This window comes from Micropterus salmoides, unplaced genomic scaffold (genome assembly GCF_014851395.1).
Source record: "Micropterus salmoides isolate LMB-PRFRI ecotype aquatic unplaced genomic scaffold, ASM1485139v1 Ms_hic_scaffold_20, whole genome shotgun sequence".
Taxonomy (NCBI): domain Eukaryota; kingdom Metazoa; phylum Chordata; class Actinopteri; order Centrarchiformes; family Centrarchidae; genus Micropterus; species Micropterus salmoides.
This window is the reverse complement of record NW_024041151.1, coordinates 19,040,112-19,258,875: the sequence shown is the minus strand read 5'-3', so window position 1 is coordinate 19,258,875 and position 218,764 is coordinate 19,040,112. Positions and strand designations below refer to the sequence as shown.

Below are 218,764 nucleotides of genomic sequence, written 5' to 3'. Positions count from 1 at the left end.
GCCATGTGTTCCCCAGGTAAGCAATGCACACGCACCCAGCCATCCACTTGATGTAAAAGAAAACATGATCCACCAGACCACGCCACATCTTCCATTGCTCCGTGGTCTAGTTCTGATGCTTAGCCTACATGCCCATTCTAGGTGCTTTCGGCAGTGGACGGGTCATCATTGGCACCCTGAATTTGACCTACAGTAACTGGATCAGACCACACAGAATTCCCAATCAGGATGAATTGTGATAACTTTGATGATGATCTTAACTTCATCTAGCATATCAGGTTGTCAAAATTACATTCACATTAGTCTTTTGTGTTTTTTGCCAATCAACAAATGTTAGCATGCTAACACGCTAAATTAAGATGGTAAACATAAACATTACACCAGGGCTTTCAAGTCTCATGCATTCACTGTGAGACACATGCATTTCAGGCAGTTCACACGCTCACACGCCACACCTTGTATTTCTCACGCATAGAAGTAAGTTATGAGATAACGCCCACAAAGTTGTCCCGCTACATTCAATTAATGGATCATTTTTGCGCCGAGTTCATAGCTTTCTCTGTAGCCTACTAAAGGCCAGAGCTGTTAAGCCGATCAGAAATTAAAATGTGTTGTTTCTGGTTAAATTCCATGATCCCATTGCAAGCACGTTCTTTACCAGGCAACATGGATGCTCGTGCACACACGGAGTGGAAGTTGGAAGCGCAAGACCCGATGGATGCAGTAACTGTAGGTTTGTTTGTTTTTTTAGCATTTAGATTTTACGATAGTGAGAGCAGCTGATGTTGGGGAGTGCAGCCAAATTCATACTAAATTATTATTGAAAAACTCTCCAACCTCTTTGCAACCTGCAGCTTTGTCTTTTTTAGCCAGTGGTGAGCAGAGTAATTTAGGCCCATTGAGAAAGCCATCATCCATCATGATGGTGAAAATGGGCTTCAAGTGGGAGCCCCCTACCCCTGTCATCAAGGCATTAAAATGTGCAACAAACACAACACAAAACCCCATTTATAAGCTGTAGCCTACTGACACACAGCTTGGCATACATGTGTAGGGCAAGTTCTGCCATCCTACTGTAGGCCTATGTGTACAGCACTGCTACACACATAGCTAAATTTATTTTTAGTTTTGATACATTTGTATTTTTTAAATACAAGATTATAAATAGATAGTCTTCATTTTTACCTATTGTTATAATTTCTATTTGTTAGGGTCAATAATGAACTATATGTAAAATTTAACTGCTATTAAAAACTTTGTCTGGGGCTGAGGGGCCACTGCTGCAAATATTTGAGTGGCTCCCCCTCTAAAACGCGTTATTTCACTCCAAACCTTTGATAAAACTTGAGAGCCCTGATTACACATACTGAACATCAGCATGTTACCATTGTCATCGTGAGCATGTCAGCATGCTAACATTAGCATTAAGCTCGAAACATCACTCTGCCAAAGTACAGTGTCACAGAGCCGCTAGCATGGCTGTAGACTCTTAGTCATGTTTTATTTTTACTTTTTTGGTGGATTAAACTTTCCCAAGATAAAATGATAAAACCCAGCTTTGCTTTATTTCAGCAGTCCCAACACATTTAGCCGTTACACACTATCAGGCCTTTTATCTGAGACCTAATCAGTCCATCTGACAGTGAGAAAATGTCTGCAAACCAGCAGATGATAAAAAATACCATCAAAGCAAGAAGTTGCATGACAGGGCCAAAGAAGAAGTGAGATATTATGATTATGAATTGTGACTACACCTCTCGGGCAGTCCAGATATTTAATCTGTACACGAAATGGCAAACGTAAAATGAAACCATGAAGCTTGCCCTATTTTTGGAGACTGTGAGGACATTTTAGGATAAAAATGGGGGGTGGGGATTTTGAATGTGTGTGTAGATGGTATAGTAGGGGGTAGTGAATCTTAAAAGTGGCTTAAGACTCTCAAAGCTTGGAAAGTGAAACAATATTTAACTTTGATACCTGCCCAAGGGAATGGTAATAATAACACTGAACTTTCAAAATCCTTGTTTCTTTAAATAAACTGTTTTATTTAAGGAGGATGATTTCGAGGGTCTAACCCGCATTAAAGAATGATACTTCCCAATGGTAATGAACTTTGGTGCATTATAATCTCATTTGCTATATTCGACTGCTTAATTAAGTCTCATGGCCATTAGAGAGGACACTTGCACAATGCTTCATAGTCAAGCAGACTAGTTCACAACCTTTGTATTAAGATTGTCTGTTTCAAGACACAATATGAAGAGAAGACATTTCACAATTGTTTGGAAATGTCACCATTGGTGCCATTTACACTGGGGACACTGGGGACATGTCCCCATCACATTTTGAAAGCATTTGTCAAAAATTTTCGGAAAAATAGCTTGCACCAAGAAATGTTTACTAACAAATTCTTATTTGCACAATAAGAAAACCATCCATCCATCCATCCATCGTCAACCGCTTATCCTGCGTACAGGGTCGCAGGGGGCTGAAGCCAATCCCAGCTGACATCAGGCAAAAGGCAGGGTACACCCTGGACAGGTTGCCAGTCCATCGCAGGGCCACACAACCACTCACTCCTAGAGACAATTTTAGAGACACCAATTAACCTAGCCTGCATGTCTTTGGATGGAGAGAACCCACGCAGACACGGGGAGAACACGCAAACTCCACACAGAAAGCTTGGAGCTAAAAATATTTCCAGAATGCAGGAAATTAAGAGTTTAATGCTCAAAATCTTGTTATAAAAATATAAATGCTTATATTATGACTTTTATATTGTCAGATATTCCCAATATCAAATTAATCATGTTTAAATCTTGAAAATGGCTTGTGCTTGTGACTTTGAATGTGATATAGTACATTTGTTCAGGATTGTTTTCTGGCTTTAGTTGCCCAGTGACACTGAGCCTTACTTTGAAGTTTATGATGCCAGTTATGTAGCCTATCAGTGCTTTCTTGAAATTCAACTAACAACAAATGCTTTAAATTTAAATAGGCCTACTGCTCGTTATTAAAATTATTCCAATTTCTAATTTCAATACATTCTATGGCACAGTTTCTTAATTAACAGCAATGGATGGTTTACAGCATTTGTTTTCCTATCCGACAATGATTGGAGGTGAGCCTATCTGTTGAAATAAGTGGGGGGTTCACTTCTATCATTAGTGTGCAGAATGGTGATGTAGGTCCACCTAGGTCTAGACTGAAGTATGCAGACATTTGTGGTCTTCAGAAAATGACTTTGGTGATTTTCTGACTTTTTTGACCTCCCATCAGCCTCAGCTGTACTTTGTGTTTAATGCTAATTGGCAAATGTTAGCATGCTGACATGCTAATCTAAAATGGTAAACATCATGAATCTAACACCTGCTGAACATCAGCAGTCTAGTATTGTCATTGTTACATCAGCATGTATCTCGCCGCACCACTGTGCCTCAAGACAGCCTCCCAGAGCTGATAGCATGTCTGTAGATGAAATGGACATGCATGTGAATGATGGCTCTGCTAGTGCCTCCATTACCAATGCCACCATTCAGTTTACTGTTGTTTGAGCTACTGACTCTTTCATATATCAAGCGAAGCTTCACTAACACTTTAAGCAAAACGCCACTAATTTGTGCGTCAGTTTGTGTACCACCTTTGTTACACAAACCATATTAACCCCATAATAACATCAAGGACTTTTGTAGTAAACCATAGTTTCTTGAGGCAGACAGACTGTCTGAAGATAAGGGAGAAGAGAGGCAGTGATGGTAAGAAAGTAGAGGAATACAGCTTGGAGGGCAATTGAGGGTTAAAAAGATGGAAAAAAGACAGAAAATAATGTTTCACTGCCAGCATTACTTTGTGGGAACGAAAAATTAAAATCGACAGCCAAAAAGGTTGACGTTCACATCAGTCTATTGGTTAATTTGCCAAGAATCACTGTCTATTCAAAGAGGGAGAATGAAAAAGCTACTGCATATCTCTGTGTAAGTGAGGACCCTGCTCACCTGACACAGCAGGGAGAGGTGAGAGGAGATGGATGGCAGCAGTAAAGTGACAGCAAGTGAGGCACAGAAATGAAGTGTGCTGGTGGAGGAGAAGAGATTCTTGAGAAGATGATGGATAGTGCAATCTGTGGGCAGGGAGAGGAAAGTGGGTTGAGTGTGTGTGTTTGTGTGTGTGTGTGTGTGTGTGTGTCTGTGTGTGTGTGTCAAGTTAACTGGGGTTAACCAGGGAGGCTACAAAGTCTCAAGTCTCTCTTTAGATTTACTAGAAGAATCTATCACAGTATTACACACCTCATTACTCCAATTTTATAAACGTGTAGATCTTCCCTACAAAGTCAAGATAATTATTACTTGAAATAGTTGTATTTTCATGCTGCAACTTGACAAAGCCAAACAGTGTTCTTTCCAGGACTTATCCTTGTAAAGACCTAGAATACTAAAATGCAGTGATGGCTATTCCTGACCTAACTCTGATATATTGCTCCTTCACACAACAAGCTTCCCCACATTTCTAGAAACACACAAACCACATATTTTTTCAGGTACAGTGATTCTGTTTTCAGCCTAAAACTAAATAGTTTTCTCTCTGGTGTTTATGTTTACTTAAGTACAGGTGGGGGAAAAAAGATTTTGCCAAGATAAGCTTTCTAAGGTCCTTAAAAAAAAATTCATCTGCAGAAAGAAGTGAAAAAGTTTTGGCAGGTGAACCTTTTTTGTCAAGATCAGTGTTTGTTGTTGTAATACCCATTTTTGGTTTCACATGGGTCACACGTTCTATGTCTGATTGAGCCAACAAAGCAGCCCCAACCTCCTCCCTATGTAGACTTTCTCGCCCTTTATACTACATCACCAGATTTCCTAAAGGCTTTCTGGGAACCTCATCTGCATCTCATACTGACACTAACGGGTACCTTGTGCGTCTGTTTGAGACACCAAGGGCGTGACTAAATGTTCATATTTGAGGACCTGGGAATGAGAACAGGCTGATATTGTGTGTTAGCAAGTTATGTAACAAAACTCTCATGTCTTTCTTTCGGCTAGGAATGTATTTTATTTTGCGCTAATGTTGCACTTCAGCCTCTTCTGGCTGAAATGAGTATTACAACAGCAAACACAGCAAATTAGCAAATTTTCACCTGCCAAAGCGTTTTTTTCTCCACCTCTTTCACAGATGAAAAAAAACATTAAGGACCGTAGAAAGATTAGCTCTTAAGTCATAAACACAGGGAATAAAACAATTTAGATCAGACTTAAAGGAGACCTATTATAGTGCTTTTCCAGTCCTATATTGTAGTTCTGTCTATCAGAATGTGATCCATTGGGTCAATAACATTTGAAAAGTCTATAACAGCCGCCAAATATAATTTTACAACCATTCAAGTTAGGGGAGGGCCAAACCGGAAGTTAGCCTGCTCGGCCAGCAAAAGTCAACACAGTGGACGCTGTAGGGGTACCGCCAACTAGCGTTAGGCGGTGTAATTGCAGAACGACGCAGGCACCGATGCACAAGTATAAATGAATGACTATGTGCGTAGCTGGCGCCATAGGTTACAGCATAGACCCAACGCAGAAGTATGAATCACATTTAGAAAATGGATCACCATTTTTCTCACTCCTCTCAGGGCTTCCTTACTCCAGAGTCAACAGAGCTAGTGTAAATTACACTAACAAACAAGGTCAGCCAAGAGACATTTATTCCTGTTTGCATACTTGGACTAGTCACCACATCAATCTCACCTTAAGAAGACAATGTGAACACAATTGCAATGGCAAACACTCTTACTGTAGCTGATAAATGAACCATGAGCACTTCCACAGGCAGGCAGGCTGTGCATGCAATAAGCTGCCATACAAGCAGATTCCTATCAAGGTCTGTGGGTGCAGCGTGCAGCCGAATTTGTTCTTGATGTCAGGGCCTTGTACTTGTTTGCTAAACAGAGCTGACAAGCTGCCAGCAGCCGCTTAAATGAACTGTTTGGTCTGTCTAAATAACTAATTGGGAATTATGTTTATGCGGCTTTTGACAAATTGTTCAATTTAAAATGACAGTCATTTTAACATTATTTCGTATTCATCATCAGGCAGAGAAGGTTCATTTGGATTGGAATTGTCTCTCATATCGCAGTTTGTTAGTTTTAAAGATGAAGTTGGCAATAATACAGTATATATTTTTCTTATTTTCTAAAAATCCCATGAACAGACCAAAACCAAAACGTTAGGCCATCTCTTAATACTTGTGGCTTCCTACCTGTGGCACTCAGTTCCAAGACAACCAAAACTGTAAATCTTTAAAAATGAGTCACAAATATATTTTTCTAAATTACATATCTTTTTAAAAAAACAAAAGGCTTACAATAATAAAAACATTTACTTACACATTAACTTTTAGCAAATTTTTTGGATTGATGCAGCAGCAGTTGGGGGCACGAATCATTTTGGCCTCTTCGGAGCTCCATTCACTGTCGTTGTTTGTTGTTTCTTTGAAAACTACACGTGAAAGCTATGATTGCCAGACCTCTTTCAGAGCTGACAAAATCTGCTTTCTCTTCTCTTCAGTTTTTACATAATTTTCTACATAATTTTTTTCATCCCTTGTAAAAATCCCCACCTTACATGCACAACACTATGCCACACATAATTTATTCCTCTAAATAGGAAAAACTAAGGAAAGCCACAAAAAAGCTATCCTTAGAATTAGTGTTCAAGGATTGCATTTAATCGCCAAATGGAGGGCAGGTGTGATGCTGGTATGCCCACGTGATAATACCAGAATTGCTACAATCAATTTTTGCAATGCTGCTAACCCTAACCTTGATTTTATCAATTAAGTCAGTGACTGAAATGTTCTCCGAACTCATAGGAATGATTACCAAAACTGCAAAAATAAGGTTGGAAAGATCATGGCTCCCTGATCTAGAAGTCTGCTGAGCTCTCCATGGGGCTGAAACTCGACACTTTCCAGGACTGGAAGTTGGACAAATGACTGCTATGAATACTAATGCTGAGGATGACCTAGACAGAGCAGCATTTGGCAGAGTCTTGGAAAAAGAAGAGTGACCCCTAAATGAGCCCAAGGAGAAATACAGAAAAGAGACAGAGAGACTCCAAAACAGTAAGTGGGCAGATGGGAAGCACAAATTTAATAGACAGAGTTAGAGAGGGCCAGGGGGAAATGAAACAGACAAATAAAATGATATGTTAGACAAGGAGAGTATAACTGTCCTCGACCATGGGGATGTCTATGTCAACGTGTGCACACCGTGTCTAAAAAGTGAACCTGCGTCACACGCCATGCCCTCCTCCACTTCCTCCCTACCTCCCAGGAGACTAGGACAGCCCTCGTTATTTATCACCAGTGGACATGAGCTTCATTAGAGGGCTAAACTGTGCTCCCCCTCCTGGTGACTCATCCGTCATGGCCGGATGGTAATTGTCATTCTCCCCGGTTAACGGGAATCCCCTGCCGTCACGTCGTCCACCCACACCCCTGTGACATTAAGGCAGCAGCGATAAATGAGCGCTGGAATCCCGTAGATTATGTGGAGGAATAAAGGTCTTAATTCACTCGTGTGATGAGGGAATGAGGGAATGTCAAAGCTCAGATATCACCCTGCACGCTCGCTCATTCTATCTATCAATATGTCTTTCCCTATTTCTTTTGAGCATTTTTTTCAGTCTTCATCTTATTTTCCTCTTCGCTCCTCATCAGACACTTCACAATCACTATCCAATAAATGTTTTCACTCATCATGTTCACCTTAAAACAGTAGGATTAAGCATTTTGTCTTCAGTAGCAGCTCTCTTGAGGATTTGTGTACCAACAGTAAACTCATGATTATAATTTTTCATTAGTTTTTGGGGAGACTTCTAGATGACACTGACTCAACAAAGAAATTTCCTCCCCAGTATGTACAGTGAATTGCTTCAGCGGACCCACAAGTACCTCATACTGCAGCTCTGCTTGGTGGTGACAGTGATGATATGGACCTTTGCTCTACAAAGGCAGCTATCATTTTCAGCTCTGTCAGCTGTACACTCCTGAACAAAAGCAGGCTCTCTTTTTAACAGAGAAGCAGAGAAGAGCCGGGGCAACGCTCTCTCAGCTGAAAGGTCAAACACTCACATCTTTCTCTGCAGTGCTCTCTGCCTCTGACCGTATAGGCTGTTAATTCACATATACAGCAAAATGTATGTGTAAATATATGCCATAGTGATTTAGACCAACACAAATAACATGCATGGCTTTAAGACAAAATTATGTATTTCTTAGTGGCTAAATGGAAAGAAATCATAAATATAAAATTGCATATTTTATCTATGAGGCTCATACTTCACTGTAAATGGTACATCTAACTTTGCTTTCAGTCTTAATTTGGAAACGCTAAAGCTCTGGAGTAAAAATGTCTCACTACACATTTTAAACAGAGCATCTCACATCAGAGGATATAAAATATTTTATTACATAAATGTTTAAGAACTGTTTAAGTTGTCAGAATAATCTCTGCTCTTATTGGTCCCTCCTTGCTTTAGCTGCAGTGCAATACATCCTTAAAGCACTCTATCTCTATCTCTTTATAGGCTGCCTACGTGTCTTTATTGAACTTTATTGGTGAGTTGTTTGATTGTTATTGATTATAGGTGAAATAGATCAGATTATTCAGATTAGTTACTTAATATTTAGAAAATGCAGTTGTGGAAAAAAGTACTCAACTTTGTATAATACTCAGTTAATTATAATACTCCCCGATTACTCTGTAACATTAAATAAAAAATAATGACTATCAATCAAAATAAAAATAAAAAACATCCCTAGTTATTTTTTGGTAGAGATCAAAAACTTTAATATGCATCATCAAGACTGTGTGGGTGTAGTTTGATCAGATTTGTTTTAAATGTCTATAAATCCATTACAGATCAAAACTAAATGAACAAACTAATTTCATAATAACTAATATATATATATATACACTGTTTAATTATATATATATATATAATTAAACAGTGTGGAATCTTTGGGTGTCAGGGAGTTTCACCTTCATTTGAAGAGCACTCGGGAGATGTTTGTGTTGGTAATTGTCTGATGTTTGCTGTATGACATACTATGAATTTCTGAAAGGACTAACATATATATATCTATATAATTTGTTTTGGCTCTATATGAAATGAACCAGCACAAAACAGAAACAACAGAGTGTAAGAAAATTGAAAAAAAATTTGAGTTGCTGTTATTCACTGCAGTGGGAGAGCCTGCCCACTGCAGTGTAAGCAGGTGAATTTACGATGTTGTTAAGGGTGATATAACTCTAACAGGGCAGTCCTCCATTCTCATTACAGGTCTAGAATCACCTTTGAGACTAATGACATTTGTGCCGGCTCTTAAGGTCCAACCACAGTGTGTGCGTTTGTGTGTGTGTGTGTGTGTGTGTGTGTGTGTGAGAGAGAGAGAGTTAAAGAGAGAGAACAGGGAAGGCCTTCTCAGTACGTGACACCCATACCTATCCCCACCTTGTCTCACCTTGGTACTGCAGCACACCTCTCCTCTTCCGATGGTCCTCTTCTCCACCCTTCCCTCCCTACTAAATCGCTTGAAACATCGTCTCCCAGGTGACATATTTCCACTATGGTGCTTAATAGATTCCCGCGCTCTGGTTGGCTGAGGAGCAATGGTTTGATTCTCTGAGTGGGGAAGAGGGGAGAGGCTGGATAGAGAGCGGAAGAAAGCTGATGGGGGATGGGGGGTGTAAAATAAGGGGGGATAGAGAGAGGATAGTGAAAGAGATTGGAAGAAATTGGAATACAAGTGGAGAAACAGAAATAGGTAATGTGTAAGGGAAAAACGGGGCATCTGCAGGAGCAGCTGATTCGTGGTCAAGGTAGTATGTGAAAGGGGGACTAAATTGTTTCATTTTGCAGCTTGATTCTGTCTGGTTTAGTTTACTGTCCAATGTAGATTTTGCCTGCACAGTCAAAATAAATGGGTAGTCTACAGATTAAAGATACCCCTTTTTTATACTATTTATTCAGTTTACAGTGATATAAAAGAGAAGAAATCCGCAAATCCTCACAATTACAAGGACCAGTATGTACGATTTAGGGGGATCTATTGGCAGGATAGCATAAATGGAATATATTATTCAAGTATGTTTTTGCTAGTGGACGATCACCTGAAAATAAGAATTGTTGTGTTTTTGTTACCTTAGAAGGAGCCCTATATATCAACAGAGGGAGTGGGCTCTTCCACAGAGTTCACCATGTTGCGTTAGCAATGTTTCTACAGTGGCTCAGAACAGACAAAACAAACACTGGCTCTACAAAGTTTGTAGACAGCTAATCGTTGTAGTTTCACTTTACAGAGGTTTGAGACTTGCTCAAGTTATATAATCCAGCCCATTTGAGTTTTTTTTAAAGTAAGCTTTAAGTTTTGTAAATCAAGCAGGAAAACATGACAGCTGACATGGTGGGGTGGTGATGGCGCAATGGATAAGACTATGCCTTTTGTGTGAGCGACCCGGGTTCAATCCCTGACTGTAACCCATCCACCAATGTGTCCCTGAGCAAGACATTTAAGTCCTAGTTGCTCCAAAGGCGTGTGACCTCTGACATTTATAGTAATTGTAAGTCGCTTTTGGATAAAAGCGTCAGCCACATAATAAATGTAAATCTTTGAGAGTGAGCTGCCAAAACGCACTGCCTTAATGAGCTGAAATGTTTTTGTAAAATCAAACAAAAAATATGAACAAACATGGAGGCTGTGAAAAGTATAATGCAACCGGCAAATTCTTTCACTAAAAAGGTTACTTTTTGGCAGCCAAATGTAAAATCGTTGATGTCGTCCTTGAGTGCAATGGCAGGAACATTTTACAAAATGGTCTCCACTTAGTGCCATTACCTCAAGACAAAAACAGAGCACTTGAAGTTGACGTAGCAAGCCACATGCCTCATGCCTCATGCCTTATGAGGGTACTTATAAATTCACTAAGCTGTAAAAGAAGGAATAGGTACTCCTCTGCCAAGCTGTGAATAAGATGTTCTAGGTGTGTGTCTGCATCATATAAAACTGTAAAAGCAATAACTATAAAAAGGCTTATTATTTTGTCAATATTTATGACTAGCATCACTGTGTCAGATCCAGTGTTTGGCCCCAGTGGGCTCCTGCAGAGTTAGCAGGTAGTAGAATGTAAACAAATTTGAGTGGTTCTTTGGGAAGTGTCCTCTGGGTATTTTTAAGCTTTGCCCAGAGTGAATGGGGCTCCTCCCCATCGGTATTACACTGCAGATGAATGAGAGACTGAAGCAAGCTCTGGCTGTCCTCCCAGAGGCTGAATGATGAATTATAGAGGCCTGTTTGTCTCTTGTTACCCAGACGAACGTGTCCTTGCTTGATTCATTCACTTCTGGCGTGTATGTGAAAGAGAGAGTGAGAGAGAAATGCTAAGGTTATAAAAAGTGAAGCTCAATGACATCAACTAACAATAGATTTCATTCTCACACTCACAAACACACTGCCACTTATCCTGAGAGCTCTGTTGGTGCATACCAAAAACCACCAGAAAGAAAGTCTTTTGCAGCTTCAGGGTCATGATGTAGCTGAATGTGAAGCCCAAGTGCCAGAAAGCGTCAGTCTGTCCTGTGCTGCAGCTTTTCTCCCTGCACAACAGTCTTTCCAGCTGTCTCTGTGTCCTGACACATAAAGAAAACCAGAAGTAGAGAGGTGAATGGATAGAAAACACAAAACACACAAAAAAGGCGTGTAACCTGCAATGTATACTACATGACAGCCCCTTGTGTATAAAGTCACTTCTTGCATAACTAGATACATAATTGATAAAACATAAAGTCAGCTTCCATGGTCAATTGTGAGAAGAGCATTTACACTAAACCAAGACTGAAACCAAGTGTTTATCACAGAAAACCACCAAAATGCATAATCATTAATGAAATAATCAAGCTGATGTTCAAGGCAATGAACTATGTTCCACTGTTATGAATCAGAACCAACTATTCATGTGCGTAAAAGAAAACCTGCATGATGCTTAGAGAAGGTGCCTGTCCAACAGCTTGTCTCAATCATTAAATGGATATTTGACAGACAGTGTGTTTCATATAACTTAAAATAAAAAGTTAAGAGACACAGAGTTACAGAGTTAGCTGGTTACAGCTACTGTACTGAACTCAAGTGCACATATGTGAGAGTTTGCAAATCTAGGGTTACCATCCAGGGCCCGCGAGCAAGTCCCATAGGCTGTATAAAATATATCTTTAATATAATATAAACGTGTGAGTTCACACACACACATTTCTCATGAAGGGGGAAATTAGCTATAGTGACCAAACCCGTATTTTTGTACCAGGCTGTAAATACGTTTATTTCGTCTGGAAAGTTGAGCATTTTAACATTGGGGGTCTATTCAGATTGACTCACTTTTTGAGCCAGCCTCAAGTGACCAGCTTCAGAACTTTTAGGAACACATGTCTTAGAAACAACTACCAGCAATGAAAAAACTGCCCACCCCTCCTTAGTTCAAAACATGTGTGTGATCATGTCCACATCGAGCTTTGGGTTTTTTATGTTTGATGCAATGGTGCTTGTATCAACAAATGGCAAAGAGGCATGATGACAAACAGTGGGGAATGAGTTTTGAGGGGGGCAGTGGTGTGTTAGCATCTCATCCCACTGTTAGACATTGCTCTGCCCTGGGCACAACTGTGTACCTAATTCCAGCCTCACAGAGCTGCTGGTGTGGCTGTAGACTCTTGTCTTTGTCTTGTTAATTACGGCTTGCCCAAAAGCCTTAAATTTGGGCATTAGAAAGTTGTAGAGTAAAGACATTAAATGTTCATTTTATCATGACGTGATTCTAGTAAAATTAATAAATACTACTATGCAAGTATTGCCCAAACTGTGTACAGTAAAGCCTGACTAAAAATTAGTCTGGGCTGATATCAAACACATCACTGTCAGTACATACAGTATGTTGGCTTGTAAGTAACCAGAAATATCAGCATGAGTGAAACAAAAGATATTTTATTGGTACTATAGAAAAGGTGCTGCCATGACATAGTTTGTCCACAAGAGATCCTTCATATGTACAAAGAAAATTTAATTAACACCTTTGGTTTATCAGGCAAAACAGGTTGAGCAGATTGAAAGACAAGCAGATAGATAGTTGGACAGAGAGACGGATGACACGCAGAAAATAGATACTGAGGAACAAACAGACAACAAATGGGCAGACAGATACACAGACTGACAGGGCAGACAGCGAGATGACAAAGGGCACATTGATCTGATTAAACCCCTTTGCTTCCGCAAGTCTCTGCTCTGTCTCTCTGCTCTGCTGGGAAAAGGTCATTTCCTTCTGACTTGGTTTCTCACTCACTGTGGCGTAATGCCTCTGAGGGCAGCCCTGCCAAAACGCCTCACATCTCTGCGGGTTAGCAAACAGTGAGAGAGAGACCGTTTACTGTAGAAAGAGGGGTTTTCCTATGACCAAAACAAAAATCAGAGGCAGTGAGAGAAATGGAAAAGTGGAGGAGGTGGCAAAAAGGAGCTGACAAAATGTCAAAGCCTGGATAAGTAAGATATGAGTGAACCTATGAATGAGGTCAAAAGGTGGCTGAGTGGGGGAGATGTTTTTACTGATGGACAGCAGAGAGGGGACAAAAATAGGGGAGTGAAATCCAGTGAGGACTGAGCCATGTACAAACAGAAATGAAACATGGAGGGAAGGGGGCTAGAGGTGATGGCCCATCCAGCAACAGAATGGACAGGCAAGAGAGAGAAAATTGATAAACGAGTGGTCATCGGAAAGCTTGGGGGGTTGAGCTACGGGAAACCCTGGTGCTGACAGGCTTGGCGCTTCTTTTGTCCCTCACACTGATGAACATACTTACACACACACACACACCAGTTTCAAGGGGAAGGACAATGCTACAGTACATGTTGATGACAGCACAAGAATTGAACAGTGTTTACAGTATTGCTCTGGTTAACAGAGGGAAATACACAGACTGTATGTGAACATTTATTCATTCATAAACACTTGAGTTGCTATATCAGCCTATATATCTTCATAATAGAACAGTTACTTTTCAAATTCCCACCAAAATAAATATTAGGACACATAAAAACTAAGCCTCTAATGTTGTGCCAGAATCAATTGTCCTTTTTTCAATTCGGTTCCTCTTCCCTTCTAACATCTTTCTATCGCGAGTGACGATTTTCTTGCTTTTCACAGATCTCATCTAGTTTCACACGGTCTGGTTGCAGGAACGGCAGATGGGATTCTGATGTTTCATTTAATGATTTTCATATACAGGTGGCATGTTACCATGTTTCTGAGGGTTTCCTCTCAAAAAGTAGCACATCAGGTGTATTAGAGACTCCAAATCAATCTAAATAGGAGACTTTAAGTGTTTGTTTGTCATGTGATGGCCTGGAAATCTTTTGAAGAGACTAACTGTAATAAAACAAACAGTGGTATTTGAAAAATACAAAAACGCCACTTTCAGGCCTTTAGCCTAAATTCAATAGATTGGCAATAAAGTTTGTTCTGAAAAGCATTTTCACCCCCACAGCCAGGGGGCGGAGTGGCCATCGGGAATTTTTGTGAACAATCCTGAACCGGTGGTGTTCGAGACTTTTTCTTTTCCAGTTTCTCATGTTCAACATTAAATGACTGGCCAGACAGTCAGCTGCAGTGAACGCTGTCTGTGTATCAGACTGTGCCAAAACAATACCTTAAATATTGAGGGGAGATACGAGCTGCCCCTCCCAACGCTCAACGGCGCCAGCTGGGAGTTGAATCCCAATAAGTTTTTCGGGGCTGAACTCAGTCCAGAATTGTGCAACAAGCACAACAGAGATGGTAAATGTAGAGAGAAAGAGGGAAAAGAAATGAATGTGTGGTGCTGAAAAAATAAGCATTTTTATTCAAATTAACCGACCTCTTCCTTGGTGCAAAGGTGCTGTGGCAGGCACAGATGAGGCAGGACCCAGCACAGGAACTGATAAGTAATGCATTTATTATAACCTGAAATTATTTATATATGCATTTATGTATAGGCATATAGGCTATATTATATATTTATATATTATTAACAGTTATTATTTTATAAATTAACAGTTGAAGGAAGAAGGAAGAGGAGGAGGAACAGGAGGAGCTGCAGAAGAAGTGATGAGTAAGAGAAGCAGCAGCAGGAGAAGGACAATGGAACCAGAAACATATGTAGCTGCACAATTAGTACAAGCAGAGTCAGGGTCCAACTCAGAGCTGAAGCTGATTTGACTTTTATAAACACACATACACACTGCTCTATTTTATGGGACTGCATTGTAGTTTTTGATTATTTGTAACTATTAAAGCATTTTGACTGACTCAGGCTTGCCTGACCTGGTCTTGTTCAGTGCAGCAATATAAAATACAAACTTAAGAGGCGGGTGTCATAAAAAGTTTCCTGAAGGCCTTCATCATGATGAAATTGACTGTATACGAGTACAACACAATATATTAAAATAACTGCAAAAATATTTCTCCGCGTCCCCACACGGCGCTCACATAAAAGGCCTCTCCATCTCAAAGTCCCAGAATGAATTTCAGTCCAGTACATCCCTGCCCACAACTGTGAGTTAATACACTAAAAGTCATCAGATCGGCTTTAAATATATCTGTCATTTATGTAAGACCATCCCCAAAATACTTGTTTCTGACCAAACCTGGTGTAAAAATACATTATTCACGTCACTGCATCCTGTATTTGCTCTTTGTAGACACTAGTAAGTATGTGGGAGTCTTTCTGTTGTGCATATTCAGAACCCAGGACCCTGTTTCTATCTGGGGAAACGTTATTCTTCTTTTAGCAGCTGCGAACACCGGTGACGTACTTGGACAGCCAGGTGCTCTCACCTCATGTTCCCAGTCAGCAGGGTATTTTTAGCCTGGGAGAGAGCTGAAAGAAGCAGCAGCTCTGCCCAAACCTGGATCAACCGGCAGCTGTGACTCCATCTTTGTTTTCATCCTGACCTCCGACGCTGTGTTGTCTGTAAACATATTACACAGTACACAGCACACAGGACCTGCACTCCCACACACAAATCTGTAGCCATATTCTCAGTCTTACTGGATTTCTGCAGACTCAGATCCAGACCAACATTAGCCACCAGTTGAGGATATGACTTTATTTTCAGCTGGCGGCATTAGTGTCTCATATGTTTTCTTATCTACTGTACATTGGAAGTTGATTCATTGTCTCAAATGTGTGTCAATGAGGCTTGAAAGATGTGCTGAAGGGGTACTTTGAGATGTGATGTAGGTACTGATTAGAGATTTTGGATCAAATTGAATTGAATTCTACCGAAATAATTTTCAATGAATAGTGGCTTCCTTTCTTGTGTGGACAATAGCTGACCTTCATTGCCTAACAGCAGAGGTGCTAGTATTCCAGTCTTGGTGTAGCCAGAGAACTGTATGAACTGGCCTGTTTGTGTCTAATTGTTCTTGGATGCTGGAAGCACAAGTTGTTGCGAACATTAGCTACGCACAAGTAGTAAGAGAAATTTAGAGCGTGAAAATGTGGGCTGCATATTGTTTACATAGGGCACAGGCATATTGATGCATTAAGGAAAAGATAAAACCTGACATCCTAGATAGTACTAACTTACATAGATGCACAATTGCAATGGAATTCATTTCTCTTTTTGACAGTAAGAGGAGACTTCTGTGTGTTTGTTTGCAATTCTAAGTTGAAGCTCTAGTAGTAGACTAGTAGGGTTGTGCACCTCAGCTAGAGATTTTGGAGTTTGTGTTGTTTAGTGTGTGTAACCAATGCAAATTTAGATGAACAGTCTAATGAAACCCACTCGAATTTGATTTCAAACCTGATATTTGAACGGTAAGAGGAGAAAAGACAGATTTCTAAAACACAGCTAAGATTTTCCATTACATAATATAAACTATTAAAATATTACTTAAGATGTATGGGTGAGTTTTCTTTTATTTCAGCTGGGAATGTAGGAGACCCAGAAAAGCCTGGGGGCCCATAGAATATATCAGACAGAAGAGAATTCACCTGAACAAAATAAAACGTGTCGTGAGAAATCAGGTAATCAGTGATAGTTGACTATATGAGTGTTTTTAGTGGTGCATTTAAGAGCATTCTGACTGCATTTTTTCAGTAATGTGAAGGTGTTGAAGTGAGTGTACTGTATATGAGAGCAGTTCAGGCATGCAGAGATTGAATACTGTTTTGTATCTGAGTGCTTCAGTAGTGTATGCAGAGGGGTGTTCACACTTAAGTGTTCCAACATTTACTGTAAATGTTTAACCATCTCGTCTATATGCGAGAGGTAAAATGTGTGTTACGTAAAGTAAAATATAAATATTCACCTCGGTGGCACCAAATACTCGAATGCTAAAGAAATGCAATAGCCTCACACTGATAGTGTCTGTCCAGCTACAACAGACAATCTCATTTTCTTCTTATCATCATGTACAGGAAGTGATCAAGTGATTCACTCTTATTGAAACCTAGCCAAAAATGGAACAATCTAGAGATAATGGACAACCTTAAATTTCTGGACGCTATTGAGCCCAGAGCTGACAAAGCGAGCTGTTTGATACGAGGTTTTGTGAAAAATGATTTTGCCCTCTATTGGAGCTTGCATCTCTGACACAAAGTAAGTCTACTTGGCATTTATTTTCTCTTCATTTTATGACACAACTAAACCTGAAGTTAACAATGTGTGATTATTTGTTCGCTTACAGTAAGATTCAGGTGTCTTTCTACTTTTGCACTCTGTTATTCTTTCAGGAAGAGCTTCTGCTTAACGCCTAAAATGTAGTTTGAGTTTTGGCTTTATTTAAACGTTTGTGTTGAAGAAAGATGGGAGAGAGAAATTATCGTGATTTTAAAGGGTTCCTGCACCAAATTCCAACTGCAGCTGATGGCTATTTCCATTATTTATTAATCATTTAGTCTGTAAAATATGAAGGGCAAATTGTTTATCGATTTTGATTGATAAATCAAGATAAATTCTCTGTTTATTGACCAATCAATTAATAATTTCAGTTGAAATCATAGTAACTCATTACGCTGAGACATAGTTTAAAAGCACCCGAATGAGCCTCTATAACAGCTACTTCATGTGTCTGTGTTATTATAAATCTGGATTTGTCTCCTTTGGCCTGTTCTCCTTGCACTTTTACTTGCAGTGTTTTGACAGGGAGGTAAGAAAAACAGGGTAAAGATAAATAAAAGCAATTATAGAGCCCACATGAAAATACTTTATACAAGGCTTGCAGTGCCTTTTGATGCATCTCCAGCAGGAATTATTTCAAAATAGTTTTTAACATTCAGGAGAAAATCTAGTTCAGTGTCTCTTTTAATACTTTCATTTCATTTGTAATTGAAGGAGTTTTATTCGAGTGAATAGATATACTTTATTTATTAAATGCAAAATTCCTAACGGCACATGAGGGAAAAAAAAAAAAGTCATGTTTACTATCTTGTGTTTTGTGTGCACAAGATACTATCTGGTACCCATGCAAAAGTATCTGGTGCGCACAAGAAAGTATCCCACGGGATCCTGTGGGGAAAAAAATGTTACACTCATTTGTTTTGCCCACGTCACCTTAGTGGCTCTGTAAATAAAACTTATATAAAATTAACTGTTAATATATATATTATATTAAATATAATTTAAAAAATAAAAAATTTATTTAATATATATTTATAAAAAACTAATATGTGTAGCTGCTGACAAATTTGTTTCTGCCTGAGCTCAATGTCATTGTATCACAACTGTGTCAAAAGCCATGTAAATCAAAATATTCAGGCAAAAACAGGTTGCAAGCCCAGAAGCAGACATTAACTGAGCAGGTCCCGTCTTTTATGAATTATTTGAGATGCAAACATAAAGCGCACAGCTTACTGTGGAAATGCAGATCCAAGAAATCTAAACTAACAGTCCAACAAACAGAAATCAAAAATCAAATGGAAAGTCATAGTCCAAAAGGTGAGCGAACAATAATCCAGGCGGGGATGGCTCTAAATCTACAAAAACCCTGACGAGCCACAAACTTGCAGCAGTGCAGGCAGAGATCAGGCAGACGCTCGGAATAGGTAACACACAATAAGGTCAACAGGGCATGACACCATAATGATCCAGCACAGACTGAATAGAACACAGGCATTAAATACTAAGATTAACGAATGGGGCGGGGACATAAAACAGGCGGATCACATCAAGGATGAAACAGACTAGGAACAGCCCTAGAAACGACTCTGCAGCCATGGACAGAATTTTACCTCACATGAGATTCAGTGCTGCAGTGAAAAGCTCTTGATAGATGTGGTTCTCCTAAGATGGCACATGACTCATGTTTTGGATGGCATACACATGCTTTACACAAGTGGTAGTTAAAATTCGACCAGAAATTGTCTTCCTCAGTAAATTCCATTTTCTGTTAAAATGTTGGCATATTCATGCAGTATAAAAGAAGAATTGTGAACAACACAGCAGTGTGCAGGTATTATTTTTGTCTTATGCGTTTATACAGTTGTTACCCAGCAGCTGCAAATAATTCATGGATGTATATGTGCCTCCTGATAATTCCCTGCATCTGTCTCACCATGGTAATAACTGACTAGCTGCAGCTGGACACAGAAAATCTAATTAATTGCAATTAGTTGATTGAGATCAATAATGAATATATCACTAGGCTAATGGATCAATAATATATGTCTTTGTGTGTAAAGAGTATGCCTTGGTGGATGACTGCATGTAATTTTCATTTGTATTATTGATTAATCTATTGATTTTTTGTAGTACAAAGTCTATAAAATGTGACTGAGGCAACAACCATGCTAGCATCTCTGTAAGGCTGCAGCACTCACATCGACCGCTAAAGTCAGCTTGCTAACATACTGATGTTAAGCAGGTATAATATTTATCATGATCACCATGCTAACATTTGCTAATTGGAGCAGAGCAAAGGGTAGACTTGAGGCTGATGGTGATTTCATTAGCTTTGCAGGTATTTGGTTGTAAACCAAAAGTAAATAAGACAAATTTTGACCTTAGGATGCCGCTAGATGTCAGTTCATTACGATTGTACTTCATCCTCAAGGGACATCTAAATCAAATTACATGGCAAAAGTCAGCAGGATCCATCTACTATATGTTGATACGTAGAGCCACTGGTGGTTCTCTATCAAAATGTTTTGGCAATCCGTCAGTAAAAGTTGAGATATTTCCCTGTATAAGCAAAACTTTGACCTGCTGGTTAAAATGCCCTAAAAAATGTAAACCTTGTGATGGTGCTAGAGGTAATGTGGGGGGATCACCAAAGTCAGTTGGACTGATCCTCTAGGGACCATGAACATCTGTACAAAATGTTATAGAAATCCATAAAAGTCTGGACCAAAGTGATGGACCCAGATTATGATCCCTAGAGCCATGCCACTAGTATGGCTAAAAACAATTAAACTATTTTGTTAAACTATCATTTTACAATTTGCAAACTTACAGAAAATTAACAATCAATTCTAGTTTTAATATATTTGACTACTATGCAACATTTTCTACTATCACCTTTATGTTTGACTTTGACTTTGAAGTAAACAGTATTTGTGAAATTTACATTTCAGGTTCAGTAAGTAATACACTTTTTATATGGGGACCTTTCTGTGTGTTGACACTCTATTTTTGTATTCACACGTCACAGAGGTGCTTTCACTACAGCAACAAAACAGTGTGACCCACTTACCTGTTTAAGTCCTTTTTGCCCCAATTTTTCAAAAGCCTGCAGGCAGGAGAAGAATGAGAGGCAATGAAATGAGAGGGAGGAAGGGGAAAAGAGCAGTGCTGTATGGATGGAAAGAAGAAAAGAGAGAGAGATCCAGTAAGTAGCTCTGGACTCTTACATTTGACCTTCTATAAATCAAACTGTCTGTCTGTTTAAGGACAGAAATGTCCCCTTGTCTCCCTGTTCACCTGCCTCAATTTTCCATAAATGGCTCTGCAAATCTCTTGCTGCTTGTCACAGTAATTCAGTCTAGAGTGGGGTCATTGTCTGCCAACACACCAGCACTACCGCACCTCTTAACCGTGTCTTTCTGTCAAAAGACTCCTATCCTGTAAGCCCGCGTACTCATTCACCCATTTCTGTGGCCCTCTTTTATCCCTGTGATGCATCGATTGAGGCGAGTGCCCCTTATTCCCCTCTTGTTCTCTCCTCCCGGCCCTTCTTGTGACCTAAATTCCCCCCGTGTGCTCATGAATTAGCTGATGCAAGTCTGCGTACCCCAGGGAGGATGGGAGAGTGAAAAAAAAAGCTCATTATTGTACTCATCAATAAGGTGGGATTAATCACCCATTGGTATGTGTGATCCATTGCTCCGTGTGTGCAGTAAACAGGCCCACAGGTCTTCATTTAAAATAATCTGTTTTCTTTACCACACTCCCTTAAGCTCCATACAACACAAATATGGTGTCATAGTGTTTTTTCTTTTATACTTATTCTCATTTATGGTCTCTGGGGTTTGGAGGGAGTTGAGCGTATCCCAACATGCAGTTGGTCAAAAGCAGGAACACATCCTGGACAGATTGTCAGTCCACTGCTGTTCTTGACACACATACAGAGTTGCAAAACATAAAGTTTCAAATGTGTTCACATCAAAGGGCAGTGTTATTTGACTATGGGAGGAATCATGCCTTCACTTGTTGATGTTGATTAAACTTTATGGTAATTTTGGAGGCTTTAGTTTGTGGTGCGTTTTATAATGTTTTCTACCCTCTAGGGTGCTATGTGTGATCCACTGGGCATTTAACTAACAAGCTACCCAGCTGAACCACATGCTGTTCATTTGTTGGTATTTTATTTATTTTCTTATTTATGTCACAACACCCCAAGGGGATCCCAAAATAAATAAGAGGGGTCACAGGATGATTAATAGGATTTTTTTTAAAAGAGAAAAAACTCTGCTCTACAATATTTTTTCTTGTGAAATATTACATATGTTCATCTCTTCAGGCTTCCAAAATCTTCCGAATTAAACAATTTCAGAAGAAAAATCACATTCATGTATATATTAAGAACAGTAGACACATTCTCATTTTAAGGTGTAATAAGCCAAAAAGGTTGGGAACCACTGCTCTGGAATAGACAGAATATCAGTCTATTTAAAACCCCTCAGTATCATTCAATACAACTTAACAGCACCTCAAAATGGGCCATGCGGTTGAATCAACACCTCTACAAAACAGGTTTAACAAATGCTGATATATCTTATATATTTACATATACAAGATTTGACTTATTACATTTTTTTTACTATGAGATAGTGCAAAGCACTGGTCTTCCAAAGGGAAATGCTATTTGCTTGCTCATTAGTGCAGGAAGAAGTGCTTTATAAACCTTTGAAGCTGGTAAGGATTCAGGGCACAAGGAAACTTAAGCAGGGCAAATACTCCCTCCACTGTGGGGCATTTAACAATCAAGCCACCCAGCAGAAGCATTTCTTTGTATTTCATTTATTTTTATTTCTCCAGATGAGTCATTAACATATGATCTTATTTGGAGACACCCACAGGCAATGGCACTAAGCAGATTTGTTAACTAAAGTAAAAAATCCCTCTGAATTTGTCTCTCCCCACGGTCAGGGCTCCTTCCAGTAAACTACAAACGGTCATATTGCAGAAATGATATCATTACTTAATTAACAACAGAAAATGAATCAGTGGCAATGCTTGACACATTACATATCTGTCAAGTCATTTGAGCAAAGGTTTCAGCTTCTCACATGTTAAAATGTGCAGTTTTAGACAGTTGGTCTGCCAAAACAAGTAATGTGAAGCCTCTAAGCTCTGCACTCTGATTTTCACCATTTATCTTACAGACCAAACAATTCATAGAATATAAAAAAAAGAATCAGCATATTAATCTAATATGAAAATAATTGTCAGTTGCAGCCCTGAACAGTTACATTTCCTATATCCAGCAAACTACAAAGCCAGATGGCAAATTGAATAATGAAAGACACACAGAATACACAACAAACACTGGTTTATTAGTAACAATATATTATCAAATACAATATTTGTCAAACAACATACATATAGACATGTAACTGATGTCGTACGGTACAGGCTTATTGGCAAACATCAGTCATTATTCTACTCTAATCATCAAAAGGCATGCCAAAAGAGGGCACAAGTGGTTGTTGTTCCGTATGGGTTACCTAAGGCTTCGTTACATTATCTTCATGGCAAAGTTCCACACATTACATAAGCACTTCATCCATCACCATGTCCCATTTAATAAAGTAGTGAAACATTCATTCTGCCAGACACCAATATATTGTGCTCAGTTTTTGGAAACCACCCAAAAGTACAAAAAAAACCAGTGCAAACACCATTACCTCATTGGTAAACAGCAAACGTTTTCCTATCACCGCCTTGCTCGCACATTCTGTGTCCAGGCTCCATTTACCCAACAACATATGGGACCTCCGTAGTGTTAATCACACTGATTCTCCTACCATCTACATGTGTAAGGCTGCGGGCACTGTAGCACCAGTATTAGCTACAGAACAGAAGGTCGATATAGGGAGGCACACAGGGTGCTATACCAAGTGGGAAGATAATAAAATCAGAAAATTTTAACTCATATTCTACTGATTAGAGCCATCGGCCAGCTGATTAGTTTATCGCAGGTATATTGGTATTTCAATGTATGAGTCGGCAGATAAGTAATAAAAAAAATTGTAGTGCAGTGTCAACCATGAGATTGTTAGTCGGAGGACAGTGACAAGAAAATGTGCCACTAAGTATATTGGTCACAATTCTAAAGCTAATTTAAAGCTGGGGTAGGCAACTTTGGAGAAACTAGCAAGAGATATAATCCCAGGCAGGGAGGTAGACAGACATCTTTGTGTCAGAGCATTTCATTTATTGATTGCTGTCGGGACGTAAAGAGAATGTCAACAAATATAACATAAAATGCTTCTGAAATAAATTTCCTACCCCAGCTTTAAGGGATCCTCATCAAAATGTTTGTTATGCAGTATTGTCACCAACTACTTTGATAATCAATTAATTGCTTAAGCCATTCCTCAAACAAAAATGCCAAAACATTTGATGGTTCCAGCTTCTCAAATGTGGGGATTTCTTGCTTTGCCTGGAATTACTTTGTAGTAAATTGATTATCTTTGGGCTTTGGACTGTTGGAAAAATGTACCTTGGGCTCTGACGAAATTATTTTCTGACATAGAGCAAAAGATTAATCTATTTTGGGAAAATTGGGAGAAAAAAAAAATAGTCATCACATTAATGATAATGATGATAATTGTTATTTGCAGCCCTAGTTGTGATTGAGATTGAGTTAATTCTATAATAATGGTATAGTGTCATACAGAGAGGCGTGTTAAACAAAGCTCTATAACGATTTGTTAGTTTAATTGTGCATTGCATTTCAGGAATGATTGTCCAGCGGTTTTAAATTCATCCAGGGCTTAGGTTGTATATATTCTTGGCTTGAATATGAAAATATATAATGAATCACTTTTTTCACAATTACATTTGACTATTCTATTGACTACTGTTTTGTTTGCAGTTTCTACAGAAACATTTGATCAAAACACTGAAAAAAAAAAAGGACCTAAACACATCTTGACAGGCCACTTGTGTACAACATGTTTCTGCTGCAGATAGCCCATGTGCATGAATTGTGCGGAGACGAGTTCACCCAGCAGATCCACACTATCTGCTGCTCAGTCTGTGTCTGACAAATTCAAGTCAGAAAACAGATGGGGGAGAGGCTGTCTTGCCAGCTGAGAGGGAAACTGGTACTTTCAAGTGGATTGCAATCATTAACTTCCCTCCATGACTCTGGCACACTGGGTACAACAAAACAGAGCTGACAGCCATGACCACGCAGTGGGCTGCTTGTTGCGCTCTCTTTGTGGTTTTAAATTAGTCATGTTTGGTGGGCAAGTACAAGATTCACGTTTTCCCAAATTAATCTTAGTACAACAATTCAACACCTGCATGCCCATACTTTCTGTAGATTGAAAGAATAATTGATCACTGTAATTAGCTCTGCTCAAAAACAACCAGTGTCCACTTTATTAGGTACACCTATACAGTCCAATTCCCTACAGCTGTTCTGCCATGATTCCTATAACCAGGCACCGTCAGAGGTGTTAACTACCTCTGACGGTCATAGTTATGACCTCAATGCTAATGGCAGAGCTGTTGTATTGGACAGGTGTACCTGACAAAGTGGCCGCTGAGTGTCTTACTTGCCTCTTGTGTTATCTAGCCATGTAGTTTTGGTTTCATTTGCCCAAGTTTAAAAAATTAGTCTCTGAGGTTTTCTTTTTCATTCGTCATGCCCACCATTGAACATATCTCTCATCAGAAACAGTGTCGCACATACTCAGGACAATCCACAGACCACACTGTCAACAGTTTGCTCTGGATACACTATCTACTGAGGAATCAGTACCATTGAAAGCTGTTGACAGTATGTTATGTTGTTATTCAGAGAAGTAACTCCCAACATTTTTGGCTTAGAATTCTTTAAAATTTGATCCCTCATTACAGATTATAGCATTACAGTCATTTATCTTCTTGGACTAATTCACTTGACTGGTTGTCGGTGGTCTAAAGAGGTGTAAATAGTCAAATTTAAAACACATTATTTTGTGTAAAAACATGTTGTTCTTAGTTATCCCTTTAATAATTTTTTGACATGGTGAATTTTGTTGACATGGTAATTTTCTACTGCTGTGCTTGGCACAAATCTCAGAGACAGATGTGTCAAAACCTGGGGAAATCATATCAAAAATGTCTAGATAACATAGAATTTGGGTAATGACTATCAAATCTAGTCAAAACTAATTTTCATCTGGGTTCATATAAAAAAATATATATATTTCATGGAAATCCTCACTTCTCCTTCCTTCTGTCTTCCACTGGACAGGTGTGATTCATGTAAAGCTACAGAAAGTAATCTTGACTATCTCAATATGAGAAAATATTAGACTTGCAGCTGCTCTTGTGTGATAGGAATGCATATGACTTGCAGCTGAGTAAATGTGAAACTGGCTGTCTGTATTTGGTCCATTTGTTATGTCAACCCCACAGCTAACGAGGTCAGATTACAGAGGGTAAAATGGTCTTCACAGTCAGGCTGACAGTGAGTCACGTGGGACAGACTGGAAGGTAAAATGTGGCAAAGACAGGCAGGTTAAACTGTGATGACCTGTTCGGGCAGAGTTCATTTCACTTCAGTTAATGGACTGTTTGGAAAGGACGTCCTGGCTTGACAGCATGTCCAGTGAACTGTCCGAGACGGTGGGAGACAGAGGGTGGCTGCTGCTGCGTGAGGTAATGTGCCGTGCATGTCTCCCTTCCAGCTCTTCATCCTGGCAATCACAAGTAAGGTTATGATATCATTGAAGGGACGAGGAGTTCAATCGGAACGGTATTTTACACATCTAATCTCAAATTCAATTTTATTTGAACAGCTCATCTTGTTCTTTAGATGTCTGGCTATCCTGATCATAGAAGTGAAAAAAAAGGCATTTCTCTTTAATGGCCTGGGCTGTACACCTCCAATCCATTCTCACTAATTATCTCTTTACTCTCTGAAGTACTACTAAAAGATGTGTATAATCAGCTGATCGATTTAGTAGGATCACTGTAATTTGTTTTGTATTTGATGAATCAGGCTGAGAGATGGTCTAGTGTCACTTGACCTTTGTTCCTCTGACTACTATATCTTAATTGACAGACCAAGAGACTTTGTAGGAACCACAGACATTTTTCACTGTTTTGTTTTTAGTTCTTCTTCTCTTTGGTACGGTTTAGTTTTTAAAATTGTATCCTCTTTTAAATCTTAGCTGCAACACTTCTAACTTTGTTAGACAATACAGCCATTTAACTTGCCAGGAAGACCTAGTGACTGCAGGAGACCCAAGTCTTTTATGAACTGGGTTATGCAATGTTTGTTTCTTTTTTCTCTTTTTTTTGTCTGTCTTGAAAAACATTCAAGGCTTAAATCGAGTCTTGGCCTTACTACAGAAAATCCCCTTATTTTAAAATGTTCTTCCCTGCCTCTTAACAAGAACTAAAACATATCATTTTAGTTTAATTAGGTGACCCTGAGGTGTCTTCCAATTTCAGGATATATCTTATGGTATTATAGATCACTTTTGAAGCATGCATTGGCCAAGCTCCAGGATGGATGGCCTTGTACAATGGCCAACAAGGATCTTTTGACTTTCCCAAACTCTAGATTTAAGAAAAAGTGATTGTGCCCAATGTGGAAGTACACTGTAGAGGTGAATATTTACAGTGTGAGATGCTCATTTTAGACATGACTAAAGCCCAATGTTATAACCAGTGGTTCCCACCGTGTCAGCAGTCTCCTCCCCTTCAGTGTGCTCTCCGTAGCGATTGTATAGCTCCATGTCAGACAGAGCGCTCTCTAATGCCTCCTCTTCATAGTCAGTGTGGTAGTCTGACTCCTCTGAGGGAGGGAAGGAGCAGATGAATTGAAGAAAAGAAGCACATTACGGGTGAATATGTGGTGTTTAAAAGAGGTGACAAATAAATGTGGGTGTGCAGGTGAATGAGTCAGAAAAGCAAAATTGTGCAACAATGTGAGGAACCAAACAGGGCAGTTTGATGAGTGATGGGCAACAAATAGATTTTAAATAGAAAGAAGAGGAAGAATGAGAAGAATGAAGATATCGGTGAAAAACATCATTGGTTGCTGTATTAGGTTGCACTCAAAACATAAAACAACAAATTTAAATATGTAATTTGTTTCTATTTGATTGCAAATATTACATTTGGACAGGTCGTTCAGTATGTTAAAACCTGTGTGTGCAGTGTAACACATAATTGCTAAAAATGTATTCTGCAGTGGAGATTCAGCAGTCCATTTCTTTTCCTATCTGAAACAGATTGATTTGCTAATAGAGTATGACAGGAAAAAGAAAACCCGCCCAAAAACAAATAAAAACGAGCACCGGCAAAGACAAACATGGGGGAGAAACATTAATAGCATACCTTCCCCCAGAAATTGTGTGCGCACAATAAAAAAAAAAAAGCCCTAATTTGCAATAGCTGGGATCAAGTAGACTTATGCATCTACGCGCACGTAGGAAGGAAGAAAGGAAGGAAAAACTGCTCTCGGCTGAGTGCAATGATGCCACAAGAGTCTATGACATATAGTTCACAAGGGAGCGTGGGTAAAGTGTAGGGGAAGGGCCAACTGTCACCAATGAAAGTGTCTGTCGTTCTGTGTCTTTATACAAAGTTTGGCCATGTTATGTGAATCTGTTTAGAATATATGTGCCTTTTTGCAATAGGCCACACCCACTGCCACACCCTTCGCACTTCAACACACACCTACACACACACACACACACACACACACTTAACCTTCATGCCAAATTTCAACCTCCTAGGGAGAAACCTCTACGGCAAAGGGTGGGGACATTTTTGTGGACTGACCAACCAACTGAACGACCAGGCGACCTACAGAGTTGCTGGCCACAGCTTAAATGTATCATCACGGGTGTTTCTGACTATGAGCGTATCTGTAATTTTACCGTCCACCAGTGCAGGTTTGACGGGCTCGATGCGGGACACAATTTCTGCCAGGTCAGTAAAGGAAGCATTGGGACAAGTCACCACCTGGAAGACACACACAAACATGTATACACATTAATGAAATGCTCAAAAGACTGAACCAAAAGGGACTAACTAACCAGTTGTGTTCTAACTACACCAGGTGTCAACACCTTGTCTGTTAGAACCACGGGCGTCTCTTTGTGTTGAAAGGTGGTGGGGACATAAAGGCTGAGATTAGGGGTGTGATGATAAAAGTGTGCCACAAGACTTGACGATGGGCAAAAACAAGATGAGAAGATTTTGAAAGTTGTGTTCACACTGAAAGCGAATCCGGCATTTTGGGCGGCTTGATTACATACAAAGTCAATGCAAAGATGCGATTTCCTGCGAATTCGCTCCGGGCGTTGCAGAAGAGGCGTTTTGTCACGAGATTCGCAGATTGGCTAATACAAAATTTGCAACTCTGTATTTACATGTTTTTAAATAACTTTTATTAAACCACGACTGTGTGATATTTTGAATTATAAATGTGTGATGTCAGCTTCTTCACTGTAGACCAATGTTTTACCAAGGAGGTTTGAAACATGTCAGAGTAGTGATGAGAATTTATTGTTATATTTCAAACCACAAGGAACACTGCTCTGCATTGAACTCGGCTTAATGGCATATATTCTACAGCATTCCCGTATGTGTTTCCCTCCACCATTCTCCTTACATTGTTCTTGCTTTGAGTGTTGTAGAACTCCTCCTGGTGTCTGTCTTTCATCATTTTGTCCACCACTCCACTGCGGCCCCAAACATCGAACACAGTCTTTCCGTGCTGGTATCCAACCTCCTGCATTTCACAAACACAAACCATCACACATTAATATAATGTTATCTACTGATGGGCAAAATCATTAAGAGATACACCAGAAAATGTAAAACATTCATTCAGAATGCCTTGTGGGAATTTGTCTGACGTTTATTACTGAAAATGTAATAAAAATAATGAACAGGGAAAAAACAAAGAGTTTAGAAACAGCTCAGAATCACAGGACAACAACACTTCAAACTTACAGCAATCTCATCAAACTTGCCAAACTCCAGGGTACGGTATCTGTCGATTGGAGGTCTGATGTACTCGCAATAGTCACTGTTCTTCACAGACTCCAGCTGCCTGACACAGCACACATAGGCCAACCGAGTCTGAATCTCCGCCATGTTCAACACCTGAGACCGCAAGTTTAGAAATTAACATATGGGTCACTGAAAAACACCTACAAAAATATCCTTGTTGTTATTCATAGGACTCATTAAATTTTACACATCCTCGCAGAGTCTGTTGTGTCTTTATTTTTAATCAATCCATTACCTTTACTTTCTCAGCAAGGGGGTTGAGGCGTTTCCATAGCAGCCACCAGCCTGAGAGCGAGTCGCCATAATTAGTGAGGTTGGTTTCATCCCGGCTGCCCACGTCAATAGCTATCACCACTTTGGCCCCCATGGAGCGCGCCACATCAGCTAGGAGGAGGAAACGGAAACAAAAGGTGGGACAGCAGGAGTCTCTCTCTCTCTCTCTCTCATATTAAATAGTAGGAGGTGTGAAGTTTTAAAACTGAAAAGAGTGCAACAAACCTGGCAGGTTGTTGATGTAGCCTCCATCCATCAGCAGGTGTCCATCTTTGGGGTCACAGAGAGGAGGCAGATAACCAGACAGAGACATGCTGGCACGAATATACCGCCACAGAGAACCTTAAACAGCAAACAGGCAACTCTTTTTAGTTTTATGCCTATATGCACTACGTATTTAATTGAAGGCAACCACTCTGGAAAATTACACTCGTGAGTGAGACAAATTAAAAGGGTCATGTCGCCAATGTGGACAGTGGTGGCAGAAATCTCAGAGGGACATACACTCTTGAACAAAATCTTAAGACCGGGGGAAACATTGCAAGTACTCGCATTTCGCATTTCGCGCTGGTGGATCATAACCGGGTTGTAAAGTACTGCTTCAAAATGCCAAAAGAAGAAACAGGAGCAAGAGACAAAAAATAGAGAGTAAGCAATTTATTGAAAACTGCATTTAACCTCAAATAGGCTGTTCATCAGCTGATCAAAAGTTTAAGATTTTGTTCAAGAGTGTATAACAGAAACTTTTTTGTCATTTGGGAAACACTTTTACCAAACAAGAACAAAGGATTCTTTAAAGTGTACCTACCATCAGTGTGTACTCTCATAGCCGAGGCAGTGATGTCAGTTGTGATATTGAAATACGGGATCCAAAGGTCCTGCATACACAAAAGGTTCCATCGACACAGATAAACATAATAGGCTCACATGATACACTTACTTATGTCACTTATATGTCTGGATGTTTATCTGCTCAAACGTATTGACTGCCATTAGGGTTGGGCGATGTCTACAAAATTGGCATCGGACCGTGTCATTGGGTGCGTGGGCATGCGCACGCATGGGGGGGGCAGCAGTCATCTTATGTGCACGTGTTCTCGCACAGACTTCACGCCGTAAAAAAAAAAATGGTACACTATTAACTTACATTACAAGTCACGGTGGATATTTTACGCACATACCAGGTAAAACAACAGTGAACACAGAGTGCAGATGTTGGTTTCAGTTGTTTGATAGGCTGCGTCATTAATAAGCTGACGTGCAGTTCACCTGCTGCCGTGATAACGGATCACGGGTAGAAATATATAGAAGAAGACGAGTTCTCAGTTTTTAGGCGACTTTATAAAACGTACTGCTGATGGAGAAAATGGAGCAGACGGAGGGAGAGAGACAGAGAGAGGCGGGGCAAGCCGTGGTGTTTACCTGAGTTGTAGGTGTGTGTGAGTCAGAGTGGGAAGAAGAGAATTCCGAGGCAGGTGCAAAGCATACTTAAAAACAATAATAAGAATGTTCGAGGTCATTAAAATTGTCATGTATGTGCTTTTTTCTTTAGTCCCCATTTCAGTTCTGATTCTACTTAGGAGTAGAGCTACAAAAATTAATAGTCTACTTGCCAACAATTAAATTACTTGCCAACTATTTTGATAATCAATTAATCGGTTTCATTTTTAAAGAAAATTATCTGATTTCGGCTTCTTAAATGCAAATAATTTTCTGGTTTTCCATGACAGTAAACTGAAGATATTTGAGGATGTCATCCTTTGGCTTTGGGAAACATTAGTGTCTGACATCCTATAGGCCCAACAACTAATCGAGAAAACAATCAACGTTAGGCAGGAGTTAGGTAACCTCATCTCACTCACCTCAAATCTGTTTGCTCTTGAAAACACTGCTGATGCTGGAGTTGAAGGCAGCGCCGGAGAACATGGAGGTGACTGGGTACGTCAAATCCAGAATCTTCTTAAACACTGAAGTCATTTCCTACAGGGAAAGCCGGAAAAAAAGAAAAGCCAAAAGGTTTGTTTCCTCGACAAAATTCCAAGGTCTATTTCATAAAGTACAAAGCAGAATTAACGCCTCGAAATTAAAGTTTAATTTGATGTAAAAGTAAATTGTCTGGATTTTGATTCATTGTTTGTCTATGCTGAACATGATGGTTCATTTATCTTGTTTTCTTTCCACCTGGTGTGTACACATGCGTTTCTTTGTAATTTGAGAAATCTTGAACAGATAAATTCACTCCACATTAAAAAGTATCAACATGTTAACAGCGCAATCTGTCCTGTTCTGACCTTCTTTGCCTGACTTTGTGAAGGACAACATTTTTATTACAACAGTGGTTATTTTAATTCGATACGAAGGAGCAGCAACCCAGCCAGCTGCTTCTAGATGGAAGGTTCAGAAGCAAGGACAGAGCCAAGGGAGGACGAGGGGAGACGAGTAATAGCACATGCTCAGACTGCAGACCTGGACATTGAGCAGGTGTCTCTAATTAGCTGTCATGGATGGTCATAGAATTAAAGACATAAGGATAAATTTCATACAACTAAAAAGGGTCTGTTCATGAGATTAATGTACAAACCATCCAGGCCTGTATGTGCAACACAAACCAAACCAATATAATTATATCAAATGTCTAAACTGCATTAAAATAAAAAGCTGTTAGGGGTCACTCAAGGTCAGACTCAAGCAGAAAATTGAGACAGCTTGGAAATATTCCTCTCACCAAGATAAACCAAACCAAGTGGACGAGGAGCTGATGAACTATGGCACTGTACCTGCGCCTGGAGGGCAGAATGGTAAAATGGTGATTCAGTGAGTTGATATCTTGTGCTACTGGGGTTGCAACGCGTGCAATGGCCTTACTGTTTAGTTCTGCTAGGTTGTGTGTGGGGAGACCAATTATCCTGGTGGCAGTGTTGGTTATGCATGTAAGTTTGGACCGATACGTAACAGATAACATGTTAAAGAAGCAGGTGGAACAGTACAATAGGATGGGCTGAACTATGCTCTGGTACAACAAGAAGATGAAATGTGTCACCTATTCAGTGTCTGACCAACTGTGAACTGTGTATGCTCACAACGATCTCCACTTCTGTTCCTGAGATATGGTGTTGAATAATAATTTTCCAGGACATTATGATGCGACAGTGAAGTTGAACTTTGACCTTTTAGGTGAAAAAAACCCGTCTCTTCGTTATTTTCCACTAATCATCTATGTGAAATTTTGTCGGAATTGCCACTTCAATCATTGAGTTATGAGGTGTTTGTCATGGTCATTTTGAGGTCACAGCAAAGAACCAGTTCATCTTTGTGTCCAAAAGAACTTTTTGAATAAATTCCTTCCCCTCCAACAACTTGAAAACATAATGTCTCCTGCCACGACTGTTGCTTTACTGAGAATGGAAAAGGGGACTTGAAACGGTCTTATGATGATAGGTGGGATAAAATTTGAAACACCTAACTTGATATAAAGCAGATATAAAAAGGATGATATAAAGCAGATCAAAATATCATTGCCTTTTATATTTGGCTTTTAATTTTCGGGTTTATTACAAGACTTGTGTTATTCTTTCTTTGACTCTCACCATTGCCCATTCTTTGGCCCTCATCCTCATGCGACTGTGGCTACGGTCCTCAGCATATAGCGCCCCCATCAGGGAACCGATAGAGGTGCCACCAATGAGGTCCACTGGGATGCCGGCCTCGCAGACAGCTCGCATTACCCCCACCTGGGAACAGCCCCTGAACAGGAGGGTGGAGAAATAAACATAGAAAAAAACACAGATGTTCCCTGCCAGTAGAAAGATTAAACCAAAAATCTTTGTAATTATGGTAATTATAAAATCCATTGAGCCCAGAAGAGGCATCATATTTTAAATTTTATACATAATAGTTCAGCTCCTAGATAACAGTCCATGAACTTGAATAACTGGTTGGAAAGACAGACAGTGGGGTGGCTTTACCTGGCCCCTCCACCTCCCAGGATAATAGCAATAGCATTGCCAGTAAGGACTCGAGCCAGGCGGGAAAAGTCTGAGTGGCGGTCTGCTGGCTTCTCAAACACACGTTGATACAGCTCCAACTGAAAGAGAAAAAAAAGCATTAATAATGAAGAGTACAAAGGAAAGTGCTTTGATCTGCAGATGAGAAACGAGAGCAGAAAAAAACAACAACCGTTTCCATTCCTACCAGTTTGGGCAGGCTCCTCTTAGAGAAGACCCTTCGGGGACAAGACAGGTGGAGATGTCTGGAGATCCAGCTTCGCATGTTGAGCCAGTCCGCAGTTCCTTTGGGTGGGGGGCCATCTTCTCTGTGCAACAGCACCAGCTGCTTCTGGGCGCGCACTGCACTTCCTTCCAACATACGCTCCAGCTAGAGGGGAGGCATCGAGCACAGACGTCTTAGAATATTTTATACTCCTCACTTTCTTCAGAGTGGCCGCAAACTCATGACAACCTGAGACTGCACTAGGTTTAAGGAAAACAACATCAGCATTTGGTATGTGATTGCAGTTTTAATGTTTGTGTTTGATTCCAGGTGTGATTTCAGAAGAACTCTTATTTTGAGATATACCATTATATATAAAGAGCTACACTATAATTATTTGTTATATTTGGGAATTTTGGGTAGCAGAAGGAGCAATAAGAGCATAAATTAATTTAATTTATTTCCGTGTGTAATTTCCCAGCTGAGGCAGTTTCATTATGTGATGCTCCTGAATTAGCAGGCTTTAAAAAATTTTTTTTTTAAAGTCTGAAGGGAAGGTCAGACCTGCCACCTAGCCAACAGGCCCTCTGTTAAAAGTTTATTGTATGCACAAGGTGAGAGGATGTCTGTGTGTGCCCTGAAAGATAAAAATCAACCCAGAGCTATGACTCATTCTCAGCCTGAGCAAATATTGATCCATTTCTCCCACTGTCTCCGGTTAAATGGGGATTCATTCCTTACTTTTCTCTGTGACTGTTTTTCCCACTGAAGGCAATTACCTTTCCTTCATCATACGGACATGAACTTCCTTTCTCTCCCACCCCGCCTCTCTTTCATGACATCCATCTACCCTTTGCTCATTTCTCCTGTATGCCCAAGGGTCAAATACAAACCTTTCGCAGCCTGTGTGACCATTCAGTCGGATAAACCACTGGGTTTGAACATGATTAAAGAGTGCAATGATGAGCATGGCCCTTATTATCAAATCAGACTCTACCAAGATCTTTGTCTGATAACACGCTTACAAGGGCTAAGTGAATAATAATAATAATAATTGGTGTGATGATTTCTCTGAAGAACAATCCTAATAGCTCAATCCTAACTGATCAGCAACTAACTGCCGCTTTACAAGATATTCAGCTTTTCAGTCCAAGACAGAAAAAAATATCAACACTGTTTAAGAGTAGTTAAAGGACATGTCTTGTGTGGCTCAGGATGTAGAGCAGGTTGCCCGTTAATCGGAAACTCGGTGGTTCAATCCCCGGCTGCACAACAAATTGCCTCTGGTTCCGCCAGTGAATGAATGTTTGAGAATGTTGAATACAGATGTAGTGTAAAAGAGGTCGAAAAGACTAGAAAGGCACTATACAAAAACGGAGCATTTATAGTCAACAAGTCCCATGAAAAGACCAAAACCAACAATGAATTGATCCCACTGACAATTATTGCAAAACCCATGTGTCATAGACTGCCACTGTGGTACTAAAATGATCTTAAATGGTAGCCCACAAGCTCACAAAATCCACCACTGAAAATAGTCCGAAACAACTGCAATAACTACTTCTGTTTGAGAAACACTGGCTAAAAACTACAGTGCCCAACTAACAGGAAATTCAATTAAAAGACTGCACACCCACAAGATGCTCTGCTTTGACGTCTTCAGATCGCTTCTGATGAGATCCTTGTCATTTTTCACTAAGATTCCTAACCCATCGCTACCTTTGCCACTGATTCTCCTCTCACTTTCATCCAGCTGTAACCCACGCCTAACACCTCACCTCTCCAACAACAGGTTCCTGCTCTCCTAGTCCCACAATAATGATGCAGTCGGCCTGACGGATGCACCGCTGAGTCCATGGGGTCAGCGTGTTGTCCGTCTGGTAAAGAACTATGCGATGGATGTCTTCCTGTTGGCCCAGCCAGCTGGACAGACGGTACTCATGGACACTAAAGAGGAAAGGAGTCCATTAAAGACAGGCAGCATTGCCCAGCTGGCAGCACACATGAGATCCATTTTTCTGTTGTGCCAAGAAAGCATGCTTAAACTGAATTTAATAACTGAGTCAGAAAGACAGAAAGCCCAAATAAAAAATCTAATAGACCAATAAGCTGTTTGACAGGGGAAAAGATTAGGTGTTGAGATGTCTATTAAAGACTATCGTTTCCATCAACTTTCAGTCTGCCACAAAAGATACCTGTCTAGTGCTGCAGCTCCAAGTCGCTGTTTAATAATATCACTGGTCAGCAGAAGAGTGGGACCTGTATGTGAAAGAAGTTACAGTCAATATGTCCAGTCTAAATACATGACCGAACAAGATAGTTGACATGTCTCAAGATAGTTTTATCTGCAGTTTCACAGTCATGGCCAAAAGTGTTGGCACAGAAATGGATGGCAACAAAGTGCTGGAGAGTTCTGAAGTGGCCAGCAATGAGTCCAGATCTAAATCCCATTGAACACCTGTGGAGAGATCTTAAAATTGCTGTTGGGAAAAGGCGCCCTTCCAATATGAGAGACCTGGAGCAGTTTGCAAAGGAAGAGTGGTCCAAAATTCCGGGTGAGAGGTGTAAGAAGCTTACTGATGGTTATAGGAAGCGATTGATTTCAGTTATTTTTTCCAAAGGGTGTGCAACCAAATATTAAGTTAAGGGTGCCAATAATTTTGTCCAGCCCATTTTTGGAGTTTTGTGTGCAATTATATCCAATTTGCTTTTTTTCCTTCTTTTTTGTTTTGTTCCAATACACACAAGGGGAATAAACTTGTGTATAGCAAAACATGTGTTAATGCAATACTTTTCTGTGAGAAATACTTGATTTTCTGGAAAAATTTCAGGGGTGCCAAGACCTTTGGCCATGACTGTACAAGCTTCATATATAACTTAAAAAAGGGAGTTCCTTTTCACAAATATTTCTGATTGCACTTATATTTTAATGTTTTGTGAAAAAACTAAACTGGACTGTACTAAACTGAACTAAAACTCAACTAAAACGAAGCATTTTCCAAAAATAAAAACTACACTATATTAGCAAACCCACGTTATAAACGAATTAAAACTAAACTGAAATTGAAAACAAAAAGTCAAAACGAAACAAAAATAAAAACTAATGAAATCTCCAAAACTATATTAACCTTGGTAAAGACGAGGTGGAAGCACACGGTTTTTAATTACTACGTGAGAGATATGCTTGTCTTTTCATTTTATTATTATAGTATTTTGTTAGAGATATTTCTTAGGGGTATTTATTGAAGTAACAGGGAAAGGTCTAGCTTGGTTGTTTACGGACCTTTCAGCTCTAGTTATTTCTCTCATGTTACTGTCCTTTTAGGGAGACAACAGTTGGACTGATAAGGTAGGAAGTGTCAGGCTAGCAAATATTAGTGTTCTCTGGGAATCTTACAAGGTTGAGTCTTACAAGAATTTACTGGCTCCACAGATTAGAGATCAACTCATGAATAGTAATAGATTCCAATATGACGTAGCATTGCAGTCTAAACATCAGATAGATTTGTTGTTCTAGGTTAAGACCAGCTAAAGATGACCTGATACAGGAACAAGAGGGAAGACAGAAACATAAAAAGGACCAAAAGATGTCATGCTTCAGATTTGATTCTCCTCGGCCGGGCTCAAACCATGCCACGTTAAGTCTTCATCAGTCTCCAAAACTTCATCATCACACCTGAACCTGGCTCACAATATTTCTTCAACAAATTTTATTTAATTCATTTATTTAACTTTTTATGTATCGTCTCCTTGGCAATAGCTTTGTACGCAAGCCACCATATATGCACACCATCTTGTTTGGGTAAGGGGGTGATGTTGGTGGTGAGTTTTGTCCATTTGAAATAGAATGTATCATATGTCATTTCTATTGTATGAATTGGTGATGAGCTTTTAATCAAAATATTACAATAAAACAAACCTAAAAAAACACACACACACACACACACACACGGCAGGTCTTTCACCCCTCTTACTGTCCCTCCCCGATGCCTTAAATGGTTTTGTTGTAATGAAAACCAAATTCCTTAATTCAACGTGAATTTACCCTTTTAATCTCACTTGACCCAAAGCAAACACTGAACAGAGAAAATGAGCTTCCCAGTTCAGATTACGCACTTCAATAAACAATTCATCAACTGGGGAAGAGGCAGAGCTATTAGGTTGTAGCAGGGAACACCTATAATACAAGATGACCACACACATCATGCCTGTGCTATGAAGTCTGCAGACAGCTAGACCAGACTGTGTCTAAGGGCGGTCCAGATGTTTACTATCAAGGACCTGATGCGTCCTCTACCCTGAGCACAGTTGGTTAAATTTGAGCTCTTTTTTTTGTTCCTTACCTATTGCAATGAGTGCATGCTGCAGCTCCAGAGTGAAGGCAGTGAGAGGTACTTCTTCTGATACGGGCAGGACTGTCACAGTGGAGAGGTTGGAGGCCTGGTTCCCTGCATCCCACTTACTGCCGGGGGTTTGGAGGGCCAAACTGCGAGCTGGGGACATGCATACATATTAGTAAGCTTTAACAGTAAGTTAAGATAAACGCCAACACCGGTGGGACAACCCTAAGCGCCAGGGAGATGCACATACCTGTCAGAGGACCATTGACCTGCTGAAGGATCTTCTGTCCTAGTAAGTGGATCAACCTGGTGACAACCTGAGAGGCATTTTAGAAGCGACTCTGTGTTACTCATCAAACAGACGCCATGTACAAAGCAATGCTTTTCTTTTAAATGTGATTTATACGCAGTAAAGTAATCTTGAGTTTATATTCAAAGAAAAGTAAAGTAAAAATGGAAATTATTTTGGGAACCCGTTACCCACATCACTGTCCAATTGATGGCCCTGTTCAATCAACTCCATTCATTTTAAAGCAAATCAACATTTTCAAAGCTGACCTTTTCAAAAAAACACTACACAAATATGCTCTTTTCACAAAAAATAACTGGGTTTTCACATCAGATGAAATTGAATTTAACAATTAAGGCGCATGCTACCTGAGGGAACTTCCTCTTGATGGAGCTGAGTGCTCCTTCTGGTAACTTGGCGAGCTCAGAGTCTCGTACAGCATGCACTGTTGTTGCTCTGTTCTGACGTGTCAGTGTCTCCACCTGCAGGGAACCAAAGAAAACTGAAAGGTTCATAAGTAACTAGAATTACCACCCTGCGGTTGTTTGCCTCTGCCAATCAGTCAAGATGCAGGTTTTATCCAGGTCTGTCAAGACTCATATGTTTATATCTGGAAGGAATTCAAGAAAAAACGGTATAAAGTGGTTTTTTTTGGATAAATGGAAGTTATCACCATCTAAATGATACATATAAATCCAGTAAATATACATTGTTGAACTCATTAATGAAGGTCTAAAAGTCTAAAAGTATTTGGAGTTGTCCCAAAAAGAGTCTCAGACAAAGTGTTTTTGATTATTCTGAATGAATAAACAGAAGTTTATCTAAACTGTAACATTTAAGGTTACATTTATGGATTTAATTTTCTGAGCTTGTTGTTTGCTGTATTTATTTGATGATACTAAAGATTAAGTGTTATCTTGATAAATTTTTATTTAAATTCAATTTCAGCTGGCTTACAGCTAGTGTTTAGTTACTAGTTACTTTCCCCTAATATTCATAAGATGTACTTGATTTTTTATTTACTGACAGCAATACTAGTCTTATGCCTCATGCTTGTAAAGAGCATACTGGTAGCTCCGCCGTACATACTGCCAGTGAACAGGCTATGAATTTGAAGATAAACTACTGTTACTGAGGAACCTTTTTCCCCTCATGCATGTTTAAATCTGCAAGTTTTTGATGGACTTTGAATAAAAACTCAGAACTGTGTCGCCTGATATATCCTCTTAATATTTATCAGCGTAATAGAAGTGAAAAAACAACTTAACATAATGCACACAAAGCAAATATTGAAAATTACTACTATCCACCATCTGTTCCCCCTCACCATTGCGGTCCTTACCACTCCAATCAGGTCGCCGCGTCCATACTCTCCTATCAGCTCCTTCTTGCCATCCTCTTTCATGATTACAGAACGAAGTCGACCACTCAGCACTATTAAAGTACTGTCTGATTTGTCTCCCTGCCTGAAAAATATGAAGATAACTCACTGAAAATATGCAAACAAGCTTGTGAACCAAAACCTACATTTAATAATTTAGTTGCCTCCACTGATCACTTGTTGACATGAATCAATCAAGACCATTTTTCCAAGGTATACAAGGTTATCAGTAGAATACCTGTAGACCGCCCTGCCGGCTTCCACAGCCATCCAGTCAAGAGCAAAGTCTATCTGTCTGACAAAAGATGACATCCTCCTCACCACTGTGTGAGCAACATTCAGCACCACCTTCGGCTCCACACGCATTATCCTGCGGAATAGACAAAAATCAACAGAAAAGGGAGATAAAAGAATATTACCAGACCATTCACATCGCATTTTGTTGAGTCAACTATGTTTCTTAGGTCTACAGTCAACACTGTCCTACAAAGCCAAAATGCAGTAACTGGAAAAAAACAGCATTACAAATTCAACCAACTATAAAACAGAGGTAAAAATCAAACAGCAGTGACTGCAGTCCAGCTAGTTAAGACTGGCTGGTGAGATAGACATGGCTAAACCCAATTTACCCTGTTTATTTTTGTTTCACTGAATTAAAAAAAAAAAAACTAAAAATCACTTGAGTACATCTTACTTAGAGTTTTTTTGTCACACATAAATAGTACCGTAGCTAAATACAAAATAATGAAGGGAAAAAGGTAACTAGTTCTGCTAAAAGCTAACTTGCTTAGCACTATAGCCTCTGACTCTAGTGGAATTCACTGGTTGAACTACCTTTAAATCACATATTTTCATGTATTTAATTCATGATTCATTTATTGAACTAGCTCCTTATTACAACGGACAATTTTGTTTGTTTTCCCTGAGCGCCCTTACATTGTCCAAACAGAGCAATTATCCCAGCAATTTTCTAATTATGTTTTATGATTGTATGTACAATTAGGAATCAGCATAACGAGATCTAATTAAGCTTTTATTACTTTTATATCTGCCATACAGTTTGGCTAAGAGCCTTCAAACTTCACTGTATCTTTAGTAACTGCTCTCTGCCTTTGTAAGGCAGTACATAAGACTACATATCTTGAGAACACCTTTCTGCATGGATAGGTGTGTGTGCAGGTGTGTCCATGGCACTGACTCATAGAAGTGTGTTTTGGAAATGGAGAGGAAGCTGCAGTCTCGCTGGGCTCGAACAGTGAACAGGAGGGGCTCTCCGGTCAGGACAGCTAGTTGACCGACAAGCTCTCCGGGGTGCGTCACAAAAAGACGCGTCTCTTCTTCGCGGTCAATCATCCGCTGGTAAACATGGAGGAGGCCAGAAATCACAAACTGCATGCTCACCTCCTGAAGCACCAAGAGGAGAGAGAGAGGAGAGAAATCTGAAGATGAAGGCCTAGACTCAGGTGAAATCTTATTTCATTTCTTTGTGTGGCTCCATTGACTGAGTAGCTGAGGGTTCAACCTGGGTTCAAAGTTAAGCATATTTTTAAATACTGTGCTGAAAAATGACAAATAGATGCAACTAAAGAGCAAGTTTAACACATAAAAGACACATGGCTCTACCAGTGAACCTGGTCATGTATACCCGTCCCTGCAATGTCTCTACACTGACTGAAGAGGGGAAAACGATTAAAAATGTCAAAAAAATGTCAAAAACCTTACATGAAACATAAAACAGAAAGGAAGTAGTTGTTGTTCTAACCTGGTCTCCCTGACGAGCCACCACAGAACCAGCTTTGACATGATGGAGGGTAACTCTGCCTTCAAGCAGAGTGGGGTCCTGCCATAGAAAAAAACAAAAAACAATGTTTGACAAAAACATATTTAGAACAACTGCTACACAACCTGCCTCTCTCATCTATCCATAAACAGCGATCAGAAGTTTCCCATAAAACATGGTAAACAACATACATTCAAAATTAATGTTACCTTTGTTTTGAAAATAAGTAACACCTAAAATAATGTTCACTATCTGATCAACCTCTCACCTGCAGCTGGATAATTCCCATCAGGTCCTTCTTAGCAGCCTGGAGGATTGTGCTGCTCTTACTGAGGTGGATGGCATCGGACTGCCCCCCGCTGTCAGTGTAGTGAAACACTTCAGAGGGTGTGTGCTGCATTGTCACACACTTCTTCAGGCTGGACTACATGAGACAGACATACAAGAGTGCCATATGTCAGAAGCAAGATGCAGTGGGTACTGGGACTGTAAAGAAAGACGTGGCACGGCAGGCAAGTCTTACTTTTTGAGTAACCGGACTGGAGGGACCCTCATCTATATTGACTCGAGCTCGTTCACAAGCCATGTTCAGGTCAATACCTGCAGGAAAAAGGAGGTGGATTATGAGTTTAGGAGAGTCTGTGCGTGTCATTTCTTTCAGATCAGCAACTGTGACAAATGACAAATTAATACAGACATATGCCACTTGGTGATTGTTGATGTCCAAGACAGTGACCCACCTGTGCAGTCGGTGGGCATGGAGATGGATCGCGGTTTCCTGCAGCTGTTTGAAGGGCTGTCCTTCACACCATCTGTGTATTTTAAAGTGCCAGCATTGGATCAGTCTGGAAAAATATTCAATGTGTGTGTGGTGTATATTTGGAATTATGTATGTGTGAGTGTGTGACCTGTCTCTGTGGGGCTCTCCGTGGTCCCAGCAGGTAACTCGTCCTGGAAGTGCAAACGACGAGTTGTCTTCCCGGTAGTCACCTCTCCCATCACACTGTTTATATTGGACAAAGGCACCGCTTGACAGTCCTGTCAATTCAGCAGCAAAATGAATCAGTTAACAGTCCATAATTCAGTTAGCGGGGACTACAGTAGCATTTTGAGTAACACTGAAATATCATATTTATAATAGATTAGAAGGATAGGAAATTTAACACATTAGGAAAATAAAAAAACTGTAAAATATCCAGTGTGGGTCAGTGGGTAAAGCACTGCAGAAATATAGAGTATAGACATTTCATTTGGTGATCATTTTTTTATTGATATTAAATAGAATTATTTTTATTAGTAATTTGAGGTGTTTGGAGACTTCTGACTACAATTATCAATAAAAAGATATTTTTTAAAGGCTTCAGGAATTGGCAAAGTCAACGCCCTTCCACATATTTCCTCCCAAAAGGACAAAATAAAGGAGTATTTTTGGTTATAATAAAGTTGGAGGCAGGCCAGGGTTAGAGGTTACTGACGTCCCTGTTTTCTGTGGAGGGGCTGTAGTCATTTTTATTCATTTTTACTGAGCTGTATGAAGGAGTGAGTTATGATACTGCGCTTAATGTTGCATGAAATTAGCTTGCATGTGTGTGTGTGACCGAGGGATCATGTGCCTTTCTGTGCTTGTTCATAACCAGTGGCGCTTAAGTATTCAATGAGGGCCTCTCTGCATGACTGTGTGTGTATACACACACAAATAAGTGTGCACTAATTTATTTTCCTCCTACCGGATTGAAGAGCTCAGTGGTTAGGCCCAGATAGTTATGTAACGCCAAGAAGGTGACTCTTTGGAGGCGCACCATGATTATCTACAAACACACACAAAATGAAACACCGAGGTAAACAGAGCAGAACATATCCCACACATTAGATAAAAATGATTATGTTTTATTTTAAAATAATGTGTTCTACAGGGAGGAAAATTTGTCTCAAGGCAAAACAGACACAACATACTGTATATTTACTGTTAGACAATCTGGTACCTGAATGACGCGAACAAGTGTCTCTGGGTATTTCTTAAACACAGACTCAAAGGCTGATGCAGGTAAACGTAAGATGGTGGAGCGAGTTGCAGCCCGTGTCAATACAGTCTTATATGGAGCAGGATAACCCTGGAAGAAGCAGGAAAAAAACGATTAGAAAGGCATAGAATTAAGACAGAGGAGCCATTCACTAAAACCTCATATAAATCTTTGACTTCTAAATTGATAGCCACCTAATTAGAGCTGTCCACAGAGTAACTGATTGGACTAACAGCATTTAACCTTAATTCATTCATACATACGTACCCGCACCATACCATCCATCTATCAATCCATCAATACATACTAGGACTTAACGATTTTGAAAAACTATCTAATTGCGATTATTTTGACCAATATGGCATGTTATGATATGCAGTACCAGGGGGAATGATCATTTTAAAATTATAACTCTTATTTTGATTGAAAACCATATTAAAATGAATTATGGCGTACATTTATGCGGGGACCCATACCAAAGAAAGATGTTTTCTCTAGAATATGATGTGTGGGCCAGGACAGCTCTGCAGCACTACAATATTTCATTTAAAATGGTATTTTGGCACGTATCACCTTTAACAAATATTGCAATTTCGATAAAATTTCAATTATTTGTTCGGCCCTAATGTACATGCATACCATTACATACAAGGTATTTAGACTGCTTGCAGCATTTCAAATATGTAGTATGATTAAAAGTAAACAGAAACTTACAAGTGAGTATGATCCAGTGTATTTGTTTTTTCAAGCTTTGATTTCTTAATTTTTAAGATAAAAACATAATTTGTAACTTTTATAACAACAACAACATAGGAAATGGAAACAAAAACAGAGCATGCCACTGGACCAACTTGACACACAGGGATATGGGGGTAAAGGATGAACAAATTGAGCGGAACAAGAAGTACACAAAGGTTTGCTTCTAAACAAGAGAACCATAAGTGAATGTATGAACTGTGTAGAGGAGATGGAGGACTGAGACACCAACAGAGGACAAGAGAAGTCAGAAGCAGAGAAGAGAAATAAAGAGCTCACAGTGATGATGTCCAGAATACTGAGCAGACTGTGGACGCTATCTCCTGGGTGCACGTCCTTTACTACTGGTTCTGTACCGTCCTATAAAACAGGAAAACACAAATAACATCTAAATATAGATAAAGGTAGGGAGAGCCATTATTTTTCTTCTACTTCTTGGTTTCTGAAACAGCAGACTGCATCTAGATGAATGTTACATTACTGCCCTCTCAAAAGGTAGAGGAGGACATGTAAACATTCGACAGAGTAAAGTCTGCTTATGCCCTTGCTTCAGACTTCATTAACTGTTAATAATTAGAGACCCCATCACTGGAGACCTATCAAAATAAAACAGTACAGGATTCATGTTTGTTACAGTTATATCTTGATTTTAAACACATTTCAGTCAGTTTATCACTCTGCCAGACAAGAGTCTTCTAGATTTCAAATTTTAAAGCTTCTCTTTTTGATACTTTTGTATTTTAACAATGGTATAAATGGTTGCGCGTAATATGATCGTGAAGACAGCAATTAAAAATGTAGGTTAATTATACAGCGCATCTGAGCCGTTTTAAACAGTCAGGCAGTTACAAATTGATTCCATTGTCATCCTTGTGTGACAGATCTGCTCGTCAGTCACAAGCTCTATGCGCCTCCTGTTACGGTCCAAATCACCAATCAGAGCAGGCACAGGGTGTGTACATTTTACAATGACAAACAAAAATAGAGGAAAACGTCGTGGCGTCGGCCGAACAGACATAGGCGGCAGCTGTGCCGCGATTTTGTCCAGTGTCAACTCACACTGGAATTGTTTCAGCAGTGGAGCGTTAGCCTGCCCTACGTTGTTGACGTGTTGTTAATTTGTAATTTTGTGTGCTTCTACTACTGATAACAGCTCTCTGTGAACTGGTTCTGTTCCACTCTCGGCACGGCTACAAATCCCATATGGAGCATTTCAGAATAAGCGATTTGCCTGCCCGACTTTGCGGACATGTACAGATTTTGTTGATTTGTTCAGTTTTCCTTGATTTTTGTGCTTCTACCATGGTTACGTAGATTACGTAGTTCAATTGTTTCTTTATTTTGTCTGTTTTTACTGTGTTTATTGTTGATATACGATCAGGAGTCTGCAAAGGGTGTTTTATTTTTTAAATTGACCAGATTCTCTCTGCCATTCTGTGTCTGACTTCCTGCCTGGTTCATCTGCTCTGTGCTGCTTGAAGCAGCTTCCGTCAAAAATAGACTAGCATTGAATATTGAACTTTTTTTTGAAATCGCGAATCGAATCGTAATCACAATATCTGGCAGAAAAATGGTATTAGATTAATAAATCGTTCAGCCCTACCAACAACTATTATATAACAAAACCAAATTATGTTTGTTTTCTGAAAAGAAGAACTGAAAATCAACATGCTATCCACGTACGTTCTCCTGGATGCAAAGCTCGAGTCGTCCATCCTGTACCACATAGATGCTATCGTCATCATCTCCTGGCCTGAACAGACCTTCACCCTCTTGCAGCTCGATAAACACCATGTGCCGACATAGCTCTAGGAACAAAGGCTTCTCAAAATGACCCAAGACCCTACAACAAGTTGCAGAATACACACATTATCAAGACAGGAGAAACAATGGGAGAAGCTAAATCTGCAGGAACCATTAAATATTTGTCTACCTGACATTCTTCAGCATGTAGAGGACCTCAGAGGGTAGGTTTGAGCTCTGCACATCAAACTCTGTTAGGTCAGCTTCCAGCAGGGAGGGAGGAGGTTCCTTGGGCTGCAGGGTGGGAGGATCTTTACGGATCCTCAGGATTCTGTTGACAAGCACAGAATATTTAACAAATTCCTTCAATCAATCCACAAAGCAAATCTCAAAACAAATCAGAAGAAGCATTTCAAGGCTTCACTTGCACACACGTAATAATAATTTGGAGCGTACTTGCGAGCTATGCTCAGAACTTTGGTTCTTTTGCGTATGCGTTGCGGTGGCTTTGATACTGAGGTAGAGGTGGGAGGAGGAATCGAGGACAGCGTCTGGACCTTAAAAATCAAACACATTCAATATTTAAAGGTTTGCTGCTGTTTATTGGAGGCAGAGAAGGAGTTAATATTACCATGAGGACCTGCATTCATTACTAAGCTTTATGGATTATATTGCCAGTGGAACACGTTTCATGCAGCAGTGCAACAAGATACAAACACTTGATGAATGTAGAAATTAGATTTTTACACAGCATAATCGCTACCCTAAATATTTATGAATGCCTGTTTACCTCATTTATAGTACTGAGATGAATCTACCCTACTGTAAATGTTTGCATAAGTGTAAACTAGAAATGGAAATAGAGAAAACCTTTCGCATTATCTTCCTTCCATAGAAGAGCACTTTATCTCGTTTTCTGAAGCGATACTGGGGTACGCCGGGCTGTTTTTCACCTTGTCAGAGAATCCAAAAACAAAATGAAAATGAAGCCATGTTAAGACCACATTCTTGAGAAAATTTAAAAGAAAATATAGAATTCCCTGAAGAGGCGTATTTTTAGAGTCAAATAGTATGTAAAATATGTATTATCGCATTAGAACAAGTATTAAGTTCAGGAAGAAGTTGGATGACTCACAAGCGAGCTTGAATCTCCTGTATAGGAAGAGCACCACAATCCCAATCAGTGAGACTGCAACTGCAGCTCCAATCAGTACACCTGTGACCTGAAGACAGACAAGAGGGTTGCAATGATGGTATGGTCACATGAGAAGGTATTGCAGCGTAGTTGCCCACAGAATAGGACAATAGGCTGCTGGTTTGGTACCATTATCCTTCAAAGTCCACAGCTGGGTGCCAGTTAAATACATACATGCTAATTCTAAGCAGGTTTTGAGTCTGTAGGAAAGGAAATAAATAAATAAAATCACAGTATGAAACTAGATTCAAACTAGATTTGAGTGCACAATTGTCCCACAATGAAATGCTATAAATTGTGGCAAGTGGTGAAACAACTCTAGGAACAAATATTCTTAAGTATTAAATCATGTAGTCTGTTCGTTAAGTTTAACTGGCAGTGACATTCAAAAGTCACAGTTTGTTAGTACAAAATAGTATAGTATTGATGTCTCTAATTATCATAGTATACTGTTAGTATACTATGATAATTAGTTTATACACACACACAAACAGTATGTTGTATGGCCTCAGGACATGCTTTATGCAGACAGTGTTGCCAGAAACTTAACACCACAGTTAAAAGTCTTGAATTATATTAACAGATGTAAGGTTTCACAAGGTTTCTCTATGCTATGACAGAATGATTATGTGAACAGAAAAAAAATTCCCGACCAATTAAAAAGGAAAACAGCCTAACTGCGCTGAAAACTGCCCAATCTGGAAAAACGGCATCTAGGGCAGTGCTCTCCATGCAGTTTGAAAGCATAGGCTGTCAATGAATTGTTATTTCATACCATGGTGGTGTGCATCCTCTCCTCCACAAACTGTTGCACTCGTGCTCTGATGTGACTTTGTTGCACCTAAAAACAGAAGTTAGGTTAGAACAGTTTCTTTAATCCAGTCCATTTCAAAGCTTGTCACTCTGGACAAAGACAAAGTCTGCAGAGTGCATTACAATAAGTTAATGAAGCCTTAGTGATTTTATTGCCAGTGGAGTATGTTTCAAGGATCACACTAAGTGTGGTGCAGGGAAAATGTAGAAATTAGATTTTTTCACAGCATAATCATTTCCCTAAATATTTACAAATGCCTACCTAATTTATAGAACTGAGATGAAGCTACCCGACTGTAAATGTTTGCATGAATGTGAAACAGAAATGGAAATAGAGAAAACCTGCGTTCCTTTCGCAGGCACACTGCTCAATTGTTGAGCATTTATATGATCATATAAGATAATCATAACATAATTATGATTCCCATAGGCATTCAGGAATTGAGCAAAATTAAGCAAGTACACTTTTGCTGTTTGTCATAACTTCGGACCACACCAAGAACATTGAAAGTCTTGTTAGTTTTTGCATATTTAGGCTACTCTATGTGATCTTGTTTTGATAACTAATGCAACAAATGTGTTTTTTTGTCACTTCCTTTCACTGAGCCTCCTCTGAAACGGTTTGGACCCCCTCTCTGTGAAGGACCACCTCCCACTCTGAAAACCTTTGCTTTAATCCAACAGTAAGTACAATATCAACAGCTAATGACTGCCTATGAAATTGTCACTGTTCATATAAAGTCACCACTGCTGTACAAGCTGTTTAACGTGTTTTGAAAGAAATGTTCATGCTTACTAAAGTGGCCAATCTGCACAACTCTCCATCTTCCTCCCCATGGCAATCCATCCTGTAAGACAAGAACGCTTAAAAAAACGCCAGCAAACCATCAAATGTGGGTAGAATCGCAGTATCATCGCAGAGACAGAGGAAAATTACATGTGAGGAGGTTAAACTGAAGTTGTTGGTGGGAAAAGGGAAACTATGAAAACAGGAACATGGATGTGGATTAGCAGGATGTTCTGCGCCAGCTCATCCTGTTGCTTCGTAGTGTTAACAAGTAAACGACAAGCTAGCATAATGTTAATTATGCCTGCAACAAAGTAACTGGACGCTGATGTTTATTTCAAGGGGTTGATTTAATAGTCTCAATGTTAGCTACAGCTTGACGTTAGCTACAGTAACACTAGCTAGCAGCTGACTAAGGTTGCACCCGTCTTGTCAGTAATTATAAATAGTGCTTATTTATAAGTCAACTTCTTATCTAAGCAATATCAAACTCTCAGTGGACAGACACTATACTTACTTTTCGATGATATCCGGCGTGATGCTTCAAGCTTGTAACATTGCCAAACATACGATGGAGCAAAGTTAGCATGCAGCTAACAAAGTTTTCTGTGTGCTGTGACTTGCTTAGCTCCGCCCATGTTTCTCCGTCCACCAATAGCGTGTTTGATGTTTGCTGTTGCCTCGGTACCGCTCAAAGCCTTTGTCCAATCAGGAAAGGACCAGGTACATCCTAGTCTTCCTGTTTACAGCACTGAAGGTCCTCTGTGTGTTTACCCAACACAACATCTTAACAAAAGGGGTTTTTACCGGCGTTAGTTCATTAGCTCAAACACACGTCTTTGACTATGATACTGCTATTATCCAATTTTATAAGAAAGCTGTAGTGGTGGAGCAGTACGATTACTGTAGGTACTTGTACTTTACTTTACAAATATTGTAAATTTTACTCCACTACAATGTCATCTGGTTACTTTGTAGATTAAGATTTTAACACCTATGAGCATATGAAATATGTTGCATTGTTATACAGTAAAGAGTACATTAAGTTGTTCAAATTAACACCACCTTGACCAGTTACAACACTGAATTCTGCTTATATTTAATGTCTAATAATCCAATGAACATACAGGCTAATAATAAAAGTACTAACAGAGGTTATTTTGCACATGTAATGGGTATCTTTATTACTATTACATACTTAGGCTATAATTTAATTTGTTATTCTATTTGAATCTGTTAAATCTGATCTGAGATGTTGGCAAAACCAAAATGCCTCTGTTATGATGAAGAATCCGTTATCGTCATAAGAAAGAAATGATTTTCAGTGATGGCAACGTTTTCAAAAGTGTGAACTGAATGGTTAGACATAATATAGTTCTAAAATTAACTTCCAAACCACATAACTGTAACTAAATATCTACTGCCATTGTTTTCATTCAAATGATGCAATGGCAAGATCACACAAAATATCCTTTAATATGTATCAGAACATTTTTATTTTTCTTCACCCTGTCTCCATTCAGTTAAATTACATATATGTCAAAATTGAACATCACTGAGTCACTACTGAGAAACATGCAGTAACTTACACAAACAAAATCATAAAGAGGACAAAAAATTACATAAAGGGTTGTTAGTAATTTCCATTGAGATAAACAGTTTTCCTTGTTAGTTTGAAAGAATAGCTTTACAGTCTGCTTTATCTACAGTCAGGGCCATTTGTTTTTTATGTTTATACCAGTAATGTTCTAGACATATTTCATGTCAAATTTTAATCAATAAATTGCAATCAACAAAATGCAAATGCTTAGACAAAATACATGCACGAGCAATGAGACATAACATAAATATTCTCTGGGATTTACAGTGCTTTCTCGGTCTCGGTTTCTCGGGGCTGAATAAGAAATCCACATCAGTACAACCAAATCATATACAGTATGTACAAAAACCTTTGAAGTAGCAGTTTTCACTTTAAAAAATATATGAGCCCAATTCATGAAAACAACAGTACTTTTTAGAGAAAACGAATTACCAAACATGCCACTACAAACAAATTTCATTTTCCACACTCAAGCAGACTAAAACACAAATCATGTACGGTTTTCAGGCATTTAGTCACCTTTTCTCTCCATTTCTCATTCTATTCTTCTTTTTTCTCACTTCTACTGCTCCCTCTTGATCTATTTATTCAGGTACTTTGCCACAGAGCGGTAGGCAAGGAGGATCTCTGAGTCATTTGGGCAGGTAAAACGAAACTCATCTTTTTTGTAGGCATTATTCAGGTAACGTGTCAGACCTTTCAGCTCTGTGGGGATGGCAAAGTCACGGTACTCCTTGCACACCACCTGGAGGAAGAGGAGTTTTAAGATTGTATTATTTGCGAAAAGACATCAGTCAAATTTATAGACCAGGAATGATTCATCACTCATCTGCTTTTACATCTCTTTACATCTGAACTAAAAAATGAATAGACCTCTTTCCAAATGATGGAAAGAAAGTTTTTATACACTAAGTACTGCTGTACTCTGCTCACCTTTACAATGTTGAGTTTGGGAAGCAAGTTACAGTCAGCCAAGGTGAGGGTGTCACCGTCCAGGTAGAGGCGTGAGGACTCAGTGGCATTCGGGTTCTTGTCAAGCTCATGAGGCAGAGGCGTCTCCAGGTACAAGTTCAGCTTCACCAAAGTTAACAGAAATTTCTTTTCTAGCACTGAAAGACAGAAAGGGTGTAACAGGCTCCATCATGTGGCTATTTGTAAAACAGACATGACTGTTAATTCATTTTGAAATATCCAGCTACTCCCCTTACTGTCATTGGATGCAGGATTGGGGTTCTTTATATATCCTGAGAATGTTCGGAAGATGTCTTCTCCAGCACCGTTGGACTCTTTGTATTTACAGCATAATTTTGGATACCTGCCATTGGTAGAATAATGTGAGTGTGTGTCGGAGCAATAACGAATGAGATATATGTTTCAAGAGAACAAGAAGTATCCGCTGTTGTACTTCAGATTTCAGAAGAGCTTCTTTCCCCAGGCTGCGAGACTAAATTCATCCTCAGCACTCCACCACGTATGACTTGTTATTTATCCACCCATCTAGTGTATATAAGTTTTGTATAATGTTCTGTATATCCTGTTACACACCCCTGTGTTGTATAAGTATCTTGAAATGAAAATACTTGACGGAAAATGTATTTAACAATCATCCTGTGTCTTTAAATATCTCTATGTTTGCAGTCTACTCACTGCGGTGGGGCCAAGGTCTCCTCCAGGAACTCCTCAATCTTGTTAGTGTCCGTTTTGACCTCTTCGTTGTAGAGGAGGAAGGGAGGCTGAGAACCTGGAGCCAAAGCCTTCAGCACATCAGGTGCCCTGCAACAGAGCAGCAAACAACAAGCAAGGTCTAGCTTAAATTATGAGAACAAATTTCAACCAAACAATAACAAATGAGTAAGAAGGGGTCAATTAGATTAGAATTATTAGAAAAAATTGCTTTGATAATATTTGAAGTCATTGTTTCATGGAGTTCCTCCTAAACTCAGCAAAGAAATTAATACTGTGTAAATGTGAATATGTTTGTCACTATGTGTTATTATTGTTCCCTTGTTGTACCTATTGTAGCCTTTTCACCCAGTATTTGCTGGCATAGGCTGCAGCCCCTCTGCAACCCTTTCTGTATTTCATTACATTACACTGAAAGTATGTGTTAATGCGACGGTCTCAAAGACAAGACCGAAATAAAATGTGCTCTCACCTCTTCATGTCCACAGTAGTGAGGGTAAAGTTGGCCCCTTTTAACCAAAGAATCATGAAGAGTCTCTGACAGAAGGGGCAGTTCCCCACACTCTCAGCATCAACACTGGCCTGTCAGACAAACACACATTCATTACACACACATACACATCAGTGCTTACAAATGGTGACGTTAATCAACAATGTAAGAAAACATGTTTTTGAAATGGAATTCTGGTAAGTTATCTGGCATCAGTGCTTCAGTGTATCAGACCAAACCACGAATACCTGCACAGGTATTCTTGTCAAGCCTGCTCTGCTCTGCTAGTTTAAACCAACCTCAGAGGAATTTCAAAGGCAGGGTTGAGGCTACTTTCCAATCAGATCAAACAGCCCAGTACTTAAACAGTATATTGCTTTTTACAGCAGCCATGATATCGAGTCACAGGCATGTGTGGGAGCAAAGAAATATTTGAAAGGGCGGACACAGGTTTCCAAACTGGACAGGCCTCTTTTCAGTCTCTACTGTTCTCACTGGTTTTACACGGATACTGTGACTAAATACTAAAAAAGTATATAGAGATAGATATAGTGAGAGTAATCATTCTCCATAAGTTACAGCAATGCAGCACAAAACAGACTCTGCATCATTTTGTATAATAGAATTACAATGAAATGCTTAGTCTTACAAGGGTTTGGGTACTGACACATTTTGACAAGCTGAAACAGCTTGTTTGAGTCCCAGACAACATCAGCTAATGAAAGAAAGAGAATCAATTGGTAAAAGAGCTAAAATATACTAAAGGAGACACTTTGACACCTGGAAATTGTCTTTTTTCATCCATTTTTGTCAGCTTTTCTTTGATTTAGGGCTACTAGAGAAGAAGCCTGTTAAGATTAAAATAGGAAACTACGGACTTAGATATATATTAGTTAAAATAACTGAAAGCTGACTGAATGTTAGGTAAGTTTGCTGTTACTTTAACAAAATATAATGAACAATGAGATTGGTTGAGAATGATTTCACATTGTAGGTGTTACCTTAACGAAGAGCTCAATCTTCGGGGCCTCTGCCATCTTTGTTTCTGCCTCTCTGTCGTTTCTCTCTTTTCTGGTAATGTCCACCTATCTTTATTGGGTCCACAGAAAGGTCCGTTTCTGTCACTGTTAATGCAATCACAAGTCAGATAATTAAAAAGAAAAAGTTATTGTGCAGTTTATATTCCTGTGTAATTATGACTAATCTGCAATGTCATTCTTTCACACACACACACACACACACACACACACACACACACACACACATACACACACACAATCACACTCACACACTTACACACACATCGTAGTAAGATGTATTACTGAAGCCTGTACTCACACTGGTGGTCACAGTCAGCACTGGATGCAAGAAGAGCACTGCTTTATTTTCACTCCACCTGTTTTACAGTGCTTCACGTCTCCTCCCTAGCTTCTCTTCTCTGGGTCTGTTTCTGTTTCTTGTTCGTCTCTCACCACACCTGTCAAGTGAGGCAGCCTACACCCCCTCCCGCCTTACCAGTCAGACCAGCAAATCTGGATCTGTCTCCGTCTGCCCCCGTTTACTCTCTGTCTCTTTCTGTCAACCAAAATATGTCAGTTCAGTAGGCCTATACTGTATGGGTGCATGTCACACAGGCTGCCACATTACAAGACTAATGTAATGTAATCTGCGGATTCAAGTTTATCTATGACGTGAAGTGCAGATATTGGATTATTAAAAAAATAATTTGCAATGATGATACGACACAGCTGTGTTTATTTCCATCAAGTGCTTAATTTAGATACTTTGTACACTATATGACCAAAAGTATGTGTATGACACCAGAACATTAAAAATGCAAGTGATTCAGGTGATGCAAGTGAATATCTCATTTTAAAACTATGGGTATTAAGAAGCTGCCATAAAGCCTCCACTCTTGTTGATTCCAGGCTTTCCACAACATGTGTTGGAACATGGCTGCAGAGAATCGCTCACTTTAAGCCTCAAAAGTATTCTTAAGTTCTGGCCCTGATGTTGGCAATAAGGCCTGATTCGCAGTCGGGACTCCAGCTCATCCCTGAGGTTTTGGATGGGATTGATGATGGGGCTCCATGCAGACCAGGCAGTTCCTTCCACATCAAACTCTGAAAACAATTTCTTTATGGACCTGGCTCCATGTGTCATGTTATAATATGAATGGGCCTTTCCCAAATTGCTGACACAGAGTTGGAATAACACTCATCTAATTCTCAGATGCTGAGAATTGGGGAGTTGGTCACTCTGAGGACACATTTTAAGGTTTGTGGATGTATCTCTACAGTTTATCAAGAAGAGGGATTCACATTTGTCTCACCTAAAATAAAATACCTCCCTTCATCTCTCTCTCTCTCTCTCTCTCTCCCTCTCCCTCCCTCTCGTTCTCTCTGTCTGTATTTTGGTGTCTTCTTCTTGGTTTGATGTGTTTGTTTTGTGTTCATCCTGCAGCCTACTTTGAGTTGTTGATCAGCATTCATGACTGGCATAAAATGCTCTCATGTAGCAGGTATTTACTGAGGTTTCTATGATTGGAGAGAGAAAGGAGAAACATCCCCCAAGCAAGTGACATAAAGAGAAAAACAAGGTTGAGAGGAGTGAGATAAAGATCCAAAAAACAGAAAAAAACAGCTGGGTGGGGACATGGCAGAAGTCACACAGGACAATGTATATTCATAGGTGAGGATGCATGAGAGAGGAAATAGTGAGGGTGTGATTTTCATCTATGACTCTGTGCAGTGGAATCCACAAGTTAGTACAAGGTTAATTAAAGTAATTTAATATTATTGTTTTGTTCTGGACCTCACTGAAAGCTATTCTCCCTTCTAACAGCTCAAACATCCCTGGTAACACGGAAATAATCAAAACAAAGTGTCCTAGTTGTTTGTTGTTGGTTTTGTTGGTGAATAAAGCAGACAGATAATCAAACGTGAAAATCTCACACTCACACCCCTCCTGTCACTTTCTTTGCGAATGTGATGAAGTGAAAGGTAAAATGTTGTTAACTCCATCTCACTATACTATTGTTTGAGGCAGCTGCTCAAAAATCCAGAGAAAAAATAATGAGTGCATGGTAAAATGACAAAAAGGTGTTTTGTTGAACTGTATATTAAAGAAAAATGTCACTTCACTTTTGTTAGAGCAACTTTGAACAGCATGTTTTTTTATTCATGCACACTGTATGATATACAATGAAATTAAAAGCAACAAGCATAGGAAGACAACAAAACTGAATATGAGATATAAAGGCAAAAATACATCACCCCAAAGAGAAGGCATAAAAATGATTTAGACAATGTGCCAAAGAGGTTGCCAGCCTTGTTGACTTATGAATCTTTAAATGTGTACTTGTGATCCTTTTGCCTTGTCACAAGTTGAATATGTGATGTTCCCTCAGATTGTTTGAATGAATGGCAGAAAATGGCAGAAAACATTAATTATTTTATTATATGTTAATAAATTCAACCCTCACATTAGTAACCACAAGGCTAAATTACATCCTTTCTAAAACAAAAACTATGTTGACAAGTCATCCTAAACAGTGTGTAAAAGGACAGTACACTCAGATAATATGTCCGTTGAGAAGGCGGAGTTAGGGTAGTGTGTGGGTCGTCCTACAGTTGTGCCTGCAGGGGGTCCTGCAGAATCAGAGCATTCATAAAGTTGTGTTGCATTCAGAAAGAAGACAATAACATATGACTGAAATTTATTCATCACATAGGAAATTCTAACTTGCTCAGTATACATTAGGGGTGTGGCGATGTACCAGTATTACGATAACTGTGGTATTTAAAAACTAAGTATTGACATCATGTTAATAATACACATGTGATAATATGTATAAATAATCCAGCGTCTCTTAAATCATTTCTACTATTTTCCATTCTCGCTTTGTCATAGTAAGTGGCGGTAATGAAACACAATAAACAAAGTTAAAGATGAAATAGAATCAAATTTTCTTTAGATTAGATTACATTATCGTAAATTCTTTTGATCACATTAAGTGTAGTGAAAATTGTATAAAGAGGTAAAACAGAATAATATAAAAGTAAGTACAAATTATGGTGCAATGCATTAATCAAAGTGCAGGGCACCGTTGTTACAAAATACAAGCAATAACTTAATGTACTATATTACTGTAAAAAAAATAAATGATAATAACAAAATGAACTATTTTATGATATTGTACTTTTTTCTTTTTCTATTATTTCTATTCTACTTATAATGGTGCAGATTCCTAAAAAAAATGCACTTAGCCAAATTACATACAACGAATGTACAAACCAGGCACCTGAATGAACCTGGGGCTTTGAGGGTTGCCAGAGCCTTTGCTGGGTTTGTAATCCAGCCTTGCCACCAACAAATTACAAACACAAGCATCTTTCTTTTTCTGTAGCACACTACCCTCTTGTGGTCTTTTAGTATATTGACACAAATATAAGATGAAGATTTTGTTGTGTTGTCTGCTTTTTTCCCCCTCTGCACATAGCATAACAGAGCTTTCTGCTGTATGAAAGATTTTAGATGTGTGATTTGAGATCATTTTTTATTTCAGTGCCTTTGCCACAATTGAATTATTACTCTGCACATATGCACTATTTCTGGTAAACTCTTTGTATCAAGGGCAAATATCAACTCCTACCTCCTCCCAAACTTTTTTGTACAAACCACCATACAAATTTGAACCACATCCAGATGTGTGTGGTCAATAAATACAACATTACAGTTTAGTATTGTCGTTTTCTTTTTACTGTCCACAACATAGCAACACTGAGGACTCACTGGTGTGCGGTTACTCATGTGCACCCCCGATCCTAATTATAGACCATGTTCAACACTTCCCCTTTTTCCCCTCAATGCACACAAGCAGCAAACACATTGTGATCACGCTCAGTTGTTCTTGTAGAGGGTTGCCAACGAGATGAAGAAGCAGAGTAGCATCCTATTTACTAGAAAGCAAGAACTGAAGAGGATATGGAACATCAGAGAGGGTGGGTGCATGTACTGTGATGCTGAGCTCAAATTATTTTACACTATCTTTCAGAGAACCACACCTCAGCTTCCTTAAAAGGGACTGTGGTTTTTTAAAACTTCAAGCTCATCATCACGTCCCCACCAGCAGCAACCAAAAATAGTATTGGTGGTGACTCAGAACGGAGAACAAAGCACTCATCTTTTGATCAAGTAAGTGGAGAAAGCTTAGGGATTTTGTTTCATGTGTCTCTCTGGTCAGTGTTGTCTGACTTATGAAATGGTTCACGTATTCTTTAATATTTTCTCCAGTAAAACATCAGCTGTGTGTGCTGTGTGAAAAAATACATTTAGGTTTGAAAGTAAGTTGGTATGATCTTTTTACTTTCTGATGCTCTACAGCAGTTAGTGCTGCTCACTGCAGAACCACTGCCAACATTCAGTAAATCTTTCACCACATCCTGTTTGTCTTGAGTCTCAACTATAGAGGCTCACTTAAATATGAATAATTTCAATCATATCTCACACCTCTGCTGGCAACTATTCTTGTTATGATATTCTACAAAGACTGTCTCTGTACATCAGTGTCTTCCAGAGAAACTCCTTTCTCGTTATATAATAAATGAGCAAACGATGTTCTTTTAAGTTTCAAAAGAAATGGAATGAAATCAACTATAATCGAGCAGTTTTTTTTTTATATTATGAGAGGAGAAGTTACTGATGTGGTTTGAGGTATGTTGCTACTGGTTTGCCCAGTGTGGTTTTGTGTATTTTAGAAATCAGGTTGTGCTTATTTTATGCTGTAGACCAGTATTTACAGTATGTAAATCGTATATTGATAAATATGGTGTGGCTTGACAGAGGCAATTTGTATTAAGAGTACCCAAACGACTTACTGATCAATCCCATGGAAGATTTGTTTAGCTTTTTTGCTTGTGGTTTAAAGCAATGTTAGTCTAAGCCTGCAGTATGCAACAACAGCAGCAACATCATTTCTAAGGTCTCATTTAAAGGAAAAAGACAGCAACTGGAACAGAATTGACATCTTGCTAGTTTCATGATTTTAGACTGAAAGGTTTATATCTGCAGACAACACAGTGGATCCCCTGTGGTTTTGGAACCTACAGAATGGTCTCAATTTGAAGTCCCACCCAAAGTTTATAAATTCCACAGCTGTGAAACTAGAAACACAGAGAGTTTATTTTAGCACATGACATTTCTATTGTTATTTGCACCAAAGTTGAAATAATGTATACATATGTATCTGTGTTTTGTTGTTTTTTCATTTTCTCTTACATGCAAACGTGCAAAATAAAGTTTTAAAGTATTCTCAACAGCTCCACATACTTTGTGTTCCTCACATCCTCTGTGAATCTTTATTAGTTCCTTATTTGTGCAATTTTCGGTTATGGGTCTTTTCCTTTGTCTTGCGCAAAGTGAAACCCTGAACTTTCAAGACTGCTGTTTCAAAACCCTGTTTTCTGTTCTTATTTTCATGATTTTAAATGTCATAATATTCTCTTTCACATACTGAGTAGCAATATGTGAGAAACTTCTAAAAAAGAGAGAAAATGATCACAACCACAAAGGAATTTTTTGTGTGACTGAATTTTATTTAAATAAATGCAAATTCATCATATTAATGATCAACTGAAATGTTTTTGCATTTCATTTTGTCTGCTTTTGTCCTCAGTCAAGTAACAGCATGAAATCTGATTATCTAATTGGTGAATAGATGACATTTAATGAACGAGGCTAATTGTGAAGCAATGTCAACAGATGGATCTTGATGTATGTTTTATGGCTACTGCTACAGCACTTCTGACTTTCTCCAAATGCTTTTCTTTCTTTTTTTACCATATAGAAAAAAGACTCTTCCACAAGTTTCTCTTGAGTTGTGGTTGAGCAGAAACATGTCCTGGCCTTTGATTTGAGTGATTGGTGGTGAGTCCTCTTCATACTGGGTGTCTGAGTTGGAGTACCCGATAGTGAGTCCTCATTACAATCATCTCTGTCCCTATTCAGAAATTTAGGATGATGACTGACACAACATTTATTTTAAGAAAGTTCTTGAGTAACACCAGGGGAAAGAGTGTCTTTTGGTTTTCTATAAGAAAATATACATCATCATTTGGTGTCTATAAACTGCATCTAAATATAAAGTACAGTAGCTCTAGTTTTAGCCATTGTCTTCCAAGTGTTTCTTTCTGCAGTTACTCTGTTAGTCAATTGCGAAAGACGGGTCTGATCTCTACACAGATACAGCAAAGGCTGTATGGCATGTACTTTCGTACAAAATAGTTAATCTTTCAGTAACTGGGGGAATTATTTGTTTTCATACCACACCTCAAAACAACAAATCACTACTGTCATATTGTTATGACTACCACACTTTCCTTCTTACACACTACATTCATACAAAAGTCATGCTCAGCAGCTGTTTGTTTCTGCCTGTAAAGATAAAAAGAATGTAGTGAACAAAATGTGTTTTAGACTGACAGGACAGCGGATTCGGTGGTTGCCTAGCAATATAAAAAAACGCAGCCACTGTTCTTCAAATTCAACCAAAAAAGTTTTCGAGCCTGGAAAACGCTTTCTGTCTGATCAGGGCCTAACAGTAGTACATCCACATTTCTAAAACAGACTAGCTTAATTTGCAATGTAGTTATTTGTGGTGTAGATGTGATTTGTCATTTAACATCTGCTTAAGACAAAAGGTAAAGTCCCAAAAACCTCATTGCTCCTTCATAACCCTTCTTCTTCATTCCATTTTGTGACAGGTTTGCCACAACGCTAAAATGTCTGTACTCAGCTCAATGAAGAAGGGCCTCCTCCTCTGCCTTTTTTTTGTTTTTTCGCTGTGTCTTCTCAGTGCATGGCCAAGAGGATTCCAGGCCCTGACAGCCATAAATCCCTCCACCGTCTATAACTGGAGGAGCAGTAGAAATGTGACCATCCTGCTGTGGTACTGGCCCTTTGGCAGGTCATTCAGCCTGAAGGGTGACGTGTGCTGGGACCTCTACCGCATCCCTCGCTGTAGACTGGTGGACCAGCGCTCCTTGTTCCCCTCAGCTGATGTGGTGGTCTTCCACAGCAGAGAGCTGGTGCAGGGCCAACAAAAGCTGCCCTTTGACCTTCCACGGCCGCAAGGCCAGAGGTGGGCCTGGATGTCCCTGGAGGCCCCTGTTTACAATGGAAACTTGGAGCAATATGCAAATATATTCAACATGACCATAACTTACAGGAGGGATGCTGATGTCACTGTACCATACGGTGAACTGCTACCAAAGGAGGCTGAAGGACATTTGGTCGAAAACACCCCTCTGAATAAGAGCTCTCTGGTCTGTTGGGTGGTCAGCAACTACAGGAGCCACCACAAGAGAAGCCAAGTGTACCATGAGCTCATTGCCACAGTTCCTGTGAGGGTTTATGGTCACTGGACAAGGACACCCCTCTCCTCTAGAGCCCTCTTGCCAACAATCTCTCACTGCTACTTCTATTTGGCTTTTGAAAACTCAATCAGCAAAGATTACATCACAGAGAAGCTGTGGAGGAATGCTTACCAAGGTGGGGCAGTGCCTGTTGTCTTGGGAGCGCCATTACCTGATTACAAAGCTGTGGCTCCACCAAATTCTTTCATCCATGTTGATGAGTTTGCATCAATAAAAGACTTAGGAAAGTTTCTACAACAGCTTGCAGAGGATGAAAAACGCTACCGGGAATATTTTACCTGGAAACATCAGTGGAAGGTAAAGCTGTACACAGACTGGAGGGAGAGACTGTGTAAGATCTGCTCACAGTACAACAGTTTACCTCAGCAAAAAGTTTACACAGACCTAAAGGCCTGGGTCAAGGTTAATAATACTTGAGCTTGCACATTTGAATAATTCATTAATTTCTCTGAACTTGCAAATATTGACACATTTCTGACAAATTAGCAGACAACATGACCTACTGTTTTGCATCAGTATATATTTACTTTTTTTTGTCTTATGTTATTTGTAATACATTCTTTCAGAGTGTGTTCTCTTTTTATGTTAGGGCTGTGAAAAATCTGAAGTTTAATTTATTCATTGAGGAAAACGGTCCAACATTGCATATCTGTGAGTGGCAAAAGTATGTGAACTTCTAGGATAAGCAGTTAGTTGTGATTAGAGTCAAGTGTTTTCAATCAATGGGATGACAATCAGATGTGAGGAGACACTCTGTTTTACTTAAAGAACAGGGAACAGAATTTCAGAAAACGAGTTGTTGGTGCTGTGGAGGAGGTTACAAAAACATCTCCAAAGAGTTTGGACTGCACCAATCCACAGTCAGACAGACTGTATACAAATAAAGGAAATTGAAGACCATTGCTAACTTCCCTAGGAGTGGTCGACCAACAATTATCATTTCAAGAACAAGACGTGTAATAGTCCACAAGGTCACAAAGGAACCCATGGTTACTTCTAAGCAACTAAAGGCCTCTCTCACGTTAATGTCAATGTTCAAGAGTCAGAAGAATACTAAATGACAATAGCATGCATGGCAGGGTTGCAAGGAGAAAGCCATACCTCTCCCAAAGGAACATTGCTAGAAGTCTGATCAAGATCACATGGACAAGCCAGAAGACCATTAGAAAAATGTTTTGTGGACAAGACCAAAAGTAGAACTTTGTGGTTTAAATGAAAGGCGTTATGTTTGGTGAAATCAACATTAATAGAACAATGAATTCTGAATTTTTACCAGTGATTTTTAAAAGGTAAATATCAGTCGTTCCATAGAATTGTTAAAGAATAAAGTGAATGTTTTGGAATAGCTAATTCAAAGACTTCCAAGTCAGTTACTGGAAATGTTTAGTTTTAGTTATACCTCCACAGGGGTGTCACATCCTGAAAGCAAAAGTTCACAGATGCAATATTGGATCATTTTTCTTAATGAATAAATGACCAAGTATGACATTTTTGCCTTTTTTGTTAAATCTCTTGATCTAGTTTTTAAACTTGTGTGAATTGCATGATGGTGTTTTAGGTAATTTATGCAGAAATATAGAAAAAATTCTAAAGGGTTCACAAACTTCCAGCCCCTACAGTAAATGCTCACAAATAAGATGCTTTAACTAATAACTACATTAAAAACAATGACCAAGTGAGTTAAATTCCTAGCACTTTATAGCAAACACCTGACTTCTCTAGGGTTAAAAGAATAATGAGGCATTTAGGAAATATATTGTTTTGTTGCCTAGAGTTAGATGAGAAGATTGACACCACCGCACTATAAATTAAAAAAACTGCAGCTGGCTGCACACACACTGACAGGAAACTCTCTGTAAGAAAGCAAATAAGTGCATTGCCCAAAATGTTGAACAATTCTTTTAAATTTAACTCACCACAGCATATAACACTGTGTACTTTGAGGGCACCAAGGCCCATACTGTGCAATAACTTCTAGGCTTAAACGCATGTACTGTAACAGCACCTGACAACATACAATGTCGCAAAGGTTACTGTAAATAGTGACAGTCCCTGGTGTAATTTTTATTAATTACTGCACAATCATTAATATTTAATGTAAACACTGTGGTGGGGGCCTTTACATCACAGAAAACTTTAAAAAGTAGTTTGAACTGAACACAAATGCTGCAATTGGTTCCATGTCCAATGCTTTAAGAAGTTTATCCTCCGTAAAATGTAAAAACATAAAAAATATTTGACCAATAAAAGTAAAATAGTAGTTTAAAGGTCTTCTCTTCTACCAAAGGGAGAATGCCTCAAGCTTGAAACGTGACTACTCAAAATTCTCAACCTGTCTTTCTCCATCTGGCCATCTAATCATCCCTCGTAGTAAATGGCTCAATGTTTCCCTCCCTCTCGCTGATGTGTGGTGAGCGTTCTGGCGCTAAATGGCTGCCGTGCATCACCCAGGTGGGTGCTACACATTGGTGGTGGTTGAGGTGAGCCCCCCCCCCCAACTTCACTGCAAAGCGCTTTGAGTTTCAATGATCAAGCGCTATATAAATGTAATGCATTATTACTCCAACTCTGGACTGTTGCAATTGTAGTGTCAATGCTGATTGAAATGAAACTCATTGGAAAAAAGTCATATCCTCAAAGTAAGCATTTTTATATTTTCATAATGTTCAAATGGTAGGCAGGGTGATGTGATGCCATTTTAAAAAGCACTAGTCTTTTTGGAGTGTGGTTTGTTCCTTGACTTCTGGTGATTTCATGTCCTTATTGTCAAAAACCATGGTTTATTTGAGAGAAGTCAATGCTTAAGTTCCTAAAACCTGTGTTAAACATTTCCATTTACAGTAAGCAATGCAGATTGGTGATGTGACTTAATCATTTCAGTTCTTCTGTCAATGTATAATCAAAGGAATATTTGGTTGTAATTCAAGATGTGGGACTAGTAGCAGGGTGGTTATTAAATTGCACAACAAGAGCATTTGTTTTTTCCCCCCCAGACTGTTCAGCATTGTCACTTTTACTTAATTACTAGATTGCAGAGAAATTGAAGGTTTAGGGCAACTTGACTGAACACATTTTAGTGTAGCTAACATGTCAATAAATTAGAATTTAACAGCATTTAAAAATCTACTGGTTACAGTCCAAGTTATGATTGTATTCTCACGTTGGTAAATATTTAGGGTAGTCAAGCTATTCATGTATCAAGATATTTTTACCATTAACACTGGGTTACTCGATTGTTTTAATGTTTTCCTGACAGCTTATCAAGTGTAGTCTTAAATCATGGTCACCTATGAGGGATTTCCAAGTCATGAGGAGTGACTAAATTACATTTAATGGCTTCATTTCTTAAACTTAAATCATTGAGTAAAAATAAAAACTTAAAGACCAAAACGAGAAATACTCCATGAGCACCGACACTTAGTATCAAGTGTTATTTCATAAACTTTATAATAATAAAAAAAATTACAATGAAAACAGAGGTATTGAAATACAATATGGCTGGTGTGGCTTCAACATTGACAGCATAATTGAGTCAAGTTGGACTTAATTCTCACTACCATTCACCTGAGACATTGAGAATATATTGACATTGTGCAAGTAGCAGAATTAACAGCTAAGAAACCTGTGAGTAACAAATCAATCTTCACATTCTCTCAAAATATTGCTAAAGATGTCAATGACAACCACCATAGGGCAAAAGTCTGGGCTTGGTATACAAACTGACATATTTGTATAAAAAAAATTAAACATTACAAAACAACTTTGTGCAAAATCAATAGGGGGGGGGATGCCTCTGAACGAGAATGCTTTTCACTTCAAATGAAATCCTTTAGTTGCTCTGTTCAGATGGGACAGAAGTATTGCACAAACACTGACCAAACTGTCAAAGATGAATTTTGTTTAAGAAGCAACCCATACACTGCAATTAATTTGATAACCCAGATCCGTCCTCATCTGTTCCACAGAAAACCTACCCACGATTTAGCACTCTACAAAAGAACCATATACTGTAGCATCACATCTCACTGAAATAACTTACTATGCATTATCCAAGAAAGGGAAGGGGGTGGGGGGCACATTCAGCAACATTTAGTTAAAAGTTTTCTTGAAGTCAAAGCAGTTGCTGGTGTTGAGTTGCAGGGTCATGTAAGAGGATGTGGCATGTGGCAGTTCATGAAGTTTCACCACTTCCATCTCACTGCTGCAGTCAGCAGAAGAGCCTCCACACTTTGAGTGTTTTTAAATCACATGATCCACCAATATGATTGGTCGATCTGGTCACTGGGTGTAGAGGCTCCTCTTCAGCATGATTTGGGGTTGGACAGAGAGGGCTTTGGGAAGGCAGTCTGTGGTTCTGGGAAGGACTACCTGAGCTTGTTTATCCAGTCAGGTGACTAACCAGTCCGTGGTGCAGGGCTTGTTTCAGGACGTCGGGTCGATGAAGTGGGGGCATGTAGAGTGTGGGAGGAGGGGCACCAGGGTAGCTGGAGGCAGGGTAGCATTGACTGGGATTGGGGGAGGGCGCCATGTTCAATGGGGAAGGACTGTGCTCGTAATACTGGCCGTCGCAATCCTCATCCAGTGGCATGGCAAGGCGCTTTCCTTTCTGTCTCCGGTTGCAGAACCAAACGCGTACCACCTGCCAAGAACAGCATTAGTCTTTTGAAAATGTAACCAACTAAAAACAGTCTTTAAAAAGGGCAAAATGGCACCACTTTTAGATTTCATACTTACATCCCTCTCCAGACCCAGGTCATCAGAGATGTGTGTGATCTCCTGAGTGTTGGGCTTGGGACATTTAACAAAGTAAGACTCCAGAGCAGAGCGCACAGCTCCCTCCAGACTGGTCCTCCTCTTCCTCTTTCTTGTGTCAACAAATACTCGCTCAATCTTGTACATCTGGGGAATCAAATGTGGTAGTAAGAGTTCATGCAGTGTTGAATAGCATTATTTATGGATTATGTATTCTATATTAATTTTGTGTGAGCCATGTGTGGAATACAAGGTTCAAACAACGTTTCTTCTGATCAACAAACAGCTTAATTTTGGCCACTAGATGGCATATTACACTGAACATGGGTGGAGGGTCTTGATTCAGTTTGCTCAGCAGGAAGTTAGCTAGGCCTGAAAAGACCAAGGGATCCCATGAATCTCAGTAATCATCTGTTGTCTTGTAAACTAGTTGGCAGATGTCAGAGTAGCAGACTTACATCCTGGGGGTTTTCCGAAGTCTCTGCCTCATTCAGCCATCTCTGAAGAAGGGGCTTCAGCTTGCACATGTTCTTGAAGCTCAGCTGCAGAGCCTCAAAGCGGCAAATAGTCGTCTGGCTGAACATCTTACCTATGTACACACAAAATATCATATAGCAGGATTGATTGAAAGCCAAAATTATGGCGAGACAATTCATCCAAGTACAGATCCGTTCGATAACTGCAAATATAACCACCATTTCAGGAGTTTGTCGTGTTCTATGCCTTCTGGCAGTTTAGGTGCCAAGCACGGATCAGATCAGTTGCTACTTTTATTCAGGTAACTTCTTAAGCACGGATCTTCACACCAAACTACAAATCCAGAAACTATGTCTGGTGTGGATGACTAGTGTTCATAGTCTATTGTCCACATATCATGAATCATCACAGATGGACTCTAGGCTTTTCTTGGATTTACTTGTGGTATCATGGATCACACAAGAGCACTGAGCAACTGTTTTTAAATGCTGTCAGATCATAGCTATTTAATTTACTAAACTTAAAAACATAGTACAAACAAGTGGGAAATTAACTTACCATAGAGGTTACCCAGGGCAAGGCCAACATCAGCTTGGGTGAAACCCAAGGTAATTCGTTTGTGTTTCAGCTCCTTCGCGAATTGCTCCAGCTCTTCGGTGGAGAGAGTCTCCTGTGGAACCAGACATTTTTAAATAAACACTAGGCTATATAAAGGCCAACAGGTTAAGAATGTGGGCATTTTTCGAGGTGGCATTTAATTCCTTGGACAGGTTCCCTACAAGTTGCATTGGTTTGCACAAACTGAAAATTTGGTTTCGAGACTTTATTCAATGGCTTTTCTTACCTCCTCGGAGTCGCTGCACCCGCCGCTTGACGACCCGCTGCTCCGCGTGGAGGGGACCGGGTTCTGCGTCTGGGGCCCGGTGGCAGCCTGGGGTGCATTCACGCCGAAAAACGCATTCCCTGGAAGGCCGTTGCTTGGTGGTGAAGGGGACATAGATGGCGAAGATGCAGAGGATGCTGAGGGATTTTGATTGTTGATGCCGGGAGGTGTGATATGAGTGATCCCGGGCCAGAAGGACGGGTTCCAGGCAGGAGAGTAGAAGACTCCATGGGGCATGGCGGTGGAGGCTGGCGGTGCTGGGTACTGCTGAACCTTTATCTCAGTTGAGTAGTCATCATCGGTGTCCTTCTCGGCCTTTATTTCAGGTAGTTTGATTTGCTCCCGGGTCTCGGCTATGGGGGGACTCAGGTTCAACGGCTGTGTAGCTGCTGCTACGCCGGGTACCTGGCCGGTGTACTCGGGAGCAGCGAAGGGATACCAGTGCTTGGGTTGGCCAAATTCTCCAGCCTGTTGGTCGGATCCCCTGTAGTCACTGGCGACGGATGGGAACGGGAAAAAGCTCTGCGCTGATGCCGGTGTGATGCCGTTGTACGCGGTTTTGTTGTAGAAGAGGCTCGGGTCTGGCAGGACGCCGTGAGGAAGCTGGAATGACGCAGCGCTGCCCAAACTCTCCTGACCCAAAATTTGTGTGCAAGGGTTTGCCCGGCTGAAGTCATACGGTCGGCTTTGGCACTCCGGGGTCTGCGATCTTTCAGACATCTCCCCGACTGCGTGAGAGTTTATTAACAAGCGCTGGTCCAAAGTTGAAAGTCTTTCCACAAAAAAATCAGCGGTGACTGCTCAATGTCCTCATCCGTTTCAAGTTTAAGAACAAACCGAAGAGTGATGAGAGGGGAAGAAGATCTACAGAAATAACCCAGCACCTGTCCGAGAAGAGTCCTTTAGGGGGGGGAAACTGTGTAAAAACGTAGGCCTATTCCTGAGCAACTGCCGTTTTGGTGTAACATAACCACCAATACGCCTACTCCATGAAACACTGTCTTTAACACCACCGCAGCTCAGCTCACCTTCAAGCTCAAATGCTCACCTCCTGCCCCGCTCTACAGGTTTTCCTAATCACAGCTGCGGGTGTTGGGGGTCGCCCTATCTCTTCGGCCATTGGCTGGCGCAGACAATTGCGCACAGCTGATGTGAATTTGTAAATGACCTTGATTCTTCCTAAAGTAGTGGGCGTGTTTTCACATAAATTTTGAGCCTTTTGTGCTTCAAACCAACCGTGTTTTAAGCTTTTTAAGTGAATTTAAAGTCATTAGGCCTACGCTAAAGCAAAATCATTACTCAGGTAAATCTTCTGCTGACTGCAGCATAATTCAACAGTTTTAAATCACCTTAAAAAAGCATATTTACATTGCTAAATAGGCACGGGTCACTGCTCCTGTAAATACATATTGTAACACTATAACTTGCTTACCTCATACATGAATTATAATGCTCGGTTTGTTTAAATTATTCCCCTTCAAGGACATGGCTTTGATATTAAAAGCCATGTCACTGAGGCTTCAATCAGACCTGAATCCATTTTAATCACTAACATTTAGGCTAAATTAAATTAAACAAACTGACAGTGTAGTCCTGAATACCTGATAAAACAAATTAACTTAATTAATCGGGCCATATTTAATTTGAAACAAACAGATAAGGGCCATGTTAATATATCCTATGCTTTTAGGATTGTTTTGACAGCCCATGAGCAACACATACATAGCAGAGAGAAAAATAAGTTATTATGGCTACTTGAAATACCCTTTATGTGGCACTCGGATAGACGTAGCCTACACCCAAGATGGTGGCAGATAAACTTGTTGCGGTTGTAATTGACGCTTGTTTGTGCTGAAGTGGGGAGAGCTGATCCATGCATGAACACACATCATTTTGAATGTGTAGCTATGTTTTAGGCTACCAGCTGAATGTTTGAGTGCTATGTTTGTCTCGGGTCTTTTAAATCGTCATAATTGTACTGGAAACAGGGGTCATGCTACATCAGACAAAGCAGACTTCTGCAGATGATTAAAAGTAAAACAAAACCAAGCTAGAATAGAACTAGGAGAAATCTGAGTCTGAATCTAAATTATAAAAATGAGCAACAGCATTCAGGTGAACTGTCCCATTCACCCTTGATTGGTGGCCATACAAAAGACTGGATTGCCGGAGCACTGGTACAGATGCGCTCCCCCAGCGCGAGTCATTGGCCGCAGATTGCGGCAGGAAGACACACTGCGGGAAGGGAGAGGGGGTGCCATTGTACGACCTGTCCCCGGGGCACCCCGTGGATTTCAGATCCCGAGTTGCGATGGTCGACCATTAGCTCCCTTTCAGATTGAAACAATAAGTCTCAACCCTTTGATTCCGCCCCACACCCTCCCCCTCCAGTCCTCTGAAACGAACACCAGGCTGAAGTTTCACTCTTGTCTGCAATACCTTGGCATCTTGTTTAATCGCCTATAGCCTTAAGGTCCAAAACAGGTCTGAGGACCAATGACTTGTCTGCAGTCTCAAGTAATGTTGGAAAATATCTTGTATATTTGGTATCCCAGCTTGAAATCAATGAGCACCAGAGTCATCCTTTTTGGTGGCATGTATCACCTCAAAATAAAGTTGTACATGACTGGTGAACAATTTGATTAAATAATGATGTTGCTTTTGTAGATTGTGCTTTTGTAGATTGTGCTATTTAATTATTAATCAGATGAGGCTAAACATTTTATTTCAAAAGACAACACTGAATGGAAAACACCAGAAAAATATGATAAAGAATTCTAGAAGATTTTTTGTTACACCTAAAACTTATCTCATGGCCTACTTGGGGGCTTGTTGTCACAGTGTGCAAACAGCAGTTGCTGAATAGAGACATACTTTCTTCTTCTTAACCTGGAAACTCTGCTTACACTTAACCAGGGGATCAGCACCTTATCTGCACTCCCAGATATGAAACCATGTAGGTGTAGGACCAGAGAACTATGGGGAGACCACAAGGGCCTGGTCAATAGCTTAAATGACATCAAACCCCAACTATACAAGCATTGTCCTGCATGGGCCATGGACTTGGGAGAATAATTGTCATGCAAAAGACAGACAGCAAGCGAGATGGTAGACTTCAGTGAGAAAGGGACAGCAGAGCACAGAGCTCTCAGGGTGTCCAAAGGGGGGGGGGGGTTGTCAGTGTTGAATAGCTTGGTACAGTGAGGAGGAGATGTATGAGGGGAGTATCTGGGGATTTGGTTGAAACCCCCCAGATGTCTCAGATCTTGTCTTTAGTTCTTTTTAAGTGGCCTCTTCAAGACACCCAGAGATCTGCTGCTCACAGGGCATGTCGAGTCAAACAGAGAAAGGGAGAAATACGGCCTCAGTGTTAATGTGTTGCACCCTTCAACTAGTCGCACAAGTGAAGGAAAAAATATTTCTACCTTGAGGAGTATAACCAAAACAAGTAGCAGTCAGTATCATCCATTTATCTGTAAAAGGATTGTTCTTCTTCATTAGGGATCCAACTAGCGAAGCTGCTGGAGCTATTGTTTTTGTTCTCTTTCTTTCTTTCTTTCCACTAAAAGTGTTCGGACAGCAAACATTGCTGGATGAAATCTCACCAAAATTGGCAGATGGGTTGCACATTCTACCCACTACTCAGGCAGAAAAAATGCCATTCATAAACTTTGGTTTGTACAATCAAAAGCCACTACTCAGTTGATGCATAAAATTTGGTAATGATTGCTCAAACTCTGAGTCTGCAGTGATATTCAAAATTTTCCAGGTGTGGTACATGTGATGTCACTACCTGAACTTGTGAAAAAGTGTGTCGAAACAACCTCTCACTAGTAGCTCAGTCAGTAAGTCATCTACTCCAGCGATCTGAATTTCCAGGCTTCAAAAAGTCGACATTGGGTTATCTCAAAGACTAAATTCTTAAATCATCTGCATCTATTCTTCTCCTCTGAAATGTCAAATGTTGCATTTTTCACAGCTTGCTTGGATCCCGATCATTGCCGCTTGCAGCTATATTTTTTCTTATTTAAATTCTCACTGTCACTGTAGGCTATGTACATCCAAATGAAAGCACCACTGTGTGTGTGTGTGTGACATCAGACTGAGTAAAAAAATGACACATTTATGTATAACTGCACTTCTCACCTCAAGAGGAGAGGGAGTCAGTTTCATTTGGCGGTTTACTTAATTAACACTTACGAGAAGTTCTATTTATTTTAAGTCCCCTAAAGACAGCTGTCTTCTTCACGAGATTGTTAGAAATTAAAATTTAAAGAATTTTGTGAATAATGACACCCTAATCCAGCCCCTAAAGCACAACAAAAAGGTCATTTTACTGCTTACTTGTAATGTTTTAAAGAAAAAATATTTCTACCTTGAGGAGTATAACCAAAACAAGTAGCAGTCAGTATCATCCATTTGTCTGTAAAACGATTGTTCTTCTTCATTAGGGATCCAAGCAGCAAAGCTGCTGGATACTGCTGCATGAAATCTCACCAAAATTGGCAGATGGGTTGCACATTCTACCCACTACTCAGGCAAAAAAAATGCCATTCATAGAATTTGGTTTGTACAATCTAAAGTCACTACTCAGTTGATGCATAAAATTTGGTAATGATTGCTCAAACTCTGAGTCTGCAGTGATATTCAGTATAACTTGTACAGTATGCACCACATTTTCTTGGTTTCTCGGTGTTGGATCAAATGCCACCAAAATAATAAACAACACCCAAAACCACAATGATGTGTGATTTTATTTCAGAATTTTCTCACCAGCATTTTGACCGTTGTAAGCACTTTAACTTTAAACTGACAAAGTTTTATGGGTGTGGTACATGTGATGTCACTACCTGAACTTGTGAGAAAGTGTCAAAACAGCCTCTCACTAGTAGCTCAGTCAGTAAGTCATCTACTCCAGCGATCTGAAGTTCCAGGCTTCAAATCCCCAGGTGACCAAGTCGACATTGGGTTATCTCAAAGACTAAATTCTTAAATCATCTGCATCTATTCTTCTCCTCTGAAATGTCAAATGTTGCATTTTTCACAGCTTGCTTGGATCCCGATCATTGCCGCTTGCAGCTATATTTTTTCTTATTTAAATTCTCACTGTCACTGTAGGCTATGTACATCCAAATGAAAGCACCACTGTGTGTGTGTGTGTGACATCAGACTGAGTAAAAAAATGACACATTTATGTATAACTGCACTTCTCACCTCAAGAGGAGAGGGAGTCAGTTTCATTTGGCGGTTTACTTAATTAACACTTACGAGAAGTTCTATTTATTTTAAGTCCCCTAAAGACAGCTGTCTTCTTCACGAGATTGTTAGAAATTAAAATTTAAAGAATTTTGTGAATAATGACACCCTAATCCAGCCCCTAAAGCACAACAAAAAGGTCATTTTACTGCTTACTTGTAATGTTTTTAAAGCAAAAAAATACATTCTATGAACATTATGGGGATAAGTCTCAATCACTACTTTTAAAAGTTAATTATTTGATAAAGTAATAACATTGGAATGTAAATACAGCCGCTCCTGTTGAGCAGCACAATCGTCTCCCACAAACAAGTCTGATGGCTTTTTGATTTTCTTCCTAACGGCCCTGCCTTTGACACCCACCCTCACAGACCCTCCACCCACACAGGTTTTTATCCAAGGGCCAATGGCAGCCTTCTTTGCACTGTCCACCGGCACAATGGGCTTTTAACGGCCCTTGGTAGGTGGCTCAATGGGGACAGGAGAATGACTCATCCCCTCCCCAACACACACGGACATACAACCACATACACAAAACCTGCATGGAGTACATGCAAGCTTTCTCTCTGCCCCCTACCCCCAACACACACACACCCACGCACTTTGAGTGTAGTCATTTGTGAAGGTAAAACAAGGTCAAACAGGATCACCAAAAAACAGACAGAAAGTTACCAACACACTGAAAGGTAAAAGGCGTATGTGTCAGAGGAAATGCTTGTAGCACCGCAGTTTGCTGATTCAGCCAGACCAAATGTGTGTTTAAATGCAATTACTTTATTTAGTGAAAAAAGAATCTTTGTTCAGTTTCTTTAAGATAAGGCCTTCCTTTAATTTCCCCTTTAAGGTAGGAAAAACCATCTTATTCCACACAGTATCACTTTGCTGATGTATTTCTGTAGCATTTATCACACATAACACTTCTTACTAGGTTTATTTCTCTTTGTTGTATTCTTGTTTTATCTTAACTTGATGTTTTTAATCAGAATAAATGGCTAAGACACTGTCCATGAACAGCGATACACAACGTTGAGACCTTTGTTGCATCTCGTACAATCATTTCCTGTCAATCAAAGCTTTAAATGTATACCATGACCAGCACAAAAGGTTAAACAAAGTTATTTTCACATGTGGTAAAAAGTTTTAATTCCAATCCTTGGTCTGCATGTACAAATATATATAAAAAGTGAACACTTTCACTCTTTGTATGTACATTCTGCAGCACGAGTTTAACTTGGGACCAACAAGAGGACAGAGAGGAAAGAGGGACAATACAAGATAGTGATATTTACCACCTACACATCCATCAGTATAATCTGTCTCCAAACATTTCATTCAAGTGCTCAGAAGTCACTTTTACTGTACATTCCTCCTCCAACAACAGGATGCATACATACAGGAGGCAGAACATTTCATCAAAGCATTGCCATGATTCAAACACAGTACAGTCAAACCATGCAAAAAGACATCATCAAGTACTTCATTTCCATATATATTTATATTTTATAATTTTAAAATCTTTATTTGCAGCTTATATGGCAAGAAATAAAATAAGCAACACCAATGGTAACATTTTCAATGCTAAACCTTGTGTTGGGTTAAAGAGTTTATACAGAGTTGTGACAGATCTGATTTTAATTATTTCCTATCCATTAGGAATGTGGTTTAGCCATTATCTACGCATGACAGAACAAGAGAGGGGACCTGTTTCTCAGCTTATGTTTGTGTATGTGTGTGTATGTGTTGTACACTTGTCTGCTATTCTTTGTGAACAGCTGCAGAAATAAAGGAAAATAACAAAGGTGGAGGACAAAATTTTAACTTAACAGTTTAACATTTAAACAGGACAAAACACCTATAGGGACATGTCCAGGAGGACTCAGAAAACCTCATGTTAAAGGACAGGGATGCTAGGAAACAGTGACAGAAATAAATTAAGGAGAAACCCAGCTTACATATTTAGTATTAAAAGCCATACTCAGGGCAGACATAGTAAAGGGTCAAGAAAAAAAACAATCATTTTTATCACCTCATCTTCTGCCAGGATCCTCCATTTCTATACATGCAGTGTAAGATCAAGTGGGTTCTGTGTGTGTGTGTGTAAAGTGTTTAGCATTCACTTGTGATTCCCCTGATAATGTAAAGTCGAGTCATCAAACAGAGGGTTCTTCACTTCCATCTCTCCAGTCTGTTGAGGAGGTAAGAAAAACTGATTATCAGTCATTAAACAAAATCAGAAATGATAAGTTTAGTGTGTGTGTGTGTGTGTGTGTGTGTGTGTGTGTGTGTGTGTCTCTACCAACCGGTGCAAGTCCGGGGCACTCGTATACTGTGAAATCTCCTCCCACTTCTTCCTCATCTGATGTGACCTCAGTGTCATGGACTTTCTGTTCAGGTTTGTGACTGCAGCAGGAAAAAAAAAAAAAAACACACCCAAGTTGAGGCAAAGAGGTAAAAAGGTCAAAGGATGTTGCGGTTGAAAGTTTGAAGTGTGCATAAAGATAGGAAGAATATAAAATAGGGGAAATGGAGGGAGTGGAAGAAAGAGTGTAGAAAAACAAAACTTACCTTCTCACAGAGAGCATCTGCTGTTTTTTATGTTGGTAGTGATACATTTGGGCACTTTGGGCCAGAGTCTTGTCTCCCATCTGGGGTCAGAACAGAAGAAGGAAGTGTGGATGATACATATGAAAATGGCACAGTGCAGTACATCTTGTGGTTATTGCAAAAGAATAAGTGAGAAATTTAAACAAATAGCAGTTAGGTGAAGTAAGAGCTGTGAGCTTACCGAGGTACCGCTGGTTGCGCCAGCAGCTGCGCCTGCCCCTCCAAATGCAGGGTAGTCGACCTTCTGAGCTAGACGTGATTCTTTCTCCAACCTGTGGAGGGCATCATGAATCTGAGTCGCATGCAATATGGAGGGCTGTTTCCTGCCTCTGGCATTATAACATCCTTTAACATAAGCTCACAGTTGACAACAAATATGCTTTGATTTTAAGAGCCAAAGTGTATTCAGTATGTATAAATGATCATAATGGTGAAGTAACAACAAACACAAAGTGAAATTGACCCACCAGCAGGGCTGGGCATTGTATTCGCCATATAATTTTCCTCAATAACAATATAACAAATGTTCAATAAATAAATCAAAAACGAATTAACACTTAATTTTTCTATTAAGATATATATATTTTGTTGAGGAAAAGGGACTGAAAAAAGTTTTTCTTTTATTTTATTTGAATGTTCTATGGCTCAGATTTGTTAGGTGATCCACTGTTTGGCAAGTGTTTAGCCGCGTTTCAATCAAAAGTACCCGGGGACTTTTAAGTCTCTTTTCGAGGAACTAAAAAGTTCCTTCAGCCCATTGTTGTGTGTGTTTCCACCGTGGTGGACCTGCAAAGATTAGGCAAATTAACCAGCTGACATAGGCTGTAGGCCTATACTGCGCATAAAGTGATGCATAGGCATCATTATTTAGTAACCACTATCCATGAGCAAAGTTTATAAATGAACATTAGATTTGATTGGAATATAATGAAAAACTATAGGCTATGTGTGACCATTAAAAACAGCTTTTTGCGTGGGAGGATAATGAAGAGACACATGATAAATTTCGTTACAAATTCAATAACAAATTGGATAAAGCCATCAAGTTCTTAAAATAACTCCAGCACAGAGAAAGCAACACAAAAATTAAATTACGACAGTTTGGAAGGTTATTAAAACATTTCCAGCCAACAAGAGCTGCTGATCAGCTGGCCAGACTCACGTCTGTGTCCGCCTGTGTGTCGGAGTAACGTGATGTTTAATGAGCTTTATTACTTGCTGTTACAAGCTGTTCCGCTTGTTTTGGAGAAGAGGAGACCGACTTCGGCTCCATGTAAAAAATCCCTCACTGATGAAAACTTTAAATAACAACTCCAGACCCAGTATTTAGCTTAACTCCATAAGCTGTTCGCTGTTAACACACCGCTGCACGCTGGCTGCTATTTCCGAGTAATACATTTAATACTCACTAATACAAAGATTGGTCTTTGTATTGTATTTAATTTGGTTTAGAGAATTCCAAAACATGCACACATTTAGCTTTTACTTATGAATGTGTTCAGACTTACTTGACATAACACACAGTTGCCAGGATCACTGCCACAGTGCCCACAACCACACACAGCGAAATAAGAACTGCAGGTTGATTTAAAAGAAAGAGGAAAAGAAAGAGGAAGAGAGCAAGTTAAGGAGTAAATAATGAATGATTGAGTTGGAGTCAGATGCTGAGACATGTCTAATGGGTGCTAAACATAATTATATCTTAGCTTTTTTTCTTATCAAGTGTTGCTAAGGTCATTTTGGGTAAACTTATATCCAACACAAAAGCAATGAACATAGTGTTATGAGAATTCTGTAGTATTCTGTTAGGGCAAATGAAGAATAAAATTGTTTAACAAGAAGTGAGGCTGACAAAATATACCCACAATATCAATCACCTGCTCACACCCTTCTGGTACATCTTGTATCAGCGCCTGAATTTTTCCCCTACCATCTAATAAAAAATAATTTTCACTTTCTGAGTGTTGCTAGAGGGATCTGCTCTCTTAGCATCACTGTTACTGTGTTGCAGACATAAAATCATACTCACTGACAAAAATGCTGTCATTCCTGGGTGCTGGCACAGCTATTGGACCAGCTCGGCCCTCAACTCCAGTTGCCCTGGGCTGGGGGGTCGGTGTATTAGGAAGGGCAGAAGCTACAGGGCCGGGGGATGCAGTGGTGGCATGCATGGTTTCACCCGATGGACGACTCTGGCTTTTCTGTTTCAGTTTGGGGGCATCTGTCTTGCTTTTTTTATCCTCTGTCTGGGAGGTGATGGCAGCTGGAGAGACTGAGTAAGACAGCAACATAGTCATAATCAATATCTGATGGAGATTACTGTCAGTTAGAGGACATGCAGGAAGAAAATACTTTTCTGTCTTATGATTGCGCTCAGTATTCTTACCAAGATGATTGGATGGTGTTTTCGGTGGTTTCATCAGTTCCTGTTTTTCGATGACAGAGTGAATGTAATCAATTTCTTCATCCACGTCAGGGTAGACCACCACTTTGCCTGAAGAACAGAGAAGATTCAAAGTTTTACTAATTAAATTTGTCAAAAATTAAATGGATTTTAATCGTCTTTGTAAACAGCAAAAACCGAAAAAGTTAGTAACCAATCACAGTAACTTCATATGTATCACAGGCACAGTTACCAGGGCAAAACATCCATGACTGAGGTTGCCATATCAACAACCATTTAGCCACACTCTACTATTATTAACATATGAATATTCAAACAGAGGAGCAACTGAAGCTTGTCCACCTTCATGACTGTGTGTAATGTGTAAGTAAGGGAGAGACAGCGAGCACACGCATATGGTTTAGGTACGTATACATGCCTGTCCCCCAACCTCCACATGTGTTTTTCAGGGTGTTGCCTCTGAAGTGATGGACAGGGAGTGTGTCCATGTGGGCTGTTTGTTTGTGGGTTGATAAATAAAAAAGGAGACAATACTAAACTGTAGTTAACAGCCCTTACGGCCAGACAGTCAGTCACATTCCTGCAGTAGTCTCCGGGGCGACAAGGGGTAATAGTGTGTGTGTGGCCAGGGGAGGAACCACCGCAGGGGGCAGGAGCAATCAGCCAAACTTTGGCTTCACTGGGCTTCAGTTGCTGCATCCACAATAGATCCCATAGCTCACAACTAATGGAGGTAATCAAAGTTACCCTGCAATACATCAAATTATAGGTATTTGCACTCAAAGCTGGAGAGCAAGTTATGAGAAAAAAAGTTGAGAATCCAAAAAGCTCAAAAAAAAAAGTTGCTTGGATAAAAAGCTAATTTAGCATGATATAATCCATTCAGCATCTGGAGCCAATACAGGTAAAATTGTTTTGTATAACATCCATGTAAAAACAAGTGCGACAAAAATAAATGACCAGTGCCGGCAAATCTATCTCAACAAATGTATTACATATTATCACAACCACCTACATCACATTAATGATAACAGTGTCACTTTCACTCCAGAAGGCTGGCCATCTGGCTGAGCTAATGTGGATGCTATGACATGACAGCATTTTCACTGCCTGCTTTGTTTTTTTCTTACCCCCCTCCACTAATGGCCATTTAGTGCACTCCATAGCAGGTGTCTGTAGAGGCGGGATGCGCCATCTGTACTTTGCAGGTGGTTGAGAGCTCCAACTATGCCAGTGTGCTCGCTAGGAGCATGGGGTAATACAGGTTTAAATTTCAGAGAAATCTCAAAAAAGCGGTATTTATTTAAAGGGAAATCTTGAGAACACCACTAAGGCTGAAGTTGACAATTCACCTAAAAAAAGTGCCAATTGTGTGTATATGTGTGGTTTGTCACACGCTGGCTAAGCACGCACACCTCTCCTTGTGTAAGAGAGTTTTGTCACTGGCTTGATAATGACCCATAACCTCTTGAGAAGCACCCAGGGGGTGGTTGGGTACAACAAACAAACAAATACTAAACAGCTCGAAAAGGACTGAGGGTCTCTCACACACACACACACACACACACACACACACACACACACACACACACACACACACACACACACACACACACACACACACACTGTGCCGTTCCATTTTCCCACTTAAAAACCATTCACATGTCTTCCTCCCCCAAAACACACCGGTACACACACACTCCCTTCCTGCCCGCCTTTGTCCTTGTTTAGAAACTCTAAACAGGACTGATTTCTCAGACATTTTCACTTTATTTCCAAAAAAAAGTTTTGCATCTAAACAATATTTTCAACCATTAGATAGTGGATAGATGGAGAATGTAAGACATACAGTCCCCTCCAAAGTATTGGAACGGTAAGGCAAACTCCTTTGTTTTTGTTGTTCACTGAAGATATTTGGGTTTAAAATCAAAAGAGGAGTATGAGACAAGAGTTCAGAATTTCAGCTCTCATTTCCTAGTATTCACATCTAGATGTGTTAAACAACTCATGAGGACATATCACCCTTTGTTTGAACCCACCCATTCTTCAAGTGAGCAAAACTATTGGAACATGTGACTGACAGATGTTTCTTGTTACCCAGGTGTTGCCTTTTAGGTTGATTGTCATCATCAACATTAAATAGCTCTGCATGACTAGTCTAAGTTTTCACCCTTGGTTCAAACCTATAAAGACTGCATTTCCTGTTAAAGAGGATAAACCAACATGAAGACCAGAGAGCTGTCTATGGGAAAAAAGCAAGCCATTGTCAAGCTGAGAAAAGAAGGAAAATCGACCAGAGCCATCAGACAAACATTGGGCATAACAAGCACAACAATTTGGAATGTCCTGAAAAAGAAAGAAACTACTGGTGTACTGAGCAACAGACGTCCAACAAGTCGGCCAAGGAAAATAACAGTAGTTGACGACAGAAATATCGTGAGAGCTGTGAAGAAAACCCGCAAAACATCAGTAAGTGGCAACACCAACGACCTCCACAGTGCAGGGGTGAAGGTATCACAATCCACTGTTGGAAGAAGACTCAGAGCAGAAATATAGAGGCCACACCACAAGATGCAAACCACTCATCAGCAGGAAGAATCGGAAGGCCAGATTGAAATTTGCAAAGAAGTTCTGAAACACAATCTTATGGACCGATGAGACCAAGATTAATCTCTACCAAAGTGATGGAAAGGCCAAAATGTGGAGAAAGAAAGGAACTGCTTATGATCCAAAGCATACAAGCTCATCTGTGAAGCATGCTGGAGGTAATGTCGTGGCTTGGGCGTGCACGGCTGCTTCTGGAACAGGCTCATTAATATTTATTGATGATGTAACTGATGATGGTAGAAGCAGAATGAATTCACAAGTGTACGGAAACATTTTGTCTGCCAATTTACGGAGAAATGCATTGAAACTAACCGGGAGGACGTTTATCATGCAGCAGGACAATGACCCAAAGCACACTGCCAACAAAACAAAGGACTTCTTCAGGGGAAAAAGTGGAAGGTTATAGACTGGTTTTAGAAGTCAATCACCTGACCTTAACCCAATAGAGCATTTCACCTCCTTATGAGGAGACTGAAGGGAAAACACCTCAAAACAAACAAGAAGTGAAAGAAGCTGCGGTAAAAGCCTGGAATAGCATCACAAATAAACAATGCAACAGTTTGGTGATGTCGATGGGTCGCAGGCTTGAGGCAGTTATTGCAAGCAAGGGTTATGCCACCAAATATTAAATGTTATTTACTTTAGGATTATTTATTCCATTACTTTTGCTCACCTAAGAATGCTGTGGTCTAAAACAAAGGGTGATTTTTGAAGACTTTTGAACCCAAATGTCTTCAGTGAACAACAAAAACAAAGGAATTTGCCTTCCAATACTTTTGGAGCAGACTGTACATTAATTTTTATTGACATGTTGTTCAGTTATCTCAGCTGGTAAAGTGCAGGACCTGCAACCCTAGGGTTGAGTGTTTGAACCTTTGCTTACACTTTCCATGTTATCTGTCAATGGCCAAGTGACAATAATATATGGTTTTACTATATTTAAGTAAATATAATCTCTTAATAATATACCTAAAGAAACCTCATTTCTTGACTGGCTCATCTCTTCTGTCTCAGAAAAGACACGTTGTTCTGTGTCAGCCACCGTAGCTGTCCTACACTCTTTGAAAGGGTAGAGAGCAGTGGTAGACTGGAAAGTTGGTTGTAATTTGCAACCCTCACCACTACATGATGTCACTAAATCTTACACACTGAACCTTTAATGTCAAATGTCCACCACAAGTTACCAGAGCCCAAAGTGAAGGCCAGAAAAATGACAAATTGAGTCCTCAACCAACAGCCAAAAACAAAACATAAAAAGGTAATAAATTAACTGAGAAATAAATTCCTTAAATCTTCAATCATCAATCTTTCTTAGAAGTAGAAGGGGAAGTTGTCACTGAGCACAAGGCTTCCCCGTTCACAGTGAGTGTGTCCTGCTGCCCTCTAGTGGGTAATTTAATAGGATGCATGCGAAAGGAAGAGAGACTACAGAGAGACTGGGTCAAAACAGAGAAATGGGGTCAGTTTGACCGATAGCTCATTCTCATATATCCGAAACCAGGACTCAAAATACAAAAAGTGCACTGCTAGTTTCACATCTTTCTAATTCATGAGCTCTTTCCACTGTTTGGAGAAAAGGTCTACAAGGAAACAGATCAAAAAGGTCACGGTTTAAACACAAACACATCAACTTTATTAATCTGTTTTTGGAACAAAGGAGTGGCGCACAGTTAAAATGTAATTTCGCCCATGAACTGTAAAGTTGGTAAGGTGGCGTACCTTATAACTGTGACAATGAGTCACCCACCTGCTATAAATAGTTAGTCACAGCAGAGCTTCAAGTCAATATGGTAAATGTTCTAACCTTCAATAAATAGTCCCACCAGTCTTTCATCAATCATGTTAAAAAATGCACCCTTTGTTTCAACAACTTTGTTTCTTCAGAACTTAGGCCAATTGACAGCAAATAAATCTGTATACAAATAAATTTAAGTTTAAGATAAAACAGTAGTGATATCAGATATTCATCTCTATCGATTAAAGCAAAGAAAAGCAATTCACTGTTTCACTGAAAGGGTGTAAAACTTTAGTTTGGCTTTCCATCAATTTAGTGATGTAACTTGTTTGTTAGCAAAGTAAACTGCTGCAGGATATTTGTTCATGTTGTGTGTCGCTGAGCCACTCAGCAGCTGTTGAGAGTGTCTTGGTCTTTACAGTTTGATGAATGCTCTATTATATATTGCATACATATTTTTGGAGAAAGAGATGCAGGAGGACACCAGGCTACATAGAAACTGCCCTGCCTTCAGCACATACATGATTTAACTATATAAAGAATACTTACCATTCACTGTGTGTTTTTATGTGTCTTCTGAACAAAGTACATGGCTTCGAGGCATATTATATGTTTACCAATGGCAGTGCACGCCTCCATGTCAAATACAAGCAGGTTCTACTTACAATAAAAAGTACTTCCTGCCTCACTTGTTCACCTACTATGCACTTTCTTCCTCTCTGAACTGAGTATGTGAAATATTAGACATTATAGACTCCATACAGTGTGATTTCCAGTGATTGCAACAGTAGAATAACATTGAATTCCTGCAAATTACAGGCAATCAAACTACAAGAACAGACCAACATGTGGAAGGCCACTGAGGTATAATAAATGTATGACAAAGAAGCTGATTCAGAGGAAAAGGAAGCAAGAAAGAGGAACATCAGTTTAGATATCAGTAAAAGATGTGGTGTGAGATGGGAGTTTCATCCCTCTCGAAGTGAGTAAGAACCATGACATTACAAGGAAGAGAGAGCTAAACCCTAGCCCTGGCCTCCATCCTTCCATCCATCGTCAACCGCTTATCTTGCATACAGGGTCGTGGGGGGCTAGAGCCAGTCCTAGCTTACATCGTGCAAAAGGCGGGGTGCACCCTGGACAGGTCGCCAGTACCCTAGCCCTGCCATTAATAATAATTTAGTAGAGCAATACTATGGTCATACAATTTAGTTTGATAATTGATTGGTTGATTTAATTGAAAAATAATCACTGTATTTTTGTCCCTAGAAGATAAATGCATTCATGCAGAAGGGAGATAAAAAATAGTTATTAAAGGCCAAAGCACATTTAAAAATGTTAACTTGGCATTTAAAATGGACCAATGACCAACCAAGATCAATTTGACAGCCCGTTTAAGCCCGTTTAAGTCCATGATGTGGTAGGAGGGAGTAAAGCAGCCTTATAGCAGGAGCTGTAGCCTCACAGTCTACTCTGAGGATTTGAATTTGATTTGACTCTAGAGCTGCATTGATGAGGTAGGATCCTGGGTGGTGTAAGACCAGCATGACTGCAGTATCCTGGATGAGATGGACTTATTATAAGGGCATAGCTGTATCCTGCCACTCTGATGCAGAATTACGCATCATGCACTTTTTCTGCTGTACATACACACATGCAATCGGAGCAGCTAAGTCTATCAAAACATGTGACTTTAAAAAATGCTCTACATTACTATTATTCTAAAGAAAAGTAGAAAAGCTCAAAATTTTACCTCACTGCACAGCCAGTGAGTCAGCTTGATGATGATGATGATGATGAGATGGGACAAGTTAGAAATTGAATTGGATGAACAAATGGGTACATTTTCTGATGCAAGCTGAGTGTACATGTGCGTGTGTGAGAGAAACAGAAAGAGAATGAATGGACGTATAGTGGGGGTGCAGGCAAATCATGCGTCTGTATTTTAGTGTTGAAAATGTGTATTTTTCATGCTTTAGCAAGCATACTAAAGTTTAAGATAATCAGTTGCTCCGTCCTGAAAACACAGCCATCATATTTCCTGTGAAGTGTCAACAGAATGACTTCAGAGGTCTGAATTTTGTAGGTGTAATTTGCAGTCAGTAATGCTGCCAAACCAACAAGGCAGCATTACTTTATTCTGTTATTGTGATGCATTAAGACATCTGCGCTGCCACTGACAAACCAAATATTATATTTATATTTAGGAGTGAAATCGCATTCATTTCATTTCAACACGTTGTGTGTGTTTGTGTATATATGATTTTGTGCATGCGAGTGTGAAAAAGAGACAGTCGGTATCCCATGTGGATCACTGTGTACTGTGGTCTCTCGGGGGTTTATGTAACCACTTTAGGGAGCTTAGCTGAGGCCTGTGATGTGCTGGTGTCACACACACACACACACACAAAATAGAAATACAATCCAAAGTGTGATTTCTTCTAACTGACCAGGCCACATCACCATATGGGGGTGCCGCTACAAATCCTCTCTTCTCCTGCACGATGTGACCTTTCTGTCCAATACATCCTTCTCATGTTTACATCTCTCTCTGATGCTGCCGCCTATAATTTCAGCCAAGTTTGTATTGTATCCTCTACTGCCGCAGACCCATCTAAATTATTAATCCTGCAGAGAACGCACACGTGTCCACTAGCAGACATAAACACAAACAGTGCACTCAAATACACACAACATGTTGCCATTTCTCTCTTATTTCTGCAGTGCCGTCCTAAAGCATGGCGTGCGTGCCAGAAGTGCGATGCCATGCCATGGAAATCAGAAAAACAAGATTTATTTTTGCAGCTTGGCTCTTTCATTGAATTACATTAGATTCAGTGATGGAGATGAAGGGCAAGAAGGAGAGGGGGAGAGAGAGAGAGATGCATGTCATCTAAGTGATTAAAGCCGCCAGTGCGGGGCGGTGCATGTGTGTGTTGCAGACACAGCAGGGGCAGAGGCGGATTAAAAAAAAACACAGGATCAGACTGCACCACAGTTGTCAGAGATATGGGTGGGAGAAGGAGGGAGGGCAAGGACCACAACAAGGACATAGAGAGAAGAGAACTGGACAAGAAAAGAGCAAATTGGAGGAGATACACGAGATACTGAAAGGGAGAAGGAATAAAGAGATCAAACTAAGATTGGCAGGGGAGGAGAAAGAGAGCACAGAATCAATAGGCAATTGAGAGAAAGAGGCAGAGTGGAAGAGAGATGTGGGCAACAGGATACAGCTATCAACTGAAAAGAAAAGACAGTGAATAAGAATGAAAGGGGAGTGAAGATGTTAAGGAAAACAGAGAAAGAATGGCAGTGAGTCAGTCAGTGCGTTTACGTGCACTCAAATAATTTCATTATAACCAGAGTGAAGCGATTGTTGTAACTCATTTAAAACGTAAGCAGGTTATCTAACTGGAATTCAGGTTGTAATTAGAATAAGCAGAAGCTGGTTATTCATCAGTCTTCAATTTACTCTTGCCAAGCTCAGTCTTCTCTGTCTTTTCCTTCAGCAAACACACTAGACATGCAGTGTACAGATGTGTGTTTGTAAAATAGTTTTCTCTATTAATTAATTAATGGCTTTGTCTGGCTAAAATGTACAAGAAAACAATATACATGTTCCTTTACAATTTCCTTCAGCACAAGGTGGCATCTTCTAATTCCTTGTGTCATCCGATCAACAGTCGAAAATCCGAAGATATTCCATTTACAATAATATAAAGACAAAAGACAAAGAAAAACAGCAAATCCCCACAAGCTGGAAGCACAGTATTTGACGTTATTTCTTGAAAACCAACTTAAATGATAGATTGATCATCACAATAGCTGTTCATTTTTTTGTCAAACAACTAATAAATTGATCAACTAAACTAACTAAATGGCTGCGCATGCAGACACTGCGGCCTACAGCTCCTTTAAAGTTTTTTTTTCTTTCCGTCTTTATTGAGGAAACACGACAGAAACACAGTCAGTGGACATTGGATAAAGAAGGGTTCGGATTAAAGAGCAGACCTGTTCCATCTCTCCGGGTGAAGCACTTGCCGGGCGGACCGTGACAGAGGGCAAGACTTCTGCTAAATGAGGAGGAGGCAGACTCTGTGTTTACATCGATGTTGCTTGGTGCTCAAACGCAGTCAAAATTGACACTTTTTGTGTGAAGACGAAAAACCGTATGATCATCACTATCTTGTTGCTACTATTTAAATTCTCACAGATGCAAATTCAAAAAATGCACTGTAGAATTATTTCCTGGGTGTATACATGTATGCATATATCTATATAAATAACTGTATGTTACCATATTCACGTGTAGCTTGAAGGGACTACAAACTTTCATTTCATTGTGTTGTAAAATGATAAATAAACTACGTTGATACACTGAACTAATCAATTTTAGCTCTAATTCAAACAGAGGTAATGCTGGAGGCTGTGAAAACACCAACAATATAAATAATCAAAACAATAATTCTGCATCTTTACCCTGACAATGTCTGACGTGTGTATGTTATACATATGAAATGTTGTCGATAAACCAAACCCAATGTGTACTCTAAATTCAATGATTCATTCTTCTCCATTTCTTTGTAGTGTTATTTGATTTTAGCCTGCAGGGTACCATAAATCTTCCAGACATTGAATGTCTAATTAGCTAATCTTAACGTAATCTTACTATAGCAAGTTATTTGTGTCCATATAAATGCACTGAATGAGTTAGTCAATCCGTGTGATTGAAAATCTGGGAAAGGGCGGCTTCTCTGAAATCCCTTCTTTCTGTATCAGTTCACCAATTTACTTTTACCGTTTTAAGTTTCAGATGCAATGTGAAAAGCAGGAGCTTTTATATGTAGTGAATCTGTCCTTCATGAGTGCATCTGTCTGTGAAATGTTTTTTTGTTATTAAATTTCATACCATGCTGTTGGTGCCTCTTCCTCACCACGCAGCGTCCCTTCTCGTTCTCCTCCAATGGGGAGAGGCAGGAGCCACAGTGGGACGAGCCAGGCCTGCAGTAGTGGCGTCCCTCTCTGGCACAGTCTAAACGACGAGGGCACTTACTGCCAGCTGGGTGGGTGAGAGCGAGAGCGAGAGAGAGAGAGAGCGAGAGAGAGACGACAACAGTTCCATTAGTATTCCCCTGTGATGCAGAAATTATGCTTTTAATGAGGCAGTTAAATATTAGTCCGTGTGTGGAAAGAAGTACTACAAAATGCCCTCAATAAGAGATGCTTCAACTTTATAACCGGCACTCGGTTCATTAGTGGATATGTCTGCTCTTCAGCTCTATCCAGAAATGAAACATCTTCAACAACTTGACTGAGATTTTGAAAACAGTTTTAAGTTTGCTGTAACCTCATCACGGCTTCCATATAGGCAAGGTTTGCCAGATAGGACAGGAATGTTTGGACAGTAAGAAAAGCACATTTTGCAATGCAGTGAGCCCCACCTGTTTGGCAATCTGTGTCAGGTTAAACCAAAGTAAAGAGTGATGTACAGCTGCTCTCTCACAGACCTGCCCGCAATCAGGTTAGATAACCGCCTGACCTGATTACTGCCAGTGTGACACAAAAAAAACAACCCAAAGGCCGTATTTAGATACAAACACATACGCATCCGGCACAGATACACAAAGGAAGAAGTGGGTCACAGAACCACTGCAGGTGTGTTTGGTAGCAGAGGGCAGGTGGAGCACGGGGACGCTATTAGAGTGGATAATGAGACCAGCAGAGCTGCACTGCGGGCCAGCTAAAGGTGAACAGCACAGAGGGTGATGATACTGACAGGGGGTTGTGTAAGGTGGGAAGAGGATGGAGGATCCCAGCATTTCTGAGAGATACTGGGTCTGAAAAGTCAAGGTTGTTCATGTCTAAAGGTGACAGATCAGCATTGTTAAAACCCCCTTTGTAAAGAAACATGAAAACAAATGGTTTGAGCTTGGTGGGTCATACCTTTGCAGTAGCCAGTGAGACGGAAGAACATTTTGATAAATGTTAAATTTTTACTTTAAGTATTTAAATGTTTTACAGAAGTGGATAAACAGGCCAATTGTAGTCAACAGTTTGATGTTTTGTTTTATTTTTTGATTTATTAACTAACCATTACAATGTGGCATTGATAAATCAGAACTCACATAGGGTCTATGAGATAACTAAAAAAAAACTACATTGAAAATTATTGTTTTTCTGTTTTGAAACAGAGTACAGTCATTCCTCCTTTCTTAGCCTGATTTTTTTTTTCCAACTGCATCATAAGGGGAGATAATTACACATGACAGGAGTTCGCTGAGGGGGAAATCTCAATGACCTGCATGGCAACAAGGCCTGTAATATAACAGGGAAGATGTGCTGTTGAAGGAGCACATGTGCAGACAGGGAGTGTTGCAGAGACGAAGAGCAGATAGAAGAGGGGGCTGGACACTGATGCTTGCCAGACAATAGATATAAGATTTAATCTTTACCATGTGGTTATGGTGTGTATTTCTTGCTCATAACTCTAGTGTGGATTAATCACTGTATTTGTGACAATACAGAGTTCATGTATATTACCCATTTTCCACTACTACTACTGCTGCTACTGACTTGTTATATGGCAGTGGTTCTCAAACTTTTTCATGTCAAGGACCCCTAAACTGACGCAAATTAGACCACAGACCCCCATTTGATAAGATTTTGTCCCAGGAACGCCCAGCTGATAGGATTTTGCCTTTTAGATGTTTTATTCCAGAAAGTGTATGAAATCCATCACCAAAATAGTCATGCGTTCAGTCACTATGTTGCCCCTGGAACCACCTCAAAGACTCCTGGGGGTCTCACTTTGAGAACCACTGTTATATGGGATATGGGAAGTCATTTGACTAAATGCACAATCCCCTCTCTTACAATCTGCATTTCATGGACAGTTTGGTCTGTTTTTGATACAGTCCTCCAAGGTACATTGTATAAATTCTGTTGATTTAGGCCACAGATTTCTTTGTATAGGTTACTTAATGATGAAATATTGATTAATGAAAATGGAATATAACTACATTTTGAAAAGAGTTGCCAATCAAATGTTTGTATTACAGAATACATGTAGTAATAAAGATACAAAAAAATCTGCACTACTGAACACTACTGGAAACAAATTAAACTAAATACAAATACGAATTAAAATCTGAAAAGTGTGCAAATACCTCAGATTGAAAGACAAATACTATATACTACACTATATACTATAAAAAGATATATACATTCCACATACCCACGGGAAAGAATAAAGGTTCATATTATCTTATCTTAAGTCTACACATAACAGGGGCACCACAGGGAGGCAGACACACATGCTAAAATCTAAAATGTCATTGACTTGTCTGCCTCAGGGAGTAGGCAGCACAGTGACGCAGGTGTAATTGGAGAAACTTTGTTTTGCTTTCTGTTTGTGTCAAAGATACAGAAAGAGCAGGAGGTGATGGGAGATTTCTTGGGAAAGCAGATGTTTTGCTTAGTGCCATGAATCACATTGGCATAAAACTATGCAGGTGCCTGAGCGCTTTTGATCGTTGGTTGTTGTTGAAAGTCATGCTCTGTCTTTTTCTGTTACCATGGCCTAGCAACAGATCTGTCACCTCTACATTTAATTACAGCATCACCTGCTCTCGACCCCGTTGTCAAGTTATTCCACCTCCCTGTGAGTGTAACATGCTCGTGTGCCGAGCCCCCTCATTCTCGTTTCCATCCAAGATTGTTCACTCTCTTAAATATTTCCTCCAATTGTTGTGGCATCTATTTTTACCACGCCACGTGCCTTCCTTTTAATTTCCCTCCAGGTATCAAACCTTTTCACTGAATCTTTTCAAGTGTTCTGGTTAATTTCCTTCAATACCCATGACCTTAGAGGAAAAGAAAAGTGCCAATAGAAATAGACTGTCCTTGTGGTATTTTATATGAGTGTGTACAGTTGGTGTAAATGGCGTAAACTAATTATAATTCATTTTTGGGCACGTGTGTGCATGTGCATGCCCTAAGCCGCAAAACTTCATGCAAAAAAACACTGATTCACTCACATTCAAAATCTGCAAGATGTAGTCTCCCTTTAACCCTCTTTTACCTCCGTGGTAGCTTTCATTCTTACTCCCACACACAAGCATAATTGCAGATAGTATTTCAGATCTCTTGTTGGAAGTAAGAAGAAGAGATTTTAGCTAGCTTGAATAGATGTTGATCAAATAAAGGGTACAGTATCATATTATATATATACATATATATATATATATATTACATATTATTTTAATTATTGATTAATCTGCTAATTACCTTCTCCATAAATCATATGGTCTATAAAAAAATTGTGAAAATGCCAAAGTTGACATTTTCAAATTTGCTTGTTTTGTTTAACTAACAGTCCAAAACCCAAAATGATTCAGTTTATTATTATTATGAGGAAAAACAGTTAATATTTTGGACCCAGTTCATTTTCAAGCAGTTTTGCTTTTTTTTAAAATTACTAGAGAGAAGCGTTCATCATTTCTTCACTGAGCATTGTTAAATTGAGAGAAGATTGCTATGCCAGTCTAAGATATTTTACTGAAAATAAAGATGTCTTTGCTGTGTTGAATGCTGCATGGCTGGGAGTGGTTTAACACTGCCCAAATAGTTGGGCCAAGCAATGTCATTATTAAATAACCTCAGTTCTCAACTATTACTATATAACTCCATATCAAGTCACCTGCCCTTTCTCTATCCTGTCTCATTCTCCCCACCTCACCCACAAGTCCTGCTGTCAAATTGTTCTACCGCCCATTTTTTAACTCTTTGATCCGGTAACTGTCTGAGGATCAAGGGCTGTTTAAAACAAGATCAGGTGCAGATGACTGCACTCATGTCACAGATCAAACAAGCCATTCCAGTCTCGAGCTCCTTGACCTTTCTACATTGCGAGTATTGGCCAACTTGTCAGATTCGTGCCTGGGTGTTTGGACGTGTGCTTGCTAGGGCTGGATCTTATGTCACATCCCCTGACGATGAAGCCTAATAGGGGTGTTTGAGATGACTACAGCTGACTTGAAGTCAAATGCACCTAATGAATGATACCCCGACTTTTCATTTAGCGTCAGCCAGCATGCGAAAAAGCTAAACTACATTAGTGAACACAGTAAACATTATAACTGCTAAAGATCAGCATGTTGGCACTGTCACTGTGCACATGTTAGCTTGCTTAAATTGGCATATAGCTGAAAGCACCACTGTGCAGTACACAAAAACATGACTCTCTTGTTTTTCTATTTTGTTGAGATTTTGAGGCCAAAGTTGTAACTGAAAGACTGTTGACTGCCCCCGTTAATGTTCCATATAGGTACAACGTTTCAAGACCAAACTGGCTCTTAGTCAGGGACACTCTTTTTTTTTGTACAGAAATCTGTCATGCACTACATTTATTCACTGCATTATGAAGTGCTTTCAGTTCACATTTTTGAACAAATGAGATAAACAGAGGCTTTAGACTTCTTAAAATGTTCACATGTGCCATTATTTAAATGTCAGTCAGTGATGAAAACAGCTCCAGAGTGAGACTGTCTGTAGTAAAAGCATGGTACGTCTAGGCGTCAGTATTACAGGAGAATGAATTGAGACATTGGTGCAGTAATTTTGAGATAATCCATCGTAAGAGACTGCCTCTCAGTCAATTGCTCAATCATTCCATGTATTTGTCTGGACCCATACCGGTCACCATGTACAAAAAAGGCAAATCTGCTAATCCTCCCACATAAACGAACCACTCGTGTCTAAGACTTAATGGGAAGAGACATTCAATCCCTGCTGTTTATAATGAAGCTAGAATTTCACCACCTCTAGCCGCCACGTCGTCTGTTATTCATTATGTGTGAAGTTAATACAGTGGAACCTATTGCAGTCGCATGAATACAGATAATTATTCTCCTCACACACAAGCACTAATACATACGAAAACACACACCTAGGTATAAACCTACTGTATGTGTGCGTCATTATGAATGTGTGAGGCAGGCCAATGGTGAGAAAAATCAACGGAAGCGTGAAAATCAGGGAAGAGCATATACAAGTCAAATACATCGAAAACAGCATTCAGCTGCATGAACACCTTTTTGTCATTACTAAATTGCAATAATATGCTTTTGATGCAACAGTAAATGGAAATTATCATTATCATCATCTCCCCTAACTTACATTTAGATATTTCTCTACAGCTCTACAAGTAAAGATCATATATCATATGACAAAGCAGCTCAAATCTATTTACCAGCATAACAAAAGGAGCCACAGAAGTGAATGTCAAGTCGCCATAGGAGGTGGCCTCCCATCAACATGCCTCCCACACAGTGCTATAGCTAATTAGACAGCTCAATCAAGGAGACAGAGGAAGTGAAATACAAAATAAGACAAGGAGATGGAGAAAGGGGGGGTAGGGAACCAAAACAAACACGGCCCAGCAGTACATTAGATCGTTTGGTATCGGTGAAGACAGTGGAGGTGTGAAAAAACATTATGTAACTCGGGGACAGTAGTCCTTGGAATGAGTAAAAAATGACTTTCCTAACCATCTGCTGCTGCTGTTGCCAGGCTGTGTGCTCAGCAGCAGCTCTGCCAGCAAGAGCTGGGAAGAAAACAGAGGCATTCTCACACACAGCCTGGTAAACACCTACACTCTCACACACAGAGATATACTCGATGTCACCGCTAACTTGTGCTTCTTCAAGCTGTTCTACAGATACAATACAGCAAATATCACAAAATCCGTGAGAGAGAGAGAGAGAGAGAGGGGTGGAAATGAGCATGCCAGTGGGGTTATACACTCCCATTGTGTGCGTTTCCTGACCCTCTGATAGCAAACAGGAAGTAAGCCAAACACTCCAAATCAAGTGGAAACATTAAAAGAGCTCAGCTTGGTGCTCTGAACTTATGGAACCACATAGTTTATTTTCACATGGATAAAGTGCATGTACATGTGTTTGTGTATGTGTGTGTGGCTTTTTGTGTAACCATCCTGCTGTGCTTCTGTTTATCCACCGTGCTTCACTCTCAAATGACAGAAACAAACAAACGCCAAGCAGTCTGTCTCTGGTGCTTTATTGTCATTGGAGTCAACTGGGACAAGCAATTAGACAATTTAAATTTATCATTTGCCATACTGTTTCAACAGTGGTAGCTATCCTTTTTGCCCTCTGGCCATTTATCACCTACTCCATCCAAATAGGGGATTTGTTGTATAGAAAGAACAGACACTCGTTAATTCGTTTTAAATATTTACAATAAAAATTTAATGGACCCATAGCTGTTATGTGCTCAAGTGCCTTGATTTTTTTCAAGTGTCTAATTTAATCATTTTCATAATAGATTAGCCAAAACCAAAAAAATTCTGTAAAAAACTATGTGATTACTTTATCTATAAAACAGGTTCTTAATTGAATTTCCCCCAAAATGTCAATACTGTATCATATATCTATTGATATCGGAAAATAAAATTACATATATCTTGATATTTATATTGCCCATTAGTAGTGGGTAGTGCACATAATATCCACTCCAATAAACTTGTGAATTTAAAACATGTAAAAAAGGAAAATCAAGACCAACAACATTCAAAGAAAGCTATATTCAGGAATGCAAATAAAGGGGCGGACATATGTTAACAGTTTTAAAAATAGTGTGATCAAAAAATAAGTGTGTGTTTGGAAGAGAAACACAATCTCTGATTACAGAAAGAAAAGGGTTTTTTGCACGTATGACAAAGGACAGCACATTTTGTACGTCTTGGACGAGTTCCTTGGCTTTGCGTTGGCATTAAAACAACTTCTGATCGGATGAGCCAGGATAAATGCTGACAAATGGAAAGCATACATGTAGGTTTCAGGTTCAAATGCAAATTCATTTTCGCAAAGAAAATTGCTCAGTCAGCTCTGAGTCTTTAACACCATACCTCATCACTTCTCAGAAAACAGTGTCAGAGAGCCCTAAGCTTAAGTAAGATGACTAAATACATGGAACCGGTCTACCTTATCAGTTTCAGTGTACTAGTGTAGTGTAGGTGTTGGTTTCCCACCGTAATGTGATGCAGTGACTCGTACATGTAGAAATGTCTGCCACAGTTTGGTGGAAAATGGGGCATGACTTTGCACCTGTTTAACACAAATGTGCAAGCACACGCAGACAGACACATCGTAGTGCTGAGGCAGGAAAAACACTTGTGGTTACGTGAGTAGAGAGAGATAAAGGTAAAAAGGTAAAAAAATTCATCCTGGATGGAGTGCCAGTTTGTGGAAGAATAAGGTGAAACAGGTCTTTGTTTTTCTCCTCTCCTGCTGCAGCAGTGTCTCTTCTGACTTATCTCTGCCTGCGCCTGTCATTTGTCTTTTCTGTTGCAGTAACTTCTGCCATGTCAGACAATTACGAGTCTAACCCATTTCACAGGGGATAATTAGTGTCATTATCATTAGCGGGGAGCAGAGCAGCACACCACGCAGCAAACAGAACAAAGGTTAAATCATTTATACAATGGCAGCAAACAGGTGGCAAAAAAGCTACATGATTTAGTCTTTTTTCACGGCCATTGTGTTTGTTCGCCTCTGGCTGGTCCAGTTGTTAGAACAGTCTGAGATGTAATAATTCACTTCTTCTGAAAGCTTATTCAATTACTGCAATTACTTTAACTGGATTGACAGATGTAAACCATTGGGCTGCTTTGGATCACAGTTACCTTAAAATTAGGTGTTATTAGCAAGTGTGTGTGTGTGTGTGTGGGGGGGGGGGGGGGGGGGGGGGGGTGTTACCTAGTGTCATGTCACCTCCTATAGTATCTAAACATACACTGCGGAAGAAGCATCAGTGCTGATGCTTCTTCCGCAGTGTATTACCGTGCATTAGATATGATTGGTGCTTCTATTTAAATTAGGTAAGTGCACATTCTTGGTAAGGATGTGGCTACACACAAATGCAAACCTGTGCATGCAAAACTGCTGACAGTAATAGGCTGTTTCCTGATTTGTCAGTTTTTAATCACAAGACTGGGTTGATAAAAGACACAACTTTTGGTACAACAATTTAGATTAAGGTCTAGCACTAAAACTGGAGTGGCATAGCTTGATTCATTCCAGCTAATCTGTGCTGACTCTGACTTGATCAAGTTGATTAATTGCGGTCCTCTCATTTCCTGGAGAGGTCTGGTAGCCAAGTATGCGATCAAGTGAAGAAACCAAAGGTCTGGCATTATAGAGCAGTGGTTTGCTTTGGCTGACCGCTTACTTTTCAGAGTTCCAAGATGAGACAACAAGGACCAGAATGCGGAAGATCAATAATATAGAGGGTCTTTTCTGGCCAGTGTGTAATTTCAGTATGATGGCTATCACCATATAAGTGGATTTTGCCTTTCTCTCACTGATGAATGCTGGTAATGTCAAATCCCCTCAAAGACCACACAAGCTACAAAATACATCAATTTTAATCCAGAGGAGCACTTTCTAAATGACTTCCTGGAAGCACTGTGTTCACACACACAATATTAATCTAAGATTTTAAAAATTGAAGGTATGTATGTATGTGAACGTGCCCTAGTATTACAGATGATCATTTGTGTCACTGTCTTATTAGCACTAAAGTAACCTCACATTATCACTCTCCCCTTACAGTTTTGGAAAGATTCCTCATACAAGCTTGAGTTAATCCTATGCCTTCCTCATTCCAGCCAGATGCGTGGTCTTTTAATTGCATACAAACATACATCAACTACACTTAATCTCCAGTCATATGAGGATATGAAGCATTACGTTTGAACCGACGCAGTGGTCTTTATGTCTCCTGGTAGTGTTTGTGTGCCCCTTCCCCTGATTTTTCATTGCTCTCAATCCCCGCTACAATGTAGATGACTAATTTTGCAGCACATCAAAAAAGGTGGCCAGTGACTGTGTGTGTGTGCGCGTGTGTCACACTGAAGATATGATTCGTTAAAGCTTAATCCTGGCGGAAGAAAAGACCAGAGGCAGCGGCTCTCTGAATAATAGTCACACCAATTCTATGTGGGTTTGGTGAATGACAAACCTGGCATTTAAATGTGGCAGCACAGCAACGATCTGGCTGAATTAGAATACTGAGAAGTGAAGATGATGTTTCCACAATTAAATGCTAAAATTAGAGCGACAAGAACTTTTTGTTTCTCAGTGAAACAAGTGACTTTTCTGATGCCGTGAATTCAACGTGCCCCACTGAGCCTGAATTACAAATATATTCTGCGAGTTAAGGTAAGAATATTGGATTTCTTCCATCTTAAGAACCAAATGTTCTGTCAAAGCCTTCTGGCACACTGACACATGATGACGTGTCAGGGGTTGCTGAATCAACCACCTGATTACTATGCACTTCATGCTGCTGCCGCCACACTCCTCCTGAAACTTGACCCGCTGTAAATACTGAATGTGCTTTTTGATTCTGTAGATGCCTCCAATATACTTAGCAGTCTTTCACGTGGTGCAATTAACTTTGCCATTATGCCATTTGCTGCAAACACCTACGTCATGGAGAGCAAAAAATGTCTAATTTCGCCTCGTGTTGGTATTTCAACACAGTATGCTCAAACAATAGCCCACATATTGACACACTGTCACGCACCGATGTGAACACGCTGCGCTCAAATGTAACATGTGACGAAAAAAAAAATCACACATCACATCAGCAAAATCCCACGACTGCTGACAGCAGACATACTATTCTTTTCTAAACGCGTCAAAAGACACATTGGAGGATACAGTGTGTCACCAGCTTTATACGTCTCCATCTTGCACAAAATTATGGAAAACTGCTGTATGTCATCAAACCATCTTTTCCCCACAGTTTCCCCAGCACTTGACAGAGAAAATAATGTCATTCGCATCAGTAGAATTTGGTTTTGTGAGGTGATGAAAAGTGGAAAGTCCAAGAACTTTAAATTTACCCTATATGGTAGAAACAAAAACTGTGTCATATCCTCTTTATCTGGCATGAGCAAAATGGGTTGGAGTGAACCACTAGAAGTACACACACACACACACACACATATATATATATAAAAACCTATAAATCCACACAGGTCTGTGTCCAGGCCTATACAGTCTATGGTCTGTCCAGGCAGTAAATGTTCAGTGTGATTCTAGTGTGTGTGTTCCTCAGATAAAAGGCTGAAGATTACCTGTGAGAGTCCAGCTGGTGGATCTCCCACATGGTTTCTGTGCTGAGAAGCAGATTATCTCCTCTGCACAGTCAACAGCAATCATCACTGTGTGGAGACCATTTACCCTTGCACACACACACACACACATAAGATATTATATATTGTTTAATCGACAAACTAATCAAAGAAAACCTACATCAATACATAATTAAAATGCAGCTCCATAACAACAGCACGGCTATTTCTATTAAATTTGACCTACTCCTTTACATCTGGGCAAGATTGGTGCAAAATTAACAAATCTGTGAACATACAAGGCATTTGGGAATTTGTATTGTTTTCACCATAGTTTTTTCCTTGTGCTCTTCTCTCGCTCAGAGGTAAACCTACCTGTCTAACCTGTCTAAACTCATGGGATATCCCACACACGCGACTTTAACGGCAACAAAATGACACCATGAACATCAGTAAAAAAAAGTAAATACAAACACGTGTTTCACTAAAACGCCGTAGCCTGCTCGGTGAGTTTAAAAACTCCTTCTGCCTTGCTGTTTGTCACGAGCTCATCAGTAAAATATGCCCCAATGAGTATTACCGATGAGACAGACAATCCCGGGGATATCTGAAAATGAGCTTACACTAGCGAGGATAAATGGTTTTGTCTGGTGCTAGTGTGTGTGTGTTGTTGTGAGGTGGATTTACCTGGTAGATGTGCACTGACACGGACGGCACATAGCAGGACCACGGCGAGCAGCAGCAGCGAGGCCCGGCTCTGGCGTCCGTTCCGCGGGCTGGAGAGCAGCAGCATCCTTGGGGTCTTCTCGGTGACGGTGAACCGCAAACGGTGACGGAGGCTGTTGTCATTCCGCCATCACTTTTCTTTTTGTTTCGGGCTTGTTTTTTTGTTATGCGAGAGCTCTTCACACGCTGATGAGCCGAGCAGGTAGCACGGCGCCGTCTGTCCACACACTGCGCACTGTAATCCGTGGCAGAGCTAAAGATAGCGGAGCTTCAGGCAGGGAAGGAGGTGGTGTGCGTGTGTTTGACATGCTGCCTTCACGGTCTCCTCATAAAGTCCTAAATAAAAACCGAGTCGTCACAGAACAGACAGCTGATTTGTGTTTTCCACAGTATGTTTTTTTATAACAGTATTATGCAGACAGTTATGGACTAGTAATCCATTATCAATTTGTTCAAAGTCGCCTTTTTGATTTAATGCAATTGAAACATGAAACATAAAGGGGCGTCCTTTCATTAAATAAAATAAAACGTAGTAGCACACACAGTAAGAGGCGGTAAAACAAAAAGCTCTTTCCTCTTTGTTTCCACTAGAAAGAAAAGGCAATTATTTTACTAAAAAAAACAAACAACAGTTAACGATTAGCTCTTCCACATTATTAACTATTAATTCAACAACTTCTCACAGTCTTCAATTTAGTTCAAGAGGCTTTATTGCCATGACATTTGACATGTGTTGCCAACGCACATTTACGATTGTGAAAGACAATGTTAAGGAATGAAATTAACACAAATAAGGTGAATAATAAAATTAGTTAATAGAATAACATTGATAGGCTAATTAAATAAAAAATAATATTTAAAAAAATAAATACTAATCACGTTAGTATTGGTATTGTTTCCATGTGACCCTAACAATGCAAGACAAACAAAAACAATGCAAGTGTTCTATATACAGTGAGGAAAATAAGTATTTGAACACCCTGCTATTTTGCAAGTTCTCCCACTTAGAAATCATGGAGGGGTCTGAAATTGTCATCGTAGGTGCATGTCCACTGTGAGAGACATAATCTAAAAAAAAAATAAACCCCGATATCACAATGTATGATTTTTTAACTATTTATTTGTATGATACAGCTGCAAATAAGTATTTGAACACCTGTCTATCAGCTAGAATTCTGACTCTCAAAGACCTGTTAGTCTGCCTTCAAAATGTCCACCTCCACTCCATTTATTATCATAAATTAGATGCACCTGTTTGAGGTCGTTAGCTGCATAAAGACACCTGTCCACCCCATACAATCAGTAAGAATCCAACTACTAACATGGCCAAGACCAAAGAGCTGTCCAAAGACACTAGAGACAAAATTGTACACCTCCACAAGGCTGGAAGGGCTACGGGGAAATTGCCAAGCAGCTTGGTGAAAAAGGTTCACTGTTGGAGCAATCATTAGAAAATGGAAGAAGCTAAACATGACTGTCAATCTCCCTCGGACTGGGGCTCCATGCAAGATCTCACCTCGTGGGGTCTCAATGATCAAAAGAAAGGTGAGAAATCAGCCCAAACTACACGGGAGGAGCTGGTCAATGACCTGAAAAGAGCTGGGACCACCGTTTCCAAGGTTACTGTTGGTAATACACTAAGACATCACGGTTTGAAAGGTTCCCCTGCTTAAACCAGCACATGTGAAGGCCCATCTTCAGTTTGCCAATGACCATTTGGATGATCCAGAGAGTCATGGGAGAAAGTCATGTGGTCAGATGAGACCAAAATAGAACTTTTTGGTCATAATTCCACTAACCGTGTTTGGAGGAAGAAGAATGATGAGTACCATCCCTACTGTGAAGCATGGGGTGGTAGCATCATGCTTTGGGGGTGTTTTTCTGCACATGGGACAGGGCGACTGCACTGTATTAAGGAGAGGATGACCGGGGCCATGTATTGCGAGATTTTGGGGAACAATCTCCTTCCCTCAGTTAGAGCATTGAAGATGGGTTGAGGCTGGGTCTTCCAACATGACAATGACCCGACGCACACAGCCAGGATAACCAAGGAGTGGCTCTGTAAGAAGCATATCAAGGTTCTGGCGTGGCCTAGCCAGTCTCCAGACCTAAACCCAATAGAGAATCTTTGGAGGGAGCTCAAACTCGGTGTTTCTCAGCGACAGCCCAGAAACCTGACTGATCTAGAGAAGATCTGATTTTCTCAGGTGTTCAAATACTTATTTGCAGCTGTATCATACAAATAAATAGTTAAAAAATCATACATTGTGATTTCTGGATTTTATTTTTTTTAGATTATGTCTCTCACAGTGGACATGCACCTACGATGACAATTTCAGACCCCTCCATGATTTCTAAGTGGGAGAACTTGCAAAATAGCAGGGTGTTCAAATACTTATTTTCCTCACTGTATAATTAGGTTAGTGGGCATAATACAAGACTTCATTATTCAATAGATGATAAAAGAAAATCAACTGATAACTGAATAAAATAAAGACATGTTGATAGTAGAGATAATATAGTCATTAGCCTAGTCAATAAATAACAACACAGGGAGGAGGAAGGATATGGATGCGGTAAATAGAATATAGTAAGTACAAGTATATTTATGTCTATATATCTTTGTCATACTGGTTGTCTCATTTGTTGTGGCAGGAACTGACATATTAAAGAGCCTACATTGCACATGCTTTTTTTCCTATGAAGGAGGGGAAATTTCTCTCTTTCCTTCCTGTCAAACTTCGTAATTCAGTGTAACTTTGGAAATAGTTCATCCCTAATATTTCTGTATTTCTGACATTCAGTTAAAAATAGTAATTGTGTGTCTACAGCTCCCTCATTACAACGACAGCACAGCCAGTCCTCTCTGGGCAGCCAGGTCTGCAGATGTCTGCTCCTCTATGTGGTCTGTTTAGTAATAAAAAGCAAAAATAAGCCACACTGGGAATCATGTCATATCAGATTTAATCTAATAGGCTACCTTTTTATTTTTCTACTGAAGATAAACATGACAACTAAACTTTAAATAGAGTAAAGATGAATGCCTCTAAAATAGCGCAATGACTAAAACTACAACTATGATTGAATATTCACTTTGAACTTCAGTTTTTGATATATAGTCTCCACTCTCACACCATGACAACTAAAGCCTACATGGAAAGTTCTACTTTTGAATTTAATCTTTATGCCTTTATCCTAACCTATGCAAAGTCTTACAATTGAGATGTCACTGTTTCCCACAGCACCTGAAGGCAGCGCTTTACTACATCCATGGAGATTAGAAACAGGGCTAGGAGGTAGGCTATGTGAGACGTGATGACGTTAAGGTATCTGACGTGCTTGGTTACATGGTCCACACAGTGCTTGAACCCAGCATGTAACGATAAAAAATGCTAATCTAATTTTAATGATAATGAATTTACATTTTGTCAACCAATCATTCAATCATTTATTTGTATCAATTAATTGTTCATTAACCAACACAGATTAGCTAGTAGCAGCCTAATGAATATAGTGGTTGAGGTAGAAAGATAATGAGCGAATATAGGAGGCTTACTTTTATCCAAGCTGATGTAGCAGGTGCAGTAAAATGATGCCACACATGTTTTTAGATGTATGAATACACATCAAATAAAACATATACTGCAGCATCATTTCTTTCTGTTGTTGTCCGTTCCTCCTATAAACCACATTAATCTTTTCCAAACACAGAACAAATGGTGACTTGCAGCTGGCGACAGACCCGGCCTCTTTGTTTGCTTAGAGCTGAAAGACCTCCAAACAAAGGCCAAAATTTAGTGACCAGGCCAGAAACAAACACGGTTTGCCAGCGATAGATGAAATTAGCCATGTGGAACATATCTATGTATCATCACTGAATACTACTATTATACATTATTGTAAAAACAGCATGGCTCTTTTATCATGGTGAGAAATATCCATCATGTGAAGGCACCCAAGATGAATATTATCGACTACATGACTACCAGGAAATCAGTTTGAATATAATATCACTATACTATCCAAAAACATGTGTGAATCATCTGCAAATCTGCGGTGTAATGTTTTGTCATTGCTCTTGTCACCACTGTCATTATCAGCAATATCATAAACGTCATCATTCTTGTGGTTGTGGTCTTCTGTAGTAGCTGTTCCCATTCGGCACAAAAGGTTTCAAGGGCCATCTCATCTTCTGATGGGAAAAAAAACACATTCAGTGTTTTTATCAATATAGGGGTTGGGGGGGGAGAACTGGTTTGAATTTATTGTTTATAGTGTTTTCAATTTATTGACAAGACTGCCTCAGCCCACAGTCAGAAACTAAACACAGTGAAGATGTGAAACAGAAACAGGAGCCACGACGTGCATCTCTCTTTGGCACTTTTTGACTTTCAACCACTGATTAACAGAAACCTTAGAAAAAACCCCAGCTAAAAACAAAATTAAACAGCATGAAAAAAGAATGAAAAAGAATCCCCTTCTTCTTGTCCATAGTCTTTTTCTCTGTGTGAACCGTAACGTACATAATCCTGAGATATACCGGTTGGCAAAGCCTCATACAGGCTAAACAAAACAAAATGTTACGTTGGATTGAGACTTAGTTATCTCAGCAGCATCAGGAAAAGGTCCACTGTACTAACAAAAGAAAACATTCTCTGGCACAAAAAGTGTCCTCTGTACCCACCCACCCAAACAAAAGCTCACGTTTCATGTTCCACAAAAGACAAAAATCATGCAACAAATTATTAGTGAGAATGAAGTGAATATGAACAAATGGATTAAAGAGTTACATATTGTTTTGAATTTTTGCATAAAGTAGTGACACATAAGAATGCCAAGAACATGGTTTAGTTTGTGTATAGAGTGTGAGACACCAACAGCAGGTACATTTAAGTGTTGACAAGAGAAACAACAAAACTGGATCCAAAATGCTTTCAGAAAATTCAGTGAGTATTTTTATGAGACTCAATTAGCCTTTCTAGTTCGACTGTTACCATTTTAGATTAAGCAAACACCTCGTTGTGCTCCAGCAATCTTAAATGATGTCACTAAATATAACATTTTTACTTACATTTTAGTATTGCATCGTTACACAATGTAAATGGGATGATAAATGACTGCAATTGAAAATAACTTATTGCGCCACACACAAACAAATGCAATGACAGACTGATTGGTCAGTTCTGTTTGAATCGACGATCCTACCCGTGTTTCAAAGTGCATATCTGTCTGGGACTGCAGACTGAAATCCTGTGGATGCTTCATCTGGACCTAACCACAGTTACATGTAGACTTCAGTTGAAGAAGAAAAACAGCTTTGGCCATTTTCGTAATGTTTTTAAAATGCCAGGATTCATTTTAAATTAACAGAGATTACACAGTTATTTATGGGTTGGAAAAAAGTAGCAATTAGTCCAAATCCAAATTTCAAAAGAATCACTGTGACATGATCCTACAGACTTTTTATTCTTAATTCGTTTCATGATGACTTTGTGAAGACAGGACAGTTTCATCTGATAGTAATTATGTTTTAGCTGAGATGCTTTCTTGGGTATTATAGTTATTAATACACACCTTGCACACACACATGCACATTATAGCAAAAAGGAAATGCAGAACACACACACACACACACACACACACACACACACACACACACACTTCATCAAATGGATTAACCTTGCAAACTGCATTCACTCTTGAAATTCCCTGAAGTTGCTTACAAGTACAAAATAAAAATACACCTTTCAAATTGGCCCCAGTTCATCTCCTTCATCGTTATATTACTGAGAAGTTATGGTAGCTAACTCCACCTACTGGCCAGATAATATTCCATCACCACTGCTGAATATTTAAGTAGTTATTGAATTGAAAAGGTGCAATCTACATTAAAAACAAACTGCATTGCATACAGTCCTAGCTGAGTCACTTTTGCCTTATCTATGTTTTCCTCTATGGTGAGGTATTTTTAAACTCTAGTCAGTGATCTACATCATTATCACCAGGAACAACTTGTGTGTGCCTACAATAGCAACACTACAGGCTAGGTATGGGCAGCACCAGCACAGCCATGTTAACCAACTGCTTTCACTTTTAACTACCTAGCTTAGTCTCATGATATCCCTCGTTTCAGACAGACCAGCACTGCACAGAGTAAAAGCTCCACTTTGACTCTGTCAAATAAATATAGAACCAACTTTAGGTGTCAAAGTCAAGACAGGATGGGTGTGCGGCCATCACACTGCTTGGCTCTCCTGCATCGGTTGTAAACATGCAGGTTGGGTCAGTTAAGCCTCCATGTAGGGCAGTGAGGGGCTCTGAGGCACGTGCCACTCAAAAACGAAAGACGAGGGATCAGCGTTGGGGAAATGTGGCTGCTTCGGGATCAGCAGCGGTCAAGGGTTTGTGTCTGGTCCACTGTTAGAGCTTGGGGTTTGAGATAAGTCTGCTGAACATGGTTCAGTTCGTTCATTCGTGCAGAAACGCTGCTGCCGTGATTGTCGTCGTCCTGTGGGCTCTTCTTCCTCCTCCTCTTCCTTAAGAAGCACCTCTTCTTTCCCCAAGACAAATTCCAAGGTGGGCCCTCCTTCCACCAGCTCCCCCTCCTCTGCCAGGCGGAGTTTGATATTCATGCCTACGGGTTTCTCTGTCTTATCTGGACAATGAGGAGGAGAGCCAAGGAAATGCACAATTAGAAGAAATAAGATTTGAGCAGACAGAGTGACTAAGATTTGAAATGTGACGTAACTACAGTTTGCCTCCTAAATAATATGGGCAAGTTTGAATGCTGACATTCACATTTTACATTTACTCATTTGGCAGGTGCTTTTATCCAAAGCAACATACATTTGAGAAACAACATACAAGCATCAATACAGCTACTGAAATCTAGTAGTGACATGCATTATTTGCCCAAGTGAGCGTGTCATCAAACACTTATACCTTCTTACACTCACATATTCATGTTTAAATCCATAGTGGCCAGCTTCAGGGAATTAGCTGTTTTGAAAAAATATAACTAAGATTTATTTCTTCAGTAGGAACGAAGGGCTTAAGACAGGCTGGCCTGGCAGGAAAATATTGAAAGGCAGCCCATAGGCTATCGCCAGCCTCCTCTCACTCCTCACCATGTCCCAGCTGCCTCTCCTTGGGCAGCAGCAGCACATCCACATTATGATGTTCCTCCAGAGCAGCTGTGAGCACGGCACCCTCACGGCTGAACAGGAAGACCAAAGGCAGGGTGACGTCATCAGTGGAGTCGCCATCTCCAACCATCTGGAAGAGGGGAGTTTCCTCGCTATTGCTTCCCTCACGATGGTCTGAAAGGAGAACAAGGGAATAATTGGAACTATGTCCTTGAGGTCCAGCCTTCAGTATTATGGCAGTTAGTGTGAGCTTTGAATATTGATCTTGCAGGTTGTTTCAGCTCCTCTGGTTATCCTCACCTATAAAAATGACTCCTATGGCTCCTGCCTCCTGCAGCCGACGAGCCTTTGTAGCGAACATGCAGTCACCACGGAGTGCCAGAGCGATATTGCCTTTAAGCTCTGCTGTATTATCTACTGGCCCACATGCAGTGTACGGTGAGGCTTTCACTATGCTGCCCTTCACCTGCAGCACAAGAGTTTGAGTGTGTTATTGTGTTTGGATGGAGTGAGGAAGTGCAGGTAAAACAACGCAATTTCTTTTTGGTCACATGTTACTATTATTAAACGCATGTTTCTTTCAAAAATCTACACAGCTCGTTGGGAGCTTTGATGTTGATACTGTATACCGTGTCATGGAATACTGGAAGCTCACCCCGTGCTCCTGCTTGGTGAGGTCCATTCCGAACTTGGCAGGTCCCGCTGTGAGGACAGTCCTACCCAGATATGGAGGGGATATGAGCTGAACAACATGAGGCACCACCTCCTCCTCTTCCGGTGTCTGGCTTACCTCTGCCACAAATTTAACCCGGTACACTCCTTTATGCTCCTAATGACAATTAGAAACCACAGTCATTGGTCAATTGAACGCATTCTTTCCCATAATGTTAAGTGTCACGTTTAAGTTACAAAAGGGAAGATGTATGACAATGTTATATGCTATCATGAGTTTATTATGGTTTATCACTGTTTATCAGGGAATTTGCACACATATATGACATATTGTATGTCATTGTAACCGACCTTCCAGGCAATTTTTACATTTTCAGCCGCACCATCATTACCCTGACCCAATTTTCACCCTTTTAATGCTGCTATTAATCCAATGCTTATAAAGCGTTTAAAAAAGTCAACACAGAACTGAGCATAGCTGATAAGATGATGAAGAAATCTGTTTAAAAAAAGCTCTGGCTTGGCTTATAATTTTCTAAGTTTAGTCTGCTCAAAGCCCTGTTATTTGTACAATTTGAAAGACATAATTGGTTCAACAGCAGGTTATATAATTAACCTGTTTTTGACAGTTCCACTGAGGCGTGCATACAACATACACATGCATGGTTCAATAAGTTTCTTCAGTGCATTATAGGAGTCAAATGGAATAAAATAAGGTCTTAAATCAAGAACTGAAAACATGTTTGCTTGGTGATGTTTGTTTTACCCTTGTTTTACCAGCTAGGATTCACTTTTCAGTAACTTTGGAAAACACAACAGCATACTGTTGCTAAGCATAGAGAAAAGCACAAAAATGTCTAGAACACTTCACTTTTACCTGAGGAATATCATCTGCGGTTGAAACATTAAAATCAGTCATATATCCACATGAAATGAGAGAAATTTTTATCTGTAGCCTAAATATTAGATGCTATCACCATTTGAAAGCCAGTTCACTGTGACAATGCTGGGGCCCAGTGAAAACCATTTACTTGCCTAAAGTTTTGGAGGTCTACAAAATAAAAAGCAGCAACACATGCTGGACTTCAGGTCACGAGGTGAGTAAAAAGTAAATAAAATACCCTCTGACTTCTGACGTCTCCTGCCGTGACCTCATTCAGTGGAGTGAGAGAGATGCCCATGCTTTTCAAGAACTCTACTGGCTCCATGCCATTATCATGAAGCGGTAGTTCAATTTCCCTGTAAAGTACAAACACACCCAAGTTAAAACTCAAAGTAATCATGGCTAATGGGGTGTTTTTCACACCAAAATCAAAAGCCCCTTGTGAATGGACAAACCTAACAGGTAAGGGGTGGAAGGCTCGTCCCACCCCTGTGAGGTACTTGTAGCTGTCGCGGATGGTTTTGGCAAATGACGGGTTGTTAGGGAACAACGTCTCTATGCTGGGGCAGGAGTGTGTGAACAGATCTTCTTCTTGAGGAACAGGAACAGTCTCCTGAAGCACAGGACCAAGAGTTAAACTTACAACACTTTTAAGCTCCTACACTCATATGTCGATTCATATCTTAAAGGGTAAGTTAGCGTTTTCTGTAAAAGTCATAAAAGGCTCCATAATATACAGTGATCAACCACTTATATGGATCAATGTTGTTAATAATTTTCTTATAGTAAACAAGTAGTCCACTTCCAAACTGCTACCTACAAACCACTTAAAAATTACTGACGTTACTGTATTTGTACAGCACAACACTGTTTTAGACTATAGCCTAATTATAATTTGAACTACAGCAAGCTATATTTTACATACAGTACTGTATTTGAATTACACACAGTACAATAATTTAATGTGTACACTAGTTTGAAAAGCATTTGAAACCGCTGTACTGTATTTTGAAACAGTCCATCAAATTCGGTAAATATCTGTCTGTTTCATTACTTTATATTCATGTAATAAATATACAAATCTCAATTAGATGGCTATCTGCACAAGAAATGAAGAAAAGAGAAAAGACTCGGTTATAATAATCATCTGCTAATATTGATAAATTTGACCTGGACAGATGTCCAATGTAATAATTACTATTTACATGAATGCAATAAATTTCTTTGTCGTGTTTGAAGTGTATATCAAGTTGTATCAATTAGACATTCAAAATGAAAAATGGCAACATGTGTTGGTGATAAAAAGAGAGCTCTCACCGTAATGTTGCCTTGACAGGGCGGCTTGGTGGTGGAGAGAGACACAGGGAGAAGATGCGCCTCTGTGGTGAAGATGTAGTCGTCAATGTCGATGGGCAGCTCGCTCTTCTCCGAAAACAGCAGGTACAGGTATTTAAACATCTCAGCCAGGAAGAACGAGTCCATCCTACACACACACACACACAGAAACAGAAAATCACACATCAGACATTACAACAGTTATTTAATCAACTGAAAGATTTTACCTGACAAACATGTCAGCGTAAACATGTGAAATGGAATTTGTATACCTGTCTTCATGCGTCCCAGTGCGGACGTCCTGCACAGCAGCAAACCCGCAAGGCACCCTGGCGTAGGCATTGAGCTTTTCCACGATGGACTGTCCCACTCTGAGGTAGTAGGGGTCACCAGTGGCCTGCAGACATCAAGATATAACCTCCACCACACATCCTACATGAAACATTCAGTTTGCTCTAAAAATGTGTTGTGTGTGAATAGTACAAGAGTGGAGAAGTTTCATTAATTAGCTTATTTATCATAGTTTATGAGAGAATTTTCACCTTATAGAGGTAGTAGGTGCTTTCTGCAAACTCTGGTCTCAGTAGGTGTTGGCCCCAATGAACTCTAAACTCTGTAGTGAAAGCCTGCAGGGAAATTAAGCAAAGACAGATTTAAGGAGGAAAAAGAAAAAGATTCTGATTATTCTGACACCATATGAATGCAACATCAGTCACTGCTCCCCCTCCCTATCCAGGCCTGCAGGAGAAGCTAGGTGGCCACGCTCTGTCGGCTCTTTTGCTAAATAATACGTGTGGGCTTTCATTTGTTCAAATATCTTTTCCCTTCTTACTTCTAATAAACCAGTCAACTACAACTACTACTAACGTTACTTGTTGTTGTTGTTGTTCTTCTTCTTCTTCATACGTAGTCAACGTAGTGAAGAAAACCCACTCTGTTTCAGCGTTTGTCCATTTCGGTTACTGGAGAAACATGGCAACGCAACATGGCTATGTCCATGTAAGAAGACCCGCTTTTGAAGATTTTTGCATCATGATGATGAAGTACTTTTGTCATGGATTTAAAGTCAATGGATTTAATGGATCAGGCCATAGCAGACATTCCCATCTCATTATTGTTTCCGGTTCTTATTTGGATTTCCAGAATATTTACTGTATCACAATATAGAGTCATATCATGATACTGTGATAAAATATTATTTCCATATTACACACCCCAATTGAGTGTTATACATACTTTATCTTGTCTTATCTTTATCTATATATGCATACAATATGTCGATACATAGAACAAAAAGAGCAGAGGTTATTTACCTCTGGAAGAAACTTGTGCTGCTTGGTGACTTGGTAAAGCATTTCATGAGTCTCAATAGCTGGTTTCAGATCTCCTCTCAAAACCTGCGTGAGAAATGGATGTCACAGCAGAAACATATGTGCAACAATTTCTACTTTGTCTTCTATGTTTTTAATGTGCAAATGTGATTAATTGAGTGCAATCTTAAGACCCTAACCTGTAAGCCAGGGAAGAATGCCAGGAGAGAGTCCATCCAGCTGCGCACGCTCACAGTGGGGTTGTGCATGTGTACATTGAGCAGCAGGGGAGGCTGACTGATGTATTTCATAATGGCACTGTAGTGCTGTTGTAGACAGACATCATAAAAAAATATATTAGCAAAGAGAAAAATGTCTTCTAGCCACAATCACAATATGAACAAAATGGCCTGTAGTGGGCCAATTATGCTGCCACAGGGAATACACTGCAGCAGGTGCCAAATGCTTGGATATAGATTTTTATGTGGGCATGCAGTGATTGAGTACTTACAATGTTGAACCTCTCCAGAAAAACAGTATCTCCCAGAAGAATGTAGGCCTTCATCAAATATTCGTAGTATGAGTCAATACCAGCACCAACCCCACTGTCTGCAAACACAGAAGTGAGAAGATAGTCAAAGTAATATGGTAAATTTTTAGAGCGATATGCATCTTCTGCAGCCATGTACAGAGATTCCTGGAGTATCAATGTTCTTAATCTGTCTGTTGTGAGAATATGTGCGGTTCTAGTTTTCATCTCCTGTCTATGCCACCGTTTTGATGGATTTACACATTGCATGTGTGTGTTTAAATTGCCTCACCCCTCCGCACCCATTCCTCATTATGAATATTGATGACTGTCCCCACCAAGTCACTTCCTCTCTGTCTCCTCTCCCAGAGGACATCCAGAGCCTTCCTGGCATTTTCCTGTAAAACAACAATAAGCATTAAATTCTTAAAATGTTTCTGGTAAAAGCAATTGCATCATTCACATATTATTTCATCTTTCAGCATCAGTTGTAGCCAAACTGTAACTTCTAAGAAAACAAATAGTGCTCTGTACTCTAGTCTTATATCTCAGTAATTTCACATTAAGGGTGTGTTAAAAAAGCAGAGGGAGGTGGTACCTCAAACACAGACTCTCCTGACAGTCTGCTGAGGGCAGCAAACTCCAGGATCATTGTTCCAGCACATGCCGTGCAGGTGTCCGATTCAGTGCCTGTGCGTGAAAGTGGGTTCAGGACTCCATACCGCAGATTCACCTGGAAAACCAAAAAAGGAAAGATTTATCTTCCCTCAGCTCAAATTATTTTTAGTTACTTACTAAAATAAATAATGTGTTGTTCATTAGTTCCTCTGTGGTGCACTGACAGCATTGACTTTTCAATGCAGTGAGTCAGATTTCAGGAATATCCATGATAAGGTTTAACAGTAAGCTGCCTGCTCAATTTGCATGTAATACATGTAAAATAAGGTGACCTGTCATATTTAACAATAAAATACGGGATACCTTAGGGTAGGGAAGGCCACTTGTGGTGTTGAAGGCAGGTAGTAATCGATGGCCCAGCTCTTTGGCCATGTGCAAGAGCTCATCCCGATACCACTGCATCCTCTCCCCACGCTGCTGTAGCAAGTCAGCCATCACATGGGCTCCCAAAAGCCCCCTGGGGAGAATAAAATGAAAAAAATATAAAATTAAAAAGAAAGGTTGTGGTGGACAGGTTGAGATACAGAAAAAATATATATATGTATACAGACAGACATGTTTCATACCCTAAAACTCTGATGTTGGTCTCAAACACAGACACCACCACATCGTTGTCCAAGCGTACATCCCTCACGGCCTTTCTCACTGCATCCTCAAACTCATCAAGCTTGTTTAAAACCTGCTCACACACACACACACACACATACACACACATACAAAGAAATAACTTTCAAAAAAGGGGAGAAAAAGACTGAGAAAAAAAAGCACATCAAGTACATTTATGCTTGCAAACAGAGGAAAAACAAATCCTCACCACCAAAGTATCAAGGGTGTCAATCAGCGTGAGAGAAAACCTACAGAAAAGGCAGAGGAAATGTTATGATGACAGCCTCTGGCACAGCACAGCGGAGCCGGTGTCCCACTTTTCCCCTGATCCAGTTTCATTAGTAATGAAGCACAGACCGTTAAATGTCACATCTGTTTAATTTTCAGTGAAATTACATTATGCAACATTTGTGGTACATTAATGGATGTATTGAACTGTACGTTAAGCCCTTCTTCTTGTAAATTGCATTGACTTAAATTAACATGTAATTTATGTATTCTTGTAAAACTGGGGCATCCACTCCGATGTCAAATTACATCTGTTTGGAAAAGCTCACTATTATAAAAAGAAATAGAAAACCATCTTCAACATTTTCAGCGGGGAGTGTGGGGGCAGATATTATAAACTGGACACCATCAAACAATTATAGAGATTTTGTTAACATGTAGTTACATTTTTACAATCGGCAACTTTGGAGTTTAAAAAGAAACTGTAGTACAGCTCTATGAAGGGATACTAAAAAGAAGCATAGCCAGTTACCCTGCATATTAGACTTTATAAAAAGGTACATATGACTTTGGTCTAAACCGATGGATTAAAAATACACGGCTTGTTTGTTGATGATGAACTTACTTCCCCAAGGAATCATCTATGTCCCCTCTGTTTGGCTCCTGGCCACGGACTCTCCCCCTGCAGCTTAGAGGCATCAGCTCATCGGCTGGATAGGCATATTTCTGCAACGCAAACAACAGCAACTGTCTGCAACCTTCATTTAACAGTCTACAGCAAAGGTGTCATCAAGGAAAGGCTGGAGGGTTGAAAAATAAAAGGAGAAAGAAACTAGCAGCCAAAAGCAAAATTCATTACACAATCACAGTATCACATGTGGAACAGTTTTTTTTCCTCCACTTACCATTTTCACAAAATTTTACTGGTAAAACATTATATATTTTACAGATTGCTTTTAACTCTCAAATATTGATATTAGTGGGGCAATATTGAGGACCACAACTGAGACTCTATGAATCTCACTAAGGGGACCGAAACGTGCAGAAACGATACTTCATTCATAATGGGAGAATTTCTCCTCTGTATGTCTCCTGTTCTTACAACACTCATTAGCGCCACTGTCCCCAACTAAAACTGATTGTTGTCACCAGTGCTACCATCTGCTCCATTCCTTGTTCCCAGCATCTCTACTGCTTTTCTAATCACCCTCTTGAAGACCAAAAAGACCATCATCAATTTTCTCCTAAAGTTTATCTGTGCAACCTACTTAGTTATTGTTAAACCATATTGAGCCACCCACGACCCTTGCTTCAAGTGAGGAAAATTCCGACTCCTGGAAGCGATCTCTCTTATCACTGACAATATGTGTCAATACTATCATGACCACCGTGAATCACAGAATGTTCAGCTGACATCGGCTGCACCAGGCTGACACTGCAGCTGCAACAAAATCCTGCATGTTAGCTTTCTGCACAGCCCCACTAAATCAGATCCAGCAGCACTGAGGACTCTGTCCAGCCACTCATTTAAGCTTTTCCTAACTGGATGACCCTGATGAAGGCCACAAGCCTAAACGAATTGGTCTCACCAAAAGGTGGAGCTAGAATTTTGACCTCTTCAGCTTTTCTCAACTTTGTACTGCTGCAACATGTACATATAAATGCAGTGCTAATTAGGGCTGAACGATTTTGAACAAATATCTAATTGCGATTATTTTCACTGATACTGCAATTGCGATATGATTTTCATTATGGAGGGAATAATAATTTTCATATAATTATTCTTATTTTTATTGAAAAACAAAAACATATTTAAACGATTATGGTGCCATTTTTGCAAAGATCTGGACCTGTAGAATATGATGTGTAGACCAGGACATCTCTGCAGCACGATAATATTTAATTAAAAATGGTATTTTGACACACATTTTGCCTTTAAAAAAATATTGCACCTCCTGCAATTTGCAGTAGGCCATATTGTGAATTAGCCCTAGTGATAATTAATAGATGACATTAAAGTGAACACCTTACCATGTAACTGCCATAAGCGTGATCAAACATTTCAACAATCTGGTCCCTGCAAGAAAGGGGAAAATATAAATTAATCAGTATCCACAGATACTCATTCACAAACAAATATAAAAAGTGTTTCTCCAGGCTTTCCTCACCTGACAACTGTCTTCTCATCTGGTGTCATGCTCTGGCTCTCTTGACATTTTGCCCAGCCAAAAAGACTGGTGATCAGTAGGGTCTTTAGCATCATTCTAGTGCCAGGAGTGCGGGCCAGTTCCCAGCACAGTATATTTTCTATTCTCCTCATGTGGTCTTGCCTCAGGTTATGCTTTAATGTGGACAAACAAACTCCTGTCCTTTGTCCAACGCCCACACAAAGTCAAACAGCCCAGCAGGCACAGTTGTCCTCCTTTAGCCAGATCATCCTTATTTTAGGGTAGAGAGTCGGCTGTAGAGTTTTGGCTAACTTCGATAAACGTTAGCTCCCTCCCAGCTCCATTTCCATTTCCACTGTGGTTGTTCTGCAGCTGATCTAGTATTGTTAGGACCGCCACATGCCCACAGAGCACTTCAGCTGACTGTATCCATGTAAACAATAGAGGCAGCTAGCAGCAGCTGAGCCTCGATAAACAATGACAGTTATCCTGTAAAGAAAAACAAAAAATCACTACGAAGCAATGGCTACTTACAGAAAGACCACAGTGTAAACGGCCCACTTCAAGAAAGAAAAAAATATATATAAAGAAATACGAAAACAAAATATTTACCAATGATGGCACAGTGAGATAGTGTAGCTAACGCTTGCTAGCCATCAGTGTTGGGAGAAGAAGTTCCTTGTTCGCCTTCAGCAATGCAGTAACGTTAGTAAGATAACAATCTTAACAGCTAAATAAGGAGAGTAAGCTAGGTCAATACATCAGCTGGTGTTAAAGAAATAGGTTACCTGCGGTGTAAACTGATTATCATACCGTTAAATGGTCGATGACACGTCGCTTCGGCTAAAAGGGACCCTGACGTCGAGCACGGAGCTGTCAAGACCGGCCAGGCCTTCAGAACATCTCATGCCCTGAGTTCAAGGATTCAGGCAAGCTTTACTCCCACGTAGGCTAACGTGAAGTCTTCCCTTCGATGGATTCCAAGTTTTAAGTGGTTATATTTATGACAATTGAAGTTTAAGATTATATGTATGCTTAGGGTTGCAGTCTGACAGTGTCACGGACCTCGGGCTGTTCTCTGGGCTGTGGGGAAGTTTACCTGGCAGGCTTGACTCAGGGTAAAATATCACAACAGTTATGAGACAGGACAGAGACGTCACAAGGTGTGTGGAGTCGAGGAGAATGGTTTACTGCATGGACTGTAAATAAAAGGTGTCAACAAAAGAAAAGAAAATGTTTTGTGTAAATCATAAGGTCTGGGTATCTCTGGATAATCCGTAATTCGTTTGTAATACTAAAACGAAAATACCGTTTATCTGTTTTTGTTTCAAAACGAAAAACCAAATAACCATTTTGGTGTTTGAATCAAAAAACGAAAAACCAATTAAAAACGGCCCGTTTTTCGTTTTTGGCGATTCATTTTATTGTTATTTCTTTTTGAACAAAGAAACGGAAGTCACGTGGTCTATTCCTTTTATGGAAGCGAAAGCAAGCGGTAAAACCTTCAAAATAAAAGTAGCCCATGTACCATGTAGTTAAAGAGGTGGTTTTAGACTAAAACTAAACTAAAATAACGTTTTTAGTAGGTTATAAAACTAAACTAAATCTGAGTGTGGAAATAAAAACAATAACTAATAAAATAATAACTCTGGCTGTTAGGGAGAATTAAACATTTGTAAACCATTGGTGACCTGTAACTTCAGATTGTGAAGTGAACTAATGTTATATGTAGCTTAGGATCGCAGTTAGCCTATTCATTTAAGTTTATATTATTTAATTCATATTTTAGTTTTCTAACATATTTATAGGCCTTCTTGCTATGTGGAAGCTCAACCAGCAGAGGTCACTCTCCCCCTTCTGTGGTGCCAACAGGCAATAAGGTTTTGACCTTTTGACTTGTGTTTATATCAAAGAGAAGGCTGGCACTGCTACCAAATGAAGCTAATCACCGAGTTTGAAGGGTGTGCAGAACTTCACCTGCCTTCCAGCTTCTTTCTATGGCGCTATAGCTGCTAAAAACTCTCAGCTTCCACCATCTACTGTTGTGTGAAAAAACAAAACTCTTCCAAAACAAATCTGTAGAGGTTTATACTTTTTATTTTCCTTTGCATTTTTCCCCAGTGTAATATACTTATTATATTAGTTAAGTAGATTAAATATTTCAATGCAACCTGTTGCTCTCATTAGTTATGTAGGCATACTTATGTGTGAAACCTGGTGAGCATTAATGAGAGTCAAAAATGATCTCTGGCTCTGGGGCTTTCAAGTCTTTTACTGCCTTTCATGGGTTTAATTCTGTTTAATGAGCCACCAGGGAAAGTTATGCACTGTTTGAACCCGCGTAAAGTAAAATAAAAGTGAAACTGAGTCCCAAGACTGGTGATGTGAGCCTGTGCAGGGTTTGAGGACTGATGATAGTATCAAGGCTGGTCCTGGTCACCTACCATCACTCTCTGTTCAAATAAATGCTTGACAGGCAGGACAAAGCAGAACACCACTCCTGCCTCCAGCTCCAGAAAAGGGCCCTGTTGTCACTTTCAGATATTTACATCATGATTTATGGTTACCAACAATACCTTGTAATTGTGGCTTGGCTTTTGTGCATAAGGAAACTGAAATAAATGGATGTATTGGATGGCATTGGATGTATTTAAAGAAGTTAGAGACAAAACTTGAGTACTGGGGGGAAATCTGCTGTTTACTTGGTCATCCTATCTGTTTCTTGGAGGCTGAGTGTAATATGTGATGATAACTGGATCGAGTTAATGTTCCTGATCATTTGGTGGGTTATGTGTTTGTTGCAATTTGTTTTCAAAAGTATGTACAGCACTGTCAATGTGGTTCTATCTTTATCCTTGCAACATTAAGACAGTGTGAGGGATGTCTGGATACATTGATTCAGTGCTGCGTGTTTCTTGTTTTGTGGGACATGCTTGATATGTTAAAAGGAAGAGAACTCAGTCCTGCTCTGAGTCTGCTCATTTGTATCAGATGTATCAGATGTAAGATAATGTCACTAGAAGTTGCTGTTGGTATTCTATGACGTGACAGAGGGAATATCCAGAAGGTTTTTCTTCTGAGGTGTTTGTGAATGAAAGGCTTAATGGTTAGATTGTTAACTGGCAGTAAAGGCTGCTCTGGAGAAGACTGAACAATGTACTCAGACTTTTTCATCTGTTTAGGGGAGTTTGGCCCCAGTCCCCTTCAGTAAAAACACAAACAAAAAAACTACCGTGTTTGTGTATTGATAGCTAGCTGCTTAATAACTCTAACTCTAACTTAAACTTATAAAATTAAATATTAACCGATGGTTCGAGTTTGATAACAAGCTGTTAAACTAGCTGTTTAAATTTTAAGCCTGTATATCAGTGAATTAGTTAGCCTGTGTGGTTATCCATTTTCTTGTTGTGATGGGTAGGCTTTCAGCCTAGTAATGCCACAATCTAGTTTCACCCTCTCAGGTAAGCTCCACCCTGCCTCTCCAGTAGCGGCACACACTTGGAGACGATTACCTCATTAAGAGTTGATGTTCAGGGAGCACTCAGGATCTCTCTTGCTGCATTGTGCTGCAGTGTGGTTAGGGAGCAGGTTAGGATTTTGGATGGTATGTCATCCAACTTTTGTGAACACTTTTTAAGTTGTTTTTATTACAGGCATTTTAAGCCACCTGTCGCCAAGACCCTGTAGACTGCATGGCCTGTTTTGCTAGAGTTCACCGCAGAGATGGCTGTGGAGGTCGATACACTGAGTTGCCTTAAATGTCCAGTCTTTGAATGAGGTGGAGACAGAGCTGGGTGGATGATTTACTGCATTAGTTGAGGGTTGTATAGCCACTACTGTCTTGCCTGCCTGATCAACTGTGGATTTTTGTGTCCTGATTTTAAATGGGTATTCTTTTTATGAGACTCTGTTACAGGTGGATGGGCCCTGTGAATGTTTTTGTCAACTGCTAGGTTCTGCTAAGGGTGGGGCTGCGTGACTTCCCTCAACCCTTTTCCCTCTTCAAGTGTTCTGACAGGGTGGTGGACTGTGGGTGCCCCTTTTCGATTCACTGTGTGTGTCAGTTGTGTGTGGACCTTTTAACTGAGCCTTATTGTGTGGCGTTTCATGTGTGTGTGACTTGCTGTCTTTAGGTGGTGGCGCTCACCTGTGAGTGGTGGCGTCAGGACATTCTGGAGGCAATTGTGCTTTGGTTTTCTTTTATCCTTTAGCATCTCTGCAACATTGGTATTAACGCCTTGTTGGTTTATTGTTTGAGCTTGTGTAGTTAATAAAACTGCCCAAAACCTGATCTCTAAATTTTGATGTTTCATAAATCACCTTTCCTGTCATAATGCATGTCTCTCTTGTAAAGAAATGCTCTGTTTAAAAAAAAACAAAAAACAAAACAAGACAAATAAATCCCATGCGTTAAAATGAGAGACTATATCATCGATCTGTTGAAGTAGCACAGAATTAACTTATAAAAATGTATTATATACATATTTATAATATGCCTGAGCTCCTTCTCCTTGAGTGCAATGACCGTTTTATGATGTGAAGACTATTGGATCTTAACACTCGACATGGGCCTACAAATGTTGTAGATCTTGAGGCTCTAACCACAACCTGGAGGAGGAACTAGTATAAATGACTATTGGTATAATATAACCATAACATTATTTACAGTAGGTTTTAGTCTTCACTAACCCACTGTGCTTATGTGAGTGAAAGAGTTGCACTGCAGAGCCCTGCTTCACTGTACTGTTGTACATAAAAGCTTACTGTATATGATATGAATGTGTATTAAGACATAAATTGACATCATCCTTATTTACAAAAACAGCACCACAATTACAAGCTGTGGTTACCATAAATCATGATGTAAATATCTGAAAGTGACAACAGGGCCCTTTTATGGTGCTGGAGGGAGTGGTGTTCTGCTTTGTCCTGACAGTCCAGCATTAATTTGAACAGAGAGTAATGGGACCAGCCTTGATACTATCATCAGTCCTTAAACCCTGCACAGGCTCACATCCTCCAGGTTTTGGGGAAAATCTGGGAGGCACTGAGACGAGTACCAGGGAGAAAAACTAAATGACTCAGCTTCACTTTTATTTTACTTTACACATGTACGAACAGTACAGAGCTCGGCCTTTCCCTGGTGGTTCATCAAACAGAATTAAACCCCAAATGATCTGAAAGCCCAAGAGCTAGAGATCATTTTTGACTCTCATTAATGCTCAGGTTTCACACATTAGTAGGCCTACATAACTTGTGAGAACTGCAGGCTGCATTAAAAATATTTAATCTACTTAACAAACATAAGTATTTTACACTGGCAAAAATTGCAAAGGAAAAAAAGTTTACAACTCCACAGATTTGTTTTGGAAGAGTTTTGTTTTAACACATAACAGTAGATGGTGGAAGCTGAGAGTTTTTAGCAGCTATAGCGCCATAGTGAAGTTCTGCACACCCTTCAAACTCGGTGATTAGCTTCATTTGGTCGCAGTGCCCTTTCCCTGAGAGCAAACAGGACTTTGGACCGAAGGTGGTTATTAGCTTGATGGGTTATCACTGAAATCTAATGGCTTCTAAAGACACAACAAGGTTGTGTTTTACACTGAAAACACTGTACAGCCGATACTGTAATGAGCAGCTGGGTAGATTGTTGTGCAAGGGATCAAGTTACAGAGAAGATATAATGTAGCCTGTGTGTCTGTTTAAGACATCTGACACGGCAGCAATATTTCTGTGTAAAAATGAGGAGGAGTTTATGATAAACGCCTCAGTGATTCAGCTTCCTTCAGCTAATAATGGGCGTTGCCTTCCCAACTTCTCTGAAAGGTGTGGCGGTGTTTGGCACACTGAAATTCCACTTCCGACATCAATCCTGTTTACTCGCTTAGGTAAGACGAAAAGTACTGTAATTTTCTGACTTCTGATGATAGTCTTTACGTATGAGCACGTCTTTGTTTGTCTGTGTTCCGTGTTTTGGTTTCCTTCTTTGCTGATCCGGGGTTCATTTTCTGCTTTTCTACTCACATACACGCGTCCACTCGTCTATGCTGGTTTACTAATCCTCTAACTGTCCAATAAAGGTAGTTGTAGATTTATACAAAGATATAAGAATAAGCCAGCGGATTTGTTTATTTAAACCCGAAGTGGGTGCCAAACGCGCTTACAATCAACGTCAGAGAATGATGTGGAAGAGAAATGTGCAGACAAAACCAATCAGAAGCAGGAGAAATAAATTTAATCACTATTACCTAGAGTTATATGAAGATGCTGATACTGTGTGCTTTTTCCCTCTCTCTAGTTTGAGACATTTCTCTACAACCACAACAATGTCTGTTTGGGTGAGTAGTTTATGGTTTAAATTAGATTTTAGGCTTAAAATATGACAAAAACATAGGTGATAATTTAAGCATATTTGTTGACTTGTATTGTAGGATGATTTGGACCTGCTCTTAGACTCCCCTTCCTCACTAACTGTGACAGTAAGTTGAACAAACTCTTACCTTTCAGTGTGCAGTTGATGGGGATGCTACATCAGTTGCTCTTGCTTGAATAGATATTGACAAAATAGTAAAGGTCAGAATATAAAAATATTAAATATATATTAATATAAATATATACACTCACCGGCCACTTTATCAGGTACAATTGCTTGTTAATACAAATGGCTAATCAGCCAATCGCAGTAACACAATGCACTTAGGCATGTAGATGTGGTCAAGACAGCTTGCTGAAGTTCAAACCGAGCATCAGAATGGGAAAGACATTTAAGTGACTTTGAATGTGGCATGGTTGTTGCCAGACAGGCTGGTCTGAGTATTTCAGAAACTGCTGATCTACTGGGATCTTCACGCACAACCATCTCTGGGTTGTACAGAGAATGAAAAAGATAAAATATCCAGTGAGTGGCAGTTGTGTGGACGAAAATGCCTTGTTGATGTATGTACAATACCATCTCTGAACACACAACATGTCGAACCTTGAAGCAGATGGGCTACAGCAGCAGAAGACCACATTGGGTGCCACTCCTATCAGCGAAAAAAAGGAAACTGAGGCTACAGTTCGCACAGGCTCACAAAAATTGGACAATCGAAGATTGGAAAAATATTGCCTAGTCTGATGAGTCTCGATTTCAGCTGTGACATTCAGATGGTAGGGTCAGATTATGGCGTAAACATGAAAGCATGGATCCATCCTGCCTTGTATCAACGGTTCAGCCTGGTGGTGGTGGTGGTGGTGTAATGGTGTGGGGGATATTTTCTTGGCACACTTTGGGCCCCTTAGTACCAACTGAGCATCGTTTCAACGTGACAGCCTTCCTGAGGATTGTTGCTGACTATGTCCGTCCCTTTCATGACCACAGTGTACCCATTTTCTGAAGGCTACTTCCAGCAGGATAATGCACCATGTCACAAAACTCAAATCATCTCAAACTGGTTTCTTGAACATGACCTTGAGTTCACTGTACTCCAATGGCCTCCACAGTCACCAGATCTCAATCCAATAGAGCACCATTGGGATGTGGTGGAATGGGAGATTCACATCATGGATGTGCAGCTGACAAATCTGCAGCTACTGCGTGACGCTATCATGTCAATATGGACCAAAGTCTCTTAATGGAATGTTTCCAACACCTTGTTGAAAGTATGCCACCAAGAATTAAGGCAGTTCTGAAAGCAAACTGGGGTCCAACCCAGTACTAGCAAGGTGTACCTAATAAATTGGTCAGTGAGTGTATAAACAGCTGCACATGTAGGGCTGTTATTGTTAAAACAACAACACTAGTTGATTTAATTGTTGATAATTTGTCAGTGTTACGTGAGTGTGTTTCTGTGATTTATCAGTCCAGTGCAAGAGGAACTGTGAAGGATGTACCAAACTTCAAAGTGGAAGACGATGTGTCTGCACTAAGGAAGGCCATAGAGGGTCTTGGTAAGCTGAGTTACCATTATCAGTATATTTTCTGTCCTGTACTATATCAAGCAAATGTGCAGAGCATGTTAATCCTATTTTACTACATGTGAAAGTTTTATATCTATTATATAAGTTTGCAAACCCATGAACTCTCCAACTGCAGTGTAGTAAGTGGTAAGCCTATCTTGTGTTGTCCTCTCCTTTTTATAGGTACAACTGAAAAGACATTAATTGAGGTCTTGACCCAAAGGAGCAGCGCTCAGCGTCAGCTTATTTCTAAGGCCTATGAGAAAGCCACAGGAAGGGTATAAAAATGGGATCGCTTTTCAGTATTAATTCTGAGTGTTGAGACAAAGACATAGACCAAAATGAGTTTCATGAGGATCGAGTAAGATTTGTGGGTTTTTTTTGTTGTCAACCTCCATCCATCAGACATTAAAAGCTGACCTAGAGGGCGACACTCACGGAGACTTTGAGGACTTGTTAGTAGCCTTGGTCACACCGCCTGCTGTCTACGATTGTCGTGAAGTCATCAAAGCCATCAAGGTGAGATTAATTTGAATTAACTTCAGGATGACATGACCCTGCTGCAAAATAGAATCTGTACTGGCCTGCTCCTGCACCAAGACTACATACCTACAGACATTCCTATCTGTTTCGCTGCACTTCACTGTTGGTGTTTTGTGTATTTATGATAGTCTGATAATTAGGCTGAAAGGCCATTTCGTTTCATTCTATTATTCACTTGTGTGTGCATCACATACAGGGTGCGGGGACCACAGAGAGTACACTGACAGAAATCTTTGCCTCAAGATCCAACAGACAGGTCAATGCCATGTCTGAAGCATACCTTGCAGGTTTGTATCTTCATCACAAAGTATTTGTAATTCCACTGTTTAGATAGTGACTCAGATTATTGCGAAACCATTTGCCAACTGGCAACTGTGGCTAGATTGTTGTGAAACTTTCTGTGTTGTGCTGTTTCGTTCAAGAAACCGGAAGATCAATGATTAATGATCTGCAGTCGGAGGTGTCTGGAGATTATGGCAAAGCACTGCTCATCTTGGCTGAGGTACTGTATATTAAACAGTGTACCAACAGACTGAATCAGACCTAAAGCGTTCACTTTGTTGTGGCCACACATCTCTGAACATTCTTAACCTATCTTAAAAAGAGAGAGGGGGAAAAAAATCACCAAGAAAAAAATTGTTGACATTTCTGATCAAGGATGTGATATGAAAATCATATTATTTTATGTCAGACAAAACCAAATCAACACAAGAACACAATCTGTCTTTAGTTTAAGCATGAACTGTAGAGAAAAATAAGATATTTTCTACACAATGTTTGTCATCTCTATTATGAAAGAACAATGTTTAGCTTAGATTTTGAATTGTTCATTACTTATATAAGCAAATACCAAATGTATTTACTTTATTCTACATATCACAAACTATGTTCTTCTGTCCATCTTCACAGGGGAAGAGAGACGAGAGCACGAGTGTGGATACTGCCAAAGCTAAAGCAGATGCTAAGGTAAATTCATTGAATCGTTCATGTAATCAACCCTAGTTTTTCCTGCCTGTTTATCAAGCACATTTTAGAATAAGTGTTTGTCAGTGACACAGTGTTCACCCACCAAGCACATGTTTGTTTGGAAATGTTGTTTTGTGGATGTAAAGAAATAAGGGCAGTGGCATTAAAAATACACTGCAGAGCAGTTTTGTTACAGGTCTGTAATCGTAACAATTATTATTTTAACATTATTCATGATTCATTATTCAGGAAAAAACAACAACTGAATTCTCTCTTTTTAAATGACATGGTGCACTTTGTCTAAACTATCAACCATTACACTCTCATTCCACCCAGGCCCTGTATGAAGCAGGGGAGAAGAAGTGGGGAACTGATGAAGGGAAGTTTATTGATATCCTGTGCCACAGGAGTATTCCCCAGCTTCGACAGAGTGGGTACACCCCTCACATTTTTTTATTTTTTATTCTGTCGATGCTAATGTAATATCAATATTAAAGCTGCAAGCAGCTCTGCCGGTGCGGATATGATTTTGGTACGCGCTTCAGACACTGAATGAAGGTGTTATACGTCACTTCCTGTGTCCCCTTTGTGGCACTACATAGCACTTGGCGCTATGAATATAAAATAATATTGGCTTGTAGATGTGTTCGTGGCGGGACAGTTATCAAGCACATACATTTTTGTGCAGATGTGAGCATGTACACTGAAGTTACAACAACTTCCTGTGTCATGGCGAAGAGTTGATCTTTGACCCCACGGACACGCCCATTGACGAAAACTCACAGATAGCACAACTTTCCATCTTCAATGCCTTTTAGAAGGCACAGCAGAAATTTGAAGTCGATCCGACTAAATCCCTAGGAGGAGTTCGTTAAAGTACGGAGTGTGTAAATCATCCAAAAATGGCCATTAAATCCAAAATGGCCGACTTCCTGTTGAGTGTAGGATATGGGTTCTTGAGGCTTTTTTGTGCGTCTGGACATGTATGCATGTAGGTTGAACGTGGACGAGGGGCTAATTATTTCCAAATTTCTAGGTGACACTAGCGAGTCATTTTGCCACGCCCATGCACGAAACCCATAAAATACTAAATTTTTCACCACTTCTGACATGTGTGCAAAGTTTGGTGAGTTTTTGAGTATGTTTAGGCCCCCAAAATTTAGCTTACTTTGCAGGAAAAAAAAAAAAATCCTTACAGTTGTGCCAATCGATCCAATAGTTCAAGATTATTTCACTAAAAGCCAAAAATGTCAACCTCATGTTGGCAATAGAGGTAAAAGTCAGCAGATTGCCAAAGTCAGTAGGATTCCTTGGAGGAGGAACATGAACATCTGCACAAAGGTTCATGGCAATTGGGGTGTCAAAGTGTCAAACATTGCCGTCCTTACAGCCATGCTGCTTGCACAGCTACACAAAAGCCCAAATTCATATAAGAGTATCTATGTTACACCTTCAACAGGAGTAAAAAGCTGTATTAAAATCTGTTATGTTTTGACAGCTCTGGTAGAGTACAAGAATATTAGTAAGAAGACTCTGCAGCAGAGCATCGAGAGCGAGATGTCTGGAAACCTGGAGGACCTACTGGTGGCTGTTGGTGAGAAAAATGTGTTACATAGTGTATGACCACTTACTATGAACAGTGGTCCATTCTTATTGTGTTGCATCTTCATTTGGAATAAGTTGATCACTGCAGATCTGAGACTCACTTAACATAAAACTTTTTTTTTTTTGTCTAGTTAAGTGTGTGAAGAGTGTTCCTGCATACCTCGCTGAGAGGCTTTATAAGAGCATGAAGGTAAACAGTACTGTCTCCCCTAAAGCAAACCCTATACTTCAGCTTTGGCCCCCAAAACAAAATCCACGTATTGTTTGGTTTTACTCTGTCCTTATTGGCTACATCATACAATTGTATCCGTCACCAGTGGTGTGGAAAGGAATGTTAAGCCACTACTTTGACTAAATGTGCACCATTGGTTTAAATGTGTCAACAGGCTCTAAAGCAGATCACCAAAAAAACATGTGAACCTGCAGACATAAAAGCAGCCTTTATTGCAGGATAATGTATGTGGATTGCGGACAAGTGATACAAGTAGCTGCTAAGGAAGGGAACTACTACTACTTTGTTTAATTTACCAAGGTCTTATTTGTATCTCAACTTCTTTCCCATATTTAACTTCTATCCAGGGTGCGGGGACCACAGAGTCCATTCTGACCAGGATCCTAGTCAGTCGCTCAGAGATAGACTTGCTGGACATCAGAACAGAATACAAGAATCTGTTTGGAAAATCCCTCTACTCCCAGTTAGAGGTCAGTACACACGCCCACAGTGATGAAATTTAATACTCTTTTCACTCGACATAACATAAATGGTTCAGCAAAGTTTAAATGTCTTGGTGTCTTGTTTTGAGACATTGGACAATAGTCTTGTTAACATCAGAAAATACACGTCTTGTTTCGGATAACATGTTCCTGAACCAAAAACATGATTTAATGGTTTTTTTGCCCTCCCTTTTCTTTGTCTTCTTTGTGTAGTCTGAAGTGTCGGGCAGTTATGGTGACGCCCTCAAGAAGCTTTGTGGCCAAGACTGAATCCTGTGATGAGAAACATGTGGTATGATGTGCAGCATTATCCCACAGTAGAAGGAAAGAACTGCGTCTAATGAAGATATCCAGTTGCTGACTTTTTCCATTAGCATCATACTGATACATTTGCTTGAACATAGCCCTAAATATGGCAGAAACTGAACATCTAGAAAAGCTTTTTAATGTGGAATACCAGTAATGTTCACCCAGACCTTGATGTTTTTAAACTACAGGGCCGTGCTGAGTGATTCAAACGCAAAGACCCTAAGAAGGAGCTGGATATGAAGATGCTGCTGAATGTCTTTTTGAATATAAAAAAACAAAAACAAACTGTATTCCAAATAACTTAACAGCTGTTATTAACTGCACATTTTTTGTATCTGTAACAAACAGCATAAAAGTTGGCAACATACACACAAAATCACTAATGTAATGCTTTCATATTTAAGACAATAAAAATACTGTGTTCTACTATTTGTGAGTGAGCAAGGAAATGCAAGACATCATGCCATTTGTATATTAAAAAAAAACACTTTATTTCAAGGTTTTGTTTATGTTGCTGTAACCGACTCCTACACAGGTCATCATGACCTTGTCTCCACCTTTCCTTTCGTCTTCTGAAGGTTTCTGAACTTCAATTTTGAACATGATCTGGAAGAAATCTCTAATGTGTCTGAGGAACTCGATCCTGTAGGGATGGCGATAGAGATGGGTGGAGAAGGGAGAAGGGGGGGGGGATTTCAGTTTTTTTATGTAAGGAGAGAGGCTATGTTGGATGAAATATTGAAATATGTTCCAACTATATTACCTCCTAGGAGGTTAAACATTTCTAAGGCAATTTTACAGAAACAAAAATATGTAAAAGTTTAAACCACATGTCAAAAGGTCATCACTGAGGTAACAGGTTGAGTCTGGCATCAGCATTACTGAGAAGGAGGACGAGGAGGAGGAGGAGTGTATTGTGATGGCACTGCCAATCTTCAGTTATCATAGTACTGTACTTGAGAGGGACACAGCACCGGTACCATGATAACTGAAAATGGACAGTTCATAGTTCACTCCTCATTCATGATGAGGACCTTGTCCGAAATCAACTTGTGCTCTGTAGTTTTTTTTTTCAGATTTTATGTCTCTTGTCCATAAATATTAGAACTGTCTGTTTACAAGAAAATGTTTAAAATGTGACTTAAACTGCAAATATATTTATTCATTGCACAGTCACAAAATACCTTTGTAAACTGACCACGTAAAACGCACAGCTGGCCACGTCCCATGATAATGCAACAGGAAACAACTTGTGGGTGCACTGGGGCATTACATTTAGATGTGAATTAGTTACAACTTTAAACAAATCTTCACATTTTTCAGTAAAAATCTGTAACAAAACAAAGAAATAACAACGAGGCTTGTGTATAATAAAGTGATAAGTGTATTTACTGCCTCTGTTTATTTGTCCTGCATTTTGTGCCCTACCCTTGGGATGAGAACTTTGGAATATTGTGACTGGACAAGTAGAAAAGTAAAGTCTAGTGTGTTCTCCATTTGGACAAAGGGCATCTGTATAACAAGTTATGAATAAGCCAAAAACCTGTTTGTGAAGTTCAGAGGGGCATGCAGCTTTGTGTGTCTATTACTGAATGACAGCGGCTTACGTGTATGGGGAGAGGGGTCCGAGCAAAACCTTCGACACGTCCTGTTGGCCAAGGGTCATCAAGAGCAGCGCCAGGCTTTGATTGGATGAATCCACGCAGCCACCCTAAAACAGGGAAAGAGGAGGGGCCGTGTTTTTCAGCAACAAAAACAACACAAATACGTCATGGAGGTGGAGAGGTTTAAAAAGAACCCGGGGGGGGAATTGACTATCTCACATCCAACACCGATAGCCAGCTACACTCGCACAGCATGGTGAGAATTCACAAGAGATGATTGTAGGGCTGATATTTTTCCACTCTGGATACAAATTTAGGGTGAAAGTGTCTTAAACTTAAACCTAGATCACTAAAATAATACAATTGATTGAATTGATTGAAGTGATTCCGTTGTGGTCCTAATTAAATTAAAGAAAAACATACACCCAAAGCTACAAGTACAAAACATTTTGAAGCACGTGTTAATACTTGTTGTGGTTTTTAGTCAGTTGGTAGGTTTATTGTCCTGTGTGCATTATAATCCCCTGAAGACCACTGTTAGGTTTAACTGCGTTTTCTTAATGACAGCGGACACAAATCCCCAAATAATGCTGCATTTCCCCCCCTCTGACCTTCTACCCCTTCACCTATTGCTCGCCTTTTTCTTCGAAATGCAAGATATTACAAGGACAGAGGATCTACTCTCAAGGGATCACATGCCATCGTGATTACTCCACAACAGCTGTGGGTTATTCACCATCTGGTATAAAGAGGTCCTGTGCAAGACTGGACACACTCATGAGCATTTTATAAACCAAATGACCTCTAAAATGGCTGTCCAATCTGTGATTTTGTCAGTTTTAAGTTGACAGAGAGGCTCTTACCATTTATGTCTTGTAACCTGAGGTACAGTGGCCACAGCTTCACTGCAGCTGCAAAACATCAGCTTCTTGTACTGTGCAACCAGTTCTAACTAAATATGCGTGTGTTATGCAGTATTGTGGCATCCTGACTGCTTGTCAGCAGGAATATGATTCAATTACATAATCATATCACCAGAACTATGGTGACATTGTCTTCATTGTTGATGAATAAAAAATTTCGCTAATCACATTCTTTTTACAAGCTTGGTAAGTGAAAAAAATAAATACAAACAAATACTTCATGACTTGCAACCATAAGAACTACAACTCCACCATTTCACTCCATTAACAAGTCTTGAGAGTAGAACTGTGTTAGATTGACAGGTTTTTCATATTACAGACAAAGCAAGTGCATCTTAACGTACAAATTTCACATACGTTTCTGTGCATACGTCGAACTGTCTGGTTACATATTTTCAACATTTAACTCCACGAAATTTTACTCATGATGCTTAATTTGCCTCTCGTAAAATCTCCACAGTTCTTATTAAGCAATAAACTATTTATTTTTAAGGGAATTTTAAAACCTCAATGACATCTCTCTAAAATTGTCCATAAAATGGAGAGCAGATCAAGTTGACTATTGAAAAAGCCTGAGCACCTTACCTTTATGTGCTACTGTTCTGGGCTCCAGAAGTTCAAACGACCTAAATTCTTCCTCAACGGTTTCTGGTTTTCCACTTTTTGTTTGGCATATTACTTTTCAACAAGCAGCTTTATTTCAGTAAAAGAAACACCACTGCTGACAGCTAGTTTCAGGCCCTGCCTTCCAGAAAAAACATGAGACAGTTAAGATCTCCCAAGAGACCAGCAGCCACCAACCGGCCACAAGGCCTTATGGAAAAGTCCCTTGAATCCTTCAAACAAACGGCAACCCCCTTTCTCATCAATCAAGTGAAGTGAAGAATAAATAAATAATGTGGGCATACATTAAGAAAGTTAGTAATGCAATAAAAAGTAAAATCAAGAATTAACTTCCAGGCATTTACAGACTTAATTTACCTAAACCTGTAAAACATAAAATTGAGTTGATGCCAACAGGGTGAAATAAATAATTATGGAGACATTCATGTTTTGCATTTGTTAGTTCAACAGTGAACAAAGAACTGGGTTGAGGCCAACGGCTTCTTTCCTGAGGACTAATTTTAACCTAATTTGACACCGTTCTTTCTACCGTAGAAAAACAACCTGAGATGTTCTGAATTTAGTGAGAGTGCTTAACAGCAATACTTGGATTAAAATAAAAATCATGTTATAATCCATTCCTGGGTATAAAATAATTATCACTGGACCCCCATGCCTCAAATCCCAAATGTCTTCATACTCACTGGTCTACTTTTTTTTGTTTTTTTTTTTTAATCGTAACTCTCAAGCTAAATATATATCACAAAAATAGCAGAAACATTCAGCCTGACAAAACTCTACGCAGTCAAGTTAGTTATCTCCGGAAATGTAAAACAAATTAAAAATCATTTTACATTGAAAGCTCAACAAAAAACTTCAAGAGTGCATCACTTACTCCTGTCCAGTGTTGATGATGCTCCCAAAAACAAAATGTCCATGGTGTAGCTTTGGTTTACTACAAGAACACTGTACTGATTAACCATAAAACAAACAGACGCACGAATACAGAGGACCCGTGCCCTTTAATGTGAATCCAGCACAATTTCTTTTCCTTTCTCAGTTTTCAAAAATTAACTATTCCAGCACAAGAGACACACATCCATTTTAGTCTGTTATCCCTTCTCTTCTGTGGCAATCACTCTGTCTTCCTGCTATAGTCGGGTATTGAAATCAGCAGTTATTCAAATGTTTAATTTCTGAACTGCTGAATCTGCCTGTTCTGCAAGCAGCTGTGGCTTTTGAAAAAACACAAGGAGCAAAAATGTTTAAAAAACCAAAGCATTTTTAATCCACCACCATGAGGCTGCTAAAGAGAAACGTTCGCTACCCACTCTGTTGCCTGGAGTCCAACAATATTCCTGTTTCAGAGTTAATCAGCACTACCCTGACCAGCTAACTGGACTCACATGGCTCCTATGAGAGAGGGCTCAGAGGCAGAGCCATGCGGAGGCAAACTGACTCTAATTGTACATTTTCTGATTAAGTGGGCTCTTTCTTCCTGTGTGACTATATAAAAGTATTTGTACTGCCAAGTTAGGTGTGTCTTACAGTTATTACCACTAGTCACACTTGGGAACATGCTTCACAGGTAAAAAAAGATATGGGACATAAAATGTGACTTTGAGAGTGTTTTTTTTCTTCTGTGGCCTCAAACATAACCATAAATCTCCCCTCAAAAATTTGTCATTTAACACTATTTAGCCGACACATCCTCTAATCAACTGAAACACCGGTGTGGGTTAAGTCACTGACCTTTGACCTCTGCACATACCTACAGTATCTGTGATTTGGAAGTAGACTTCTAGATGTATTTCTATGTTCAATATTAATTAAATAAAGAAGACATTCATTATGAAATATACAAAATAAATTATGTAAAAACAGAAATTTAAATTCAACTCATGAAATGTTGTTTCATTTATTCAAGTTTTTAACAGGGGTTAATTTATTTCATCATATAAAATGTTTTGTCAGGATTATCAGTCATCCAGGTCAAGGGCAACAGGACTTGACTGAAGATACTTAAAACATTTTGCCTCTCATCCAAGAGGCTTCTTCAGTTCTGACTGACTGGCAGGAACCCAAGCAACCCCCATCCCTCTTAACACCTCCGAAGACAACAATGTGCATATAACATCTTCCAGTATCAATCAAGTCAAGCGGCCCTTGAAGTAACCCTTGGATATTTTTTTATATTTTGTTAAGGGCATTTTAAGTAACTTTTCATGACACTGGTGTTGTCACCAATTGCCAAATAACGAGCTAGCCTGGTGGAATGAGCAAAATATCTTAAAAAGTAAACGCGAACAAATGTGAAAACATAAAACCACCAATAGAAAACAATATCCAACTTTTGGAAAAGGGCATTCTGAAATGAATTAACCTTACTAAAACTTGATATGGAAATAAAGTAAGAATAATAAACTTGTTGTTATGAAATGTTTTAAGTTAAATTATACCACTATTTAAGCATTTACTTGATAATGCCTTATTTATATATTTAATAATGAACACCTGAACTTGTTTGTGTTCTTATTTGTTTAGCTTTTTTAAGCCATCACATTTACTGACATAATAAAAATACATGTACATTTCAAATCATATTACATGCAGATAAGAAACTGGATAACTTTGGGCCTTTCCAGGAAACAGGAAATATGAGAAGTAATCTGGCTTGACTTTGTGTTCTTGATTTCGTTATTACTTACAGCACCTACCTACCACTGAAAAATATTGAAATGCTGCTTCTTTTTTATTTATTTTTTAACTCCAGCTCTAGCTGACAGGATGGAGAGCCCTTTAGTTGTTTTCTACATTGTGGTTCTTCCCACAAACAATTTCTCAGCTGAATTCCAGACTGGGGTGATTACCAGGGAATGTGGGTAAACAAGGGCAGTAAATGTAATTGTTGCATGTTGAGATTATGTGTCCTGACAACGTATGTCAGGATAGGCTGAAAACCCATTCGCCAGTTGCTGTGTGGAGGTTAAAGACCCGATATCAACTTCCTGATTTTCCAGCACAGTAATCAACTAAAAAAAGATGATTTTTGTTTCCAGAACAGTTTCATAAAACTGCATTCTTTGAAGATACCTTCAACCAAGTCCAGTTCCCCTGGATTTTAACCCTCTTTGGACAACTATGACCTGAATGACTGAGAAACTTCACAGACATTATTTAGGGTGGAAAATCCAACAGTAAACTGGGGTTCACTGTCATTATGTTGTGTTGTACTGACAGTTTGTTTTCAAAATAAAAATGACTTCTCAGCACACCAAACTTACAAAATAAAATACACCCCTCCAAAAACATCAAATAATAAATCAGCATTCTATGTATTCTGTAAATTATATATTCTGTCAGACTTAGTAGAGGGGAGTACAGAAACTATGCTTGCTCTAATTATGCAAATACAAACAAGACAGACGGGTTATTTTGAATGGCAGTTTCCTGCAGTATTAGAGCGACTGAAACACAAACATGATGCACAATAATGTAGCAATTCTTCTGTTTGCATAACCTCGCTGGTTTGATTTTGTCTACTGCCTCTCTTAAACCAAAACACACAACTTCAAACAGATTTTCAATGCATGCTTTTTTTTTTTAATAATAAAGACACTGTTTACATTGCACAGCCATTTCAAGCATTTCTTTTTTTGATTGAAAATTATCGAAAAATGCTACAAGGCCTGTTTGTGCAAAGGCTGAAAAGATTCCAGAGTATGACTGTCGTGTGTTCACAATGAAAAACATCTTGTATACTCACTTCACATAAGCCTGAACCTGTAAAGTCATTCTTGATAGAGGTATTACAATGTATTTCCAAAAGACAGACAATTTAAATAAAGCCTAATGTCTGAACTCATGTCAAAGTTCAAAATAAATCTGATTGCAGGCTGAACAACTGAAATCATGGACCTTTACTTTGATGGCCGACCTCAAAAACCACAACACAGTGTGAAATGCGGTGTACTGTATGTGAGGGTCTCTGTGGTACCTACCCGATATACCTCTTCCAAAAGCAGTTTGGCACAGTTCCTGCCGAGGTCCTCTGGAAGTATGGGGTCTCCCTGGCCCTGCGGCGTGGACGACATTTCAGCACTGTGGAAGGAGCCATTCAGCGTCTCTGCCACCAGGGTCAGACCAAAACCTGGAGACCTGCGGTTAACCAACATGAATTCATTTGTGTTTTTCTTTAAATAAGCTAGGATAGTTGGAACTTTGCTTATAAAAGTGCATCTCTTTGATTCAATCTTGTAGATGGAAGTATTCAGATGATGTATCTATGTAGTATCAATCTTTTCACACAATGTATTATTCTTGTTTATAATAATACAAATCAACTTTATTTATAGAGCATTTATCAAAAGAAAGTACAAAATGTTTTACCTAGATGCAGAGACAAGGATGAAATAAAATACCACAGTGAATGATAAAATACATGAATTTAATATGTTTTTATCACCTCAAATATTGCTAAAATAATTATGACTGGGCAAGCTTAGTGACATGTTGACATGTTGCTCAAAACATAAATTACTATCAAACAGGAGGCCACGAGTTCTTGCAACAAGCTAGACATGTACCTTGATATAACAAAGTGACCAGTAGATGGCAGTATTTGTTTTCTGATATGCTGGGGTACAATAACAATTATTTACGTTTTGTTGGAATTTAAATTAACATCCAATTTTTTATATCAGCCAGGCACTTCTGTAAGGAAGTCAACATACTGAAGTCAGTGAACTTCACAGGGAGGTACAATTTACAGTTTACAGTTGGAAGAGCTGAATATAGAATGCAATTGATAGTGTGCAGGGCTGTTTGACCAACTAGTGATGGCCCTGTAAACATATTTAAGTTGAGATACTTACTTGCCAGAGTTGGCTCCTTTCATGTGGTCGGTGTAGATGTAGATGTCTGGAATAAACTGGTTGAGGACGCCCCTGGCTGACTCCACTATCCTGTTGGCCATCTGAGGAGAAACTCGCACCGAATATCTGGATTCACACTGTCAAGGACCTTTGATGACTCGTACAACAGGGTGACCTTTGTGGTCTTACTGTGTGATGCGAGAAAACAAATCACCAATAGTCATTAATGTCATAATTTGCTAAACCCAAAGCTGAATGGGTTTACCGACTTCCAGCAAGTTAAGTTTCTGCCGTTCATGAAGAGATGGACACTAGAGAGAGAATAGTTAATTAAATGATTAGTCAACAGAAAGTTATTTAGCAATTTTTTTGACAATTGATTCACAGAGGATTTGCTGCTTTTTCTCCATCTCTATCTTTCTCTGAGTATCTTTGGCTCTTTGACTGCTGGTCTGACAAAGCAAGACATCTGAAGCTGTGTACAGAATTCTATGACTGAGAGAAATTGTGATATTTTTAAACAATTTTATAATCAAAATTATTAGTGAATAAAAAATTTTACACAATAATGAAAATGATTATTAGTTGCAGCCATCATAGGCTGCAAAATGCAATATGACTGAACCCTGCTTTTAAATGTCACTTCAGTTTCAAAAAATATGAACAAAGCTGTGAGCATGTGAAGGATACGCCACTCCTCTGATCCTCTTGATCTTTCCTGGGTCTGTCAGCTGCACTGGCCTGATGGTCCTGCGGACGGGACATGTGAAAACTACTTCTCCACCCCCACCAGGTGCCATACCCCTCTTCACCACCTGAGGGAGCAGAAACAGAGAGAGAGTGAGGCAGAGAAGCAGCAGCACCATGTCTGAATGTAAAAGTTATAGTAAAATTATGCCCTGCTTATCAACAGGCCACTACTGCGTCCTCACCTTGAGATCGAAGCCCTCTCCATCAATGCCAAACTTCTTCATCAGAGGGAGGGCTGTGGACTTCAGCAGGTCGACCTGCAGGAGACGGAGTGATTATCCTTAAAATGTGCCCTTGTCTTCAAAAGGCATGAAAATGTAAAACCACCTTGCTAAAGAACACCAGGACAACAATCTACAAAAGGACCATTTCTCATCACAGCAACAAACAAGATATGCTTTTCACTGTTTCCATGACAACACCTCTCTCCAGCGTCTCTACCTCTTCTTCTTACTGCTACTTTCTCGTGTGTGGTTTGTTAACATTATACAGTTTGAAGTAGTGCAGCTCATATCAAGGAGCTAAAAAAAGGCTGAGCCTGACTTGCTATAACAACCTGTCAAACATGCGAACATAAATGGGTATTTGTCACAGAGTGCCTTTGCAAATTTACAATGTGAACCACAAACTATTTCAACACTTTCTCAAGTCAATATACAAACAACTGATTCAAAAACCTGACTATGTCCCCGACCTATTAAGTTATGTTCTTAAACTCTCTACCTCAGACATCAAATGTGCCAACTTTTCTCTGCAAACTGAACTTGCATACTGCACATAATGATGTCGGCACTAGAGGACAGTTTCAATTTGTATTTGGGAGGTGTGCACATCACCCTGAAATTCACAATTTAAGATGGTGACATGTTCATCTGCAGAAACTCCACCCAGTGTTCATGAGCTGGGTGAATCAAAATGAAATCAGAGGGAGCGAAATTAAGAAACAAAGCCTAATAGTTAGAAGGGGATCCGATGCACATATGCCTGTCTTCACCGTTGGGTCAGTAGGGTCGTTGGTGACTCCCCTCAGCGTGGCCTTCAGAGAGGTCTTCATGAACGGAGCCAGCATGAGCAGGGCCTCCAGGTAGTAGCCAATCGAGCGCTGCAAGCTACAGTCATGTTCCACAGAGCCGCCATGCAACAAGCCAGGCTGGTAGAATAACACGGTACCTTGTAAATTAAGACATAAGGACAGTGAGTGAGTCCACACGTAGTGGTGGGTACTTTACAGTCTTGTAATAACAGAGCCACTAAACCAAAATGGAAGAAGTTATTCGCAGAGAGGCAATCAGAATTTGCCAAACTAGACAGCGCAAAAGAAGACATAATAACAACTATGATAAACAATATACTGTGGAAAACAGTAAATCAGTTCAGCTAAAACCCTACTATTCATATTCAATGTGTCTGTCTGGATGTTGGAACAACGCTGAAACACTCACACACTGCTTCCCTCTGACACAGTAAACAGTAATTAGATACACTGCACAGTCTGGGACAATATTACAGTCATATCTTAATTATAACACTTACCTGTTTGGTTAATCTCTATTCTGGAGCCATTTGTCACTTTGTCTAGCAGTCTAATGAAGCTGGCCTCAAAATCTGGAGTAAACAGACATTAAAACAAATAACGTTATGCAGTTTGTTAAACCAAACATCTTCGAAGAGCTGAATCTGTGGATGAAAGCCATGTTTTTAAAATTAAAGCTAAGTCCACCAAAACATTCTATATGTCAACAAGTAGGTTAGGGCAAACTAACTATTTTATTTTTATATCTTGTATTCAGTACCAAAATATATGGCGTCAAACAAGTGGATTCAAGTATTCTCGCATCCGCTGTGGGAACTTCTGATAATTCTCAGTCTCATGCGCGAAGAGAAGTCACTGAAATAATGTAAGCCAAAGCTCTGGAAGCACTGCTCAATGCTCTTGACAAGCAAAACAATGGCACAATTTTGTAGTTTATGGGAACCTGCATTTATATCACATTTAAACTACTGTCCCATCGTTTCTCCACCTCCTACGCCCAATGGCAAAACACACTCTCAACTGCGTAACAGCTAGCTCGTTAGCCGCCGAGCTAACTGCGACGCCACATGCACAGTGAAGCTGCAACTCACCGCGGAGCCCCGGGTTGTCATCTTTAGACCTTATGTTTTTGATTTTAACACGCTTTCCGCTCAATGTGGACAAAACCAGCCGCTGTCTGAAAAAATTGCAGCCGTCGTATATGAGCCCATGGCTTGCCATGTTATTGTTGTTTCTGTCTGGCGTCAGTGGAAATCCACGTGTGTGTGTGTCCAGGAAGACGTTTCTGAAGCGAAGATATGGCAAAGCAGGAGGGTCTAAAATGCGTTTTTTAAGGCTGCGCCGCCGCAGCTGGCCCTGAGATGGCGCCAGATAATCATTTATTTAAACAACATGGGGGTGGCCAAATAATATCTTTGCGGCACCAAACGTGATCGAATGTAAACAAATGCGTTGCTACCAACATTTCGAAGGATTATTTCATTTCTGGACTGTAGACCTATCAAATAAAGCAAACCCGCGGTCGCTCTCAAAATGATTTGACACGTGGTCTATTTCGATAGCCTACACTAACATGATTAAATCTAACCCGAGTTAGTTATTGTTTTCGGGAACTACTCAAGGGTTATATTATTAAGATCAGTCGTGTCTGCAAACAGTATTTTATTCGTTTATTTTAGAGGATGGACATGAGACAGCAGATTGGTTGTTGTTAATGCACCCCTGTCTGCCAGTCTGCAGATCTGTCTGCTGTAGGGATCAGGGCTCGGAAGGGATTAATCACCGCAACCTTGCCAACAAGCTGTTGTGCCCGTAGACCAATTACATAACCGCTTTATACAATAAATACATCTACAGTAAACCGCAAGCAATAACATAGGCGAGGGCGTTTGTCAACACGCCAAAAGAAGAGGCTCATCTCGGAGTGCGTGAACGTCGGGGGAGTGCATCTTTATCGCCCCCGATGGCACTGTAGACTAACATACTGGTTGCCTTCTCATCTTCCTCCTCCTCCTCCTTTTCATTTTGTTTCTGCAGCGCTGTGGGAGATAAAAGTCAAAGTCCAGGGTCGACACTGGCTGCAGAAGACGCGCCCACTCTTGACGACGTTGCGTAGGCTACTTCACGGGAAAGAAAGTATCGGCCTACCTGCTACGATCTAGTCTTGGCTGCGCATCCAGAGAGGGGGTTAGTGGGAAGGATACCGCTGTTCTGTTCCTAAAAACTCACTTTTAACAAATACTCGTCCGGAGATGGTTCTTCAAAAGATTTTTCGTGCTGTCATTATGGGACCTCCGGGATCGGGGAAAGGAACCGTGTCTGCGCGCATAACCAAAAGTTTTGGACTGAAACACATTTCAAGTGGGGACATTTTGAGAGCCAACATCAACGCCAAAACCGGTAAGATAGCGGTGTCTTATCTCAGACACACAGATCGGTGACAACTTAAAGGAAAAACCAACGTGAAGTGTCTCAGTATGGAGTCAGGCAAGACAAGCCTCCGGAACAGCTTCAGTTCTTCTTGCCAAGTCTGTTACTTTTAAACGCAGAAGCTTTATTTATTGGGGTCATATCACTAAGATCAAGAGAGACTTGAGTGCAGCATGTAGAAGGGGAAAAAAACAAAGCCAGGCATAAAAATACATAGGCCAGTCATGGCATCTGAAACAGTCAGAGGCATCATTAAAGAACTGAAGATGAAAATTTACATTATGTCATTTCGTCTTATGGAGATGGTGGTGGAGAGCAGTATCTTACAAGCTGGTTCAAATATTCCACGTGAAATTGGCTTAAAATCTGGTAACTGTAAGGGGCTTAGTATTTTATTCACGAGATTTGTTATACTCACCAAACCATTGAATGAGCCATGGTGCATGGAAGCATCTCCACTTTTAATTTTCTTTTCATTTGTCCCCATCTGTATACTAAAGCAGCCGACATATGATCTTAAATGAAATGTAATGCAGGTCAACATGGTCAAGTCAAGAGGCTGCAACAGATGATTGCACACAAACGAGACCACTTAAGTAAGATATTGTAGTGTGAAAAGTAAAAAGCTTTGTTTTCTGTGATATGAGCACCAGGCCTGTAACCGTGTTGTCTTACTGTGACATATCACAGAGGTTGAACAGGGATTGGGAGGAAGAATCTGTATTCTCTTAAGCCAAGGTCAAACTGCTTAACAGGGTTATAGAGCGTGCAGTTTTATGTTTGTACTGGAAACACTTGCACTCAACATTACCTGAACTTTGGAAGGAGGCCCGCTGCTCCTCAATATCACCTTGGATGAAGCTAAAGAGAGATGATAAGGAAAGCTGTGCATATGTGCCTTCAGAGGAGGGACTACAGAAGAAGTGTGTTTTTACAGCTGTATGAAGGAGGAGCTACTAGGCTGGAGCATTTTGTGCAAGGTTAAAGTTTGTCGTCTCCTGCAGTGACTGCTGCTGTATCAAATTTATGCACACAGGCTTTTTTTTCCTCATAATGCCGCGTATTACTGCCATACTGTCCATGTGCAGACATTTTTAAGCTCCTCTCCTTGTATTGTTGGCAGCTGAGCAGTTCCACTGGAGCAGCTGGCAGTCAAAGTTGTTCTCCTTATTGACTTTTCCCGCTCAAATTTTCCAAAACAGTCTTTGGATCTGAGCCAGTGAACTTACTTTCCCCATTTCCATTGACCCACTAACATTCTCACAAGTCATACTGAACAGTTTGGGTTGCGTTAGCCACGCAACAGTGTCTTTCCCTTTTAGATGCCTTGTTCAGGTTTCAGTGTGCAGGCCCCACAGCACACTGGTGTGCAGTCTTTATGTTTATCACATGCTAAACACTAAGGAGCAGCAACTTATTTCTCTGGTGATATCAGAGCAACACATGATAATATCAAGACCTCCTTTCTGTGTGAAAATCCTAGTTATTTCCTGCATGTAGCCTATGGTTTACCCTTTGCTCTGTTTTATAGTGACATCACAGCAGTAAATTAGCACCGTCAGGTCATTTCTGTGAGGCTGGTCAGGAAGTTCCTTTCTTCAGCTGGACTCTGACTAATTAAAATGGAAGTGATAGGGGAGAAAAAAATGCTGTAACCGCCTAAACCCGGATTATTCCTCACAGTAAGAACATGTCCCACTTTTGTGTTCCATTACACACATATTTGTGTATGTGCTTATGCAACATGATTGACAGTACATGAGGATTATAGTGAGTGAGATATTCAAATCCACAGTGACAACACTGATTCATTAAATGGAAATATGTTAAATGCTTATTTGTTTTGTGAAGTGGGACTATTTCTTCAGGGGAGAGGGGGCGGCACTGTTTGTCCTGCCCCCTCTGCTGAAAAAAATCTTTGAGGAAACACTGAATGGAAATATGTTAAATGCTTTGAGCATAATTATGTACAAATTTCTCTGTAATTCAGCATGATGTATATCTTAGTTAACATGCTTTTTAACATCTACAATTCAGTTTAAAATGAGGGACCCATAACAAACAATGACATGTTGAAGTAGTCAAAAAAGTTACCATTTTTTCTGGGGAAGATTTGTCACTTTTGGCAAGCAGACACTGCTAATCTTTCATGTTAATGGTTTAATTTAAAACCTGATGGTTTTACGACTGTGTGTTTTATTTTTTCTGCCCTTGTGAAGCACTTTGTAACATGGATTTTGAAAAGTACTCTATATAAATAATGGTTATTATTATATTATTACTATCATTATAAAGTAGCCTTGATAAAGTCAAGATTAAAAAAGACTACATTTGGTCATCAGTATGAACAGCATCCATTGTCTCGGTCTGTTTTTCTCTCAGAGCTCGGCCTGTTGATGAAGTCCTGTATTGATCAGGGTCAGCTGGTACCCGATGACGTCATGTCTCGTCTCATCCTAAGGGACCTGAGAGACCTCAACCAGAGCAGCTGGCTGCTCGACGGTAAGAGCGCACAACCTTGTATCACAACTCATTTCTGCTGGGAAACAAGTGATAGGCCTTAAAACAACTGAGAGATAATTTATTGATCTTTTAAATGTATCCAGAGAAATTATTTGTAGGGATGTTTTTAGTTGTCTGCTATTGAATTACAATCCTTGTATAGTTATAATCACATGCTTTCCACTGTCTCTCTGCCAGGTTTCCCTCGTACAGTATCGCAGGCAGAAGCTCTGGATGATGTCTACAGTGTAGACACAGTTGTCAACCTCAATGTACCTTTCCAGACCATCAAACAGAGGCTCACCTCACGCTGGACTCACCTTCCCAGCGGCAGAGTCTACAACATAGATTTCAACCCGCCCAAAGTCGCTGTAAATACAACCTCTCTTACTTATCATTCTTTACTTGTTTCAGTTTGTGGTTTCCAGATATTGTTCGTTCAGGAACTGCACCTACATTCAGCATCTTTTCAAATATAAATGTCCTTGAGCTTTAACCTAAAACCTGATGCTCACAACTGCCTTTTCTTAAGAGGTAAAGAATATTGTTCATTTGCGACTAGTGAATTGTTTCAGGTTTTTCTAAACCCCAATGTGGGGAAAAACAAGGTGCAAAAGCCAATATGAGGCAAACGCAGATTTAAAAAAAAAGAAAAAGAAATACATAAGCAAATGAACCTAAATGAAATGATGTGAAATTACCGGAAGACCACTTGAAAAATGTTAAACTGAGAAATGACGACAAGTGACACATGAGACAAAGCATGCTGATTAGGAAAAACTGTAGCATGCAGCTTGAACAGAGAAAATGGAGGAGAAAAAAATTTAAAATTAGATGCAAAAAAACAAACAAACTGCAAAACAATCATCCAGTGCAAGCAGCTAGTGGAATTTAAGTTTGATTTTGGTTTTCACAATAGTGAACTCTCACGTGTTTGTATTTTTTAAGGCCACAATGGGAACACAGGAAGGATTGCAAAGTTATGTTAATGAGCAGGATTGCATCTCATTATCGTCTTCATTTTCACATCAATTGATTACATGCTTTAATTAATCATGCATGTTATTAGAACTCACTCCTACTGTGTTCCTTAATTTACATAATGTTTTGGGAAGATGGGTATCAGGTGAACTCATTTTAGTGAAGTTTCTTTTGATCAGCATGTGTGTGCATGTTGCATCACTTTAGTCCCATACGCACCAGCACGTACCTTGAGATCCTCGGGCAGAGGTCTGTTGTCTGTTCCAGAGTCTCGACTGAAAACTAAAGGGGACAGAGCGTTTGCTGTCAGGGCCCCGAGGCTCTGGAACAGCCTGCCCGAGGAAATCAGGTCAGTGAACTCTTTTAAGTCCCTTCTTAAAACATACTTTTATAGGAGAGCTTTTCCCGATCTTATTTGACTTTATTTTATCCCTTTTATTTTATTGTATTTTACTAATTTTATATTAAATTTTCATGCTCCTCATGCTTTTTTTTTGTATTATTCTTTACACTTGTTAAAGCACTTTGTAACTTGTTTTTGAAAAGTGCTCTACAAATAAGGATTATTATTATTATTATTATCTGTCTGCATGTCTACAGACATTTAGGGCCTAATGCTTTATATGGAAAACAATATCTGACATTGACATTATTAATTCTCTATTACATACCTTTCATCCTTTCAAATACTGTTTTTTATTTTTATTTAGCCTTTTAGAGAATAGAAAATTATAGAGGAATGAGAAATGAGTCAAGGTCTCCTTTGATTGACTCAATTCAGTATGATCAGTATAGGCCTATCAGTAGCTGAAGGAGTCGAGGCATTTGCATTGGAACAGACATAGGCCTTTATAACCTGTGGCGGTTTTTTGGGGGGGAGGGGGGGGCAAAAGGGGCCCAACACAGCCCTTGTACCCCCCTCTGGCCCCCCCTCTGTAAGAAAAGTCTACGGCAGTCCCAATGAATTAGCCGCCCCGAAGCCCCGAACCAACTTCCGTGTGGCCCAGCACATGATCTAATATAGCCTATATGACAACAAAAGTAGGCTACATGTATAGTGTATGAAAGTATCTAAAGAGTGAGCTACTGTAGGCTATATCATTCCTTCTCATCTCTGTTGAGTTTCACATGCGCTGTACCGATCACCGCCAATCAAGGATCAACACTTAGGCTACTGTCGGACCTGCAGCCTCTCCGCTCCTGTGTCTGCAGAGCGCCTCCACTCCACACACACGCGCGCGCGCGCACACACGCGCGAACACACGGAACTAAGTCAGCCAGCTGATCAGTGGACATTACCGACATTGATGACTACTCCTCTCGTACGTGGTTCAATAAAAACTTTGCCAGTAAAAAGCCACTATTTTACCAACACACCTGTTTAATAAGCATAATACGCAAAAAGCTATGTTTTAATCTGCTCAGTCTCTCATCCACTGCAGCTGTGTTTAGGTTTTACACAGGCACAGCGCTAGTTCAGCTAATAGCTTATTGTTAAAAACAAGCTGAAGTGAAAGCTGTCTGTCTTTAGTAACTGTTTAGCTTAGTTTGCCTGTACATTAAAATATGGCACTTTATAAACTCAGCTGGTGGCTGAGACAAACCAGCCCTCCCCTCTACCAGCAGCAGCAGAGGGAGGAGGAGGACAGGAGGGATGAAATTGTAATTTCTAAACTTCACACAGTATGTTGATGTCAGGAATATGTAATATTTATTTTACTGACATGTTAAATTTGTTTCCAGTGATATATTATTGACTTTGTTGCTGTAAATTCTGTTGCTGCTCTAGAAACAACAAAACATTTAAATAATGTATTTAATTATTTAGTAATAAATAGGACTGATAAGAGCATCAATAAAGAACTGAACCAATAAGGATTACCAATACAAGTGTGTCAATAAAATCTTAATGATCCCAACTCCTGAGAAAATGTCCGGTCCATCTCTGTGTCCTGGTTTTAAAATCCGTCCCAATTAAATTAATAATTGAATAGCCCTGGTCTACAGTAATCATAGTAATGTATCTTCTTGTGACAAAATTAAACTGAATGCAGCATTGTAGACAATATTTTGTCCTTGTAATCCATGTTTCCATTGCATGGATAGCGTTTGAATATTGCTGGAAATTGTTCTGAGTCCCTCTCCTTAAAGGGTAAATTATTATCATAACAGTTTAATAATGCATTGCATTTAAACAGCACTTTTCATACACAAAAAGTGATAACAGTAGCCTACTGGTCTAACAGGAATGTTTTGTTTTGTGTAATGTAATTTAATAAATATATAACTAAGTTACTGAAAAGATCCTGTTACTGAAACAAATAACTGTAAGTTACTGAAACATACTAAAACATTACATTATATACTAAACGGGACTTTTTGAAAGCTTGAACTTTAATTGCCTTTGTCTCATTTGTCTCGGATTGAATGTGCCCCTCTGACAAAAAAAACTGGCCCCAGTCTGGCCCCCTCAATAAAATTGGTCTAGCAACGCCACTGAACGTTACAGAATACTTCCTCTCCACACACTGCCACATCAACATGCATGGTGAACGCGCCCATTTTGAAACACGCTAAAATCCACACACAACAGGCTGAGCCTATCATCAAATACAGACGCAACAATAGCAAACAACAAACATCCCGCACACCATCCTGCCGGGAGTCTAAATCAACAGCTTACTGTTTATCTTCACGAGTTGGCACTCAGGTGATAAATAAGTTAGGCTATCTTAAACACACAGAGAGAGCAGCGCGTACGTTAGTTTCACGCCGCTGATAAACAATGCACGTGAAGGTAAACCCTCGCATTGCAGCGGTCAGTGGGAGACGTGACCAGTAGCCTATTGTTTGGCTCGTTTAAAGTAGAAGTTGTGAGAGAAACAAACTCAGATAAAATTTCAGGCTTCGTGAAGAGATTAAATGAGACTCCAAAAGTTACCCGCCCCCGCACAGGCTACATAACAGGTAAGGTTGACAAAGTACAGCTTTGACCACCTGTTTCTGTGTAACTGATGGGTGATTCATAGCGAACATGCCCTTGGCCACGTGGTATGCCCGTGGCATTGGTTTTCAGCACGTAGGCCTACATTTCCTGCAGCCTGGTAACACATATATAGTTAATCATTGGCTTCAGTCTATTGTTCACCGAGAGAACAGTGTAACTGAATAAAATCAATCAGGTGTGGTTGTTGGTGCTGGAAATGAGGGTCATAAATTAATCAATCAAGTTTTATTTGAACTGCAAAATGACCAGCAGACATGGTCCCAATACACTTTTACAAAATACACCAAAATAATGTGAATGCACTTCACACCATTAGATTGTAATTAACCCTGCATGTTTCTAGTTAAATTGGTTTGAGATAGTGTTGAGATATTTAGACAGGGAGACCCTCACTTTACCTTCTAGTCTTTCTCTTAAGTCAGATCAGTACACCTGCTGCAGTGTTTTACCACAGAGAATTTAGCATGGCCCTAGAGATGGTAACATCACTGTTCACCACTTTGGTCCAGACTAAAATATGTGAACAACTGCTGAATGGATTTCCTTGAAAATCTTTAGACATTCACATCCCCCAGATGGTGAAGCCTACTGACTTTATTTGTGAAAATGCAATAAAGGGCAATTTCACTGCTTTTCTCACATCTAGACCACATTAGACCAGGTCCAGATAAAATAAACTATACCTATAACTGTCAAATGTGGACTAGATTATCCCAGGGAGGCTAAAGATTCCTTTAAACACAGACAAACACATTTATGCTATTTTCACAAATAGAAGGCAGTGAAATCGCCCTTTTTTATTTTCACAAATAGAATAAAGGTTTTACACATTTGAAAGTTGGTTTCAAACAGTATCAAGGCTTTACTTTCGGTCACAATGTAATGTATGTAAGTAATGTAATGTAAGTTTCCCTTAACTTTCCCTTTAACTCAATCCGAAGCTAACTTCCGCACCGTCTCACGGAGCTGCTTGTGTGACTGTAGTTTTCACTGTGGTCGCTTTCCAATAATGCTCTCAGAGACATCTGGTCTCTGTAAACTTTTTGCAGGCCCCATCACAGAAAAACGCAGTGTGCTTTGTGTAGGATTTGGAAAATAAGCAGAAGTACAGAACATACAGAAGTCAGAAATTCAATTTGCTACAAGCAAGGTGAGACTTCAACACTGTTCACAAAAGGCATTTTGACATGTCACAGTAGGAAAAGCAAAGGTGTGAAGCCCTTTCCTGCTATGACAAGTAAAAAGACTTTTACAGTATGTTGTTGTGTGGCTATAACATATCACTGTGTCATCATACCTCCTGCTTCCGTCTCTGCATGAGACAATCATTAGGAAAATGACCAGCTGTTGTGCTGCTGTATGTTTAAACACAAATATGACGTCACACAGGGTGAAAATACAAGAAAATCGGATACCATATTTTTAAAACACGATGATGTCTTTCAACATTATTCAGCTGCTATTTCCAGCCTTGTCTCTCCTGCAACTGTTTTGAAAACAAAGACAACACTGTTTTTCTTGATTAGTGTTTACATTCCAGTCTCTGTGCTGTGTCTGGGTTTCGGCTGGTCCTACAGTTGTGGACTAGTACAATGGCTGGAAGTTACAGCGCCTCAAGCATTTATTAAGCAACTCTGTTCCCTCATAGCAGGTTCCCTCAGTTTTTTTTGGTAAACATGTATTATAAGATATTTCCTCTTATTTGTAAGAAGGTCCAGAATTTATTATTTGCAGCTTGCAGAAAACCTGCATTTAAAAACTACTATTGCAGCATGTTGTACAGGTGTTGTTTTTAAGTAATTAATTAATTAATCTGTTTTCTCCAGGGTTTTGATGATGTGACAGGGGAGCCTCTGGTCCAGAGGAATGATGACACACCAGAGACGGTCACACGGAGACTGAAGGCCTACCAAACCCAGACAGAGCCCGTCTTAGAGTTCTACAGGTAGAATAGTAAAGATAATTCAAAATATACCTTCTTTTGTATATGTCAATGACTCTTGGACTTTAAATATTATAGAGACCTATTTTGCATCGCTGACAGAGAACTTAAGGAGGAAAAGTGGGTGTGTCTAACTGCATTACAGTGTAATATCTCACTGATGTGTACTCCACAAAAATGCCTTAATAGATAAAAGGCTACAACCAAATTCTGCTGACCCTTGACCTTGGCCTCCCTGCACATTCTTCAAAGTTGCATGCATAACTAAAAACAAATTTCTAAAGAACCACATTCCAAGAGAAAAAGTTGAGAAGTGCAAACACCCATTTTTCACGTCATTATAGGAATTAAAAAATGAAAACACAAATATTTAAAAATGTCTTTTTTTATCTTAAAAGTTTTACCAGAATCAATTAAAAGCAAGCAAGAAACACAAAACAAAAGTACAGATACTAGATTTGTGAGGCTGTGGACCCAGTTTCAAAGCACACGTATTTTAATTTCTATTTCTGTACTAATTAGAAAGGAAAACACATTACTGTGTGTTGCCTCAAACCACAGGAATGAGTTTAGCTACTGCCCCACTTACTTTTTCCACGTTAGAGAGGCTATTCATCATGTGAAGGAAGTGCATGAGATTACAGGCTGGGTATAGCAGGGGACAGAGTTTTCGCTGTAAAGGATGGAATCTGATTGTTGTTTAACACATTTTATTTGCTGTACAGAATATTTTAAGGTAATACTCATATTTATACCCACCTTGAAGGCTGGTTAAAAGATCATGCGCATCTTTTTAATGCTGTGTAATATTGGTATAACAGTTCAGACAGTGACTGTAAAAAAATTATTTCTGTGTTTCTTTGTCTTGCCAGGAGTAAAGGTGTGCTGCAGACCTTCTCCGGGACAGAAACCAACAAGATCTGGCCACACGTGGAGGCTTTCCTCCACAGAAAACTCTTCTCCCTCAACCAGAAGGTTGCATAGAAAGCCTGAACAGAAAGGAACAAGAAGGGTTAATTATGACCAGCAGAAACCTCTCTGTATGCAGGTGCCACTTTCTGCTAAACAAGAGGAGAGCCATCTGTTTAATAATACGTTCTGAATGTTTATGGAGCATGCTCAGAGTTTATGTCAGGAAGCAAAAAAAACAGACTTTTAAAGTACCCATTGCCCTGTTATTGCACTGCTTCCACAAAGAGTGTCTTATCATTCCATACTGTGCCTTTATACAGCTGGGAGAGAAGATCTTTAACAGCAGAATATAAAGGTGCAGATATATATGAACATAGAAATAATCGTTATGGCTTGTCCCCTCTGGTGAATGCAGCCACCTTTAAGTAGAATGTTTAAGTTTTAGGTTTTCTAATTACAATCTCAAGTTATTTTCTTAGTTGATGGCATTGAAATGAATGGGAACACACCACAAGGTATCTTGAGCTAAATAAGAGACTTTACAGCTTTTTTGGTAAGAAATCCTTTGAATTTAATATTGCAAGGGCTTTTTGCCCCAGCATAACAAATGCTGCCGAGGTGACTGTTTCTTATGCAGTGGGTTATGCCCCTGAAGGGAATTGCCACGTCCTACAAATGACTGTAAATTCACAAATACATTGAAGTGCCTTTTGCTGCTTTTGAAAATGGAACAGGTGGCTCAGTGGATGTAGTCTGTAAATACTTTTTATGAATATGGACCAGATATATTAATGTATAAAGTGACCACTTATTATATTGAATATGTATTGATTTTTAAATTAAACAATGTCTAACAGCTTCTTTCAACCACCTCAAGCCTTAATAGCATTGCCTCTGAAATACGCCTCATTGTTTTTAACCAGGTCTATAAATGTATACTGGTATTTGCCATTTAATGTGACTCGACAACTCAAATCTTTATTGAAAAAAAGTATTTGCTTTTGAAGCACAGTTCATCTTTTGAGAAGATATCCCAACATTCAAGGTTGCTCTGCAGTTGTGTTTTTGCACTCAGGTCTTAAGAATGTCACACCATGTTAAAAGCCACAGAAAAACTAACTTGCCTTGCAACGTACTGTAGATTTATGCAGTGAAAAGTTTCCTGAATTGTACTGCGTGCATTTTTAAACACTTGAATACAATGTGTAAAAAAAAGCACATCACCTCTTCATAAACAACTTAACTGTGTCACAAATTTTTATTATGAATCACAATAAACGTCTGATACTAGTTAGGCTTATTGTTTGCAGTATTATTGTACATCAGACACAACTGGATAGCTTCCTAGTCATTGTTTTAATTTGATTCATTTGAGCACCTCCACTGATTCAGCATTGTGCTGTATAACTGCAAAAAGAAAGTATCAAGCGATGCAGTAGATAGACATTGTATTTTTTCCCCGCCCATGCATTTTTTGCCATCAAACCCTGACGCCTACATTACCCACAATGCAACCTGACCACCACCAGTTAGCTTAGCTTAAAGCTTATGCTAACGTAGCCTCGAGCAGAGATGAGGCGCTTGCTACAGAGGTCTGGTAAGCTAATTTCTTTCTAACCCTCAGATTTATTCATATTTAAAAACAACTTTTGTAAAATTATCAGACTTTAAAAGCTCTCTCTGGTGCCACAAAAGGCTTTATTCAACTTTTGTCAAATGCACAGTACTATTCAAGACCTGTACGCAGACAATATGTTATATAGGTGGAGTTAACTTTTATGCCATTTCAGACTCCTCGATTTTAAATGTCACTGTAGGTCTAAGAACTGTAGCAGTTGACAACAAAACACAAACATTTAGCACTGGCTTTATATTTGAATAGCAGCGGCAAGAGAAGGTCAAATCTTACAGTAGCCTACTGTGAATGAGAAGTGTAACTCTTGAGTTTTCCTAAAGCTCATAGGTCAGTGACAGAAATTCTTAAATACCAAGTGTCTCCATGTTTACACTTACACATTTTGTGATAACATGTAGCTAATTTAGGTAGTTGAGACACTATGGACACAGATTTGGTACAACAGCTTAAGCCATACAATCAGTTTGCATAGTTGATTAGTCACCGTGGACAAAAAAAAAGAAAACATACATTTAAGACCACTATAGCACACTGCTTTAGCTTCACTGCTTACATCTGTTTTATGTTTACAGTATTTATGATACTTCTAATATCTGAACTGAAATAATGAAGGACAGGTGCACTGCAGAATCAACAATGCATCACACAGTAGCTTTAGTCATAAACACATGTATTGTACTTGAATGCATCGTAAGGTACCTTTAATTCCACTGCCTGCAGTAAAAGCTTTCCTCATCATGTCACTGAACAGATTTTCACACTGATTTTGGCGGTCTTGTTAAATAAAGAATATTATCATCAAGGGGACATAGGAAGTCTAAGAAATCTGACAAAAGATCCCTTGAATAGTGTGACCAAAAAAAGGTGAGCAAACATAATATAAAAAGGAAAAACAAAACAAAATATCTAACAAATCAAAAACACAAGCTCATTTAAATCCTGCTTGTAAAATAAAAATATTAAGAATTTCTGATTAAATTCTGGATAACACAAACACGGCATGGGGAAGAATAATAAAGTCAAGTGCTTCAAACACTCCACCTCAACCTCTTTTGTTTTTTGTTTTTTTTTTTTAGAAAGAGAAATATAAAGTGCAGGACACATTCAGATGCAGAATTCCTTTCTGCAAACAAATATAGAGTAAAACTCTGTTAAGAGCTCAGCCCCCCCCCCCCGCCTTTTAGCTCCAACTCTGGTGTAGATCCCAGAATCGCGAACTTTATACAGCACACCACTGACAACAGTCTGCACAGGGCACTTGTATAAGGAAACTGGTGGTTGTGACTCGGCTTCTGATGCTGGGTACAGATGGCAAGCTGGCAAAGAAAATGTAAGCTAGTTTTGCTCTGGCCCATCACTGAACCAGAACAAATAAATACACAAAGCCCACGCAGGCCTAGTTAACCTTTATATACTGAAAGTGAATATTACTCCATCACCTTTGTGCCAGTTAAAATATGAGGCTTTGATTATTGATTATGTGAATTCGTTGTAAAATACATTCCAAATGAGCACACTTCAGCTGATGAATAATAACGAAACTGACAAAGTGCCCTCTTTGCACCTTACATCATCATGCCTCTTGCACTCAAACACCTGGATACGTTGCCCCTCTAAAATGCATGTTTGCATCGTGTTATAAATGCAGAGTTATAATATTGTCTCACATACATAAAAACATGCGCTACTGTCTTCAGCTCATTATTCATCTTTGCCTTATGTCAAGCCACTTAAATTAACACAGCCAAGTGCACACCATAATTACTGTCATCTTCTACTGTTATCTCGTTGTGTGGGGACTGTGTGGAAATTCAACTGATTTCCCAGTGTTTTTGTATTACGACTTTTGTATTACCGGTATGTGGGCATTACGGTCTGCACACTAAATCAAATGTGTCAAAGCATGATAATGGGAGATGTAAAGGAGGCAGTCTGATTACTTGCACACTTAACCTTCTCCAGACAACACTAGGAATACTTTTTTAGAAAACCAAAAACATTAAAAGCACTCTTATACTAGATATGCATGAACATCATCTCCCAAAGTGTTCAAAGCAAAAATATGTTAGATCCTATTCTGCATCTGTAATAGCAGCACCCTCAAATCACCCTAATCATTTGTATTAACTTTAGAACTCTAGTTATACTTCGACAACAATCAGGTGATCCCACAGTAATGCATAACAAACGCCAAGTAAATGTAAAACATTAACACTACCATCTTAAAACATCAGTTTTGTCTGATTATTTCAGACAACTGTGAGTCAGCTAACCTAACAATATACTGCATTGTTTAGCCTCTCCTGATGACAGATCTGTGGGATTAGCTGCAACTCTTGCACGGTCTCAACACCTGCACGGTGAATCTGACCGGAGCCCTTTTAATCCCACCCTTTTTACTCCTACATTGTTATTTGCCTGACAAGTTAACTGCTGGAGAAGACACAAACCAAACAAAAGTAACCACAATTGCAGCACACACGCTCTCTATATTTACTACAGATTCATTAAACACAGACAAACTGCTCTTTGTTCACTGGCATACAGCTAGCAGGTTAGCTTTTTGTGAACCACGGGGGAAAAAAATGATAATATATGTGAGGCCACGTGTCTTTACCAAATATATAATAAAATAAATAATTTTTTTTAAAAAAGGTATGACAACTGACAAGAGATTGACAACAGATCTGAAACTCAGATAAAAAGATTTCTTATTCCACACATAAAACCCCAGCTGCACTTTCAGATAAACAAACATGCTCAGAAGTAACTAATCATATGATTGCTTGCTTTTCTCCTCATGATTCCAACTTCACTCATTGGATTTGGTACCTAACTGACTTTATTGGTTTAGTATTCTTTGTGTTGTCTGGATTTTTATTTTCAATTTGTCAGTTTGTGTTGCTTTACAGGTGTTTCCCTTTTTCAGAAGCACCAGCTTGCATGATATAAATAACTCCCATCTGTAGAACCAGGGTTGTGGCACAACACATGAATGTAGCTCTGGCAAGAGAAACTGCAGGAACCAACTCGCCAGACGCCAACCACAGTGACACAATACCGACAACAGTGAGAAAAGTTTGTTGTCCTCGAACCATTATTTCCTGCAGGTTCTCAGATGAAAATGTCAGCTTAAAAGACTGCTCATGTCTCCTGCTCTGCGCTGGTGTTCTTTCAGCCTGGTCTGCTATGTGAAGAGGGGTTAAAACTCAGGTTGTTCCTAAATGGGGCGACGATGGAGATGGACGAAAAGCAGGGGGCCGATCCAACAATCCCTAGGAAGTTTCCATCATCCTCATATCGTCTGTTTCTGTGACGTCATCCTTTGTCCACCTCCCAGTGCTTGTCCAAAGTCCGGCCTCTATATAGCGCTTCATAGGATACTCTGACACCTAGTGGAGGGAGAGAAAGACAGGAGGGCCCAAAAAACATTCACAGGTGAGGATTGTCATGCAGATATCAAACTCAAAAATAGGTTTGAATGGAGCTGGAGAGAGACTCTGTGGGGGATTAACCTACTGCTGCCTAAATAGATGATTGTAATAGTTATGTAAATCAAAAGCAGGACCAGGAGAGCAAAGTTTCAGTTTCAACAGGCTTGACTGCATTCCTGGGCAGCCATCATTTCCCTCTGGGAGAAGAGGAGGAGGGTTTTTTTCCCCCTTCTCTCTGGTTAGATGTTTGGCAGGCTAGTCAAGCTGTGGGGCCAGCAGGGGGGAGGAGGAGGCCTCATTCTCTCTCACTTTACAAAAGCTCATTGTTTACCATTTGGCAGCTTTCACACTCTGCTTCATTTGCATATTGGAATACTGGCTTCAGCCAAACATCTCTTTCAAGTCTGTTCTCAGTTTACTTTGTCATATATAATATAGGCCTTCAATATGTATGAGACTGACATCTCTGAGCTACAGGGGAGTTATTTAAATTTTCTGTGATACCCGAGCTGCTGACACAATGATTAGGGGGAAGGTGAGGATATTATGTATTGTTTGGACTTGGAAAAGTATCTGCAAACATGCATACATATAAACTTTTTTTTTTTAAATGCTTACATGCTCCCCAATATTAAACTTAAAATTTCAGACACAATCCAGTCATCTGAAATTTACCTTTGGTTCTATCAGCAGTCCCATACCCCTTTAAGAAGGTGAAGAAGTCCATCTCCAGCAAAAGTGGATTTCATTTTTATCAATCCTTAACAACAAGGGGAATCAGGCTGGCAAAATAACCTTGCTTGCCTCTGAGCCTGTTTTTTTGTTTATGCCACCACGTGACAACTCTATGGCTGCTCAACATCCATACCCCCCTTGCAGTGGCCAAACCCTAGTTTGAGAACCACTGGGTTATATACCAATATGTATTCATTCATGACTTCAGACAGTCAGTAGTGAAGAATACAGCACATCAAAGACATGAATCAAACTACCTAATATAGCCTATTCTTCTACCTGTTGTAACAGTTTCACTATGTATCTAAATAATGACACATACAGGACAACAGTTTAATTTCAATGGGCAACTTTTCTATAGTATATTTAGACAGACAAAAAGAGACATTATCCAATGTGTTGCTTAACAGTTTCAAGATTGCACTACAGTGGAACACATAAAACATGACTAATTAAAAGTACTGCCTTTTCTCTTTTGCACTCCTGCTAGGTTATCCTCCTCATCCTAACCAAAAAGGCTGGTCTCACTGATGACATCAGCAACACGATCAACTCCAGGTCCTGGTATGTAGGTAAAAAAAAATTCACAAGTGCCACCTTGCGCTGTGTTATCTTTAATTCCAATGAATCCCTCCCTGCCGTTGCCGTTTATGAACAACAGTTGAATCATGTGACTTGAAACTGAGCATAAGCAAGCAAATGTGAAAATAGTTATTTTGAGACAATGAAACACCAGTGCTGGAGTTTTAAAATCCAACTAGAGGTGACCTTTGCAAGTTCTTTACATCAGAGGACTAATATACAACAGCTCAATGGTGCCATCTTACAGCTGTGTGTGGTAACTGCAAAAGCCTATAACTATAAGGCTCACTGGGAAAAGGAGAGAAGGAGCACTTACAGGAGGTAAACAGTCCAGGGCTTCTTTGGGGTCAAATCTGCAGTTTGTGCCAGCATTCTGTTGTTCACCATTGTTGACTGTGTCACCTCTACACTTGACTGTGTACTCTTTCACTCTGTGTTTGAAGGCCTCAAGCTCTGTATGGAAGACTTCCAAGTAGACGTCTTGTCCGTCCTATACAGCAACAAAGGCAACAATATTATGAAAACAAGGTGCAAGATGGCTAAAAAGGAAACCACATTAATTTGAGGATTCAAACACATTAATATGAGGATTCAAATTACTGTGAAGACGATTTCAATCAGACAGAGTCTTGCACAACCCATAACAAAAACTAGAAAATCCAAGTGTAAAGCCAAGTTTCTAAAATAATCTCCTGTTGTTACACTGCATTAACATGCACTGCAGGGCAGAGCTGGTGACTCTCATACTGTACAGACAGGTACACAGGTAGGTGCAGTATGTTCACATACAGTATTAATCAGACTTGTGTGTCTTACTTTGGCTTTGTGGAAGAACTGTCTGAAGCAGCCTCGAGGATCCTGCTGAGAGTTTGAGGCCATCTCCAGAATGAACTGCATGACTACAGCTTGGTGCGCCACCTGCTCCATCAGCGCTTCTTTCTGCAGGACACAAACTGAATTCTAATTACTGAATTTTAATACTTAACATCTATGCAGTATGTATGTTTATAATGTCTTTAAAGCTACTTAAGAGTGTAAACTCAGTGGAGGATCAGCACACACATTATTTGTGGCAAGGTTCAAATCAAGCGCAACTGGACTTGGGTGAAGATACTAGAAGACGTTTCGTCCCTCATCCAAGAGACTTCTTCAGTTCTGAAATGACCAGTAGGGAAACTCAGCTATTTAACCTCTATGGGGTCGTTTGCCAAGATCATCGATACTGCTGGTTTGTTAGTGCTCCTTGCTGTTGTAACGACAGTCGTTATGGTCGTTAGAAACTACCTGTGGCCAAGTCTGAAGACCAGCGTTGGCATCTTCAACTGAGGCCAAGAGGTTATGTTTGTTAAGTTCCCTGGTAATTGATGAAAGGACAGCATTGTAAGTGGGGGATAAGTGGTGGCGTAGACCCCCTCATCTGTTCAGCGAGGGCTTTTCAACCCGGGTGTAAATGGCTTGCTTGACACCTCTTTCAAACCATCCATCTTCTCTGTCTAAAATGTGCACCTGGTGGTCTTCAAACGAGTGTCCTTTATCCTTCAGATGTAAATAAACTGCAGAGTCTTGACCTGGGAAGTTTAAGCTTCTGTGTTGAGCCATGCGTTTGTGTAGTGGTTGTTTAGTTTCCCCTAATGTACAGGTTTGTGCATTCCTCACTGCATTGGACCGCATACACTAGATTGCTTTTCTTGTGTTTGGGTGTGCGGTCTTTGGGATGGACCAGTATCTGTCTTAGCGTGTTCAAATAGTTTCCCTAATAGTCATCTGAGAACTGAAGAAGTCTCTTGGATGAGGGACTAAACGTCTTCTAGTATCTTCAACAAAGTGCCCTTGATTTAGTGAACATCTCACTAAACATCTGACACCTTCATATTTTAAGTTGGCGCCAAGACAAAGGGGACCCACTAAACATATCCAACACCTGAATACCTAAGGGAATTCTTAAAGTCACTGCGTGTGTAAGCACACTGCCTCACCCCCTAAACTTTTTTTATCGCCAACAAATCCTCTGATAAGAGTCTAAGCTACAATGAATTTATTGTGACGGCCCCCCCTGCAGGGTTCATACTGCTGTTGGTGTGCTTTCTGTCTCCAGGGCTGCAGACCTGATTGGCAGGGTAATCAGCGGCATGGGACACACCTGGGCCCGGTGTGCCCCATGCATATGAGCCAGAGCAGCAGTCAGTCTTGGGCTGCGTTCGAAAAATCTTTTTTGCTTAGGAAGTTCCTAACTGAGTGAAGTGAACCGGAACTATTTCAGTGGCAGCCATGATAAGAGCAGTTCAAATTCTCTAAAAGCTAAGTAAAGGTGCCTCAATGCTTCCTTTCATATCTCCTTTAGCATAGGGTACACCTGACCATCCTTTATGAAAGGAAAGGACAGAATGCCATCCCACAATTCCTTGTGGCGGCAACATTTAAAGTGGCGCACGTTCTCAAACTCAAACAATACAACCCATGAACCACATTTATCAAGATCCTTGCAACACAGACGCACATTATAATACTTTAATAAGACTCACAATTACCTTCTTTCTTTTGGTTTGTTTTCTTTTGGCTTTTTTGTAATCTAATACTGTTTCAACGCCGTTTTATGTTTCAGGTTATTGAAATAAGCCATTACGTGTTTTCTACAATACAAAAAAATAATAAACCAACCATGAGGGATAAAGGAGGTTGATCACCATGTAAGTTACCATTGGCTATTAAGCCTTTTCTCTCTTATGCCATAACTTGCTAATATGCATATATCTTAAACTGTCAACAATAACTGAGACCCATGCGAGCTGTTACTAGTCTTGTAACGTGGTCAAAGTGAGGATAATGTTGCAGCATGTAGCCAAACGTTATGTACTGCAGCCTTCAGCAAATAAATTTTACTTCAGTCACAGATGCTGACACCCTCGCCTTAATAAAGGCAAAGATCAAGCTGGATAACCTCTACAGTAGGCGTTTCCCCACACACTGATTTATTTGTGGCGGCCTGCCACATTATCAACGCTGATTTTCGATTGATTTTGTTACTATTTAAAATGGGTAAAATCATATTTGATGACAGAACTCCGCACAGCGCATATATTCTCCCAGCATCTCCTCTCGCCCCGTCGCTCTCTCTCTCTCTCGGCACAGTTACGCTGTGATTCTGTGGGAAACACTGTATTGGGATTCATGTTGATAAATACGCCGGGTGTATGGAGGGTGAGTGTGAGCAAGCATTCTCAATGTGACAACCCTGTCCATTGTTTAGTGACTGGTAGGCTACCTTATCTGCCTTTTTGCTATCTTGGTTATTAAGTAATATATTCCACCGTGTTGTCCACCTTTAGATGGCCTGCATTACAACAACATGGGGCGCAGTGTCAAAGATGCGCTTTTTGTAGTCCATCTTCAGAACATTGTAGTTTCATCACGTCAGTAAAATCTGCCGTCGCATAATTACGTCGCTTAGAAAAGAGCAGTCGGATTCTCTTAGATCCGCCATCTTCTTTTCCTAAGTCCTTACGGATTCTCCTTCACATCTTGCCTTGACCTTTCCATCGAGGTCAAGGAAAGGTGGTTAAGGAAAGGAGAATTTTGACTTTTCGGATGCAGCCTTGGGTTATGACCTCCTCATCTCACGGCTTCCTTTGTTTGTTTGGTTTCTTGTCTTTGTTTTTACAGCACAACATCCATGCAGCACATTTTCATTCATCCACTCCCTACACTACTAACCTTACAGATTCTTCCCACTCATTGGTTTTGCTTATTTTCTTATTAATAAATCACTTTGTTATTTAGTTTACCCGTGTCTCTCCCATTTTTGTTACAGTCCAAGAGCCAGGCTGTGACATTATTCACCTTGCAAATACATTCAGTGCAGCCACAGTGAGATTTAGCCTCTGTGCCATACATGTAGAACATGTTGTCCAGAAACACATGAAAGCTTACCGACGCATAGGCCTTACTCACTGAAGACATTTTGACATGTGATAGTAAAAAAAGCACAGGTTTCACTAATAAAATAATTGACAGGCTGAGCTGTATTTAGCTGCTTCGGTTAGTTTCAGGGTCCTGCTATTGTGCGTGCCGGCTGACTAAGACACTTTAATGAACATCTGTGCCTTTCCTACAATGCCAAGTCAAAACCTCTGACCATATCGATTGCAATAGGCCTTTTTCTCAGCAGTAGGGTTTATGCCAGAACTACCTTGCAGCAGCATTTTCAGTGTTTGCAGATGTGTACATGCTCAGGCACACAATTCCATGTTTACGCTCAACTACGTGGCCCTTATGTGCATAGACAGAAATAGACTTCCCTGCCACAGAGGCATCAACTGTATCAGGCTGTGACTGGTTAGCAGGATGAATTCCTTGTGTTTTTTTGTTGAGGTATTGTTGATAATAAAAAAAAATAACACCAAGTACATTACCCCTTCTCGCTGTAGGGTAATGCACCAAAGAATTAAGTAGTTGGCTGTTTCCTCACAGATGAGCTGAGGCATGTGTGCAAGGAATCGCTGACTGTCGTCCCATCTCCGCAACATACCTGACAAACAGAGAAAAAGCATATCAGTTTGTTGTCTGAAGACATTAGAAAAAGGACCATATGGGTGATTTATCATGTAAAATTACTGTCAAAGAAAAAATGCTGATGCAGATCCAAAGTATCTTGTACATTTATAGACTGATTTCCTTCCTTCCAGCAGAGACACTTTTAACAACATTTTATAATATGAAAATGACCTTACAGACATAACACTGTTTTGAGGAGGCAATTCATCCTAATGAATTTTTAGTTTTTGTAAAAGTTATTTATTTGTAAAATTAGAACGTAAAGACTGACTCATCTACACAACTCAAATGCAGTGCAAACTGCCTTTACTGCATTTTAGAGGCACTTTTATAAAGACTTAAATACGAAGTACTGAATTTGGATAAAACACCAACTGTAACTGAAACTATTCTGTAACTGACATGAGCAGGGAGTTGCTGAAAAACAGTAGACAGCTTTTTCTAACACAGTCGAGTGTAATGTGTTGAGATGAAATTCCTTCATAAATATTAATCACCCGAGAGTTCACATGAAAACTGAATTATATGATCTCTTCTAGTGAAACTGGAGGACAAATCCTGCCTACAGTTGCAGGAGCCACAAGTTCAATAGATAACATTTAATTTAAATAAAAACAAGACAGGCTTTTTTTTTTAACCTTTAATCTGAGGATAAGACAATTCTTATTAGAAACATCAGATTTGGCATCTCACCAAAATGCCTGAGCTCTTGTTCATGCTTCTGGGGAAATGTGTTGCACTTGTCCTGGTCCATTTCTACAGGTTGACTTTGGACATTGATGATACTCTGAAGAAGAAAGAAGACATTAACTGTTGATGACGTTACTACACGGTCAGTAGAAAGTAGGTACACATTGTCAAATACGTTTAAAGGTTCAGTGTGTAAGATTTAGTGGCATCTAGTGGTGAGGGTTGTGAATTGCAACCAACTTTGCAGTCTACCACTGCCCCCTACCCTTTCAAAGAGCCTAGGACAGCTACGGTGGCTGACACAGCACAAAAGGTGTCTCTTTTGAGATAATAGAGTAGCCAATCAAGAAATTACGTTTCTTTAGGTATATTTATTAAGAAATTATTAAGGCTGTCCCTGACTAAGGATTTACATAGTCGAATCAGAACCGTAAAAGTCTCGCCTGTAGCTGACTGATCGTCAAATCATGTGTGTTTTTGTGCGCGGTGATTGCGAGCCGGAGAGGGTAGCTCCGCTTTAATCTTGAGAAGCTGCAGAGCTGCAGTTTCTATTCATTCAACTTACACTCGCTGTCTCTCTCGCCTGTCATTCACCGGTCTTGTGTAGAGTTTAGCGTGCATTCCGTGCTGCCGACAACTGCATCCACATCACGGTTCCTCGCGGGTCTATTTTAAGTAGCCGGTTTATCAACAATGATAAATTATCCGAGAGTCCCCCGAGGGGCAGACAACTCGGCACAACACCAGTGAAGCTGGGGCACCGTCTCTTCAGCAAGTGTTCCTCTTCTGCCACTGCACACATAAATGCTACACGTACACATGCGCACTAACAACCCAGGGTTAGGATTACAATTTAGGATTTATGTACACACTTTAAAGTTTTATTCTTTTTACATGTGTATTTACAGCATTAAACGTTGAACTGTATATTGTAATAGGCCGTATATTTACTTATTGGGAGAAAACTGGTAGTTTTCGACTATTCGGGGTCAGCCCTAGAAATTATATTTACTTAATTATTCAGTAAAAACATATGTTATTGTGACTTGGCCGCTGACAGATAACATGGAAAGTGTAAGTCAAGAGTGTGAAACACTGTCACTGTCTCTGCACCACAGTCCATTATAAACTACACATTAAAGTTTATACAAACATTGACAAGGGAAACACATTCATTCTCTCTGTGATTATGGACCATCGCCAAAACTGCCCACCAGCAATAATATCTGGCCTGCTGCCAGATTATGGTGCTTTGATAGAAAATTTAAATAAATAAATACTTTGATAGCGGTGCCGAAATAGATCTCAGTCATGACAGCAACAGTCACTCACATAATCACTTCCTCTTTAGTGGTTTTGCCTACAAAATAAAAGCACGAGAAGCTTGTCTACTGTAATGCTATATTTGGAATTTACTTTGAAAAATTCTGAATGACATTAAGATTCTGTAGCCTGCTTGATACACCTCTGAAAGAGCCATCAGCCTGGAGAGACTGGGGAATTGCAAACGCGTCTGTAGGATGATGGATGAGGATCAAACACCGAAACACAAACAGTGCAACACATGCCGTGATCTAAGAAAAATTCGCTAAAGAATCCATTTGTTGAGAAAGAAAAAAAAAAAAAAAATAAAGTCCTGAGGTTGGATCGAACACTCAACCCTTAAGCTGATGACACACGGGTCAACTTTTTGAGCAATGTTGCTGGGCAATCTTGCTGGTGGCAAGTCCGACTATGTTTTGAACGGATAGCGGTGGTGATGGGAGGGTGGTGGAGTGATGGGGGAAGGGGATTACGGTAGTAATCTTTACTCATTACCATTGACGGCAACATTGCCCAGCACCATTGCTCTAAAAGTTGCTCCGTGTATCATCAGCTTAACGTAGGTATTCAGCATAGTGATGTGTCAGCACAGCCTATTCTACCAGCAGTAGAACAAGAAGAACGCAGTGACGAAAAGCGCTGTTTGTCCGTTCTCAGCTACTGTAGAAACGACGACGTCCATATAAGGGGGTGCCAGCGGTTATGTACATATAAATGGCTCATTCTAAGGTAATAAAAACATAATGGTTTATAATGTAAGGTCTTTGAACACCACTGAGAACATAGTTATGGAACTTGTATTGCATTTCTGTCGATTGAACCTCTGAAGTATTCAACACTGGACCTTTAAGAGAATTTTTCAGTCGTGATTTTGTTTGCTTTAAATTTTCCACACCAGCTTTACTGTATGTATCACAATAGCTCAGTTAAGCATGTATAAAGCCAAACACTTTGCACGCTCACCCTATCGAATACGTCCCAACTTCCGACAGCTCCGAGCACAGGACTGCGGCTGGGCTCCTGACCTCCCAGCATGCTCTCCTTGCGCCGCCACTCCTCCTCGGTGTGTGTGAGTTCTGTGGGGCAGGCCAGAGTCCGAGCGCGTTCCTGCTCCAGGGACTCCGAGCTGTGGACGCCAAGAGAACACAGCTGATCCTGGGCCTCGGCCAGTCTCCAGCTGGAGACGATAGAAGCCTTCACACAGCGCTGCTGGCTCTGGCACAGTGACGCCATGGCACAATCACAAAGATGTGATGATGGAGACTGGTGTGTAAGTAAATGGAGGACAAAAGGATTGGGACATGAGAGAAACGGAACATACTGTCATTGTTATTGTGCTTTGACCAAATTAGGCCAGAGAAGTAATATTTTCTGTCGAACCTACCAAGGTGGTATCTCCACCAACCAAACCTGAGGTCAATAACCTCCAATTTCCACAGGGCCCAGATGGTAAAAGCACTTTGGTGTGAATTTATTTAAATTATTTTTTTCTCAATTTTGAAATACCTTGTTGACAATAATTTGAAATAGGCTGTGAATTTCTCAATTTGCACCGTTCAGAAACAATACTGGGTTAAAGATACTACACAGGTTTCAAAATGTTTTCTTTTTGTTTATTCTGAAGTTGAAAACAGAAGTCAAAATATAACATAACATAATAACACAATAAATAACACTTCTCAAGAACTCACAACTTAATTGCATTGTTTACAATAGGTCAACCAAGGAAGTGCCTGGCGAAGTAATGTCCAATTATCTAAAATCGTCAGATTGCCTGCCCCTAAGGAGAGGACATTAACATCCTCCTGAGGAGAGAGGAATTAAATCAGCTTCATCCTTTCCCCCCTCCCCATGTTTTCTAAATAGTCTGAGTGCATCTTTTTCCACAGAATGATTGGCTCTAGGAGTGAACAGCTGACACCTACAAACTGCCTGCTCAATCACAAACTAAATGTGGCCGCAGGCTTTTAAGCTTTCCTGACCTATAACCAGGCTGTATTTGGTACAGGGTGGGGTGAGAGGGCTAAAAATAAAGAAATGCTTGTTTCCTTACCCATGGCTACCCAAACAGCAAATGCCTCACACAAACACACAGCTGTCAGTGTCCGAGAATACCAAGGGACCTTGGGGAATGGGAGAGTGAACTGCTGCTTCATGTCCTGGCCAACACTGGGTTTGCGTCTGGTTAGCACTTTAGCATTCAGTCTGGACTCTGATGTTTTGAACAGTTGTTTGGTAAATGTGATGGCAGCCACTCCCTCCAAGCTAACTGATGGCTAAAACGATGGTGAAGGCAGAAAATGGGACCAGTCACCAGCCCACACGTTGTGCAAGGTAACTGAGAAGTAATCGAACTTGGCATGAACTCACCTAATGATAAGTAGGCTTAGCTAGTTAGCATGCTTTAAATACCATTCCTTTACCTCTGTCATAAGGAGTCAACAACGGACAGCTAGCATGAGCTAATTACCTGCTGGTGAGGATAACCACCACCGAAGTCCCTGTCTGTTGAAGCTGGGTCCCTGCTCAAGTCTTCATCGGGGTAAACTGAAGCTCCGTTGCCCAGCCACTCCATCCCTGCTCAGCAACCAGCTGGCTAGCTCTGCTTATGCTAGCCGTGTTGGATCAATCACTGTGTTGCTGTCTGTGACCAGCTGTCTGCCACAGATATGTTTAATAAGGTTGAGAAGTCAGCAGAGCCGACAGGGAACTGTGATGCACCACGTCGGGGAGTTCCGCTCCTTTAAATGACAACATATAACTACAATAGCAACAGTGCTAAGCAGCCCAGCTACGTCTTTTTACTGGGTGACAAACAGAGCACGTGGTAAACAACTTGACCACGTGACACGGCTTCAAGCATTTCTACTGAGTTCTGTTCATTTCTAGTAATTTCTTCTGTACTGAATGGACAGGGCTCTGTAGTCAAGTGTGAAGACAACATCAGATGGAAAATTATAGAGCAATTCACGATAAAATATACAGAGAAACTGTTTTGGAAGATTTGTGTGGAATTATCTGTCAAAATAATTGTACTCCTGTTGTATATATTTGAGTCTGTAAATAAAACATTACAAATATGTGTTTTTTATAAGCAAAGGCGTTCTGACTAATGATTGGTAGACTATGGTGCACGGTGGTTTCAAGAGGTTTTTCTATGTTTACATTTACAGTACACTTCATAGTAAAATTACTGTTGTGAAGTCATCCTGTAGGGCTCGGTCATATTACGGTACATATTTTAATGTAACCACTTAAACGAAGCCAAATGAGTAAATCTGCTTATTGTGTTTTTTAAAGCACGTATTAAACTGTTGTTATTCTATTCGGCTATGTGGAAAACAGATCATGGGGAAAAAACATCAAGTATGTTTTTGAAAAATGTTTCCGCCTTCCTTGACCAGAAGGTGGCAGTAGTGTACTTTGAACCTGCACGACATCATCCATTGACAACCAATCAGCAGCTCAAGAATTATCTTCAGGTTCGTGTGCCCGGCTCTTAGTACTACAGGCGGTATTACATACAGTGTTTATCGCTCCCGATAAGAAATCTGACGTTAAAGGTATTTATATTTTTCTGATAGAATTATTACATGGTTAAGGGGTTACAGTATGTAAATCCTGACCAATAAAACCGGGTTTGTGTACAGTGTGAGGGCAAGACCTTCCTGGGACCATATTGCAGGGCAAAATAGCAAAGAATCAAAAAAAAGTCCACTGGTACCTTGCAGTCTATTGCTGCGTTCCAGGCAACTCGGAACTGGGAAACTTCCGACCTCCAACTACAAAAACTATCCTGGAACGCCACCTGAAGTCGGATTTCCTACTTGTGAACTCGGAGAAGAAGAATTTGTACCCCGACATCACGAGTAGCAGCTGAATTACGTCAATGGCAGCTCCCATGGAAGCACACATTGTAAATGGTAAACCATAACCTAAAAGGCACAGTAAAGTATCATATTAAAATAATACATACTAGTAGCAAATAGTGAAACGTGTTCTGCATATAAATTGATGTAGACATATTTTGTCAGTGCTATTAGGTAGCTTAACTGTGCATAAACTCGCTAAAGAAACATACGTTTGTCACGGTCAACCATGTTTATTGTTTACATGTAGCATCATCCACCACCTTGAACCTGAAACACTTTGAGATCAGAAGTCGGATATTTCAATTTGGAAATTTCCCAGTCCCGACAGGTCTGGAACGCGGCACAAGACTGGTGCACACAACCTAACCAGATGTAACTAGCTAGGTAGGTGCAATAACTTTCACCTGACGATAGCTAACTGGAATGGTGAGTCCATTCGGATCGATAACGTAACCTTACATTAATATAATTAAATATATTTAGCTTGTCGACACACTAAAAAGAAAGTAGACTGTGTTTTGGAGCGCAACATGAGAACCTAGCACTGAGGTTTGAGCTAGCCTAAAGTGAGTCAGAAGCTAACCAGTGAGCTAATCTACGAACACTGTTGTGACTTTTATTTGGTCTCGGAGAACTCGAGTAAGAATGAAATTAACACACGCAGTGGTGTCATCAGAGGGTGCGCTTGATTTGTCTGGGCCAGAGACGCTAATGTTTGCTAACAGAAAGTGTGAAATCAGGCAGTGAGGAAATAGGATGTGCTGCATGTTATTACCACTAGGTGGGGATAGAAGATAATAAAGAGACCTTATTACAGGTGGCTGGTCTCTCGTGTCTTTTTCCTCTCCATCCCCTGAAAAAGACCGGATAGTGCTGAATGCTAAAGCCCGCCTCTAGAGCCTGCAGATGGGGAGAAACCAGACTTCAGACCTAAAAAAAAAAAAAAAAACATCCTCAGCCTGAAACAAGTCTCATAGCCAGCTGGCATGCTGCCCTTTCTCAGGCTGCTGTTCCCACAGGTTTCTCTCTGTGCGTGCACGAATGATAATATCAGCAAAACTGGTTCATAATCATAAGTGTTCAGTTTTCTTAAATGTTGTTTTAAACTGCTGTATGTCATGTTTCTCACTTTCATTTTTTGGTTTTGTTTAGTTTTTGGCACATTGACAGTATTCAAGAGACTGTGAGAGAGTTGTTGCCCAATATACAATAACACTTTTGTTTTTGCCCCCATTCATCATGAGCTGAACTCAAAGATCTAAGACCTTCTTTATGTACACAAAAGGCCTATTTCTCTCATATTGTTCACAAATCTGTGTTAGTGAACACTTCTCTTTTGCTGAGATAATCCATCTACCTCACAGGTGTGGCATGTCAAGATGCTGATCAGACAGCATGGGTATTGTACAGGTGTGCCTTAGGCTGGCCACACTATTGGGGGCGTCTGGTGGGGTCCGGAAACCAGTCAGTATCTGGTGTGACCACCATTTTCCTCACGCAGTGCAACACTTCTCCTTTGTATAGACTTGATCAGGTTGTTGATTGTGGCCTGTGGAATGTTGGTCCACTCCTCTTCAATGACTGTGCGAAGTTGCAGTCAGCTCGAGACCCCGATTAGGACGACAAGCATGCAGATGAGCTTCCCTGAGACGGTTCCTGACAGTTTGCAGAGATTTTTGCTTATGTAAACCGATGGTTGCACCAGCTGTCCGGGTGGCTGGTCTCAGATGATCTTGGAGATGAAGGTGCTGGATGTGGAGGTCCTGGGCTGGTGTGGTACACGTGGTCTGCGGTTGTGAGTCCAGTTGGATGTACTGCCAAATTCTCTGAAACACCTTTGGAGTTATGGTAGAAACATTTTTCAGTGGCCTTTTATTGTGGCCAACCTAAGACACAGCTGTGCAATACTCATGCTGTCTGATCAGCATTTTGATATGCCACACCTGTGAGGTGGATGGATTATCTCGTCAAAGGAGAAGTGCTCACTGAAACAGATTTATGAACAATATTTGAGAGAAATAGGCCTTTTGTGTACATAGAGAAAGTCTTAGATCTTTGAGTTCAGATCATGATAAATGGGGGCAAAAACAAAAGTGTTGTGTTTATAATTTTATTCAGTGTAATTGAGAGCAAATGCATAAGCCACCAAGCTGTCAATAGGGTGTTAGCTCTGTGCAGTTGCTTTACCATTAGTGCTGCTACAATTAGTCGATTAATTGAGTGTGAATGTGAATATTTTCTGTTTTCTTTCCTCCTCTGACTGTAAAATGAATATCTTTGGGTTTGTTACAAAACAAGACATTGAGGATGTCCTTTTTGGCTCACATTTTCCACCATTTTCTAACATTTTTTTGGACCAGACAACTAATTGAGAAAATGATCAACAGATTAATCATTAGTTGCAGCCCTATTTACCATCGTACTTTATGCATTTTCATAATAATATATTTACCTAATAAAAGTATCTCTACATTTACGTTGTGACAGTAATATATTTGAGCGCTTGTGGTGGAGATGTCCTATTTATAGCACTGTGTTTTTCTGTGTGCCTTCCACAACAGAGTGACAGCAGCACACCATCCTGTGGACAGACATGAGCCATACTACTCTGAAGCCAGTGGGTCTGTATTACAGTTTTACAACACACGCTTGTCTTTCAGTATTGAATATAGAAACAGCGCACATGAGGGTTATTTGTAGCGTGATGTTTGGTATACAGACTCCAAAGGTACAAGGCATAGCTGAGTGATATCTGGAGTGAAATATTTATTACCTCTGATGTTATTAATGTCAGGAAACATAGCTTTTATACGGTGGTTTTAAGGCACGTGCATTCACGTTAGGGATGGGTATCGCTACTCCGACCAAAACAGCACAGTATTGAGTAGAATCGAAACGTCTCCAGTCAAACCAGTACTTCAATCGATACTTTTTGTAACCAGATCGCGGCAAAAAATTACTATTTGCATGTCGTGCTGCCTCTCTTTTTTTCTGTGTCTTCAGTGTAGTTAAGTGACTAGTTTAATCAGATTCTTTTCTCGTTTTATACTTGTGACTGTTGTTTTTGGAGGAGGTTTGCGACTCACCAGTAGCCTAAAGGAAAAAGCACTCGCAGAGATCTTTCAGTTCATTTATCGGAAGTTAAAGAGGTGGCGTTATGCTTTTTGGCTTTTTTCCCTCCCCTTTATTGAGTTATAAATAAGGATTGAGAAAACTTTATGGTAGCATTTTTCGGCAAGGCAGCAGAGATCTTCAGAACACTGGCTACAGTTCAACGTTTAGTCTTGATAGTAAGATGTGGAACAATGATGTTGTGGACTTGTGAGTAACTTATACCATCTGCTAGGTTACGGTCGCAGTCTGAAGCAGCTTTGATTTGGATCACACTACCTTGTTTCTTACGACCCGCCCTTCTCTGCTTCTGATTGGCTAGTAGTCGGGAACTGCACATGTGCAACTCCCAACAAAGATTTTGTACAAGTAAGATGCATCACTCTGTAGCTCGAGCGGAACGTACAACACATAGGGTGAAAAAAGGAGCTGCAGCAATGTGCAGTATGAGAAAAATATGGAGTTTTTTGAAAATTAAAACGATGTAAACCTGTTCTGGAACAACCCCCCTAATTAAGATTTCGAACCTGAAAATTAGCATAATACCACGTCTTTAACAAAATAATTTTACGTTTTTTACTTTCAACACGCGTATCAAACAAAATACCGTACATCGTTTCCCTCAACTTATGTGGTCACTAAACAATTTCACTCCTCTCTCATTCAAATATAAAAAAATTCTTTCCCCATATAGTACTACCCATGAGGATGACCTAATTAGGATGAGGAGCGATCTGATACAATTTCCCAATACTTTTATGTAACAGTTATTTGAAACAAGAAAAAAATAAAATAGATAACCTTGCTTGTCCATAACAACAATAATTGCTTGTCCATAACAACAATAAAAATAATAATTGGCTACCAGTCAACTACTATGGATTCAACAGGTGGCATTTTATTCAAGGTATCGAATGAAGTACTCAGTTGGTATCGGTATCACTGGTTTTGGTACCGGTATCGTAACATTTTAAACGATACCCAACCCTAGTTCACTTTTTTCCCCAAACAATTCAGCAGAAAACAAAATGACTTAACTCAGGTTATCACAGGAATCAACATAACAAGTAAAGCAACATTATGGGCATAAAGACTGGTTTGATGGTGTTTTGGCCAACAGGTGGTTCTAACTACTACCTGACTTTGTTAAATCTCCATTTTGGACTGGATTGTTGATGTACTAATTTAACAAGTAACAATTATTTTATTATGAAAATTCTCCCAGGTCTTTGATAGATGAAATTTTAAATCTCAACTAACAGTTTCCAGCACGTGTTCAGCTACAGCAATCAGCATCATGGTAGTCAATTTTTCCTTCTTTTTTTTTTTTTCTCCACTGTAGAGGCTGTAGTTGTGTGTTAGCCCACATTTGGTTGTCAAGTTGTAGGGGGTCTGTTCTCGAGAGGTCTTTAACATGCAAACATGGCTTTAATAATGCTCCTCATTTTCAAGATCCTGTAATAGCACCTGTTGAAAGGGGTTTCCACCACCTACAACAAAATACAAAAGGAGAGAAGTACTTGTAAAAGAATGTTGTGGCGTCCTTCCAGCGGAGTTGCACAACCCCTGCCAAGTCACACTGAAGCTGTTCTGGTGGCTGTAGTGACACCAAATGCCCCATTTAGATACTCGATCTTTGTGTTTCCTTTATTTTGGCAGCTGCTTGGCAACAGGCAGTTAGACCTGCCTGTGTATCTAATCTGTCTTAATTTTACTGAAATTCAAGTGTGACTTTTATTGTTTCATAAGAGCGTAAGTTTAGGATAGTTTCCAATTACTTCAAAACCCACTTAGTGAAAATGAAGTATTTTCTCATATTTCAAATGATCTTGTGTGAAAGATAATTTTATAATTCACAGAGGTGAATGAGTGCACACACTGTATGTGTGTCAGTTAGGGGTGAACAATGAATTGAAGTATTATTGAAATATTCTCCTGGCGTAACGGAACAAGCTTGTTTGGTACCAACACCAGCAAAAATCACATCATCCATTCCAACTGAAATCATGACTCTCATATCTCAATATCTGTCACAATAATCGCAGTATGATTTTTTTGCATATCAATCATCCCCATGTGCATTTGTATGTGGTGATGGAGGTCATTATGTTCTAATGAATACACAGCATAGCTACGTGCTCCACATTCCTCTCCTCTCCTCACACAAACAGGGAGAGTGAAGTGGTTTGTGATGTTTGCACTTGTGAGTCCCTGTGCACGTACGCATGTTCGTCAGTGGGATGAATGGGCTGGAGTGGGGTGTACAACAGCGCAGAACAGCAAAGAAAACTGCTTGAAAATAAAGGACCTTTCAGTGGACCGTAGCAGTGTTTTTGCCTGTCTTAGCCCATTTACCACATCCTGTCTACTTTGCTGTTGACTGGTTTCCATAGCGTGCTGTAATGTTGCTGTCAAAGCTGTGACATCATGGTAGGATGCTGAAGTGTGGGTTAATTTGAAAAGCCTGTGCTGCATTATCATGCCACAATTAAGAATATTTTCCAAAAAATAAAAGCAGATATATATTCTCCATTGAGATGGGTTACATATAGTTTCTCAAGCAACTTCTCAGTAACTGGAAATAAATGTACACTGCTCAAAAAAATAAAGGGAACACTAAAATAACACATCCTAGATCTGAATGAATGAAATAATCTCATTAAATACTCCTTTGTGCTGACAACAAAATCACACAAAAATTATCAATGGAAATCAAATCTATCAACCCATGGAGGTCTGGATTTGGAGTCACGCTCAAAATCAAAGTGGAAAACCACACTACAGGCCGATCCATCATTGATGTAATGTTCTTAAAACAAGTCAAAATGAGGCTCAGTAGTGTGTGTGTGTGTGTGTGTAGCCTCCACGTGCCTGTATGACCTCCCTACAACGCCTGGGCATGCTCCTGATGAGGTGGCGGATGGTCTCCTGAGGGATCTCCTCCCAGACCTGGACTAAAGCATCTGCCAACTCCTGGACAGTCTGTGGTGCAACGTGGCCTTGGTGGATGGAGCGAGACATGATGTCCCAGATGTGCTCAGTTGGATTCAGGTCTGGGGAACGGGCGGGCCGGTCCATAGCATCAATGCCTTCCTCTTGCAGGAACTGCTGACACACTCCAGCCACATGAGGTCTAGCATTGTCTTGCATTAGGAGGAACCCAGGGCCAACCGCACCAGCATATGGTCTCACAAGGGGTCTGAGGATCTCATCTCGGTACCTAATGGCAGTCAGGCTACCTCTGGCGGAGGGCTGTGCGGCCCCCCAAAGAAATGCCACCCCACACCATTACTGACCCACCGCCAAACAGGTCATGCTGGAGGATGTTGCAGGCAGCAGAACGTTCTCCACGGTGTCTCCAGACTCTGTCACGTCTGTCACATGTGCTCAGTGTGAACCTGCTTTCATCTGTGAAGAGCACAGGGTGCCAGTGGCGAATTTGCCAATCTTGGTGTTCTCTGGCAAATGCCAAACGTCCTGGTGTTGGGCTGTAAGCACAACCCCCACCTGTGGACGTCGGGCCCTCATACCACCCTCATGGAGTCTGACTGTTTGAGCAGACACATGCACATTTGTGGCCTGCTGGAGGTCATTTTGCAGGGCTCTGGCAGTGCTCCTCCTGCTCCTCCTTGCACAAAGGCGGAGGTAGCGGTCCTGCTGCTGGGTTGTTGCCCTCCTACGGCCTCCTCCACGTCTCCTGATGTACTGGCATGTCTCCTGGTAGCGCCTCCATGCTCTGGACACTACTCTGACAGACACAGCAAACCTTCTTGCCACAGCTCGCATTGATGTGCCATCCTGGATGAGCTGCACTACCTGAGCCACTTGTGTGGGTTGTAGACTCCGTCTCATTCTACCACTAGAGTGAAGGCACTGCCAGCATTCAAAAGTGACCAAAACATCAGCCAGGAAGCATGGGAACTGAGAAGTGGTCTGTGGTCACCACCTGCAGAACTCCCTTTACTGGGGGTGTCTTGCTAATTGCCTATAAATTCCACCTGTTGCCTATTCCATTTGCACAACAGCATGTGAAATTGTGAAATCAGTGTTTCCTAAGTGGACAGTTTGATTTCACAGGAGTGTGATTGACTTGGAGTTACATTGTGTTGTTTAAGTGTTCCCTTTATTTTTTTGAGCAGTGTAGTTTCTCAAGCAACTTCTCAGTAACTGGAAATAAATGTATTTAAATTTAACTGCAATTCTAGATCTATTGTATACTTTTGGAAACTGACTGACAAATGCAGAGTATGCATGAAATGGGCCAGAACATGCAAAAAAGACTGGCATCCTGACTGGCATTTTCTGAAATGAAATCACTGAACTAAGTCAAAGGCTCAGGCAGGTAAAGTTGTGACAAAAAGTGTCAGGTCTGGGGAGATAGTGAAAGAGGCAAGCACGGAGAGAGGGAGAGGCCTTTTGCTCTGCTTTCCCAGGCTATGCATCAGGAAGGTTGTATTTTTTACACCATGACCACCGCATAGCCCTTTCCTGGGGAAATCCGAGACAAAATCGAGAGAGGCTGCTGCAGGGAGGGAGCGGAGAACAGGAAAACTAGCCCTGGGAAGGAGGGGGGTGGCAGTGGGGAGGGCAGGTACGCCGGAGCCCACACAGCATGAGTGACAGAGAAAGAAGCCGAGAAGGCTCAGTGGAACACACGCACAGGCACATAGACACAAAAACGTGAAACACACATGCATGCTTTCATCTCCTCTTGTTTCTAGGCCCTTTTACCCTCTATGGCCTTCCAAAAATGTGCCCTGGGAGTATTTTGGCTGCACATTCAGCTGGAATGCAGAGCTAATGCCGGGTTCCTCTGCTCTCCAACCGGCCTCAGCTGTTAATCCGATGTTATGGCTGCTCTGCCATGCCTGTTAAAGAAATAATATTTGACGTTATGGCTACTCAGCTATGCCTGTTTTAACAAATAATATTTCCAGTATATAATATATTACCTTTAAGCTAAGATTCAGGTTGGACAGGTATTTCAAGACCATTTGACATAACAAATTTGACCTGTTGTTAAAGTGACTAATGGCTAAACAACATTTGTCCAAGGAGGTAATTGTGCTAACTAAAAAAAAATAGAGAAAAAGGCTAAATATCTTTGAAAAATGAAATGGGTTGTATTTGTTGCATGTTTTTTTAATGAATTATGGCCTTGAAAATTAGATCTAGAGGTTTGGCATCTTTGATTTTCCCAAATCAGAACTCTTTACTTTAAAGCCCAAAAGACACGAATAGAAGGTCATCAGGTGCCTCGTACGGTATAAACAACTAAAAAGGCCACTAGGTTTGATTCCTTTGATTGACAGAGGTGAAAGGTCAGAGTGAAACCCCACCTCATCAGTGCGTGTGCGTGTGTGTGTGTGTGACTCTCTCCCCGCCCCAGGCCTTGACCCTGCCGTGCTGAGAGACGATCTCTTCGAGCAATGGAACCGGAAAGATCTGCAGACGGTGAGAGTCACTTTCACAGCATGTGCCAATTCCAAACATACACAATATTTAGTGTGTGTGTTTACAAAGGATGGAGCCTTTGTGTGTCGGCAAGAAGCACTTCCACAGGAAGAAACACGAGGGAGAGAGCGTGGATACCGGCGCGTTAAAGTGAAGCTCACCAGTGTGTGTGTGTGTGTGTGTGTGTGTGTTTGTTAATGAGGAAACCAGAGTGTCTGTCAGTAGGAAGGAAGGAATTTGTGTTGCACTGAATGAACTTGAGATCTTTGTGAGGAGGAGATTGAGTGGATGACATCTGTTTTGCAAATTAAGACACAGCGCGAAGCATTCTCACACAGATATTATTTTCTTGTGTAGGGAGATTTTAAGTGCCAGAGTTTGCATTCTTTAGCCGTGGTCTAAAATGTGTCACACGCCTCTGTTGTGCCTGCTGTGCCAGAGGGGAGCAGGAGTTCCTGCTTTTCTAAAAATTCAGTTACCTCATTTTACCAGCAAGTTTGACTCATTTACAAAAAAAAGGATTTAGAAAACATGTAATATTTACTTTAAATGTGCTATAGCTGGATTTTAAATTTCAAAAGGGACATATCTTACCTCTAATCACTAAAACATTTTGAGAAATTCACAATTTACACACACACCGTTAATAATGGCAAACAAGCACTCTTTAGTTTCAAACTAAAACAACTGTTCTTTTTAGTCTCTTGAACATGAACTATAGGCCGCAAAGGCTGTGCGGATCTGTCAATGAACACTGTGAGGCTGTGATATCAATAATGCACTCGGATTTGAACAAATCTACCTGAAAATAAGATTTAAAAAACGATTAAGTTTTAATGTTTTACTCATATTCCTTTTCCTCTCTAACGTTTTAATACAACATCCTTTACCTCATGTTTTCTCCCCCGACAGCTACGTTTGGCAGCCCTCCAGGGATTTTCAAAGTTGTCTGAGCCTCTGGAGGCTTTGCTAACAATCCTGGAGAGCTGTCCAGGCAAACAGAAGGGTCGGAGCCACACCCTCGGCCACCACATCCTTATGGAATTCCAGACATGGCTAAAGGAACATCCTCAGGTAGACGGGATTAATCAAAAAACTTTTAAGACTAAATATGCTGCAGAGTTACAGTTCTATCACGTCTACAGTTCCAGCCTAGCCTACTTCACCCTAAGCAGTTTTACAATTTAGTACACATGCAGAAGTTCACCATCTCTAGGCAAAATAACAGTGCCACTTGTAGACAATGAGTGTTTCTGGTGTTTTTATGAATAGGTAGGTTAAAGAGCATTTAAAATGTTTGTGTGCATGCTGACATAATAATTTGCTTAAATGGTCATTTTGGTATTTTTCAACATGGACCCATGTTTTTGTGTCTATGTGACTAATTGGGACAACATTTTTTGAAATTGGTCCAATATTGCGGGAGCGCACTGCAGTCAGCAGCAACAAAACAGGGCTGCAACATAATCCTTGGATCCTTGAAAAAGGTTCCCTACAGAGAAGAAACAATTTTTTAAAAGAGTCAGATCCTTTTTGTTTAACCAGTAACAGTCACTATATTTTTCTCAAAGCCACCAGACTCCACTGATAAAAACAGTTATTTTACCTTGCAGAACACAGGAGTTGCTGGCCTACCGCTGCCTCAGTTGGTTAGTTTGTTTTCTCTTTTATTGTGTTTAAAAGGATTAAAACATCTGCAACTGCTCGCAAGGATTATGTTGTAGCCATGTTTCACTACTGCCGACTGCAGCGCACTCGCTCAATACTGGGCCAATTTTGCTGTAGCCATTAATGTGAGTTCACAGAATTCAGACTTGAGCCATGAGCATAAAGGTACAAATTGTTATCAGGCTTTTCTCTTTTTTTTATTCTTTCGTGTGTTTAGCCTCTATATAAATCAAGATAGTCTCCTTTTCACCTATTTTTTTGTGAGATATTGTTTGGACATTTAGTTGTTTTTTTGATTCCTTGGATTTTGTATTGCTCCACCAGGTGACCCTGAGCTCACTCTCAGAGCAGCAAGCAACAGCTCTCCAGCGGCAGGCTCTGAGCTTACTAACAGACACCCATCCCGGCTTTGTAGACAACCTCATAAACATCTACCAGCTCAGTTCCCTGGATCCGGCCATACTCCGACTGAACATTGTGAGGTTGCAGGCTCTTAACTGCTACAAAGAGGTGAGTGCCTCATTTGATGTTAACATTGTTTTCGTATGGCAGCAAGATTACAGACCAAAAAAAATCTAGAAAGTCACATTGATGCTGAAACAAAAGGATTTTGTGTTTCTCACAGGCAGTAGTGCTCAGCATAAAGCTGAAGTTACAGAAAGAACTGAATATGGAAGAGGTGAGACAAAACAGTTTCAGCATGTGTATTCATAAGCTGTGAATACGTAAACATATTTAAGATGTGTTCGATCTGAACTTCCAAAATTGTCATCTCCAATCTTCTTCTGCAGATGTGTGTACCGCTGATCTTGCAGAATAAGTTGCCACTGGCCGAGTCCTTTGTCACAGGCCACAATCATCTAGAGCAACGACTGGTCATGCTGCTAGACTCGTGGTGCCACCCCAGCTTCAGCGTGGAAGAGATAACCAAGTACGGGGGCTTGTGTGAACATATAGGAACTTAAATATGTGTGTAGGCATCAGTGTGCCGCTGCATGAACTCATATGGTTGTCTCCACAGGCGGTTCCCTCGCCTCTCTCTGTCCAAACAGTGCATGGGCCACATTCAGCCCAAAATGCTCACCAAACAAGTCTTCCGACTCATGGAGAAATTCAACATTGACCAAGGTGTGTGTGTGTGTGTGTGTGTGTGTGTGTGTGCGTGGATGGGCTCGTGTGCAGTTGTTCATGTGTGGGTGCAGAAATGATTTGACCATGTCTTTTTAACACAGGACTGTGTCCCAGTGCTCTGCAGAAGAGGAGATTGGACTCTCTGCGGTTCCTCATGTATAAGAAGTTTGTGGAGGTAAGTGATGCAGCAGGCTTTCCTTTCTGTTTTATGTAAGCATCATAATATATAACAGGTATTCAAGCAGGCTACTTAAGTGACTAGCATTTTTGTAGCTAGTGCGAATGAATGGCAGTAACAATAATAACACTGTTGAGATGGAAGACAGACATGCTTTCTTGCTTGGTGTCCAGAATACAGACTTTCTTTATCACACGTGTTCATTGTTGGTGGCTGAATTATTTGTAATTTTATCATATTGTGGTGGTTAAGACCCTGTTCAACATACATATTGATTACATTACTTTAATTTACCTTCTTAAAGGGGGGGTATGCGTTTGGATGAGAACTGTATTAGTATTGTAACGAATGGCATACCCCACCTTTAATTGATTTTCAACAATTTGTCGATTAACAAAACATTTATTGGCAACTAATTTGATAATCAATTCATCATTTTAAGTTTTTTTTGATGGTTTCACCTTCTCAAGTGTTAGAATTTGGTGTTTTTCCGGCTCTTACATTAGTGTAAATTGAATATTCCTAGATTTTTAATTGTGGAAGCATTTTATCAGTTTGCCTTGGACTTGTTGTGATGAGGAATTAATTGAGAAAATAATTGGAAGATTAATGAAAATAATCTTTGCAGTCTTATTTCTGTTTCTAGACTCCTGCTAGAAATATGTTGGTATTTGTTTCTGAGTTCCTTAGTTTTAAAGACCAGATAGAGCGTTAGTTCAGTTTTGCTTCCTTCAGTTGAAAGAAAATGTACAAATGAATGTTTTTGTATACTAAACCTACATACCCTTTTAATTTAAAGATTTTACTCTCAACTTTAAAAGCAGTTTCACATCTGTCTGCCTCGAATTCTTTCGGAGCATGTTCCTGGATATTACATAATGTTGGCGAAAGAGGAGTGGGGACTTGGCCAAGAAGACTGTCTCAGAAGAAATCTCTTAAGGGTTAAGACAGGCCTAGCTGGCTCATATGCACTGCTATGAAATATGTATAGCCCATGGGATTTTGCTGAAGTTATTTGACCACACAGTGATATATGCAATGTTTTAACAGACTAACGCAGCATTACTTATTTCTTTTATTAAGTTGATACTGTTTCATTAAATAAATAAGGGAAGCTACAGGGTTTAATTATGTCTTTGAAATGTTTATTTAAAATTGCATGCCTTTTTGCTCAAATCTCATATTCCTATTTTAGTAACACATGTTAACTTTAATCGCTGTCAAAATTGGGGTAATTCTGACAGGTAATTCAGATCTCAGTGGGATAGCTGGAGGCAATTGAGGTTGTCTAAAGAATGACCGTTAGGTCTGTGGGTTTCAGAGAAAAAATAAATGATACAATGAAGTAGATACATATTGCAGGCACTATTACAAGAATTTGCTGTCTAAAGATGATTTAATAAAAGTCTTACTGTCACCATCAACACTAATAAAATATAGAAGGCAATGGATGAACATGTGGAGGAAGGACTGCTGGAGACTAATAATTACATTTACCCCATGATAACAGAATTGCTAGAGTGAGCAGTTTTGGTTGACATCTATTCCAACAACACAACACCATGGAAAATGCAATATCAGAGATTACCCAGTTACAGAATTAATGAATAACACTTGTATTTTACCGTATATTTTCTTTCAGAAAAACATGACAGAGGAGAACTGGAGTGACCATGTACAGGTAGGCGTAGCTTGTTGGTGTGCATGCATATGACAGTCTTTAGAGATATTCTGCTGTGTTTATATTACTGTCAATAAGATATGCAGAAAGTGAAAGTGTGTATTATGTGTGCACAGTACGTAGTGGCAGATGACCTTGAGCTGCAGATCCAGCTGGTGGAGATGTTGGTGAAGTACTGTGGCCTTCAAAAAGCCTCTCAGTGGTCACTGAGATACAACATCCCTAAAAATCGACTTCCCTATGGGGTCTGGGAAACACAGCAGAGTCTACCGCCTGATCTACAGTGAGTTGGCTAGAATATGCATTTACATATCCCATTATGCAACTTGTGATATGCACAGACTGTACTTCTCTATATAAAGGAGAATAGATGGAACCTCAAGAGTGCAACCTGGAGCCTCAGTTTTGTTCACCACATCCCCTTCTCACAGTTTCAGAGTCTAAAACAGAATGACTTCAATGACCCCTTCTAATGATACCTTTTTTCCTAGACTGAAAAGGTGCCACATATCCCATATTCCAGATAGTGTGCTAATTCATAAGATCTAATGTTCCTCTCCCTCTAATGATGTCATCTATCCACTCTCATCCTGCATTGGTTGATTTTTTTGTTTTTCTTTTATCCCCCACTTTTTTCTCCTTTTAATATGCACACTCACACAAATGCACACATTTCTCAACATCTGCTCAGACAAATACATCGGAGTGCTTCAGCACACAATGAGGAGTGGATGCCATCTCAGTCGCACTGTCAGAAGTTCTACCAGGTGCCAATCACCAAAGACAAGGTTAATTTTGTTGACACGCCCGAAGCTCTACAGAGATGTCAAAACATTGTGCTGAAGGTACGGAAAAGTAATTGCTAGAATCAAAAACAAAAACAAGAAAAGGGTTTGTGTCTGAAGTCTAAATCAACTATTAATGAAAATCTCTATCTATCTATCTATCTATCTGTAGGAAAATCATGTTGAAAGTATTTATGGTGAATCATTTTTAATGTTTAATCTTTTGCTGCTGGGATTTTTATAGGAAGGCGGTGTAGTAGGAGTAGACATGGAGTGGCAGCCCACGTTTGGCTGTATCACAACTCAGCAAGTTGCCCTGATACAGCTTGCAGTGGTTGACGAGGTTTTCTTATTAGACCTCTGTGCCAACGGATTCTGCCAACACCCAGATACTATTAGTTTCATCAGGAGCTTGTTTTCCAAAAGAAATGTCCTTAAACTGGGTAAGCAGCAGACTTTGCAATGGTGAAATCAAATTCACCCAAGACGTTTTTCTGTTCGTATGTCTGTCTCTTAACATTTCTCCTTTCTCCACATTCAGGTTATGGTATGTCAGGGGATCTCAAGTGTCTCTTGGCCACCTGGCACCAGCTTTTAGAGGAACCATTGAAGATGGAGGGGATGCTTGATCTTCTTAATATACACCAGAAGGTAACATTATCCAAACATTATGAAGTTCACTTCATTCAAATACTGAAGTTGGTCTCATAGCAACAATAGGAAAGACATTGTTAGAACATTATGCTTCATTAATTAGTAGGGGGTGTAGTGTTTTACTAAATGTCAGATTTGTTAAATTACTATGGTGTGAAAAATGGGTGCCTGAGAATTGGCTTTACGTTTCTATTTCCTTTATTTTCAATTTATTACAACATTCAGCCGAACAGGTCTAATCGTCAGAATGGGTCAGCAAAGTAGTTTCTCAGCAGCATGTATACAGGGGCAGGACCTGAGTTTTGATTATTAAGACTTATTGGAACTGAGAAGGCTTAGCCTGGTTCTGCTCAGAAAGCGTCAATGTTGGCATTGCCACGTGTCCACTGTACCCCATTCAACCAGGGTTACAGGACCAGAAGACTGTAACATTTATATCCACTATAGTCAGTTTTGCTCTTGTCCGTTTGGTTTTATGGTCATGTCTCAGGTACATGTGGCCCAGTTGTTTGCCTGCAATACATGTAGCTGAACTTGTGGCCTCTGAGGTGGATAGGAATGTGGTAATGGCAACATGGGTCTGTAACTGATGAGGCTGCTTCACCATCTGCTGGAGTAGGCCACATGTTGCAGGATTTGAGGAATCCAAGAAGTATTTTTTTTTTAATGTCTGTAATGTCTTTTACAGATCCAGCGTTCTAAGGTCAGGAGGACGCAAAATCGACCTAAAGAGGTGCTGGTAGGAGAGGACTCCGCAGAGAAAGGCCTCAGTCTGCTGGTACAACAGGTCCTTGGAAGGCCACTGGACAAGACAGAGCAGATGTCCCACTGGGAGAAACGGCCACTGCGCATCAGCCAAATTAGATATGCAGGTAAGATATTATGGGTGCACTGGCATACAATGACAGGGAGACAGATGGTCGCAGTTCTTTTTGCTATAGAGTATCAGATTATTTTGTTATCCCTTGACGAACTGCACACCAGTAATCCCCCCCCCCTTCAATTATACATACTACATAAGAACAATCAACATACATTTCATTAACATCAACATCAACAAGTAATTGAAGCGTAAAGTAATCGAAGCGTATGTGTTTGTGTTAAAAAAATAAAAATATAATAAAAATAAAATAAATAAATAAAACAGTAAGTGTGTGTGTGTGTGTGTGTGTGTGTGTAAAAAAAATATATGAAATGAAAATAAATAAATGAAACGTGTGTTACGTGTGTGTATATTAATAGACAAAAAATTATTAATTGATTAAAAAATAATACATTTAAAAAAGAAATCAGTATCAAATGTAAAAACAAAACAATTACTAAAATATCAAACGATCAAAATAATAATAATTTCAAAATCTGTACAATTATTTATCAGTCTGAGGTTCCACCGGTTGTCCTCACTTCATGGCATGAGGAGACTTTTTTTGCAGCAATTATTTCACATTTGGGCATTTCTCCTACTAAATAGGGGAGTTTCTGTGTGTCTGATATATTTGGGAAATGTTTGCAAAGTGTTTTCGTCTTAGTGTTTTATATTTAGGGCATGAGCTTAGAAAGTGCAGCTCTGTCTACCTGTCCTGTGTCACACTAGGAGCCTCTCCTCTTGTGGTAGCCAGCTCTGTCTGTGGCGACCCTTTTCTATGGCCAGGCTGTGTTCACTCAGTCTGTATGTTGTCAACATTTTTCTTAGTTTAGGACATTTTATTGTACTCAGCTAATTTGCCAGTGTGAATTCTCTTTTTAGGGTCAGATAACATTGTAATTTACTTTGTGTTTTGGTTGTTTCTTTCCAGTATTCAATATATTTTTCTTTCTACTTGTTGATTATTTGGTTTGGTCGGCTTAAGTTGATGTTGCTGTCTTGAGGCTGTTGGGGACTTGTTACTGCAGAGAGCCTCAGGTCCAGCTGGCTGAGGGGACTCTTCTCTGGTTTCAGCTCCTGGTATGTTAGGGCTTTGTGATGGTATGTCTGGGGGTTAACTGATTTTAAGTGATTGTAAAATTTAAGTGATCTTTTCTGTATTTTAAGTAAGAGTGGGTATTGGCCGAGTTCTGCTCTGCACAGGTTATTTGGTGTTTTTCTCTGCACCTGCAGGATGCTCTTACAGAACTCAGTATGGAAAGATTCTATGATTGTTTTGTCCCATTTGTCAAATTCATTATTTAGTTTTGCCCCCCAAATTTCGCTACCATATAGAATTATTGGTTCTAGTACAAATTGGAAAATTTTAAGCCAGATTTCAATTGGAATATAGTTTTTAATGTTTTTATTGCATAGAAAGCTCTCCTTGCTTTGTCCCTCAGATCTTTCACAGCCATGTTGAAGTTCCCTGTGTATGTAATGTTGAGGCCAAGGTAAGTGTAGTTTTTGTGTGTTGTAATTTAGTGGTGTCTAAATAGAAATTGTGTGTATCCTGATTTCTGTATTGTTTCTGAAAGATCATTATCTTAGTCTATGCTGTGTTTACCGTCAGGGCCCAGGTCTGACAGAATCTCTGCAGGGGATTAAGGTGCTGCTGCAAACCTTCTTTAGTAGGTGAAAGCAGCACTAAGTCATCTGCATACAGCAGACCTCTGATCTCTGTGCCGTTCAGGATGAGGCCAGGTGCTGTGGAACGCTCTAATTGGTTTGCTAATTCTTCATATCTCTCTCTCTCGCTCTCGCTCTCTCTCTCTCTCTCTTATTTATATATATATATATTTCTTAACCTCCTTCTAGTGGCAGATGCCTACTGTTTGCTGGATGTGTACACTGTCCTCTCCAGAAACCCAGCCTACTTTGGACTACCAGCTGACCTACTTAGTATCGCTTCAAGCCAATCTGAGAAGGGTGGAGACAAGAAGGAGAAACAAGCCAAGAAGACGAAACAAGCCCATGGAAAAGAGGTCGGGAGTCAATTACCATTTCTCCAGCAATTGCTGTTGTTGATAGTGTTCTTTATTTGTATGAGGTCGCAATGGATACCACATCCTTTGAGGTCTAGGATGTGAAGTTAAATTAATTAAAGTTTCCTGGAAGGTCAACACCTAGTTCAGGAAAACTGACTCTTACTCAAGCAGATTTTAGATATAGACAGGTTGAAATCAAGAAGAGGAAATTTCATAAATGAGATAAGACAGTGTAGAAGCCATTTACTACATGAGCTGTTCTTCATCCTGACCTTGATGTGCAATAATGTCTTCCTCTCAGACCTACAAACTGTTTCATTTCACTTTATTAAAAAACATTTCTGTACACTTTCCCGGGGACGTTGTTGACGATGATGAATAAAAAAGGAACCAGTGCATATACAAGAAGGGAACTTCAGGAGAGCTTTTGTTTCTGAATGGTAGTTTTAATGAAAGCAAATTAACTGAAAGTTAAAGAGGACATTGTGCATGAGATTTTGCCTTTCACGTGCCAAATTCTAGTCCTTTTCTGCATATGTCTGCCGAACATTCATTCAGCAGAACATTGGCAGGGTTATTTCTAATGTTTGTTTAACTTCGCAGACTGCAGCCATGAATTAGAACCAGTCCATTTTCTATCTTAATAACTATTGTGCTAACACTATGTTTTAGTTCTGCAATAACCTGTGAACTTACAAGTGATCAATAAATACAGAAACCCACCAGCTGAAGAACCTGAGTTTGAGCATCCATCCTGCAGTGAGGGACAATATGTGTTGTCTAAGGCACTTCAGCAGTTCCTATCAGCTACAGGGGTGCAGTTGTATAGCCCATGTGCTTTGACCTCCCCACACTGTGGTGCAAGTGAAAAGAAAATCCCCCCCATGGGGATCAGTTAAGTATCACATTTATTGTCTCTGTCCATTTAGGAATGTCAGGGGGCTCAAAGGGTCAGTCCCCATTGGTCTGACACAGATAAAGGCCTCCTGTGTGGCGAGAAGCCCTCAGAAGACACCCGCCCTGTGCCCCCCCAGCAGTTGCGGGTGGTGTGTGACAACATGCTGCAGGGACTCGGGAGGTACCTGCGCTGTTTAGGAGTTGATGTGGTCATGCTGGAGAACACTGACGATCACAGGGTAGCTGGAAAGGTTAGCTGGCAGTCCAAGCTGGAGACATACGCACATCGGACAGTAAAGACATTAAAGAGGAACTTGTACAGATAGCCAGAATACTACATATTTCAGAAAAACAATAAAAGCATTACTTAATTTATGTGTTTTTTGTTCTGATGTGTATTTGTTTTGTGTCAGTTAGCGCAAGCTGAAGGCCGTGTCATACTCACATGTGGACAACCTTTCCAAAGTGTAAGTCCTAACAAATATGAATTCAAGAACAAATCTTAAATGTACAAACTCGTGTTTGCGTGCACTTTTGTTGGGTTCCTTGCTGTGTTTGCAAGTAAATACGTGTTGTCTCTGTCTCTCAATACAGTTGCGGTCCCAGGTTGGTGAGGGTCGCTGTCTGTCCCTAGACTGTTCAGAAAAGGCCAGAGACCAGGCTGTTCGAGTCCTCAGGCACTTCAATGTCCAACCCACTCCCAGCGATATATTCAGCCGCTGCCAGGTAAGGGAATTCATGCTTTGATATTAACTTCACCATAGTGAGCACAGAGAATCCTAAGTGCATCATCCAAGGTCTAAGACTAAATAGGAAGAAAGATGAGGAGGAGTGAAAGAGGTAAATGCTGACTGAAGACAAAATACATACATACATATATACAACAACAACAATTCCATTGTATGTACCACAGACTACTTTTTTATTTTAGGCATTCAGCTGATGCTTTTATAATAAACTACTTTCAATGAGAAAGAGGATTGAGCTTGAGTTCCTATATCAGTGAGAATTACAAGCAACATGAATATCCAGGAAATATTACTGTGGTTCTAAAACACTGCTGCACTGATTAAGTTCCTGAATTATGAGAACAAAGCTGTGGCTGTGGTGTTTTGTGTAATTCTGAGTGAAAGGGGAAGAAAAAAAATATTTTTAAAAGGGGGAAATGGAGAAGAAGGGCTTTAAAAAAAAACTTTATTTTCCTTTTCTGAGAAAATGTAATGTTTGGAGTGTTGTCAAGTGAGTGGCTACAAAAATGGGGCCCTTGGACGTGGCATGTCACTTCTCTGTTGGGGAACATAATGCAAGAGTTGAAGGCATACAAACTTGATGATGGGTCTTGTTCATGAGCGAGACATTGGCAGGAATGCGGGTGTGTGTACTGGACTGTTGTGGTGATAAAGACCAAAAGAATGAGACTTTAGATACAAGCAGCCAAAGTGGGCTCATCTTTACTGAAAGGATGAGGAACTGTGATATTTGGAAGAAGCCCAAAGTTGAACCGTTGCACCTATGCACTGAAGGTGGCCAGTTAAGATTGTTGGAGTTTCTAATTAGTATCTCAGCTGGTTGGCTCCCTGTCCAGACCATGGGGCTGACGCTGAAAGGGATTGCATATCCCATATGGCCTTGGAATGCTTTGGGGACCCCAGGTGGAGGATGTGGCTGAAGAAAAGGATGTCTGGGTTACGTTGTTCAGCATGCTGACACCACAACCTGGACTTGTGCTGTGCATTATAACATATGTAGTTGGAAGGTAATTTAACTGCTGGGGAACCAGGATAAAAAGTAGTTGAACCTGAAGGAGAAATGAAAGTGGATGTATTTTATTTTGTTTCCTCAAAAACCTTTCACTATCATATTCTTCTTTCCTCAATTACAGAAACATTGCTTACTTGCGTATGGATACACATAAATGTGACATGGTTGATCATGTTTGTAGAGCCTGGAAAAGATGTTTGTTACCAGTCATTGTTGGATTTATGGACCTGACCTGTAGATATGTTCATGGGTGGTTGTTTAGGCAAAGCTGTGTGTGCTACAACGGTGTTGTTGGGAGGGGGATCTTTGCAGGACAGTTTCTAAACTTGGGTGTTCTGGCCTGCCCCTGGTAGGGGGCCCAAAATGTGTCAAGATACACCGCTGGGTGCATTTGTCTCGGTCCCAAAATGTAGACCACCTTGATGCTTCCTCCTTACTTGAGATAATGACGCAAACACACACACACACACACACACACACACACACACACACACACACACACACACACACAAAAAACTGCCTGAACGACCAGCGGCCAAATGTTCATCCACCTATCTTTATTATTTATTGGTCACTCCTGACGTCACTTCAAGGCAAGTCACTTTGATATATTATGGCTAAAGGCAGGCCAAATGTGACTTAAGTGTCACACCACAGATCTTTCCCTTCAGTTCAGAAAATGTTGGTCCTAGCATGTGGGTAATCTTTTAAACTTCAGCCAGGACATAACTATCTCTCCCTTAGTCTAATCTATTTTAAATAGAAGAAATGGAAACGACTGAAAAAGGTTTTAAGTTTAATTTTTGAAGATTATTGTCTAAAAATGTAATTTCTAAACTTGAAGAATTGAATTGAAGTAGTGAGTCAAGTAGAATACCATTTTGATAACATGTTAATGTGAACATGAGTGTGCGTGTGTGTGCATGTCTGTGTGAGTGAGTGAGTGAGTTAGAGAGAGAGTTTCTCGCTGGAGGCTGCTCCGTGGCCCACCCAGGCGAAGTTAACCCCTTTGTTATCTGATTGTAAGGCTCTCTTGATTAGCAATGGGTGGTTTAGTTTCGCTCCCTTTGTCTCTCTGGGTTTTTCCCTCATGCACATACAACACTGATGAATGTCATGTGGAAAGAGAAGTTTAAAAAAAACAAAACAAAAAAAGACAGAAGAACAGATTAACCACAGACCTGTGTATGTGTGTAAAGACTGTGCAGCAAAAGGGTTCATGTTTGTCTCAGTGTATCAATAGACCCAACGGAGATTTTAGAGGCAGAGGAATGTGTGTCCACCATGGAGACCCCAAGAGGGAAAGGGGAGATGTTGAAGGGCCTCATGTGTATGTGTGTCCTTGTCTACATACATACTTGCATTTGTAAAGATTTGGAGGAAAAAAACAGTGTTTTATCATTCAAAATCTTATTTATGATGTTTCATGAATTTAAATGCAAGTGGTTTATCATCAGTGTGGCCCCGAGAGAACCAGACTCCCGGAAACTTGGAGTTATGCTCTTTTATACAAATAGTCTGAAAGAAAAATTCCTTTCTGTATTCCCTATACTGTTTTTAATTAGAATGACATTAGATTAATTTTTAAATAATAAACATTTATAGATTCATTATATGATGATTTAAAGAGAGGTTTATTTTCAGCCCCAAAATGCTCCCAAACATATGTTAGGAAAATCAAAATGTTGACACATGTCACAGTATTTAACTTAGTCTCCTTAAATTTTATCTGAATGGATTCCTGCAAGGGGTTGGGTAAGAGGGTGGAGTTGGCGATTGGTCCATTACAGTTTCCTTATTCAGCTATATCCTATTCCTACCAGCAATGCGTGCTGCTTCTATACTTCCCACACACACACAAACACACACTTCCGTTGCGTTGCACAGTTCCATCAGATGTCCCATGCTGGCCTTTTATAGACATGTTGAGATAACAGAGATATCTTGAGAGATAGACATGAAGCCAACCAAACACAAACAATTGCACATATACAGTGATATGCATACGCACACAAAACCCAAAACTGAAAAACACGTATTGACGTTATCTCACACATGCACAAATTCACCTCAGCATCTGTGGTGCTGAGAGACTCTGTCGTAGACAATATTGCAGCAGAAATGTTGGTTCCCACGCACCAGACTACTGGGGAAGTGAAAACAAGAGCAACAGGAACTGCCACACCGTGAGAGGGAGGGGTGGGAGAGATCAGGGGGTTGGAGAGAGGAAAAGTGGAGGGAGTGAGAGAAGTGAGAACAGAGGTGATGGCAGGGAGGTAAAAAGGACGGGAGAGAGAGAAAGTGAACAGCAGTGAACATAAGCAAGAAGGAGCGAGTGAGGCAGATGGGGAGACAACATGAAGAAGTTGAGGCGGTATTACAGAGATTGTGTGAGAAATTATCCGTTTGTGTGCAAGCTAGGTGAGCGTTTGAGTGAGGAAGAGCGAGAGGATGAGAGAGTGTCTGAGAAAGGTGGTATTGACGGAAGAGGAGGGGTTGAGGAGGGCGAGGCAGATAGAAAGACTTGTTGTCTGTGCTTTGATCTACAAAGAGAGCTGCAGGCTGAGCAGCAGGAGGAATGTGAGAGGTTGAGACACGTTTAAAGTTACCCTTCACTGGCTCTGGTGCATACGAGTGTGTACGTTTGTTCATGTGTGCGAGTGTATGAGTGAAACAGGGTTAGATAGTATCAGGACCTACTTATGTGGTGAAATCCAGAAGAAAACAGAAGACGCTCTTTAAATATACATGCACACAGCGTTCGCAGATAACCACAAACATGCGCTGTGTCACACTTTTATCACACACAATCTGTGAAACTCACACATTTTCACAAACCTGCACAGATCACAGTGTGTTTGAGTTCTGCTGCTCTGTCTGCATGTGCGTGCTGCTCTTTGTAGTGACAAAACAGGGGTCATATTTGTGTGTCCCGCCGTTTTTTCCCACCCCTTTCTCACTCCCCTCTCCGGAGATGAGAAGGGAGCGAGAAAGGGGAGGAGGAGACCATTGGGGGGAGAGGGGGGCATTCCTTAGGCACGCCAAGACATTCCGAGGGAAACCATCCCAAATATTTCCCACTGTGTGTAGTGAGAGCTTCGCGTCTCCTTATACACACACACACACACACACACACACACACTCCTAAAACTGCATGCACACACACCAGGAGAAAGTGCTGCTCACACATAACACAGGTCACTCTCACTCACAATGAATCTCTCTGGCATACACACATGTAGCTAGTTAGTGGGTGCAGTTATGAGTGACAGATGGGCAGCCTGTATGTCCATCTGCCTGTTTTTTAGTCCTGAGGTGCCTGTCCTTCTGTAAGTCTGTCAGGGAGCCACATCAGGAAAGGCCACTGTGATTGATGTGTGCGTTTATAAATGAACAAGCAAGTAAGACATGACCACAAATTCAGCTTTCACTTTGCACCTCAGCAGGGAAGTTGTCTGTGGAGATGACTCCTTTACTGGAATGAGATTTTGACTCATTGAGTGATTGTTCCTCAGCCTACTCCTGTGGGCTTCATACATAAAGAAGCCAGTGAAAGAGGAACCACTGGCTCACACTAATTGAGAAGTCCTGTACAAGGGTAAATAGGGATGAAACGGTATGAAAATTTTATATTCGATTATAGTGACCAAAATTATCACGGTTATCAGTATTATCACGGTATCATAAAAATGTGCCGAAAAAGATTAAAATGTACTGATACACACACTCAAACCATTTCAACAAGTTTTATTGAAAACTACAAATACAATTGCCATTTTACATAAAAAATAAAATACCAGCAAATACCTTTTGTAAACAAATGATAATCATCTAAGTGTGCATTATCAAGATTTTGTATTTTATATTATAGGTAATACAATGATCCCGTGGACAATTACATGAAAACAAATAAGTCTTTAGAAGACAGTGATAGTAACTGCAATGAGCCCAAAAACTGACTACATAAATACAGAGGAGTCTGTAGCATTTCTAGATATGGTGGTTGGTTGACTAAACTGCATAACGTATTATCATGTGCAGTGCACGCATAGACTCTGCCGACAAACGACGCACACAGCAACAGAATAATGCGTAGCGTTTTTACAAGCGCTGCAACACTGAAAGCTTCAGTTTACACGCTGTTAGCAAGTCAGAGAGACAAACCAAAGCTAAAAGTTAACTCACCCTGCATTCACTATAAGGTTATTTTCTCCAATCAAGTTTCCCTCAGCACTCTCATAAAAACTAAAATACGACCGGACTTCAGAGTGACTGAAAAATCTCTGCAGCACTGTCTTTTGCCATGTTGTCATTGACCCAAACAAACCCACGTTGCATTCTGCGCATGCGCGCCTGCGTCTGGGAGACACTGGACAGTGTTTGCCGTGAGATTATAACAGCACTGTTAACCGTACCCGGTTATCATGGTAATTGAAATGTGTACGGTAATAATAACCGTTGGGAATTTTACCATGGTTTACCGTTAAACCGGTAAATGTTTCATCCCTAATGGTAAATATTACTCATTTATAATGAAGTGTACAGTACAGATGTATTGGATTAAATTAGACATTTTCTGTTAGAGATATAGCAAATGTATTCAAAATCACATATAATAATAATATATATATGATGATGATGATGATGATGATGATAATAATAATAATAATAATAATAATAATAATAATAATAATAATAACAACCTAATATAATCAAACTGGCATTCAAAGCATTTTGAGTGGTTTACCTTACCCTAGACCAAACTCTTTGTATGTGCAAATGAAAAGCTCAGATTTTTTATTTGGACAACAGAAATATGTGAGTTATATTGTACGATCCGATTCCACTGAAAGTAGATAAATGTTAATGAATTATTGTCTGGGCCTACAAATTAAAACAGAAGAATTCTGCACCGTTTGTCCCCATATTAATATTATTATGCCCTTAATTGATTATCTGAAGAATTCAAGCCAGTTGGTCAAGCATTTAGTTAGCATGTGAAATTCTGGAGATCACACTGCATTTCACGCTGTTAAGCTAAAAGTTTGATATCTTCGGGTCGTGATGGTACAGTGGATAAGACACATGCCATTGGTGTGAGAGACCTGGATTCAATTCCCCACTGTGACACATCCTCCAATGTGTCCCTGAGCAAGACACTTAACCCCTAGTTGCTCCAGATGCATGCAACCTCTGACATACTTAGCAACTGTAAGTTGCTTTGGATAAAAGCATCAGCTTAAATGTAAATGTAATATTGGCTTTTGAGCTACAGTAGATGGCTGTAACAAGCTCTTAGTCTGCTAAAGTGGTTGTTGAATTTGTCGAAGCAGGCAGTTCTTTGGAAGCGGCGTGAAAATCCCACAGAAAACCCAGCAGCTTGTAACCTGTGTGACGTGTCTTTAGTGTACTGACTCATTTTGAAGTTGATTCTCATGGCTGTCTGAGCACTAACAATAGTACACACACATACACACACGGGTAGATGAGGGAGAAGATGAGCCATCACTCACTGAGCATCTGGTCTTTTCCCACAGTCTAGTTGGCCCCAGTGTAGCATAGCAATGCAGTGACACCTGTGTGTGCGGGTGCATGCATGATATGCATCTGCATGTTTGAGGTTTCTCTTAGCACAGATGAATGTGTGCATAGATAAAGATCTAGGAAACATTCACGGCGTATTAATCTGTTAAGAAGACCGCTTTCTATGGCGTGTTTTGTGTATGAGTATAGCTGATTCACAATACAGGAACTGTCATTGATATATTTTTCTGTTGGTATTTGGTAAGAGCCCCATTCAAGTGTAAAACGGAGATTCGGTTGACTAGCCAAGATAAACGGATAGCATCTTTGACTGAGAGAGTCAGAAATGCAGGTCAATGTGAGCATCTGTGTTGTGCAGTCTGTAGTCCCCTTTTCTCTCTCTCTACCCGTCTCTTATTCTCTCTACCTTAATTCACCTGCTCACTTTTACTTAAAATTTGGTTTCTTTCCCTTTCACTAGCATATACGCACAATTCATGGCAACACATTTGATCATTCAAACATACTGTAACAGGGAAGTAGATGAGGAAGCCATGAAAGTCATTCCCAACTTATTGATTTCAATTCAACTTGCATTCATTTTTAAATAACACGCATTTAAATAACCAATCAATTTTATCGGTACAAAACAACATTAATGTCAAATATAAAAGAAATATAGATTTTGCTACTGGCCACTTTACATCTTCTGTTGTTTATCATCATACTCATATCATAATTTGTATGCACACAACAACAAACATAATGCCTTCTTGGACAACATGAGGACCCAACTGTATGCGAATATGGATTCTATAGTAACACATTATTGTTATTACTGCGTTTTACGATTCACAAATCCTTTTGCACTCGTGCTTCACCTTCTCTAATCCCCCTGCTGTCCAATTTCCCCTCTTTTACTCATCCTTCTCACCCCCTCGCTCTCTCTCTTCCTCCCATCTCCCCTGCTGTCCCTCACCCACTGTTCTCACCCTGCCTCCCTGCTCTGCTCCACTCCCAGTCTCACTCTCCTCCGTTTCAGATTAGCCAAGGCGAAGAATCCGGTGCAGCCGGCAGCTGGAATGTCCTGTTTGTCTTGCTGTGTGTGTGTGTGTGTGTGTGAAGTTGGTCAGGCTGGTGCTGCTTTTTGATGTGTCCCATTGTCTGAGAGCCAAGCTGCTTCCTGCCCATGCTTTCCCCAAAAGCCTGAGAGACACGGGGTGGGGGGGTATAGAAGGGGAAAGAAATTGCGTGAAAACATTACAGTGACCGGTTGAGATGGAGAGCAAGACGGTGGGATAAGAAGGGGGAAAATAGCAAGGGGAGAGATAAGGGGGAAGGCAGTTAGGAAGAGACAGATGAGACAGGAAGTGATGGAGGGATGGAAAAGGGAGGAGAGAGTTGGAGAGGGAGGAAGAGAGGTGAGAAGGAAGGAGGGAGAGCTTCAATAGGGCTTTTCCTCCAAACACCAATACAATGAAGTAGTGCGTAATTTCCCATGTCCCCCACACCCACACACACACACACACACACACACACACACACACACACACACACACACACAAAGTTTCTCATAGGACATATAGCTTTATTCTTTATATTCAGGTTTATACTTGAGTACTTTCTCATTTCTCTCTCACACTTGCCCTCTGTTTCTGTGGTCTGTGTGTGGTCTGACACCGCGGACAGCACAGACAATACAGATGAGAAAGAAATTGAGAGGGTGAGAAATTATTAAGGGCTACAGAGGACGGACATTCATTTCTGTGAGCAGCGAGAAATGAAAAGCAACTGCGTAAGAAAATGCAAGAGGAGAGAAAATAGCTCAAAATGCCATCTGCGTGCGTGTTGTGGCGCATTTCCCTGTGAAAATGTGGACGTGCATAAATCACTCAACGTGTGTGTGTGTGTGTGTGTGTGTGTGAGAGTTGCTGGCCAGTGGAGAGGTTTTGACGGGGCAGAGCAGAGCATTCCTGCTGGGTGGTGATGTCATGAGAACTAGCTCTCCACTCGCAGACAGACAGCCCTGTTTATGTTCCCCTCCAGAGGAGAAACCACACTGTGTGTCTGAGTGTGTGTGCGCGTGTGTGTGTGTGTGTGAGAGAGAGAGAGAGAGAGCATGAATGTGTATGAGTGTCTCTGTCTGACTGTGTTATGGCTCATGGGGAGGTGGGGGAAGCCGAGAGGCACTCGAGAGGGTCCACTTTCCCCTGCCGCTCAGGGAGAGGGAACCACTTACTGATGCCTTCCTCTGAAACATACACACAGAAAGAGGAAGTTTCTCATGTTTTTCCGAGCACAGTAGCTGCACAGCCAGACTGTGCTGCTGTGAGTGATTGCCCTCTGCTTCTAAATAGTCTTGTAAGGGAGGCAGAGTTCTTTGCATTGTAATAACAAAGCTTGGGTCAGCTAATGACAACAGTACCACACAGAAAACAGATATGAAGTAATTAAAAATCCATTATTGTTAACGGTGTTGAGTAACTTGAAAATGTCGGTATGTAAGTCAGGCTAATGAGGGCACACTGAAACATTGACTGTATGAAACCAATTGCAAAAGTAGGTCAAATGTTTGTTGATTAGAATGTGACTACAGCATGTGACGGGTTCCCCGCAAACCATGACCTCCACCAATGAAATGTTAATCAAATTGGTAACTTTAGAAAAGTGTTGTGAGAACTAGCCCTAGGAATTGTGTCTTTTCTCTCCCAGATACTGCTGGTATGACTTGTCTTTGTGTCTGTGGTCATGGTATAATGGTTTCCCTTGCGATAGTGAAATGTGATCTTCAGTCTTTGCAGCTTAGTGAATCGTAGATCATTCTCCCACACTCAACATGCACTGCAACATACAGCAAACCATCCGAAGCCCCTTCTGCCCTGCGTTGCACACAACTAGGATGATAAAGAACTCTTGTCAGCTGTGCTAATACCTACCGGTGAGAAATGGCTGAGAGGTTCAGGGTTGTTATTATCACAACTCTGTGGCACACAGGCCCACTTCAGTAGCTTGGGTAACTCCTCCACATGCGGTCATGCTGCTGCTGGGGCGGTCATGCTTGCTCACATGTGATGTTACAAATGAGTCCCTCTGGTGGAAATCTAATTTTTACCTTCTGTTTGAAGGATTTTTGTAGCGTGATCTGATTTCCGTGACTTCCAGGAGAATGACTTGATTGTAGGTTTAAGCCAAAAAATATGAGGGTAACACTTTTATTCCTGTTTAACTACATGACCAAACTGCATTGTAGCACCCAGCTCTAGATTGTAGAACATTATAAAATAAAGGTTTATGGTCAGTTATATGGTAGCGGATGCTTCACATGCTTAAAACAGAAGTACAGCCTCTGGTCGACATTATACAGTTATAAAAAAATATTAGAGAAGAAAACATACCTCGTACTAGGCAGGTTTGTGCTTACAGTAACAACATCCCTGATGATATGAAGGAGTTCCAGGAAGCAAACCGTGTTATCCTTTTTGCTAATGTTAGGTTATTAACTGCATAATTTTAGCTAGCTTTCAGCTCATGATTGCTGTCTCTCTGTGTGATGAATGTGTGTGGTCTGTTGCCTGTAGAGTCACACGCGAGTTGGGGTACTAAAATTCTGTTTCGGGACTGTTGAGACTGACTGTTGGAGTCATAAAAATGGTGGATGCTGCATGATTCCCACTTTCCGCAGAATCTTACAGTGCGTGCGAGACATGTACTCTCTGGTATGATAAGCAACTCAGGTTCTGGTCCACAGGCACCAGAGCCCTGCAGGTTTTTATTCTAGTCATCAATCAAGAACTGTTTTACACCTTTAGTGTCGTGGGAATGTGGTTATTGCAGCTGATAGGATTGAAAACCAGCAAGTCTGGGAACAACTGACCTATATATCTTTATAACAATAACCCCGTCCATTATGGGCTGAGTTCTTTTCCACCTCCCTGTGTACGTGCATGCTGTGTGTTAGTGCAAGCGTGTGTGTGTGTGTGTGTGTGTGTGTGTGTGCGTGTGTGTGTGTGTGTGTGCGCGCGCGCACAGTTTCCGAGAACGAGTTGTGTCAACAATTAAATTTAAACCTCATGGAGACAGAGATAATAGATGGTAACCCCCCCCACATAGTCTGTGGTTTGTGAACTCAGCCACTCTACTTTGTGTGTGTTTCATAGTTGATGCTCCCGTGATGTATTGCTGTTTTTCTTACTCGTCTCATGTGTGAAACTGAATGTCATCATTGCAACTGTGTGTTTTCACAGTTTATGTTCTGAGCCGCAGGTCTGTACGTTCTGTGAACATTCTTTAACTGTCTGATCACTATTCAGGTCGTGTTGTGCTGCTTGTAGGTGCATGTGTAGGTCTCAGGAATGTGAGGTCAGCTCAGCCTTAAAACTTTTGCCGTGGTTCTTTCTGAAGCCTGCAGTTTGCGTGATGTGATGCTATCAGGAGGTTAGAAGTCTGTTTGCTTTGGGAGCCGCAGGCTTGGCAGGCACCCACACACACACGCACACACATTTTCTCTGCTTTGTTCTCTCTTTCTCCTCTCTTACTCACAGAGTCAGATTAAAGTGAAAGTCCTTGCGGGGTGGGAATGGTCAGAGGCAGACAGCCCTACCCCCAGGGAGTGAAGAGGTAGAAGGCTAGAGAGGTCAGGCTGCTTGGTCTGGGAAAAGCCTGAAAGAGCAAGGGGGGCAGTGTGAATAGATAGAAGGTAGATGGATTGATAACAATCAGGAACAGACAGGAATATTGACTATATATATATATATATATATATATATATATATATATATAATAATATTTCTCGATTGGTTAGACACTGAACAGGTGACACTTTTGAGTCAAAGGTCATTGATTCCAGATTTAACACACATGTTGACGGGGATGACACAACAGATAAACAATAACTAACACAGTACAGGCTTTCCTCCATCTCACCATTCTGCCTTTCACTTCCTGCCTCATTCTGAATTTTGAGCGTCATTGGAATCATATGACAGCAAACAACAAATTGGAGCGTGCCAAGCTAATCTTAATTCAGAGAGACTTCACAAAAAAGGCCAGGAGGGAAAAAAGTACCACATTTCCTGTAGCTATAAGAAGCCATCCATACATAGTGATCAAGTACATGTGCACCGGTTATCCAATACATCTATTACTATTATTATTATCACAAGAGAAAAGAGCCCGGAGAGCACAGAGAAGAGATATGACAAACACAACGCAACTGGGGGAAAGGAGGAGATAAACTGAAAATGGATAAATACTGTGAGTTAGGCGGAGAGAAAGGGAGATCAAATAGTATAATCAAAAAGTGGAAGCCAAGACTTTCTTGGACTTCTAAACTACTGAGAGACACACAGGATATAAAAGGGATGGAAAATTAGACCCTCAGTAGGTACAAAAAAAAATGATGCGCAACTTGCGTCTTTTCCCCATTTCCTCCTCCTCTCTCAGGCCAAGGAAAACCAGTGTCTGATGGTTCTCATAGGACAGCTTTTCAACTGCCATGAAGTCTGAGAAGTGTGTTTGCATGCATGTATTCTTGTGTACTCTCCAGAGACCAGCAGCATTGCCTGTGCACCAAATACAAACAAACTAAACAAAACGTTTCGGTATATAGGCCAGCTATGTTAGGTTTGACTGTGCCTCCTCACGGGCAATAATCATGGCCGGAGGCAAGATGTTTTCAGGCTGTCCTCAAAAAACACATTAACTCAAGAAGTGATGACCATATTCCACAGTTGGTCGAACAATGAATTGGTGACACTTTTGACTCAAACGTCAATAGGGCTTGGGCAACTCATCGATGTAATAGATTACGGAAATACGTAGATTTGCATAACGTGTAACTGTGAAATGAAGTGCTGTGCACGGTGTAAACAGGGATTCCCCGGAGAACAAGCTGCAGCTAAAAATCCTCGCCTACGACCAGTGTTGGGCAAGTTACTCAGAAATTGTAATATATTATGTGTGGAACATTACTCCTTAAAAAAAGTAATACTATCACTTAACTTATTACTGGATGATAAAAGTAACAAGTTACGTTACTATATTACTTTCCAGTGTTTCCCATACAATGGGAAACTTTGTGTAGCGGTGTTCACGTGAGAGAGAGAGAAAGTGCTGCAGGAATATATGCTCCTCAATCAAAGATGATTTTAAATACACCTAGTAAAAAAATCTGAAAAATCAATTTGTGGCGGCTGCGTTGATAATTATCCAAATTATAGGCTAATTATGGGAAACACTGCTTTCACTACCACCCCCAAACAAAGCATCTCTCCCGACTTTTTAACTAATATCATATTCAACAGCAGCAAGGAGTGTGTTTTTTACAAAGTATATAGCCTAGACCTGTTTATTTAACACCACCAGCTGAAATAAAAAAAAAGCAAGTAAATCCCGACTTTTAAACAGCGTTTTTTTCTGCACATGTAGCTTATTTATAAGAGCAGTATTCAGTAGTTACAAAACGTTATGTTAACGCCACTCTCTCTCGACGAGTCCGAGCATCAGTGTGCTGCTTCAGCAGATGCTTCAATAAATCAGATGTAGAAATGTTCACAGTTAAAGGCTTACAATAGAAAACAATGTTCTTTGATTTCTTAGACTGTGACACAGTAATGACAGTAGCTACATACAGCTGTGGAAAGAATGCTTCTCTCCCTCGTTCTCCATTCTTCCTTTAGTTTTGGCTATCAGCGGACATGAACAACAAAGTCTGGTACCGGAACCGTTGTAGACTCTAATCAAGGATGGTGCATTCAGTACTGAGTAACGCACCGTTAATTGCCTTAGTTACTAGTAATAATATTATCGTTATAGAAAAGTAATTAGTTACACTACTAGTTACTGGGGAAAGTAATATTATTACAGTAACGTGTTACTGCCCAACACTGCCTACGACCATCTAAAGTTTGGGAATATTTTAGACAGAGTGCAACATTGTGCTCTGTAAAGTCTGCAAATTAGAAATGGCTTATCACCGCTGTACAACTGCTGTGCACGCACACTTGAAGCGAAAGCATCTCGGAGCGCTTTGTGCAGTAGCAAGACAGCACTGCAAATCCTGTTTATTTTTTGTCCCCACACAAGCCTGAGATATCACAATTATCAACGAGGGGAACGTGTTTCTGTTAGTAGTAGTCACTTAAAGTTGATTTTCTATGTGTTTCTTCATCACCCCCATGTTAAAAGTAATTTCTGCACCGCTGCATCATGTCATGGTAACATAACATTACACCATGAGTCATCAAACGTTCGTCTGTTTTCTGTTTATATAACGGCCATGTATGAGGGAGAAAACAGCTTAAACTAACATTTTAGAATATTGTTACAGTCTGTGACTGTATCTACAGTCTGTAAATCATTTCAGTAATTTTCTTTGCCCCAAACTGATGCAAAAGTACAAGCATCATTAAATTAATCATCTAATTGAGAAATTAATCATTAAAAAATGTAAACGTACTTTATTGTCACATACATGTAGCTAAATTCATCCTCTGCATTTAACCCATCCCTGAAGGGAGCAGTGGGCAGCCACTGTACAGCGCACAGGGACCAACTCCAGATTGAAATGCCATGCCAGGTCAACGGCACAGACTGGAGAACCTACCTAACATGTCCCCCGTTGGGGGAAACCAGAGGACCTGGAGAAAACCCACACAGACAGAAACCGGGTTTGAACCCACAAGGAAACAGCGCTAACCACTGCACCACTGTGCCGACATTAGATTAAATGATAATAAATAATAATTGTTAGGTGTAGCCCTAAAGGTCAAAGTCAAATGACCTTGACAAACACATTTGTGTTTTGAAGCGGTAATTACGACAAAATTTCATACAGCTGTTCAAAGGCATACAAAGATGAAGACATGACATTTTTTACCGATAAGGTCAAAGGTCAACTTCACTGTGACATAAAGCCCAGGAACAATGCTTTTGGCTGTTATTCACCACCATAACTCAGGAACAGACAGGAATATTGACTATATATATATTTTTCAATTGGTTAGACACTGAACAGGTGACACTTTTGAGTCAAAGGTCATTGATTTCAGATTTAACACACATGTTGACGGGGATGACACAACAGATAAACAATAACTAACACAGTACAGGCTTTCCTCCATCTCACCATTCTGCCTTTCACTTCCTGCCTCATTCTGAATTTTGAGCGTCATTGGAATCAAATGACAGCAACAACAAATTGGAGCGTGCCAAGCTAATCTTAATTCAGAGAGACTTCACAAAAAAGGCCAGGAGGGGAAAAAAGCACCACATTTCCTGTAGCTATAAGAAGCCATCCATACATAGTGATCAAGTACATGTGCACCGGTTATCCAATACATCTATTACTATTATTATTATTTACTATGTTAATCCTTCAGTAATCAGTTCAACGATGTATATTCACTGGAATCATATATGTATCATCAATATAGTGCTAACTTCCATTTAGCTACCTTTAAACACCTTTACTTATCCCTAATATCTAGATCTAGAATATCTTCCATATCTACAGAAGTGTGTATTCATGTTGTGATGTGGTTGTTGGAGAGAATCACATCTCTGATATCCATTTTCCTATGAACAAGGACCCAGTGAGGCTCTTGTTCATGCAGAATAAAAATTCATGTGATATCCAAATACAGATAATCAAATGATAATAACTATAACCTAAATTCATAAAACAAAGATGGTTAAAAGAAAAGGTAAGAAGCTTATATATATTGTGACGTATTACAGTCGAGATTTATTATAATTAAAGAGCAATTTAGTACTTCATTTCTGGTATTTTCGTTGATTGCAGTGTACAAAGTATTCAGCCTGGGATTAGTTTGAAGTTATCTTTGTGCCACTATTTTTGAATGCCAAACATTCTAGTCATTTCATTCCTGAACATATGTAAACATTAAGACGCTTTTGTTTGCACGTGAGCCTTTAGAGGTGCTTGGTTGCGGGTGTGGCTGGGTATGTGATGGTGCAGTATTAGTGTGCTGTTTGGGTGTGGGTGTTAGTGGTTAAGGGTGTAGCCTTTTTTTTGCGTGGGACGCTGCTTTCAAGTAACTGTAGGACCGTTAAAAGTGTGTGTGAGAAGGAGATCTTTTGGGATGTCCCACCAACTCAAACCAAAGCCGCATATCCATTAAAGAATTTATGCAGCAATTCAAGCTGGCCTTTGTTGCTGGTAGAAATCAGAGGTGACTGGAGCGCCTGAGTACCTGTCTGTCTGGATGATCCCATGGACCTCCTACACACACACACACGCACACACACACACGCACGCGCACACACACACAGGCCTCCTTGGATGCAGGGAGCCCTTTCTTTCTTTCTTTCTTTCCCCCATATTCCTGCTGTCTATTTTGGTCAACTGGTGGCTCGTTCCCACAGTGCTGCTGTTCCCATGGTTATCGCCGCTGAGATAGCGAATGGGGGTTGGGGTGGTGGTGGTGGACTTGACAGAGAGCGGGAGAGACAGCGTTTCTCTGTTCGAAGAGATAGGGGACTCTGTGGCTGTAGAGGAGGCGGGGTGAGGTGGGGTAGATGGGGGGGTTAAAGGAAGGGTATGGGGTTGAGTGTGTGTATGTGTGTGAGTGTGCGTGATGTGTAGCTCCCATGCCCATCACAGGTGGCCCATGAGGATTAAGCCAATATGGGCTTTCATAAGCTGTATGATTTTTAATTGAGTCTACTAGTACGTGGTGATTCATATCTTCAATTTTCTGTCAACTGAAAACGTCAATTGTCTGTATTTGAAGGTGTCCGTCATATTGGCCCGGGATGATGCAGGCGTGCAGATACTTTGTTTTTAATATAAAGGTCAATATCAGTTTTGAATGTCATCATAGATCTTTCTAACTCTCATGTGAGACCTCTGAGGGTAAATGCTACTCCCTGAGACTGAGAGCTGAGGTGGGGTACAAAACGAGAGGCAAAGGAAGTGGAGGGAAGGGTAGGAACTGGGAGCTGGTTTGGGGGGAGGGGGGTTAGCAAAAGGAGGGAGTGCGGGACAGAAAGAGGGACGGATTCAGTTCCCACACTTCTAATTACTGTGTCACTGGAGACTGAAAGGGGACTGCCCCTGGCCCTAGGGAATTTGCTGGGGCCGGTCACAGAGAGGGAGCCACGGTAGAGGGGGGCGGAGGGAAGGGGGCAGAGGGGACTGGGGAAGGAAGGGTGGAATTAAAGAGGGTGTATGACATAGGAACTCTCTCCATCTTCTTTTCTTTTGGTTTTACCTCATCGCATTCACACTAGAGGTGAACCCCTTCACCGCGAGCCCCCTCCCTTCCTCTGCCCTAATACCCCAACCTCTCACCTCCAACCCACTTCTCCTTAACCCCCCTCTTACCCTCCTCCAGCCTCAGTCCTCTCTTTCCCTTCAGCCTTTGTTCACCATCGTGTACTGCTTCCTTTTTACTCCCCTTTTGCACCCCCTCTTTTTCTTTTTACCTCCCCCTCTACCTCTTTGCGTTCCTGATGGTGTGGTCCTCTCCCGTGTCTCCTGTTGACATGAACAAGGCTACCAGAGACACTTTGAAGTCAGTTTGAACACACACACCCTGATGTCTTATTCTGCATCATTATTGCCACTTAACCCTGAGCCCTTTCCCTCTGTTATTTGCCTTTATCTCACCCTCCCATAGTCTGTCGTGTGTGTGTGTGTGTGTGTGTGTGTGTGTGTGTGTGTGTGTGTGTCCTGATAATATATATGATGACTATCAGTCTGAGAGAGAGATAGATTTGTGTGTGTGTGAGTGTAGGTCCACAAGCCCAGTGGTGGTTTGATGCAGTAATGATGTTACTATCTTGCTCAGCATCTCTCCATTGTCTAGTGGAGCAGTTTGTAATTTGTGATCCCTATAAAATTATATCTTAACACTGCTTACTGTCCTTTTGTCTGCGGTAAACACCAGCTTTCTGGGTGTGCCCAGACGGCTGAGTCTGACAACCAGAAAGTAGGACGACGATTCATTATGTTATGTGTTTACAACTCATGTTATGTGCTTCTACAGCATAAGTTTTGTCATACAACAATTTTTGGCAGCCATTGAAGTAATTCCTGCAAAGCCTTAGATACGAATTAGCACCTTGAGCCACAGACAGACATGTTGGCGGCCTGCTATTAAATGGTACTGTAAATACTGCTAACAAGCTGAACTCTTATTACACGTTCTTACTGACCACCTCAGTGCTCAGCTGAAGGAATCCGTTCTGATTTTCATGCTTATTTAAAACTCCATGATAAACTGGAGAAAGGTGTAGTTGCAATTTTTAACAAATGGACATTCTTTCAGCGAATAATCACCGTGATAATTAACTTTAAAAAGGTGGTCATGGAAGTTCAGTCCATTTATGAAAACTAAATGATCTAAAGTAAAAGGTCTCTTACAAGCACCCGGAGCTCTCAACAGCTTATCATGGCCTTCATTAAGACAATGGAGCTGTTTCACTTGTCATCACATGAGCCTGTGAAAGGCCATATGTTCATTTTCACAGTAGACAAATAAAAAGTTCCTGTTCATGCAGTGTTACTATGGCACCCTTCTGCCTTCTCCACAGCGGATTTGTGTGAAACGCTACTTGCCACACTGAGCTAACTAGATAACCGTAGCAACAGTGGACAAAGATTGTCCATCTATGACCTGCGATCCAATTATTGACGGTTGTACATTACAGGCCGCCACCAGTGTGCAGAGTCGATCCAATACAAAAAGTCAAAGTATGTGTTGTAGTGATGAGAGTTAGTAGTGAAGTGGGCATATTCAGCAACCCGCCAATGGCAGCTGACCTCATTTAACTTAATCGCCAAGATAGAGTTTTAGACCATGATTGACACCGAATAAAGTTCCACAGACGAATAATTTTTTTATCTTCCAATAAACAACTTTTTCAAACTTGGAAGTGTTTTATGCCAGTCTTTCCTTTTTCAATTCATATTTTCTTTTCAATGCCAAATTTTCTTTTCAATGCCAAAATCTAAAGTCACTCTCTGGCTCCATAATATATCAGAAAGCGAAAGAGTCGTTCTGAAATACAGGTGTTCAGGTGTTCATATAGTTCTCCGGAACAATGCAAGTCAAGTTGAAAGAAAAAACCAAGACTCTAAAAGCACTCATAAGTAGCTCTGGATAGTGTAGTACAAAGAAAAGGTTCTGTGCTGGGACATTGACTGGTAAATCAAATCACAACTGTGTTTAAAGTAATACACGAGTTTCCACTAGGGTTGGGCGATGTTTTAAAATGTTCCAGTCGACCACAGCCCAACAACCACCGATTGCACATAAATTTGTAGTTTCAGCTGGGAGATATGTGTGATATGTGCAAGCTCTCTTAGCTTTTTCAGTCTAATAAATAAACTCACAAGCTGTCAAAAAGGGAAATATGCTTATGCCCATTTTCCTTATTAAACAGAAAAATCGAACCGTACAACCTTTGAATCACTCTTTCATGGAATTAATTACCTTAATTGTTGTGTTTAGTCATCGTAAAGCACACTTCATTCAAACTCGACAATGCCATCAATCACCAACTGTGGTTTGTTCAAAATAAAACCTTAATTGACAGAGTAAATATTCTGGCTCTTTTTTCCCTGCTGCCTCTCTCTGCCAGCCTCTTTGTGCCTCTGGGTTAGCTCACTGAACGAGTCTGTCGCTGAGCAGTGGCTCTCATTCGTTCTTTGGAGGTAGACTGTTCAATTAGCAAAATAAAATGGCAAAAATCGCCCAAAAAAAACCCAATCGATATAGTCATCCAATCGCCCAACCCAAATCTCCAACACAAAAGATAATCTAGTAATTGTTCCCCCGCCACGTGTTTGTTGCTAAGGAACTCCCACATGTGGTTACACAAGCATTTGACTGTCAAACCAGCGGACACAAAGGCCAGTATGTAAAATAATTTGCTGATACCCCACCCAGACGCTGACACCTAGTCTGTAAAAAAGCCATGCGGGAGAGTCATTTCCTCTTTGCTCCCTCACAGCTCCACAGGAGAGAACAGGCCAGACCAGCAGCAGCAGCCACCACTGTCAATATTTACAGTCCTGGATGAAACACTCTCCATTACAATAACATTCCCTGCATGCCTCTACATCAGGAGCAGATGGGGGGAAAAAATGGGAAGGCTCGAGGGTGAAATGTGCGCCAGCAGCGATAAACGTTGAGCAAATGAATCTGCCTGTGACTCTCCCATGACGGGGCTATCTGTGTATGTGCATGTGCAGATGTAGTTCAGGTTGATTGATTCAGGTTGGGTGGGTGGAATTTCAGTTTGAAATGTGTGGGTGTAATGACAGTTTAAGAACTGTTGGCGCATGTCGATAAAAGCTGCGGATGTCGTAACAATATTGGGTTGAATGGGTGCAGTGGAGGCATGGGAATATTTTTGCATATATAGACAGTTTTAGTGTTGGGGGGCGGGGAACATTTTGGAGCAACAAGTCAGCCTCAAAAAGACAAATGTTAACTGATGATTGCATGGATGCTCTGCATTTGAGAGAACCAGTTGTCTTTACTACTCCACCATTTGTCTCCTCAACAATCCTCAGTTTTCGAAAAAAGTTTTCCCTAACCTTATGAAGTGGAGTTTTTCAGTTAAACCTTGTTCACTAGGTTGTGATTGTGATCTACAAGCAAGGATTATTTATGATTTCTCTCAAGTGGAGCTACTTCTTGAAGTTGCAACAGCCAAAGTCCTGACATCACATCCAGGCTCGCTGTGACTATCTCTGACTACGATCTGCAGCATTTGCGGTTAGGATTTAAATCCTTAGTGATTTTAATAAAGGTAAACAATGATTAATTTGTTAGCATTCAAAAAACAGCAGCCTCCATGAAAGATTTTCAGCGCGACAACACACATAATACATGATCATAAACTGTTTGTCCCTTAGTTGTGATTTCTACCAACACTTTCTTCTAATGTCATCTTTCCAAGATCTTTTTTGAGCATTAAACTCTGCTGTCAGAAAATGGGTAGACATTTTTAGTGTGTACTAGACAAGTACAATGAATTGCACTACATACTACTGAGCAAAGTTTTGTTATAAGGCTGAATTTTTAGTAATTTGTGTTACTACAAATGCCAGTGTGTTTTTCTCACAGAAGTTTCAGTTTCACTTTGGCTCTCCAATTCAATTCATTATTAAGAAAATCTAAACATCTCGGATCCGTAAAAAGATCCAGGATCCTTAGTAAGTTCCAAGTGATTTCATAATCAGTATATCTGGTATTTATTTTCTCAATTAATTGATTAATCATTTCATCTAGAAACTGTCAGAAAGTTATTTAATAAACAAATGTGGCGTGTTTGTACAACCAACAGTTCAACAGCCAAACATATTCAGTTTTACTTTCCTAAAAGCCAAAGAAAAAAAATAAATTATGGTCCCATTTAACTGACTCGTATCCACTGCACTGTATAAATTAGACCAGCGCTGTTAAAAAAAATCTTATTAGGCTGTTCATTTTTCCGGTAAGTAATTTTTGTTTTAAGCCTGTTTTTCACTAGCCCCACTAGTAGCATCCCGGTTAATATCGCAGTTAACGTGAATTAGAGATTCCCCTTGCTAACCAAACTTGCTAGCACCACCCTCTCGTCCAAATACAGTCACGTCCACTGTCTGGTTCCAAAAAAACTAAGATGGAGGAAACCAAATTACTAAACTTGAGGCTTAAAAACGGTAGTCCACAAACCAATGGGTGATGTCACGGTGGCTACGTCCACTTCTTTTGTGCAGTCTATGGTGGTGACCCAACTCAACACTGACGTGGGAATGAACTCCTACATTAGGGTGAGTGTTGAATGTCAAGTGCCACCTATCACATTTCCCCTCCAACTCACAGTGTTTTAGTCTGGTTGTTTTTATTTTAACCCATAATACAAAAAAGCAACATATCAATAGAGGCTGGTTGGTGGTGTAATCCATCTTTTTATGTATTTGAGATTAGCTGTTTTTATCCCTCTTCAAAACCCATTGCCCAGTGAGCAGCATTGTCAGTGGACCTTTTGAGTATGTTCTTTTCCTCAACTGTTTGGCTTAGACCGGCCACAGCTCTTTGGCGTCTGAAGAGCGAGAGAAAAAAAAGAGTACTTAGCGAAGGGGAGAAAGAAAGAGGTTAGAGGTGAGATACAACTAGAGAGAAGGAGAGAGGGGACTGAAGGAAACATTGGAAGGGGAGTAGATGGAGGTTCAAGGAAGACAGAGAGAGAAAACATAGGTTCACTTGGAGAGAGGGAGAGATGGAGGTTGAGGTTGTACGTTGAGTGGGTAAAAAACAGTATGAACTGACTGTGCCAAGCCAAGGGAAAGAGCTGGTGCTATTTGTGTGACGGCTAGACTGTTATCTGCTAGTCTCCAGACTATTATCTTCTGCATTACCCCTTTTAGTGGGCTCCAATAAAGAGGGACTGAGGGAGCACAGGAGGGAAGGAAGAAAAGGCAGAAATGTGGAGGCTGAGAAAATGGTTGAAAGTGGAAAACAAAGTTGACAAGAGAAAGAAACAAAAAAGAGATTGAGCAAGAGTTTAACAGAATGAGGAAGCGGGACCAAACACGCGACGCATGAAATTAGAAAAGTTTCTCAACATATTCTGAAGGGCAGAGGCATGAAGTCATGGATTTGCCTCATCTTGTGTCACTGCTGATTACCTATTACATCTCCTGATATAACACATCCCTGTTAAACAAATGAAACACTCATGGTAAATATTGAAATTAACTCAGTATAAAATTTATCACATTCATGTAAGGTTACCTATCATAATGTAATGTAGAAACTAGAATACAAAATTACAGTTGGAGTTGTCTAAGTCAACCACATATACCTTTCCAAATAAAAACATTAAATGCAGGAAATGAAATTATAAAAATGATTTATATAAAATAAAGGGTATTCAAAAACATATCAAAGTTATTGGTAAGTGTCTCGAATTACTAAAAGACTTCATTGACTTTAAAGTCTAACATGTAGAAGCTGCATTTCATATATTTAGGATGAAAGATTTAAATGAGAGAAGAGATTTCTACTGGGCAAAAATATAAATAAAGTGAAATATAAAGTGAAAGAAATAGATTTAAACTCTAATCCTGCTTGTTCAAATGTATTCTTGGACGTTACTGCCAATAAGAAATGTTGGTGGATGGGGTCACACCCCTTCAACCCACTGACTTAGTAGAGCACACGGAGAAATTTAGCTGTATTGAAAATATAAAGCAACTTAATAAAGAACCAATTTCTAAGATAAAATGGACAGCAGGCTGTCACAGTCATAGTCTTATGTAGCACAGCTCGGATGATTTGCATCCCTGGGAAAATGAGAAAAGAAATGATAGTATTTCATGCAGGTGAAATGAGCGGTTGCAAACGTGAGTCAGGGAAGGGTGTGCGTGTTGTTTGCATGTGAGCTTTTTACATCTGTTGCATGCTTGTGAAGTATGTGCAAGTGCATTTGTGTATGTTTGTACGTGTGTGAGTGGAGTGAGTCAGACAAACGTGTGTGTGTGTGTGTGTGTGTGTGTGTGTGTGTGTGTGAGATGTCAAGCCCAGACAGGCTCTGCCGTGGTCCAAGTTCAGGTTGCTGTCAGGTGGTAGTGGTTAGTTAACAGAGCTGGTAATTACCTCAGACTGTTGGGCTGAGACACTGGCCAGATACCCTCAGGATACTGTGGGAAAGTACATTTAGTAGGTCACCACAGTATTTCCCTTAGTGTTCCTGCTGCAGCAGGAAAGTGACCCCTACTCTAGGTGCTTAAATACAGTATGTACAGGAAGAAAGGATCTATTTAACTACTTAATAAATCTGCTAATAAACTGCAGCACATTGCACATGTAGTACAAGACTTCACATTAATTTGGCTGCCTTTCAAAATCTTGATGGTGTCTTGTAGCAAATGTGAGGAATAAAAAGCTTATTTGTAAGTAAGAAAACATTGGTAGAGAGAAAGGAATGGGGGGTATAAAATGCTAGACTTCCCAACCCATAGTAGGATGTTGCAGCAAGAGAACCATAAGATTGCCTCTTTAATTTGAAATCAGTATTTATGTCTTCCTGGTCGTTAAAGTGAATGTCATGACTCACTCTCACCTCTTTGGTCATTGGTACTTCATTGCAGACTGCATGACTGATTCTGGCTTTATTTTCCACTCAAAGATAACTTAATTTAATGATTAACTCTGAAATGATGTCAGCTTTTTCAGTGGGAGAAGTAAAATGTTTCCACTCCTTTCTTCTGCCTTTTGTCCAGCCAAAGGAAATTAAAATAGGCCACTTTATATATCAGTCTCATATGACATTGTCCACAGCTGGTGGAAGGTATCCAAAGCACCTACCATGACCTTGGGACTGTGTGGGAAATCAGAGGAAAAGTTTGCGGTTAGTTAGCTTGTCCTTAATCATCATTTTTTACAGTAGTATGAGGCTGCTTTTTCCAGTTCAGCGTGTCATCCCATTTACAATAGACCTACATCATTTCACACTGGCAGCAACATTTTATATCTGCCCAACAGAATGACAGGAAACCAAAGATCAGACAGAACGTGCCAGACATGGGATAATGGGACCAAACAGTGAATCTCTGGTGTTTGTTTTATTTGACTTTGCTTGGATAGTTTAGTTTCTGGGAAATAAAAGGCATTTTCTTCTATACTGTGTGTATGTTTTAGACCACAGCAGCCTTGGACAGTGGAATTAAGTATTTTTAACCTTAACTTGGACTTGAAACTCGCGTTGAGAAGGAAAAAAAACATTTTCAAATGGAAACGATGGTGCATTTTTTGCTCCCCTCTTGCTCTTCGTCTCCAGTTCCCACGCTGCTTCTTACCTGACTTACCACAATTTGAATCAAATCACTAGTGGCCAATTGGCTGCTCTGACCATGTGACCTACATCGGCCCTAAAAGCACCGCCTTTTGAGATTGCTCTAGGATTTTCCCATGGGAGCTGCCTACAGAGCCAGTGCAGTGTGTGTGTGTGTGTGTGTGTGTGTGTGTGTGTGTGTGTGTGTTTGAGAATGTTAGGGAAAAATCTCCCACCCCCCTCCCTGCCTCCCACCCCCCTCCCTGCCTCCCTCTCTTTCCTACCTCCTCTCCACTATCCTCCTTTCTCTCCTCTTTTTTTTCCACCACCTCCCATTCTTTGAACCACAGTATCACACTTTAGATAGCCTTTGTTGTCACGGCAAGGAGCATTCTTTCTCTGGCACGGCCACACGGAGTGTGAGAATGCAGGAGGTTCCCTGAAAAACACAGAAAGAACAAAAGACAGAGTAAAACAGCAATGTAGCAACTGCCTGAAACTTTGTAGAGTTGAATAAAAATAAGAGAAATGTTTTGGTTTGCTGGTTTAATTTTTGGTGTAACCTTTTAAATGTCAAGGCCCTCACTGGCCTTAACCTGTATGAAGAAGTTGGGTGAGAACGCTGACTTAAAGCCAGTATTGAAATGTAATTTGACATGCTTGCAAATGCTGTCAAACTGTGCGGAAACTTGTATCCCCCCTGCACCTTGGTCAGTACATTCAGCAGTGCCATGTGGAGAGGCCTGTGAGTTGCGGTTAAGAAGACATGCACCCAGAAAAACATGTTTAAAATACAATCAATAACATGGCAGTGTGGACCGGTTGCAGGCATCATCAAAACTTAAAAAAAAGTGCAGCTAAGCCACCTGCACAGACTGTCGTGACTGAAGCCACATGCCTTGACGATCACAAACATGTTACTTTGCATGTGCAAACATGCCAAATATGAATTGGTTTAACAATACTGTCGGTCTGCAGCCCTTTTTAAACAGAGAGCCCGCAATACTTTTTACACCAAACCAAACAATGATGGCATAATGCTGTCCCAGTGTGTGATATTGGATTGAATGCCGGTGTTCTGGAGGCAAAAGAGTCCCGTCTTTACACAGATGTCGATTCGTTTCTATTACTACCTACGCTGCCGGCTTACCAGCAGAACCACAATTTGTGTTCATTTGTTTTATTTGGACAGGCTGTATAAAAGTCTTTCTGTGTCACTAGCCGTGCAGGAGCTGCAGAGGCGGCACCTTCATAGCTTTGTGCTTCTTGGGCTCTCTGTGACAACTGCATGCCTGAAAGCTCCTCTACTTAATTGGTGCTGTGGAAAAATCAAGTCTTACTGCAGCAAGCCAAAAACAAAAAACGTAACTGAAATTATTCGTAGATGAAGGCACAGAGGCACCATCTGTGTTCATTCAAATATAAGGCACGGCAAGACCTCACCACTGACCAAGTTAATTTTCTCACATCCATTTCAATGCACTTAAAGCACTGACTGTTCACAAATGTGTTTGCCTGTATGTCTGTTCATATATGATGCGTGTTAGTATCACTGCATTATTTGTTGTAATGTTATTTCTAAACGTGTGTAATTTCATTTTCTTCATCACTGCTTTGCTTAATGTATTTGTCTAACAAATCTGCAGGTTCTCTGCATTTGTAACTCACTGTGTTGTGATTAATTATAGCGAGAATTATTTCCATCCAGGTTGCGTGTGTGCCTGCCTGTCCGTGGCTTAGCCTTGAGAGTTCAGAGCAGGTTCTGGCTTGCTTAACTCTGGGAAACTTTGAGCTGAGCAAATAGCTGGGTCTGTTTTCCTGGCTGCCGCCACACTTGTATGTGTGAGCCATGTGTATGCGCTGTGAGCACTTGTATGCATGCGGTTTATGTGCACTGAAGACTTGTGTGTGTGTGTGTGTGTGTGTGTGTGTGTGTGAGAGGCAGAATACAAAGAGGAGAATACAGAATGTACCAAGGGAGAGATGAGCTTCATTCCCACAGACAAGACAGGAGACGACACCTCTGCTATTCCCACACCTCCACTGTCTAGCCGCTTTCTCCTGCCCTGACCTCAGTTACCGCACAGGCAAACACGGCTCTGCATGTGCACACAGAGGACAGGACATACCTTTTCTGATGCGCAGACTTCATTAAACTTAAAGACAGAAAAACTGCCCTTAAAGTGAGCTAGTCAAGGATCTTCCTTTGTGAAGTCTGTGAGTGTGGTTTGATTTATAGCCCACCTCATAAGTGGAATGCTGTTTGCTGGGTGGGGCTCAGGTGTGTTGACAAGGCTTTTAGCACCGACATGCTGTCAGGATGGCTTAAAGACAAGTGTGTGTGTGCATGTCAGGGGCCGGCAAACAAGAGGTCACTAATGCCCCACCAGGGAGACCTTTACCACAGAGGAGGACAGGACGGCACGGACATGTGAATGTTACTGAGGCGTCAACGCTGTCTCTACACACACACACACACACACACACACACACACACACACACACACACACACACACACACACACACACACACACACACACACACACACACACTCCCACACTGATCGGGTCTTTCTGTAACACTTGGCCCCTTTTCACACCAAAGCAGCCGCTAGGGGAAAATGTCTGTTTGTCATTGGTGTGAATGGGTCAGCACAAGCTTTCAGGCTGTGCGACTCTGGTCTATACCTGGTTTTAACACAGATCTGACACTTTTCAACTTGAACAGGCAAACTCTGGTCCCTACAGTTACCACAACGTTACTAAAGTAAACTTATAGTTTCACACACATTGCTGCTATATGACTGAGAGGGGTAAAAGTCACTATCTACTCCAGTTGGATTTAGGGGTCGGTATGTTTCGAGCAGAGTGGTAGCTGGTCAAACAGCGACATTTTTGATGAGTGAACAAACGTACATTTTCACGCTGCTGATAATGACTGTTTTCATCTGTTTGTCCAGGCGTGTAACAGCGATCAGTACGTGGCGGTGCCCAGAGAGGACATGGTCAGGATGCTTAAACAGAAAGGTCAGTCAAACCACAAAGTATCATGGAATTAGAGGACTTAGTGGAGTTACTTCTCATGTCTTCGCTCCTGTTTAGTGTAGTTTTGTCGTTTAAATTTCTGGTGTTTTGTTTGTAGGATTTCTGCAGGACAAGGACAACACTGACCACACACAACAACAGGAAGAGGAGAAGCTTGGTGACATTCTGACCCCCAGTCTGACCCCTGAACTCCCCAGGTATGCCCTTCAGTGTCACTGGGCCCCCCTTTCAGGGCTGGACCCCGACACCCTGACCTTTCCTGGGGGGGCGCCCATACAGCTCCACACCGTGCCCCCCGGCCTCCTACCGAGGATACCGCTCTTCTATGTCTGCACCAGATGTGGCAAGGTGTTCTGGGAAGGCTCTCACTTTGGCCGTGTCCTGTCCATGTTTCAGGAGGTCTTACACATAACAGAGGCGGACACTGAATCAGTTGCAGCGGCCGTTACTTCAGCACAGCAGAACTGACGGAGCTGCAACGGTTTACCTGAGCCTCAAAAAGCATCCAGAATACTCTTTTTACATATTTAGCACCCAGCTGTCATGAAATTTTAAAAAAATTGAATTGCTTCATATATAATATATTTTAATTTTCCCTTTTCTGATTGGCTGGATAACTTAACAAAAGAGGCACAAAGATTTGTGACGTTACAAGTGAGAACACCTACTTTAAATTCATATCTCTTGAAAGAAATTATTTTGAAAAAAATGTGTTATATAGTAATAGTCCCACTAGTCCTCTATGATTTTTTTTTTTATGAAAGGACTGTTCTCAGACATACCAAAAAGAGAAAAATAATTTAATGACTGGATGAAGGCTTTATTATCAGCCCATAGTTCTTTTTAGATGTATAGTATTTAGTTTCAGCGGTTTTAAACCTTTTTTAAGACTTTAAAACTCTGTGAACCAAAGACAGTGGTTTGACTTGGTAATTTGTGTTGTTCATTGTATTGGTTGAGTTATACCATTGTACATTCATGGTGATTTATGCTCTTGAGCGTATTGAGATCATTTGAATTTTAATTCAGTTATTTGTCAAGAATACTTTGACTCAGCAGGGAATTATATTATCAAAAGTTTGTTCCGTTAAACACTTCCTTTTTTTTTTTTTTTTGATTGAAAAACTGCTGTTAAATGATGACAGGTCTCAGTTCCTTGGCCTTTTTAGCAGTCTCTGGTACTGTAAATGTTCATTCTCTGACTACATTTGTATAACTGAATATGTCTTAATAAACTGATTTTCATTTATTAAATCTGCGAGAAGTCATACTCGTTTCTGTCAGTCTGCCGGCATTTGTATTTTTGTTTCAGAATTCACAGAACAGATGGACTAAGGACTAAGCGTGGACAGATTGATGAGATCATCTAAGCTTCGCTGATGTCTGTCAGGTGTAACACTGACAGTGTGGGGGTTTCCTGGCCCGAGGCTAAAGAGCAGACGGGTCACCGAGTAACCCAACTCATAATCCCTTCATATTTTCTCATACCCTATTTTCCTCTCGTCTGTTCACAAATCCCACTTTGGATTTGTGTGGGCGCAGAAAAGGAGAGTGCCCAAAAGGGTTTTAAGACATCTAATGAGGAAAATTCTACAATTAAAGGTTTTCTGGTGTTTTCTGGAGAAGTTCATGGCCTGCATTTTGTTGGGACTACATTGGAAGTGCGGAGTTTTACGCTCATAAAATCAAAGAGACCATAACCATAGCCAGATGTGCACTTTATTTAATTGATCACTTGCATCAAAAAAGCCACAAAGACAGGTCATACTGTGAATCGCTGAGGTAAATGTCTTTTCACTGACGGTGTTTGAATCACAGCAGCTGCAGGAGGAAGTCAGAGACCAAACTCTGTGCTGCTTTTTGTTTTTTAGTGAAAACAATTCTCCAGAACATGCAGACTATAACCTCATTATTCTGATATCATGAACAACCACAGTGAGGTTAGAGATGTAAAGTGTTAGTACAGATATAAACACTAATCTATGTGTAAGCTGAAATTCTTCCATAACTCCCTCTACAAGCTGTCCATTTGCAAGGAGCTGAGTTGCTGTCTTTTATTACTACAAATGGTAGAAGTAAAAATGACATTGGAATTATGTCCTAAATCAGTCCTCTCTCTATCAGCTTCCTTTTCATATGTTTTTCTAGATGTTTAAAAGAAATAATTCAGAAGAAGTGGACATTTTTCAACATTACATGTTTGAATAGCAGGTCAGGACCACTACATGTAAGTAATGTAACACCATACAAATTACATAACATTAAGGGCATAACAAAATGTAGGGCTTTTGTTGCAGTGTACACTGTTACACCTTCAATAATCCAGTCATCTGTAAGGACATTGTAAGTCCTGTCACTTCTGAAGAATACTGTTACAAATGTTGCTGTCTGCTGGTGTGAATGTATAGTTGACTGTTTATTGTTATGAGTGCTGGGTGAACCTGCTCTTCTTATGTCCTAGGTAAATCTAACCTCTAAGCTACCACCCATTCAAGAAACTATGTTGAACAAACGAGATCATGTGGATTACTGTCTCAGACATGACATATAAATTCTCAAGTGGAGCATCCTGTGATGATGAACGTTATCCTAAAATGTTAAATGTTTTACTTTAAGCTATTTCCTGTTTGAATTTCAGATGTTTTTAATAGTTGGTATTTCACAAACTATATATATAGTGTTGGTACCGCTTTCTAATGAGGCACCCTTTATAAAGGTTTGCATGTCATTGTTAATGTTTAATACTTATGGATCAGTGATGAGCCAGAACTTTTGGGTTGCCAGGTTGTCTGCTAGCAGTGCACTTTCTTATAAATCATTAATTGAGTGTTCTCAAAATAATCCAAGCCTGCAGTTGTAAATATTAACAAGTTCTTAATGAATGGATTGTGGGCCAGGTTCTCTGCAGCTCTCTTTCAGAATGGTAAAGGAATCCTTTGACATTTTTGGAAATATGTTTATCCTCTTTCTTGCCGAGAGTTTGTTGAGAAGATCCATCACAGCTCTCATGTCTAGGTAATGAAAGTTGGAGCCAGCAGGGGGTTAGCTGAGCTTAGGACAAAGATTGGAATGAGGGTTCAACAGCTTGTCTGGTTCAGTTTTTGTACATCTTGAACAAACTAGATAAAATGTATTGGATTAGATTAGATTAGTGCACTTTGAAGATGCTGGTAGGCGGATTTTGTTACTGTAAGACAGAGCCAGGGTAGCCGTTTGCCCTTTTCCAGTCTCTGTGCTAAGCTAAGCGGCTGCTGGCTGTAGTTTAGCATAAAGTTACAAATATGAAAGTGATCTTCTCTTCTAACTCTCAGGAAGGAAGCAAAAAAGCATATTTCTCTCAGTGTTGTCCAAATTCTTCCAAGCCATGACATAATAAGATAAAATATATATATTTTTTCGTTTATGTTTGCATTTGAATCACTGGAAGAAAATTGAAGACATGGGCAGCGATTCTCAAGCCTGGGCCACAGGCTATTCATGATGTTTAAAGAACTAAAATGACAAAGGAAGTGTCTACTGAGGGAGGATAAAAGCCACCCCTGGGATTTTTCACAACATGGACAAAACATTTTATTAAGGGTTTATAACTGATCTATAAAACATTACATTAAATGATTTATAAACATTAAGAAAGTTAGTTTCAATTTATAAACCTTTATAAAGAGCAGACCAACACCAGGGTATTATAGGAATCAGCTTGTGTTTTATATACATGTATATATTAAATACAAAGAAACACCTTACTTTGACTGCACTGTCACTTTGAGTCATTATGAAAATATTCACTATCATTTCATTTATTCTTCATTTATTGATACATTTAGGTAAGGGAAACAGATTCCCTATCTCTTTGTAAAACTGTCGCAAATTAGACTTTCAGGTGTGGAAAGAGGCTGATAATCTTGCCAGCATGTAGATTGCCGTTTAGATCTGGAGTGGAGACTGGCCTAATTCTTCACTGCTGGACGTTAAATCGTATGAAAAAAATCTCTATATCCGCAAATACGCCTATTTCTGTAGTTGCTCCTAATAATATAGTTTCACATAAGATGACGTACTACTTCTCCAACATAGGCTACATCCTGGAATACAAAAAAAAGTATTGGCAACTTGCCGTGTGCCCTTTTTTCAAAGCAGTCTGTACAGTATAATAACTACAGTAACAATTATCGACCCTGAAGTATTTTTATTGCTATGAATGAAGTCGACACCCTAGCTCCCAAATAAGCCCTTCTCTGTGTGTCTTGTCCCGTCCTTGTCCGGGTGGTCGCAGCCCCTGCCTCTGCGCAGAGCGCGAGCTTTCTGCTGCAGCCCCGTGTTATTTGATCCTTGCTCTTTCTTTGCTGGGAAGAAAAGCTCGCCTCTTTCCCACGCTCTGAGGACACGTGGTGCCCGGAATGAATTGGATTCAGAAGGCCCTCCCTCCCGGTAAAACGTCACCACTCTCTCTCTCTCTCTCTCTCTCTCTCTCTCTCTCTCTCTCACACACACACGCACATACCAAGTTCAACATGCTTTCTGGTATGAAAGTAAAATAATAATATTGCCAACGCGTTATGATTATATCGTCACTGCCGTATAAAAAATGACATGACAGTTTTAGAAGAATGTTTCTTCTGGTGTCCCAGGGTGCGAGTTTCCTATCCGGACCCTGCTCTTCTGCGACATGTGCGCAACATGCTAGAACGGGAAGCTCCTCCCGACTTGTCTGGCACCGGGTGCCCCGGGTCTCGGCGCCAAAACTCGGTGCGGCGCACTGATATTCCTCGATTTGTCCGGCGCTTCGAAGAAGAACACAGCAATAGAACAGCGATCTAACTGCAAACCATAACACACTCGTATTATCTTTGTGTGACCAGTTTCAATTTAGGAGTTGGTTCTAGGTGGAGAACTCAGTGCAACCTCTAGGCGACCCCTCAGGCTACATTCACAAAACCTGACCATCCTCACTAAAGGGCGACTGAAAGAGTTTTGGATATCATTATTGCAAAGTTTGATTGTGATTGGCGTGCGCTTTTACGCATGCGTTGTGAACTGGGTTTTAGCCTTTACACAACTGTGTTAATAGCTGGGCCTGTCAAAGGGAAAAGATTGTTAAATAATTTCATTTCTGCGTGAAGTAGTACAGCAACAGTCTCATGATTGTATCTGGTTTTTGGCTGCTTCATTAACAAGTAAGACTCGGGAGCGAAGTGGGGGGCCGAGAGAAGAGAGCAAATGCCACAGAGTTTGGGGGAGAAACTCATCCAATCGGATAAACTTTTGGCTCCTGCAGTCTGTGCAAATGTTTTCCACAAGTGTCCAGACGCGCTGCAGCCAAAGCTCTGATAGCCGACAGATGTTCCCTATTTTCCAGAAGATGTTCTGCAGCATTCAGTAATCCTAAGACATAAAACGTGTACATAACAAACATAATAAAATCCTATGATCCTAAGAATATAAAATCTGAAAAAAGAAACCATAACGTCCATAACCTTTATATACTTCCCTGCTGTAAGAGTTTTGAATGTCCATGCAGGCCAATGCTGACTGTTGAGAGGAACACACATCTTTTACTGTAGCCTTCCTAAAAAGGTTATTCACCACATTTCTATGAATGAGTCAGAGTCTTTGTTTTGAAACATTTGCAGCTGTGGGCCAATAGCTGCAGCGGAACAAACAGAAAACACAAACAGTCACCTGCCGATGCACCTGAAAGTGTCCAAAACAGATGAATCACAGTTTCCCACACAGGCGGTTTGACCAATTGTTCATCCTTTATTCTCACTTGAGCAGGTCCTAAACTTATGACAAACATCTAAGATAGAGTGGCCAACAGAAATACTAAATTTCATTATGTACTGAGACACCTTTAAATACAATTCAGGCCAACAGTTAAACCACAGCTCAGTGTGATTGGTATATTAACACTCCTGTTACATTCAGTAACTGTGGAAAGTCAAATCAGTTTGATAGCCCAAAATCACAAATTTGCCTCAAATGTGTTTCAGACTTTAAAAGTGTACCACGATGAGCCTTTGTGGTTTAAACCTTGATAATGCACTCCAAGGGGTTCTGTAATTTAAAAAAAAATGAACACAATCAATTCATTCCTGATCGCTTAGTCATTTTAAGAAATAATGGATAGCCTAGATTTAATAAAGTGACTGTGTGTTGAGGGGTTCCTAGAAACATCATGGACAAGTTCACAATCGCCATGAAATGCCACTTTGGAGCGCTTCATCACAATGACTACCAAAAACCAAGCAAGGATTACTACATAGCCTACTTTATATTATAATCTCTTTACCCTATTAAAAAAGTTTTTTTTTAGTTGTTTAAGTTACTTTGTGTGGTAACATAACTTGATGCATAGCCTACTGTATATGGGTTAGCTGTGGTTTAATAATGCTGCGTGTGTATTTATTTAGAGCTGCGGTTACTTATGTTTTAGGTAGGCCCTATCACAATCTATGACTATATTGATATACTATATTGTACTATATATATATATATACTATATATACTATTTTGACACCTGCCAGTAAAACGTAAAAATCACCTTCCATGAACATGATAATGCGCTCCAAATTATCATATTTTAATGTCATACTAACACTTTTTTATCAGTTTAAATAAAATAGGTTGTGACCTTCATACGTGGGATCTCCGTTGCTGCCTGACGGTGCACAATCGCACACCGATGTAGACAGATGCAGCCATAGACGTGCGCCAAATGTACAGTTCAGAGTGTGGGAAAAAGAGGACAGTGTGAAAGCCACCAAACCATCAGAGCGGAGAGCGGTTTATAAAGTGTTACACAGATGAGATGAAGTAAGGGCCGCCAAACGGAGCAAACGGCCCGAGGGAGGCTGAGATACCTGCTGTGGTTTCCACATATATCTCTCTCAATCTTTCTCTTTATCTGCCTATCCAGCTCTGTCACTTTCACATGCATTCTTTCTGTCAAACTGTGTTTCTCTATATCAAAATATATCCCCCCCACCCCCCACCCCCCCTCTCTCTCACTCACACTCTCACTCTCACACACACACACACACACATTCACACTCACACAGGCACCCAGTTCCCACGGTGGAGGGGGGAGCTGAGCGGCGTGTCAATCTGCGCACAGCGTCACCTCTTTTCACTTGCAAAAAGGAAGTAGCGCAGGGCTTTTGTTATTTGAAGTCCAACAGTCTAGTCATTTCAAAACAACTGGAATTTATCCACAGTTTATGATTTAAACAGTCACCTATACTCTCCTCCTCAAAGGTGTTTTTTATACGACAGTTTGGGGTTTGTATATTTTACTGTCCTTCCCATTTGGCTCGGAGGTAATCGCAGTCTTGAGAGAACACACAGGCTTGTCTGAGGTTTTTGATTTTGTTGTTGTGAAAAGATGCTTTCACACTTGGGACAGCCGCTGTTAAAACTGCATTCGTGCTATTCGGTCTCCAGTCAGCCTTGGAGAATTCAACTATTGTCTGAATTTGAAATACCCACATGAGCACATGATGGACCCAGCATTTGGTTCATTTTTATTTCATATTTGTGCAAAAATGACCTGAGCTGTTCTGGTCAGTCATTCGTTTCAGGGTCACAGTGCAGAGAAAATTTGGCCACCTGTAGGTCCAACAACAGCACATAGCTGTAAACCCCACCCTCTCCTGGATAGTATATCATTATCAGCACCCTTTCTGCCCCTAATTTAACACGAAAGGGTGTTAATTAATCCACCTCTTTACTTAAAAAAGACATAACTAACCATTTGACTAATATTACATAAAGTCCATGAGCCAGTGATGAGATATTTTTTTCCTTTTTAGAAGTTAAATAGATAATTTTATTTTTCAGTAGACTTTGTGCTTTGCATCAATAAAAAACTCTCTCTTGCTCTTCTGTGATTTACATCGCTGTCAATGAGACGCGTACACGCTTGGTTGACGTTTTGTTACAAGTTCCTGTTGATGTTAGTCCACTGGATGATCATTTACAACGCGCCCGCTTTCTCAGCAGTTTACAGCTCTGGCGGCACCT

General features: G+C 40.2%; 11 protein-coding genes across 21 annotated transcripts; 4 read left to right on the top strand and 7 right to left on the bottom strand.

Moving 5' to 3' along the window:
- Positions 1–23,042: 23,042 nt before the first annotated feature.
- pnpla7a (patatin-like phospholipase domain containing 7a) lies at positions 23,043–49,990 on the bottom strand. Its single transcript, XM_038733439.1, is given in 36 exon segments — positions 23,043–26,423; positions 27,414–27,529; positions 28,620–28,704; positions 29,357–29,476; positions 29,701–29,853; positions 29,996–30,144; positions 30,259–30,375; positions 30,842–30,911; positions 31,882–32,013; positions 33,621–33,777; positions 33,999–34,117; positions 34,225–34,407; positions 36,021–36,189; positions 36,438–36,501; positions 38,586–38,735; positions 38,833–38,899; positions 39,240–39,353; positions 40,214–40,337; positions 40,491–40,622; positions 41,451–41,656; positions 42,015–42,092; positions 42,301–42,456; positions 42,556–42,632; positions 42,773–42,844; positions 42,941–43,070; positions 43,760–43,840; positions 44,015–44,143; positions 45,089–45,169; positions 46,493–46,652; positions 46,743–46,883; positions 47,009–47,109; positions 47,423–47,505; positions 47,688–47,775; positions 48,523–48,588; positions 49,357–49,408; positions 49,865–49,990. Coding segments are annotated over 35 exon segments (4,059 nt in total). The 5' UTR covers position 49,408; positions 49,865–49,990; the 3' UTR covers positions 23,043–26,285.
- Positions 49,991–50,804: 814 nt separating this feature from the next.
- clic3 (chloride intracellular channel 3) lies at positions 50,805–54,611 on the bottom strand. The gene is made up of 7 exons (XM_038734701.1): positions 54,459–54,611; positions 54,122–54,244; positions 53,103–53,212; positions 52,595–52,720; positions 52,156–52,262; positions 51,881–52,056; positions 50,805–51,692 (listed from the first exon to the last, which is right to left on the bottom strand). Exons 2-7 carry the CDS (start codon positions 54,155–54,157, stop codon positions 51,528–51,530), a joined length of 720 nt encoding a protein of 239 aa, XP_038590629.1. The 5' UTR covers positions 54,158–54,244; positions 54,459–54,611; the 3' UTR covers positions 50,805–51,527.
- A 3,407-nt stretch (positions 54,612–58,018) lies between these two features.
- On the top strand, positions 58,019–65,998 carry fut7 (fucosyltransferase 7 (alpha (1,3) fucosyltransferase)). Of its 4 annotated transcripts, none has more exons than XM_038733579.1 (3): positions 58,019–58,316; positions 59,968–60,047; positions 60,884–65,998. In XM_038733579.1, the coding sequence occupies exon 3, from the start codon at positions 60,902–60,904 to the stop codon at positions 61,970–61,972; it is 1,071 nt and encodes a 356-aa protein (XP_038589507.1). In that variant the 5' UTR covers positions 58,019–58,316; positions 59,968–60,047; positions 60,884–60,901; the 3' UTR covers positions 61,973–65,998. The 4 variants fall into 4 exon arrangements, with proteins under 4 accessions (XP_038589507.1, XP_038589506.1, XP_038589509.1 ...); XM_038733578.1 differs by having other exon boundaries at positions 59,968–60,091; XM_038733581.1 differs by having other exon boundaries at positions 58,021–58,123.
- On the bottom strand, positions 65,896–68,387 carry pou5f3 (POU domain, class 5, transcription factor 3). Its single transcript, XM_038733575.1, has 5 exons — positions 67,629–68,387; positions 67,343–67,454; positions 66,766–66,896; positions 66,290–66,454; positions 65,896–66,194 (listed from the first exon to the last, which is right to left on the bottom strand). Exons 1-5 carry the CDS (start codon positions 68,385–68,387, stop codon positions 65,934–65,936), a joined length of 1,428 nt encoding a protein of 475 aa, XP_038589503.1. The 3' UTR covers positions 65,896–65,933.
- Positions 68,388–74,038: 5,651 nt separating this feature from the next.
- On the bottom strand, positions 74,039–98,438 carry npdc1a (neural proliferation, differentiation and control, 1a). Of its 2 annotated transcripts, XM_038733582.1 has the most exons (9): positions 98,121–98,433; positions 87,183–87,332; positions 77,914–78,021; positions 77,557–77,799; positions 77,036–77,102; positions 75,709–75,799; positions 75,489–75,568; positions 75,224–75,323; positions 74,039–75,108 (listed from the first exon to the last, which is right to left on the bottom strand). In XM_038733582.1, the coding sequence occupies exons 1-9, from the start codon at positions 98,224–98,226 to the stop codon at positions 75,037–75,039; spliced, it is 1,017 nt and encodes a 338-aa protein (XP_038589510.1). In that variant the 5' UTR covers positions 98,227–98,433; the 3' UTR covers positions 74,039–75,036. The 2 variants fall into 2 exon arrangements, with proteins under 2 accessions (XP_038589510.1, XP_038589511.1); XM_038733583.1 differs by lacking the exon at positions 87,183–87,332 and having other exon boundaries at positions 98,121–98,438.
- A 4,090-nt stretch (positions 98,439–102,528) lies between these two features.
- On the bottom strand, positions 102,529–114,782 carry si:ch211-282j22.3 (ER degradation-enhancing alpha-mannosidase-like protein 3). 4 transcript variants are annotated; one of them, XM_038733589.1, is made up of 22 exons: positions 114,502–114,782; positions 114,326–114,400; positions 113,714–114,202; positions 113,577–113,622; positions 112,171–112,271; positions 111,526–111,565; positions 111,278–111,390; positions 111,015–111,168; positions 110,632–110,766; positions 110,326–110,431; positions 110,016–110,113; positions 109,705–109,830; positions 109,508–109,591; positions 108,737–108,820; positions 108,467–108,591; positions 108,177–108,342; positions 107,315–107,472; positions 107,098–107,215; positions 105,960–106,133; positions 105,605–105,770; positions 105,287–105,478; positions 102,529–104,814 (listed from the first exon to the last, which is right to left on the bottom strand). In XM_038733589.1, exons 3-22 carry the CDS (start codon positions 113,863–113,865, stop codon positions 104,555–104,557), a joined length of 2,598 nt encoding a protein of 865 aa, XP_038589517.1. In that variant the 5' UTR covers positions 113,866–114,202; positions 114,326–114,400; positions 114,502–114,782; the 3' UTR covers positions 102,529–104,554. The 4 variants fall into 4 exon arrangements, with proteins under 4 accessions (XP_038589517.1, XP_038589516.1, XP_038589518.1 ...); XM_038733588.1 differs by having other exon boundaries at positions 114,326–114,443; positions 114,527–114,782; XM_038733590.1 differs by having other exon boundaries at positions 114,527–114,782.
- A 4,681-nt stretch (positions 114,783–119,463) lies between these two features.
- Positions 119,464–126,217, top strand: anxa3b (annexin A3b). Of its 2 annotated transcripts, XM_038734430.1 has the most exons (15): positions 119,464–119,601; positions 120,012–120,051; positions 120,145–120,192; positions 121,555–121,642; positions 121,835–121,929; positions 122,057–122,170; positions 122,391–122,481; positions 122,617–122,696; positions 123,104–123,160; positions 123,497–123,590; positions 124,659–124,754; positions 124,897–124,955; positions 125,345–125,467; positions 125,693–125,771; positions 125,977–126,217. In XM_038734430.1, the coding sequence occupies exons 2-14, from the start codon at positions 120,040–120,042 to the stop codon at positions 125,747–125,749; spliced, it is 1,014 nt and encodes a 337-aa protein (XP_038590358.1). In that variant the 5' UTR covers positions 119,464–119,601; positions 120,012–120,039; the 3' UTR covers positions 125,750–125,771; positions 125,977–126,217. The 2 variants fall into 2 exon arrangements, with proteins under 2 accessions (XP_038590358.1, XP_038590357.1); XM_038734429.1 differs by having other exon boundaries at positions 125,693–126,217.
- Positions 126,218–126,251: 34 nt separating this feature from the next.
- On the bottom strand, positions 126,252–136,874 carry rcl1 (RNA terminal phosphate cyclase-like 1). Its single transcript, XM_038734427.1, has 9 exons — positions 136,667–136,874; positions 136,076–136,147; positions 135,537–135,712; positions 134,725–134,799; positions 134,483–134,607; positions 133,793–133,918; positions 132,920–133,076; positions 127,396–127,499; positions 126,252–126,431 (listed from the first exon to the last, which is right to left on the bottom strand). Exons 1-9 carry the CDS (start codon positions 136,794–136,796, stop codon positions 126,278–126,280), a joined length of 1,119 nt encoding a protein of 372 aa, XP_038590355.1. The 5' UTR covers positions 136,797–136,874; the 3' UTR covers positions 126,252–126,277.
- Positions 136,875–137,118: 244 nt separating this feature from the next.
- ak3 (adenylate kinase 3) lies at positions 137,119–148,643 on the top strand. The gene is made up of 5 exons (XM_038734431.1): positions 137,119–137,975; positions 140,388–140,507; positions 140,706–140,878; positions 146,322–146,440; positions 147,310–148,643. The coding sequence occupies exons 1-5, from the start codon at positions 137,828–137,830 to the stop codon at positions 147,419–147,421; spliced, it is 672 nt and encodes a 223-aa protein (XP_038590359.1). The 5' UTR covers positions 137,119–137,827; the 3' UTR covers positions 147,422–148,643.
- Positions 148,644–149,023: 380 nt separating this feature from the next.
- Positions 149,024–163,120, bottom strand: cdc37l1 (cell division cycle 37-like 1). The gene is made up of 7 exons (XM_038734428.1): positions 162,771–163,120; positions 161,264–161,563; positions 158,981–159,074; positions 158,146–158,261; positions 154,553–154,675; positions 154,053–154,226; positions 149,024–152,377 (listed from the first exon to the last, which is right to left on the bottom strand). The coding sequence occupies exons 1-7, from the start codon at positions 162,873–162,875 to the stop codon at positions 152,261–152,263; spliced, it is 1,029 nt and encodes a 342-aa protein (XP_038590356.1). The 5' UTR covers positions 162,876–163,120; the 3' UTR covers positions 149,024–152,260.
- An 850-nt stretch (positions 163,121–163,970) lies between these two features.
- exd3 (exonuclease 3'-5' domain containing 3) lies at positions 163,971–211,999 on the top strand. 3 transcript variants are annotated; one of them, XM_038733741.1, is made up of 21 exons: positions 163,971–164,223; positions 166,734–166,793; positions 172,673–172,737; positions 173,650–173,811; positions 174,730–174,915; positions 175,031–175,084; positions 175,197–175,336; positions 175,427–175,533; positions 175,638–175,711; positions 177,357–177,395; positions 177,512–177,678; positions 178,087–178,240; positions 178,425–178,623; positions 178,722–178,831; positions 179,523–179,706; positions 181,557–181,723; positions 182,656–182,874; positions 183,037–183,090; positions 183,218–183,349; positions 210,661–210,727; positions 210,843–211,999. In XM_038733741.1, exons 2-21 carry the CDS (start codon positions 166,766–166,768, stop codon positions 211,211–211,213), a joined length of 2,679 nt encoding a protein of 892 aa, XP_038589669.1. In that variant the 5' UTR covers positions 163,971–164,223; positions 166,734–166,765; the 3' UTR covers positions 211,214–211,999. The 3 variants fall into 3 exon arrangements, with proteins under 3 accessions (XP_038589669.1, XP_038589668.1, XP_038589667.1); XM_038733740.1 differs by lacking the exon at positions 163,971–164,223 and adding an exon at positions 164,479–164,556; XM_038733739.1 differs by lacking the exon at positions 163,971–164,223 and adding an exon at positions 164,510–164,598.
- The last annotated feature ends 6,765 nt before the right edge of the window (positions 212,000–218,764 follow it).

Coding starts and splice junctions, on each gene's coding strand:
- clic3 (XM_038734701.1), bottom strand. CDS start 54,157: ATGGCAGAGGCCCCGAAGATTGAGCTCTTCGTTAAG. Junction 53,213..54,121: donor AGATTGAGCTCTTCGTTAAG/GTAACACCTACA, acceptor TTTGTCTGACAG/GCCAGTGTTGATGCTGAGAG. Junction 52,263..52,594: donor GAGACCTTGGCCCCACCGCA/GTGAGTAGACTG, acceptor TACCAATGGCAG/GTATCCAAAATTATGCTGTA.
- fut7 (XM_038733579.1), top strand. CDS start 60,902: ATGTCTGTACTCAGCTCAATGAAGAAGGGCCTCCTCCTCTGCCTTTTT.
- pou5f3 (XM_038733575.1), bottom strand. CDS start 68,387: ATGTCTGAAAGATCGCAGACCCCGGAGTGCCAAAGCCGACCGTATGAC. Junction 67,455..67,628: donor GGTGCAGCGACTCCGAGGAG/GTAAGAAAAGCC, acceptor CTGGTTCCACAG/GAGACTCTCTCCACCGAAGA. Junction 66,455..66,765: donor CTTCGGAAAACCCCCAGGAT/GTAAGTCTGCTA, acceptor TTGATTCCCCAG/ATGTACAAGATTGAGCGAGT.
- npdc1a (XM_038733582.1), bottom strand. CDS start 98,226: ATGCTGCTGCTCTCCAGCCCGCGGAACGGACGCCAGAGCCGGGCCTCG. Junction 77,103..77,556: donor GAATGACAGCATTTTTGTCA/GTGAGTATGATT, acceptor ATCAACCTGCAG/TTCTTATTTCGCTGTGTGTG. Junction 75,109..75,223: donor AGTGCCCCGGACTTGCACCG/GTTGGTAGAGAC, acceptor CCTCCTCAACAG/ACTGGAGAGATGGAAGTGAA.
- si:ch211-282j22.3 (XM_038733587.1), bottom strand. CDS start 113,865: ATGAGGAGAATAGAAAATATACTGTGCTGGGAACTGGCCCGCACTCCT. Junction 111,391..111,525: donor ACACCCTTGATACTTTGGTG/GTGAGGATTTGT, acceptor GTGTGTGAGCAG/GTTTTAAACAAGCTTGATGA. Junction 107,473..108,176: donor CCTGTCAAGGCAACATTACG/GTGAGAGCTCTC, acceptor CCTGTGCTTCAG/GAGACTGTTCCTGTTCCTCA.
- anxa3b (XM_038734430.1), top strand. Junction 122,697..123,103: donor CACTGCTCATCTTGGCTGAG/GTACTGTATATT, acceptor CCATCTTCACAG/GGGAAGAGAGACGAGAGCAC. Junction 124,956..125,344: donor GGCTTTATAAGAGCATGAAG/GTAAACAGTACT, acceptor ACTTCTATCCAG/GGTGCGGGGACCACAGAGTC.
- rcl1 (XM_038734427.1), bottom strand. CDS start 136,796: ATGGCAAGCCATGGGCTCATATACGACGGCTGCAATTTTTTCAGACAG. Junction 135,713..136,075: donor AATAGAGATTAACCAAACAG/GTAAGTGTTATA, acceptor TTAATTTACAAG/GTACCGTGTTATTCTACCAG. Junction 133,919..134,482: donor AAGAGGATCAGAGGAGTGGC/GTATCCTTCACA, acceptor GTGTGAATCCAG/ATATTCGGTGCGAGTTTCTC.
- ak3 (XM_038734431.1), top strand. CDS start 137,828: ATGGTTCTTCAAAAGATTTTTCGTGCTGTCATTATGGGACCTCCGGGA. Junction 140,879..146,321: donor TCAACCCGCCCAAAGTCGCT/GTAAATACAACC, acceptor TGTTTTCTCCAG/GGTTTTGATGATGTGACAGG. Junction 146,441..147,309: donor CCCGTCTTAGAGTTCTACAG/GTAGAATAGTAA, acceptor TTGTCTTGCCAG/GAGTAAAGGTGTGCTGCAGA.
- cdc37l1 (XM_038734428.1), bottom strand. CDS start 162,875: ATGGAGTGGCTGGGCAACGGAGCTTCAGTTTACCCCGATGAAGACTTG. Junction 154,676..158,145: donor TTACCCTACAGCGAGAAGGG/GTAATGTACTTG, acceptor TGTGTCCTGCAG/AAAGAAGCGCTGATGGAGCA. Junction 154,227..154,552: donor AGTTCTTCCACAAAGCCAAA/GTAAGACACACA, acceptor GTTGCTGTATAG/GACGGACAAGACGTCTACTT.
- exd3 (XM_038733741.1), top strand. CDS start 166,766: ATGAGCCATACTACTCTGAAGCCAGTGG. Junction 175,085..175,196: donor AAGAACTGAATATGGAAGAG/GTGAGACAAAAC, acceptor CTTCTTCTGCAG/ATGTGTGTACCGCTGATCTT. Junction 178,624..178,721: donor AAGAAATGTCCTTAAACTGG/GTAAGCAGCAGA, acceptor CTCCACATTCAG/GTTATGGTATGTCAGGGGAT.